A 288,358-nucleotide genomic window follows, 5' to 3' on the forward strand; every position below is an offset into this window, starting at 1 on the left:
CTGGGCAGATGTGACACAGCACAGAGAACCATGGCCTGGACTCTGCCCTTTTCTCTCGTTCGTGGGATGAGTATCTGTACTGTGAAAGCACATGCACTTTGTCCTGTCAGTTGCATCCAGACGTACCCTGATGTATGTAATCCCTGAGAATTCCCCAACTGAAATCCAGATGCTGCACAGAGCGGGACAGACGAACTCACCTCAGTGGTAATGAGTTTACCAGACAGCAGTCTAGACATTTGAGAGCAGGTGCCTGTGGTGCCAAGGAACCGTCATAACAGGGTGTTTTTGGCGTGGATCTAAGCACTTCATGTTAATTTACGTAATTCTTGGAGGCAAATTCCATTATTGTCTTTATCTTATAGATGAAGACACTGAGATAGAGGCTCTGTAACCTGTCCAAGGTCACGGAGCCAGAGGCAGCCTGCCATCCTGACCTGTGCTGCACCCCCTCATCTGTGGGCAGAGGAGCCCCTTACAGGGAGAGGGCGCTCTGATGCCACCTTTAGTAGGGGGACTATCATCCTTGGACATATCTCACCTGCAGGTGCCTCTTCTGGCTACCAAAGAGGTTGTCGGCCTCGTTTTGTCTCTAGGGTCCTTTCCAGCGTGTGACAGGAGCGGTGTGTCCCTGAGCAGTGCGGCCAGCACACGAGAAATCCAGGGACCAGGAAAGGCAAAGAATGGGCGGCGGGGGTGCGGCGCGGGGGCAGGAAGACCTGGGCTTGCAAGCTCAGTCCTCATCTCACGAATAGGGAAATAGGCCCTGGCAGAGGTGACGTGCTGCACGGGAGGAGCTGACCAGTGCCTGGGCCAGAGCCAGGCTCCTACCAGCAGGTGCTTACTGTCTCCAAGAAGGCAGCAGTGCGCACGTCTCCGAGATACTGTCCTAGATCTTGCTTTTTGCTGAGTGAACCCAGTTAGAGATGCAGAAGCTCACTCCCGGTCTTGCTGGACAGTGCACACCTGGGGGCTTCTCCGGCCGCCAGATGCCTCACGTCCACAGTGAGCACGAGAATTTGGGAAATGCTGATCTAGAGAAAGCCTCAAGCCAGCCTTGTGAGCCCATCCGTGAACTCATTCTGTGCAAACCCTCTCACTGCGAAATTGCAGCTGAAACGTGAAATGTCTGTGCCTTTCAAGTCTAAGAAACTCCTGTATCAGCGACTGTTCTTTTGTGAAGTAGGTCAGCAGTTCTCGAGCTTCAGTGGACACCCCCGGGGTGGGGGGGCGGAATGCTAGATGCAGGCCAACCCCAATCCTGCGGATTTGCAGGCCTGAGGCCCAGGCATCTGCACTTCTATCGAGCTCCCTGGAGATACGGATGCTCCTGGCCCAGCAGCTACACTCTGCAAACCACCGAGGCATTTCCAGGAGGACCCGTCCGGGAGGAAGCACCATTCGCCTTTCTCCTCTACACCCAGTGCCCGCGCGCGGACTAGCTGCACGCGTGGACTGGAGCACTCGTGGGCAATCAGGCCGGCTCGGGGCCGCCCGGGCAGCGCGGCTGCGGAGTGACCGAGACACACCTGCGACCAGACCCAGGTTCAGGGCTTGGAGACCCGGGCGAGCCTCCTCCCCTTGCGAACCTCCGCGTCTCGTCTGGGTCGGGGGACAACGCCCCCAGGCTCCGGCCAGCGCCCCGCCCCGGCGGAGGTAGCAGGGAGGAGCTGGCACCGCGGCCCCCTCGCGTGTTGCCTTCGGGCCGCGCCCCCGCCGCCTCCGGCACCTTTCCTTCCCTCCCTCCCTCCTGCGCGCGGAGCAGTCCCCTTCCCTCCCCCCGCACGCGCGTGGGGTCTTCCGCGCCGAGGCGCCGCCAGCCCAGATGCGCCGCCAGCCCAGATGCGCCGGCCCCGCCCGGCGCGCGGGAGGGTGGTCTTCGCTTGGCAGGCGGCGGGGATCGCCTGCACCTGTGGGGTGAAGGGCGGGACGCTGAAGCCTCGCCGGCTCTGAGGTCTGGGGAGGAAACGCCTCGAGCGCCGAGCCAAGCGGGGGACCTTCGCTCCAGCCCCCTCATTCCCGCCCTTGTCACCTGCAGCGCGGGCCGCGGAGCTCGCGCAGGTGCGGGGCGGGGTGGGTGCGGGGCTCGGGCAGTTGCAGGGCGCTGCGTGCCGAGTGGGAGCCGCTGCGGCCCCGCCGAATGCACCGGACACGGCGCCGGCGACCCCGGCTGTGCCCCGCCCCGGAAGGCGGGCGGGTGCCGGTGGGGACACGGCCTCCAGCTGTGTGTGAGTGCCTCCCACCTGCTCTGAGCGGGGAGCGGACTTTCCCTTGAGCCTGGGTGGCGGTGGGGGACCTTCTCCCAGAGTTTCCTGTTTCAGCCGCTCTAGGTGGGAAAGCCGCTAACTGTTCTTCCGCAGGCTTGGGAAGCAGAACATGGAAGTAAGGTTAATGGGAAAAGACCCCGGTTCCTTGTTTAAAAGAAAATCTAGCAAATGGTTTTCTCCTCTGTTTTGTGAAAGTCAGCAGGTAAAGGAGGCAGAGACAGGACCACCTGCTAGAAACCCCGCAGGTGTGAAGCCCGGTCTCTGATGCTCACGTCAGATTCCTGAGCAACTTTGAAGGAACTGGATCATTCGTCCTGGGAAGGAATGCGCCAAAGGACGGGGTAGTGTGGTCTTTTCTGACCTGAAGATTGTAAACAAAACATCTATTTGCGTTCTCTTGGTCTGAGAGCCAAAAGCCAGAAGCCCTCTGCTCAGCTGTCCTGAATCCCACAAAATGCATTGCTGGATCTTAGAGTAGTTCTATTTTTAATTTTAAAAAGAACTTCCACAGAGGCTGCACCAGTTTACATCCCACCAGCAGTGCAGGAGGGTTCCCTTTTCTCCGCATCCTCACTAACGTTTACTTGCTGTCTTTTTGATAACAGCCATTCTAACAGGTGTGAGCTGACATCTCGTAGTTTTAGTTTGCGTTTCCCTGATGATTAGCGATGCTGAGCACCTTTTCATATGTCTGTTGGTTATCTGTATGTCTTTGGAAAAATGTCTGTTCAGGTCCTCTGCCCATTTTTTAATTGGGTTGTTTGTTGTTCTGGTGGGGGGAAATCAGGGAGGGACCTGGAGGGGGTGCGGGAGGCCCAGGGGCTCCTGTTGGCAGCGACTGTGCCTCTGTGTTCTGAGTCTGAGGGGCTCTGGGATGCTGGGGCCCTAGAGGCCACTCTGAAGTCTGGAAGCAGCACTGCCAAAGGACATCAAAACAGGACTCGCTGCCGGCTGCTTCTCACCCTTCTGCAGCTGCCGTTGGGGGTGCAGCTGTCCCTCAGGATGGCCAAGAGTTAGTGCAAACCCCAGCTGTCCACAGGGCAGAAGATGTAGGTTCCTGTTTATGACTCTTGAGCACTAAAAAGCAGTGCAGCAGGGCAAGGCCAGACGAAAACTTTACCTCTAATTTTATAATTTGCAGTTAAAGGGTACTAAAACCCAAAAGAGAAGGATAGGAGAAAATCACTAAGGAAGCAGAAAGAAATGAGTAGACAACATATAAAAATTATACTGCATTGTGCAGACAGGCTTCTGTGCGACACGTGTAATGTTGGAGACAGATGTGGGGAAACTGCTTTTATCATCTTAAAGGCTAAGTTTTGTGCCTGTTTGAAGGATGGTGAGCATTCTGCTTTTATAGGAAAAGGAGCAAAATTTATTAAAACATGACAGTTATGACAAAGGAGAAATTCTGAATTAGGTATTTTACTGCTTTGTCTTGTTTTCCATGTAAAATATATAGTTTGAATTTTTGTAGACGTCTACTTTCAGAGCTTCCTTCACTGCATTCCATTTCATCTGCACCTGACGGCGTTCTCTGCAGAGTGGGTATGAATGTCACCTGGAGAGCCACCCGCTTACCTGGGGTTCAGCGTGAGTTCTCACAGTGAGCCTCACCGACATATTATTTTTAAACGCAATCATAAAGTTTTCCTCTAAGCAGTTCGGAAATCACTTTTCCCATGGCTTTTACAAAGAAACTGCAAGTGTGTCCTGATATGTAAGTGGACAAAAATCACCTCCATTTTCAGCTGGTTGGAACCAGCACTTTATGAAAGAAGAGAAAGACAGTGACAAAGGCTGGAGTGGAGAGGTGTGTCCCGCAGTAAAGGCTGTTCTCACAGTGGGGAGAACACGGACAAGTGACTTGGTAGACGAAGTCCCAGTGTCACCACCCAGTCAGTGGTGACTCTGAACTGGAACGAAACCCAGAAAGTGAACCTAAATTAGATATGGAGGGAAAAGGTGACCAAAAATGAGGTTCAGGAGACTTCACCGCAAACTTGCTGGCTCTGGGGTTTGGGTGGTTCTCTGCTCCCTCCGTCTCCCTCATCCTGGTGGTGGCGAGGTGGTTTTCACTTTGCCCGTTCAGGTGTTGAAGGTGGTTGTCTACACCTGTGGGCGCTCATGCGGAAAAATGGGCAGATCAAGAGAGTGGAGTTGGATGGCCTGTCTCTGCACGCAGATGGGCTGTGAATGTAGTCTCCTCCTTAATCTCTCTGAACTGCAGAGTCCTCACCTGTAAGATGAAACAGTTACATCTCTATGATTTTTGAGAATTAAATATTAATTCTCCTTCCCCTTCACTACCTTTTATGATAACCGTGTGTTTGTTTTTTAGTTTGGGAATAAGTGTGTGTAAACCAATTTTTAAATGATGACTTTTACCCCCTAAAAATACTTGTATCCCTCTTCTAATAAAAATTTAAAAATACCACTGCAGGACCAGAAATTCCCAGTGTTTTGCTATTTCTCCATTAAGGCGGGATGAATCCGATTAAAACAGCTTGTTGAGACTTAATTCTGGGGAACCTGAGAAGCAGAAGGAAATGATTGGAGGAAAGACTGGAAACACAAGAGGAAACGGTGAAGTGAGGAGGGGCTTGGGGTGCGGTCACTCTGTGCTTTTTTTAACAGTCTGCCCTGTGGAGGACACTGTTGGCTGTGTGCTCTTCCAAGGGGGCAGAGTGTCCTGCTCTTCTCTTTGGAGCAACACAGAGGGAGATACAGCTGGTTCTTGTGATTTGAGGTCCTGACGCACGAAAAAGCCTCTGTGAATCCTGAACTCTGGCTACCCAGGTGTTACCCAGCCAACTTCCCCCAGGCCTCTGGTTGTGGCATTCTCCTCAACCAACCGGCAGAAGCCTGCTCTATGTGTGTTTTTGTTTAAAGACACCCTGTTTACTCCATATTGTTGGTTCATTAACGTTGAACACAAGGCCAGCAGCACGTGCTTCAGCCTGAATGCAGCCCATCTAATGCCGCGTTTTCTCCTCCTGGGCTCAGGAACCCTGGGTTGCATGCCAGCACGCACTGGGGGCCACTTTAAACAGTGAAAACACAAAGAAAAGGCACAAAAATGCAAAAAAAGTGGCACTAAATGGACCACAAAAGTGTGTGTACGTTTAAAGGACAGCAGGAAGGCAGAGTGTGGCCTGTGCAGCGTCTGCTGGGTCAGGGTATCCAGGGCACGTGGCGAATACTCAGAAATCAGCCATTGTCCTCAGACCAGGAGGCTTCCCGGAGGATGGCTGAGCTGCTCTCTGAGGTGCTGGGTGAGTGGCCCAGGAGGGATGCACACTTAACACCTCAGTGGTAAAATGCTTTCTTAGTTACAGCATGTTTTGACTTCCTTCTTTTTTGGCTGCGCCTCACGGCTTGTGGGATCTTAGTTCCCGGACCAGGGATTGAACCTGGGGCCTGGCATTGAAAGCGTCGCGTCCAAACCACTGGACTGCCAGGGAATTCCCCTTTACTTTCTATTTATAAGCAAAATAAACCCAACAAAGTAAGGCTTCAAGGAGCAAGAATGACTATGCTCTTCTCTAAATTTACTTCTTCTCTTGACCTTGAGCCTGCCCTAGGCTTTCTAGGGACTCTGCTCCACATGTCCCAGCTTATTTCAGCTCTGATCTGTGATGCATGTGTGAACTGTGGCCTCCACAGTGCTGTGCTGTGAAGGTCTCCGCATAGCTTCTCCCATCTAAGCCATCGCTGCTATTCTCTGAAACACCAAATAAACTTTCTTATCCTTCTTTTCTCTAAATGACCCTTTACTTCCTCTTTTTTTTTGTAATTGGAATATAGTTGATTTACAATATCGTGTTAGTTTCAGGTGTACAGCAAAGTGAATCAGTTATACATATACATATATCCACATTTTGGGTATTTTTTTTAAGATTCTTTTCCTACCTAGGCCATTACAGAGTATTGAGTAGATTTCACTGTGCTCTACAGTAGGTCTTCTTTTAAAAATTAATTTATTCATTTATTGGCTGTGTTGGGTCTTCGTTGCTGCACACAGGCTTTCTCTATTTACGGTGAGCGGGGGCTCCTCTTCGTTGTGATGTGTGAGCTTCTCATTGTGGTGGCTTCTGTTGTTGTGGAGCACGGGCTCTAGACTTGTGGGTTTCAGTAGTTGTGTCTTGCAGGCTCTACAGCTCAGGCTCAGTAGTTGTGGTGCATGGGCTTAGTTGCTCCGTGGCACGTGGGATCTTCCCGGACCAGGGCTTGAACCTGTGTCCCCTGCATTGTCAGGAAGATTCTTAACCACTGCGCTGCCAGGGAATTCCCCACAGTAGGTTCTTTACTGATTGTCTGTTTTATATGTAGTAGTGTGTGTATGTCAGTCCCAATCTCCCAGTTTATCTCCCCCACCCTCCGCCCCAGTCCCCTGGTAACCATTAAGTTTGTTTTCTACATTTGTGACTCTGTTTCTGTTTTGTAAATAAGTTCATTGGTACAATTTTTTTAGATTCCACATACAAGCAATATCATGATATTTGTCTTTCTCTGACTTACTTCACTCAGTATGACAATCTCTAGGTCCATCCATGTTGGTGCAAATGGCATTATTTCATTCTTTTTTATGGCTGAGTAATATTCCACTGTATATAGGTACCACATCTCAGATGGATGTTTACATTGCTTCCATGTCTCAGCTATTGTAAATAGTGGTGCAGTGAACATTGGGATGCATGTATCTTTTCTAATTATGGTTTTCTCAAGATATATGCCCAATAGTGGGATTTCTGGGTCATACTGTAGTTCTGTATTTAGTTTTTTAAGGAACCTCCATACTGTTCTCCATAGTGGTTTACATTCCCACCAACAGTGTGGGAGGGTTCCCTTTTCTCCACACCCTCTCCAGCATTTGTTGTTTGTAGATTTTTTGATGATGGCCATTCTGACTGGTGTGAGGTGATAGCTCATTGTAGTTTTGATTTGCTTTTCTCTAATAATTAGTGATGTTGAGCATCTTTTCATGTGCTTTTTGGCCATCTGTATGGCTTCTTGGTCTATTTAGATCTTCTGCCCATTTTTTGATTTTTGTTTGTTTGTTTTTTTTTATATTGAGCTGCATGAGCCATTTGTATATTTTGGAGATTAATCCCTTGTCAGTTGCTTCATTCGCAAATATTTTCTCCCATTCTGAGGGTTGTCTTTTCATTTTGTTTATGGTTTCCTTTGCTATGCAAAAGCTTTTAAGTTTAATTAGGTTCCATTTGTTTATTTTTGTTTTTATTTTCATTACTCTAGGAGGTGGATCAAAAAGATATGGCTGCAATTTATGTCAGAGAGTGTTCTCCCTATGTTTTCCTCTAAGAGTTTTATAGCATCTGGCCTTACATCTAGGTGTTTTATCCATTTTGAGTTTATTTTTGTGTATGGTGTTAGAGAGTGTTCTAACTTCATTCTTTTACATCTAGCTGTCCTGTTTTCCTGGCACCACTTATTGAAAAGACTCTCTTTTCTTCATTGTATATTCTTGCCTCCTTTGTCATAGATTAGTTGGCCATAGGTGGGTGGGTTTATCTCTGGACTTTCTATCCTGTTCCATTGATGTATATTTCTGTTTTTGTGTCAGTACCATACTGTTTTGATTACTGTAGCTTTGTAGTATAGGCTGAAGTCAGGGAGCCTGATTCCTCCAGCTCTGTTTTCCTTTCTCAAGATTGCTTTTTGGACTTCCCTGGTGGCACAGTGGTTGGGAATCCATCTGCCAATGCAGAGGACATGGGCTTGAACTCTGGTCCTGGAAATTGCATATGCCGTGGAGCAACTAAGCCTGTGTACCACAACTACTGAGCCTGTGCTCCAGAGCCTGTGAGCCACAACTACTGAGCCCACATGCTGCAACTACTGAGGCCCGTGTGCCTAGAGCCTGTGCTCTGCAACAAGAGAAGCCACTGCAATGAGAAACATGCACACTGCAACGAAGCATAGCCCATGCTCACCACAACTGGAGAAAGCCCACGTGCAGTGACAAAGACCCAATGCAGCCAAATTAGTTAATTAATTTTAAAAAAGTTTGCTTTGGCTTTTTGGGGTCTTTTGTGTTCCCATATAAATTATAAAAATTTTTGTTCTCATTCTGTGGAAAATGCCATTGGTAATTTGGTAGGTATTACATTGAATCTGTAGATTGCTTTGGGTATTATAGTCATTTTGACAATATTGATTCTTCCAATCCAAGAACATGGTTTATCTCTCCATCTGCTTGTGTCCTCTTTGATTTATTTCATCAGCATCTTATAGTTTTCTGAGTATAGGTCTTTGCCTCCTTGGGTAGGTTTGTTCCTAGGTATTTTATTCTTTTCGATGTGATGGTAAATGGGATTATTTCTTTAATTTCTCTTTCTGATCTTTTATTGTTAGTGTATAGAAATGCAGCAGATTTCTGTGTATTAATTTTGTATCCTGCAAATTTCCCAAGTTCATCAATTGGCTCTAGTAGTTTTCTGGTGGCATCTTTAGAACTTTCTATGTATAGTATCATGTCATCTACAAACAGTGACAGTTTTACTTCTTCTTTTCCAACTTGGATTCCTTTTATTACTTTTTTTCTCTGATTGCCATGGCTAGGACTTCCAAAACTACGCTGAGTAGTAGTGGCAAGAGTGGATATCCTTGTCTTCTTCTTGATCTTAGAGGAAATATTTTCAGTTTTACACCATTGAGAATGTTGTTAGCTGTGGGTTTGTTGTATATGGCCTTTATTATGTTGAGATAGGTTCCCTCCGTGCCCACTTTCTGGAGAGTTTTTATCATAAATGAGTGTTTAATTTTGTCAAAAGCTTTTTCTACATCTATTGAGATGATCGTATGGTTTTTTTCCCTTCATTTGTTAACATGGTCTATCACATTGATGGATTTGCATATATTGAAGAATCCTTGCATCCCTGGAATAAATCCCACTTGATTATGGTGTATAATCCTTTTAATGTGTTGTTGGATTCTGTTTGCTAGTATTTTGTTGAGGATTTTTACGTCTGTGTTCATCAGTGATATTGGCCTATAATTTTCCTTCCTCCCTCCCTCCCTCCCTCCCTCCCTCCCTCCCTCCCTCCCTCCCTCCCTCCCTCTCTCTCTCTCTCTCTCTCTCTCTCTTTCTTTCTTTCTTTCTTTCTTTATTTCTTTCTTTCTTTCTTTCTTTCTGTGGTATCTTTGTCTGGTTTTGCTATTGGTGGCCTCACACAATGAGCTTCGGAGTGTTCCTTTTTCTGAAATTTTTTGGAAGAGTTTCAGAAGGATAGGTGTTAACTCTTCTCTAAATGTTTGATAGAATTCACCTATGAAGCCATCTGCTCCTAGACTTTCGTTTGTTGGAAGTTTTTAAATCACAGTTTCAATTTCAGTGCTTCTTTTCATATTTTCTATTTCTTCCTGGTTCAGGTTTGGAAGGTTGTACCTTTCTAAGAATTTGTCTATTTCTGTACTTCCTCTTAAGCAGAATTTGTTCCCACAGGGCCACTTCATTTTACTACCTTGCATCCTGAAATGGTCAGACCTTTATTCTGACTTTTGAAAGCACTAAATCAGACAAAACATGAATTGACAACATTAAAAAGGCTCTCTGTGTGTGTGTGTGTCTGTGTGTGTGTTTTAATTATGGAACTTCTCTGAGCTTCTATGAGAAACTCATTACAAATTTCTAAGAGAAGCCTGTGAGGATACCCTCAAGGGTGAGAGCCTTCAGGGTTGTCTCAGATGACTCTTGGGTGGGGTGGAGACAGAAAATAGTAATAAGGACATAAATGAGGTGAAGGATCCAGAGAGGAGAGCTCAGAGCAGGAAACTTTCTCAGAGTCACAAATGCAGGGGTTGTGGAAATGGGCTAAAAGGGAATCAGGCAATACTGTGAGGGAACTGGAGTCTTGGATGTACTGATGGGAAAGGGGCTTGATGGGCTGGGCAGGGATTTCCTGCACACAGAGTCCCAAGGACACCAGGTTGGTTATATTTTCATAAGCAGTTCTGATGTAGAGTCAAAAGCAGTGGGCTGGACCCCAAGCTGTAAAAGAGCCCACTTTTCTGTGTTTGACCCAAATCTTATCCTTCAGGTTTCTGAAGAACAACACAGGATGCTATCACAGACTCTCCAGGCATTTTACCAAAAGCTAGGACGTTGTTGGGGAAGAGTGGAGCCCTCAGCATGCAGTAGCGGTCTTTGGGTGGATTCTGAGTCATAGGAGACGCCTGAACCTCCAAGTTCCTCTGTACCTCCTTCACTGTTAGAATCCAGTGTCCTCCCACCCGAGGAGACCAGCCTCCCCTTGTGAAAACGTTGTCATTTTCTCAGGGAGGCAGTTAGCTTTCAAGAGAATGCCGTTCTCAAGACCTACCCACCACCTCCTGCTGCCTCCAGGCCAGTAGCACAGTCAGATTCCTGCACCGTGGGGGACGGACCCCAAGTCTGGCCCAGGCAGAGAGGTGTGCAAAAGGTCTCTTCTAACTGTTGTCAACAGATATCTGAGCAAAATGCTTGGAGATGGATGTCATTGATGTCACACAAGAAGGGAGCAGTGATGGGCTGAGCAGAGTCTATTGCTGTGGGTACTTGGCAGGTGTCCTGGGCGCAGCGTCAGCCTCGGCAGCTGGGAGTGACTCTCCCAATTTGCTTAGTTGGTTGACTGGCAGCTGGAGTAATTCGTGGCCACATTAAATGCATTTGAGATTCATAACTTCCTTGATTTAATATATAGAAAGGAATCTCTAGGCTTAAGGAGTTAAAAAATAATGGGATTGCTATGTCAAGTAAGACTCATGTATATGTTTTCTCCCTCGGTTCTACTAAGAAGGCACTGAGACACCCTTTTTACCAAAGCATGGAGAAATATATTCATTAAGAGAACAGTGGGACGTCCCCGGTTGCACAGTGGTTAAGACTCCATGCTCCCAATGCAGGGGCCCCCGGTTCGATCCCTGGTCAGGGAGCGAGATCCTACGTGCACGCCGCAGTGAAGGAGCCTGCCTGCTGCAACTAAGACCTGGCACAACCAAATAAATATATTTTTTAAAAGAGAACACTAATTAATTCACTTCCACTTGACAGTGGAATGCTGCCGCAGCACACGTGCAGTCTGAGGCCTCTCTGGCCCAGGCGGAGGGTGGTCCTGGGGTGGGCGTCCCTCACCTGGCATCAGAGCCGAACCTCGTTCGTGCGTTCTCCTTGGGTAGCAGGAACTCTGGAGAAGGCGCTCATTTTAGGTGTGACCACAAGGTGGTAAGAGAGAGATTAGACTGTTCTGTGATGCAGGAGGGCTCCTCGTACATCTAGAGAGTTGACACCATGATGACCGTGTGTGCACGTGTGTGGCCACCGGCAGGCACCGTGACTCATCCGTCGTACATGCTGATCCTCTATGTACAAGGCCTTTACCTTCCTGCTCTCATGGTCTAAAACTCCATTTCCTTTCCAAGATTCCAGTCAAGGCTCATCTTCTCTAGGAAAAGATTTCCTACACGTCCCTTCTCCGGGAAGTGCAACATCTACCAGCACATCACCATGGTGTGTTCTCAGCGTGGGTGCTCTCGCCCACACTTCTCACTGCCTTCTCAAAGGCAGGGACTGCTGGTGGACACTTAACAAGATATAACAAAATCTCCATTACAGAAAGGTGAATAATTCAGCAAAATGGTGACTTCATTTTTTTGGTTTTACTTTACTATTTGGATAAAAGATTCAGATATGAAGTATCTGAAATAGATCACAAAGTTTGTTTGGAACTGAAACAGGGATGACTGCGAAGGTGATAAGCAAAGAGAATAAAGGAATAACAGCTCCTGTTTTGTTTTGTTTTTTTAATTAAAAAATTCTTTTTTGTTTTTTTGGCCACATTGTGCAGCACGCAGTATCTTAGTTTTCTGACCAGGGGTCAAACCTGTGCCTCCTGCAGTGGAAGTGCAGAGTCCTGACCTCTGGACCCCCAGGGAAGTCCCCTATTTTGTTCCATTTTAAGTCTCCTAATCTGCTTCCCTGCTCTGACCTGCTTTCTAGTAGTGTAGACTTTGCATATCAGAATCTTGAATTTGCTCCTGAAGAGAAGAAAACACGAGCAATGGAAAGGTAGGTTCGCGTCCTCGCTGCTGTCGTGTTTAACCTCTGTGATAAACTTGCCACGTCAGTCGAGACAGTGGGCGTGTTGGAGACGGACATTTCCTGTGCCTCGTGTGAGCCACACACCCTCCTCCTGAAAAAATTGGCGACCGGGGACGCAACAGCGCGGTTCTGGTGCAGCTGCGGTTTTCGCTCATCACCGGTCGTTCCGAGTGGGCTTTGCGCACCTCGGGAGGCGGCAGACCCAGAACCTGGCCCTGTCCTGGCGGCTGAGTGTGCAAAGCATGTCAGAAGTATTAGAAACAAGGGCTGCACGTGGCTGCAAAGGCACAAGCGAGTAATTCTGTTTTTTCTTAGCAATAGCCAGTCGATGAAAACAACAGACACTGTTGGTTCAGAATTTAATGACCCACATGCACTTCAGAATGTGTGTTCTGCTGCTGAGTGGAGTTTTCTGTATATGTCTGTTAGGTTTAATTGGTTTTTAATGTTGTTCAAATCCTCTGTTTCCCTATTGATCTCCTGTTTAGATGTTCTATCCATTATTATTTTGTAAAAAAAAAAAAATTATTTATTTATTTTTGGCTGCATTGGGTCTTAGTTGTGGCATGTGGATTCTTCATTGCAGCATGCAGGCTTCTCTAGCTGTGGCGCAGGCTCCAGAATGTGTCGGCTCTGCAGTTGCAGTGCGCAGGCTTAGTTGCCCTGCAGCATGTGGGCTCTTAGTTCCCCGACCAGGGATTGAACCTGCATCTCCTGCATTGAAAGGCAGATTCTCGACCACTAGGGAAGTCCCTAGATGTTCTATCCATTACTGAAAGTAGAGTATTGAAGTCTCCAACTGTTCTTGTAGAACTGTCTCTTTTCCCCTCCAATTCTGTGAGTGTTTACTTCATATGTTTTGAGGCTCCACCTCTCTAGTGCATATATATTTATAACTGTTATGTCTTTTTTTATTACTGAAGTATAGTTGATTTACAATGTTGTGTTGGTTTCTGTTGTACAGCAGAGTGATTCAGTTATACATGTGTGCTCTACAGTAGGACCTTGTTGCTTATCTGTTTTATATACAGTAGTTTGTATCTGCTAATCCCAAACTCCAAATGTATCCCTCCCCTCACCTTTCCCTTTTGGTAACCGTAAGTTTGTTTTCTGTGTCTGTGAGTCTGTTTCTGTTTTGTAAATAAGTTCATTTGTATCATATTTGAGATTCCACATGTAAGTGATATGTCATTTGTCTTTCTCTGTCTGATTTACTTAGTACGATAATCTCTAGGTCCATCTATGTTGCTGCAAATGGCATTATTTCATTCTTTTTTATGGCTGAGTACTACTCCATTGTATGTATATACACCACATCTTTTTTTTTTCTTTTTCTTCAGTATATTTTTAAAATTTTATTGAAGTACAGTTGATTTAGAATGTTGTGTTTAATTTCTGCTCTACAGCAATGTGACAATTTTATATACATATACACACACATATATAGGTATATGTATATATGTTCTTTTCCATATCTTTTCCATTATGGTTTATCACAGGATAGTAAGTATAGTTCCCTGTGCTCTACAGTAGGACATTGTGTATCCATCCTGTATATAATAGTTTGTATCTGCTAACCCCAAACTCCCAGTTCTTCCATCCCTACCATGCTTGGCAACCATCCGTCTGTTCTCTATGTGTGTGAGTCTGTTTCTGTTTTGTAGATATGTTCATTTGTGTCATATTTTAGATTCCACTTGTAAGTGATATCATATGGTATTTGTCTTTCTCTTTCTGACTTACTTCACTTAGTATGATAATCTCCAGGTCCATCCATGTTGCTGCAAATGGCATGATTTCATTCTTTTTAATGGCTGAGTAGTATTCCATTGTGTATATGTACCACATCTTCTATATCCATTCATCTGTCAATGGACATTTAGGTTGCTTCCATGTCTTGGCTGTTGTAAATATTACTGTTATATCATCTTGATAAATTGACTTTTATCAATATGTAATGCCTTTTTTTCTCTCTTGTAATAATTTTTGACTTAAATCTACTGTCTGATATTAGTATAGCCAGCCACCCCAGCTCTTTTGATAACTATTTGCATGGAATATTTTTTCCCATCTCTTCACTTTCAACCTTTTTTTGTCTTTGGGTCTAAAGTGAATCTCTTGTAAGCAGCGCATAGTTGGATCGTATTTTAAAGTCCATTCTGCCAATATCTGCTTTTTAATTGATGAGTTTAATCTATTTACACTTAAAGTGATGACTGATAATGATGGATTTACTTCTGCCAGTTTCCTATTTGTTTTCTACATTTATTATTATTTTTGATCTTTAATTCCTCCAATACTGGCTCCTTTTTAAAATTTTTTTGATTCATTTTTGTTTCCTTTTTTTCTGTGTAATTTTAATTTTCTTAGTGGTTACTATGGAGATTAGAGTTAAATTTTAAATCTACTTGACTCTAGATTGAATAAACACAGACTTAGCTTCAGCAGCATATGTTAATCCTGCTCCTGTCCAGCATCATGTCCCCTTCATGTTGTTGGCATCACTGATTGCATCCATATATGTTGTGTGCCCATTAACATAGATGTAGAATAATTTTTCATGCCTGTGTCTCCTAAATCATACAGGAAACAAGAAGAGGAGCTATAACCCAACAACATGATAAAACTTGCTTTTTGTATCTATTTACATATTTACCTTTCCCAGAGATCTTTATTTCTTTGTGTGACTTTGTGTTACCATCTAGGTTCCTTTCATTTCACCCTGAATTCCCTTTAGAATTTCTTGTTGGGCAGGTCTATCTACGCATGATGAATTCTCTTAGCTTTTGTTTCTCTGAGAATGTCTTAATTTCTCCTTCATTCTAGATGGATAATTTTGCTGGACATAAAATTCTTAATTGACAGGTTTTTTTCCCAGTAATTTAAATGTATTATTCCATTACCTACTGGCTTCCATGATTTCTGAAGAGAAATTGACTGTTAGTCTTATTGAAGATCATTTGTATGTTACAAGTTGCTTCTCTCTTGCTGTTTTGAAGATTTTCACTTTGATTTTTGGTAGTTTGATTGTAACATGTTTCAGTGTATACCTCTTTGAATTTATCCTGCTTGGAGTTCATTGAACTTGAGTGTAAAAATTCAAATTTGGGAAATTTCTGGTCATTATTTTTTCATATATTTTCTATTTCCTTTCTGTCCCACTTCTGGGACTCCATAATGTGGATATTGATACACTTGATGTCTTGTATATCTTTTTTTCTTTCTGCTCCTCAGACTGGGTAGTTTCAATTGTCCTATATTCAAGTTTGCTAATCCTTTCTTCTGCCTGCTCAAATCTGCTGGATCTTGCTAGTGAATTTTTTTTTTTAATTTTATGTGGACCATTTCTAAAGTCTTTATTGAATTTATTACAGTACTACTTCTGTTTTATGTTTTGGCTTTTTGGCCACAAGGCAGGTGGGATCTTAGCTCCCCTAACAGGGATTGAACCCACACCCCTGCCAAAGTCTTAACCACTGGACCACCAGGGAAGTCCCTCTATTGAACTGTAAATTTCAGCTATTGTAATTTTCAGCTCTAGAATTTCTATTTGGTTGCTTTTTAAAAATAATTTCTGTCTCTTTATTGATATTTCCTACTGTTTATGCATTGTTCTCCTGATCTTCCTTAATTCCTTGTCCATGGTTTCTTTCTGCTTCCCAATCACATTTGAGACAGTTAAAGTCTTTGTCTAGTAAATCCAGTGTCTTGGTTTCTTCAGAGATGTTTATGGCCAATTGCTTTTTTCCACCTGTGAATACACCATACTTTTTTGTTGTTTTGTATGCCTTGTAAATTTTTTGTTGAGAACTGGATATTTTGAATATTGTTATGTGGTAACTCTGAAAATCAATGTATTCCACTGTCACAGGGATTGATAATGTTGCTTGTTGAGGGGTGCAGTCATCTGTGTAGTGACTTTTCCAAGGATAGATCATATGTAGGGGATATGACAATTCTCAGTAAATTTTAAAAGATTGAAATCATACAGAGTATCTCCTCTGACTACAGTGGAATGAAGCTAGATATCGGTAACACAGGGACACTGGAAAATTCACAAATATTTGGAAATTAAACAACATACTCCTAAACAACCAATGGACCAAAGAAGAAATAACTAAGCAAATTAGAAAATAATGTGAGATGAGTGAAAATAAAATGACAACATACCAAAACTTATGGCCTGCAGTGAAAATAGTACTACGAAAATTTACAGCTACAAATGCCTACATTATATATGTAAAAAAGATATCAACAGCCAAACTTTTACACCTAAGAACTAGAAAAAAGAAGAGCAAGCTAAACCCAAAGCCAGCAGAGGGAAGAAAATAATGAAGATTAGAGCAGAGATAAATGAAATAGAGAATAGAAAAATGATAAAGTCAGTGAAACCAGAAGTTGGTTCTTTGAGAAAAACCAACTAAACTGACAAACCTTTGCTAGGTCAACAAAGGGAAAAACAGAGAAGATACATATAACTAAAATTAGAAATGAAGGGGGACTTCCCTGGTGGTACAGTGGTTAAGAATCCACCTGCCAATGCAGGGGACATGGGTTCCATCCCTGGTCTGGGAAGATCCCACATGCCAAGGAGCAACTAAGCCCATGCACCACAACTACTGAGCCCACATGCTGCAACTGCTGAAGCCCATGCATCTACAGCCTATGCTCCACAACAAGAGAAGCCACCGCAATAAGAAGCCTGCCCATTGCAACAAAGAGTGGCCCCCACTCTCCACAACTAGACAAAGTCCGCATGCAACAACGAAGACCCATTGCAGCCAATAAATAAATAAATAAAATAAAAAAAAAAAAGAAATGAAGGTAGGTCATTATTACCTAACTTAAAGAAATAAAAAGGATTAGAAGAGAATACTATGAACAACTGTATGACAACACATTACATAATCTAGGTGAATTTGACAAATTCCTGGAAGCAAACAAATTACCAATACTGACTCAAGAAGAAATAGAATATTTCAGCAGACCTTAACAAGTAAAGATTGAGTCAATAATCAAAAATCTCCCCCCCAAAGAAAAATCCAGAACCAGATGGCTTCACTGACGAATTCTACCAAACATTTAAATAAGACTTAAACACCAATCATCCTCAAACTTTTCCAAAAAACAGAAGAGGGAACACTTCTTAACACATTTTATGAGGCTACTATTACCTTATTCCAAAGCCAGATGAATATACCACAAGAAATGAAAACTACAGACCAATATCTCTTATGAATATAGTGTATTAGTTTCCTAGGGCTTCCATAACAAAGTACCACAAACTAAGGTAGCTTCATACAACAGAAATCATTATCTCAAAGTTTGGAAAACTGGAAGTCCAAAGTCAAAGTGTCAGCAGGACCATGCTGTCTCCAGAACCTATAGTGGAGTCCTTCCTTGCTCTTCCTAGCCTTTGTGGTTTGTCAGAAATCTTTGGTGTTCTTTGGTTTGCACTGCATAACTTCAGTCTCTGCTTTCATCTTCACATAGCATTCTCCTTGTGTGTCTCTGTCTTCACATGGCTGTATTCTTATAATGACATCAGAAACACTGAATTAGAGGTTCACTCAACTCCAGTATGACCTCATTTTAACTAATTTCATCTACAATGAGCTTATTTCCAAACAAGGTCACGTTCACAGGTACCTGGGATTAGGACTTCAACATACCTTTTTTGGGGGAACATAACATAGAAATTGAGCAAACTGAGTCCAAAAGCACATTAAAGAATTATACGCCATGACCAAGTGGGACTTATTCCAGGCATGTGAGTGTGGCTTTACATAAGAAAATCAATCAATGTAACCTACCATATTAATAGAATGAAGGAACCCCCCCCCCCCAATTATGATCACCTCAATAAATGCAGAGAAAACACTTGGCAAAATTCAACACTCTTTCAGCAAAAGAGTGTTGAAAATGCTTGGCAAATTAGAAATAGGAACTTCCTTAATGTGATAGAGGACATTTATGAAAAAGTCACAGTTATTAAAAACCAACATCATACTCAATGGTAAAAAACTGAAAGCTTTCCCCCAAGGATACTCCCTTTTGGGATTTCCCTGGTGGTGCAGTGGTTAAGACTCCACGCTCCCAATGCAGGGATCCCAGGTTTGAATCCTGGTCAGGGAACTAGATCCCACATGCATGTTGCAACTAATAGTTTGCATGTCACAACTAAGGAGCCGGTGAGCTGCAACTAGGGGACCTGCAAGCCACAACTGAGGAACATGCCTGCTGCAAGTAAGACCTGATGCAACCAAAAAATAATAATAAAGACACTCCCTTTCACTACCACTATTCAACATCGTACTGGATGTCCTAGCCAGAGCAATTATGCAAGAAAAATAAAAGGCATCCAAATTGGAAAGAAAGAAGTAAAACTATCTTGCACTGCAGATGATTCTACATTTAGAAAATCCCAAAGAATAAGAATAAAAAACTCAATAGAGCTAATAAATTCAGCAAAGTTGCTTGTAGATTAATGTACAAAGAGCAGTTGTGTTTCTCTGCATCAATAATGAACAGTCTAAAAGAAAATTAAGAAACAATTCTATTTACAATAGCATCCCTCCAAAATACATAGGAGCTAATTTACCCAAGGAGATAAAACACTTGTTTACTGAAAATTACAAAACATTGATGAAAGAAGTTAAAGAAGACCTAAATACATGGGAAAATATGCCATATTCATGAGTTGGAAGATGATATTGTTAGGATGGCAACACTCCAGAAGCAAACTACATATTCAATGCAATCCCTATAAAAATCCCAATGGCTTTTTTTTTTTTTTTTTTTTTTTTGCAGAAATGGAAAAGCCACTACTCAAATTCATTAGAATTCAACAGAATTGCAAGGGTTCCCAAATAACCAACAACAATGTAGAAAAAGAAAAATTTGGAGGACTTGTACTTCTGGTTTTAAACCTGATCATAAAGCTTCAGTAATGAAAACAGTGTTGGTAATAGCATAAGGATAGACATGTGAACTAATGGAATAGAAGAGTTCAATAATAAACCCATATATTTATGGCCAATTGATTTTTGACAAGGGTGCTGAGACCCTTCAATGTGAGAAAGAAGAGTCTCTTAAATAGTGCTGCAACAACTGGAAGCCCACACAGGAAAAATGGAGTTGGATCCCTACCTCACTCCATATACAAAAATTAACTCAAGGTCAACAGCCAAAGTATGAACGCTAAAACCATACAGCTCTTTGAAGAAAACATGGGGTAAATCTCTTTGTCTTTGAATGTGGCAAGGTGTTCTTAGGTTTGACACCAAAATGTGAGCAACATGAGAAATAATGACTGGACTTCATCAAAATTAAAAACTTTTGTATATCAAAGGACATTAACAAAGAAGTAAAAATAAAAGTACGGAGTGGAGAAGATATTTGAAAATCATATGTTGATTAGTATTCATAACATATGAAGAATTCTGATAACTGAACAACAAAAGACAACCCAATTTAAAAATGGGTAAAGAATCTTAGTAGACATTTCTCCAAAGAAGTATATAAATGGCCAACATGTACACGAAAAGACGTTCAACAACCCTGGTCATAATGAAATGCAAATCAAAACCGTAATGAGCTACAGCTTCACATCCATGAGGTTGGTAACAACCACAAAAACAGCAGCGACAATAAGCATGAAGACTATCAAGCACTGGTAGATGGGAGTGAGTTGGAGCTTTCCTACATTGTTGCAGAGTGGCGAAACCACTATGGAAAAAGAGTTTGGCAGTTCCTCAAAAAGTTAAACACAGAATTACCAAATGATCCAGTAATTTCACTCCTATATCTAACCAAAAGATATAAAAACTATATCCCCATAGACACTTGTGCAAGAATGTTTATAACAGCATTATTCATAGTAGCCAAACGTGGAAGTAACTCTGATGTTCACTAGTGGATGAATGGGCTAAAACGTGCACATACGTACCATCGAATGTTATTCAGCCATTAAATGGAATGAATTATGATAGATGCTATAATTTGGATGAACCTCAAAAACGTTCTAAATGTAAGTAGCAAGTTACAAAAGATCACACATTGTATGATTCCTTTTCTATGAAGTGTCCAGAACAGGCAAATCCACAGACAGAAAAGACAAGTGATTGTCAGGGCCTGGGGGTGGGGGGAGGAGGAGTGATTACTAAATGGATACGGAATGTGATTCTGGGGTGAGGAAGATGTTTCTAAACAAGAAAGAGGTGGTGGTCGCACAGCATTTCGGATGCACCAAATGCCCCTGAACTGTACACTTTAACATGATTCAGTGTATGTTACATGGATTTCACCACAATGGAAGCAAACCTTAGTGATCCAGGGCCCGGCCTCTGCCTTCATCTAATCACTTTCACTCAAAAATTACAATTTCTCTTAGATGCTTAACCCTTGTTAACTAAACGTTGCCAGGACATGTTACTTTGTGTTGAAGCCCCCCTTTCTCCCTTCTCCATCTACATAATCTTGTAAAATTAGGTAACAAAGTAAATTGTTGGGATTCTTTTGCCATTTTCCAATGAATAATGGACAATTACAACTTTTCCTTGATGCTCCCATTCTCTATAAATAAGGCTGATAGCGCTCAGCTGACACAGATACATGTCTATAAGCAGAGAGGCGGACAGGACACCAGAGCTGGCTGGTTTCAGGACTGTGCCCAGCTTCTTCTACATGACATCTCATTCCACTTTCACACAATATCCTGAGATAAGTATGATCCCCAGCTCATAAAGATGGCAGTCTGCCGTGGAGTCCCGCTGCGTTACTGCACAGACGGGCCTCCAAGGCGGAGGCCACCTGGGTGGCACTGCCCGTCCCCTGGATGTTAGTGCGCGGCCGCAAAGGGGCCTGGGTGGCCCCAGGGGGCAGGAGGAACGGCCCCTTCCTCAGGTGAGCAGGTCCCGAGCCACCAGTCCACCATCTCTGCATCTTAAGGACTTTCTGGGGCTGAAGCACAGACACCTCAGGGGGAGGCTGCAATCAGCTGGCATCAGAATCGCCAGGTTCCCCCTCACTTACGCCCCTCGGCCTGTGCACAGGTCAGGAGAGTGCGAAGACCCCGAGATTCACGGCCAGAGAGAGGAGGCAGGACGTGGTCCGTGATGCAGCAGCCCCGTCTCTCACGCTGCTTCCAGCTCAGAGAAGACCAAGCCTGTGACACGGTCGCCCTGATTCTAGGAGCAGCCTCCTTGCGGCACACGGAGTTTCCCTTCGTCCCACCCGAGGCCCGCCCACATGCCGGCTGCCCGTGAGGGGCGGCTGAGCCCTGGCCACAGCAGCTCTGATAACCAGCCTCTGCTGGCTCTCATTTCCGGTCTGTCCTGCCTGTCGCCGTGGACCCTGCCTCTGACCAGCCGTGGTCCCCACAGAAACCCTCGTGGGAGGTCAGCACGGGGCCTGGGCCCCACTCCCTCTGATGTGACTTCCCTAGGCACTCGCTCCATTTGGTTGCCGGGTGACTGGGTTCCCATCTGGCGGCGTCCTTGCTGGAATCAGACCATTGCTCTCCACCCCTTCGTGCTGTCTTTGCGTTCCTGCTTTGCGTCGTGCTGACTAAAGGTAGTTGGTCATAATAACTATGGTCACAGCGTGGGGCCTGGCTCAGGGTGCACGAGCCTGTGGCTGGAGCTGGCCTCACAGGCCGGTGGTTTGTGATGCCGTGGACAGGCGTCCTCCTGGGCAACTCTGCACCGGATGAGGCTGCTCTTGTCTCAAGCTTGTGTCCTGAGAGCCTGGCCTTGGTCCAGAGACAGCAGTTCCCTCTGGTGTCCGCCTGCTGGGGCCAGGGGTCTGGTGGGAGCGGAAGGCACCAGGTGCGTGAGCACCACATCCCTTCCGACCGTCACCAGCTCTTCTGGCTCAGCCAAGTCTACGGCCCCCCAGCCTTCCAGGAAAGCCCCTGCTTCTCGTGTGCTCTCTCGCTGAAACCCCAGTGCCTGTGCCTGTTGTTCTCAGTGGCATCACTTCACCAAGGACGATGTGGGCCCCTCTGGGGAACATCTGGCTTGAGAGTTGTCTGTTTGAGAGCTGTGTGTGAGAGAAAGGGAGTAAGAATTCTCAGGCTCAGATGGCACTGAGAAATCTCAGCACTGTTAGGTTAGCATATAGAGCCCTCCCAATCAAATTCTGAACAAAAAATCATTTCACTCAAAGATTAGTTGGCCAAAGCTAGTGAACAGCTTGGCAAACTTCAGCAGCAACCAGCTACTCCCTTCCCTAGGAAACACCCGCCCCTCAGTGCCGCCTGCACCCAGGTCTCCCTCCTTTCCTCCCTCCTGTCATTCTTCTGCACCTCCATCCACTCTTCATGCCTCTTCCCCCTGTCCAGACCCCCTACCTTTTCCCAACGACTCTCCTAAAACCCCAAATTGGCAGTTAAGCCAAACACACAGGCAACTGTAGAATTTAAACCATGGACCCAAGCCAAATTAAAAACTATAATTAAGGATTTCATAGGGTTTAAATGCTTTCAGATTCAGGGACTTCCCTGGTGGTCCAGCAGTTAGGACTCTGCACTCCCAATGCTGGGGCCTGGGTTCGATCCCTGGTCAGGGAACTAGATCCTGCACACTGCAACGAAGATCTCGTGTGCCTCAGCTAAGACCTGGCACAGCCAAATAAGTAAGTAAATACTTAATAAATAAATAAATTCTTTCAGGTTCAGATGAGCCAGAGTTGCCTGACCTATATCAACAGAACCTCAGATTCTAAATTCTGGATGGCAAAAGCTGATGGGACTGACCTGGAGAGGGACCTACAGGATAAATCTGAGGGTTCAAAAAAGGCCAGAAAAGTAGATCGAAGTTTCCTAAAAGCCATACATGAAACATTTCCTGTAAAAATTGATTAGACTAAATTCATCATGCAAAGAAAGAAAGATGAAGACATTCCGGAAATAAAGTGATGTAACAGCAGCTCTTTTGTCTCATCCTGTCTATGGATTTGTTAAACCTGAGATTGGAGGCCTAATTCAAGAACAGAAATTAGAAGAGGGAATAGTCCTTTACCTGAACGACAGCACCTGGCTTTAGAACAAGAATGAGACAGGACCCAGAATAACCCTGGGACCCTGCAGATCAAATAGCCAGCCGGCCCATCCCCCAACCGACCATCTCCTGACAAGAACATGTGTAGGTACTGTACACAGAGGGGCAGTAGAACAAAGATCATCCCGTCTTGCGAAAGAAAGACCAAGACAAAGCCTCGCCTCGGATCCCTGAGGGTGCTCCAAGGAGGGGGCATGCTCTTGAACACTCAACGTGAATCGACTCAGTTAGCAGCACTGAGGTTACGGTCAACTCCATCAGTTCCTGGTCCATGTGGGCACTACCCTTCCTACATTAACCTCTGCTACCTTTCACTAAACACATCACAACAGGTGGGAGGTATTTCTAATAACTCCCAGATTTCTCAGATCTCTCAGCCGTTAATTGTAATGTTTGAGCCACTGGCTGAGAAACATGCCTTCCTGCTCTGTGGTACCACTCCAGCAGATGCAACAGGGAATGACTTACTCTGCGAGTGGAACTGGAAGATGGAATGTACGCCACAGGGACTGTTTCTCGAGTCGCAGAAGACCCCTCTATGTACCACCAAGCTGTGCCTGCCCTGGATACACCTGTGCCTCCTCCACGATATTTGTGCAAACCCCAGACAAAGACTGTGATGCAGCACCTGACACGGGTGAAATTCCACTGACATATGAAAAATGATTGGACCAGCCCTGTAAAAGGTCAACCAGCTCCATCCTACCAAACCATTCCTAAACTTCCCCCATATTCCTTGAAGCAAGAAGCAAAGGAAGAGATCAAACCTCTGGCTGAAGGCTTGACATCCACAGGCTTCTCATATCCTGCACTAGTCCTCATGGAACACTCCCATCCTGCAAGCAAAAGAACCAAATGAGTGAGGCTACTTCTTTGTTCAAGACCTCAGGGCCATCCACAAAATTGTTATTTCTCATTTCCCAGTGGTACCTAACCCGAATACCATCCTGCCCCCAATTCCTCTGGAAGCCACTTGGTCACTGTGGTGAACCTCTGCCCCCTTCAGGCTAGCCCCTGATGGAGACAGAGTGCCTTACACCTCTACCTGGAAGTACAATGTGCCTGGACAGTTATATCCCAGATCCTCAATCAGGGCTGAAAGAATCCAAATTTCTCTCATGGTTCAGTTCTGGCACAATGTGTAGGTGATATCCTACCTTTCTCAGAAAAAAAAGCCTGTGAGAAGGACTCCATTCACTTCCTCTCAGCTTTGGAAGAAAAGGGACTTAAAGTTTTGAAAAGTAAGTTATCAAATTTTACCAAAACACAGCCCATTATTTAGGGCATGGCCTATCTAAAGAGAAAGATTCACTCCTGATAGACTAAGAAGAGCCAGACTTATCCCAGACTCCTCACGAAATGACACTGGGGAAGATTTCTAGGCTTAACTGGATATTGCAGACAATGGGGGCCAAATTTTTCTGAGATTGCAACATGTCTTTACAGAATAAGTGCTCAGTAAGGAACCCTTTCTTCTTGGAGCCAAACATCGTTAGGCATTCAGAACCTGAAGAAAGCTCTTCACCAGCCCCCTTCCCTAGACTTCCTGGCTGCGAACTCCCCATTGTCTATTTGCGGAGGGACGATCTGGACACACCCTTGGAATTTTAACTCAGCATCTTGGGAACCAGCGAGCCCATCACTCACTGGAGACTTGGGCAGAATTACTCCGCTGTCAAGGTCATCAGCTCTCTCTGAACGCCTTGTCTGAATGGGCTGCTTCTAAGGGATCTCTGAATTTTGAGGTCCCTTTTGAAATAGTCTTCCAACTAGATGGAATTCTGGACTGCTTCTTTAGTTGTGAATCATGAACCAAGTTGTGAAATGTGACTGGAGTTTAACTGCTGGATTTTGTTGTTAACAGTACGTGGTAAGTGGCCTTCCAGTGACATTTAGGAGCAGTTTTCTCAGACCTCTCTTGCAATAGACGAGACCCCTGAGCTGAAGATCATGAAGGGACTGTTTCGAATGATGTGGTGGGAAGGTGGCCTTGCCTGCTGATGAAAAGACTGGGTGTAGCAGAGGAGTCTCTTGCAGTATTTCACCATGATCTGTGTGCAGCAGGGCAGGGTCTAGTGTCAGAGGTGAAACCCCTGAATGCATTGGCCTTCCCTGTTATCAGATCGTAGGGTAACTGGTGTGTCCTTGAGGGAGTAAACCACATGCCCATAAGGGCTAGTGGAGCCTTTTGGTCCAAGGAGCCCAGGGTTTCTGAAAACTGCCAGTTTTAATTTAAGGACATCATTGGTTCTTTCAATCTTTCCAAAATATTGTGGGTGGCAAAGGCAGTGTGGTTTTGAGTGAGGAGCAATGCCTTACAGAGTTCTTTCATAACGGTTCCTGTGGACAAAGAATGTTGCCCACCTTCAAGCCATCAGCCACTGCAGCCGCCCCCAGTGGAGTGCCCTGAGGGGAATTCAGGAGGGAGGGAAACAGGATACTGGCTCTAGATAGTTAAGATGCACATCAGTGGGATAATTTCAGTGAGCCGAGACTTTTGCATCTTCCCAGACATAGAAAAACACTAAAATCATTAACTTGAGATATGTTTTTTGTGATTAACAGTCATCTTTTGATGTTTGATTACATATTTTTGTTTTTTCATTTGTTTGTTTCAGCAAAACAGACTATATAGCCTGGCTCCTGCCTTACCCCTTTGGAACAGCTCTTCAGAGCTACTGAGATGCTGTCTCCCAGGCTGTAGTCCTCAGTAAGTTCCGCAAATAAAACACAACCTGCAACTTTTAGATTGTACCTTTTTTCCTCAGTCCACATTCCTATAAAATGTGTGCCTTGATCATTTGATATGAAAGCTGGGATACCCCAGGTTGGAAACACAAAATCAAACAATTTTTAGCAACTGTAAGGAGTAAAGCTTTTTGTCAAGGAAATGCTTCAACCCATCCTGAAAATACACATGCAATAACTAAAATGTGTTCAAATCCCATGGAAACCATATAAAATCCACCTGAAGGTATGCAAAGGGCCCTTGAGGCTTTGGTTCTTGGCTGTGTCCTGTTGGGATAGTTAATTTTACGTGTGAGCCTGCCTGGCTGCAGGGTGTGAAGATTAAACATTGTTTCTGGGTGTGTCTTGAGTGCAGTAGCATTTGAACGGTAGACTCAGGAAAGCTGGTTTCCCTCTCCAGTGTGGGTGGGCGTCACCCAGTCCTTGAGGGCCTGAATAGGACAAAAGGAGAAGGAAGGAGGAATGTGCCCTGTTTCTGCCTGCTGAATGGGATTTGCAGCAACAGGGCTCAGGTGGAGTTACACCACTGGCTTCCCTGGGTCTGCAGCTTGCAGGCAGCAGGTTGTGGAACTTCTCAACCTCTGTGATTGTGTGAGCCAATTCCTCACGATAAATCTTCTTGTGACTTTTCTTGTGTCCCTTTCTCCCAGATAAAGAACCAATTGTTACACTCTATTGATCAGATTCTAGGTAATTATAAATTTGAATTTAACAACCTTCATAGAGCAATGGGCCAAATACTTGCCACCTGAAAGATACCAAAGCGTATAACCAACCTTGGGCTCCCCCTTGCGTCCAGGCAAATCCTCTTTCCCTGGATCTCCATGTGCCCCCACTGGGCACTGGTCTGGAGGGAGCAGGACATTTGGTGCTGCTTGCCTCAGACCAACTCTGCACGCCCTTTAGGAAGAGTGTTCTCAGACGCGTCTGTACCCAGAGGTCTTAAATCTAGAAGTCACCAAGGCTGGAAATTGTAACTCAGACATGAGCTCAGAAATGGGGCTACGCTGGTTGCTCAGGCACTTTTCCTGTGATGCCAGCAACAAGAACAGTGATTCCAAAGGTGGGAGCCATACAGAGAGAGAGAGGGTCACATCAACTCCGGGGAAGCTGTGACACCCACCCCCTGCCCGCCGGGGACTGCAGACCAGCGAGGCAGAGAGATGACCACAGTGCTCCAGGTTATGGGATGGCCAGTCCCGGCAGCATCTGCACCACTGCTAATACTTGTTACGCTTGGATCAATGAAGCAGGCAAAGCAGAACACATGATACATCCCCTTAAAGGAAAAGCAATTTCTCTCTTTAACGTTAATCTCCGTGGTCTATGGGAATTTTCTCTCTTGGCCAAGGTTGGCAAATGGTGTTCCTAGTTCAAAGCAACCTACAGGGACCGCTGATGGTTCTTGTCTTTGCTGCTGTGGTCATGACATTCTCTCTTATGGGCTTCTGTGCAGCTGCTCCCTTGTCAGGTCAGGGGATTGCCGTGATGGTACAATAACTAAAAGAAAAAATACATCTCATGATTTGATTGACAAGCAAGAGAATCCCCAGCTGTGAAGACTGGATCCCTGAGCTGATCCGCTTCCCACAAGGGAGAGAGTGACCCAAGTGGGAGGGGGATGGGAGACAAAATACACACATGGACGAGGGTCAGACCACTGATGACCGTCTCTAACCCACAGCCTCTGCAGCAATCAGCCCAGAATGACCAGGACTTGGTCAGTGACTGCCAGCTTCCCTATTTTTTTTTTTTTTTTGGTTCCACTTCCAACTTAGGACCAGCCAGAGAAAGCCAAATGTGCTCCCTAGACCGGTCTGCCCTGCAAACCTCAGGGGTTCCGATTCTGGTTAGCCGCCTCCAGCTTCCCTGGGCCAAAGACCTCCAACCAGAGCACCTGCCCAAAGCCTTCCCTCTCCACCCCAGAGGTTTCTCACTGCCTGCCTCTGAGTCTCTACCAAACACAGGCTGATGCATCTGCTATAGCAAGACCCCAGTAAATAGCCTCTGTTTGTTCTCATTTGGGGAATCTTCATTTACTTCCACAAGACAAACTGGACTTATATACATTGTGAAATTGTCTGGAAAAAAAGAAAACATGCTAACAACTGAAACTGGGGTGACATTTCCAAAGCCCGTACTTAGTTAGATCACCCTTCACTTTAGAGCCTTCGCTGGCTCCCCTGCCCCTGCAGTGACTTGCTCTTTGTAACTGGGCATACTCTATCTTGATTGGCTTCCAGCTTTCTCTCCCTTGCACTGGTAACCAAACTGACCTTTTATTTTCTGTAATGTGCCTTGCTTTCTTTTCCTTCCTGGCTTTGGGACAGGCAGTCTCTTTTACCTGGAATTCTCCCCTATTTCTCTCTTCAACTGGATGCATCCTTACTCTCTCTCCCTCAGGTCTCCGCATAGACATCACTTCCTCCGGCCAGCTCTTCTCCATGCCTGCCTGGGTTAATCGCTTCTCCTGTTGTTACCATGATACATCATTATTCCACTGATCATTTGGTTGTGTTGACCATTAAACTATAAGCTAAATTACAGTGGTGGTATACCACACCAAGCCCAATCCCATTAACCCTCACAGTGGCTTTGCAATTCCTCATCTAGATAATCTGAATGAACATACCTGAAATTTTTCATCTGAAGAAATTATTTCTAGAATTATTTTCTATCAGTATGGGATCTGATGCTTTGCTGTTTACATAGTAACATCAAAGGACTGTGCAACTTAACGTTTCCATTATCTTATTTGTCATAACAAACCTAGGAAGGCAGTCGTCTACAAACGGATTTGTATTTCAGCTTCACTGTTATACTAAAATCAGGGGATCTCAGAGTAGAAGTGACTTCAAGAACCAGGTCCATCTAGTCCATTCCTTTGTGTTGGTTCACTCTTTACTCTCATCCATGTTCACGGCTTTGTAACTGAGCAGGACGCTACGGGGCCTTCCTGGGACAGACCCACTCCCCTATATTCTTGCTGTAGCTCCTCTCTGAAGTACCCAGATAATAGTGTCTGATGCACATTTCCCAAGTTGTTTTACAGATGCTAAAACCGCCACCAAGTGGAAGAAACTAACTACTTGATGACCGTGAGCCCACAGCCCCCAGACCTCCTGGAGCCTCAGGACGGATCACGTGAACCCCTGTGACGCCACCTGGTTGCCCCATCATCAGCCCGTCAGAGAATCGTGCAGGCGCTGATCACACACCCTGCAACACTCCCCTCCCTCCCTCCCCTGGCCTTTAAAAATGCTTTGCTGAAACCCTTCAGGGGATTCGGGGTTTTTGAGCATTAGCTGCTTGTATAGTGCTTGCAATAAGCACTGCACTTTCCTTCACCACAACCTGGTGTCAGTCGACTGGCTTAGCTGCGCGCAGGCGAGCCAACCCAAGTTTGGTTCAGTAACAGCTTCAATTATCATCTGTGTTATGGTGCCTTTAAATTTATATTTCTAACCCAGACCTGCATTCTTAGAACCCGACCTGTGTTTCCAACAGCCATCTTCAACACGGTCAAGACCAAACGTGTGATCCCCTCATTCTCTTCCCAGTGCTTCCACTGTCTGTCCTCACTGCTGTCATTCCTGACACTTGCCTCACAGTCCTGTCCAAACGGTCAGGTCTGGTCACTTCATCTCCTAAGCCTCTCGGAGCTGTCTGCTTCTCTTCGTCTCCAAGGCTCCCACCCCGGTTGCGGTTCCGAACGGCCATCGTATTCCCTCTGCACCTCTTCAACAGTCACCTCTTAGTCCTGCATCTGCATTCCTGCACGCTAGACTCAGCTGTGCTTTCCAAAAGCAAATCTGATCCTGTCATCCCACCTACTGAAAACACTTCATTGGCTTCTCATTGGTCTTAAAAAGACCAACATGGTTTAATGACCTGGCTCCTAACCTCCCTTCATATTTTTCTTCCTGTGACTTGACCTGTAATTCAGTCATCCTGGTTTCCTTGGTCAATCTGACTCTGCCACACCCCCTCCGGGCACCGAGCTCTGCAGGGCTGTCCCCACTGCCTGGAGTCACTCCTTGCACCACCTCCTGCTGCCTTGATCCAATCATGCCTACTTGTCCTTCTGGCTTCAGCTTACCACTCCGTTAAGCCTGCTCATGCAGATCAGGTCTCTGGGCTGTAGACGCTCGGAGAGCCTACCGTCTTCAGTAGCGTTTACTCAGTTTATAATTCAACTTTCACTGTGTACTACTTATTTCACTAATGACGATTTCCCTCACTGTTCTCTAAGCTCTATGAAAGCAGGGATTGAATTTCTTTTGTTTTCTGCTCACCACCATCTCCTTGGCATCTAGTAGACACACAAATAAATGTAGAACAAAGGTGAGAAAGGCAGATCCCATGTAAGGTGTTCACAGAGAATATCACCTCCCCTTTCTATAGAAATTTCAGTGGTTTGGGGTTCACCGTCACAATTTATTTTACTGTAGAGGAGCACGTGTGCCGTTGTCTCTTTGTGCATTGCCAGCTACAGTGGTAGAGTGTGCCTATGCAGCTTGGAAATCTAGCCCGCTCTGCTCGCTGAGGTCTGCCCCCTGATGTGGGGCTGGGTCTGCCCAGCGGAAGGGACACTTTTTTTTTTTTTTAACATATAAGTCATTTTTATCTGGAAGCTGGGGCCCTCAAGGCAGCACGTGTCCAAAGGCCTCACCCTGTGGGCTGACATGTCAGGCTCTGGAGCAAGTTTAAGATTTTTCTCTGTTCTGTGGTCCCTCAGGTTGCTCTTTTTATGGTGGACAATTATTTTTACAAAAGCTGATGCTGATTATAGAAGGAACCAGATGAGAGAGTAGGAAAGATCCAGCACAGCATCTTTAGACCCAGCTGAACCTGAAATCAAAGCATCCGTATTCATATTGACACCAAGTAGGCTGAGAAGAAGCAGAGCACACTTGTCTGTGCTGTGACGTGCCCCGCATGCAAGTCCTGAGCGCTCATTCTGATTTTGAATGATTTGCTGACTGACTCTCTCTGGGTCATATTGCTCATTCCTCTGTTGTGGGGAGGGACAGGCCTTTCAACATCAAAGCTGTTGATTGCAGTTTTATTTTATTTATTTATTTAATTTATTGGCTGCGTTGGGTCTCTATTGCTGTGCACAGGCTTTCTGTAGTTGGGGAGAATGGGGGCAACTCTTGGTTGCAGTGTGTGGGCTTCTCATTGCTGTGGCTTCTCTTGTGGCGGAGCACAGGCTCTAGGCGTGGGCTTCCGTCGTTGTGGTGCACGGGCTTAGTTACTCTGTGGCTTATGGGGTCGTCCCGGAGCAGGGATCAAACCCATGTCTGCAGCGCTGGCAGGTGGATTCTTAACCACTGTGCTACCAGGGAAGCCCTGATTGTAGTTTTAAATGTCATTTGTTACATATCCATGCATGCTGAAGTGTGTAGGGACATAGTAGACAAATGTCTGCAATTTCCTTTGAATGCATCCAAAAAAAAAAAAAAAGCTGGAACAAGAGATGAATAGTTGATTCACAATAGCCAAAACATGGAGCCTAAATGTCTGTCAACAGATGAATGGATAAAGAAGATGTGGTACATGTATACAACGGAATACTACTGGGCCATAGAAAAGAACGAAATAATGCCATTTGCAGCAACATGGATGCAACTAGAGATTATCATACTACGCGAAATAAGTCAGAAAGAGAAAGACAAACACCATATATCACTTATATGTGGAATCTAAAATATGGCACAAATGAACCTATCTACAAAACAGAAACAAACTCACAGACGGAACAGACTTGTGGTTGCCAAGGGGGAGTGGGGTCAGGGAGGAAAGGACTGGGAGTTTGGGATTAGCCGATGAAAACTATTATATACAGGATGAAAAAGCAACAAGGTCCTACTGTACAGCACAGGGAACTATACTCAATATCTTGTGATAAACCATAATGGAAGAGTGTATAAAAAAAGGTCTATATGTGTATAACTGAGTCACTTGGCTGTACAGCAGAGATGGGCACAACATTGTAAATCGACTATACTTCAATTAAAAAAATTAAAAAATGGAAAGAGGTGAATAGTTGGATTGCTGGGTGATAAAGCAAATAGAGTAAAATTGTTAATTGTGTCTAGGTGACGATGTTCACTGTACATTTACTTCAACTTTTCAGAATGTTCAAAATTTTTCATAAGATGGGAGAAAACAATTCATTCAACATTTATTAAAACTATTATATTTATTAAAATATTTATTAATACAAATTTCATTAAAGTAACCTAGGCATCAGGCTACAGTGATGATCAGGAGTCATGCCCCTGTTGGTGCAGCCCTGCCTGAGAGAGACAGACACGTTGGCAGATGATGACCAAACAGCATGGCGCATGCAGTGATACGCACACACTGTTCTGGGCACATCAGGAAGAAGCCACCACATTTTGCCATATATATGTGTGTGTGGTGGTGGTAGTGGTGGCCAGGGAGATCTTCCTGGCAGAGAAGCCAGCAGAACTCAGCCTTGAATGGCAATGGGATAGAGATGAGTTCAGGTGGTAGGGAAGGAAGGAATTCCATGAACAAACACTGCATAGTGCATGTGGCAGCAGGAGGTGGGCTGGGACTGGTCAGCTCTGGAGAGCTTGTGTTCCAGGCTGACCAGCTGGGCTTGCTCCTTGAGGAGGGGGACTGGAATGGCTGAAGATAAGAAGGGAAACGACAGGGTCAGCCTTGCTTTTCGCTGGACCTCTAACTAGCTGACTGCAGAACATCCCTGCGAAAGCGGGAGGGCAGGTGGGTGCCTGACCTGTGCAGGTGTTCCTGTTAGGTGATGCACACCTGGTGGGGGGCTGCAGGTGGGGGAACAGATTTGAGGAGCATTGGGATGTAACGTTAGAGAACTGGAGATGGGACAACTCAAGGGTGGTGAGTGGCTGCTGAGGAGGCATGATGCGCTCAGCCTTGAACACTTCGGTCACCCAAGTGGAGCCGCCCAGTTGGCAGCCAGAAAAACAAAGCTGAAACTTGGGAAAGAGGTGGATACACTGATCTGGAATCAGAATAACGAAGTTTGACTCTGCAGTTGAGATTCACCAGGGAGAGTATGGAGGGTGAAAAGCGAAAGGGATGGGGTTTCCAATATCTGGAACAGTGCCTGGCACACAGGACGTGGTGATGAATGTGAAAGACAGTGGGAAGAATTGTGGGACGAACATTCAAGGGTGGGCTGAGAAAGGGAAGCTGGTAAAGGTGTAAGGACCAGTCAGAGGGTGGAGAAGATTAAAGGTCATGCTGGGGAGGGAAGGGCTTCAGGAAAGGGAGGAGGTTACAAACAAAAGATGAGTGCTGAAATCTGTTCTTGGGTTTAGCATCTAGGAGGGCACGGGTGCCCAGGAATATCTGCAGAGTGGTGAGGGTGGGGCAGGAGAGCACAGGGGTGAGGAGTGGAAGCAGCCTAGACGTGGAGAAATGTGATACGATGCTCCCATAGTGGAGGGCCCTGGTCTGGATCAAGGGCTCTGGAAGGCTGTAACTCTTTATCACACCCATAATTACTTGAAGAAAGATATATAGGAACATCATACCCATTTACTGCTGTGATTTATTATCAAATTAAATCATAATTCATAAATAACTATAAAGAGCAAATTCTCCTTCAATTATGGCTGGTATCCCGGTGGGGAAAAAAGCAAATTGTGGTTAAGTAACATCAGCCCAGCATTCAACACAACTGTTAAATTAATTCAGACATTTAGTGCCCGTTATGTTTTTAGTCACGGGGCTAAACTGAGCAGAAGTTACCAGTAGAAAGAGAGAAGCTGAAATTATGGGAGAGGGATGGCTGGACAATGAGGTGCCAGGCAGGGCAAACAAGGCCCAGGGATGAAGGGACTGGCCATGAGCGCGTGCAGACACAGCCTCTGATCAGAATGGTTGCTGAGTAAAAAGGTGTGCGCCTGGGGCTGGGAGGGAGTTTGAGGGACACCAAGTCTGATGGTCCTGGTGCCCGGAAGAAGGAGGAGGAGGCGTGGCCTTCTGCCGAAAAGGAAGTTAAGGGTTACCCCGGCATCTTCAATGAAGTGAGAAAGGTCTAGAATAGTCATCGGGGAGTGATAAATTAAAGTGGTTGTTTGCACACACACCAGGCCTCTCGTCAAACTGCAAGCTCCCTGAGGGCGATGTGGCCCGTAGTCTTCCCCCTTGGGCACTTGACGGACTGAAGGATGAAGACCCAAAGGCACTTTGAGAGCTCCTGCTCAATGATTTCGTTCATTTTGAGAAATATATTATTGCTTCAGAATTTTTTAAAAAGCTAGGCAAAAGCCATTTCTAGGTCATCTGAGTTTTTACAAATGTATGCAATTAATTTTTTTCCTACACAGCATGTAGTAGCTCTAACTTAAAAATCAGAATTCTCAAGAAAAGGCGTAACATTAATTTTCTCAGAAAATAATTACCAAGTCAAGAGACCCTATCCAGTCAGTTCACCAAGATGTGTCAATCAAGGGCATCCTTGTCAAAGTTCTGAGAGCCCAAGTTCTATCCTCCAATGTCAGGGCAGGATTCTCCTCACAGCTGGTTTCCCATTGGCTCTGAGATGTGGGCGGGGTCACCTATTCCTGCTGTGGCCACTAGCTCCACCCCACCCCATGCAAAAGAAGTCAAAGCTCTGGTCAACCCACGTGATTGGTCACGTGGTGGACGTCCCACTCGCCCCACCCCCTCTAATGACGTCACCACCCTCGCAAACTCTCACGAGAGTTTGTATAGATGCTGGAGAGAGGCTGGCAAGCCAGTCCACTGTGGCAGGAAGGGGTCAGGGGGAGGGGCTTCAATGCAGACCCCCATTCCCACTGCTGAGCCTCCAGTCCAGTTTAAGGCAGGGGCCCCAAGGGGCCTGTGGGGCAGTGCCCGGGGGGGGGGTCCCATGCACACTCTTCCCCCATTGGCTGGCTGCACCGACATGCAAATGAGGGCGCGCGTCACTTCCGGAGGCCAATCGAGCGCCATTTTCTCTTTCTGGCCGAGCTGGGAGGAGGGGACGGGGTCGCGCAGGGTGGGCGCGCGCGCCGAGCGGGGGTCCCGCCGCGCGGGGCGGAGGGGGGCGGGCGCGGGGCCCCAGCGGGCGCAGCGAGAGCGGCGGGGGACGCGGCGGCGCTGCGGGCGCCCAGCGGTAGGTTACCCCGGCCGGGCCCGCGCCGACGCCCCCGGCCCGGCCCGGCCCGGCCCGCGAAGTCCCGGCGGCGGCCCCGCCCCGCCCCGCCCACACCCCGCGGCCCGGGGCCGCCTCACGGGTCGCGGCGCGGGGCCCGCGGCCAGAAGGGCGCCCGTCGTCCCCGCGCGTCACGTGGGGGCCGGGGGCGGGGGCCGGGCGGAGAGGGGGCGGCGGGGGCGGGGGCCGCCCGCGGCCAGCGCGGACGCGGGCCGAGCGGTCGCGCGCACAGCCGGCCTGCCGGGGGCGGGTCCTCCTCGGCGGGAGAGGCCGGCCGGCCGCCCCGCACCCTGGCGCTGCTGGGGGGGCGCGCTGCCGGCGTGCAGGTGTCGGCGCGGACGTTCTCAGCGTTCACGCGCCGGGGCTCACGGCGTGGCCGTGGTTTGTGCGGCATGGCTTCTAACGCTTGGCTTCGGAACGTGCGAAGTTGCCGCCGCCGGCTCACGCAGTGCAGGGTGGCACGATGATAAATAGCACTTGAAGGGTTTTCTTTGGGTGCGAATGGGAGGCTTGCCTTGAGTGCTTTTAGAACTCGCCGGGATGGCGCGGAGCGGGGGACGGCAGCCTCCTGAGACCCGGAGGGTCCTGACGGGGCGGTGGGCGGGGGCCGCGGGGCTCCGCAGAGCAGGGGGCCTGGAGTCCGGTGCGGAGCCGGGGTCGCGGGCGGCGTCCTGGGGAGAGGGGGCCGCGTGAGGGGTGCGGGCTGTGGAAAGGGCGTGTTCCTCTGGCTGGGAGTCAGGTAACGTACCCCACTTACTCAGAGCTGCTCCTGAGGCGTCGGCCGTCGTATGAAGGAACTTGGGTGTTCTGGTTCGCATTGGGACTCTGTGGAGCCAGCGGTCTCTAGGCGTGGAGGGCAAGCGCTGTCTGTGCTGAGGGAGCTGGAGGATGCGCCCGAGTGGGGAGGAGACCTGCTCGCTCGTCTGTCAGAGCGGCGGTCAGGGCGCGAGCGCTGGATTCAGGGCTGGGAATGAAGATTGGTTTGGCGAGGTGAACGTAGAGTGGTTACGAGAGTTTCAGCTGAGGGGCGCTGGGACACCTTTGTCATTTGAACCCAGGTTTGCCATTTGCTTTTGGTGAACTTACGGCTGCAGCCGCTGTGAGGGGTCGCGCCCCAGCGTTCCGCCGAGGCTGCCGCTCTGGCTGTCACACACCTGTTAGCCGGTGCCCCACGCTTGCTAGGGCACAGTGTGTCACAAGTGAGGAGGCCGGCTGAGGGCGGTGGCTTCCCGAAGGCCACATGTCTGAGAAGGGATCTTGCTGTGTGGGAACCCAGACCTTTGACTCTTGCTTTCATGCATGGTACAAATATGTGTTTTTAAAGTTACTTAAAAAACACAAACAACCTGTATTCCAATGGTTGGGACGTTTCATTTAGATTTTTTTGGAGTTAGATAATAGCACACTCACAGTCTTATGTTCTAAGTGCTTTTCTTGTATTAAACCGTCCTTCCTCAAAACTACTCACAGTCAGTTGCGCAGTCCCTGTTTTACAGAAGCAACTGAGACCCGGGGCTTAGCAACTTGCCAAAGATCACACAGCAAGTAAACTGTGGAGCTGATTTGAACTCAGGCAGTGCAACTTCAGAATCTTTTGCTCATGAGATCATTGTGCTGGGTTGCTTCTCACGTGAAATCTTTTTAGAACTTAGATTCCGCAGGAACTTAAAAGAAAGTTCTGTGGCTTAAAAAAGTGTTGTTATTCTTTTTTTGGCTAATGGAATAATATTCTTTTTTTTTTTAAAGCTCTTTATTGGAATGTAATTGCTTTACATAGTTGTGCCAGTTTTTGCAGTACAACAAAGTGAATCAGCTGTGTGTATACATATATCCCCGTATCCCCTCCCTTCCTCGTCTCCTTCCCACCCTCCCTATTCCACCCCTCTCAGTCATCATCAGGCATTGAGTTGCTCTCCCTGTGTTATGCAGCAGCTTCCCACTAGCTATCTATTTTACATTCAACAGAGTAAATTTTAAAGATCTAATTGGCCTTATTGAACAACTCGTGAATTGGGTAGCATCCTGTCTAGTAAGTAGTGAGGAGCTCGGTAATGGAATATTCTTAAATGACCATGATACTAAAAAGCAACAGAAGAAACCCTTTAAGTGCCTATTTGAGAAATATTTTCTTGTGCACATTGGTGCAATTTTTGGTAGTTCCATGTCTGCCACACACTGAAATTAAAGGTAATTTACTGTGAACTGAGGTTGATAGATTAGTGCAGCTGTATTAGCCTCCTGTTTCGTAATGGTGAAAATACGGATTTAACTCAGTACTAAGAATATATAGAGAGCAGCATCAGTAAAGGATCTGTAGACATGGAAGCAGTGAACAGCTTCTTTCCTAGTTAATTAATCCACTAGGCCTTTTGTATGGACTTTTGCATCTCTTAGAATGGATAAATTATGGTAAAAGTCACCTTCTTTTTCCCAGAGTGATTGGCAGCAGTAGACCAAGGATCTTGAATTGTTTTAAGATTTTGAAACTTCTTTGATTTACCTATGTTTTACTTTTTATTATCTTTACTTGGTTTCTGTAAAACAGCAAACGGCTAAAGAGGGGAAACTTTTTTTTTTATAAGTAAAAATTGATTTTTTTTTTTTGCGGGGGCGGGGCGAGGGCAGAGGGACCACAATAACAATGAAGGGTGGGGGCACATAACAGTTGACAATAAAAAACTCCTATTCTCCAAATTCAAGAAAACAGACTTCTTTGGCCCTCCTCCCAAGCCTTGAACAAGTAGCTGCAGAGCCCTTTAAAACTTGCCCAATCACTGGCAGCCTCTTTTCAGTGCCTTCCTCCTGAGAGTTGGCCTGTAGGTAGCAGCCTTGGGAACCATCCTGTGCAAATTGGTCAACCCATAGACTGCTTCTGAGAGCGCACCAATCCTTGTGTTCCTTTCTTCTCAAAACTGTGATAAGGTCAGCACTTGCTATGTAAGGCCAGATTTCTTTGCAAGCAGTAAGTTTAGCTTCTTTGTTTTAGATATGTGTGGATGGTGGTCTTAACTTTGGATGATCCTATTTATCAGCCAGCTTTGGGGAAAGAAGAACCCCAAAGGATAGAGATGACAGTGGAACTTTAAGGAGGAAATAGCAGCAAGTCTGATACAGTGAGTGGAAAGCATAAAGAAATATTTTTGTTGAGGCTTGCTCTGGCCAGAGAACCCAGTCTGGGCTTGAGTGACCTTGTGCTTAATTTTTAGGAATGCCACCATGAGGTTCTTGACAGCTCCTCTGTTAACGTATGCTTTTGAAGGCTAGGAACCAATTCAGTGAATTTTATTGTTAATTTATTATTTTTAACTATTTCCTATGATTTTTGTATTTCCTAGTTCTGAAATGCTAACTGATCCTTCAAACTCACTTTCTACTGAGCCTGAGATACACTTTTCACATAGATAACTTGTCCGAAAAATGTACCCATTCCAAATCAGCTTCTCAAATATTTTGTTTCCTTAGTACACACGAAAAGGTACTCCCACCGTTAACCTTTGCTGCCCCCTCATCTCTCATTTTATTCCAGTCCACCTCTTTGGTTTCGCTTACCTTTTGCCAAATATATTCAGACTTTTACTGCTTTACCTCAGTCATTTTCTGTTGCTGATTTATTCGCTTGGAATGTCTTGGACTCCAACTCACCAACCCTCCATAGCCTTTCCATTTTGAACCTCTGTGATAGGCCCCGACATGCAAAGAAGACATGATTCCTGCCCTGAAGAAGTTCAGTCCAATAGGAAAAATAGGTATATAAGTAGATAATTACAACGTAGTGAGGTGAGTGCAGTGAAATAAGTATAAACTGGCCACTCTGAGAATTCCTTGGAAGGGCACCAGGCGTATCCTTGAGGGATGAGCGATTACAAGAGGGTTTAGAAGTGAATTGCCAACACATAGAAATTGTTGTTTAAAACCTTGGGAGATACTGCCAGTTGTACTCTAAACGTAGAAATTACAGTTTTTCTACTTACCCTCACTACCGGTGGATATTATTGTTTTGATAATAAAAAATTGACATTTTTTTAATCTGGCATTTCTTTAACTAGAATTTAACTGATTTTGTTTTTAGCTTTCACAGCTTGCACATTAAAACTTGAAATGGTTTCAGATTTACAGAAAGTTGCAAGTATGGTACAAAGAACTTCTTCCTCCCCAATCATTTGAAACTAAGTTGCCAAAAAAGATGCCACATTACTCCCCAAATTGTCTATTTTCTACAATAAGAACATTCTCCTACATATCCAGCACACAACCATGAAAATGAGGAAATGAATGGATTATTACCATCTAATCCTCAGACCCCCACTGAAGTTTTTGCCAGTTGTTCCAATAGCATTTATAGTAAAGAATCTAGTTAGAATTGCATGTTGTATTTAGGTATCTTTAGTATCTCTCATTCTGGAAGAGTTCCTTAGTTTTTCCTTCCATGATCGTTTTCTTAGTGTATAATTAGTTGATTTTTAGTAAATTGGTAGAGTTGTGCAACCAGGAACACAATCTCATATTAGAACATTTCCAGTACTCTCCCCCAAAAACTATCCATGTGCAGTTACTACCTGTTGCCACCCCCAGCTGACTGCTAATCTACCTTCTATCTGTGTAGATTTGTCTTTTCTCAACATTTCAATGAATAGAACCAGACACCATGAGAACTTTCTGCGTCTGGCTTCTGTCACTTAGCATCATGTTTTTGAGATTCATTCATGTTGTCTTGTGCGTCAGTACCTAGTTACTTTCATTGCGGAACAGTGTGTTGTGGTATGGGTATGCCATGTTTTGTTCATCCATTCATCATTTCATGGTCACTTGGATTGTTTCCACACTTTGGCTGTTATGAATAGCACTCCCTTGTATCATCTGGACATTTTTGAAGTTTGCAGGTTAGTTATTTTGTGCAGTGTCTCTTAATTGAATGTCTGCCAGACTTCTGTGAATTACACTTTTCCCCTTGGTTATTAAGGAGTGTTTTGTGGGGAGGTGCTTGGAAACCATGTAAAATACCCCGTTCCTTACCAGACTTTCAGTTCATTTAATTATTTATGTTACCATGAACTTAAGTTTATATTCCAGTTGTTATATTTTGGTTACTACTTCTCAGTACCAAACCATCCAAAAACTTTGTAGAATGAAAGAATCTATTAAAAAAGCTCAGTAATTCTTCAGGTCAGGAGTTTGGATGGGAGCAGGGGAGATGGCTTGTTTATGTTCCAGAGTGTCTGGGGGCCTCATCTGGGAAGACTCAAAGGCTGGGGGTGACTGGACAGCTACAGGCTTGAGAGCATCTTCACTCTTGTGTCTGGTGGTTGATGTGGAACCTCTCCGTGTGGGCTAGTTGAGCTTCTTAAAATAAGGAGTCTAGATTCCAAGAATAATGGTACCCAGGGGGCAGGAAAAAAAAGCATGTGGCATTTTTATGGTCTAGCCTTGGAATTCACATGGCATTACTTGTGCCATACTTTATTGGTTGAGGTAGCCATAAAGTTCTGCCCAGGTTCAAGGGATCGGAACATAAATGCCCCTACTTTTGGGAGGAGTGTTGACGTATTTTAAGCATGTGGGATGGGAGAGATGGTTACATTATCTTTGACATTTCAGTGCCACAGGTTATAATCTGTTATTGTCATAACATGTTTGATACCCACATTGTCCCATATTTGGCTTGTGGGAACTTATTCAAGCTGGCTTCTTTTGAGTCCTTTTGACATGTCTCACCATTCTTTGAGCAACTTCCTTATTTTCTGGCATAAGACATTCTAGGCTTACCTTGTCTTTTATGTGCTCCAGCCCTAGAATCAGCCATTTTTCCAAGGAGCCTTGGTTTCCTTTTAATGGAAAGTGGTATTTAGACAGTAAGATTTGAGCCCGAGGAGTGCTCACTGCAACTGGGGTGTGTAATTGCTTCCAGGCTCTCACAGTGGACAGAGTTATACAATATATGCACATACATTAACAAATATATTTATTTTTTAATCTATGTGTATATTAAAAATAGTGAGGTCACAGCTGTGCCTCCTGTCATGGTCAAGTACCACAGGATTTATTTTAATTTCTGCCTTTTCAGATATCTTAAAAACAGCTTTATTGAGATGTAATTGACATACCATACAATTCACCTTTTTTAAAAAAAATATTTATATATTTGGCTGTGCTGGGTCTTAGTTGTGGTGTGTGGGATCTAGTTCCCTGACCAGGGATCGAACCCGGGCCCGCTGCATTCGGAATGCAGAGTCTTAACCGCTGCACTACCAGGGAAGTCCCCATTTCACCTAATTAAAGTGTACAGTTCAGTGGCTTTTAGTACATTGAGAGTTGTGCATACATCACCACAGTCATTATTTTAGAATATTGTCATTCAAGAAAGAAACCCTGTTCCCCTTCGCCATCCCCTCAGCCCTAAGCAACCAGTATTTCCCTTTCTATCTCTATAGATTTGTCTGTTCTGGACACTACATATAAACTTAATCATATAATATGTGGTCCTTTGGGTCTGGCTCCTTCCAGTTGGCATAATGTTCCCCAAGGGTCATCACATTGTAACATGTATCGATACTTCATTTTTTATGGCCAAATAATATTCCATTGTACGGATATACCACATTTTATTTATCTGTCAGTCGATGGACATTTGGGTTGTTTCTACTTTTTGGCTGTTTTGAGTAATGCTGCTATGAACATTCTTGTACAGGGTTTTGTTTGAATGCATGTTTTTAATTTCTCCCGGGTGGTATTGCTGGTTCGTGTGGTACTTATATGTTTAATCCTTTCAGGACCTGCCGGACTTTTCCAATCTGTCTGCACCATTTTACATTACTACCAGTAGTGTATTGGAGATCCCGTTTTTCCACATCCTTGCCAGCACTTCTTTGTTATTTTTTAAATTATAGCCATCCTAGTAGGTGTGAAGAGGTATTTCATGGTGGTTTTGATTTGCATTTTCCATGGCTAATGTTGTTTAGCATATTCTTATGTGCTTAATGGCAATTTGTGTATTATCTTTGTAGAAGTATCCAGATCCTTTGCCCATTTTTAAGTTGGATTGTCTTTTAATTATTGTTATAAGAGTTCTTTATATATTCTGGATATGTTTCTTATCAGAAATAAGATTTACAAATATTTTCTCCCATTTTTTGGATTCTCTTTTCACCTTTTTGATGGTTTCCTTCGAAGCAGATAGGTTTTTAATTTTGATGAAGTCCAACTTGCTTACCTATTTTTTCTTTTGTTGCTAATGCTTTTTGGTGTCATATCTAAGGCTCCATGGCCAAATCCAAGGTCATGAAGATTTATGCCTGTTTTCTTCTAAGAGTTTGAAAATTTCAGCTTGTGCATGGAGTTGTATGATCCATTTTGAGTTAATTTTTGTATATGGTATAAGGAAAGAATCCAGCTTCATTCTTTTACGTGTGGAAATCTAATTGTCCTAGAATAATTTGTTGAAAATTACTCTGCTTTACCAACCCTGTTGTAAAAACTTTTATACACGTGTGTGTGTGTGTGTATGTATGTGTGTATATACATATATATATATGTACTTATTACAGTTTTGTTTTCTTCCCTTTTAAGGAAAATTTCACAAAATGTTTCAAATTCCTGTGGAGAATCTTGACAACATCAGGAAGGTGCGGAAAAAGGTGAAAAGCATTCTTGTGGATATTGGGCTTGACAGCTGCAAGGAGTTGCTGAAGGTAAGAGGACATAAGTTACAGATTAAGAGAAGACAGTAATATTGGAGATACTGAGGGTGGTGAAATTTGAACTGGGAGTTTTTGGAGAATGGGTAAGATGCCTCAGGATGGAAATTGCTGACTTGAAATGAGACATGGGAACAGCATACGTTCTTATTCATATCTTTCTGACTTAAAGTGGGCTGCTTTAGGCTGTTCCAGTTGGGGGTTTTTTGTTTTATTTTCTTCAATAAATTTTTATTGTCTGTGTTGGGTCGTCGTTGCTGTGAGGGCTTTCTCTAGTTGCAGGCAGCGGGGGCTACTCTTTGTTGTGGTGCAAGGGCTTCTCGTTGTGGTGGCTTCTCTTGTGGAGCACGGGCTTTAGGTGCGCGAGCTTCTGTAGTTGCGGCGCGTGGGCTCATTAATGCGCAGGCTCAGTAATTGTGATGCATGGGCTTAGTTGTGCCGCAGCATGTGGGATCTTCCTGGATCAGGGCTCGAACCCGTGTCCCCTGCATTAGCAGGTGGATTCTTAACCACTGTGCCACCAGGGAAGTCCCCTGTTCCAGTTTGTAAAGTTACTTTTAGGAGGGACTTTTTATAGTCATTTGTTGCAACATGTTTTTGTTTTTGATCTTTGAGGGGGTTGTGTTGAATTATTTAAATTATTTTAGCAGAAGCAGCCTGCTCAGTTTTCCAGTATTGTTGGTCATTAGCAAATGGGGCTGCATACTTGTATGATAGGGTTGTTTGTTTTCTTTTATCTTTTTTTCCTGATTTGTGAATTTAATACATGCAGTCTTATATAAGTTTAAAAATTAAGGTCACGTCACACACTTTATTGATAAATTATGTTCTCATATGATTTTATCTTTTCTTATAAGTTAAGAATATATGGCTGGCATAAAGAAATAAAAATTGTTAAATAAAGCTCGCTGTGTAGCTTTATAGCCACTTATAATTCTAGGCATGTTTAATTCATAACTGTCGAAATAGGGACCATGTCTGCTTTGAATTTTTCAGACTTGTGAAGAATTAGATTCAAGGTATTATTGGCCTGGAAAGAATTCGGTTTCTTAATTTTCAAATCTCAGGCTTTGAATCAGATTGACTTTATTTATAAAAAGGTGTTCTGATGCTGAAAGGCCAGTAATTACCGGGATTCTCATTCACGGTCAGAATTTATTTTTGCTCTAAAGTAAAATTTCTGAAAGAAAGACCTCGAATAGTTCTCTTCTCAAACATTACCGCTGCAGAGAGGTCTTCCCCCTAAAATGCTGCCGTTTCCCATTTGGTACCTTACCTGCTCTGTTTTTCTTCAACGCTCCCGTAATATCTGATGTTATTTGTTTATCTGTGTCCCTCACTTGAATGTAAGAAGGCATGAACCACAGCATTTTGTTATCCACTTTATCTGTGCATGCTTAACAAATATCTATTTTTTAACAAATATTTTTTAAATGAATGAATGAAAGTAAAACACAAGTAGAGAAATACTTTTAATAACAGACTGTGCCTGAAAGTTCGTTTGAAAATAAGAGGATGGGGGAGATACTGAAGTGGAAGCTCTTAGACACGGTTGTTCAAGAACAGTCTTAAAGTAAGAGGACTCCCAGTATTCTTGCAGCTCTGTCTGTCTGATTTTATGCGTGAGGAAGAAAGCAGGGTGATTATTTGGAGACAAGTTTGAGAAGGTAGATAGCAGACATATAGTCCATTAATAATAGATAAGTATATGAGTTTAAGTAATATTTGCAGAGAATATAAAAACGAGAAGCTCAGAGCACAGTATGTATAGACTGAGGAAATTTCAGATGGTAACGTATGGGAAACTTTTATAATGGTGCCTGGCATGTGGTAGACTCTCATAGCAGGTGCCTTCAGTAACAGACTGAAACTTTTTGGGTCATTAGGTAGATAAATGCATGGCTTTCATTTTAGTCCTGGCTAGTAGCTATTGGTGTGACCTTGGGCAAATCTGTGACTCTTTGGGCCTCAGTGTCCTCATCATTAGGAATATAGAGAATTAGTTGGGATACTTACCTCTGAAGGGGGATGACAGTCTAGCAGGAGCAGAGACAAACTTGAAACAATCATAGTGAGAAACAGACACAAAGATCACTTCTAGCTGAGGAGGCTAGAGCAGCCTTTATGGAGGAGATGAGATTTGAACTGTTTTTTGTTTGCTTATTTATTATTGGTTGTGCCGTGCGGCATGTGGGATATTAGTTCCCTAACCAGGGATTGAACCCACAACCCCTGCAATGGAAGCGCAGAGTCATAACCCCTGGACCACCATAAAAACAGGGAAGACCCCATGTTTTTATTTATTTATTTACTTATTTATTTGGCTGTCTCAAGTCTTAGTTGTGGCACGCAGGATCTTCGTTGAGGCATGTGGGATCTTTCATTGTTGTGCGTGGGGTTCTCTCTAGTTGTGGTGTGCAGGTTTTCTCTTCTCTAGTTGTGGCATGCAGGCTGCAGGGCATGTGGACTCTGTAGTTGTGGTGCTCGGGTTCCAGAGTGCATGGGCTCTGTAGTTTGTGGCACACAGGCTCTCTAGTTGAGGCATGTGAGCTTAGTAGTTGTGGCACACAGGCTTAGTTGCTCCACAGCATGTGGGGTCTTAGTTCCCTGACCAGGGATTGAACCTGCGTCACCTGCATTGGAAGGCGGATTCTTTACCACTGGACCATCAGGAAAGTCCCAGTCCCTGTGTTTTTAAAGGTAGGGTAGGATTCTCCAGTGGAATTAGAAAGAACATGGAATTTAGAATCAAACCCAGTTGATTAATCCCCATCAAACTGAGGGAATTCAGTTTTTTAAAAAAATTATTCTATTTGCAAATAATAATTCAAACTTACAGAAAAGTTACAAGAACAAAAATAGTACAAGGAACACTCATTACCCTTTACCCAGATTTACCAGTTGTTAACATTTTCTCCCATTTGCTTTAACATTTGCTCTCTTCCTTGTGCTGTGTGTGTGTGTGTGTGTGTGTGTGTATGTGTGTGTGTGTAGTATTGTCCCCTGAGCCACTTAAGAGTAGGTTGCATACCTCATGACCCTTGTTACCTAAATACTTCGTGTTTGTTTTCTAAGAATAAGATTCGTCTCTTATATTGCCACAGGATGGTTATGAAATTAGATAAATTTAACATTAATATGACATTTTTGTCTAATCATTTATAGCACTTTTTCTTCTGTCAGTAGTGGACTCAGTCTAGGGTCAGGTATTGCCTTTGGTTGTCATCTCTCTTTAGTCTCATTTAATGTGATTTTTTTTTTTTTAAATTTTTGGCTGTGTCGGGTCTTCATTAGCAGGGGCTACTCTTTGTTGTGGTGTGCTAGCTTCTCATTGCCATGTCTCCTCCTGTTGTGGAGCATGGACTCTAGGCACGCAGGCTTCAGTAGTTGTGGCACACATGCTCAGTAGTTGTGGCTCATGGGCTTAGTTGCTCCTCGGCATGTGGGACCTTCCCAGACCGGGGATTGAACCCATGTCTCTTGCATTGGCAGGCGGATTCCTAACCACTGCACCACCAGGGAAGTCCCTTTAATATGAGTTAGCTTTTTAAATGGAATTCTGTTACAGAGTTAGTTTTATTTTTAGATAAAATGTCAGTAACAACTAAAATTTTTCATCCTGAAGTCCTTTGTTTTTGACATGGGGTAAAACTGGACATTCCTCACTAACTTGCTTCCTCAGTCAGCCTAAGAATTGTTTACTCATCTGAATTTGATCAAAACTGTTTACTTTTTCTTTCAAAGATTATACTGACACAGAGATGTACATACTTCACAAGAGAAAAGTAAGAGGTTTGAATGGCATACCAGGATTGTTAGTTAACTACTGAGTTAAATTTTACTAATGCTTTAAAATTTTTGTTTTTGTTAATTTGTAGTTGGTCCTCTATTTTGCAACAATTTTGAAAATTCAAGCAGTGTAGAAGTTCATAGTAGAAAAATTAGAAAATATACACAGAAACAGAGAAAAAAAGTGACTTGCGCGTAAACTGTTACCCTAGAATCTCCATGGTAAACATTATTATATCTTAGAAACAGGACAACGATCTAACTACATAAGACAGTGGTCCCCAGCCTTTTTGGCACCAGGGACTGGTTTTGTGGAATACAGTTTTTGCATGGATGGTGGGGGAGGGAGGGTTGGTTTCAGGATGATTCAAGTGCATTACATTTATTGTGCACTTTATTTCTATTATTATTACATCAGCTCCACCTCAGATCATCCAGCATTAGATCCTGGGAGTTGGGGACCCTTGATATAAGATACTATGCTAGCTTTGTTTTTTTCTTTTCACTGAATCTCATATTAAGAACTGTTTTCTTACTCTTAATCCATTGTAGTATTTAGAGTTCCCTGGTTTCAAGCAGCAAAAGCCAACACTGACCAAGTTAAGCAAGAGGGAATTTATCTGAAGTCTCTGGGGGCTTACATAGGGTTAGCCCTGGGAACACCTATCCATGTGGTCCTTTCCATTTCTTTACCCAGCATTTCAGATTTTATAGTGAGAATTCACCCGTCTTCTTTGATTTCCAAAGTGTATACGACTCCACTCATCCTAAGAGTTAGGCTCTACAGTTCTTGTCAAAAGCCTTGAGAAAAGTGAACCTTAGAGAAAATAGTCTCCTCCCAGAACCTTATCTCCTTTTCTAAAAATAGATCTAAACCCTGCTACTCCTTGAGGAGTTTTCTAAAAAGCTAGCTACATAATTTGGAGGGCACTGTGCAAATGAAAATGTGGGGCCATGGCTAGGTCCCACAGGCATGCTGTCCCAACCCACAGCAGATGGGTGACTCCCAAGAGATTGCAGCTTCTGTGCCAGGATGCTTCTGATACCTGGATCCAGGGTGGGCTCAGGTCCCCAAGTTATCTGCCAAGCATTTTGGTGCTTCCAGTCCAGGGCTGGGCTGGTTACCACCTTGCCTCCTCCTCTCCCTGAGTTTATGCCCGGCTCCCACCAGGGTGACTATGGAATACGAACCTCTTGATAGCTTGCTTATTGCCCCAGGTGGTGGACGGAGTATAGGAGTTGTTGCAGGGTGTAGAAAGTTTGGTGGGGTGTAGGAACAGAGAGCAGGGACACAATCTGTCCCAGGAACAGTGGAGGCAGGACCATGTGTGAGCTGAAGCTTCAGGCCCCTGACACATGATCCATTGTCCTGTCAGACTTCACTTTATAAAGCAAATTCAAAGATAAAATTGTTAACACTTTGAAAATGGTGACAGCAGGGATTAAACCCCAGCACTGGCCTTTCTGAGCACAGGGCCCTGTGCAACTGTGTTGGTCTTTTCAAAGACTTTCCCAGTTCTTAATTTTTTTAAATTTAATAGTTTAGTTATTTAATGTCATGTTAAAAATATTATTTCAGTATGTAATCAGTATAAAATAAGTAATGAAATATTATAACCTCTTTTTTCTCTTAAATCTTCCAAGTGTATTTAGAATTTTTTTATTATGGTAAGCTATATATTATATAAAATTTGCGATTTTAGCCTTTTTTTTCTTTTGGCTGTGCTGCACAGCTCATGGAATCTTAGTTCCTTGACCAGGGATTGAACCTGGGCCCAGGCAGTAAAAGCTCTGAGTCCTAACCACTGGACCACCAAGGAATTCCCCATTTTAGCCATTTTTACATGTACAATTCAGTAGCATTAATTATATTCACACTATTTTGCAACTAGATTTTCATCATCTCAAACAGAAACTGTGTAACCTTTAAGTATTGGGCTGGCCAAAAGGTTCATTCATTTTTTCCCCCTTAAAGATGGCTCTAGTGGCACTTAGTTGTCTTTAACTTCATTCAAAACAATTTTGTTAGATTGTATGTGACAGCTGTGATATCAGTGTGCATTTAAAAAAAGACATCAAAATTGGTGAATTTTTGTGTAACCATTTTAATATTGAAGATGGGAGAAAAAAAGCAACATTTTTGGCATATTATGCTCTATGATTTCAAGAAAGGTAAAAACACAAGTGAAACGCGAAGAAAGATTTGTGCAGTGTTATGGAGAAGGTGCTGTGACTGATTCAATGTGTCAGAAGTGGTTTGTGAAGTTTCGTGCTGGAGATTTTTCGCTGTACGATGCTCCACTTTCAGGTAGACCAGTTGAAGTTTATAGTGATCAAATCGAGACATTAATTGAGAACAATCAGCGTTGTACCACACAGGACATAGCCCACATACACAAAATATACAAATCAAGCGTTGAAAATCATTTGCACCAGCTTGGTTATGTGAATCTCTTTGATGTTTGGGTTCCACCTAAGTTAAGCGAAAAAAACCTTCTTGACCATATTTCCACATGAGATTCAATACTTAAATGTCATGGAAACGGTCCATTTTTAAAACAAATTGTGATGGGCAGTGAAAAGGGGATACTGTACAATAATGTGTAATGGAAGAGATCACGGGGCAAGCGAAATGAACCACCACCATCCACACCAGAGGCCGGTCTTCATCCAAAGAAGGTGATGTTGTATATATGGTGGGATTACAAGGGAGTCCTCTATTATGAGCTCCTTCTGGAAAACCAAATGATTAATTCTAACAAGTACTGCTCCCAGTTAGACGAACTGAAAGCAGCACTCAACGAAAAGTATCTGGAATTAGTCAGCAGAAAATGTGTAATCTTCCATCAGGATAATGCAAGGCCACATGTTTCTTTGATGACCAGGCAAAAATTGTTATAGCTTGGCTGGGAAGTTCAGATTCATCTGCGATTTTCATCAGACGTTGCACCTTCGGATTTCCATTTATTTAGGTATTTGCAAAATTCTTTTAATGGGAAAAATTTCAGTTCCCTGGAAGACTGTAAAAGGCAGCTGGAACAGTTTTTTTTTGCTCAAAAAGATAAAAAGTTTTGGGAAGATGGAATTATGAAGTTGCCTGAAAAATGGCAGAAGGTAGTGGAACAAAAGGGTGATTACGTTGTTCAATAAAGTTCTTGGTGAAAATGAAAAATGTGTCTTTTATTTTTACTTAAAAACCGAGGGCACTTTTTGGCCAACCCAATAATAGCTCCCCTTGTCCCCACCCCATCCCCTGGTAACCTCTAATCTACTTTATGTCTCTGTAGGTTTGCCTATTAAAGATATTTCATGTGAGTGGAATCACGCAGTATTGGTCCTTGTGACTGGCTTATTTCACTCAGCTCAGCGTTTTCAGAGTTCATGTGTGGCATGTGTCAAAATGTTACTTCTTTTTATGGCTAAATAATAGTCCATTGTATAAACATAGACCGCATTTTATCAGTTCATCTGTTGATAGACACTTGGGTTGATTCCATCTTTTGACTGTTGTGAATAATGCTGTTGTGGCCTTTGGCTCGCAGGCATCTGTGGGAGTCCCTGTTTGCAGTGTTGAGGCATATACGTCAGAGGACTTCTGGGTCGTGTAAGAGCTGTTTAGCTTTCTGAGGAGCCACCTAACTGTGTCCACAGTGGCCGTACCCTTTTCGGTTCCCACCAGCCATGCAGGAGCGTCCAGTTTACCCACAGTCTTGCTAACACTTGTTCTTTCATTCACTCTCTCCCTCTTTCTCTCCCTCCCTCCCTAGCTGTTTTGGCCACTAATGATGTTGAACATTTTTTCATGTGCTTATGAACCTTTTGTGTATCTTTGGAGATTTGTATTCAAGTCTTTTGCCCATTTTTAAATTGGATTTTGTCTCTTTGTTGTTGAGTTGTAGTGTTTTATATATTCTGGATATTAAAATGTTATTAAATATGATTGGTAGATATTTCTCCCCATCTGTAGATTTCTTTTTACTTTCTTGGTAATAACTTTTGATCTGCAGACATTTATTTTGATTACTTAACTACCATTTTACTTTTGTGTTTGCAGTGCTTTCTATGTCTAATCTGAGAGTCCATTGCCAAATTCAAGTCAAGAAGGTTTTCTCCTATGTTTTTTTCTAAGAGTTTTATGATTGTAGTTCTTTTTGTTTCGGTGTTGATCCTTTTTTTTTTTTTTTAAGCTCTTTATTGGAATATATTTGCTTTACACTCTTGTACCAGCTTTTGAGGTACACCAAAGTAAATCAGCTGTATCTTTTTTTCCCCCTATTATTATTTAGCCTATTAGAGGCCCCTTTCAATTCCATATGAATTTAAGGATTGGCATTTCCATTTCTGCAAGAGACTGTTGGACTTTTGATTGGGATTATATTGTAGATCATGTTGGATAATATTGACATCTTAGTGATGTTCCTCCCCATGAACAAAGGATGTCTTCCTGTTTATTTAAGTCTTGAACATCTTTCAGTAATGTTTTGTAGATTTCAGTGTACAAGACTTTCACTTCCTTGGTTAAATTTATACCTAGGCATTTTATTATTTTAGATGGTATTGTAGATGAAATTATTATCTTAATTTCCTTCTCAGATTTTTCATTACAGATGTATAGAAACACAGCTAACTTCTGTATGTTGATTTTGCACCCTGAGATTTTACTGAGTTTATCATTAGCTCTGGTAGCTTACTGTGGATCCTTAAGTATTTTCTGTATATATAGAATCATATCATTTGTGAATAGAAACAGTTTTACTTCTTCCTTTTCAATGTGGATACCTTTTATTTGTTTTTCTTGCCTAATAGCTCTGGCTAGGACTCCAGTACAGTATTGAATAGCAGTGGTGAAAGCAGGCATCCTTGTCTGTTCCCAGTCTTAGGGGGAAAGCGTTCAGTCTTTCACCGTTGAGTATTATGGCTTCCATCAGTGCCCTTTATCATGTTGAGAAAATTCTATTCTAGTTTTCTGAGTGCTTTTTTAATCATGAAAGTGTTGGATTTTGTCAGATGCTTTCTCTATCAATTAAGGTGATTGTGTGGGTTTTTTTCCCTTCATTCTATTAACTGTGGCATGTTACACTGATGGATTTCCTTATACTGAACCCCCTTTGCATTCTTGGTATAAATCCCATGTGGTCATAGTGTATAATCTTTAATATACTGTAGGGTTTTGTTTGCTAGTATTCTGTTAGGGAGTTTTCATTTATGTTAACGAGGAATATTTGTCTGTACTTCTCTTCTCTTGTGATGTCTTTATTTGGCTCTGGCGTTAGGGTAATGCTGAGCACATAAAATGAGTTAGGAAGTGTTATCTCCTCTTCTGTTTTGGGGAGAAGAGTTTGAGAAGAACTGGTGTTAATTCTTCTTTAAATGTTTGGTAGAGTTAATCAGTGAAACCATCTGGTCCTGGACTTTGTTTTGGTGTTTTTGATTACTGTTTCAATCTCTACTTGTTATAGGTCTGTTGAAATTTTCTATTTATTTAATCAGTTTGTGTAAATTAGTGTGTTTCTAGGAGTTTGTGTATTTCATTTAGTTTATCTATTTTGTTTGTTATCAGGTTGTTGCTAGTATTCTCCTCTAATCCTTTTATTTCTGTGAGGTCAGTTGTATAGTCCCTACTTTCATTTCTGATTTTGCTTATTTTTATCTTTTCTCTGTCCAGCTAAACATTTGTAAATTTTGTTGATCTTTTCAAAGAAACAAGTTTTGGTTTCTTTGAGTCTTTTATTTATCTTTGCCCAGTTCCCAGGTAGTTTTAATTTTGATGTGCAGGCAGGAAGCTGTTCAGTTGTGAACACCAGGAAGCTGAGAATTAAATCATATAAGCTTTCCCTGAATTATATTTTAATGCTATACATTAGTCATGTGAAACTTTCTACTGCACTTGCCCTTAGTATGTTTTCAATTACCTGCATTATTTTACTCAGGTTTCCTCATGTAAAACCTTACAAGAAGTTTCTTTTCAGAACTTGTGCTAGGAGAGTATGGCATTGCTTGGTCAGCTTCCTTAGGCAGGCCCATCCCTTGAATTGGAAACTAGTACTGGGTTGCTTGATTAAAAAAAAAAAAAGTAATCAGTGGGAAAGTGGAAGAGATGTTGGATGTTCTTTCTGTGTGATATGTGTGTTGCTTATTTATTTATTTAGTTGCGTCGGGTCTTAGTTGCGGCAGGCAGAATCCTCGTTGTGGCGAGGGGCTCTTCGCTGCATTGTGTGGGCTTCTCTCTAGTTGTGGCTTGCGGGTTTTCTCCTCTCTAGTTGTGGCACACAGGCTCCAGGGCACGTGGGCTCTGTAGTTGTGGTGCTTGGGTTCCAGAGTGCATGGGCTCTGTTGTTTGCGGCACGCAGGCTCTCTAGTTGAGGCATGTGAGCTCAGTAGTTGTGGCACACAGGCTTAGTTGCTCCACAGCATATGGGATCTTAATGTGTATCATTAACTCAAGTTTAGTATTTGTTTACAGTTTTTAATGGTAGGTGAATTTATATGCTGGTGAGATGTACCTTAAGTGTCTCCAGTTGATGGGTTTGGACGTGCACTTACTCATGTAGTGCAAGCCCCTGTCAAGCTACAGAACTGAACTTCCCTGGTGCTCCAGTGGTTAAGGCTCCACACTCCCAGTGCAGGGGGCATGGGTTTGATCTCTGGTTGGGGAACTAAGATCCTGCATGCTGCATGGTGTGGACCCCCAAAAAAGATACAGTCCCTGCCCCACCCCACTGGCTACCACTGTGCAGAAATTTTCCACTGTAGATGGGATTTGCTTGTCTACAGTGTTATGTGAATGAAATAATAGGTACTCCTGGGGAAGGTTCTTCTGTGTTGTTGCTGTGTAGCTGGTCTTTTTTGTTGCTGAGGAGGATCCCATTCTGTGAATAGTTAGCTGTTGATCCTTTCTCCTGATGTGGACACCTAGGCTATTTCTGGTTTGGGTTGTTATGAATAAGTTTCTTCTTATGAATATTCTTTTTTTTTAAGGATTTATTTATTTTATTTTTGGCTGCGTTGGGTCTTTGTTGCTGCGCACGGACTTTCTCTAGTTGTGGTGAGTGGGGGCTACTCTTCGTTGCGGTGCGTGGGTTTCTTATTGTGGTGGCTTCTCTTGTTGCAGAGCATGGGCTCTAGGCGCACGGGCTTCAGTAGTTGTAGCTTGAGGGCTCAGTAGTTATGGTACATGGGCTTAGTTGCCACAGCATGTGGGATCTTCCTGGACCAGGGATCGAACCTGTGTCCCCTGCGTTGGCAGGCGGATTCCCAACCACTGTGCCACCAGGGAAGCCTTTTTTTTTTTAAAGTTTATTTATTTATTTATTTATTGGCTGTGTTGGTCTTTGTTGCTGCGCATGGGCTTTCTCTAGCTGTGGCAAGTGGGGGCTACTCTTTGCTGTGGTGTGCAGATTTCTCGTTGTGGTGTCTTCTCGTGTTGTGGAGCATGGGCTCTAGAGTGCAGGCTCAGCAGTTGTGGCGCACGGGCTTAGTTGCTCCATAGCATGTGGAATCTTCCTGGACCAGGGATGGGAACCCGTGTCCCCTGTATTGGCAGGCGGATTCTTAACCACTGTGCTGCCAGAGAAGTCCCATGAATATTCTTATAAAAGTGTTTTTGTGGACATCTGTTTTGATTTCTCTTTGAAAAATACCTGTTGTGGTATTACCCAAAGTAGTTATATGATTTTACACTCCTGTCAGCAGTGTGGGAGGGTTTCACTTGCTTCATATCCTTACCAACTTTAGATGATGCTGGTTTTCAAAAAAATTTTGAAGTGAAGCTTAAAATAGCTATAAGAATGTTGTTTGTTGTGTTGCCACACAGCATGGTTGTAGCTACATGTTTTTGGGAGATCCCCTTTTCAGGTTAAGGAAGTTTCTTATTGCTACTTTGCTGAGAGCAAAAATTATGACTCATTGTTGGATTTTGTCAAATGATGTTTCTACATTTATTAAGATAATTGTCTTTCTTTTTTTAGTCTAATATAGTGAATTACATGATTTTTTTTTTTTTTTTAAATAAACTGTGAAACCAGTCTCTATCTCTGAGATAAATTCCACTTGGTCCTTTTTAATATGTTGGGATTGATTTGCAAAATTTTTGTTAAGGATTTTTAGTCTGTGTTCTTGAAGGGTATGGTTTGTAGTTTTCATTTTTTGTAATATCTTTGTCTAGTTTTGGCCAGCCTCATGGAATGAATTGGCAGTTGTTTCTTCCTCTTTATTTTCTGAATGAGTCTGTGTAGAATTGATAATATTCTGTTAACTGTTTAGTAGAATTCCCAGTGAAACTATCTAGAGTTGAAGTTTTCTTTGTGGGAAGGTTTTTAATTATAAATTCAATTTCTTTAGTAGATATTAGGCTATCAGGTTATCTGATTTTCTTGAGTGAACTTTTTCTTGTGTTCTTTTGAGAGATTTGTCCATGTCAACTTAACTTGTCAGATTTATTGGCATAAAGTTGTTCGTGTTATTTTCTTATCTGAGGGAACTGTAGTGATATCTCGTCCCTTTTTGACATTGGTAATTTGTGTCTTCTCTTTTTTTTCCTCTCGAATTTAAATAGGGATCTGTCAATTTTACTGATCTTTTCTAAGAAGCAGGTTTTGGTTTCATTAATTTTTCTGTTTTGTCTGTTTTCTATTTCATTTATTTCTGCTTTTGACTTTATGCTCTTCTTTTGTCTGTTTAAGGTCCACTTAGTTTATTTATTTGGTTTCTTAAGGTGATAGTTCAGATCATTGATTTTTTTTTTTTTTTAAATTTTTTGGCTGCATTGGGTCTTCCATTACTGCAGGTGGGCTTTCTCTAGTTGCAGCAGGTAGGGGCTATTCTTCATTGAGGTGCGCTGGCTTCTCGTTATGGTGGCGTCTCTTGTTGCGGAGCACAGGCTCTAGGTGCACGGGCTTAGTTGCTCCGCAGCATGTGGGATCTTCCTGGGCCAGGGATGGAACCTGTGTCCCCTGCATTGGTAGGTGGATTCTCAACCACTGAGCCACCAGGGAAGCCCCTGATTTTTTTTAAGTTCTTTGTTTTCTAGGTGTTTAATGCCGTAAATTTTCCTTTAAACACTGCTTTAGCTGCATTCTACAAATTTGGTTTATTGTGTTTCCATTCAGTTTAAAGTATTTTCTGATTTCCCTTGTGATTTCTTCTTTGATTCATGGATTATTTAGAAGTATGTTTAATTTCAGAAATTTTGGGATTTTCTAGGTATCTTTTGTTACAGGCTTCTCTAATTTTGCTTTGGTCAGAGACCAAACTTTGTAATGATTTCAGCCTATGAGTTTGTTGAGACTTATTTTATGGCTCAACACAAGGTGGCTTTTGGTGAGTGCTCCCTGTGTCTTTGCTCTGCTGGTGTGGAGCCACATAAATGCAAGGTAAGGTTGCTTGGTGCTGTTCAGGCTTCTCTCTCCTTTCTGATTTGGGTGGACTTGTTCTATCAGTTATTGAGAAATGGCTGTTCAAGTCTCTAGCTGTAACTTTGGATTTGATTATGGCTCTTTCCAGTTCAATCAGTTTTTGCTTCATGTATTTGACATTCTGTATAGTGCGCACACATTTCGGATTGTTACGTTCTGCTAATGAATAGACCCCATTGTCATCATGAAATGACACTGTCCAGATTAATATGCCTGCCCCGCCCCCCCCCCAATCTGCTTTGTTTGTTATTAATATAGCTCCTCCAGCTTTCTTTTGATTAGTGGTCATGTGACATATCCATTTCCATCTTTTTACCTTTCACCTATCTATGTTTTCTTATTTGAAGTGAGATTTTTAGTGGACAACATATAATCGGATTGTGGTTTTTAACCCAGTCTGATATTCTGTAGCTCTTATTTGAGTATTTAGACAAGAGGTGGGCAAACTATGGCCAAATCTGGCTTGCCGCCCATTTTGTAAATAAACTTTCTTGGAATACAGCCATGCTTGTTGGTGTTTACATATTGTCTGTGGCTGCTTTTGTGCACAGTGGTGGGATTGAGTGGTTGTATCACAGACTGCATGGCTGGCAAAGCCTTAAATATTTATCCCCTGACTCCTTACAGAAAGTTTACCAGTTTATTATTACCAGTTTATTATTCATCAGTTAGTTATTATGTAATGTGATTGTTGCCATGATTGGATTTGAACCTCCCATCTAGCTCTTTGTTTTTACCTTTCTCATCTGTTCTTTTTTCCTTTTTTATTCTTGTTCTGCTTTCGTGTGGATGAATATTTTTATGATTCCTTTTTATCTCCGTTTCTGGCTTATTAGCTATACTTTTTGGATACCTTTCTAATATAGTACTGCTTCACATATAGCATGGAACCTTACAGCAGTATGCTTTCATTTCGCCTTCCAGTCTTTGTGCTATTGTTGTCATATATTTTACCTCTGTATATGTTACAAACCTCACAATAGATACAGTGTTTTATCCAATTTAAATCCTTGTAATAATTTGCACTTTTCTCTAGTTCTGAATTGACTTGGTAGCAGTGTATTAGCATAGGTATAGTCCAAGGCAGGTGTGATATTAACTGTCATTCTCTGGCTTAACTAATTCTTTTTTTCATATTAAAATAATCTTTAATTACTTAAAAAAGTATATATATATACTGTATATATATATATAAACTGTGAAAGAAAGTACAGGTTATCATTTCTTTAAAAATATTAAATGCCGTGTATCTACCGTTCAGAGATTTAGCTTCTTGTTTCTGTGTGTATGTAAACATGTAAGTGTGTGCAGTGTTTACCCCAGTGAGCTCATATCCATCATGCTTTTTTTTTGCTTGCTTTTTTCAGTTACCTTCGCCTTTCTGTGTCATTAAATGTTCATCTTATCTGACACCCAGCTCATATGCAGATTTCTCCAATTTCCCCCCCAAATATCTTTCACAGTCAGTTTGTTTGAAGCAGAATTCAGTCTGGACCTTGTTGTGTCTGGTTTAGGTCTGAGTCGCGTCCCTTCCTGTCTTCCGTGTTAGCTGCACTCAGCACACACTTGCAGCCCCTGCGTCATTCTTGCCCACCTCCCCACTTCTCCACGGTGCTCACACGGATGGAAGACAGTGTTTGCTCATGCAGTTTTTCTGTTATTTGTGGGAAATCTTATCTGTTTATTTCTTATAAAACTGTAATTAAAAAAATATATATATTTTAATTTATGGAAGACTAAAGACATGGAAGAAATCCAGCACCCCAATAAATACAGCCAGGAAGGAAATCAACTCTGTGATAGGACAGTTTAATGAACTGCAAACAGGAAAGTGTGGGAAAGGAAGAAAAAAAATGTGCATTCAGTTTAAAACACTGTAAAACTCAGAAGACATATTTACTGTGCAAGTATAAACTCAGTAAGTACTTGGCATAAATTGAAAGGCAGCTGCTGAGGTACAAAAACTGTAATATTAACTTGGATTATTTCAACATTTTCCCCAGGTCTCCAGCTTGATGGGAGCTCTGTCACAATTTGCCATGGGCTACATTTTCATTTCACTTTTCCCATGTAGATTTCTTAGGTGCCAAGTAATCCCATCAGGTTCTAAGTAAATTATTTCTTTATCTTCTGAAATTATGTAATAATCTCTCTCTTTTTCCTCCCTTTTTAAAAGGACCTTAAAGGCTTTGATCCAGGAGAGAAGTACTTTTATAACACATCGTGGGGAGATATTTCTCTCTGGGAACCTTCTGGAAAGAAAGCGGTATGTATTTTTATTTTTTATTTTCATGTTTCCTTAGAACTTGGGGGTAAGTGTCAGTTTAGTTCTGAGGAACATATGTTTTGGGGTTGCAGATGAATGAATGGGGGGAGGAGGAGGAGGTATGGTGTAAACTTCCAGCAAAATAGAAAGAAAAACAAAGTTAAATGTTTTATAACACAGGATTATTGATGCTTTGAGAGTTTTCCGCATATACAGTTGATAAAGTGATGTAGTGAAACTATTATTTGTCTTTGATTATTACGTGCCTCTGATGTAAGAAGGGTTTCTGATTTATGTAACTATTTTGAGTAAAAAGAAATGTCATGACTTTAAGTATATATAATGAAAGTACATCCTGGTTTTGAAAATTAATATAAAAATATGGAGTTTGAATCGAGGAACACAATTTATAAGAATTTGAAACCTAACACTTAAACAGATTCAAGCTAAAATATGTGACATACTGCTAAATTCTCCTTATTAAAGTGTTTTCTTCTGGAAAACCTTTCCTCCCAGCCATTGGACTAGCACCTTCATCAGCACCAAACCAGCGTATCCTAGATGTGGCTTTACTGTCTCCCTCTTACCACTTTCCCCTGCCCTGCTTGTTCAAATCATGTTGGCCTTGGGAATTCTGGCTTTAAGAAAAATTCCTATAACTGGTCAGTCATTTTTCTGTCAAAATTTTATTTAAAAAATTTGTTGTCACTTGTCCTCCTGAGTCCTGCTTTCTCCGTTTTGTGTCTCTTACCCTCCTTGAACCAACACTCTGCACTCTACTAACAGACACAGGATTCCTTGGAGCTGCTTTGATATGGTTATTCTGCTCAGAACAGCTTGTGGCTTTTCAAATATGCCTTGTTTTGAAGCCCTTGGCTTTGTGAATATTTCCTTGGGTGGGCCTCACTGATATTTGTCATCTGAATTCTTAAAAGATTCTATAATGTAACATGCAATATAATGTATAATTATATGCTTTTCAGCCGGAAACATTTTTTGAAATCCTGGTACAAAGCAGGTAAAACTTTCTGAGTGCTTGATACAGAGAGGTGAAAGTTAGGGTCCTTTTCCTCAGGGAGTTTATGTTTTTGTTCGGGTGAGTAGGGCCTGGCACAAAAAGTTAAATAACAATATGAAATAATGGAGATTGAATTTGTTAAATAGATACCATATTCAGAAAAAAAAATAAACCACTGTTGCCTAGTGTGGTAGAGTCCGTGTTGTCTGCTAGTTTTAGTACCTTACTCCTCTCTGTTCTCTAGGCAGCCTTCTTGCTTTCATTTGTCTCTGGGTAATAGGATTTATGAACAGAGATGGTTTGGGAACTGTAGCAGGAATCTGTGGCCCTGCTGGATTGTGTGGCTCATACTGCAGAGAAATGGGATGTGTTGGACTTTTGGTTTTGGGATGGAGACGCTCAGGTATCAGGTGATGGAGCCCAGCTGTTGTGGGACCTGAGGACGCAGCCTTAGGCTGACGAGGAGACAGGGACTATCGTGGGGACGAGATTTCCATCAGCACCCAGAACACCTGACTCCACTTCTTTTCTGCTTCTCTCCTTGGTTATTTTTTCACTGTCCTAGAACTTTCACATCCAGGTGTTTCTCTGAACATTTGCTTTCACTTTTCTTGGGTAAATGCCTAGGTGTGAAATTGCTGGGTTGTATGTGGTGTTTAAGTATGTATTTATCTCTGTAACAAACTGCCGGACTCTTTTCCAAAGTGGCTCTACTGTTTTGCTTCCCCACCAGTGGTATGAGTCCTGGCTGCTCTGTGTTCTCACTGGACTTCATATTGTCAGGGTCTTTGTGCTTATGGACTTACCTTTTAATAGGTTTGTAGTGGTATCTTCTCTGGTGTTGATTTGCATTTCCCTAGTGACTAATGATGTTGAGCATCATTTTGTGTGTTTCTTTGGCATCTGGATGCTTTATAAAGTATTTGACACTTAAATGTTCTGCCAGTTTTCTAAAGATTGGGTCATATGTTTTCTTATTGAGACTTGAACATGTCCACAATGTGTATTCTGGACACGAGTCCTTTATTAGATATGTGGTTTGAAAATATTGTCTCCGAGCCTGTGACTTGTCTTTTAACCCTTTAAACAGTGTCTTTCAAAGAGCAGATTTCTTACTTTGATGAAGTCCTATTTATCATTTTTTTTCTATTATGGATCATATTTATGGTGTCATATTTAAGAAATCTTTTCTTAACCTAGGGATCTATTCAGTACTAACAGATTAAGTAGTAACAAGTTGTTAGTAAGTTCTGTTGACCCTTTAATTATGTGTAATTTTGATTAAATTTCTGGTTTTTCAGTACAGTATTTTGTGGAGTATAAGATGCACCATTTAAAAATGAATCACTAATGAAACTAAAGTAATACTTCACTTAAGCTGTGTTGTAGCATCGAACTGTCAGTTGTAAGGTGTTTCCAGATTTCAGAGATATTAAAATATAAGAAAAAAAGTGTGTCAGAATCAGTGAAAATGGTTTTTTAAATTTGTGATCTGTGGTTGGCTGTTGCCCTAGGTTTATTATAGATCCTCCTGGAAGTGCCAGAACCTGGGATTTCTAATTGCTGGGAAGGCAGTGGTAACATGTTGTTGAATGTGCTTGCGTGATTTCTTTGACCAGTGACCCAAGAGGAAAACTGCATGACCAGGAGAGAGGGTGACAAAACCCCGAGGAGGGGAATATGTTTATGTGTGTATGAGAGAAAGTGGTCATGAGAGCACAGATTTGGGAAGGATGAGGGTGGCCTGCAGCCACTGCGATAGCTGGAACCAGCGTTGCAGAACAGGAAAATCTCAGCCCCAGCCTTTAACGTGTCCACACCGTAACCATGCTCCTTTGTGAAGCTAGGGCCAGTGTTTTCTGGTGCACCAGCTCTGGGATCATACTACTCTCAGGTCCTCAGACCAGCAGGGTTTCCTGGATGTTAGAACAGACGGTGCTCCTCGGTTGCACAGCTGTTGTACAAATGTCTGTTCTTGGGCCCCAGACTTGTTCAATTCCCCATGTTTGCCTTACAGGGAAATACTGTACTGTCAGGGTTGTAGTCTGTGGCCTGAACTTACCTCAGGATTATTCACAGTGAGTTCGGCACACTCCCTTTTTCTTCAGTGCGTGTCGCGTGGTTTATTGGTACTTGTATGTGCCACGCACCGTCCATGTGTCTCCTGCCTTCTCCAGGGATCCGGGGAATGAAAGACAGTGATGATGGGTTTAACAATTTGCAAGGTTGCTTATATTAGATAAGTTCCAGAAGTTTTAGAATTTGGAGTAAAAACACCATTGGAACTAAGAGAAATGGGATGAGAAAGGGAGAAAACAACTTTTTGGTGCAGAGAATTGAGTTTAATTGATGCAATTAAACTCAATTTATAGGACTAAGTAATGAGATTTGTGCTTTAATGGCTGGTTTGGAAACAGGGTTCAGCTAGCTGTGATTTTGGGGCCAAGCTGTGTTTGAATGGCCTACATGCTGAGAATAGATGTTACATTTTAAAATGTTTGAGAAGGAAAAAAATGAAAAGAATACAGTTTTGTGAGGTGAAAATTTGAATTGGGGTCTCTAGTGTTATTTACACATTACCCGTGGGTGCTTTTCCCTTACAACACAGCACTAGATCTGGCAAGTTAGAAGAAAAAGAATCTTGTGCTTATCAGCTGTAGAAGGTGTGGCATGTGATAGGTTTATTAAACTATGCTTGACTTTCTTTTCTTTTAACAGAGATATCGAACAAAACCATACTGTTGTAGCCTCTGTAAATACTCCACAAAAGTGCTTACTTCATTCAAAAATCATTTACATCGTTACCATGAAGATGAAATTGACCAAGAGTTGGTGATCCCTTGTCCAAACTGTGTGTTTTCCTCTCAACCCAGAGTTGTAGGAAGGCACTTCAGAATGTTTCATGCACCTGCTCGGAAAGTCCAGAACTACACAGTGAATATTTTAGGTGAAACTAAATCATCTAGGAGCGATGTGATAAGTTTTACCTGTTTAAAATGTAACTTTTCAAACACTCTGTACTACAGCATGAAGAAGCATGTGCTGGTCGCCCATTTCCACTACTTAATTAACTCCTACTTTGGCCTGAGAACTGAGGAGATGGGTGAGCAGCCAAGAGCTGATGATACCCTTTCCACAGAGAAGATGCCCCCGTCTGACAGGTATTACTGTAAAAAGTGCAACGCCAATGCCAGCAGCCAGGATGCTTTAATGTATCATATTTTGACATCGGATATACACAGGGATTTGGAGAATAAGCTTAGGTCTGTGATCTCAGAACATATTAAGAAGACGGGACTTTTGAAGCAAATGCATATTGCTCCAAAACCAGCTGCACATGTGGCTGTACCACCGAATAGCAGTGCTCCGGGCATCCCAGCCACATCTCCTTGCTTCCACCTTGCCTTGCCACAGAACAGTCAGAGCCAAACTGTAGTACAGCCAGTTCAGGGTGCAGCCCCTCCGGTGACTGTGGCCTCGGGTGCTTCTGGAAACCTCACCCATTCTCCGCCAACCGTTGCCCAGTCTCATGTGACTCTGGTCTCCAGCCCACTGCCAGTGGGTCAGAGCAGCCTCACCCTGCCACCCTCGACACCTCAGCCTGTCTTCCTCTCTCACGGAGTCCCACTTAACCAGGCAGCAAACCCTCCTGTGTTGCCCTTGAGTCAGCCGGGTGGACCTGTAAATAAGTCTGTTGGGACCAGTGTCCTCCCCATAAACCAGACCATCCGCCCAGGGGTTTTGCCCCTCAGCCAGCCTGTTGGGCCCCTAAGCAGACCAGTAGGGCCGGGAGTTCTCTCCGTAAATAGACCTGTTGGGTCTGGTGTCCTTCCTGTCAATCCCTCTGTCACCCCTGGAGTTCTTCAGGCAGTCTCGCCGGGGGTGATTTCTGTGAGTCGGACAGTCCCGTCAGGGGTCCTTCCTGCAGGACAGATGACCCCTGCTGGGGTTATCCCTTCAGGACAGACAGCAACTTCCGGGGTTCTCCCTGCTGGCCAGGTGATTCAGTCAGGGGTCCTCCCCCTCGGCCAGACGGCCCCATCCGGGGTGCTCCCTGCTGGGCTGACCGTCCCGCCACGGGCTCTCCCTCCTGGCCAGACGGTCCCACTGAGAGTTCTCCCTGCAGGTCAGGTAGTCCCACCTGGGCTCCTTCCTCCCAACCAGACGGTGTCGTCAGGTGTTCTCCCTGTGAATCAGGGTATTAACTCTGGTGTTCTTCAGCTCAGTCAGCCTGTCATGTCAGGGGTTCTTCCTGTAGGCCAGCCAGTGAGGCCTGGGGTCCTGCAGCTGAATCAGTCGGTGAATACCAACATCCTGCCCACAAATCCGCCCATTAGACCTGGTGCTTCGCCAAACACCACTTTCCTAACATCAGGCTCTATTCTCAGACAACTAATACCCACAGGGAAACAGGTGAATGGGATTCCCACATACACGCTTGCCCCAGTATCTGTCACTTTGCCTGTGCCCCCTGGAAGTGTTGCCACTGTTGCCCCTCCCCAGATGCCCATCCAGCTCCTGCAGTCGGGCACAGCTGCACAGATGGCCAGTTCCATGGCCAGCATGCCCTCCCCACCAGTGGTGGTAAATGCCACTCAGAATATGTTCGTTCAGGCCTCTTCGTCTGTGGCAGAGGCGAATCAGGTGCTCAGACAGGCAAAGCAATGGAAAACCTGTCCAGTTTGCAATGAGCTCTTCCCTTCCAATGTCTACCAGGTCCATATGGAAGTGGCGCATAAGCACAGTGAGTCCAAATCTGCTGAAAAACTGGAGCCGGAGAAGCTGGCAGCATGTGCCCCATTTTTAAAGTGGATGAGAGAGAAAACAGTGCGGTGTCTGTCTTGTAAGTGCTTAGTCTCGGAGGAAGAGCTTATCCACCACTTACTGATGCACGGCCTGGGGTGCTTGTTCTGCCCGTGCACTTTCCATGACATCAGAGGCCTCTCAGAGCACAGTAGGACCATGCACCTAGGGAAGAAGAAGTTGCCCATGGATTATAGTAACAAAGGTTTTCAACTGGATATTGATGCCAACGGCAACCTGCTGTTTCCCCACCTTGACTTCATTACCATATTGCCCAGGGAGGAGCTGGGTGAGCGCGAGGTCTACTTGGCCATCCTGGCTGGGATACACTCCAAGTCGCTGGTGCCCGTGTACATCAAAGTGAGGCCCCAGACGGAGGGTGCGTCCGGGAGGCCCGGCAAGCAGGTGTTGACCTGCCCCTTTTGCTTTGGCACCTTTGTGACGACTGAGGCATACGAGCTGCATCTGAAGGAGAGGCACCACATCACGCCAACGGTCCACACCATTTTGAAATCTCCGGCTTTCAAGTGCATCCACTGCTGCGGGGTTTACACTGGCAACATGACCCTGGCAGCCATCGCCATTCACCTGCTGCGCTGTCGGAGTGCCCCGAAGGACAGCAGCTCAGACCTGCAAGCCCAGCCCAACTTTATCGAGAACAGTGAACTGCTTTTAGTCAACGGCGAGGTGATACACGACTCCAGTTTTTCTGTAAAGAGAAAGATGCCTGACGGCCACTTTGGGGCTGAAGACCAGCGGGATGGTGAGCAGCAGCCTCTCATCATAGACGCTGACACAGACCCGGCCCCAGAAAAGGTGTCGAGCGTCGTGCCTTTTAAAAGACAGAGGAATGAAAGCAGGACGGAAGGACCACTTGTTAATGACGATGCTCTTCAGATTTTAGCATTAAATCCTAAAAAATATGAAGACCGTTCTTACGAAGAAAAAAAGCAGTTTCTTAGAGATTATTTCCACAAGAGACCATATCCCAGTAAAAAGGAAATAGAACTGTTATCCTCACTCCTGTGGGTGTGGAAAATTGATGTGGCTTCATTTTTTGGAAAAAGAAGGTATATTTGCATGAAAGCAATAAAAAATCACAAGCCTTCTGTACTTCTAGGCTTTGATATGTCTGAACTTAAAAATGTTAAACACAGATTGAACTTTGAGTATGAACCACAAAACTTGTAAAAAATATTAGGAACTCTAAAGTACTAGATAATTAGTAGTTTTTTTCAACTGAGATTTTAAAAGTTATTTTCTTCACTGTATGTTGAACTAATGAATTTCAGTGGTCTTTATGCTGCTCTTTAGATTTATTTCAGGTGCTCAGAAAGACTTCTATATAAAGAAGTGACTAGTTCTTTCAAATTTATTGTTTCTGCAGTTTGATTTTGTAACAATTATTTGTCATTTTTCCTCTGTCATGTAAATGAAATCTTTTGATATTTCATGCACGCCTTGTTTTCCCAATAGTGTCAGTATCGTATGATAAAAACTGAAATCTATATGTGTTTGTTTTTCATTTAAGGAAATTTCAGCTTGTTTCAGAATACTTGATTAACTGCGAATTAAAACAGTGCTCTCCCTCAGCTTCACAAGTAGCAGCAGATGATACAGTAAATGTTTAGAGAAGTGAGTAGAAGCCCCTGTGACATGTCTGGTTCCTTAAGGATGCACTGCATTAACTTATGCTGATTTCTTCTTGTAAGGTATTTGTTTATTAGATTATAATTTTGATTTGTTTTTTTTCAGGTTTGTCCTAACAGCTGTTTTTGAGTGTAACTCAGAAAACCAAATGTTTTCTTATGTTAAATATATACTGAACCTGAAGTCTGGTATTTAAGCTCATAAGTCAAGAGTTATTTTACAAATAAAGTAATTCTATAGGTACAAAAACACTTCTCAGTGTAGACTTTTCCCCTCTTTTTGATATGGTGATAAGTCTTTTCTCCATTCAAGGACAAGACAGTAAATCTTTAGTGCCTTTAGAACAAACACTGAAAACACACTCACAAGCTCTCCTCCTAACCTAACTGTTCATGAACCAGTGAAAGGGAAGGACTGTGTTACTCAGGAATAAAATGTTGACCCCTGAGTGTGGCTACTAACTGAAATTTATACACAGGTTTTCAGGGGACAAGGTGAGATGAGTAGACCGGAGCTAGTCTCCTGGTTAGTGTATTAAATTTCTTGACAGGTTTCCTAGAGGTAAATGTATTCATTCTGGGGAAATGGGCTTTCCCATAGCCTAGCTGTCCAGGTTAATGGAAGGGGTATTGCTAAGGAACTCGAGTGTATTACTGTCCTTTGGACAGCTGAGCCTCGGTTTTTTCACACCATAGAAAATAACTTAAAGCATCAGAAGCAGTGATGGAGGCCAGCCACTTTAGACCGTAAGTTGTGATGCTGGTGACACACAGCAGAGGCACCTGTGCAGCACACTCAGAAGATGTGACAGTCTCTGGGAAATAATATTACCATATGGATTTTTAAAATATGCTTGCATGTCATTGCTGTACTGTGCATTTTTGAGGCAGTCGTGAAACTGGTGTGTGATTGTTGGTGTGCTCTGTTGTAAATTCAAAGAGCTTGTTCAAGTTTTTTTTTTTTTTTTTTACCTATTGTCTTCAGAGTGTCTATTTTGAATTAAAACTTGTTATACCACTGCACGTAGACCTGTTTAATTCTTTTAACTGTTAAAACATCACGATGACTCAGGAGCAATCTAAATGTGGAAGTAGATACCATGTTTATATTCTAAAAAATATTACTTGTCATTGTGAAAATAAGCACAACCCAAAAGGGCTAACTAATTACAGGGTCACAGAATAGATGTGGCTAGAGATCCTTGCCATGGCTGATGGCAGCTGGGAGCCAGCCCTTCTCCAGGATGTGCTCTGTGCCGACCGCGCAGTGTGCCGACTATGTGGTCTGACCCTCCCTTCTTCAGCTGTGCACGTTAGGGGTCCTCTTACTCTTTGTGGGGTGACTGTCCTGTCCGTTGCAGGATTGGAGCAGCATCCCTGGCCTCTACCCTGCAAGTCAGTGGCACCTCCACCCACCCCCAGGCTGGCAGATGTGTCCCTGACAAGTGTCCCTGCGGGGCAGAAACAGCCCTGAGGAGAACCACGGTGATGGAGGAATTCTGGTTTCTAATCGTATTTCAGCTTTTGATGTGAAATCTTTTTATACTGTGCTAGTTACTGGTTATTAAACAGTTTTTTGGGCTTACAGATCAAAATTTGATATAAGCTGGGCTTCAAAAAACAAATGTAAAAAAATGAGTAAATTTATTATCATTAATATTATTATTATTTTTGGCCATGCTGTGCAGCATGTGGGCTCTTAGTTCCCCCGACCAGGGATCGAACCCGTGCCTCCTGCAGTGGAAGCATGGAGTCTTAACCACTGTACCGCCAGGAAAGTCCCTAAATTTATTATTTGAAAATGAAAAACTAAACTATAGATTAATAGTAATAAATCCTTCCTTCCACCCTCTTCCCCAAGATTACATATTTGAAGTCTATTCAGTGAAAGACAAATTAAAATGTAGCATAGTATTTTAGCTTCTGAATTCTGTTACCCTTTTTTTGGATGTCATTTTTTAATAACTAGGAACCACATCACTTCATTTGTTACAGTGCATAATAAATGAGAGACAGTAATTCAAGAGAGCCCCAGAAAGCTTTTCATCCACCAGATAACTGGATAAGTACCTTCACCACCCACACCTCTGGTTAATTTTTCTTTTGGTCACTGCTCTCACCTACCCATCAGCATGCTGCTTCCGGAATGGAACTCTGCCTGCAAATCTTAGTCTTGTCAGATTGCCTGAGTAATTTAGCTGAGGAACAGGTTGTCTTTGATTTCACCTCATCCTAAGGCCCATGAATGTTTTCTCTACAAAGCTGCAGGTGAATGAGGTAGGAAGGGCAGTGTGGCTCCCACAGCTTTAGAGGACAGCAGGCCTCGGGAGGCTGACTGTGCAGGAAGCTGCTGGTGACTCCAACATAGCTGCGGGAGTACCTGCCTCCAGTTTCTGTGATGTGGGCCACAGCGCCGGCGTGAGGGCAGGCAGACAGCAAAGATGGCCATGTCGAGGACAGTGCTGGGTACAAGGGCAGTGTTGGCACCACAGTAGCTTGAAGACTACGTGGCACAGATGAGATGGTGTCCGCCCACTCCTCCCCCTTCCCCCTCATCAATGAGATCAAACAAAACATAGCCAATAAGTGAAGAAGCCAGGCCAATCCCGAAAAGCCAACAGGCACCAGAAGACCCTCACCCACATTACCACCAGGTGGCCACAAAGACTCAGCTGCGGTGTCACCGCAGTGGACTGGTATTGCTGGGCCAAGGATCTCTTCCAGGAATCCTCGGACCAGGTGGTTATCAGGAAAGGGTTGTTGCTCGTACAAGACCTGTCAGTTGGCCCCTCTGGTGTGGACACCTCATCCTTTCCCTCAAGCTCAGGCCAGTTCAGAAGCCATGTAGTTGTGGTTCTTCGTTCAGTTTTGAAATAAGACCTCTGGAAATTCTGTGCTGTGCTGTGCTGTCGTTGATACTCTACCCACCTTCCCTCGCTTTCAAAGGCAGCAGCCGGGCCAGGCCTGTGGTAGACGGTTGTTCATCTCCCTCTGAGTTTCCAGGGGTGTGTGGCCAGGGAGGGCAGCTGCCCATCTGCTGTTACCCTTTTCCAGCAGCCCTTCATGTTGATTGTGTGCAGCTCTCTGTTTCTCAAGAGTTCACTAAAGAAAGCAATGATCCTGACTCATTAAGAAAGGAAGAAACAGCCCCCAAACCCTAACCTAGTTTTTACATTGTTTTTTAACAGGCCTTCCTAGTAAATAATAAACATTTATCAACAGTTTACTATTGCTAGGAAATGGGCTGAGTGTTTTTGTGGCGATGGTGATGATTACTCAGTGCTTACTCAGCTCTGTGTTGGTACAGCTGACGCGCATTTTAACTCTCAACAATCCTGCAAGGTAAATGGTAGTATCTCGTTTTACCTAAAAGGAAACTGAGGAATGGAGAGGTTACGTAAGTCGCCCAAGGCAGGGAGGTAGTTAGGTATGATACATTCCTCTGTTCATGTGTTTCCCCATTTAAGCCTCTTATGTTGTAGGTATTATTATTATTATTATTTTTTTAATGGCACACGGGCTTAGTTGCTCCCTGGCATGTGGGATCTTCCTGGAGCTGGGATCGAACCCATGACCTCTGCATTGTCAGGCGGATTCTTAACCACTGCGCCACCTAGAAAGCCCTAGGTATTATATTTAAACTGCATTTTAAAGATGAAGGAAAGGTAGAGCAACCAGCTGTCCCAGTTTGCTCAGGACTGAGGGATTTCTCTGAACTTTCAGGACCAAAACTGGTAACACCCAGGCAGGTGGGGGACACGTTGGTCACCCTACTCAGAGGTCAGTTCACCCCCCATGATGACACATCACTTAACCAATGCAGTTCTAGCTCTGATAAATCTCTGCTCTCTCTAGACTTGCATGTAGCCCTTTAGGTGTCGAGATATACAGGGCATTCTGATCCTAGATGGTTACAGCATCAACAATAACAGTGCCCTCTGTGTGCCAGGTACTGTTCTAAATGCTTGGTGTCATGAACTCAATGATGTGATATGTTATGAATGAAAAGTGAAAGGCGGGAAGTCCTGGTTAGAACAACAGTAAAAGAAATACAGATTCGCTATTTAGATATTTTATAATATCTCCCCATGTTACTAGAGTCCCTGCTGAACTATCAACAAAGGAATAAAAATTCCAGCTATGTGGTACTGCCAGAAACTTTAGTTGTTTGTTTTTTAAAAAATGTTTATTTATTTATTTATTTGGCTGCGCCAGGTCTTAGTTGAGGCACACAAACTCAGTTGCAGCATGTGGGATCTAGTTCCCTGACCAGGGAGGTCCCACTTTTCTTTGGTTTTAAAAACTTAAACTTAATTTCATTCTTGTATTGGTTATTATAATTTTAATGTTCTCAAACCAGTTCCCTTTTCACAGGTGGTGAGTAAATATCTAAACATGCATTCCTTAATATAAAGATTTACCTTGTAGCATACTTGCTGATTTACACTTCTGGAATCTGTATTTCCTTTTATGCAGTTATTAAATCTCAGCTTTAGAATTTTTCTAGTTATTGATACCTTGTCCTAATTACTACTTAGTAAATAAAATTTAAAAGTTTAAAAATCATTTTAGCAATAAAGATGTTATAGAGGGAAACTCCTCATAGTAAATGAGTGTGCTCTAAGAACATATTGCTTGTTAACAGTGCCCAGTAGTTACTTGCAAATTGTAAACCCAGGAGTTTCTTACTTTGTGATCCATGAACAGTCTGAGTAAAAAGTGTAAACATTGATGAAAGTTAAAGTCTAGATTATATTATCATATTTTTCATAATATACAGCTAAGATGACAATTTACCCGCACTGTCAACTTCAAAGGCCTATGATAATGACACATGAAAACAGCCTAAATTGTATGCTTATTTGGGGTCAGATATCTCGGAGGGTCACCTTGTAAAGTAGATTAAAATCAAAATCTGTTGTTTCTGACAGGGATCTCTAAGGCCACCACATTGGCAGGTGGAAAACAAACACTAACACCACTCAGGCACATGGTCTAGCTCACTTTTTTTTTTTTTAAAGTCTTTATTGAATTTGCTACAATATTGCTTCTGTTTTATGTTTCGGTGTTTTGGCCCTGAGGCAGGTGGGATCTTAGCTCCCTCACCAGGGATTGAACCTTCACCCTGGTACATTGGAAAGCGAAGTCTTAACCACTGGACCGCCAGCTAGGCCTAGGGAAGTCCCCTAGCTCACGTTTTGAGAGGGAAAATATATATAACGCTGCTAAATAGTAGCTAACATTCATTTTCACAGGCTACTAAAGGAGGTGCTTCCCAAACCACTTTTCTTTATCCCACTCACAGAATCATGAGCAATGATTGTTTACTTCTAAACAAACAAAAAATTACGTAAATTCCTTTCAGAAGGAAAACTTTAACAATTAAAATTCAAAATTTTATTAATATTTAAATTATAAATCAAACTTCAGGCATATAGATATCTTTGCTCTGAACAAACGAATATCATTGGTCATACTATCAAATGCAAATTCAGAATTAGTTGTCATAAGTGAATATACTTTTTCAGCAATTAGTTTCTTACAGTTTACAATCCATGATATGGAAAGTTTAATATAATGTTAAGTAATTTACCATTTGCCTATAAGTAAGCTAGAGAAAATTGAATAATTAATAGTAATGAATAATGGTTCAGTAGTTTTTCTTAAAGCAATGTTTCTATATAGATCTGTGTTGAGCATTAGTTGAGTTGTAAAGTCAGTAAAAACAACAGTTTTGCTAGAGTTTATAGATAAGTTGACTCCTTTTGCTTCCCCAATCCCCTATGGAGCAGCTTTCAGAATTGTTAGACTGAAGATGCAGAAAATCCTACATTGTCTATGAAAAAATGATACACACGCGTGTGCACACACACACATTAATATGATATCAAACTTAGACTATATCTCACAGATTCTGGAAGGAGTTTCCATGCAGACTTAGATTTAAGGTTTCTCATTACAAGGAAAGCATCTTTGGTCCTAAAAAGGTCAGGAGATTTATCCTTAGTTTGCTGTTGTCTTGTGGAGGATGACTTAAGAAAACACTGGGAAATTTATGAGATTATTTTAAAAGAAATTATGCATTTTGCCGGGAAGATAATTTTGGTTATTTTTAAAATTTAATTTTGTCTAGACTTTATATGTGTTTTCAAATAACTAAGTGGAGTGACTACATACATCAATAAGACAACTTACACAAAAGGAGGGCACAGTAGCTGATGCAAGACTTTTTGAAATGCACTGGGGAAACCCAAGTTTAGCCCTGCAGATGACTTGTTCCCCACTCCTGTCACATGACTCCAGGGATGTTATCAGAGACCTTTTAATTATGTTCAGCTCTAAGGTGAGTGCCCTTCTAATAACTTATTAGAAAACCAACATCCTGGCACCAGAACTCACATTGTTATCACAGTGGTTTTGGTGTCCTGTTTCCTTGTCACCATATATTTCACTGCTGACCTTGTTTTTATTCACAGGTGGTGGTAGTGACCATCTTGGTCCAATAAGTTATTAATTTAGAAGTACACAGAATACACATGTATCAACACCCAGTACGTAGAATTTTCTAACCATATCCTACCTGTTGGCATTGCCAGTCTTTGGCTTCTACATAACATTCTGTGTTAAATGATTTGATGACCAAGGTGAAGCTGGGATACTAAAAATAGATGTATTGTTACTGACAACATGGGATCAATTCAGAATTTTAGAAACGACAATGAAAAACTCGGTAAATTCACTGTGAGATCTACTCAGTAATCAAATTAGATTGACATTACTGTGATTACAAGTTCTTATCTGAGTCCCACTTAGAAATGAATCTTTAAATATATGTTTAGAATTGCATGCTGTTTTTGTTTTTGTTTTTTTCATTTTCTTATCTTTTTGGCTGTGCCACATGGCTTGCAGGATCTCAGTTCCCCAACCAGGAATTGAACCTATGCCCTCCTCAGTGAAATCATGGAGTCCTAGCCACTGGACTGCCAGGGAATTCCCAGAACTGCACACTATTGTCCAAACCAAACATATCTTATTTCCAGGATCAAAGTACCCATAATGTCTGAGGGTTGCAGTATAATTAAAGGATATCCCCAATCTAATTTCTTAACGTTTAAGGAGTTCAGGGTGTGAACTACTTAACCTTACTCTGCCATCTGAGAACTACACCAAGTCCTGGCCGCACTATGCCTGTTTTTCCATTTACAAAATGGCAGGTGGGGAGAGGTGATTCCTTCTGTATTTCATAAGAAATGGCCTCAGTATAATCATATGTTTTATTTTCAATGCACTAGAAATAGAGAATGGATCTTTGCCACTTCCTGGACAGTTAATTAGCAAGCTGCTTCCTTGCAGTGACCTGTGTAAGAATAGATTAGTTGGTGTCTATGCTTTCCTCTCCTACGGGGTGGCCAAAGTGCCTACAAAAAAACACTAGACACTCAATATCTTGTAATAACTTAAAATGGAATTTAATCTGCAAAAAAGCTTAGTCACTGTGCTGTGTGCCTAAAACTAACACAATGTTGTAAATCAACTATACTTCAATTAAAAAAAAGACTGGACAGATTCAGAGAGTTCAGAACATATAGTATATTCTTGAGGGTAACCATAAGAGTCTTTTGCCTTATAATATAATGTCCACCTCAATCCAGATCATTTGGTTGTGACTCAAACTATGTAGACTAGCATAAAAGTCTAAGAGGTGGTCTTTCCTTACATTTCTCCACGCACCCCCACATGGTCAGGACCTTCTGCCCATGAGGATAAGCAATGTGAAGGAAGACAGTGCCAGAATGATTAATTTCTTTGATTTAAAATTTAATATTCATTTATTTTAAAAATTAAGCTGCTACCTACATTTGGTAATGTTATAATCGTCCAGTAGTGGTTTCTCCCTGCTAAGACACTATTTGTGTGCATAGTCTAAGATTATCTGCAACATTATTTTATAAGTATTTCATTATAGGGATACTATTGCAGACCTTTCTTCCTAAAGCAGTGAAGTACCTTTGGACTAGGTTTTCCTGGGCATGTGCTGTATACACGTGTCTGCCTATCAAAGCTTATGTCGGTTGAGATGATGGTTCCAGTAGTAGTAGAAAGATGCTAATAAAAAATGCAAGGCAGCTTGAGTCCCAAGTGAAGTGCTTCAACTGTTAAGCTTCTTTGCATCAACTTGAGTTCATCTGAAGCTTTCAGAATGTTACACACATCAGGTGTGTGGAGGTCTGTGCCTCATTTCAGTGGCTTTAGGTTAAGTGTGAGGTACACGTTCATGTACAAGACATGCAGAGTCACTGCACACCTAAAATCTAAAAGAAAAGGGCGAGGCTAGAACAAGTTACTCTGATGACAAAATTTTGGATCAACGTGGTCTTCATTACTGTGTTACGTATTGTAGGTTTCTAAAATTTGTCAAAATCTGCCATTAAGTTTGGACCTTTTGAGTTCAGTGGCTCAGTCCCACATCACTGGAGGCTCCTGGAGTTTGTAAAAGCATGTGCGACTTGGGTTTGTCTTTACATTGCTTCATGCCCTTCCCCCCAGATTTTTTCTCTATGTTCACCTGAGCCCACCTGTGAGCTGGCATTACATTGCCACAGACTGAAAGCATGAACTGCCCTAGAGGTTTAAATCCTAACATTGATTCCTTGCCAGGTGCTAGTTACAAAATCATAAACTGAAGTGGAAAGATGGTAAATAGATCAAACAGCTTTTTTTCTGTTGCGCATTCGGTTGGCATCTGAATATTTGGATACATTAGTTAAAAATCCAAATATCTTGGTAATTTAAATGTATGACTGTATTTTGGTGTTTGAATCACAGCAGTGTTTGAGATATAACCCAGCATATCCACAAACACCGACTCTCACTGGAAGGCCCCCAAGACTCCTGTCTGAAGCTTCGTTCTGTGATAAAGAAACATTAGTTTAGGAATAACTATTAAGTTTGTGCATTTAATTTATGAATAAAAACATTTTTTAAAGTTCTTAATGACTACAAAGAATAGTGTTGGTTATTAAGTTGGTAATTTGAATTGCAAACTGTTTTCACATGGAATGCTTAAGCTTCTGAGTTGATAGTGTTGCTTAATAGAAGTAACTATTAATTCAATTTAACTTCTTTCTTGTTTCCATTATCGCCATTTGTAAAACCTGACAGGAATAGTGGAGAGGGAGCTGAGGTGCTTTCTGACTTGTATTAATTTTAAAGGGTACGTATTCAAAGCCTCTTGATCATGTGCAGTGGTGCCGTGCTGCGTATGTGACGTAGTCACTAAAGGTGGCAACCAGTGCGGTTGTAGGTGGGCACGTGTAGCCACCAGGTACCTCACTCATTCACTCTTCACTCCCAGCTACTTAAGTGGTGACACCAGAGGGAGCAGACTGCCTCAGGTGTAACCTGAGCTCGAAGCCAGCACCTGTGTCCTGTCAACTGAGACACGTGCCTTCCTGAGCAGCTTCCTTAACAAAGGTCCATGCTCCTTGTGCCTTATAAGTTGTTTGATGGTAAGTAAGTGAGGCTTTCTTTAAAAAAGGCAAGTTTTGAGAGTTCCAATAAGGAATAGGTGTGATTTCTTTTGATGCTTCAATAGAAAATGGTTCCCAAGAGTATGTATTTTGCATTTGCGTAGTACCTGCATTCTGCTCGCCCGAGTCTTCTGTCAATCTTGTGGAAGAGGAAGGTGAGGCTTTTCTTCTTGCAGACAAGCAAACTGACCCAGAGAGGTAAATGACTTTTCTTAAACCGTATGATACAGTGGTTGGCAGAACCAGATCTAAATTGGAGTTACTTATTTCCTAGTATATGTTACCTTACCATGAAGACAAGTCTTTAAAAAACAGTGTTTTAACCGTGTGGTAACAGATGACCTCAGTGAGAGAGAAAAGGGGAAGCTGCTGAGGCAACCCAAGTGCAGCCAAGGTTGCTCACTGGCGGAGGGGAGAGAGAAGAGGCCAGCAGCACCTGGAGGCTACCTGAAGCAGCACCTGAAAGTGGTCCTTGGAGCAGGAATCCAACAGGCCTGCTGCTTTAAACTGGCTTGATTCCCACAGATTGAAGCAAACGGCAAACTGACTCAACGTGTATTTGGCTTTCAGATTCTCCAACGGTGTTTTTCAATCTGGGAAAGGCAGAACACCCTACAAAAATTAAGGAGGGTGAGATGGAGACGCTTTCAAAGGCAGACAGTCCTGAAGTCCAAGTGAACCGCAAGCTGCTAGATTGCACATGTGACTGCGGGAGCTCCGCCCATGATCCTGACGTCAGCAAACCTTCCTGCGTCTTTCAACAAGGGCGGATTCTGCTCTGTGGACAGCCCAGAACTTACTTGAAGAAAGGGTTCTGCTGCTTGAAGAGGTCAGGGTGAGTCATGTCTGAGAGGATGTGAGTGATTCTGTGGGTCCATGTCCCCAGAGCCTGCCTGCCCTCACCCCGGGGCTTACCTCATTTCAGGTTCAGAGAAAATTCAAGTCTCCGGCGCCACCAGAACCCTACAACACTAGCTCCTCTCCTTCAGCAGGGGCCTCTGGAAACTCACACAGCCCGTGGCGAGGCAGAATCCTTCCTGGGTGGCTGGAGCACCTTCTCCATGACACTGGCTGCTCTTCCAAGGTGGGTGATGGTATTTCCCTAATCGCTGTGTCAGCTGGGCTTGTGCCAAGGATAGTATAAAAGTTGTTTTTTTTTTTTTTGGCTGCATTGGGTGTCTGTTGCTGCTCGTGGACTTTTTCTAGTTGAGGTGTGTGAGGCTACTGTTCGTTGAGGTGCGCTGGCTTCTCATTGTGGCGGCTTCTCTTGTTGCTGAGCACAGGCTCTAGGCGCAGGGGCTTGGTAGTTGCAGCACATGGGCATGTGGGCCCTAGAGCACAGGCTCAGTAGTTGTGGTGCACGGGCTTAGTTGCTCCGCTGCATGTGGGATCTTCCCATTCCAGGGATCGTACCCATGCCCCCTGCATTGGCAGGCAGATTCTTACCCACTGAGCCACCAGGGAAGTCTGCATTTGTTCTTTAAAACCCTTGGAATATAAGTGGCACATGAGTCCTGTCTTTGTCGCAAGTGTCTGGGGTTCATTCTGTGCTTTTCCTTTGGGTACTGAATTCTGCATTCAGTTAGGAAACATCACATTCAAGTTATTGCTTGTCCCCAGACCTCACGGCCCTCAGCTTTCTGCCTTGGAGTGCTCCAAACTATGCTTAAATCAGCTACTCCTTTTGTTCTTCGAACTAAGGACCAGCATGATCCATAGATTCGTTGTTGAGAAACTAAAGGAATGCGGGACTATGTCATGTGACCTTTAAGGCCCATTCAAGCATGGACCCCAAAATGATTCACTGCTGCACATATTCCTGGTGAGTAGACCACGGGTCAGCCGGGCGGGGTGTGTGCAGAAGGGTATCTGTACACAGGCACCCTGAAAAGAGAGGGAGGGAGCCTGGATGCACAGATCAGCTACGAATCCAGAGTGTGTTTCTGGACTGCTTATGATCACAAGTTTGTACTCATTTCTTTTTTCTCCCCCAATTTAAAAAATTGTGTTAGAATACATATAGCATAAAATTTACCATCTTAACCATTCTTAAGTGTACAGTTTGGTGGCATTGAATACAGTCACATTGTTGGGCAGCCATGACCACCATCCATCCGTGGAACATTTTCATCTTCCCAAATTGAAATGCTGTCTCTGTTCAACACTAACTCCCATGTTTCCCCTCCCCTAGCGCCTTGGAACCAGCATTCTACTTTCTGTCTCTATGAATGATTTTGCCAACTCCAGGGATCTCCTTTAAATGGAATCATTCAGTATTTGCCCTTTTGTGACTGGCTCATTTCACTGAGCATAATGTCCTCCAGGTTCATCCATGTCGTAATGTGTGTCAAAGTGTCCTTCCTCTTAAAGGCTGAATAATATTCTGCTGTATGTATTTACATTTTTTGTTTATCTGTTCATCCTTTGATGGGCACTAGGGTTACTTCCATGGTTTACCTACTGTGAACAAAGCTGCCGTGAACATGGGTGTCCAGATGCCATGCTCACTGGTTTTCAGTTAAGGCTCAGGACATCCGGGCTCCTGTGAGGCTCAGGTGTGATGTGCACATATCCGGAGAGATGGGCAGTGAAGCCCTTGCTGCACCTGGTGAGCAACAAGCCGTGACTGCCTTCTTCGTGTTTTTCTGTATTTTACAAATTTTCTAAAGTTAATGTGTTTATTTAGTTCTTTAAAAATATGAGGGGTGTGTCATCTAACAGCGCTACCAGTTGGAAAAGGTGATTTAAGTCCGACTGACGCACACACAAGTGAGATCACCATACTTGTCTTTCTGTTCGTGCCGACTGACTTCACTTAGCAGGATGCCCTCAAGGTCCATCCATGTTGTTGCAAATGGCAAGAGTTTATTCTTTTTTATGGCTGAGTAGTATTCCATTGTATGTATGTGTATGTATTTATGTAAATATATATTAATGAAAATTACATATGTATAATTATACTAGGCCTGTCAGTGTTTTCTTTATATATTTAGGCGCTCCTATGTTGGGTGCATACATATTTACAAACGTTATATCCTTTTGTGGATTGACCCCTTTCTATCTCTTATTACAGACTGTTTTAAAGTCTGTTTTGTCTGATGTAAGTATAGCTGCCACAGCTTTCTTTTGGTTTCCACTTGTATGGGACATCTTTTTTCCATCCCGTCACTTTCAGTCTGTGTGTGTTCTTACATCTGAAGTGGAGACAGCATATAGATGGGTCTTGTTTTTTTAATCCATCAGCCACTCTGTCTTTTGAGTGGAAAATTTAATCCATTTAAATTTAAAGTTATTATTGATAGGTGTGTACTTATTCCCATTTTGTTAACTGGTTTCTGGCTGTTTTGTAGTTCCTCTGTTTCTTTCTTCTTCTCTTGCTCTCTCTCTTGCGGTTTGATGACTTTTAGTGTTGTTCTTAGATTCCTTTCTCATTATCTTTTGTGTATCTGCCATAGGTTTTTGTTTTGTGGTCACCATGAGGCTCATATCTAGCAATCTATATGTATAACAGTCTGAGTTGGTAACGACTTAGCTCTGAACACATTCTAAAGCTCTGTGTTTTAATTGACCCCCCCAACATTTTATGTTGTTGAAGTCACATTGGACATCTTTCATCTTGTGTATTCCTTAATATTATTGTAGTTATAGTTACTTTTACTGCTTTTGTCTTTTAACCTTCATATTAGCTTTATAAGTGATTAATCCTTTATCAGTGAGAATTATACTTTCATATGTTTTCTTCTTAGTAATTAGAGCTTAAAGTCGTCCTTTTGACATTTCTTGTAAGACTGCTTCAGTGTGGATGAACTCCATTAGCTTTTGCTTGTCCGGAAAACTCTTTCTCTCTCTTTCAATTCTGAATGGTAACTTTGCCAGGTAGAGTATTCTTGGTTGGAAATTTTTTTCTTTCAGCATTTTGAATATATTGTGCTACTCCTTACTGGCCTGCAACGTTTCTGTTGAAAATACTGCTGATAGTATTATGGGGGTTGTCTTGTATGTAACAAGTTGTTTTTCTCTTGCTGCTTTTTTTTTTTGAAGTATAGATTTACAGTAGTTACATTACATTACAATGTTACATTAGTTTCAGGTATACAGCATAGTGAATACATATTTTTATAGATTATACTCCATTAAAAATTATTACAAAATAATGATTATAATTCCCTGTGCTGTACAATATAGTCTTGTTGCTGTATCTGTTTTATACATAATATTCAGTAGTTTCTATAACTTAGCCCCATCCCCCTAACCTGCTCCTCCCCACTTCCAGTGGTAACCACTGGTTTGTTTTCTATATCTGTGAGACCATTTCTCTTTGGATATGTAAATTCATTAGTTTTACTTTCTAGATTCCACAAATGAATGACATCATGCAGTATTTGTCTTTCTCTGATTATTTCACTGATCATAATAATCTCTAGATCCATCCATGTTGCTGCAAATGGCAATGTTTCATTTTTTTCTTATGGTTGAGTAATATTCCATTGTGTGTGTGTGTGTGTGTGTGTGTGTGTGTGTGTATGTGTGTGTGTGGTTTATCCATTTGTCTCTTAATGGACACTTAAGTTGCTCCCATATCTTGGCTACTGTGAATAATGCTGCTATGAACATTGGGGTGCATGTGTCTTTTCAAAAGTGTTTTCATTTTTTTCCAGATAATACCCAGGAGTGGAATTGCTGGGTCATATGATAGTTATATTTTTAGTTTTTTGAGGAAACTCCGTACTGTTTTCCACAGTGGCTGTACCAATTTAAATTCTCACCAACAGTGTACAAGAATTCGCCTTTCTCCACATCCTCATCAACATTTGTTATTTGTAGACTTTTTGATGATGGCCATTCTGACAGGTGTGAGATGATATCTTAGTGTTATTTTGGTTTGCATTTCTCTAATAATTAGTGATAGCATCTTTTTATGTGCCTGTTAGCCATCTGTGTGTTTTCTTTGGAAAAATACCTATTCAGGTCTTCTGCCAATTTTTTTTTTTTGGCTGCATTGGATCTTTGTTCTGCACATGGGCCTTCTCTAGTTGTGGTGAGCGGGGGCTACTCTCTGTTGCAGCATGTGGGCTCTAGGTGTGCAGGCTTCAGGAGTTGCAGTACACGGGCTTCAGTAGTTGTGGCATGTGGGCTCAGTAGTTGTGGTGCTCAGGCTCTAGGTTGCATGGGCTTCAGTAGTTGTGTATGGGCTCAGTAGTTGTGGTGTGTGGGCTCTAGAGCGCAGGCTGAGTAGTTGTGGTGCATGGGCTTAGTTGCTCTGCGGGATGTGGGATCTTCCCGGACTAGGGATTGAACCTGTGTCCCCTGCATTGGCAGGAGGATTCTTAACCACTGCACCACCATTCTGCCCATTTTTTGATTGAGTTGTTTGTTTTTATTGATATTGAGGTGTATGATGTATTTATATATTTTGGATATTACCCTCTTGTCAGTCATATTGTTTACAGATATTTTCTCCCATTCACTAGGTTGTCTTTTCATTTTGTCAGTGGTTTCCTTTGCTATGCAAAAGCTTTTATGTTTAATACTTTTCTTTTACCTTAGGAGGCAGATCCAAAAAAATATTGTTATGATTTATGTCAAAGAATGCTCTGCGTATATTCTCTTCTAGGAGTTGTATGGTTTCAGGTCTTATATTTAGGTATTTAATTCATTTGAATTTATTTTTTGTGTATGATGTGAGGAAATGTTCTAATCTCATTCTTTTACATGTAGCTATCAGTTTTCCCAGCACCACTTACTGAAGAGACTGTCTTTTCTCCATTGTATATTATTGCCTACTTTGTCATAGATTAATTGACCATAGTAAGTGGTTTTATTTCTGGACTCTCTATTCTGGTCTGTTGATCAATGTATCTGTTTTTGTGCCAGTACCATACTATTTTGATTACTCTAGTTTTGTAGTATAGTCTGAAGCCAGGGAGCATGGTACCTCCAGCTCTCTTTGTCTTTCTCAAGATTTTTTTGGCCATTTGGGGTCTTTTATGTTTCTGTATAAATTTTAGGATTATTTGTTCTAGTTTGTGAAAAATGTCATTGGTGTTTTGCTGGGGATTGCATTAAATCTGTAGATTGCTTTGGGTAGTATGGCCGTTTCAACAATATTAATTCTTCCAATCCAAGAGCATGGAATATCTTTCCATTTCTTTGTATCATCTTCAGTTTTCTTCATCAGTGTTTTATAGTTTTGAGAGTATAGGTCTTTCACCTCCTTGATTAAGTTTATTCCTAGGTATTTTATTCTTTTTGATGAAATTTTAAATGAGATTTTTTGGCTTTCTCTTTCTAATAGTTCATCATTAATGTATGGCAAGCAACAGACTTTGGTATATTAATCTTGTATCCCGTAACTTTACTGAAATCATTTAGTGGTGGAGATTTTAGGGCTTTCTGTATGTAGTATCATATCTTCTGCAAATGCTGACAGTTTTAACTCTTCCCTTCCAATATTTTGGGTCAGATCGCTGTGGCTGGGACTTCCACTATGTTAAATATAAGGGGCAAGAGTGGGCATCCTTGTCTTGATCCTGATCTTAGAGAAAAAGCTTTTAGCTTTTCACTGTTGAGGATGATGTTAGCTGTGGGTTTGTCATAAACAGGCTTTATTATGTTGAGATATATTCCCTCTGTAGCAGCTTTGATGAGAGATCATAAGTGGATGTTGCATTTTGTCAGTTGCTTTTTCTGTGTTTATTGAGATTATCATGTGATTTTGATCCTTCATTTTGTTAACATGGTGTACTTCGTACCTCACTGATTGATTTGTGAATATTGAACCATCCTTATGTCCCTGGAATAAATCCCACTTGATCATGGTATATTATCCTTTTATATATTGTTGTATTCAGTTTGCTAATTCTTAGTTGGGAATTTTTGCATGTATATTCATCAGAGATATTGGCCTGTAATTTTCTTTCTTGTATTGTCTTTGGTTTTAGTATCAGGGCGATGGTGGCCTTGCAGAATGAATTTGGGAGTGTTCTGTCTTCAACTTTTTGGAATAGTTTGAGAAGGATGTGATTAGCTCTTCTTTATATGTTTGGTAGAATTCCCCTGTGAAGCTGTCTGGTCCTGACTTTTGTTTGTTGGAAGTTTTTTTTTTTTGTTTTTTTTTTAAACTACAAATTCTGTTTCACTATTAGTGTTTCACAGATTGTCGATTTCTTCCTGATTCAGTCTTGGAAGATTGTATATTTCTAGAAATGTATCCATTTCTTCTAGGTTGTCTTATTTGTTGGCATATAACTATTCCTAGTATTCTCTTATGAATTTTTGTATCTCTGTGTTATTGCTTGTTATTTCTCCTCTTTCATTTCTTTTTTTCCTTCTATTTTTATTTATTTATTCTCTGATCTTTATTATTTCCTTCCTTCTGCTGACTTAGGTCTTTGTTCTTCTTTTTCTAATTCCTTTAGGTGGTAAGTTAGGTTATCTGAGATTTTTGTTTGTTTCTGTATTACTTTATTTTTTAAATTAAAAAAAATTATTTATTTATTTGGCTGTGCCTGGTTTTTGTTGTGGCATGCAGGATCTTTAGTTGCGGCATGTGGGATCTTTGTTATGGCATGCAGGATATTTAGTTGCAGCACACAAGGTCTTCATTGCAGCATGTGGAATTTTCATTATGGCATGTGGGATCTTTTAGTTGTGGCATGCAGAATCTATAGTTGCAGCATGTGGGATCTAGTTCTCTGACCAGGGATTGAACCCAGGCCCCCTGCATTGGGAGTGTGGAGTCGTAGCCACTGGACTACCAGGGAACTCCCTCTGTATCACTTTAAACTTCCCTTCTAGAACTGTTTTTGCTGCATCCCATGGATTTTGGAAAGTTGTGTGTGTGTGTTTTTTAATTATTTATTCATTGATTGATTGGCTGTGTTGGGTCTTTGTTGCTGTGCATGGGCTTTCTCTAGTCGTGGTGAGTGGGGGCTACTCTTTCATTGTAGTATGTGGGCTTCTCATTGCAGTGGCTTCTCTTGTTGCAGAGCACAGGCTCTAGGCTGGCGGGCTTCAGTAGTTGTGGCATACAGGCTGAGTAGTTGTGGCTTGAGGGCTCAAGAGTGCAGGTTCAGTGGTTGCAGCGCATGGGTTTGGTTGCCCTGCAGCATCTTCCCAGGCCAGGGATAGAACCTGTGTCCCTGCGTTGGCAGGCAGATTCGTAACCACTGCACCACCAGGGAATTCCAAAAGTTGTGTTTTTTATTTTCATTTTTCTTGAGGTATTTTCTGATTTCCTCTTTGATTTCCTCATTGACCCAGTGTTTTTTAGTAGCATGTTATTTAATCTCCACATGTTTGTGCTTTTCCTAATTTTGTCCTGTAATTGATTTCTAGTTTTATACTGTTGTGGTCAGAAAAAAAATGCTGATAAAATTTCTGTCCTTTAAAAATTTGTGAGACTTTATTGTGGCCTAGGATATGATCTATCCTCAAAAATGTTCCATGTGCACTTGAAAATAATGTGTATTTTCCTGTTTTTAGATGGACTGTCCTGTTGATATCTATTAAGTTCAACTGGTCTGTTGTGTCATTTATGACCACTGTTTCCTTATTGATTTTCTCCCTGGCTGATATATCCATTGATATAAGTGGGGTGTTAAAGTACTCTACTATTATTTTATTGTTGTCAGTTTCTCCTTTTATGTATTTTAGAATTTGCTTTATATATCTAGAAGCTCCTATATTAGGTGCATATATGTTAAAGAATGTTACATCCTCTTCTTGTGTTGATTCCTTTATCATTATATAATGTCTGCCTTTGGCTTTTGTATAGACTTTGTTTTAAAGTCTGTTTTGCCCGATATGAGTATTTTTACCCCAGCTTTCTTGACATTTCCATTGGCATGAAATATCTTTTTCTATCCCTCACTTTCAACCTGTGTGTGTCTTTAGCTCTGAAATGAGTCTTTTGTAAGCAGCATACAGATTTTTTTTGGGGGGGGGGGGCAGGTGCTGTGATATATGGCATGTGGAATATTAGTTCCCAGGCCACGGATAGAGCTCGTGCCCCCTGCAATGGAAGCGTGGAGTCTTAACCACTGGACTGCCAGGGAAGTCCCTAGCCACCCTATGACTTTTGATTGGTGCCTTAGTCCACTGACATTTAAGATGATTACTGATAGGAATGTACTTATTGCCATTTTGTTATGCTTTTGCTGATTGTTTTTGTAGTTCTTCTCTGTCTTCCTTTAGTTTCTTCCCTTGTGGTTTGATGATTTGCTTTAGTGGTATGCTTGTGTTCCTTTCTCTCTAGTTCTTGTGTATGTATTGTAGGTTTTTGATTTGTGGTTACCATGGGGTTCATATATTTTGACCTATAATTATATCTACTTGTTTCAAACTTGTAGTCATTTAAGTTGAAACACATTCTAAAAGATCTGCATTTTTTCCTTTCCCATGTTACAAGTTTTTGATGTCATATTTTACATCTTCATGTTTATCACTTAACTGTTTATTATAGTTCCTTTTACAATTTTTTTGTTTTTTAACCTTTGTACTAGCTTATTTAAGTGGTTATCCAAAGATTTTATTATACATGTGACTGTAGTGGGATTTTGCCTTCCCTATAGATTCTTTGTTCTTGTTATAACTTTTTATTTTACACTTAGAAAAGACCCTTTAGCATTTCTTTTAGGGTCACTTTAGTATTGATGAACTCTTTTTGTTTTTGCTTATCTGAGAAATTCTTGATCTCTGCCTCAATTCTGAATGGCTATTTTGCTGGGTAGAGTATCGTAGTTTGTAGGTTTTTCCCTTTCAGCACTTTAAATGTATCATTTGCTTCCCTTCTGGCCTCAAAAGTTTCTGCAGAAAAATCAGCTGATAGCCTTTTGGGAGTTCCCTTGTGTGTGACTCTTTATTTTTTTCTCATTGCCATTCTTTTGCTGTTTTAATTATGATATATCTTTGTGTGGGTCTCTGTGGGTTCATCCTGTGTGGGACTCTCTGTTGTTCCTGTACCTGAATATGTGTTTCCTGCTGTAGGTTTGGGAAGTTTTCAGCCATAATTTCATCAAATATACTTAAAAAACTTTTAAAAATTTGTTCTTTACCTCTTTATTGGAGTATAATTGCTTTACAATGTTGTGTTAGTTTCTGCTGTAGAACAAGGTGAATCAGCTGTATGTATACATATATCCCCTTCCTCTTGAGCCCCCCTCCCACCCTCCCCATGCCACTTCTCTAGGTCATCACAACGCATGGAGCTGATCTCCCTGTGCTGTACAGCAGCTTCCCACTACCTATCTGTTTAACACATGGTAGTGTATATCTGTCAGTGCTACTCTCTCAGATCATCCCAGCCTCCCCATCCCCCGTGTCCACAAGTCTGTTCTCTATGTCTGCATCTCTATTCCTGCCCTGACACTAGGTTCATCAGTACCATTTTTCTGTATTCCATATATAAGCATTAATATATGGTATTTGTTTTTCTCTTTCTGACTTAACTCTGTATGACAATCTCTAGGTACATCCGTGTGTTTACAAATGACTCAATTTTGTTGCTTTTTATGATTGAGTAATATTCCATTGAATGTATGTACCACATCTTTATCCATTCATCTGTCAATGGACATTTACATTGCTTCCATGTCCTGGCTACTGTAAATAGTGCTGCAATGAACACTGTGGTACATGTATCTTCTTGAATTATGGTTTCCTCAGTATATGCCCAGTAGTGGGATTGCTGGATCATATGGTAGTTCTATTTTCAGTTTTTTAAGGAATCTCCATTACTGTTCTCCACCGTGGCTGTATCAATTTATATTCCCACCAACAGTGCAGGAGGGTTCCCTTTTATCCACACCCTCTCCAGCATTTATTGTTTCTAGATTTTTTTGATGATGGCCATTCTGAACGGTGTAACGTGATTTCTCATTGTGGTTTTGATTTGCATTTCTCTAATGATTAGTGACTTTGAGCATCTTTTCATGTGTTTGTTGGCCATCTCTATGTCTTCTTTGGAGAAATGTCTGTTTACCTCTTCTGCCCATTTTTGGATTGGGTTGTTTGTTTTTTTGATATTGAGCTGCGTGAGCTGCTTGTACATTTGGAGATTAATCCTTTGTCCATTGCTTCATTTGCAAATATGTTCTCCCATTCTGAGGGTTGTCTTTATTTTTGTTCATGGTTTCCTTTGCTGTGCATAAGCTTTTAAGTTTCATTAGGTCCCATTTGCTTATTTTTGTTTTTGTTTTCATTGCTCTAGGAGGTGGATCAAAAAAGATATTTTTGTCATTTATGTCAGAGAGTATTCTTCCTATGCTTTCCTCTAAGAGTTTCACACTGTCTGGTCTTACATTTAGGTCTTTAATCCATTTTGAGTTTATTTTTGTGTATGGTGTTAGGGGGTGTTCTGATTTCATTCTTTTACATGTAGCTGCCCAGTTTTCCTGGCACCATCTATTGAAGAGGCTGTCCTTTCTCCATTGTATATTCTTGCCTCCACTGTCAAAGATTAGGTGACCATATGTGCATAGGTTTATCTCTGGGCTTTCTATCCTGTTCCATTGATCTATATTTCTGGTTTTGTGCCAGTACCATACTGTCTTGATTACTGTAGCTTTCTAGTGTAGTCTGAAGTCAGGGAGAGTGATTCCTCCAGCTCCAGTTTTTCTTCTCAATATTGCTTTGGCTATTTGGGGTCTTTTGTGTTTCCATACAAATTGTAAAAATTTTTGTTTTAGTTCTGTGAAAGATGCCATTGGTAAGTTGATAGGGATTGCACTGAATCTGTAGATTGCTTTGGGTAGTATAGTCATTTTCACAATGCTGATTCTCGCAATCCAAGAACATGGTATATCTCTCCATTTGTTTGTAGTGTCTTTGATTTCTTTCATCAGTGTCTTATAGTTTTCTGCATACAAGTCTTTTGCCTTTTAGGCAGATTTATTCCTAGGTATTTTATTCTTTCTGTTGCAATGGTAAATGGGAGCATTTCCTCAATTTCTCTTTCTGATTTTTTGTTGTTAGTGTCTAGGAATGCAAGAGATTTCTGTGTATTCATTTTGTTTTCCAAGTTCATTGATGAGCTCTTAGTAGTTTTCTGGTGGCATCTTTAGGATTTTCTATGTATAGTATCATGTCATCTGCAAACAGTGACAGTTTTAGTTCTTCTTTTCCAGTTTGGATTCCGTTTATTTTTCTTCTGTGACTGCTGTGTCTAAAACTTCCAAAAGTATATTGACTAATAGTGGTGAGAGTGGGCACCCTTGTCTTGTTCCTGATCTTAGAGGAAATGCTTTCAGTTTTTCACCATTGAGGATGATATTTGCTGTGGGTTTGTCATATATGGCCTTTATTATGTTGAGGTAGATTCCCTCTATGCCCACTTTCTGGAGAGTTTTTATCATAAACGGGTGTTGAACTTTTTCTACATCTATTGAGATGATCATATGGTTTTTATTCTTCAATTTGTTAATATGATGTATCACATTGATTGATTTGCACATATGGAAGAATCTTTGCATTCCTGGCATAAACGCCACTTGATCATGGTGTGTGATCCTTTTAATGTGCTGTTGGATTCTGTTTGCTAGTATATTGTGTTACTCCCTCTGCTGTATTTTGGAAGAGTTTGAGAAGGATAGGTGTTACCTCTTCTCTATATGTTTGATAGAATTCGCCTGTGAAGCCATCTGGCCCTGGGCTTTTGTTTGTTGGAAGATTTTTAATCACAGTTTCAATTTCAGTTGCTTGTGATTGGTCTGTTCATATTTTCTATTTCTTCCTGGTTCAGTCTTGGAAGGTTGTACTTTTCTAAGAATTTGTCCATTTCTTCCAGGTTGTCCATTTAATTGGCATATAGTTGCTTGTAGTAGTCTCTCATGATGCTTTGTATTTCTGTGGTGTCCATTGTTACTTTCCTTTTTCATCTCTGATTCTGTTGATTTGGGTCATCTCTTTTTTTTTTCCTGATGAATCTGGCTAATGGTTTATCAATTCTGTTTATCTTCTCAAAGAACCAGCTTTTAGTTTTATTGATCTTTGCTGTTGTTTCCTTCATGTCTTTTTCATTTGTTTCTGATCTCGTCTTTATGATTTCTTTCCTTCTACTAACTTTGGCTGTTTTTTTGTTCTTCTGTTTCTAGTTGCTTTAGGTGTAAGGTTAGGTTGTTTATTTGAGATTTTTCTTGTTTCTTGATGTGAGCTTGAATTGTTATAAACTTTCCTCTTAGAACTGCTTTTGCTGCATCCGATAAGTCTTGGATTGTCATGTTTTCATTGTCATTTGTTTCTAGGTATTTTTTGATTTCCTCTTTGATTTCTTCAGAGATCTCTTGGTTATTTAGTGGCGTATTGTTTAGACTCATGTGTTTGTATTTTTTGCCTGTAATTGATATATCTAATCTCATTGGAAAAGATGCTTGATATGATTTCAGTTTTCTTAAATTTACCAAGGCTTGATTTGTGACCAAAGATGTGATCTCCCCTGGAGAGTGTTCCATGTGCACTTGAGAAGAAAGTGTATTCTGCTGGGTTTTGATGGAATGTCCTATAAATATCAATTAAGTCCATCTGGTCTAATGTGTCATTTAAACCTTGTGTTTCCTTATTACTTTTCTGTCTGGATGGTCTGTCCATTGGTGTAAGTGGGGTGTTAAAGTCCCCTACTGTTATTGTGTTACTGTTGATTTCCCCTTTTATGGCTGTTAGCATTTGCCTTATATATCAAGGTGCTTCTATGTTGGGTGCATAAATATTTACAATTGTTATATCTTCTACTTGGATTGATCCCTTGATCATTATTGTCTTGCAATAGTCTTTATTTTAAAGTCTATTTTGCCTGATATGAGTACTGCTACTCCAGTTTCTTCTGATTTCCAATTGCATGGAATATCTTTTTCCATCCCCTTTCAGTCTGTATGTGTCCCTAGGTCTGAAGCAGGTCTCTTGTAGACAGCATATATATGGGTATTGTTTTTGTATCCATTCGGCCAGTCTGTGTCTTTTGGTTGGAGCATTTAATCCATTTGCATTTAAGGTAATTATTGATATGTATGCTCCTATTACCATTTTCTTGTTTTGGGTTTGTTTTTGTAGGTCTTTTCCTCCTCTTGTGTTCCTGCCTAGCAGAGTTCCTTTAGCATTTGCTGTAAAGCTGGTTTGGTGGTGCTGAATCCTCTTAACTTTGGCTTGTCTCAAAAGCTTTTGATTTCTCTGTCAAATCTGAATGAGATCCTTGCTGGGTAGAGTAATCTTGGTTGCAGGTTTTTCCCTTTCATTACTTTATGTACATCCTGGTACTTCCTTCTGGCTTGCAGAGTTTCTGCTGAAAGATCAGCTGTTAACCTTATGGGGATTCCCTTGTATATTATTTGTTGCTTTTCCCTTATTACTTTAATATTTTTTCTTTGTGTTTAATTTTTTTTAAATTTGATTAATACACGTCTTGGTGTGTTTCTCCTTGGGTTTATCCTGTATAGGACTCTCTGTGCTTCCTTGACTTGATTGACTATTTACCATGTTGTGGGAGTTTTCGACTGTAATGTCTTCTAATATTTTCTCAGACCCTTTCTTTTCTTCTTCTTCTTCTTCTTCTGGGGCACCTATAATTTGAATGTTGGTATGTTTAATGTTGTCCCAGAGATCTCTGAGACTGTCTTCATTTTTTTTTCATTGTTTTTTCTTTATTCTGCTCTGCTGCAGTTATTTCCACCTTTCTATCTTCCGATTCACTTATCTGTTCTTAGCCTCAGTTATTCTGCTATTGATTCCTTCTAGTGTATTTTTCATTTCAGTTATTGTGTTGTTCATTGCTGACTGTGTGTTCTTTAGTTCTTCTAGGTCTTTGTTAAACATTTCTTGTATCTTTTTGATCTGTGCCACCATTATATTTCTGAGATTTTCATCATCTTTACTATCATTACTTGAATTCTTTTTCCAGTAGCTTGCCTATTTCCTCTTCATTTATTTGTCTTTGTGGCTTTTTATCTTGCTCCTTTGTCTGCAATATATTTCTCTGCCTTCTCATTTTGTCTAATTTACAGTATTTGAGGTCTCCTTTCCCTAAGCCGCAGGTTTTGTAGTTCCTCTTGCTTCTGTCCTCTGCTCTCGGTGGTGAGGTTGGTCTGGTGCCTAGCATAGACTTCCTGGTCGGAGGGCCTGGTGCCTGCGTTCTGGTGGGTGGAGCTGAGTCTTTTCCCTCTGATGGGCAGAGCCATGGCAGGTGGTGTGTTTTGGGGTGTCTGTGAGCTTTGTATACTTTAGGTAGCTTGTCTGCTGATGGGTGGGTTTGTGTTCATGTCTTGTTTGTTGTTTGGTGTGAGGCGTCCAGTGCTGGGAGCTGCAGGCAGTTGGGTCCATCAAACACATTTTGACCCCTGTTTCTCTCTCTTCTCCTTCTGGGACCCCTATAATTCAAACGTTGGTATGCTTGATGTTTTCCCAAAGTTCCATAAACTGTTTTCTTTCTTATGCTGTTCTTTTAGCTGTTCTGAATGAGTGATTTCCATTATTCTATCTTCCAGAATACTTATGTATTCTTCTTTATCACCTAGGCTGCTAATTCCTCTCATGTAATTTTTACTTCAGTTATTGTATTTTTCAGTTCTGAGAGTTTCTTTTAATGTTTTCTAGTTCCTTGTTAAATTTGTTATGTTTTCATCTATTTTTTTCCATTGATATTCTTATTCCCAGTGCTGTGAACTCTATCTGGTAAATTGTTTATCTGTGTTTCATTAGCTGTTTTCACAAGGGATTTTTATTCTTTCATTTGAAAGATCTTTCTCTGTCTTCTCATTTTGCACATCTTTCTCTGTCTCCATGAAATTAGATGAAGCAGTTACCCATTCCAGTCTCTGAGGGGTGCCCTTGTGTGGGGGTGTCCCTTCACAGTCTGCATGTGCCCAGCTGCTTTGGTGGGAGAGCTGGATCTGATGGGACCGTGAGTCACATCTTCCCCCAGGGTGAGCTGGCAGCTACCACTTTGGTAGGAGGTGGGGATGGAAGTGGAAGTGCTAGTGTCTGAACCAGGTGGGGGCCTCTCCTCTGCTCAGCACCACCCTGTCAGGGGCGAGGCAGGTCCCCAAACCCTGCGGGTCAGATCTCAGCTGGTCACATCTGAGGCAGGTGTTCAAGGGGCATCCCTGGGCAGCAGCTGAAAAAATGGGACACCAGACATGTGTAGGAGCTCCCCCTGTGATGGGCTCTGTTCGTGGTGGAGTGAGAGTGCAAACACTCACCTCTTGAGGTCTCTGGAAGGGATTATGCTCAGCCCTCGGATGTGTGTTTCATTAGAAGCCTGCCCCTTAGGCTGCAGCCATGCTGGAGCCTCTTTTGCAGAGAGACTGAGCTCCTGGGTCTGTTGCCTCTTGCTGTGCCCTGAGGATGGTAGCTGTTTGAGACTCTTTCTCTGTTAGTTATAGTCCTGTGGGACCTGCCTGAGTAAAGCCCACTGGCGACTAGAGCTGGGTGATTTGGAGGTGTCCCCTGGCAGCACCTGCAAAAATTAGGGCACCAGAGAGTATAAACGCCTTTCTGGGAGATAGCAGTGAGCTGCAGCAAGGCAGAGGGAGGGCACAAAGATGGTTCCCACAGAGAAGAAAAGGAAAAAAGTCTAAATTAACAAACGGGTCACCCCCAGTTTTAGCAAGAGGGAGAACAACGGCAGCGCTAGTGCCCTATCCCTGGAGTTTCCCACCAGGCCTGGTTCCTCAGGCTGATACTCTGGATTAGCCAGTGACTCTCTCCCATCAAGTTAGGGCCCTGGGGTGAGTGAGCCTGTGCGGGGCCCTCCAGGGCACCTCTGGGTTTGCTGCAGCCCTCTGGGTCTTGTGGGTGTGGGGTTGGGTGGGGTTCAGACCAGGTGTTTTGGGGGCTCGTCTCTCACCGGGGTGCCCAGTGTGGGGCACAACCTTTGTCTCCTCGGGGAGAAGCTCTGGCTTTGTGACTCCCTCCTGGTGGTAGGCAGCTATGCCAGGGGTGGGTTTATGGGGAGACTGAACCAGCCTCTCCCACTGCCTCCATGTGGCTCTTCTCGTTTGTCAACATAAAGCAGCCTCTTGGCTAGTTTAAGGTCTTTTTCAGAGGAAATTGTTCCACCTGTAGCTGTAGACGCTGTCTGTGAAGGAGGTGAGCTCAGGGCCTTCCTGTGTTGTCCCCTCTGGGTCCCAGTGGCTGCAGTTTGGGGCATTGGTTTTTCAGCTAACTTTTCAGTTTTGTTTTTTTTTTTTTGGCTGTATTTGCAACTTTTCCATGAGATTGTTTCAGAAGAGAAAAAGAACTTCAAAAATGTTCATACCCTTTGGTTCAGTGATTTCATCTAGGAATCTAACCTAGAGAAACAATCAGAAATCTAAGCCATGATTAATGTATAAAGCTTCCATTAACCCAGTATGTATCAAGAAATGGCAAACTTAAGTTAGGTATATCCATATTTTACAGTTATTAAAAATACTGTTTTGGAGTTTTTTATTGCTGTGGGGAAATGCTTGTGATGAATCACATGAGAGTGAGATGTGCAGTGCTATGCAGTGTCTCATGTTACCTACCTGATGACATCCAGACAAGTGCCTAGACGTTTATACATTTGATGTTTTTCAAAATTTCCAGAATAAGCATATACAATTTTTACAATCAGAAGAAAAGGTAAGGTTAAAAATCTACACAACTCTGTCTCCCAGGAACCGTTCGAGGTTTCAAAGGACTTACAGCACTCCTCAGTCCTATAGCTACACGATGGCCCCTGTTACCCTCATTCTCTCTTTACTACTTTTTAAATGGAAGAATCTATATTTTTCCTGATTACAGAATTGATTGCGTGCATTTTTCTGAACACCTCAAAGAGTTAGAAACCAGAAAGAAGTCTGTCACCCCATCCCAACAACCCTGGTTTTGGCTTAGGGCCTTTGTACTTTTTCTTTCTACACTTTGCTGTTTCCGTGCTGAACTCTCTAGATGCCTACGGGGCTGTCTTTCCTCAGGGGGTATATTTTTGAGAGTCACACTTTTTAAAGCACTCTGTGGGTAGTTTGGGTTGGTACATTTAAAGACAAGGGGGAAAGAAACGGCTCTGTGGGCAGACATCTCGGTTCAGTGTGTGAAGGTGTCTGATGTGAACTTCTGTGCAGGGGCAGGAGTGTGAACGTTGAGCTGGACACCTCGAGTTAGTCTCCCTTGGCCAGAGACTGGCCTCGCTCAGCCTGGCAGTGAGGAAGGTGTGATGGTCGTGTGGGGTCACACTGTCAGCTGGGTGCACGTCGTCAAGGGGAGTGGAAAGAAAGCGTCTGTAGAGAAGAAACAGCTGCAACTGGGAGGCAAAGCCTGCCTCCTGGGATCCCGTGTGTGTCACCCCAGCAGCGCGGGCGACACAGCCTCATCAGCACCATGCCTGCCCCCCGAGCCGGGTCGGTGCATGCGCGTTTCCTCTGTTGCCAGCCCCCTGCGGGAAGCGCTGTTTCCGTCCGCACACCCCCACCCCGTCCGCCTGCGGGTCCACAAGAACCTCCAGGTTCCCAGCCCCCAAGGGCTGCCAAAGTGTCTCTATCTGTCAACCAGGGTCCAGTTAGGAAGGTGGACACTGCCAGGTGTTTCCGACAGAGATTTCACGTGGGGAACTGACTGCAGCTGCCGCCGCCCCGCCCCCACCCAGGGCTGGCGGGACAGAACGGGGGCGCTGGCCAGAGCCTCCCGGGCTGCAGAGGGCGGAAGTCAGGGGACGAGGACGGGGATGTTGAAGAGGCTGGACGGAGTGAGAGGCAGCCCTTCCCCCACCTGCCGGAAGCCGCGTGGAAGCCCGCGGCCCGGGGCTCAGCACCGGCGGCTGGCGCACTCCCACCCTGGCATCGCAGAGCACGGGGCCTGCCACTGAGGACCGGAGGGGGAACCGCTGGCCACTCACCTCTGATTGTGGCACTGTGGCCAGGTGGTTGGTGTGACACATCCCTCTTCACTGCCAAAGCCCCAGTTTTATTTGGGTGGCCAGTCCTCCCGTCATGGGGAAGATGGACTCCCCATCCAGGGTCCAGGCTCCCGGCCCTGGCTCACGCTGGATTTGCAGTGTCGTGTGACCTGGAGCTGGCTCCACTGTCTACCCGTGTGGACAGACCTGGCCTCTCCTCGTGTCTAGTGAGGGGTCACCGGTGCTGGTGGGTGAGCGTCCCAAGTGACGGAGCAGTAGGGTGCTGCCAGCCCTAAGCGCGCGTTCTCATGTACCTCGTTTACTTAACGCACATACGTTCTTTGATCTTAGTTTGTACTTGAATCTAGTCTGAGAACTTCCACATTGTGTAAGTGCGGGGCTGGGAAACACGGGGCTCTGTGTGGTTCACACGTGAGGTCAGACTGACCCCAGCCCCGAGCTGCGGCCGCAGTGGGGTGATGTTCTGTCAGCACTAAATATTGGGCCACAAATGCAGCCTTTCCTGTGCTTGGACCTGGGTTCAACCTGGGATACTGACAGGGGGCCAGGATGGTGGGAGTGGAAACCACGCAGCCCCTGAGGGACCAGAGACAATAAGCAGACAAATTAGGAACAACGTGCAGAAGTACCACGTACAGAAGCACAGGGAGCACACGTGGTTCCCGTCTAAGGAAGTTTCCACCAAGAACCACACCTGGCCCACCGCGGGAACCTGGCCCCGACCGTGGGGCGTGAGGAGGAGCTGGGGTGAGTGTGAATGAGAGGGGAAAATGGGGCGTGGTGATGGCAAGCTGGTTACTGCCGAGGATGACCGGGTTTCCCAAATAGGTTACCATTCTAGGAGCATTTAGGTCTCTAAGATACTTTCACACAAAAATCATGATTCTTAAGAAGGGAAGAGAAAGGACGCTTAGAGAAATCACTGTGGGTCAATGGCACAGAACAGGGAAACTTCCCTTTGATATCTTTCACCTGAGTGATCCTGGTATGAGCAGCCCTTCAGTTTATATTCTTGATGTCACTTACACTGGATGACAAATCCTGGAACTGCTATTGTTGGATGGACTGGAGGATTATGGTTCAGTCCGGAATAATTCAAGGAGGAGGGTGGTGTTTTTCTTCAGCAGGAACTGTGTGGATGAATGTTGCATCTCTGGAAGCAGATAGATGGGGTGGGAAAAGTACTGGATGTTAAAAAATATGGGTGTGAATTATGGCTCTGAAAATTACCATGTGATCTTGGAAGTATCAGTCTACCTGTACCTCCTCCTTTAAAAACTAATGGTAAAAGTTTACAATTTCCTCCTTCTGGTTTTGTTTTTATTCATAGTAGTTACTGGCAAACAAAATACTACATCTTATATTCATTTGTTATTATCTGTTTCTAAAGTATAAGGTCCATGGAAACATTTGTATGCTCACACGCACTAAATAAAAAATTAAGAGAACATAACAACCTCTGAACAAAGAGCTTATGCTGGTTTTAGGAGAAAAAAAAACGTAAAACCAAAACAGCAACCTGAGGACATTGAGTAGGGTTTGCAGTGCTTCCCTGGAGTCCCTGGTAGCTGGTCCATGGAAGCTGCTTCTCACCTGAGGTCTGGGCTTCGGGTGGGGTTCGTGTGAAGAATGTGACTTGGTCCTGGAGCAGTAAGGCAGACCCTCAGTTTGCCATGAAACACCTGTAGTCTTGCTCAACAGATCGTTGGGGTCTACTAGAAGTAAAACTTGTGTGAAAAGAGCTCTTCCCCAGGCAAATCAGCTTCGGGTCAAGAGGGTTCAGGTCAAGAAATGTGTTTACTTTCAAAGCTTCCTTGGGAAGGCAATGTGGAAAACAGCACTTGTTCCCTGGGCTGGGGAGACCAATGTTGAATCATTTTGTTTGCTTTTTATTAATATAATAACAGTTTATGCCATTCCTTGGAAGTGTTCAGTAATGCCAAGTTCTCAATCCCTGAAAGTTATCTTTTTTTATGAAAGATATAGAAGAAAATAAGTGAGGAAACATAGAAGGAAAAAATTTGTATATTGACTTGGGATGTCTCTGGGATAAGAAATACTTAGGAGATTAATGTCAGAGGCAGGAGTAGGTGTAGTGCTGGGATAAAAAGTGAATCACAGTACAGTATTTCTGCACATCAGGAAATACTTTTTGCACGTTACCTGATATTAAATTAGGATCTCAGTGCCAGCATTTTCCAGATATCTTTGTGAGTTGCCACAAGACCCCACTCCCTGTCTCTGGCTACTTTGTATAAAACTGTGAGATACCATGTAATCTCACTGAGTTGTGGACAGGATCTCCTTGTCAGCTGAAAGGTTGGTTCTCTTGAGATGTCACAGGCTCTGGGGCTGGCAACGTGCATTACTATGAGGTCAAGTGACCTGTGCCCCTGCATCTCTGACTCCATCATGTGAGTTAACTCAGAGCACGTTTCCAGCTTCAGTACCTGCCTGCCTCAGCTCACCTCACCTCACAGGCTGTGGGGGGACTCTCCCGGTGCTTGAGTCTCTCCAACTCTAAATGGAAAGGCTGCCTGCAGTTCAGTGTCAGTGAGAGGATTCAGCAAGGTGACACATGCTGGTAAAGCTGAGATATTTGCTCCTGTTTCTTCCAGGAATTATTGGTGTTTGCTGCTGTCACCCTGGCGTTTGTAAATACATCTGTCATATCAGCATGTATTTAAAAAAAGAAATCAAAATTGGTGAATTTTTGTGTAGCCATTTTAATATTGAAGATGGAAGAAAAGAAGCAACATTTTTGGCATGTTATGCTTTATTATTTCAAGAAAGGTAAAAGTGCAACTGAAACGCAAAAAAAGATTTGTGCAGTGTATGGAGAAGATGCTGTGACCGATCAAACATGTCAAAAGTGGTTTGCAAAGTTTCGTGCTGGAGATTTCTTGCTGGACGATGCTCCACGTTTGGGTAGAACAGTTGACGTTTATAGCAATCAAATCAAGACATTAATTAAGAACAATCAATGTTATATCATGTGGGAGATAGTCAACATACTCAAAATATACAAATTAGGCTTTGAAAATCATCTGCACCAGCTTGGTTATGTGAATTGCTTTGATGTTTGGGTTCCACATAAGTTAAGTGGAAAAAACCTCTTTTTTTTTTTTTTTTTTTTTTTAGGAGTAGTATTTTTAATAATCTTTTCAGATAATTGTGGATTATTCATCTTTGATACAAAACTAAAACTACACAAGTGGTAGTTTCTCAAAGGTTATTTTCAAAGTGGACCTGAAATAATATCATTGAATATTTCCTATTCTGTTACATTAAGACTGTTTTGCAGATTGAATGTGTCCTGTACTAATGTAAGAATTTTAAAAAGTAATACATTGTTTCACTGTTATATAGATCTTCCAGTGTCATTCATTCTTAAAAAAATTTTTTTTTCTATCTTTATTGGAGTATAATAGCTTTACATTGTTGTGCCAGTTTCTGCTGTACAACAAAGCGAATCAGCTGTATTTATACATATATCCCCATATCCCCTCCCTCTTGAGCCTCCCTCCCACCCCTCTAGGTCATCAGCAATCACTGAGTTGATCTCCCTGTGCTAGGCAGTTGCTTTCCACTAGCCATCCATTTTACATTTGATAGTATATAAATGTCAATACTACTCTTTCACTTTGTCCCAGCTTCTCCTTCCCCTCCTCCCTGTGTCCTTATGTCTGTTCTATACATCTGCGTCTTTTTTCTTCCTCTGCCACTGAGTTCTTCAATACCATTTTTTTAGATTCCATATATACGTGTTGGCATATGGTATTTTTCTCTTTCTGACTTACTTCACTCTGTATGACAGACTCTAGGTCAATCCACCTCACTACAAATAACTCAATTTCATTCCTTTTTATGGCTGAGTAATAGTCCATTGTATACATGTGCCACATCTTTATCCATTCATCTGTTGATGGACATTTATGTTGCTTCCGTGTCCTGGCTATTGTAAATAGTCCTGCAGTGAACACTGTGGTACCTGTATCTTTTTGAATTATGGTTTTCTCAGGGTATATGCCAAGTAGTGGGATTGCTGGGTTGTATGGTAGTTCTATTTTTAGTTTTTTAAGGAACCTCCATACTGTTTTCCATAGTGGCTGTATCAACTTACATCCCCACCAACAGTGCAGGAGAGTTCCCTTTTCTCCACAGCCTCTCCAGCATTTATTGTTCCTAGATTTTTTGATGATGGCCAATCTGACTGGTGGGAGGTGATACCTCATTGTGTTTTTGACTTGCATTTTTCTAATGATTAGTGATGTTGAGCATCTTTTTACATATTTGTTGGCCATCTGTATGTCTTCTTTGCAGAAATGTGTATTTAGGTCTTCTGCCCATTTTTGAATTGGGTTGTTTGTTTTTTTGATATTGAGCTGCATGAGTTCCTTATAGATTTTGGAGATTAATCCTTTATCTGTTGCTTCATTGGCAAATATTTTCTCCCACTCTGAGGGTTGTCTTTTCATCATATTTATGGTTTCCTTTGCTGTGCAAAAGCTTTTAAGTTTCATTAGGTCCCATTTGTTTATTTTTGTTTTTATTTCCTTTAGGAGGTGGGTCAAGAAAGATCTTGCTGTCTTTATGTCACAGAGTGTTCTGCCTATGTTTTCCTCTAAGAGTTTTATAGTGTTAGGCCTTAAATTTAGGTCTTTAATCCATTTTTAATTTGTTTTTGTGTATGGTGTTAGGGAATGTTCTAAATTCATTCTTTTACCTGTGGCTGTCCAGTTTTCCCAGCACCACTTATTGAAGAGGCTGTCTTTTCTCCATCGTATATCCTTGCCTCCTTTGTCAAAGATAAGGTGGCCATATGTACACAGATTTATCTCTGGGCTTTCCATCCTGTTCCATTGATCTATATTTCTGGTTTTGTGCCAGTACCATACTGTCTTGATTACTGTAGCTTTGCAGTATAGTCTGAAGTCAGGGAGAGTGATTCCTCCAGCTCCAATTTTTCTTCTCAATATTGCTTTGGCTATTTGGGGTCTTTTGTGTTTCCATACAAATTGTAAAATTTTTTGTTCTAGTTCTGTGGAAAATGCCATTGGTAATTTGATAGGGATTGCATTGAATCTGTAGATTGTTTTGGTAGTATAGTCTTTTTCACAATGCTGGTTCTTGCAATCCAAGAACACGGTATATCTCTCCATCTGTCTGTGTCCTCTTTGATTTCTTATAATTTTCTGCATAAAGGTCTTTTGCCTTTTAGGTAGATTTATTCCTAGGTATTTTATTCTTTTTGTTGCAATGGTAAATGGGAATGTTTCCTTAATTTCTCTTTCTGATTTTTTCATTCTTTGTGTATAGGAATGCAAGAGATTTCTGTGCATTAATTTTGTATCCTGCAATTTTACCAGATTCTGTGATTAACTCTAGTAGTTTTCTGGTAGCATCTTTAGGGTTTTCTATGTACAGTATCATGTGATCTACAAACAGTGACAGTTTTAGTTCTTTTTCAATTTGGATTCCTTTTATTTCTTTTTCTTCTCTGATTGCTGTGGCTAAAACTTCCAAAACTATGTTGAATAATGGTGGTGAGAGTGGGCACCCTTGTCTTGTTCCTGATCTTAGAGGAAATGCTTTCAGTTTTTCACCATGGAGGATGTTTGCTGTGGGTTTGTCATATATGGCCTTTATTACGTTGAGGTAGATTCCCTCTATGCCCACTTTCTGGATAGCTTTTATCATAAATGCGTGTTGAATTTTGTCGAAAGCTTTTTCTGCATCTATTGAGATGATCATATGGTTTTTATTCTTCAATTTGTTAATGTGGTGTATCACATTGATTGATCTGTGTATATCGAAGAATCCTTGCATTACTGGATAAACCCCATGTGATCATGGTGTGTGATCCTTTTAATGTGCTGTTGGATTCTGTTTGCTGGTATTTTGTTGAGAATTTTTGCATCAATGTTCATCTGTGATATTATTGGCCTATAATTTTTTTTGTGACATCTTTGTCTGGTTTTGGTATCAGGGTGATGGTGGCCTTGTACAATGAGTTTGGCAGTGTTCCTTCCTGTGCTATATTTGGAAGAGTTTGAGAAGGATAGGTGTTAGCTCTTTTCTAAATGTTTGGTAGAATTCACCTGCAAAGCCATCTGGCCCTGGGCTTTTGTTTATCAGAAGATTTTAAATCACAGTTTCAATTTCAGTGCTTGTGATTGGTCTGTTTGTATTTTCTATTTCTTCCTGGTTCAGTCTTGGAAGGTTGTACTTTTCTAAGAATTTGTCCATTTCTTCCAGGTTGTTCATTTTATTGGCATATAGTTGTTTGTAGAAGTCGCTCATGATCCTTTGTATTTCCTGCAATGTCAGTTGTTACTTCTCCTTTTTCATTTCTGATTCTGTTGAGTCTTTTTTTTTTTTCCTGGTGTGTCTGGTTAATGGCTTATCAATTTTGCTTATCTTCTCAAAGAACGAGCTTTTAGTTTTATTGATCTTTGCTATTATGTCCTTGATTTCTTTGTCATTTATTTCTGATCTGATCTTTATAATTTCTTTCTTTCTGCTAACTTTGGGATTTTGTTGTGTTCTTCTTTCTCTAATTGCTTTAGAGGTATGAGTAGGTTGTTTATGCGAGGTTTTTCTTGTTTCTTGAGGGAGGATTGTATTGCAATGAACTTCCCTCTTAGAACTGCTTTTGCTGCATCCCATAGGTTTTGGGTCATTGTATTTTCATTGTCATTTGTTTCTAGGTATTTTTTGATTTCCTCTCTGATTTCTTCAGTGATCTCTTGGTTATTGAGTAGCATGTTATTTAGCCTCCATGTGTTTGTATTTTTTACAGTTTTTTTCCTATAATTGATATCTAGTCTCATAGTCAGAAAATATGCTTGATACGATTTCAATTTTCTTAGATTTACTGAGGCTTGATTTGTGACCCAAGATATGATCTATCCTGGAGAATGTTCCATGTCACTTGAGAAGAAAGTGTATTCTGTTGTTTTTGGATGGAAAATCCTATAAATATCAACTAATTCCATCTGGCCTATTGTCTTATTTAGAGCTTGTGTTTATTTTCTATTTGGATGATCTGTCCATTGGTGTAAGTGGGGTGTTAAAATCTCCTACTATTATTGTGTTACTGTTGATTTCCCCTTTTATGGCTGTTAGCATTTGCCTTATGTATTGAGGTGCTCCTATGTTGGGTGCATAGATATTTACAATTGTTATATGTTCTTGGACTGATCTCTTGATCATTATGTAGTGTCCTTCCTTGTCTCTTGTAATAGTCTTTATTTTAAAGTCTGTTTTGTCTGATATGAGTGTTGCTACCCCAGCTTTCTCTTGATTTCCATTTGCATGGAATATCTTTTACCATTCCCTCACTCTCAGTCTGTATGTGTCTCTAGTTCTGAAGTGTGTCTCTTGTAGACAGCATATATATGGGTCTTGCTTTTGTATCCATTCAGGCAGTCTGTGTCTCTAGTTAAAGCATTTAATCCATTCACATTTAAGGTAATTATCGATATGTATGTTCCCAGTACCATTTTCTTAACTGTTTTGGGTTTGTTTTTGTAAGTCTTTTCCTTCTCTTGTGTTTCCTGTGTAAGGAAGTTCCTTTAGCATTTGCTGTAAAGCTGGTCTGGTGGTTCTGAATTCTCTTAGTTTTTTCTTGTCAGTAAAGATTTTAATTTCTTCTTCAAATCTGAATGAGATCCTTGCTGGGTAGAGTAATCTTGGTTGTAGGTTTTTCCCTTTCATCACTTTAAATATATCCCACCACTCTCTTCTGGCCAGTAGAGTTTCTGCTGAAAGATCGGCTGTTATTCTTATGGGGGTCCCCTTGTATGTTATTCGTTGCTTTTCCCTTGCTGCTTTTAATATTTTTTCTTTGTATTTAATTTTTGTTAGTTTGGTTAATACATATCTCAGTGTGTTTCTCCTTGGCTTTATCCTATATGGTACTCTCTGTGCTTCCTGGACTTGATTGACTATTTCTTTTCCCATGTTAGGGAAGAAAAAACCTTCTTGACTGTATTTCCTCATGGCGGTTCTCTGCTTAAATGTCATGAAAACATCCCATTTTTAAAAATAAATTGTGACAGGCGATGAAAAGTGGATAGTGTACAATAATGTGAAATGGAAGCGGTAGTGGGGCAAGCGAAATGAACCATCACCATTCACACCAGAGGCCAGTCTTCATCCAAAGAAGGTGATGTTGTGTGTATGGTGGGATTGGAAAGGTGTCCTCTATCATGAGCTCCTTCTGGAAAATGAAACAATTAATTCCGACAAGTACTGCTCCCAATTAGACCAAGTGAAAGCAGCACTCAATGAAAAGCATCTGGAATTAGTCAACAGAAAATGCATAATCTTCCATCAGGATAACACACGACCATGTTTCTTTGATGACCAGGCAAAAACTGTTACAGCTTGGCTGGGAAGTTCTGATTCATCCACCATATTCACCAGACATTGCACCTTCAGATTTCCATTCATTTAGGTGTTTTAAAAATCTCTTAATGGGAAAAATTTCAATTCCCTGGAAGAAGACTGTAAAAAGCACCTGGAACAGTTCTTTGCTCAAAAAGATAAAAAGTTTTGTGAAGATGGAATTATGAAGTTGCCTGAAAAATGGCAGAAGGTAGTGGAGCAAAAGGGTCAATACACTGTTTAATACAGTTCTTGGTGAAAATGAAAAATGTGTCTTTTATTTTTACTTAAAAACCAAAGGCACTTTCTGGCCAACCCAATATTATACATTTAGTAATGTCAAAGATAAAGTGTTAAGGGAAAGTTTGCAAACCAGGGTATATTTTGAAAAAGCTGTATAGTAAGTATTCAGAAAAGCTTTTTCAAAAGGACTTCAAAAGAAGGTTCTGGACCTAAAATACAACTGTCTTCTATCAAATATGAGTATAATTTGGTTATTTGAAATGCTCTACTACCTGCTGGAGTTTGAGAGCATTTTCCCATCTGTAAAATGGGGCTACTACTACTTGCCTGTGGAGAAAGTGTGAGGATTAGGTGAAAAAAATATGGCACACGAGAGGCAGTTGGTAAATATTAGAGGCATTTCATTCTGAGGGTAAGTTTGTCTCTGCTGATTGGTAACAGACATTCTCTCCAGTATTTATAACACAGCTGGAAAATATTAAAAGCAAAGAAAAGGTTTTTATTCTTTGATATATAAAACCAAGAAAACTTTATGTGTATACAACAGTTTTTTTGTCTTTTTTTTTTTTTAAAGAAGAAAATTGCAGAAATATAGACCTGGGTAGAAAAATACACTCAAGCTGCTGCTCAAGACAATCCATAACTCCTAAAATTATGAAACAGTAGCACACAAATCTCAGCATAAGCCTTTTTTTTCCTTTAAAAAATTATTCACATTTGTTTAACAACTTAAAACACGGTAAGATATATAACTTTCCTTCTTGGTAACACTCTTAGTTATTTGACAAGATATTCAATAACCAGCAATAACTTAATATTAGAACATTTCCTTTGTGATAGTAAGTTAGCATTAGAGTTTTGGTTGTACAATACTTGTCATAGTTAAAAAACACTTCTGACTCCTGGTGCCCAAAAATGCTCATGCAGTTCATTGGAGCCCATAAATTTGGGGTCCTAGGCCTCAAAGGGGAGCATCTTTGGTCTTCCCTGCACTTAGGACCAAAACAGACAGTGATCCTGGCATACAAATAACAAAAACAAAGGCGCAGGAGACCACAGCTACTCAATAAAAACTACTTATGCCCAATAAATAGTGTCCAAAAGAAAAACAATTTGCTTTTCACTTAATGAATTCAGGAGAAATTAAAACATGAGATACACTGTTTTCCATCTGTTATCAACCTAACATCCATAAAGTCAGTTCTGCCACTGACCAGCAGGGGGTGCTAGACCACAGGTGAAGCAGCCGTATAATTTCCCAAAGGCAACCTACAAAAAGACGTTTACCTGTATTATATGAAAACTTTTTTGGGTGAAAGTTTAGTTTTCAAAGTAATAAGTGTAACATTTTCTCCTCGACACTGGATTCAAGCAGAAAATACACTTCATATGAAATTTGATTGGATGAAACATGAATAAATCTTTAAAATGACTAAATATGTAAATATTGCTAGAATATCAAAGGAAGTGACAATGAATTTGATCTGTGCTTAAAATCTTTACATTCTATGTGACTTGTTATTTAAAACCAGATAACAGAACCCGTACATCCAAATGACTGACTTTCAAAGGCTCGTGTGATGTGTGGTCAGCTTAGTCATCATTCCTGACGGAAATACTTCACAACTGCCCTCAGAGTCACAATTCACAGGAAAAGACAGGTTTTTATCTCTGAGTAAATACTGGCTTTTGATCACAGATGGTACTGGTGAGCTGCAACTCCCACTCTCTTCCCAAAATTAAATTCACCTTCAAAGGCTGAACAAGCCACCTCTGATGACCTCACGAAGCTTCCTGCAGGGGCAAGTCCACCACCACAGCCACCATGGCCACTTCATGTGGCTTCTCTTTTCCCAGTGAGGTTTGGGAGTTCAACACCCTTTCGGCTATTTGAGACAGGACTACAAACTGTGTGAAATTCTGAAATTCATCTTCTACCATCATACTTATTACAGGCTTGAGTGCATTTGCTCTTAAAAACCACTCTCTACCTTCTTGATGTGTTCCATCTTCATAGTCTCTAGGCCATCAGCAGAATCAGTGCAAGTTGGCAGGAAGCACAATGAAAGCGTGAGTTTGAATATTTTTAAAAAAGTAATTTTAAAGCTTCATTTTAAGTATATTTTTAAAATTTAAAAATGAAGTATCCTCTGCACTTAGTCAGATCCTTTCTACCACTTTACAAAGGTGCTGGACCCTGCACCCAGCCTAGTACAGACTGCATGTGTGTGTATTTTATGTTCCGTGGAGAAATTTTATGAAAATACAGTATGTTTTTCTATCCATAAGTTGAAATAAAGAGTAGGGTTGTGGGAGGAAGGGAGGGATAAGTAAAAACAACAAAAAGGAGGAGTGAAGTATACACCTTTTTCTTATTTTAAAACTGGAATAAAAATGTAAGAAGTATTTCCCCTTGGGAAACTGACCTGTGATACCTGGACCTACAGGGTGACTGCTGGCCCGTGCTCCTCCACCCCTCCTGGGGGCAGGGCCAGGCTGTGGCGTGGGTCAGACCGGAGGGAGCTGAGCAGCCTCTGGACGCTGCCCTCCCGCCCGGGACTATGCAGGCCAGGCACCAGGCCGGCACCATTGACCCGTGCGAGGCTGCTCGGTGGAGGCCTGGGTACCAGCCGGGGCTCCAAGACACCCTCGAGGACCACGTCGGCCTCCTCGTCACTCTCCATCTCGTCAGGGGGCAAGTTCTGCAGGACGTGGGCTGTGGGCAGGCTGTGGCGGCTGGCCGTGCTGTCCGAGGAGCGGCCAGAGCTACCCGACGCACGGCTGCCACGCACCACGTTGTTCCTCTGATTGGCCGGCTTGACCGTGACGATGAGGTTGTGGCTGTTGGCGATCATCATGTCCGTGACCTGGTCCAGTGTCTTCCCGGCCACCTCGATCCCGTTCACCTCCAGGACCTCGTCGTCCACGGCCAGCAGCCCAGTGCTCTCAGCCAGGCCGCCAGGCACCATGCGGGAGATGAAGATACCGGGCACCTTCTCCAGCCCCTGCGGGGCCACACGCACACTTGTGCCATCGCGGATGTAGAAGCCCAGTGGCTTCTGGCAGCCATGCCGGTACAGCCTCACGCGGCGGTGCGTCTCGGGGAGGATGTCCACGTCGATGATGGAGGACACAGGGCGGAAGTCGTGTGGCAGGCCGATGTGCAGGTGCGCGCGCCGGCGAGGACCATCTTCGCGTAGCGCCAGCGGGCGCCGCCGCCTGGACAGTGAGCCCGCCCCGAAGCTGCAGTGCTCGGCCTCTTCTGGAAGAGCACAGAGGGCACAGTCAGAGGACAGACCCCGGGGCAGTGGGGAAGCACACGTGAAACAGGGTCGAACGCCTGGAGCCTGAGTCTGGCCGTCCAGGTGAGTCCTGGCTTTCTGCAGCTCCCCCACCCCCTGCTTCTCTGATTTGTGATGCGACCCTAGGGAAGTCTGAGGCGATGAGCAAAGCAAATCATGTAAAGAACTGACTGAAGCACAGGTCTCTCACACGTGCCTAGCTGAATGATCAATTCATTTTGTCTCATTTCAGCTTTTGGGAAAGGCTTAAGCTCCTGGGTGATGTGCAGACGCCCTGCAGTAACTCATGGGCTGCTTTGCTGAGCCCACAGTGATCCTGGCATCAGCTGAGCAGGCCCAACAACATTCACCAGGCAAACGTTTGATGCAAAGTTCAGGCGCAATCACCGCCCTAAGGTTAGCTCTCCAGGCACCCAATGGAATGGTAGTAGGCTTAAGAGAATTAACAACGGGTGGAAGGTTTAAAACTGCCTGACTGGGAGAGAGTTAAGATGGTGGAAGAGCAGGAGGATGTGGAGTTCCTTTCTCTCCACAGATGCATCAGGAATACATCTACAGATGCAACAGTTCGCACAGAACACTGGCTCAACACTAGCAGAAGACCTTGGACACCGGAAAGGACTATAAAGATCCCTGAAATAACTGGGTAGGATGAAAAAACGAAGGCAGAAGGAGGACGAGAGGAAGTGGGATGGGACCTGCACCCTGGGGCAGGGGAGCTAAAGCAGAAGAGAGACTCCTGAATCTGGGGGAACCCCCTCTCTGATGGGGAAATTGATTAGGACAGAAGAGAAGCATTTGAGGCTGCTGGAGGGTGAAATGGCTGATCTGTGGCAGATGGGACAGAGTGAGAACTACATAGATGGTCTGTGCCACGGCCCTAAGTGCTCCAGACTGGCACGTGTGTTCCAGGTGTGCAAGGGGATTGGGAGCTGGAGGGTGGGGACTGGAGAACAGGCTGGGATGAGAACTGCTGCTGGCTGCAGGGAGGTGGACTAAGGGGATGGGAGGGAGGAAATCTGTGGCAGGGAATGCCTATAGAGGAAGACCGGGCTGCCATGGAAGCAGGGTGCTACTGCTGAGTCACACGCAGAGGGTGGAGCCACTGTTGCAGCCTCTCTCTCACAGGCCGGCACCTGACCACAAACAATAAAAGAAGCTCTCTCGGGGCCGGCCCTTGTGCGCCTTATGCCAGGCACCAGAAAAGGCCCTCACAGGGCCATATCTCTTGTGCCCATGGCTGCCAGCTTCCCTGCACATTTGGTGCCGCCAGGGCTCCTGTGATCCAAGCAGTCATACCACCTCTGTGCCCTGCCCTCACTGGGGCAGATCTAAGAGCTCCAAGGCAGCCTCAGGACCAGACTCCTGTGGATGGACCACACATAGAGGTGGGGATAAAACCAAAGCTGAACCCCAGGGACAGGGCAACTATAGAAGAGGATCGAAAATCTTTCCATCAGCTGCCAAAGCTGCAGATTCAGTCCCCGCAATAGGCTAGGTAGACCCTGTGTCTGTGGAACACCTGCGTAGATAGTGAGTGTTCCTACAAATGAAAATGGTTTAGCTCTGGCAGTTGTGGACCTTGGGGACAAGTACATGCAGGAACTGGGCCGGATCAGAGTCTGAGTGGCCCTCATAGGGCCCACAGCAGGTCCAGGGACCAGCCCAGAGGCAGAGGAGGGCCTCCTGGAGAGGGAAAGGTGGGCTGTGGCTTAGGGAGTGTGCGAGGACACTTACAGCTGAGACCCCAGGGAGACATAATTATTATGTTTTGATTCATTCTGGTTTTTTGGTTTGTTTGTTTTATTTTTTTAACTTAGTCTTTTGGGATCTTCATGTTTTATTACATATTTTGTTTTGTTTTTATTTTTTAATATATATTTCTATTTTTACTTTGCTTTTTTGTTGTTATGTGTTCTTTTCCCTTTTTTTTTCTTCTTCTTTTTCTTTAATACGTATATATACAGTAAAACCTTGGTTTGCGGCATAATTCATTCTGGAAACATGCTTGTGATCCAAAGCACTTGTGTATCAAAGTGAACTTCCCCATAAGAAATAATGCAAACTCGGATGATTTGTTCCACAACCCCAAAATAGTCATATAAAAATGATTACAGTACAGTAACATAATACAAAATAATAAAGAAAATACAAAATATAAAGAAAAACAAACAAGTTAACCTGCACGTACCTTTTAAAGCCTTCGTGGCTGGTGTGAGGGAGACGAGAGAGGAGCGTTATTGTGTTGGATGACGTTCACTCTAATGGAATCACTGCTGTCTATTGGCTCAATGGAATCTTCTTCTTTTTGTGCAACTTTAACAAGGAACCTATCCAGTGACACTTGCTTTTGCCTCCTTTTGAGGATTTCGCGGAAATGTGACATCGCATTGTCGTTAGACAGATTCATCACTCGCACTGCTGCAGTCTTACTCAGGTGGTGCTTCTCTACAAAATTTTGCACTGTTTCCCACGTTTTACACATCTCCCTAATCTCATCTGAGGTGAGAGGTTCCTCCGCCTTTTCCTCCTCCTCCTCTGCAGACGAGATCTCCTCCATAACCTCTTGCTGTCACTCGCGATGCAGACCCATCAGGTCGTCGGTGGTCAGCTCCTGGCCATGTTCCTCCACCAGCTCTTGAATGTCGTCCTCCTTCACTTCCAGTCCCGCGGTCTTCCCCAAGGACACGATTTCATTGACAACTGCGGCTCCTGTTCATCAGCAAGCTCCTCTGAGTCATGTCCAGAAGCGCAGTCAGGCCACAGTTTTCTCCAAGCAGAATTAAGGGTTCTCTTGGTGACCCTATCCCAGGCTTCATTGATGATCTTGAGGCAGTTCACAATGTGGAAATGATTTTTCCAAAACTCTTGGGGGGTAAGGTTTGTTCCTTTGGTCACCTCGAAGCATCACTGAAATAGTGCTTTGGTGTAAAGCTTTTTACAGTTCAAAATGACCTGCTGATCCATGGGCTGGAGGATTGGAGTGGTGCTGAGAGGAAGGAACTTGACTTAATGAACTCGAATTCCTCCAGTAAGTCGTCTTCAAAGCCTGGAGGATGAGCAGGGGCATTACCCATCACCAGCAAGGCTCTGAGTGGCAGAGTCTTTTATAAAAGGTATTTCTTCACTGCAGGACCAAAGACTTCGTTGACCCACTCAACGAACATGATATGAGTGACCCAAGCCTTGCTGTTGGACCTCCACATAACGTTTAACTGGCTCTTTTGCACCGTGCATTTCTTGAAGGCTCGTGGATTCTCAGAGGATACATGAGCAGGGGCTTGACTTTGAAATCCCCACTTGCATTAGCACAAAACAAGAGGGTGAGAATGGTCTTTCACGGGCTTGGAACCGGGCATTGCATTCTCTTCTTCTGTAACGTAGGTCCTCTTTGGCATCTTTTTCCAAAAAAGCCTTGTCTCATTGCAGTTAAAAACTTGCTCCAGCAGGTAACACTCAGAAACCATGGGCTTCTGGAACTTGGTAGTGAATGCCTCAGCTGCCTTAGCTTCCGAACGCGCAGCCTCTCCGTGCCTCACAGCACTGTGGATGCCACGTCTCCTCTTAAGGTTATCAGACCAGCCCCTGCTTGCCTTGAAGCCTTCTTCGTTTTCTGTGGATGTACCTGGCAGTTTACTCACGAGGTCGGTGTACAAGACCTTTGCCTCCTCGCAGATGAAGTTCCCAGTCACAGTTTCACCTGCTGGTTGCTTCTCGTTTATCCAAACCAGAAGCAGCTTTCCTACATCTTCCAGAGCACATGGCTGTTGCTTTGATATTCTCGTGACTCCTTTTGCTGCATCTAGCCCCCTTACTTCTTTCTTCTTTAATATTGTGCAAATGGTCCATGTAGACGTCTCATAAAATCTTGCAATTTCGGCCACTCGCATACCTCGTCCGTACTCCTCGATGATTTCCTTCTTAACTTCCACTGTAATCATCTCCTCCTTACTGCCTTTCTTTTCAACCTTTTTCTGCATGGGGGCCATTGTATACGCTCGCATGGATGTTGACTACAGTACAGGATTAATAAACTCTTGTCATATACTGTATTTAATGTGACTGGAAACAAGGCAGCAGAGGAAAGGGTCTATATCTGCAGGCAGACTGACCTAGAATGAACAAAGCATTCCTAAGCTTACTCTTGTATGGAAAAGCAAAGGACTGTCCATAGGTGCTCTGAGTGACAAAAAATACACTAGTGCCAGTTGTGGGCACCTTCCAGCGTTCTGAAAAAATCACTGATTTCTGCCAAACACTGCAGCCTGAGACCAAGCATCCGAGCATGGGAGACGATCACCCGCAATCCCGCAGCGAGAGAGAAGAACCACTGGCTCATTGTGATCATGTGACGTTTGGTGTCACATACTACTCGTATTGCAAGACATCACTCATTTATCAAGTTAAAATTTATTAGAAATGTTTGCTTGTCTTGTGGAACACTTGCAGAACAAGTTACTTGCAATCCAAGGTTTTAGTGTATATATATATATATATATATATATATAATATTTCCATTTCTACTCTGCTGTTCTATTGTTCTGACCTCTTTCCCTTTCTCTCTCTTTTTAAATCGTTTTTATTGGTTTCTTTGCTTTATTCTTCAGTTGGCACTCTGTTTCGGTTTTGTTTTTCGGTTTTGTGTTTTTATTTTCTTTTTAAATGTTTGATTTCGTTCTTGGGTTCTTTGGTTTCTCTGGTTGTTCTCTTGCTTTCTTTTTTGGCGGTGTTTGGTTCTTCACTGCTAAGCAGGGGCTACTCTTCATTGCGGTGCGTGGGCTTCTCAGCATGGTGGATTCTCTTGTAGCTGAGCACCAGCTCTAGGCACACAGCCTTCAGTAGTTGCCGCACCTGGGCTCAGTAGTTGTGGCATGTGAGCCCTAGAGCACACAAGCTTCAGTAGTTGCAGTGTGTGGGCTCATTAGTTGTGGCATGCAGACTGTAGGGTACATGGACTTCAGTAGTTGTGGCTCAGGGGCTCTAGAGCATAGGCTCAGTACTTGTAGCGCATGGACTTAGTTGCTCCATGGCATGTGGGATCTTTCTGGACCAGTGATTGAACCCGTGTTCCCCACATTGGCAGGTGGATTCTTAACCACTGCGCCAACAGGGAATTCTGCTTTTTGTTTTATTTGGGTCTGTTTTTGTTTTGTGTGTGTGTGTGTTTCCTTGTTTTTGTTTGTTTCATTTTACTTTTTTACCATTTGTCTGGGGTTTTGTTAGTCTTTTTTTTTTTTTAAATTCCCTTTATTGCCATGATGAGTGACTTGCGGGTTCTTGTTCCATGACCAAAGTTGGGCCTGAGGCCCTGGGGTGGGAGCTCTGAGTCCAGGATGCTGGACCACTAGAGAATTCCTGGCTCCAGGGAATATTAATTGCCAAGAGCTCTCACAGAGGCCTCTATCTGAAACCAAGACCTGGCTCCACCCAAATGCCTGCAGCTCCCAGCGCCAGACACCTCACAGCAAACAAACAAGACAGGAACACAAATCTACCCATCAGCACAGACTACCTAAGGGGCATACTAAGCTCACAGACACCCCAAAACACACCACCTGAGGCGGCCGTGCCCATCACAGGGAAGACTCAGCTCCACCCACCAGAATGCAGGCACCAGTCCCTTCCATCAGGAAGCCTACTCAAGAAACTGGACCAACCCCCACCACCAGGGGCAGGGAACAGAAGCAAAGAGGAACTGCAAGCCTAGGGAAAGGAGACCTCAGATACTGTAAATTAGAGAAAATGATAAGACAGAGAAATCTCTTGCAGACAAAGGGCCAAGATAAAAACCCACAAGACCAAATAAATGAAGAGGAAAGAAGCAAACTACCGGAAAAAGAATTCAGTAATAATAGTAAAGATTACCCAAAATCTTGGAAATGGAGAAAATACAAGAAACATTTATCCCAGAAGAACTAAAGAGCAAACAAAGAGTGATGACCAACACAATAATTGAAGTTAAAAATACGCTAGAAGGAATCAATAGCAGAATAACTGAGGCAGAAGAACAGATAAGTGAGCTGGAAGATAAAATGGTGAAAAGAACTGCTGCAGAGCAGAATAAAGAAAAAACAATGAAAAGAATTGAGGACAGTCTCAGAGACCTCCAGGACAATATTAAACACACCAACATTCAATTATAGGCATCCCAGAAGAAGAAGAAGAATAGAAAGGGTCTGAGAAAATATTTGAAGAGATTATAGTTGAAAATGTCAACATGGGAAAGGAAATAGTCAGTCAAGTCAAGGCAGTGCAGAGAGTCCCATACAGGATAAACCCAAGGAGAAACACACCAAGACGTGTATTAATCAAATTAAAAAAAATTAAACACAAAGAAAAAATATTAAAAGCAAGGGAAAAGCAACAAATAACATACAAGGGAATCCCCATAAGGTTAACAGCTGATCTTTCAGCAGAAACTCTGCAAGTCAGAAGGAACTACCAGGATGTACATAAAGTAATGAAAGGGAAAAACCTGCAACCAAGATTACTCTACCCAGCAAGGATCTCATTCAGATTTGACAGAGAAATCAAAAGCTTTTGAGACAAGCCAAAGTTAAGAGGATTCAGCACCACCAAACCAGCTTTACAGCAAATGCTAAAGGAACTCTGCTAGGCAGGAACACAAGAGGAGGAAAAGACCTACAAAAACAAACCCAAAACAAGAAAATGGTAATAGGAGCATACATATCAATAATTACCTTAAATGTAAATGGATTAAATGCTCCAACCAAAAGACAAAGACTGGCTGAATGGATACAAAAACAATACCCATATACATGCTGTCTACAAGAGACCCACTTAGACCTAGGGACACATACAGACAAAGGGGATGGAAAAAGATATTCCATGCAATTGGAAATCAGAAGAAAGCTAGGGTAGCAACACTCATATCAGACAAAATAGACTTTACAATACAGACTATTACAAGAGACAAGGAAGGACACTACATAATGATCAAGGGATCGATCCAGGTAGAAGATACAACAATTGTAAATATTTATGCACCCAACACAGGAGCACCCTGATATATAAGGCAAATGCTAACAGCCATAAAAGGGGAAGTCAACAGTAACACAATAACAGTAGGGGACTTTAACACCCCACTTACACCAATGGACAGACCATCCAGACAGAAAAGTAATAAGGAAACACAAGGTTTAAATGACACTTAGACCAGATGAACTTAATTGATATTTATAGGACATTCCATCAAAACCCAGCAGAATACACTTTCTTCTCAAGTGCACATGGAACATTCTCCAGGGGCGATCACATCTTTGGTGACAAATCAAGCCTTGGTAAATTTAAGAAGACTGAAGTCATATCAAGCATCTTTTCCAATTACAACACTATGAGATTAGATATATCAATTACAGGGAAAAAAATGTAAAAAATACAAACACATGAGTCTAAACAATACACTACTAAATAACCAAGAGATCACTGAAGAAATCAAAGAGGAAATCAAAAAATACCTAGAAACAAATGACAACAAAAACACTATGACCTGAAATCTGTGGGATGTAGCAAAAGCAGTTGTAAGAGGGAAGTTTATAGCAACACAGTCCTACCTCAAGAAACAAGAAAAATCTCAAATAAACAACCTAAGCTTACACCTAAAGCAATTTGAGAAAGAACAAGAACAACAACAAAGAAACAAATCCCCAAAGTTAGCAGAAAGAAAGAAATCATAAAGATGAGATCAGAAATAAATAAAAAAGAAATGAAGGAAACAATAGTAAAGGTCAATAAAGCTAAAAGCTAGTTCTTTGAAAAGATAAACAGAATTGATAAACCATTAGCCAGACTCTTTAGGAAGAAAAAGGAGATGACCCAAATCAACAGAATCAGAGATGAAAAAGGAGAACAATGGACACCGCAGAAATACAAAGTATCATGAGAGACTACTGCAAGCAACTATATGCCAATAAAATGGACAAGCTGCAAGAAATGGACAAGTTCTTAGAAGAGTACAACCTTCCAAGACTGAACCAGGAAGAAATAGAAAATATGAACAGACCAATCACAAGCACTGAAATTGAAACTGTGATTAAAAATCTTCCAACAAACAAAAGCCTAGGGCCAGATGGCTTCACAGGCAAATTCCATCAAACATTTACAGAAGAGCTAAAACCTATCCTTCTCAAACTCTTCCAAAATATAGCAGAGGGAGGAACACAACCAAACTCATTGTACAAGGCCACCATCACCCTGATACCAAAACCAGACAAAGATACCACGAAAAAAGAAAATTACCGGCCAATATCAAAGATGAATATAGATGCAAAAATCCTCAACCAGAATCCAACAACACATTAAAAGGATCACACACCATGATCAAGTGGGGTTTATGCCAGGAATGCAAAGATTCTTCAATATATGCAAATCAATATTAACAAACTGAAGAATAAAAACCATATGATCATCTCAATAGATGTAGAAAAAGCTTTTGACAAAGTTCAACACCCGTTTATGATAAAAACTCTCCAGAAAGTGGGCATAGAGGGAATCTACCTCAACATAATAAAGGCCATATATGACAAACCCACAGCAAATATCATCCTCAATGGTGAAAAACTGAAAGCATTTCCTCTAAGATCAGGAACAAGACAAGGGTGCCCACTCTCACCACTATTAGTCAATATACTTTTGGAAGTTTTAGACACAGCAATCACAGAAGAAAAATAAACGGAATCCAAACTGGAAAAGAAGAACTAAAACTGTCACTGTTTGCAGATGACATGATACTATACATAGAAAATCCTAAAGATGCCACCAGAAAACTACTAAGAGCTCATCAATGAACTTGGAAAACAAAATGAATACACAGAAATCTCTTGCATTCCTAGACACTAACAACAAAAAATCAGAAAGAGAAATTGAGGAAATGCTCCCATTTACCATTGCAACAGAAAGAATAAAATACCTAGGAATAAATCTGCCTAAAAGGCAAAAGACTTGTATGCAGAAAACTATAAGACACTGATGAAAGAAATCAAAGACACTACAAACAAATGGAGAGATATACCATGTTCTTGGATTGCGAGAATCAGCATTGTGAAAATGACTATACTACCCAAAGCAATCTACAGATTCAGTGCAATCCCTATCAACTTACCAATGGCATCTTTCACAGAACTAAAACAAAAATTTTTACAATTTGTATGGAAACACAAAAGACCCCAAATAGCCAAAGCAATATTGAGAAGAAAAACTGGAGCTGGAGGAATCACTCTCCCTGACTTCAGACTACACTAGAAAGCTACAGTAATCAAGACAGTATGGTACTGGCACAAAACCAGAAATATAGATCAATGGAACAGGATAGAAAGCCCAGAGATAAACCTATGCACATATGGTCACCTAATCTTTGACAGTGGAGGCAAGAATATACAATGGAGAAAGGACAGCCTCTTCAATAGGTGGTGCCAGGAAAACTGGGCAGCTACATGTAAAAGAATGAAATCAGAACACCCCCTAACACCATACACAAAAATAAACTCAAAATGGATTAAAGACCTAAATGTAAGACCAGACAGTGTGAAACTCTTAGAGGAAAGCATAGGAAGAATACTCTCTGACATAAATGACAAAAATATCTTTTTTGATCCACCTCCTAGAGCAATGAAAACAAAAGCAAAAATAAGCAAATGGGACCTAATGAAACTTAAAAGCTTATGCACAGCAAAGGAAACCATGAACAAAAATAAAGACAACCCTCAGAATGGGAGAACATATTTGCAAATGAAGCAATGGACAAAGGATTAATCTCCAAATGTACAAGCAGCTCACGCAGCTCAATATCAAAAAAACAAACTGGAGAGGGTGTGGATAAAAGGGACCCCTCCTGCACTGTTGGTGGGTATATAAATTGATAACAGCCACTGTGGAGAACAGTAATGGAGATTCCTTAAAAAACTGAAAATAGAACTACCAGATGACCCAGTAATCCCACTACTGGCCATATACCCTGAGAAAACCATAATTCAAAAGATACATATACTGCAATGTTCATTGCAGCACTATTTACAGTACCCAGGACATGGAAGCAATGTAAATGTCCATTGACAGATGAATGGATAAAGCAGAAGTGGCACATATATACAATGGAATATTACTCAGCCATAAAAAGGGATGAAATTGAGTTATTTGTAGTGAGGTGGATGGATCTAGAGAGTGTCAGACAGAGTGAAGTAAGTCAGAAAGAAAAAAACAAATACCATGTGATAACACATATATATGGAATATAAAAATAAGGAACTGATGAACCTGGGCAGGGCAAGAATAAAGATGCAGACATAGAGTACGGACTTGAGGACGCAGAGGGGGAAGGGGAAGCTGGGACGTAGTGAGAAAGTAGCATTGACATATATACATTACCAAAGGCAAAAAAGAAGCCTAGTGGGAAGCTGCTACATAGCAGAGGGAGATCAGCTCCGTGCTTTGTGATGACCTAGAGGGGTGGAATAGGGAGGGTGGGATAGGGGCTCAAGAGGGAGGGGATATAGGGATATATGTATACACAGAGCTGATTCACTTTGTTGTACAGCAGAAAGTAACACAACATTGTAAAGCAATTATACTCCAATAAAGATGTATAAAAAAATAAAAAATAAAATAAAATTGCCTGAGTGGATTCTGCAATGACAGTGGAGCTGGAGGCACCAGGAATAGCTCCCCACCTGGCCAACAACTGCAGGGGCAGAATCTGTCTGATGTAACTAATTTAGAACTTGCGAGTCTGTTGAAGGCTCAACTTCCAGGGGGAAGAACTAAATGGTAATTGCAGTCAATTTTGGTCAATCTCAACTCTTAGCACAGTAGCAGCTACGTAGCCCACCCCCTGCAGCTTGGCAGGCAGCTGTGCACCGTTCCTGAAGCAGTTTTTGGGACCTGGGTAGGCATAAAGGAGCCTGCCTTCCAAACATCAGGCCTCTGTGCTCGGATTACTGATTAATGGTGTAGACAGGTGTGTGGCTATGGCACCTCCTGTGTTGCCGCATGCCCCTCCTGTTCCACCTCCAGCAGAGTTAAAGGACTGGCACCCTTGCTCTCCCTTCATTTTTCACCTTTTCCCTTTTTGGGAGCCAAACCTTAAAGTCTAGGACATTAAAAACAACTGCATGTGTGGGCAAAGTTAGACAGTGACTGTGCATGCTCAAGCAAAGGTTCAGAAAGGGCCTTAGAAGACTTTTAAGTTCACACCTTAATGCTGATACTCAGCAAAGAGACAGTCTACAACAAGCAAAAAAAAACCCCAAAATAGTAACAAAAAACAGCAGACCCTGGGGAAGGGTAGAATCTGATTTCCAGCGCTACCATGTTATTAGATTAATCTCCAGTGTTCCACAACAACAAAAAACCACAAGACATACAAGGAAACTAGAGTGTGCCCCACTCAGAGGAAAACAATAGAAACTGTCCCTGAAGCAACTTGATTGCAGATTTACCAGACAAAGACTTTAAAACGATGGCCTAAGACATGTTTGAAAAACTAAAAAAAAAAAAAGGGAAAGTCAAGAAAACAATGTGTGAACAAAATGGAAATATCAATAGAGAGACAGAGAACCTTAAAGGAAGTGAACAGAAATTCTGGAGATGAAAATACAATGATGGAAGTCATCGAAGGGAGGATTCCAAGGCAGAAGAAGGGATCCGGAACTCAGGACAACAGAAGTGATCATATCTGAGGAACAACAACAAAACAGATTAAAAAATGTGAACAGAGCCTAAGCAATCACTGGGACACTATTAAGCAAACTGACACGTGCGTTGTGAGTCTCAGAAGGAGAAGAGAAGGAGGTGGTGGAATATCTGAAGAAATAATGACTGACAACTCTCAGATTTGATGAGATGTGCAAATGTAAACATCCAAGCTCAACACTCTCTAAGTAAGATGAAGTCAAAGATACCCAAGATTAAAATATAACCAAACTTAATACAGACACAATGTAATCTTACATCCTCCAGGACTCAGGGCAGGAGCAGTAATTTGAAAGGAGGCTGGGTCAGACCTACCTACTGATCTTGGAGCATCTCCTGGAGAGGCAAGAGGCACCTGCAGCTCACGCTGGGGACACAGATGCTGGCGGCAGCCATCTCTGGGAACTCATCTACCACATGGACACTGGTGCTGGGACGTGCCATTTCTGAACTCTCCCTCTAGCTTATTAGCTTCAGGGCCCAGCCCTGCATCTGCTCAACATCCTGTAGGCATCAGTGCTGGGAGCCCTCAGGACAGGCGACTAGCCAGGCAGGGACACAGCCCCACGCACCAGCAGGCAGGCTGCCTTAAGACCCTCTGAGCCCACAGCCACTCCTGCAGACAGCCCTGTCCACCAGAGGGGCTAGGCCCTGGCACCACACACAGGAACTAGATCCAAGACACCCAGGGCCCTGCAACCAGAGACTGCAGGACCCAGCTCTCCCTACCAGTGGGCAAGTACCAGCCCCAGAACCCCTGGGCCCTGGCCCTGACCACCAGTAGGCAGACACCAGCCCCAAGACCAATGGAGCCAGAGACTCCAGGACCCAGCTTCACCCACCAGTGTGTGGACACTGGCCCTAGGATCACTGAAGCTTGTTAGGTCTCAGGCAACATAGCAGCAGGCTGGCAACAGTCTCAGGATACCCCAGGATCCAGCTCCACCCACCAGTGGGATGACACCAGCTGTAGGACCCCAAGGGCCCTTCAGCCAGAGGCCTTGGGACCTGGCTCCATCAACCGGTGAGCCAGAACTAGTCCATGGACCTCCAGTCCCCAGAATCACCCACCAGAAAGCCAACACCAGCTCTGAGATAAACCTTAGAATCCTCATCCAGCTGCCCAGGGATCCAGTCCCACTCACCAGAGGCCAAGCAGCTTTGGGATGCTGTAGAACCCACAGCCAGGCATGTCAGGAACAGGGCCCACCCACCAGCAGGCCAACACTAGATCCAGGAACCCTGGTTCTGCAACCATCCATGCCAGAACCAGGCTCTGCCCAACAGTAAGCACTAGATCTGGGACCAGCCTGGGTCCCACAGCCAGCCACTTTGTTACCTGGTCCTGACAACCAGAGGCCAGCAGCTTCCACACAAGGCAGGGCCTGGCAAACCAGACAGGGAGCCGCCTGCACCCACCAGACTGCCCACTGCAGTCACTCCACCACAACAGAAGGACCAACACAGCCTTCATAGCCCTAGAGCATATAGCTCTGGTGACCAGAGGGGAGTGTGCTGCAGGAAACATAGGACATTTCCTAAAAAAGACTACTTCTCTAAGATCAGGAAGTGCAACCAACATACACAGAAATAAAAATAGCAAATTAGCCAATACGAGGCAATAGAGGAACATGTTCCAAATGAAAAAATAACCAGAAGAAGAACTAAGAGAAGTGGAGATAAGCAATCTACCCAATAAATAGTTCAAGGTAATGATCATAAAGATAATCGAAGGATGAACAGAGTGAAAAGTTAGAAGTTTTAAACAAAGAGTAAGAAAATATAAAGAAGGACCAAACAGAGACAAAGAATACAATAACTAAAATGAAAAATACACTAGAAGGAATCAACAGCAGATTAAATGATGCAGAAGAATGGATCAGCAAGGTGGAAGACAGAGTAGTAGAAATCACTGAAGCTTAACAGAAAAAAAGAATGAAAGGAAATAAGGACAGTTTAAGAGACCTCTGGAAGAACATCAAGTGTACTAACATTCACATTATAGGGGTCCCAGAAAGAGACGAGATAGAGAAAGGGGCAGAGAACATATCTGAAGACATGCTAGCTGAAAACTTCCCTAGCCTGGGAAAGGAAACAGACATCCAGGTGCAGGAGGTAGAGAATCCCAAGCAGAATCGACCCAAAGAGGACCACACCAAGATACATTGTAATTAAAATGGCAGAAATTAAAATAAAGAGAGGATATTAACTGCAGAAAGGGAAAACAACAAATTACATAAAAAGGAACTCTAGTAACGCTATCAGCTGACTTTTCAGCAGAAACTGCAAGCCAAAGGGAGTGGCACTGTATATTTAAAGAGATGAAAGCAGAAAAAACCTACAACCAAGAATACTCTATGTGGCAAGGCTCTCATTCGGATCTGATGGAGACATCAAAAGTTTCACAGGTAAGCAAATGCTAAAAGAGTTCAAAACCATGAATCCAGCCTTACAGGAAATGTTAAAGGGACTTCTTTAAGCAAAGAAGAAAAGGCCACAATTAGAAACAGGAAAACTATGAAAGGAAAAAGCTCATCATTAAATGCAAATATACAGTAAAGGTAGTAAACCTACCATGTACAAAGGTAGTAGGAAGGTTAAAAGACAAAAGTAGTAAATCATATATATCTGCAATAAATAGTTAAGGGATACAAAAACAAAAAAATGTAAAATATGATGTCAAAACCAGCAATTGTGGGGGGAGGGGAGTAAAAATGCAGAGTTACTTAAATGTGTTTGAAATTTCAAGATCAGCAACTTACTATCCCTCATGGTAATCACAAACCAAAAATCTCTAATAGATACACACACAAAAGAGAAAAGTTTCTAAACAGAGCACTAAAGATAGTCATCAAATCACAAGACAAGAGAACAAAAGAAGAAAGGATCAAAAAAGAACTACAAAACAAATCAAAATACTAAAATGGCAATAAGTACATACCTATCAATATTTACTTTCAATGTAAATGGACTAAATGCTCCAATCAAAAGATACAGAATGGCTGAATGGATATAAAAACAAGAGCCATGTATATGCTGCCTACAAGAGACTCACTTCAGATCTAAAAATACACACAGAATGAAAGTCAGAGGATGGACAAAAGTTATTGCATGTAAATGGAAATGAAAATAAAGCCAAGATAATAATACTTATATCATACAAAATAGACTTTGAAACAAAGACTGCAACAAGTAACAAAGAAGGACATTACATAATGATCAAGGAATCACCCAAGAAAAAGATATAACAATTGTAGATATACATGTATCCAACACAGCAACACCTAAATACATAAAGCAAATATTAACACACAAAGGGAGAAACTGACAATAGCACAAAAATAGTGAGGGACTTTAACATCCCACTAACTCCACAAACAGATCATCCAGACAGAAAATCAATAAGGAAACTGGTCTTAAATGACATATTAGACCAGATGGATATATATATACATGTAAATTTCATCCAAAAGCATCAGAATATGCATTCTTTTCAAGTACACGTGGAATTCTTCAGGACAGATCACATGCTAGGCCACAAAGTAAGTTTCGGTACATTTAAGAAAACTGAAATCATATCAAGCATCTTTTCCAACCACAATGCTATGAGATGAGAAAATCAACTACAAGGAAAAAACTGCAAAAAACAAAAACATGAGGAAGGTAAACAATATGCTAATAAACAACCAACGGATCACTGAAAAAAAAAGAAGAAATTTAAAACTATCTGGAGACAAATGAAAATGAAAACACAATGATCCAACATCTGTGGACATGGCAAACACAAGTGTAAGAGAGAAGATTACAGTGATACAAGCCTACCTCAGGAAACAAAAATAATCTCAAACAATCTAACCTTACACCTAAAGGAACTAGAAAAAGAACAACCCAAAGTTAACAGAAGGAAAGAAATAATAAAGCAGAAATAAATGAAATAGAGACTTAAAAAAATGGAAAAGACCAATGAAACTAGGAGCTGGTTCTTTGAAAAGATAAACAAAATTGATAAACCTTTAGGAAGGTTCATTAAGAAAAAGGACCCAAATCAATAAAATCAGATATGAAAAAGAAGTTACAACTGACACCAGAGAAATACAAAGAATCATAAAGAGATTACCATGAACAGCTGTATGCAAATAAAATGGACAACCAAAAAAAAAAAAATGGACAAATTCCCAGAAGTGTACAATCTGCAAAGACTGAACCAGGAAGAAACAAAAGATATGAACAGGACAATTACCAGCAATGAAATTGTTGCAGGTTTTTTGATTAGTAATTCAAACAAAAGTCCAGGGCCAAATGGCTTCACAGATGAATTCTACCAAACATTTAGAGAAGAGTTAACACCTATCTTTCTTAAACTATTCCAAAAAACTGCAGAGGAAGGAACACTTCCAAACTTGTCCTGTGAGGCCAGCATCACCCTCATACCAAAACCAAAACCAGACAAAGCTATCAAACAAAAGAGAAAATTATAGGCTAATATCACTGATGAACATAGACACAAAAATTCTCAGTTAAATATTAGCAAACTGAATCCAACAATATATTGAAAGGATCATACACCATGATTAAATGGGATTCATCCCAGGGATACCACTTTCACAAACTGAAGAGCAAAAATCATATGATCATCTCAATAGATGCAGAAAAGCTTTTGCAAAATCCAACATCCAAATGGATGGGTATTAAGGGAACATACCTCAACATAAGCAAGGTCATATAGGATAAGCCTGCAGCAAACATCATACTCAATGGTGAAAAGCTCAAAGCATTTTCCCTAAGATTAGGAGCAAGACAAGATTGCCAACTCTCACCACTTATATTCAAAATAGTACTGGATGTCCTAACCACAGCAATCAGACAAGAAAAGGAAGAGAAGGAATCCAAACTGGAAAAGAAGGAATAAAACCATCACTATTCACAGATGATATGATACTATACATAGAAAATCCTAAAGATGCCACCAAAAGAGCTCATCAGTGAATTTAGTAAAGTTGCAGGATACAAAATTAATATACAGAAATCTGTTGCATTTCTATACACTAACAAAGAACTACCAGAAAAAGAAGTTAAACAATCCCATTTATAATCATACCAAAAAAGAATAAATTACATAGGAATAAATCTCACTAAGGAGGTAAAAGAGCTGTGCTTGGAAAATCAGAAAACACTAATGAAAGAAACTGAAGATGACACAAACAGAAAGATATACCATACTATGGATTGGAAGAGTTAATATTCATAAAATGACCATACTTCTCAAGGCAGTCTACAGATTTAATGCAATCCCTATCAAAATACCCATGAGACTTTTTACAGAAATAGAACAAATAATTTAAAAAAATATATGGAGGGATGGTTCCTCCAGTGGCTGGTCCAGTGGCTAAGACTCCATGCTCCCAATGCAGGGGGCCCTGGTTCAATCCCTGGTCGGGGAACTAGATCCCGCATTCATGCTACAATTAAGAGTTTGCATGCCACAACTAAGAGTCTGCATGCCACAACTAAGAAGTCCACATGCTGCAACTAAAGATCCTGCATGCCACAATGAAGATCCCATTTGTCACAACTAAGACCTGGCGCAGCCAAGAGAAAAAAATATATATGGAAATACAAAAGACCACAAATAGCCAAAACAATCTTGAGAAAGAACAAAGCTGGAGGTATCATGCTCCCTGACTTAACACTATTATAAAGCTCTAGTAATCAAAACAGTATGATACTGGCACAAAAACTGACACATAGATGTGAATAAAAAGCACAGGATAAAAAGCCCAGAAATAAACCCATACACTTATGGTCAATTAATCTACAACAAAGGAGGCAAGAATACACAATGGGGAAAAGACAGTTTCTTCAATAAGTGGTGCTGGGAAAACTGGAAAGTCACACATGTAAAAGAATGAAAGTGGAACATTTTCTCACACTTATATACAAAAATAAATTCAAAGTGGATTAAAGACCCAGATGTAAGATCAGAACCCCTAAAAATCTTCAAAGAAAACACAGGCAGAACACTCCTTGACATGAATTGTAGCAATGATTTTTTGGATCTGTCCCCTAAGACAAAGGAAAGAAAAGCAAAAACTAAGAAATGGGACCTCATTAAACTAAAAAGCTTTTGCACAGCAAAGAACACCATCTAAAAATAATTTGTATTTATTTATTTATTTGGCTGCATCGGGTCTTAGTTGCGGCATGCAGGATCTTTCATTGTGGTGCACGGGCTCTTTGTCGTGGTGTGCAGGCTTCTCTCTAGTTGTGGGCTGTGGGCTCCAGAGCATGAGGGCTCAGTAGTTGCAGCATGTGGGCTCTCTAGTTGTGGTGCATGGACTTAGTTGCCCTGCGGCATGTGGAATCTTAGTTCCCTGACCAAGGATGAATCCACATTCCCTGCACTGGAAGGTGGATTCTTAACCACTGGACCACCAGGGAAGTCCCAAAGAAAACCACTGACAAAATAAAAAGACAACCTACTGAATAGGAGAAAATATTTGCAAATGATGATTGATAAGGGGTTAATATCCAAAATATATAAACAGCTCATACAACTCAATACTTAAAATAAAAGTCATTAAAAAATGGGCATAAGACCTAAATAAGCATTTTTCCAAAGAAGACATACAGATGGCCAACAGGCACATGAAAAAATGCTCAACATCACTAATCATCAGAGAAATGCAAATAAAAACCACAATAAGGTATGACCTCACACTTGTCAGAATGGCTATCATCAAAAAAATAAAAAATGGGGCTTCCCTGGTGGCACAGTGGTTAAGAATCCGCCTGCCAATGCAGGGGACATGGGTTCGAGCCCTGGCCTGGGAAGATCCCACATGCCGTGGAGCAACTAAGCCCATGCACCACAACTACTGATCCTGCGCTCTAGAGCCTGCGAGACACAACTCTTGAAGCCTGTGCACCTAGAACCTGTGCTCCACAACAAGATAAGCCACTGCAATGAGGAGCCTGCACACCACAATGAAGAGTAGCCCACGCTCGTCGCAACTAGAGAAAGCCTGCACACAGCAACGAAGACCCAACGCAGCCAATAAATAAATAAATAAATAAAATTTATATTAAAAAAATCACAAATAACATGTTGATGAGGATGCGGAGAAAAGGGAATCAGTATTCACTGTTAGTGTGAATATAAATTGGTGCAGCCACTGTGGAAAACAGTATGGAGTTTCTTTTGTTTTTTTGTTTTTTAACATCTTACCAGGATTTAATGTACATTTATTCTTAACACGTGGAACATAGAAAGATTTGGAGTTTCTTCAATGAACTAAAAATAGAATTACCATGTGATCCAGCAATTCAATTCCTGGACATTTATCTGAAGAAAACAAAAACATTAACTTGAAAAGATACACGCATCCCAATGTTCACTGCAGCATTATTTACAATAGTCGAGATATGGAAGCAACCTAAGTGTCCATCAACAGATGAATGGATAAAGAAGATGTGGTATCTATATACAATGGACTATTTATTACTCAGCCATAAAAAGAATGAAAATTTGCCATTTGCAACCAAATGAATGGACATAGAGAATATTATGCTTAGTGAAATAAGTTAGAAGAAAGACAAATACTGTATGTTTTCACTTTACGTGGACTCTAAAGAATAAAACAAACTACTGTATATAACAAAGCAGGAGCAGACTTACAGAATAGAGAACAAACTAGTCATTACCAGTGGGTAGGGGGAGGGGATTAAGAGGTACAAACTACTATGTATAAAATAAACTACAAGGATATATTGTGCAGCACAGGGAAAATATCTGATATTTTGTAATAATTTTAAATGAAGTATAACCTATAAAAATTCTGAGTCACTATATTGTATACCTGAAACTAACATATATTGTAAATCAACCATATCTCAGTAAAAAATATATTTACATATATATGAAGCAAAAACTGACAGAACTCAAGGGAGAAAGAGACAGTTCTTAGTAGTAGTTGGACTTCAGTTCCCCGCTCCTAAAGGTGGATGCAATGACCGGACAGAAGTAAGGAAGCAGAGGACTTAACATGATCAGCCAACGAGATCTAACAGACACACAGAGCACTCCAGCTAGCAGCACAGACAGTCTTTTCAAGTGCAACGGGACTTTTTCCAGGATAGACCACATACTAGGCCACAAATTACTTCTCAGTAGATGGAATAAGACAGATATCACAGAAAGTATCTTCTCTGATAATAGGAGGATGAAGTTAGAAGTCAGTAACATAAAGAAAACTGAAAAATTCACAGAAATGTGTAACTAAACAACACAGTTTTAAACAAGGAATGGATCAAAGAAGAAATCACAAGGGAAATTATGAAATACTTAGAAATGAATAAAAATGAAAACATACCAAAACTTACGGGTCACAGCAAAGGCAGTGCTAAGGGGAAAATTCATAGTTATGTGTTTGCATTAAAACCAAGAGATCTCAAATCAACAACCTAACTTTACAACTTGAGGAACTAGAAAAATAAGGACAAAATAAACCCAAAGCTAGCAGAAGGCAGGAAATAATAAAGATTACAGCAGAGATAAGTGAAATAGAGAACAGAAAAACAATAGAGAAAAATCAATAAAGCAAAAAATTCATTCTTCAAAAAGACGAACAAAATTGACAAACCTTTAGCTAGATAAACCAAGAAAAAAAAGAAAGAAGATTCAAACTATTAAAATCAGAAATGACTGTGCGGACATTACAACCATTTCTACAGAAAATGGATTTTAAGAGAGTACTGTGAATAACTGCACACCAACAGATTGGAAAACCTAGATGAAATGGACAAATTCCTAGAAACACAAAACCTACCCAGACTAAATTATGAAGAGATGGAAAATCTGAATAGCTCTGTAGCTAGTAAGGAGATTAAACCAGTAATCCAAATTCTCCCCACAAGGAAAAGCCCTGGACTTGATGTTGTCACTGGTGAATTCTACCAAATGTTTAAAGAAGAACTAATACCCAATCCTTCTCAAACTTCTCCCAAAATTCAAGAGGGAAGCTTTCCACCTCATCCTGTGAGGCCTGCATAACCCAGACAAAGCCAGACAAACACACTAAGAGGGAAGAGAACTACAGACCAACATCCCTGATGAACATTCTGAGCATTTTCAAGTGTGAAGGATTTGAGCCCAAAGCCAGGGGGGTTGGGGGTGGGGGGTGGGGGCAGACCCTGCAGAGGACCGGGTGCTGCGGCTCTGAGCATCCTCTCCCCGGATGTGAGGCTGGCTCTGGAGTTCGGTCAGAGCCACCTGGTCTTTCAGCCACCCTGCCTCCCCAAGCTCCCCTCCCCACGGCCCCAGGCTGGGTGGCCCCAGGGTCACTGGTGTTCCAGGTGCGGTTGCTGGATGGAGGCATCCACCCAGGACAGAGGACAGCAGGGCTCCCCACGTACTCAGGTGGACCAGGCCCCCACACGAGAGTGAGTGGGCTTCTGCCTCCCGAGGGCGGGGTGAATGCCCACCTGTCTGCCCTCCTCTGGGTTCACTGATGTCACACAAACCGCAGGACGACCCCAAGGGCGGCGAGAAGGTGGACTTGGGACCGCGGCGCCAGGGACGACTCACTGTCCAGTCCCTGGGTTTTCTGTTTCCAAGGCTGCAGCCTGGAATGCCAATGTGCATAGACCTCGAACCCCAACAAACCCAGCTCTTTCCACCCAAAGCGCCAGGAAGGGGCAGCATGAAGAGGTGGCACTTTTAGTCCAAACCCAACAGTGAAAAATGCAGCTGCACGCCTACCCGACAGCAACGGCTGAGGGAGGTGCCCCTCCCCCCGCAGGAGAAACAGACAAGTCCAGTCATTGCTGGAGACTCGCCCTCCCGATCAGCAACACAAGACCCAGCAGGACAGTCTTTTGGGACAGCCCACAGGGTGGACACGCACGTTCCCAAGTGCCCAAGGGCCCGATGCCAGGATGGGTGCACCCCGACCTCAGCAAACTTTTCACACCTGGAGTCACACCGAGTGTGTCTGCACAGCATGATTCTGCGTCATGAGATCAAACCAGAAACTGGCACCAGAGGCCACAGGAGGGTCTCCAGATGCTGGGAAAATAACCCACAGGTCAAACTGGACACCTCCAAGGAGAAAACTGGACACTGGCCAGAGCCTCTCAAGCGCAGCCATCCAAGCACATGAGACGCAGCTGGCACAGCCTTGGGGTGAGGGTAGGGGGTGGAGGGACGGGAGAGGCACCAAGAGCACGTCAGATAAGAGGAGATGTCTCCGGTCAGTGACCAGGGCCCACACCTAGAGAAGGCGCAAAACAAGCCCAAGAGACGGAAGGAAGGAACAGAGATAAGAAGCGAGTCAATGAGCCTGAAAACAGAAACACAGAGAAAATCCATGGCCCTAAGAGCTGAGTCTGTCACAGTCTGATGGGCATGCTCTCATCCTGTAGTCCTTGGCTCCTCCCCCTTCCCCTGTGGCCATGGCCCCTGGCCGTGTCCCCTTCTGCACTCCAGGCCTGCTGGGGCTCATGCATCTTTGCAGCCCCTCCAGAACTCGGCTGGTTGAGCGTGTCCTCCACAGCTGTCCTCCCCTTCTGCCTTAACGCTCTTGACAGGCTCCACTCCCTGTCATGCTGAGTCCAAACTATAGCAAATGCATGTTCCGCCTTCTCTAAAGTCGAAACCCTTCAAATTTCAAGGACAATCCCTCCACAATACGTTCTCTTCGTCTAAAGGGCTAAGCTTTTTGCTTTCCCGTCAGTGTGTTTTGAAGGGTCCATACTGTTCCTCACTAGTGTCGTGTGTGAGAGTTGTGTTCAGAGCCAGAGCACAGGACTATTGGTTCTGGGCCCCCTGGACCCTAACAGAGAGGGCAGGTATGAGGGAGCCTCTCAGACGACAATAATTAGAAATAGAGGATTTAGCTAGTTTCTCGGATTCAAAATCAATGTTTAAAAAAAAAGTACATTTCTATATACTAAAAAACAAGTCAAAACTAATATATAATAATTTATTTATAATTATATGAAAATGAATAAAGTATTAGGAATACAAGCAACCAAAAAAAAAAAAAATCCCAGCTAATTTCACGTCAGTAAATGTTTTTGTTTGTTTTTTCAGTTTTTGGCCGCACCTCGTAGCACGTGGGATCTTAGTTCCCCGACCAGGGACTGAACCTGCGCCTCCTGCATTGGAAGGTGGTCTTAACCACTGGACTGCCGAGGAAGTCCCAATAAATGTTCTTAATGGTGTTGAATTACTAACCTCTAGGAAGTTGCCAGAAAACATCATCATTTATCATTTCTGCTTACTTCCTGAGTGACAAAGTTACCACTGTCACCATCTGGATCTGTAAACAAATGCTGTCACTCTTTTGCTTGTATTTTTCCTTCCGAAATGATGGCAGGCAAGGCTGCCCACACCACACAGCCTCGCTGCCTGAAGCTGTATGGGCAGGTGTGCACTAAGCCACACACCACCCAAGCATTACCGCTGTGTCCCTCCTCCCAGTGGTGTCCACCCCAAACAAAGCAAGCCCGGGTGCATGACTGCGAGGTCTTTCCACAGCAGTCCTGGCCCCACGCCCTGGAAAACCCAAAGAGGCAACACCGTCTGGGGGCACCTGTGTGTGGACGCCATGCTGATCTGACCGGCCTCCCAGCCTGAAAGCGTCAGGAGGCCTCCTCATCTTGGTGGAATGTTCTGGAATTAGAAATTTTTGATAAGGGCGGAGAGCTGGCAGGAAGGCCTCGGAGCCGTACCCTCTCGGCATGAGGGCTTGAAGCCGTGGCTGGTGTGCTCAATCACTGAGTTCAGGAAATGGGAGATTTTCCAGTTTGTTATTAAGTATTTCTCATATTTGCATAACCACAAGTCAGAAAGTTCCTATAACAAAAAGCAGCCCTTACTTTCAAATACGACACCACAGCTTTTTTATTCAAAACACTATTAATTCCAACCAGAAGCGTATCCGTGGGGGTGGCAGTTTTTGAGTTCCTTAATAACCCTGACATTTTCTACACAATTTTTGAACAATCTGTTGTTATTATACACTAGTTTTTCAACATGAAGATTGTTAATCTGTTTCAAATGATAAAATTCTCAAGCTGAAGCAGATAAATATTTGAATCTGAATCTTCGTGTTATCCAACTAAATGTACATACCTACACATACCACCTCCCTCCTTTAGAATCTGAGGAGTTCAGTACATTTATTGTAAGCAATTAATTACAACCTCCCTGTTCAGGGCAACGCCTGGAACCACGCTTCCATCATGAGGTGTAATTAGTTGCCAGATGAGGAAACACAACTGCTCAGTGGCAGCTTATTATTTGCAAACAAAACAGTATTTTCAATTTTCTGCTAAATGTCCTCAGTAGAGATCATCAGACAGGTGGGGGGAAATGTGCTCATTTCAGCCCATTCCTGCTTCTTACAGCCACACGTGATGGTTTATAAGCCTGTTCTCATCTTCTCTGTGACCGCGGAGAAGCAGACCAGGAGTGTGAGGTCAGGGCTGCAGGCCCATGGCCAGCGGGGCGCCCCCAGAGGGGGTCCTGATCCCACAGTAGCCATACCGGGTCCGGGCTGCGGCATCTTCTTACCTTTCTCCACCTCCTGGCGAGGAGGCCTGCTCACTGCTGAGGATGGTGGGGGAAGCGGGGGGAGCAGGTGGGGCTGGAGCCGGGAGGCTGCCCCTGTCCACTCAGCCTTCTTTCTTTGAGGAGCCTCTGACCTCAGACACTGCAAGGCCCAACGTAAGACCCTGATCATGCTGGCTGAAACCTGACACTCTACACTGACCCTGCCCTGTGTGTCCAGCTGCCCTGGTTTATTTAGTGGCGCCTGCAAAGGAGTTTCCGCACATCTAAAGGGGACCAAGGTACCATACTGGGCGCTCATTCCTTTGCAGTAAAGACCCTCATCAGTCAAACAAAGTGAGCAGTTACATCTGGGGACCTCTTGGGCCTCGTGGGTCTCAAGGAGCAGAGGACACTTTGTTGTGAGGTCCCTGACGTGGTTCCCATCCGTGGGAGTGCCTTTTCTACTGGGAAACACACATGTGAACACGCATGGAAGCAAGAAGACATGGGGCCTGGGGACAGGGCAGTGAGCCTGGGTCCAGAGGCCCGAGAAGTACAGCGTGAGGGATGGGACAGAGTCCAGAAAGGCCTAGGGGAGGCAGGTGCGGAGCGGAGCCTTCACCACATTCCCCGGGGGGCTGGGAGAGGGCGCTGGAGGGAATTGGGCAGGAGTGACCCTGTCCTTGCACACTTTGTCCAGTGCAGACCGCTCTCTGGGAGGGAGGCGTCTTAAATCTCTGAAACCACATTCGTTGTGTTGGTCAGGGTCCCCTGGAGAAACAGAACCCAGTAGGGGGTGTGTGTGTGTGTGTGTGTGTGTGTGCGTGCGTGTGTGCACGCGCGTGAGTGTGAGTGATTTATTATATGTTGCCTCAGGCAATTATGGAGACTGAGAAGTTGCACCATCTATCGTCTGCAAGCTGGAGACCCAGGTGAGTGGTGGTGACCTGGGAGCACCCATGTCAAAGGGCAAAGAAGACCATGCCCCAGCCAAGCAGGAAGAGGGAGAACGCCCTTCCGCCACCATTTTGTTCTTCTCTCCAGGCCTCGAAGGACTGAATGAGGCCCACGCCCTGGGCACCTGTGGCCCAGCCAGGCTGGCACGTGCCATCGGCCATCGAAACTTCCTCCAGGCTCGGGGACTCCTGTCCTCCTTTCTCGCGGTGTGGCTGGTCTGGGACCCGCAGTGAGACGTGAGGAGGTCCGGACAGGACCCAGGGGGAGGGCGTTGGGGGTTCTGAGGACCTGCTTCTCAGGCAGATTCGCTGGGACTTGTGCCAGGCAGGCTCTGTCCCCAGTCCAGGGTGCGGCCTGCGAGCCACGGGGCGGCTGATGCACGTGGCTCACAGTGACTCTGAACATCGAGGGACTGACGCGCTAAGGCAAACTGCCACTGCCGGGAACAGTCGTTTCAATGGAAAGATTAACGAGTCGTGGCAGCAGTCAGAGCAGGTGGCTCAGAGGTGGAAGGTGCAGACCCCTCCTGGGGAGACAGGGCCGGGGGCCACAGGCTTCACCCCGACTCCCATTCACAGCGCCCACGGGCCCAGGCCACGTGCGGCTGGACCCTGTTCTCCCACTTCCTAAGCAGCGCGGCAAAGGTCCGGCCAGACGCCTGGCGCCGGCAGCAGCAGTGCGGCCCTGCGGCTCAGGTGGTGTCACACAGAAGCCATCACACGGGGACCTGTTAGTCAGAAGTTCCTAACTATCTTAACAAAATTTGTTCTCAAGAATGTCCCATTCCTACGATTCCAGCTTTGGTTCCTAGAATACCTTTTTACGAGAGCAACATCGTCACAGCTTCTTTATCAAACAATATGTTAAATCTTATGTTCTCCACAAAGTAAACAATTAAGGGAGGCCCACGTTTTTTAGGCAAATGTCCACCACCCTCTCCTTCTACCCTGTTTCACATTTTCCCACAAATTCTATTTTCTCCTCTCCCTCTATTTCCAGATACCCTCAGCAGCAGGAGAAACAGAAGACTGCCTGCTTCCTGAGCAAGTCTCTCTCGCTCGGCCCAGGTGCAGCTGAGCAGGTTCTGTCCAGGTGGGCGGGTTGACCGGCTCCCCAGTCCTTCCTCACAGGGGACAAGGCCGGCTCAGCACGTCACACGCGTGACACACGTACGTGACAGGAGGGGACTCCTTTGGGAGGAAACGCTCCTTCGCGTTGTCCTGGGTCTGAGGACCAGCTGACCAGCTTCAAAGAGAGGCAGCCCGACGACTGGACGCGCTGCTTCTCACAGCGGGAGCTTGGTTCCCGGTACCGACAGGCGGAGAGCAGGCCCGGCCATGAGCTTAGGACACTCGTGGAAACGTCCAGGGGCCCTGCCGGCCCTGCAGCAGCTTGTGGGCCTGGGGGGCTCGCAGCTGTCCCCTGGGAGACGTCTGACCTGCTCGCCGGGCGGGGAGGGACCCGCCGTTCCTGATGAAAAGCTTAGAAACATCTGTGTTTTACCCACAGACAGAAGCCTGCTCCTCTCTTTGCAGCTGCTGTGACGGGAGCGAGACGACGCGAGGAAGAAGTGATTACGGCAGCAGAGGAGTCGTCACCAGAGCGGCCAGAAAGCTGCCACCTGCGTCTGCGCCACCTGTGCACCGAACGCCCTCAGGCCCTGGGGGCCTCGCGGAGGTGAGGACGCGGGCTTGGGCCTCCTCAGGGGCGCTCGTGAGGCGAGGGAGAGGACACGGGCAGAGTGAGGGCCCTGGGCCAGCACGCTGGAGGAGGGGGCCTTCCCTGCTCCGCTGGGCTCACTGACCGCAGGTGCCTCTGGGCACCTGGTTAGGGACCGACCCTCCCCTGGGAGGAGGGGCCCTTGTGCCGGCACACGTGGGGGCACAGGCCAGCTGGGGGAGGACGGTGTGGGCCCCGAGGACAGCGTTTCCGCAGGAGGAAGGGTGGGGCCGGGGGCCGGGCAGAGGGAGGCGGAAGCGGCAGGGAGCCCGCGGGGCCGGAGCAGGTGCTGGGCCCTGGGCAGCCCTCCCGGCTCCAGGCCGCTCTGCTCCAGAGGCTGCAGGCCCCACGGCGTATCCTGTTTTGTGCAAATTTTGGGACAGATACTTGGAAGTCTGCCCTGGAAAATAGACAACGTTACATAAAAGTAACTTTAACATTTTTAAATTTGGAAAATACCGAATCATGGAGGATATCCTTGGTTATTTCCCATGTTATAAACATGCTAACTTGTGGACAGATAGTATTCCCTTTCAAGCAAATTATTTTTTGGCAATTCACTAGAAACTGAATATTAAATTGAAATTTTATCTTGAAAATTCATTAAGAATTTTTCTTAAATCCAGAAAACTAGTAAAAATGCTTAAAAAACAATCCCAGAGTTCATAAAGATTAGTGACTCTCCCTGCCAAAACCCCAAACCCTATAACTATGAAGAAGAGGAAAAAATGTCTTAAAATATAAAAGGCTAGAACTCATCATATGGTACATACACAAAACAAGTTATTCCCTTAGTATAAGCAAACATTTTATTGTATGGATGTCAGTAAACTGATTTTAAAGTTTATACAGAAGCGCAGAAGGACCCGGAATAGCCCATGAAATATTGAGGGAGAAGTACACGGTTGGAGGACTTTAAGACTCACCATAAGGTGAGACAGTGTGGTTGTGGTGAAGGGATAGAGACACGGAGCAGCAGGACACAACAGAGCTCAGAAACTGACCCGCATAAACACAGCAGCTGATCTTTTTGACAAAGGGGCGAAGCCAGTTCAACGGTGAAAGGACAGTCTCTTCAACAAATGGTGCTGGAACAGCTAGACACCCACGTGCAGAAAGTCCATTCAGACCCAGACCTCACACCCTCCCAAAACTCACTCAGTAGGGGCCGTAGACCTAAATGTAAATGTGGAACTGTAAAACTCCTCGAAGGTAAGAGCACAGAAAATCTAGGTGACCCTGGGTTGGCAACAAGTTTTTAAATACAGACCAAAAGCAGGATCCAGGAAAGGAAAAATGCATAAATGGGACTTTATTAAAATAAAAACTTCTGTTCTGTGAAAGACACAGAGAATGGAAAAGGAGAGAGGAGCCAAAAACTGGGAGAAAATATTTTCAAAACACACATCTGATAAAGGACTTGTTTCTAAAATACACAAAGAACTCTCAAAACTCAATAATAAAAAACCAAATAATCCCATTAAAAAGTGGGCAGAAAGTGTGAACAGACACCTCACCAAAGATACAGAAGACAAATAAGCACAGGAAAGATGCTCCACATCACATCAACAGGGAACTATAAGGTGAAACAACAACGAGGCACCACTACACACCTATTAGAACGGCCAAACTCCAGAACACGGGCAGCACCAAGTGCCCGTGCAGGTGCTGAGCAACAGGAACCCTCAGTCCCTGCTGGTGGGCATGCAAAATGGTGCGGCCGTCACAAGACAGTTCGGAAGACAGTTTGGTGGTTTCTTACACAGCTAAACATAATCTTAGCATATGATCCAGCAATCACACTCCCTGGTACTTGCCCAAAGGGAAAAAAAATTATGTCCTCACAAAAACCGACACATGGATGTTTATAGCAGCTTTATTCATAACTGCCCAAATTTGGAAGCAACCAAGATGTCCTTCAGTAAGTGAGTGGATCAACTGTGGTGAATCCAGACAACGGACGATTATCCAGCAATAAAATGAAATGAGCCATCACGCCATGAAAAGATACGGAGGAACTTTAAATGTTTATTGCTAAGCAAGAGAAACCAATCTGAAAAGCCTGCATACTCTGTGATTCCAACTAGATGACATGCTGGAAAAGACACAACTGGGGAGACACTGAAAAGACCAGTGGTTGCCCAGGATGGAGTGGGCGGGCGTCAGGGGAGAAACGGCACAGTGAGAACACTGTAGGATACGGTTGTGACGGCTGTGTCCTCATGCACTCGGCAAGCTCCCTGGACGTCACAGCACCAAGAGTGAACCCTAATGTAAACTGTGGATTTTAATTAATAGTAACATATCAACATTGGCTCACTAATTGTAAAAATGTACCACATTAATATGTGATGTTATGAGTAGGAGAGAAGCAGTAATGGGAATTCTCTGTACTTTCTGCTGAATTTTTCTATTAATCTAAAGCCGCTCTAAAAAATAAAGTCTGTTAATTTTTTTAAATGCCTTAAAGCATAAAAAGCTAGCAATCATTATGTGGCTCTTACATGAAACAAACTACTCCCTTAGTAGGACTGACCATTCTCTTGAGAAGTAAACGAGGTACTCGTGGTTGAAGAGCCGTAGAAGCAGCTCCAGCTGCCTGGAACCATCTCCTCGTGGCCCTCGCAGCCCCGGCTCGGGGTCAGCCCTGGCCGGCCGGCCGGGGGAGCACTCCAGACACAGACCTCAGGTGGGGGCTCAGCCCGGCAGGCCCGGCAGGCTGAGGAGACCTCGGTTTGCCCCGGAGGCTGGGGATGCTCACGCACGCACCACCGCCTGCCCGTGCTGCGTCCACCGCTCCTAGGCCAACCTGTGACCACAGTGCAGACGAAGCCTCCGCGTCGCAGAGCCCACGGTCCCGCATCAGAGTCAGGAGAACAGGCGGCCGACAGTGATGTCCCGCAAACGTGCCAGGAAGTAAACAGGGACGGGAGGGCCCGGAGCAGCCCCCGTGCGGCAGGCAGCACAGGCCGGCCGCCGAGGTGGTGCCAAGAGACTGAAAATCACTGGACTGTAAACAGGAGTAAAGTTAAAGGCCCGTTTTCCTTTTAAAAGAACGCACGGCAGGTGGGGAGGGGACCCCCAAGAGACAGACAGAAACTGGGCAGGAATCCAAAAGTCACTACACACACCCTCCTCGGTCTTCTCTGCCACAAAGCGTCCGCACCTAATCTCCACCCCCTCCTGGGGTCTGGCTTTGAGGGCTACCTGCTGACACGCCTGACCCGGAGAAGGGGCCCCTCCGACAAAGCACGGGACCAGGGGTTCCCGGACGGGTCTGAAGGCCTCCTGCTTTGAAACCCTGACAAGCCCGACACGCCCTGTGCGCCTTGAACCCCGTCTCCTCTGGGAAGCACAGGATGCCCGGGCCTGCTCTGCCTCCCTGTGTCTGCGTGTCCACCCGCTGCCTCGTGTGGCCCGGCGAGGTCAGTCCACAGTGGCCCTGAGAAGCTCCAGCTCATCCTCATGCCACAGAACCACAACCTGCCGCATCGTGTGCCGAGTGGTCAAGCCTCATCCATGCCCGGGGCCCCACGACAAACTGGACAGGCGGCGGGTGAACCAACACCACTCCCCCGGCTGCCCCTTGCCTGGAGGAAACCCGGCCTGAGTCAGGCAGCAGAGGCCAGGCCCGCGTTTCCACCTTAGGCAGAGCGTGGGGGTCCTTGTCTGAAAAGACACCTGTTTTCCCTACCACTGTTCTTTTTGGGTGGGTTGTGCTTTAAACACCACTTTTTCTTCTGACTTCAGAAGCAATTCATGCCAACTGCTGCACACACAGCGTCAAAATCACCTGGCCCGCAGCCTGGGATGATCTTTGTGACCTTTTGGTGTTGCCTCCCTGTGTGTGTGTGGGAGGGGGTTGGCTCGTGCAGTGTCCCTGCTGTCATGCTTTCCCCGTTCATACTGTGCAGTAGGAACATCTGTTGAGTAAATATCCTGCTTTTAACGACTATGGGGGATGCCACTGTATGCACGTGCCTGAAGTGGTCTAGCCCACCCCTCACAGTTGGGTGCCTGGTCTGACATCACTTTCTAGTCCTGTGACAACGACGGGGCGGCTGTGCTCCCCTCTGACGGTTTCCTTGAGGCAGACGCGCAGACGTGAGCCGCCAGGGCAGCTGGCCAGCGCATCACCAGGACTCCCGGCGCCTGTTGCAAATGTTGGAAGCCTGAACACACTCCACCAAGGCATCCACATTTGTGGAAGCACAAATGTGAGAAAACACTACCTATGTAGCTTTAATATGCCATTCCAGGAACGGTCTTGTGTGTCTGCCGGTGGCACAAGGAAACAGCTTGGGGTGCACTTTGCGCAGAGCCGGGCTGTGTGCAGAGAAGGCAAGCTGGGCGGGAGGAGGGCGGGAGGCCGGGGGCCGTGGCCTCGGCCAGGCTGTGCCAGACCTCAGCGCCCAGACGCCTAGAGCCTGCGTGCCACGCTCCCCCCACACGCTCCCCTCCGTCCTTGTAACTGCTCAAAGGGGGAGCACGAGACGGATGCGGAAACCGAGGTGCCATTCTGCCTGGCAGAAAACCCCTGCCCCCGTGGGCGATCCGTGGGGCCTGCTCGGCTCTTCCCACGGAATTAGACCAGGCCTGCGGGGAGGAGAGCGGTCTCTCCTGCTGCTGACTCAGCTTCTCGGGACACAAGCTGCGCAGGCCTCCTTCCCTCGCGGGACAGCCAGTCGACTTGAAAGCACCACGAGGAGAAGAAGGAAGAGCTCATTAACGGGCCTGACTTGCTATCAGGATCACAAGAGCCGCTGAGTCTGTTGCGTGGTCACCGGAGGAGCCTCCTGGGCCACGCACATAGGAAGTGGCGCCAGCAAATGGCTGCTGGCGTCTACGTAAAAGAATTCTACAAATTAAAAGGATTCTAGAAACAAAAAGCGAGAGGAGGGAGGGGGACGTGGGGGAGGGGAGGAGGGGGCCGGAGGGCCTATGTCTCTCCCCGCCAGTGACATGCACCACACAGGGGACGGGAAGCTCACACGGGTGACTTTAATCAGCCGTCAGCCCGGCTGCGTGAAAACACCTCCTCCAGTCTTGGCTTGTCCAAGGCAGTTGAGGCCACACAGCTCCCCTTCCCATAATTAAGCAAACATGCAGACACATACAAAAAACATCCCGGAAGAATTGCACCACTGGATCAAAACACAAGTCAGAACAAGGTTTTATTCTTAAAGACACTGGAAATGTCAACATTTTAAAAGTCTGCCACATAAGCTGAAAAACAAAATGTGCCACATATCACAAAGGAATCCAGAATGCCTGCCGTCTTCTCTCTCCCCACAAACTTTGTCGTGAAGCCTTGAGACCTGTCTCCTTACTCTATTTTCCCCCAGTGCCCCCAGGTGAACTCACGGAGTGGAAAAGCCACTCCTGGCAGCGAGCGGAACTCCCTGGAGCGCTGCGACCCCACCCTGCCATGCACCCAGCTCTCCCCACTCCCAGCTCATCCAGTTTGCTGGGCTGTAGGGATTTAGATGGGCCACATCTAGATGCTCCGTCCTGCCGACGCCACCCCCCACCCCCCGCCCAGCTTCCCTCAAAGGAAGCTGTCCGTCCTGGTTAGCCCCCCAGCTTTCCCAGGAGCGCGGTCCTCTGGCTTTGCTGAGCTACTGCTCCAGCAAGGGGGGTGGGACGGCTCCCCAGGGCACCCCCGGGGCCATGCAGCTCAGGAACTGGCTGAATGTGCGCCACGTGTTGGTCCTGGCTTCATGGTTGCTTGAGCTTATCAGGGCTGGTTCCAGATCCAAAGGACGTTGAAAGAGCATTTGTAAGAAATGACTGAAAATAAAGGCGGAATCAGGCGCAGGGCAGTGAGTCTTTTAGGTGCTTCTGGCAGCAAGCAGCTCCAATGATCAAGGACCAAACCACGTGTGGCTCGGGGGCCAGAACTCTAGCCCATCGCCAGTCGATCTGTGTCAGTCTGTCTCTTCCTGCCCCGAAATGAGTCAGCCCGTTCCGGAACCAAGGACTTGGGTGGGGCTGTGGTCAGGCTCAGGCCAATCAGGGCCCCTCCTGGAGCTGCGGTCCCAGGACCCCTGCGGACCGCAGACACAGACCTGTCCTCCAGGGGGCGCACGCAGGCTCCGGAGGGCTCGGCACCGGCACGCAGCACGTGTCTCAGCGTCTCTGCGCATCATCCCAGCAGGCGAGCCCTGGTGGCTCTGGGTCTCCGAGGCCCCTCCAGGGGGTGAGGGGTGGCAGACCCACACTGCGGACGGCACAGACGGTGCCGGCCACGGCAACTCCCCCCACACCGGGGTCAGGAGGCTTGGAAGGAGGGCACCCAGAGGCAGGGCCTGGGCGTCACTCACGGGGCTCCTGGGGCGGGCCCTCCTCAGTGGCTTTGAGCTCTGAGGTCCCGGGGAAGGGAGGGTCCCTGGACTGTGGTCCATGAACTAGAGTCGGCTTCTGGGGCTCCTGCTTCTCGGGTGACAAGATCTGTTTTAACGGGCAGAGAGGTATCTCACAGGCTTGTTTTCTCTCCGGTTCTTTGCCTCCTTCCACTGCAGAGCGTCCAGTCGCCCGCCCTCCCTCCTGCCCCGCCTGCCCCAGCTCCACCAGGACAGGCTCTACCGGCATATCTCACTCAGAGGCTGGTTCCGGGTCGACCAATCAGCAGGGTCTGGTCCTGGGCAGTGGCCTCCACCCACAGCAGGGCCCCCTCCTCAGTCAAGGCAGGACCGGCGACTCTGACCAGCCTCCCAGCATCTCTGCCCCGTACCTGGGTCGGGTGGTGGGAGGGCCAACAGCCTCAGGGCAGCTGTAACCCCCTCCCCCAAAAGCTGACTGACCGACAAGTTTCCTTACAATCGTGTCTGTGAATCCACCCTTTTTGGTCAACTCTAAACATCTTTAGTTCTTTATTATCAGCAGTATTCACTTACTTGTAACCCATCTTGAAGTGGGGTAGAACCCTAGGTCTCCTATCTGCCAAGCAGGTGACTGGTCTAGAAGGATGCCATGTGGTACTCAGGTAGGGAACAGTCCCTGGCAGGTGGGCTGAGACCCACCAGTCTGCTAGGTGTGCACAGAAGGCCAAAGAAACCTGAAGACAGGCAGGGACACAGGTGCCCGTCAAGAGCTGGGAAGGTGGAAGGAAGAGGGGCACCTCTGACTCACCACAGACGGAGGGAGGGAGAGAGCCAAGAGCACGCGATCAGGGACCCCTTCGGGGAGAAAACCTCCCCGATAAGATCGCCAGCCCTCCTTCCCTCTCACTGTAAAACACGCTCTTTTGAAATGAACTCTCTTCGTGTGAGCTTCAGAGAAGCCTCCAGGGCCCCCGTGGACACCAGAACCTGCGACGCTCAAGCCCCGTATGTAAAATGGCCCAGTGCAGGCGGCTTTCCGTATGCACGGGTTCTGCATCTGTACCCTCTCTGACCCTGGGCTGGCTGAGTCCACGGATGTGAAACCCGCGGACAGAGGGTCAACGGCAGTCTCCCCTGGGTAGTGTTTTCTGTAACCAGGGCATAGAATTCTCAGCTTACCTAGAAGGCTGTTTCTGGAATTCTCCCCCAGCCCAAGTCCAGGGCCAGGAGAGTGTGGCCCTGCCACACATGCAGACACAAAGAAGGAAGCAGCAGAAGGGAGTTTACATTTTCACTGGAAGCATTTAAGAAACATCTTCTTTTGGTTCTGGTTCTCCATTATTTCCTTCTATTAAAAAGTTAATCCAAATCACCCATATTCATTATAGAAAAAATGGAAGCAGACAATCATGAAACCCCCCCCAGAGCTGTGACCCCACTCCTAGGTCGCCACTGTCAGCACTCACTGTACCTTCTTCCCACTAGAATCGTCTCAGGAAAGACTCAGGCCGCGCCCGCCTGCTCCCCTGTGAACCTCAGACAGGTGACCATGGACACAGCCAGAGGGCATCGTCACCCCGGGTGGACGTTCCCCCTCCCACAAAGAAAATCTCTAAGACAGAGGAGCTTCCAGGCTCCCAAGCCCGCTCCAGTCCATGGGGGCAGCTGTCAGGAGGGCGCACCAAGTGGTCCATGAAACGGGTACCGCCCAGCTGTTTACTTCACCAGCCTGTGTTTGTTCCCTGTGCGTTTGGCTGCAAAAAAAGTGTTTTATTTTTTTTTAAATTGAGATAAAATTCATGTAACATAAAATTCACTATTTAAACCATTTAAAAATGTACAGTCCAGAGGTTTTTAGTAAATTCACAGTGTTGTGGAAACATCACCAACATCAAATTCCAGAGCATTTTCATCACCCCAAAAAGAAACACCTCCACTTCAAAATGCCCTCCTCCCTCCAGCCCCGAGCAAACACTAATCTTTCTATCTCTATAGATTTGCCAATTCTGGATACTTCATCTAAGTGGAATCATATAGTATGTGGCTTTTTGTGTCTGACTTCTTTCACTGAGTATAATATTTTCAAGTTCATCTACTCTGTAGCATTTAGCAGTGCTTCATTTCTTTCTGTGGCTGAATAATATTCGTACATCCTCGATGGACACCTGGGTTCTTATTGTGAATAATGCTTCTATGCATGTTTTTGTGTGGACATATATGTTCATTTCTCTTGGGTAGATAGCTAGGAGGGAAATCGCTGGGTCATATGGTAACTATACTTTCAACTTTTTGAGGAATCACCAAACTGTTTTGCACAGTGGCTGCACTATTTTACATTGCCATCAGCAGTGCCTGAAGGTTCTAGTTTCGCCACATTTGTTTTTATCTGTCTTTCATCTTTTCATGCACTTACTGGCCATCTGAATACCTTCTTTGGAGAAACATCTCTTCAGATCCTTTGCCCATTTAAATTTGTCTTTTTATCATTGATGAGAATGTCCTTTATATTCCAGACACAAATCTCTTACAAGATGTATGACTTGAAAATATTCTGTGGGTTATCTTTTCATTTTCTTGATAGTGTCCCTTGACACACAAAAAACTTAAATTTATTTAAAATAGTCCAATTTATTTTTTCTTTTGTTGCTTGTGCTTTTGGTATTATATTTAGGAAACCGTTGCCTAACCCAAGGTCATGTCCCTGTGCATTTCTAAGTAAAGTAGCAAACAAAAGTAGCTGTGGCTCTGGTTTTAAAAAACAGAAACATAAATAACACCCTGTATGTGGAATCTGGTCTTAGGAGCTCTTTTCTGTCTTCCCTGGAGAAGAGGCCCAACACAAAATACTAGGCGTTAATAGAAGTCGTCTCCAACTAGCATGATGTAAACATGAACAAACCAACCACATGATATAGAAAGTCCTAATTTGGGAAGTTAAGTATGGCACTCAGCTCCCAGTTTCCCAGTCTCATGTGAGGGTGGTGCACACCGGAAGGCTGAACAGGTTTATTACTATGGAAGACAACAGTCAGACCAACATTCGTGTTTTCTGTTAAAAGTTTCCTCAAACAATGGACTGGTCTTGAAAGCACCTCAACGCAAAAATAAAGTCAACTCTGAAATACCTTTCTCTGCCAAAAGGAGGCCATGCCCAAGTTTTGCAAGATGTCTGCACTGCTCTCCGAAGGGTCTGCTGAGATGCGTTCAAAGCCAACTGTGATGAATGCTGGGTCCTGCGTGGCCAGTTCTGGGCAGCACCCAAAATTCTCCACCAAGACTCAGGATCCAGAACGCTGGCAGGACCACTGAGGTCAGTGACGAGTGAAGCTTTCTGGCTTCAGGACATGGGAGAAGCCCGGGCTGAGGCCCAGCCTGGTCAGCCCAGTGAGCTGTTTGTGGCTTCTGAGCGACTTTTGACCTCCCCCAGGGCTCCAGAGCAAGAATGCAAAGATGCCTGTAGCCAGGAAGTCTAAACCACCCTCTCTAGCCCACTCAGGGTGCTCAGGGCCCACCCTGCAGGCCCACAGACACGAGCAAGTCAGGGGTCGCTCGGGCGACTTTCCGAGGCCTGGAGAGGCCAAGTCTGCTGGGAACACCCCTTCCTGGAGGCCAAGCTGGCTAGGAGCTTCCCACCCCTTCCCCTTTGGTCCTCACGGATCCTGAGGGCCAGGGTACCTTCCTTTGACTGATGGGGAAGCTGAGGCAAACGCCACTAGGTGCAGGACCCAGGTGCTCGCCTGCACCAGAGGCCGGGAGGAGCGCAAGCCCCGCTGCAGGGTAGCGGCAGCGTCGTGAAAATTCACTGTCTTCTGCTGGCTCATTCATTTAAACCACAAGCAGAGAGCGTGCTCAGCACACACTGAGAGCAGAACAGCACACAGGTGGGATCAAGGGATCAAAACAGAAAGAAAAAGCCCCGATAATCCTGCTCCTTCCTAATAACTGTCTTGTGCACACCTTCCCAGACTGTTTAGTGCAACTAAACCACATCTGTATTGCTGGGGGTTCTCCAGAGGCATGGAACTGACAGGACAAACACAGACACAGACACAGGAGGAGATTTATCACGGGCACGGGTCCTGGCGGCTGTGGAGGGCCGACAGGTGTCAGACACGGGCCACAGGCAAACACTGTGGATGTGAGGAGCCCGTGACCAAGCCCTAAGATGTAGGAAGTACTCGTAAATCGCCATCTGATAGGGCAGCACATCCTGCCACAGATGGGAACATGGCTTGTCTTTGTGTGTTCAATTTTACCAGATATTGCCGTGATTTGCTCTTAACAATCATGCCAGCACCCACACCTGGGTGCAAGTAAAGCTGGGCGAACCTGAGGAAGGTGGGGGGTTGTATGTGTCATTTGTGACACTGTGTGTTTTGTAAAATACCACCACTGGGGGGACCTGGGATCTCTGTGTTATTCTGACAACTGCAATCATCTCAATAAATTCTCAATAAAAACACCGTGCCAGGGGAGGGCCCACATGCCCCCCTCCCGCTCTGGCTGAGCCTTTGCCAACAAGCTCAGGGCCTCCGGTAGAGTCGGGCGCTGCCACGAGGGCTTCTGGATGCCTGCTGCAAGGCCCCAGCCCCGACCCCCAGCCCCTGGCTGCACTCAGGGCAGGAAGAGTTCTCCAGAACCTTCTGTTCTCTGCACCGCAAAGCTGAGCACGGACGCCCAGAGCCCACAGGGATCTTCCGGGAGAATTCCTAACGTGTCCTGCTGGCCAGCCCCCGCGCGCCCCGACACACACGCAGGCTCTGGCGTCACCGCTGCTCTAGGGCTGCCCCCCGGCAGAGCGGGGGCGGGGGCACTGGGCACAACCCGCTCATCCAGCCCGTGTGAGAAACCAGTCTTCACGTGCACAGCACAGGGCAGGAAACACGCGTCCGCTCCTGTGGGTGAGCGGGGTACGTGGCGGCAGCTGCGGGCGGCCGGCGCCGTGCGGCTCCGGGGACGCGGATCGATGCGGGAAGGGGCGAGGGCACCGTTCTGGGGGGTCTGGCATGGGTCGGGTCCCCACGCCAAGCACGCACGCCCCGGTAACAGGGCGTCCTCTCTCCCCTTCCTTGGCCCAATCCTTCCTGCCACCTACGGGACCACGCAAACTCCACAGCAGCCTTAAGGCGTCCTGCCGTTTGCTCCTCTTCTTGGGAGGAGGACAAAGCCAAGCTGGGCAGACAGTTCATAAAGAACATGCCGCGTCCCAGGCGAGGCAGAGCCGACCGCCCAAGTGCTCACATTTTTGCAGAAGCCACGAAGGGGGGAGGGGGTGACCAGGAAGCACCAATCGGAGCTCCCAGGCCCGCCTCCAGCCCACGCGGGGGACGTCCTGCCAAACCTCCCGGCCTCGTGCCCATGGCCCGGCCCACGGGGGAGGGCCTGGTAGGCGGGCTGCAGTCACACGTTTAACTGGAGGGGAACATTTTTACGCGATAATCCCAGGAACTGAGGTCGCCCAGGTGTGTCTCGTGGAAGCCGCCTCAGACGCACGGCGCGGCCAGGGCAGGATGACGTCATCCCCCTGCAACCGGGCTTGCGAGCCCCGAACTGCAGCAACATGCCTCCCGCCCCTCGGCTGCCGCAGGAGAACGTTCCTTCCCTCACCAGGACGGTGCCCGGCCCTCAGCGGTCACAGGCCTCAACACCACTGCAGACGGGCTGATGGGTGGGGGCCCCCAAGGAACACCCTGCTCCCCCGCCCCACCCCCCCAGGCAGGTCTCGTCTGGAGTCCCCTGCCGCTGGGCCTGGGGCACCGTACCAACCACGGCGCCCTGGGCAGCCACTGCAGCCCCAAGGCCTCATTTTCTCACCGGCTGAGTGAGCACAGAGACGAACACCGATGCTGCGGGTTATGTGAGTGGCCGGTGGCCACCCCTGAAGCATGGTGGTCAGTGCCACCACGCAGAACACGCAAGGCCCACACACTGGCTCATCAGGGCCCATGGTCTGGGCAACACAAACGTCAAAATGAGCCTCCGCGGCGCGCACGCTGGTTAGGAACACAACCAACGCAGACGTGCCTGTGGTTCGAGGACCAAGGAAGCCGCACCGAGGCCCCGACAAGGAGAGGGCAGGGTGCTGGGCCCCGTCTCGGGGTCTCTGAGCAGGGGCAACAGGGTGACCGTGGTAGGTGTGCTCCTGGCGGAGCTGCACTTGGCGGTCCTCTCCCCAAGCAGGGGGGCAGAGGTAACGAAGGCCGGCGCTCCCCCGAGAGAGGCAGAAAGGCCATTTACATGCCCCATGCGTAAGTGACCTGAAGGCCTGGTCTGGTGGCCCCAGACGCAGGGCTTGCCTCTCACTCTGCTTGAAGGTACGGTCCTCGCAGCCCTGCTGGCCTGAGCTCCTGCTGGGGGAGTCGTGGTGCAGCACTGGGCTCTCTTCCTGGGGGAGCGGGACACTTGCCCCACACAGACTCCCTGGTGGCCCTGTGAGTGGGAGGGACCCCTGCACCGTGTCTGTGCCCTGGCCACCCCGGCACCGCTGGGTGTTCTTCGGAAACATGTGCTCCAGGCCCTCCTCAGACCCCTCTCTGGGTGGGGACCAGGACTCACTTCACTTCAAGCTCCCTTGTCACGTCAACCTGCAGCACAGCTGCGAACCACCCCACGGCCAGGCACGCAGCTGCCCCCAGACGCTTCCAGAAGAACCATCTCACTTTAAACTTACTTGTTTCTGTCACATCAGAGCGACCGGGCACTCAGCGTGATGGGGATGCTCCACCTCTGTAAGCAGCAGGCCTGGTCCGGCTCCTACGGCCTCAGGACAGCCTGCCCATGCCCGACCTCGAGAGCCAGCCTTTCCTGGGGAGGGCAGACCCTAAGCCCGAGAGCACAGCCCCTTCCTCATCACTGCACAGAAAACGGCCATGAGGTTCCCAACCCCCAGAGGACACGTGGCAACGGGGGTGCTCCTGGCACCCTGTGGGTGGGGGCCCGGAGTGCCCACAAATACGCCGCAAAGCACAGGACGCCCCACAGCAAAGCGCTCCCTGGCTCAAGGGTCAGCAGGGCTGCAGGTGGGAACACCTGCGGTGCACGCGTCTCCAGCAGGCAGCAGGTGGCCCAGGCTGTCCAAGGCCTGACTGAACCGTACGCGTGGTCACCAGGTGAAAACACGAGTCACAGGAGACAGCCAGCGTGGGCTGGCAGGAGCGGACGGTGCAGCCCAGAGAGCCTGTCTGTGCTCAGGGCGCTCTGAGGACTAGCCCCGGGGCTGACATCCCCGCAGGGCAGGCGAGCATCCCAGGTCAGACATGGGGAGGCAGCCCCATTGGGGCTGTGTACTGACCCCTGGTTTCTTGGTGCCGCGGCCTCAGTGCTCCCGACTGGCATGTCCGGCACACACCTGAGGCGGACATCACACGTGGGCACCAGGAATTGGACGAAATGCCGGTGTAAGCACACAGGAAGCCTGCAGGCCTTTGCTCTTGCCCCCTCCCCAAATCCAGCAGTCTCACCGAAACTGCGTCTGGAGACCCTTTCTCCTCCCCACACTCCCTGGAGAGTAGATCTTGCCGCATCCGCTCCCTGCCGCCAGGACCCCAAACACAGAGAGGGCCCGAGGGCGGCCAGGCTGCTGTGGGCCCTAGGAACCGGGGTGGGGTGGGAGCCGCAGAAGCAGGCACCACGTCCACGTGATGGAGAAGACGACGTGGCCCAGCAGGCCACCCTGCCGCGGGGGGGACCTGAGACCAACGGGGGTGGGAGGCAAACCTGGACGCCGTCTGCAGCGGCCAGGCGGGCACGGCCAGGCGACCAGCATGGGGCCGTCCTCTGCCTGCTCTGCCCCCCACCTCCCAGGGGAGCCACCAGAACACATGGGACCACACAGGGGGCAGCGTGGACCACCCTCTGAGGACGCACCTCTAGCTGTGCTGGGTTATGACCGGGGACATGGAGGCACCCTCCCCCCCCCGCGCCCCCCCCACCCCCAGTGTGAGAGCCCACCCAACTAGAGCTGCTCGCCGCAGCCTGGGCCCACGGCAGGCCCACGCGGGACGCCTGGTCTTTCGCCTGCTGGGAGGTGCCTCCTGCCCCTGGCCTTCCTCCCTCCTCGTGTGGAGCGAACAAGGGAAGCAGGCCCTGGGTCAGCCGCACAGGCTGGTCCTCCTGGAGACGACACGCGGGATCAGACCAGGCCCCGCTCGACGGAACCTGTATTGTAACCAGAGCCGGGAACACACACACGTGATGGTGGGAAACCTGGAGGTCTCCGTACCTGGTGTCCGACGCCACCCTCCTCAGACCCTCAGTTTCCAGAACCTGAGGCTGGAAGCGGGAGCCCTCAAAGCCCTCCTGTGTCTGCAACGTGACAGCTGCCTTTGACCTTGAGCTGCTGCATCCCTCTCGCAAAACACCCGGGCCACCTTAGCTGCCTCTACGGAAGGGCTCAGAGAAATGGCAGCCCCTTGCAGCCCCATATCCCCTTCCCCTCCCTGATGTCTCCACGAGAGACAGACACGCATACGACAGGTAAGGGAACGTGGCCAAAAAATAGGTTCCGTGTCTAAGTCTAGACTCTGGAACGGCACTTAGAAAACGATTAGCTTTTCTACTGATAATAAGCACATGCATTTGTCTTTGGTAATGGCTGAGGAATCAATCTTCCATGTTTAGACACCTCACCTCTGAATTTATTTCCAACAATATATGAAAATACACAGTAAAAATTAATTCACACTTTAAGGTAATGATTTTGGCTCATGTGTTCTGGGAATAAACACAAACGGCATAAAGAAAGCTTTCACGGGAAAAAAAAGGGGCTGACCCAACCCTTTTTCCAATTCCTTAGACATGCCTGGAGTCTATTCCGCATCAGCAGTCCCTCAGGCAGGGCACATCCTCAGCACTTACAAAGCCTGGATTAACACTTTAAAACATACACGTATTGTTTGGGCAGGACAGAAACCCACAGAGAAGCTTTACGTTTTGGTTCCGGGTGCAGCGCTGGACACTCAGCTGAAGGCGGCACGTGCCCAAAAGCTGAAGCCCCTCCTGCTGCGCGCGGCCAGGGCTCCTGGACGGGCTGGCGGGCGGGCCGTCCGCAGGGCTCCGGAGCTCACAGGCACCCTCCCCCCTGGAGGTGGTGGGATGCGCTTAAGGGCTGCACCCACCCGACCCTTGTGAGCTCCGTCCAAAGGAGCACCTGCAGGGAAACTGAGGAAGGCAGCCAGCCAAGGGAGACGAGAGACACAGGCTGGGGGACGCTGCTGGGAAACAGCATGGCTGAGCCCGGGGAAAGCCACTCGCAGGCGGAGCGGAGCACATTGCTCTTCCCACGGGTTCTTCTAAAAACTAAGCTAAAACACCCAGAAGACAAACACGCCAGCACCATTCTCCTTCCTTTGCAGTCAGACCAGTCTCACTGGCCCTGAGGGCACACCCTGGTCGGAGGGGCAGGGCGGGCTCCCGAGGTGAAGGGGGCCCCCGCCAAGCCCGCTTGCAGTTGAGCCGGCCGCACACGTCAGGGCAGTGCCCCCCCCCCCCCGCGGGGAGAAACCCCACACGTGTCTCTGCGGACATTCCCAGGCTTGAGCCCTGCACGTTCCCCAGACCACAAAGATACGAATTCAGCAAAACCAGGCGTAATGAACTTTCATCAAAACCAGCCCTAACAGCCTTTTATACAACTTTTACATAAAGAAGAATGGAAAATACAATAAAATAAATCCTCTAAATGGAGCTGCGGTATGAAGTTTCAGTTCCCTAACTCAGGAAATCAACTCAGTTTTCCTCGATTGAGCTGAGAGCACACAGCAAACAATGAAACCACAAGTACAGATACAAGCTGAAACGGAATTCCAGTGATGTGTGCTGTGAATGTTGACACTGCTAAAAGTACTGTAACTCTTGTTTTTATGGATTTTCTCTTTATAAATATGTTAGTCATCAAGTACCTCTATTTTCTTTGGTCCTTTTTATGAAGAAGATGAAATTAAGAACCCACTCCCAGAAGCATTTGCCCCTGATGTAAAAAGAAACACCAGGTCTTCAGCCTGATAAAAAGCACTCATGGAAAAGCCACCAGGAACCTCAGACGCAGGTGACAGGCTAGGTGCTTCCCTCTAAGATCAGGAGCAGCACAAGAGTATCTACTCTTCTACTCAACACTGCACTGGAGGTTGTTGCCGGGGGAAATGGTCAAGAAAAAGAAATAAAAGGCATCCATTCAGGTGCAGAAAGAAGAATACCACTGTCTCTAGAAGCAGGACTGCTGGCTCACGTGGTAACGCTAGGTCAAACCTTTTGAGAAACAACCAAACTGAACTGAATACACGTGTCCACACAGACCCTTGTACAGGAATGTTCACAGCAGCCAAAAGGCAGAAACAACCCCAGTGTCCATCCACTGAGGAATGGATGAAAAACATGTGGTCCACCCATACAATGGAATATTATTCAGCCATAAAAAAGGACTGAAGTATGGACACAGGACACAACACCAATGGGTCTCGAGAACATGAAGCCAAGTGAAAGAAGCCACTCAGAAAAGACCACGTATGACAGGATTCCATTTACGTGAAATGTCCAGAACAGGCAAATGTGGAGAGACAGAAAGCATATTAGTGGTTGTCAGGGGCTGGGAAGAAGCTACTTTCTGGGTTCAGGGCGATAAAAAAGTCCTACAATTGATTGTGGTGATGGCTGCAAAATTCTGTGAGCATCCTAAAAGCTACTAAATTGCACACTTTAAATGAGTGAATTATGTGATAAGTGAGTTATATCTCAATAAAATTTTTATTAAAACAAATAAATAAAATGGTTCCTTCCAGCTTTGGGGGAAGAAAAAGAAATACTAGGGACTACAGACTTCAGCGCTTTCCCACTTGTTGCACCCTCAGAATGCCTTTTAAGGGATCTGTGAGAGATTCTACTCGTCTCCCTACTTTTAATCTACTCTCCTTCCCCCAATTAGACTAAATTCAACATGAATGAATTGAAACCTGAACATTTTTGCCTTTATCTGGTTTTGCGTTTTATCTGGTCCACGCCTGCCTTGTCCACATTCTGTTGCCAAACAGGCTCACCTGTACCCGTCTCCCAGGAGTCGAGAGCAGGGCCGGGAGCTCCCTGGTGAGGCTCCACACACCACAGCCGGACGGCTCTGTAAGGCGCTCATGAAATGGTGCTCATTCATTTTTGCTGAGGCTCTTGTGACTCCTATTTTGGACTGCTTCCATTTTCGTTACAAACCTGAAGCTTCTGGTCATTCTAGCTTCTGTGCAGGTCTCTGAGGAGGCAATGGTAAGGACCGCAGGCTTTGCAGAAGGAACAAGCAGCAGTTTGAGGGGTGGCCCCAAATGTCTGCCTTTGTTTTCAATCCCCGAGAAGAGAGGCAAGTGAAAGGAACCTGCTCACCGCGGCAGCTTCACGCAAACACAGAACCTCACCGCAACCAGCCGACATTATTTCATTAACTCTAACAGCACCTTTCTCAGATAAGCAACGGACAAGTAAAATTATCCTTATTTTGTAGAAGACAAAAATTGAGAATGATCACCAGAAAACACGGGACCAGTACTTCCTTCACTCTGAATTCCCCACTTCAGTGACGTTCTGTCCCCTTGGGCCGCCCTGAGAGCCCGAGCCCGCTCCTCGCCCCTCGGAAAGCCGCCTGCACTCAGCCGTGCCCCCCACAGGGGCCGGTCTGAACTGGCGCCCCCGCCGACACCGCAGCACGGTCCTCTGGCAAGCTGAGCGCGTGAGCACAGAAAATCAGACAGCGGCTGACCTGCCACTGCGGTGGGAAAACAACGGCAGAAACCAGGAAGATAAACCCAGGCAACCTGGGCCAGGCTTGATCTCAGGCTACTTCCTCACGTTGTCTGTGCTGGGCAGCCTGGAAGTGCACGGTGGATCTGGGTCGAGCTCAGGATCTGACCTGAGACGGTGTGTGTGTCTGAACCAGACCATCTCATCCTCCCAGGTCCTGCTTCAGACTCAAGGAGACGGTTCTTTCTGGTGTCACTATGAGCTAGGAAGTCCTGCCCTCGTCAGGTATGCGGCCTGGGTATTTTCCAGTAACAGACCTTGATTAATAAAAGTCTAGTAAATGCTGATTCGCTTTGCGGACATGAGTGGTCAGTTCCCTTGAGTACACAGGTGGCAAAGTCTCTACTTACAAATCCATTTTGAATGGCCAATTATATCCTCAGAAGGTGATTTAAGGTGCAATGTGTTAGGAAGAAGTGATTTTATTATTATTATTTTGAAAATTAATTAATTGGTCGCATGGGGTCTTCATTGCTGCACGCAGGCTTTCTCTAGTTGTGCCGAGGGGGGCCTACTCTTTGTTGCGGTGTGTGGGCTTCTCATTGCGGTGGCTTTTCTTGTTGCAGAACATGGGCTCTAGGAGCGTGGGCTTCGGCAGTTGTGGCACGCGGGCTCTCGAACACAGGCTCAGTAGTTGTGGTGCATGGCCTTAGCTGCTCCGCGGCACGTGGGATCTTCCTGGACCAGGGATGGAACCTGTGTCCCCTGCATTGGCAGGCGGATTCTTAACCACCGCGCCACCAGGGAAGTCCCAAGAAGTGATTTGAAAACCAATTTTAATGACAATAAATTAACTTTCACTGTCTTCCCTATCTAGCTGAACTTGGACCCAAAGGTACCTAAGCATCACACCACATGGAGGCAAAATCATTCCAGGCACGCAACCAGAGACCTTGGGACACAACAGGACACGAACACACGTGCACATGCAGGCACACGCCAACCCTTAGCTGCCGCTTGCAGTCATATCTGTGACCAAGTGCTAATAAGCACGTCATCTGTAGCTGCTCCTCTTTCGACTATTTCAAAAATAACACATAAAATTTTATCCTCAATCCCTAAAGTCTGCTTCGTGCCCAACAGCTTTTCATCGTTTCTGGTCTTCAGAATCATCTTAAGAAAGGGGGAAAGAATCCACATGAGTCACTCTGATGTTCCTGAAGCCCAATGAGAAAGCTTCCTGCGGTGGGGCTGCCTGGCTGCCAACTCAGGATGCAGGATGCCCCAGGCTCCACCTGGCTCTGCTTCTGGGAGGAGCCGGCCACGCACGGGTGCTGCTCAGCGGGCTCCTTCCCAGGGAACCCTGGGTGCGGAACACCAGCCTCCACTGCTCTTAGATCGTGCTCCAGAGTGGAAGGAACTTGTGTCCCACGGGCAGGACACAGAAGGTGGGGGGCGGACCCCCTTAGGCCGAATGACCAGCTTCTCAAGGGGGCGGCCTGGTGCCGCTCTGCACCCAAGGAGGTGCTGGGCAGTGGACGGGGTGCTGTTGGGCTGGAGGAGACCTAGCCGTCCCCCTTGATGCTCAAGGACCAGGACCCCGGGGACCACACCCCCAGCTCTGCCTCCCCATCCCGGGCCCACAGCCCCACCCCCCCTCAGCCAGGTGCCCCGGGAAAGCGGGGGTGGTAACAGCTAACACTCCCCAAATGCCCTAAGGTGTCAGGCACTGCTCTGAAGATCAAACCCTCCCAAACCAAGGTGTAACAGACGAGGAAACTGAGGCACACGAGAGCTGAAGGAACTTGCGTGAGGCCCCGCAGCTGGTGGGGTGAAGAATCCCTTGAATCCCTGTCATGTCGAAGGACCACGACGAAGCCAGAAGACAGAGGACACTGGTGGTTCTAAGAGAGCTAGACTGAAAAAACTCCAAGTTCTGGGAGCTAATCTCAGATAAGAAGCTTAACTGAAAATTCTCAGCACCAGACGTGGGATGGCTTGGACTCAGTCTGTCCCTCTCACTTTGCAGTGTAATTAAGCCACAGATCCAGACTCAGTGACGACTGAGAAGTGGGGCGTGAGCAGGCCCTTCTGTGGACACATCTCATCACTGGGCATCCAGGGCACAGAGCAGGTGTCTCTCCCAAGGAGAACACTTTCAGAAACCCAGAAATGAGGGGCACTGATGCCAGCTGTTCTGAGGGTCCAAACAGCCCTTCCCTCCGCCCTCACCTCCAGCCTCAACTCCAACGGGCGCTGCTGTGCTGGGCTGTGGTCCAGACACGACATCCCCAGTGATTAACAGTCACGGTCTCGTCTCACCAGCTCCACTGCACCGTGTTGGTGGCTAAGCCTGGCTCAGGCCCCCTACCGGACAGTCCTTCCCAGTCCCTCTGCTTCGTGGAAGTCGGCCCAAGGAACAGCTCTCCCCATTTCCCACCCTCTCACACTTCATCTTCTTTATGATGTAGGAAAAAGGAGATCAGATAAAAAGAAAGGAAACAGGAACCTCCAATTTCCAACGAAAACACGGGGCCTCTCAGGAGCCTATCTCAGGAGCAGGACTGGATGGCTGGGGGCAGAACAGGGCTGCACATTTCTGAGAAGCCAGCGTCAGAGCTGGTGGGGCGACCGCAGCTCACAATGGGCTCCTGCACACAAAGCATTTCAGGCGCTGAGCAGAGGGTGTGGGAAGAAAAGCACGATCGGATCAGAGAGAAGGCGGCGGCACTCACTGGTTCCCTGTCCTCCGAGGGGCCACTTAGAGCCTCGCAGGGTTGCCGTGCCCTCCGGGAGGGGGGGGGGCAGCCACGTGGCCACCCTCCCCACCCAGGCTCCGCAGCCGGGGGCTGTGATTCAGCCTGCATTTACGGGACACTATGGCAGTTACCAGAGGGGACAACTGTAATTGAGGCAGCCGAAAATAACTGTTGGCAGAAAAGCCCATACTTAGAGCAGACCTCCTTCAACAGTTCCCATGGCCAGCCCTCCACCCTGCAGGCCTGGCCAGCACAGCAGAGGAGGCCACAGGCGCTCCACAAGGAGACCGGGGGAGGCTCACAGGTCCTCACTCCTGCCCTCAGCTCCTTCCCCGGCACTGTGAGCCTCACAGCACCTCATCCACTGAATACCCCCAACAGCAGCCGCCCTTTCTCAGGAGAGGCCACCGCGCAGTGATGCCAACAGGCGGCTGTCTCTGCTCCGCGAGCCCGCAGCGAAGGTCACCGGCTCCAGCTGTCTTCCTCACCAACAGCTCCTGAGCACAACTTTCAGCAAGCAGTTCCCGGGATCCTACACAGCACACAGGGTCCAGTCCCTGCCCTGGGTCCTCTGCCTGACACACCCTGAAGACCCTTTGAGAGATACAGCTTCATGGAGGCCCCTCAGCCCACAAATCCAGAGAAGGGGCAAAGACGCGTGCAACTCAGCGCGTGTTAAATACTTGGCAGAGGCTCAAAGCCAAATGAAATACCTGCTTCAAGAAGATGCTTTAACCGCTGGACGGAGACGTACATGATATGATTCACTTCCACAGGGTCCCTCTTAATGGGTACAATTCAACAGTTTTGGTGCACTCAGTTGTGCAGCCATCACCACTGCCTAATTCCAGGACACTTCCATCAACCCAAAAGGAAACCCGACCCCCACCCGAGGTTGTGACTTTTGCTAGTTTATCAATCATTCCAGTCTATTTATGCAAATATAAGCAAATAGGAACATCGATTCTTACTCTCTCATTTTGTTTCAGTGGCTAACATATTACACACACAGTTTTGCAGCCTGTGTTTTCCGCTTAGTACATCTTGAAGCCCCTGGATTTCAAGTGCTGAACAAGTCATCTGCCTGCTGTTTCTAAGGAGCTGCCCAGTCTACGAGTGACAATCTGGGTCAGGAGAGGGTCCTGACTGGCAGGACCTTCCAAGTTTTGGGCAAACCACAGCAGCTAGGAACCACAGCGCGCGCTTCTCCCATCCAAAGGAATCTGTGGTCCGTCCAGGGACACTTCCTGACACCCCCCCGCCCCCTTAGGCCCATGGAAACTGCAGCCCGCAGGCTGGGTTTGTGCAAGTGCCCAGGTCCTCTGCTGACCGCTCAGGAGAGCCACAGCCTCCTTCTTCACTCGCAACTCCAGCCGTGGGAGGACATGCAGAGAAACCGGGACAGTCACGTGGCTCTAAGAAGCCACACAGCCTCTCTGGGACTCAGGTTTGTCCTTTGCAAAAGGACAGGTCACTCCACTCAGAGAGACCACGGACTTGAGGATGCCTGACTCGCCAGTGAAGACCCCGCATCCCTTGGAGTCCCCTTTGGTCCCTGCAGCCCACAGAACAAAACCACCATCCTTACACAGGAAACAGGGCTCATTAAGTTCCCGCTGTAACAACAGACCCTGAAACTGTATGCCCGACTCCCTGCGGAACACAATTTCTGCAGCTCCCTTCACCCACAGTCCTGGGAATGCCTGCCCATTACCACGGTGCCCAGCAGAGCGTATGCAGAGCAACCCCAGCAGCGCGAAGCACAAGAAGATTAACTGCGTCTGCAGCACCAGGTGCACGAGGACTTAATAAGTAACGAAGAGTAAGGAGGACGTGTTTTAATTTCAGAAGCGCCTCTCGATAGTTTGCAATCAGTCAGCAGGAGCTCCCCAGGAACTCAAGGGGGACGCAGAGCTAAAGGATCTGTAAACCTCCTCATGTGAAGCCCTGGAACCTGCAGCACAGAGTGCAGGGTCTTCCTTGCCCATCGGTGAGCGCCTGGACCAGACAGCTTCTCAAGTTCCTCTGGTCCTGATAGCACAGATCTATCAGCGTTCACCAGCTAGGTGTGCCTTCACGTTCGACAAGGGCTGCCAGAAAGAGCTGTTGGGGAGATGGTTTAGGGGCTTCACCTCCTCATGAAGACAAACCCCGAATCTAACCCTTGGTCACCCTCAGATCCTGCCCTCTGATGACCCTGCGTATCAAAAATGTGCACCTTGGGACTTCCCTGGTGGCGCAGTGGTTGAGAATCCGCCTGCCAATGCAGAGGACATGAGTTCAGTCACTGATCCGGGAAGATCCCATGTGCCACAGAGTGGCTAAGCCCGTGCACCACAACAACTACAGAGCCTGCGCTCTAGAGCCTGCGAGCCACAACTACTGAGGCCATGTGCTGCAACTACTGAAGCCCGTGCACTTAGAGCCTGTGCTCTGCAATGGGAGGGGCCGCCACAATGAGAAGCCCATGCACCACGACGAAGAGTAGCCCCCGTTCGCCTCAACTAGAGAAAAGCCTGCACGCAGCAATGAAGACCCAACACAACCCATAAACACATAAATAAATAAATTTTAAAAAAAGTGCACCTTATGTTTTCAGTGTCAATCACATGAAGAACTTCCATCCACTAAAGGATGCTTAAAAAGACTGGGAGGGCTCCAAGGTCAAAGGTGACGCCAGCAGACAACACGCCCTCTGCTCCCAAAGGCAAGCACACTTTTTGGCGGTCTCTGAAGCTGACGTCTCCACTGAGGTGGCACAGGGGATGGGCAGGGGCCGTTTGGGGCAGATCTGTGTCGGACTCCCCGCTCGGGCCCTCAACCAAATGTCCACCCCACCTGAAGCCCACCCCAGAGTGAGCCAAGGCTGGGGGTGGAAGCAGACCCAAGGCTGCGGAGAGTGGCTCTTGGGGCTGGCTTTGGGGACACACGTGCACGTCACCCGGTGTCCACCACTGCCAGGCCAGACTGGGCTGGAGAGAGGACAGGGAAGACACGACCAGCACGCTGGCCTGGGCAAGGAGGGCTGGCAGCCCCCATCTCCCTGTCTTCCTGCTATTCTCTCTGCCAGCACAGAATCCCAGGCTTATGAGCCTCAGGGAGGAGCAGTGGGGGCCGGGCCGTCACCAGGCTCCCCTGGTTTTGAGTTTGGGAGGCGGAAGGAGAAAGGTCTGGAGGGAAGCAGCCTTGCAGCACTATTGCGGCTGCCCTGCAGAGGGCATCCCGGAGTCGTCAGGGGTCTCCATCCTGGACACACACACAGACACCGCAACGCATGTTGCACGTCCCAGCTCACAGGGGTCCCAAGCAGGAAGCAGACAGGTTAGGGTGGGCAACCGGAGGAGCCGGAGTCACCTAACCTGAGACGGTTCACATGCAACCTGAAGTCCAAGAAGCGCGGCCCTCACTGCCAGGCTCCCGCCCGGACGTGGTCAGTGCACGGGAGCCAGAGGGATGAGGGTCGGCCACAGACACAGCCCCCGGGGGAGGCCTGGGGTCTCTTCAGGGATGTGAGGACTCCCCTAGTGAGTGACAATTATTTCCTAAGGGATTTGCTTTTTGAAATAGTATAATTCCTCACCCTTTGACCTGAAATTCTAACAAGACCATAGACATATATCGGTTATAAATGTGCCCCGTGGGCATTTTACAGGAATTTACACGTACAGGGACAGAGGTACTTCTTGGCATTTGACTTTAACTCACTAAAACACCATGTTTTAATGGGTACGGTTTCAGCGGGAGGATGAAGACGTTCAGCAGGTGGATGGTGGTTGCACAGCAATGTGAATGTAGTGACCACCCCCGACCTGCACACTCATAAATGGTCAAAATGGTAAATCTGATGCTACACATATTTTACCACAATAAAAACAGCCTTTATTAGTTGATATGTCCTGTATCAACACTCTCCTTTACAGTTTAGCAAGGTGCAGAACTCCCGGTCGCAGCCCATCTCCGCCTGTGGTTCTAGTGGGTTGCTGGGAGCGCGGCGGGGCAGGGCCCAGGGGGCGGATCCTGTATTCGTGTCCCCACAGAAAGCGGAGGAGTAAAGAGCTCCAAATCCAACTGTCATCTCCCCCTGACTCTCTGCCTGCATGTGCTAAATGCTACAAAGCAGCTCAGGGTCTCATGCGAGCCCGGGTGCAGGTGGAGCCCGCTATAGGTGGAGGCCTCCGTGCTGAATCAGTTTCCCACAGGAGAGGATGGAAAGTACACAGATACAGGGCAAAAACAGGAAGACAAATCACTGTGTAAGAGGAAATCCAAGTCTTGCTTACGTTTCTGGAAAAGAAAAAAGTTCCGAGTGGAAATTTTAATCTCTGGACTCCAAATTAATACAGGTAAATCGTTTGTACAATAAACTACTTTGCACTAAAGTACCACTGAAGCTTCCTGAATTCTAAGCAAGGATTCTCCTGGCTGTGGGAGGACAATACGGTCTTAATGTGGGCACTGAATCAATTCTAATTCCCAAGGCTGCAGTCCCATGTCACACCCACTACAGTGAAATGTTTACATGTCACCCCCTCTATATCCTTTGTTGAAAGGTGCCAGATAAGACCTCACCAGGGGGTATTTTAAATATATTCCAAACAACTTCAGTTGAGAACTCTATTTGGAATGTCTGACCTTTCTTGACGCTTCAGTTTCATCATGTGCAAAATGAGGACCATTATACAACTTGATTTGTGGTGACAGTCACACAATAGCTTCAAAGTCCTTGGTCAACAGTAAACTGTTACATGAGCATTTATTTTGAGAGTAGGAGGGATATGTGTGTTCTGAGGCCACGTGCATGAGTCACTGGAGGAGCCAGCTCTGCCCTTCACTGCAGGTGTTCTGGTTCCTGGGTCGGGAGGAGCTCCAGAATCTGCATCTCGTGAGCCCCCGCCTCCCTGGGGTTCTGATGAAGGTGGTCCCCAGGCCACCATGGGAATTACTTCTCAGGGCTCCTCAAGTAAGAGGGTAACAGTGGTGGATCTTAGGAAGGAACGGATGTGACAGAGACACAGGCGGGCTACGACTGACATAAACAGACTCAGAAGCCAACATCCAGACGCTGGCTGGCGTGAGGAACCGTGACACACTGTAACGCAAAACTGTGAGGCGGATCCTCACTGCTGCGGGGCCTGCGCTGTGCGTCAGGGGCCAGTCCCGCCTCTCAGCTGCTGAACCAGGTGTCTGGGCAGAAGGAGGGACGGACAGGCAGGACACCAGCTTGGGCCCCCGTGGGTCCCACAGGCTCCCCAGTGGAGCCACAGAGACAAAGAGGAGGGAGTAAGGCAGGCAGCACGTGGAGAAATAGTCAACAGTGCTGGAAGACAGGCCAGGGTTTGGGAAGAAAGCAGAAAGAAAAGTTAAAAAGGAACAAACAAGCAAGCAAACATCTCCAGAGCGGTGAGTTTAACGGCCCTGGATGAAGGTGGCACCAAAGCAGCTTCATACAGGGCTTTAGAACCATTTTTCTAAAACAGAACGTCCCTCTCCCCCTCCAGCGGCCTGTTTACAATGATTCTCTCTTCACTGGTGAACTCCACTGAGGACGGATCACAGCGGTAGGGTGGGCTTCACCAGCTTCCCATCTCCACAGCTGTCCTCTGCAATGAGAAACCCTCTTAAACACAAATGGCCACACAGAACTAGTGGAACCTGTCACAAGAGTGTCCTTGAGCATCTCTGTGTGGTGTGCTCTCATGGGAACTGCGCCTGGGGTCCAGTCTCTTCCCTGGGGGGGCTTCTATGGGGCCCGCACCGACTGCAGGCTCTCCTCCAGCTGTCTTCATATTCTCCCCAAAGGATTTTCCTCCAAATGAAGTGGGATTTAATTGAACTCAAAATGACTACTAACAGGCACGTAAACAGCTTCCCCAGCCCAGTGACCCTAAGAAGACAGGTAGGTGTAAATTAGGCTAGCCTTCGGCTAAGAGAGAAGACGTCACTGTTTCAAGCATCCTGGAGCTTTTTTCTAACAAAAATGCGTCATAATGCAAGTGCTTAAGAGAACACAATTTAAGATGAATACCCATCAACTACTTCTCACCTACACAAAAGATGTTTTAGCCAGCCATTTTATAAACATGCTAGAAAAAGGTCTCCACTCAAGCCAACTGGAATATAGATTTTTCAAGGCATGTGCAACTTGTCCCCAGATCTCATCAACACCTTGAGGGGCTTCTCCTGTGTGCCCCTCCTCTCCCCTGCAGGTCCTGAGTAGGGTCTGTCGCCCGACCGCATCTTTGGCCAGAAGCTTCCCAATGTCGTCACCAGCTCTTGAGTGAACCCCTGCTGCTGGCGGGTGAGGAAACCCAATTTCCAGGTTCTCGTGGAGCTCAGAGACCCCTGGTCACCTCCCACCATTCCCTACCATCACACACTTCAGCTTGGTGCTTCTAAACGGAGCCCCCCGACTTTCTGCTTCTCCCGTGACCTTACACACGCTTCTCACCTGACACTCAGCTCTGGCACCACCGCTTCACAAAGCCTTCCTGGACTCTCCATCTAATGCAGTTCTTCTCAGTGCCCGGAGCACAACCCCTGGGATGGTCGCTGTTCTCACGGCAGGATGTGGAGTTGCAGGCCTCTTGTCAGGCCAGGAGCCACTAATTGGCAGTGCTGGGCACAGAGCAGGCACCCATCAGCGAGGTGAGCCTGTAACTGACTGTCCAACCTCTGTTCAGTGACAGGAGTCCAACCTGAGGGGCAGAAGCACGGCCATGCAAACCAGGGTGAGCCCGTCAGTAGATTGTGTTGGCTGAAAAAGTAAGTCAGCAAAGAGCTGGTAATTCTGTGACCATTATGAAGGGTGGCCTAGAAGCCAGATCTTTAGTGGGGGCTCTATATGTTACAGTGCAGAGTTAGGGCTGGCTGACCTAGGTACCATCATCTGGATCAAAAGGGAATGAAGCAAGGACCTGACATCTGGAAGCTGCCAGAGGCCGGGTCGCCTCTCTAAACCCTCTGTGCTGACATCTGTGGACACCCATCCCCAACAAGGGCCAAGAAAGCTCAGACTTAACCCCTTGCTTACAAAGGCCCAAGAGGGCTGGCACTTCTGTATCGGCCTTCAGCAACACCTACTAAAACCAAATTTTAACTCCAGGTGCAGGGCCCTCCCAAGCTGCACTCCTGCTGTGGGGACACGGCCAGCTTGCTCAGCACAGCAGGCTTTCCAGATATAAAGGCGCAGGGCCCCACGTCGCAGAGAGCTTGATCCGGGGCGTGCGGGAGGGCCTCGGTTATCCTCAGGTCGCAGAGGAAGCAAATGCGGCAGGCACAGGCCACCACCTGCGGGGCACCTCTGCCAGTTCACACAGAGCCCCTGCTTAAACCTCCCAAGGCTCTCCTCCAGCCCCAGCACAACCTGCATGGCCCTGCAGGACCTGGCCCATCTCCGGGGCCGTGACCCCCACCCCCCGCCCCGCCACATGCCCCCCAGAAGCATCTTCAGAGAGCAGGGACAGGACCCAGCCTGCTTGCTGCAGCACGTGAGAGGGGCGTGAGGTTTAGGAGTCCGAGAAGGAGTGACCACTTGCAGGCCTGAATGGTAGGTGGGCCCCAGGGCTTTGCCTCTGTGGGAGGGGCCTGAGCGCCAGGTTCTGAGCACCTCTAAGCCCTCTCAGGACACTTGGGAGGCTGGGGGTGCGGATGCAGAGTTTACAGGCAGGGCTAGTCCAGAAGGCCAAAGAATCCCTCCCTTCTGAAAACAGGCGATGACAGATAACCCTACCCACCCTGGAAACAGAAACAGAGCCTTGTTACATTATCTGAGGAGTATGCTGCTTTATGTTTGAAAAGATTTTTCAAAGAGGAATCCTACTAACACAGGCAGCCTGACAACCAGGATTATCAGCTTAAACACGAAAAGAAAGCCCCAAACTGTATCTGCGTTCTTGGCCTTATTTCCCATCAAACCAGGAATCCTTGGGCTCGTTCTCGCCGAGAACCGGCTTAAACGCACGTGCTAATCGTCACACACGAGCTGCTCTGATACGACAGGAGAGAAACAGCACGACGACCGTGTGCAGCCACACAGTCCTGGGGCCTCCGTGGAAGCAAACTGCTCCAGGTACGGTCCGCCCCCTGAGCAGCCTCCCCCAGGAGCTCACACCCGGCGGGTCTGCGGCTCCCACCCAGCTCGGCCAGGCTGGGAGGGGCTCCCTGAGCTCAGGAGTCTGCAGCAGGATAATCAGCCCGTGGGGGGCGGGCAGGCTGGGACCTGCGAAGTACCAGCTGAGGTCCCAGCCTCACGGAGTCCATGGTGGCCCAGAGCGGGAGCTGTCCTAGCAGGACGGCAGTCCCTCACCTCACACCGCTCGCCAGACCCTCACTGGCCTTCACTGCAGCACCCGAGACGGTAACGTCAAAGCTCACGCGTTTCCATGCCACACTAGAATGGTCTTCACAGCTGTGTTTCAAAAAGACGTAATTCAAATGTCATTCTAGTACCCTGCTAAAGAGAGGTCCACTGGAAAAATATACTTTGGTTAAAAATATGCATGCCTTTTAATCCAGCAAGAACATTTCTACCAATTCATCCTGAATCTGACATGTATATAAGAAGGTACAACACAGAGTATTATAATGAAAAACTGGAACAGTTTAAATATAAATTAACATGGGATTGGTAACATTCATACAACTGCTATGTCCGTTAAAAAGATGGTGTGTATCTATACAATCTACAAGGAGTCAAAAATATGATGCTAGGCTAAAATAATCTCTACAGTATGTGTGTTATGACCCTGTTTATGTAAAACTACATCCAAGTAGCTGTATCTACACCAAGGGGTCTGGAAGGGGCTCACCAAACTGCTAACAGTGGTCACCTCAGGGTGGCAGAGTTATTTCCATGTTGTCTGAATTTTCTTCTACAAATATGTTATAAACAGAAAAAACATTTTTTAAAACAAAGGTTTCACAAAGGGTTTAATGACACTTACGTATGTAAAGATTTTAAAAAGAATCCAAATTATTAACCTACTATGGGCTTGAATACCTAAAAAGTACATATGACTAGCAAATAAATAAGAAAAGGATAAAATCCAGTTCTATCTGTGACACGGGTGGAGTGAGCTGCGTCCAGGAGACGGTGAGGCCCAGGCTGCCCGACGGCGCCTGCCCAGAGTGGCCGGCTTCTCCAGGACAAGCCCTTTCTGGATGGTGGGCAGCTCTGGCTTTGTTTGCTTTTTAATGAGCTACATCAGCACATTCTCTTCCCTATCCACTCCCACTCCAGGGGTGAACACGGGCTTCAGGCATTTTGTTTTCTGCATGTTCCCACGGTAGAGCAGTGGGAGAGTTTTTGTTCTTTTTCACAACTGGAAAAAAAAAGGAAATTCTCCAAACACACTAACTTCCAGGAACCAATGACAATTAAAAAATCCAATGTGCCTCATGAGAAAGCTCCCATAGCAGAGAGGTGTCTAACCGCAGGTTCTCACACACCTGCGCCCGTAGGCGTGGGCACATGGATGACGCTAACGCAGCAAAACTACATCTTTACTTTGCCCTCGACACACAGCCTCAAAACCTTAGGCAGCATGTGAGGAACGAGAATAAAATGGGGAGAGAAATACAGAAATTTAGTTGTGGCAGCTTAAAATGTTAGACCCACTGAGTGCTTCCTGCTAAGAAGTTAACCCCCAACTTAAAAACCAAACACAGCTCCTGCTACTCAAGGAAGAATCCAAGAAAAGCATGTATAAACAGACTTTGTATACCTGATACTTTAAGATTCTGTCCGTGTCCATAACCAAATTCTCAATGATTCTATTCATTTTACTTTGAAGAACATCCCTTCATCACTTTTCCTGGCAACTCACTTAAGTGACATCATGAGCAAATACCCCTACCTCTCTAACCCTGCCCCCAATCATGCAACTTCTGATAAATCGAAAAGTTTTAAAATGTGTCTTCCTCATTCTAGGAACCCAAAAGAATGCTAGAATGCCAAGAGCAGTTAACAGACACCTGCAAATGAGCAATATTTATGTTTATTTTAAAAGTAAATAGCTGAGAGCCCTCTAATGGGGCTGGAAACCTTTTGCTATAATTGTCTTCATCAAGCCCCCTCTGACACCTGGGAGGCCCCTTACTCCAGGGACAGAAAGCAACTGAAATTCCATTAGGGTTCCTCCTCTGGTCCTGGGCTCGGGCCTGGGGGGTAAAAGGCTCATCTTTTAAATGATGAGAACATGGAGGCTGCTAGTACTGGGAGGGTTTACTTGATGGGTAAGGGATGACAAGTGAGTGCCTGTACTTCCTGTTTATTCTGCTAAAAATAGACTTCCAGTGCTTTGCTGGTCAGCCCTGCATTCCCTCTGACTTGGGCCAGCTTCCCCGATGTTCCTGCATCCTTGGGGAAGACAGGAGTATGCAGGGGATGGAGAGGATTTGTGACCCAGGTTCCGTCACTGTGACGACTTCATTTTGGTGACTGCTCTTCTTCTTAACTTACATGGGCAAAGCATTAAAGTGAAAGGCATGATGATATCTCTTATTCACCCAAGGGAAAAACCCCACAGCTTGTAACAGTCGCCAGCCCTGGACAGAAGTCTAGTAAACACAGAAGGAAAGAAGCCCGCAGATGCGAAGGTCAAAGGTGTGGTTCTCTGCCCTCTGTGGGCAGAAATGCTCCTGACTGGGTCCCAGGAGGGCAAAATCCTAGCCATCACTGGCCCGTTGTCTGAGAGCCCAAATGCAGACTATCTGCAGCTGGGTTCTTAACCCTGCGTCCCAAGAACCCTCAGCGCTGTGATGAGGCTTGGGAATCCTTCCCAGAAAAACGCTCTTAAAAGCACGCACTGAGAGGTGTGGGGGCAGAAGAAAGAAACTACTTTGAAGACAACGATCAAAACACGAAAGCAAATGTGCGACGTGATATTATATGCGCGTTCTCCCCAACGCGTCAGATGACACCCTGCACTACTTAAAAACAATGATGCCTGTAAATGATATTCAAGATCTCTGGCTGTAACATGTGATATGAAAACACTGTCTGTGATCTCTACTGGTAGCAAAGCTGTAGGTCCTGCTAATTTTACTGTGTCCGCCATTGACGTTCCTCATGAGTTCAAGGATGGCAGCTAGGGTCTCCCCCTCCACCAGAAGCCCCTTGGGAGCCAACTCGGGCGTCCTGAGCACTGTATTGAGTCCCAAAGCCAGTGCATGAGGACAGCAGGTGGTGCTCACAGCTGGGGCCACAAGTGAAGCACAGAAGATCCCTATTACCGGGGAAAAGATGACTTTAAAAAAAAATGTGCACAAATAAATGAGTTAAAAAGTCAAAGTATTCACATGGATTGAAGATGGCTGAATTTTGGAAATAAAGGCTGGAGACAAGCCCAGATGGCCTCACTCAGGGCCAAGACTCAGATCCAGGAGAGTCTGGTTTGAATCTCATACTTTTAATTTTTAACAACTTTACTGGGATATAATTTACATACCATAAAGTTCACCCATTTAAAGAGCATAATTCAATGGTTATTAGTATATTTACAGAGCTGTGCAATCAGCACCGCTATGGAATTTCAGAATATTTCCATGATCCAGTAAAGAAACCCCATACCTCCCACACTCATGAATCTGCTTTCTGTTGTCTATGGATTTGCCCGTTCTAGACTTGTCATGTACAGTTGCTTCTCGTTATTCACAGTAGTTACGTCTCACAAAATCTCCATGAACACTGAATTACTGAATACTGAACCATGGCCACCAGGAAATACAGGGTCCTGTGAGCCTCCGATCACAACATTTTCATCCACTGAGCAACACACAAACGTGCGTTAATGTGTTTCTGGTTAAGACATCTTATTCCATACACACTACTGAGTCATTAACATCGAATTCACAGCCAAGAGCATTTTCTAAGTAAAGCACATCACACCCATCCTGGGCTCAGAGAAGCCCTACAGCACTCTGGCACTATCCTTGGGGTAATTTTAAACAGTGAAATCACACACACACACACACACACACACCCCCACAGGAAGATTCTGGGACGATGGTAGAGGTGGAAGCACCAGGAACGTCTCCCTACCTGGACAACAACAGCAGGGGCAGAATCCGTCTGATGTAAGTATTTGGGAAACCTAAGGTCTGTTGAAAGCTGGCAACTTCAAGGGGAAGAACTGGAAGGTGACTGCCACCCACTTTGGTTCATTTCAGGTCTTAGCACAGTAGCGCCGCCCATCCCACCCCCAGCCACACAGCAGGCAGCTGTGCGTGTATTTTGGAGCAGTTTGCAGGAACCAGGGTGGGCAGAGGACCCTGCCCTGCAAATATGAGGAATCTGTGCTCTGATGCTGATTGCCGTGTCTGATCACAAAGATGCAGCCAGAGGCAGGTGGCCACTGTTGTTACACATCACCCCACTGTTGCAAGCCCCTCCCCAACATGCTGAAGTGACTTCCAGGCGATTTCAAAGGTGAGTGCCCTTTTATCCCCTCTTTGTTTTTCTCCTTTCCCCTTTCATGAACCAGATATTAATGACTAGGACACTGAAAAACAATTGCCTATAAGGCAAAAATCAGAAAGTGACTGCACATGCCCAAGAAAAGTCTCAGAAAAGACCTGAGAAGTTATTAATTTTACACTTCATGCTGATAATCGGCAGAGAAAGCCTACAACAATAATTAAAAAAAAAGAAATCCTCCCCAAAACCCAGCAAACCCTGGGGGGGGGGGGTAGAACCTGATTTCCAGAGTTGCTATGTTATTAGATTCAAATGTCCAGTGTTCAACAAAAAATTGCAAAGCAAACAAAGAAATAAGAGAGTATAGCCCATTCATAGGAGAAAATAATTCAACTGAATCTGTCCCTGAAAAGATTTAATGGCAGATATATTAGACAAAGACTTTAAAACAACAGCCCTAAAAATGCTCCAAGATGTGGAGAAAGTAAAGAAAACAAAGTATGAACAAAATGGAAATATCAATAAATACACAGAAAACCTAAAAATAAACCAAAAAGAAATCCTGGAGCTAAAAAGTACAATAACTGAAGTAAAAGATACCCTCGAGGGATTCAAAGGCAGGTTTGAGCAGGCAGAAGAAAGAATCAGTAAACTTGAAAATAGGAAAATACACATCATCAAGGCTGAGGACTAGAAAGCAAAAGATTGGGGAAAAAAGAAAACACCCTAAGGGGCCTGTGGTACACCATCAGGAGGACCAACATATGTGTCATGGGAGTCCCAGAAGAGGAAGAGAGAGAGAAAAGAGCAGAGAGAATATCTGAAGAATGGCTGAAAACTTTCCAAATTTGAATAAAGACATGAATATAAAATTCAAGAAGCTCAGTAAATTCCAAATAAGATGAACTCAAAGAGACCTACACTGAGACAAATTTTAATCAAACTTTCAAAATCCAAGGACAAAGAGAGAATCTTGAAACCAGCAAGAGAGAACAAATCATCACATGCAGGCCATACTTGATAAGATTATCTGCAGATTTCTCATCACAAACTTTGGAGACAAGTAGACAAGGGGCAATGTATTGAAAATGTGGAAAGAAAAAAAAAACCTGTCAATGAATAATCCTATACCTGGCAAAACTGTTCTTCAAAAGTGAGGGAGGAATCAAGACATTTCAAGATATACAAAAGCTGAGGGATTTCATTACCATTAGATTTGTCCTGCAAAAAATGCTCAAGGGAGTCCTGCTGGTGAAATGAAAGGACAGTAGTCAGAATTTCAAAACCAACTGGAGAAATAAAGATATCAATAAAGTTAAATACATGGGTAATTATAAATGCTAGTATTATTGTAACAACATTTTAGAGTGGGATTTTTTGTTTTCTACATGGTTGAAAAGATTAATACATTAAAAAAATGATTAGTGTAAAGACAGTGTTGAGGTAACTTTGATTTGTAACTCCAACTATTTTTTTCTACATAATTTAAGAGTCTAATGCATTTAAAAGAATTATTAGTTTCTGTTGGGGGGCACACAATGTATAAAGATGTAATTCTGTGACATCAACAAACAACCAAAAGTAGAAGGGACAGATCTGTAAAGGAACAGAGTTTTTGTACGTTACTGAAGTTAAGATGGTATGAATTCAAATTACAGTGTTATAACTTTAGGATGTTAAATGTAATCTTCATGGTAACCAAAAACAAAATAGCTGTAGAATATACACAAAAGGAAATGAGAAGTGAAGTTAAACATTTCACTACCAAAAAAACCCCCAAAAGAAGATAGGAATACAGAAAATGAGGGACAAAAAAGCTATAAGACATATAGTAAACAAATAGCACAATGGCAGAAGTAAGCCCCTCTTATCAGTGATTACTTTATATGAAAATAGATTAAACTCTTCAATCAAAAGACAGAGATTGGCAGAATGGATGAAAACACATGCTCCACCTATAGGCTGTCTGCAAGAGACTCACTTTAGATCCAAGGACACAAACAGGTTGAAAGTGAAAAGATGAAAAATGATATTCTATGCAAAGAGTAACCAAAATAGAGCAGGGTGGCTGTAACATATCAGACAAAATGGATGTTAAATCAGAAAATATTGCGAGACAAAGTATAACACTATATACTAATAAAAGGTTCATACAGTAAGAAGATGAAACAACTATAAACATTTATGTAGCAAATAACAGATCATCAAAATATGTGAAGCAAAGCCTGACAGAATTGAAGAAATAGACAGTTCTATAGGAATAGCTGGAGACTGAAATACCCCTCTCAAAATAATGGATACAAAAGCCAGACAGAAGGTAACTAAGGAAATAGAGGACTTAATACAATAAACCAGACAGGTCTAACAGATGCACACAGAACACTCCACCCAACAGCAACAGCATACATAGTCTTCTCAAGTGCACATGTGACATTTTCCAAGATAGACCATATGTTAGGCCACAAATTAAGTCTCAGAAGAGTTAAAAAGACATCATACAAATTATCTTCTCTGTTTACAACAGGATGAAGTTAGAAATCAATCAGGAAACTAGCAAATTCACAAAACTGTGGAAACTAAACAACACACCTATAAACAACCAATGGGTCAAAGAGGAAATCACATGGGGAAAAAAGAAAATACTTAAAGACAAATGAAAATGAAAATAAACACACCAAAACTTATAGGATGCAGCAAAAGTAGTGCTAAGGGTAAATTTACAGTTATAATGTTTGCATTAAAAGCCAAGAAAAGTCTCAAATCACAATCTAACTTACAACTTAAGGAACTAGAAAAATAAGAACAAACTAAACTGAAAGCTAGCAGAAGGAAGGAAAGATTAGAACAAAGATTAAAGAAATAGAGAATAGAAAAACAGTAGAACATATCATTGAAACTAAATGTTGGTTCCTCGAAAAGATCAACAAATCTTTAGCTAGATAAACTAAAAAAAAAGAGCAAAGACTCAAATTACTAAAATAAGAAATGACAGTGGAGACATTACTACCATTTCTACAGAAATGAAAAAGATAAGAGAGAACTATAAACAATTTTCTACCAACAAACTGGATAACCCTGATGAAATGGACAAATTCCTAGAAATACAAAACCTACCAAGACAAAATCACGAAGAAACAGAAAATCTAAACAGACCTATAACTAGTAATGAGATTGAATAAGTAACCAAAAATCTCCCAACACATCCCACCTCATCAGAGGAGGCTAGTGTAACTCTGACACCAAAACCAGACAAAGATACCACAAGAGATGAAAATTACAGACCAACATTCCTTATGAACACTGATGCAAAAGTACTCAACAAAATACTAGGATACAGAATTCAGCAGCAAAGTAAAAGGATTATACACCTCAGTGGGATTTTTTTTTATGGAATTCAAGGATGGTTAAACACAAAAATCAACCAATCAACGACATGAAGGGGGGAAAAGCATATGATCACCTCAAAGGATGCAGAAAAAGCATTTGATGAAATTCAACATCCTTTCACTATAAAAATACTCTACAAAATACAAATAGAAGGAAACTACCTCCACACAATAAACTTTATATGAAAACCCCACAGCAAACGTATATTCTATGGTGAAAGACTGAAAGTTTTCCTTTAAAATCAGGAAGGAGGCATAGATGCCTGCATTCACCACTTCATTCAACAAAGCACAGGAAGTCTGGCCGTAGCAAATTAGGCAACAGGAAGAAATAAAAGGCATCCAGATTGAAAAGGAAGAAGTAAAATAATCTCTGTTCACACATGATATGATCTTATACACAGAAAATCCTAAACATTCCACCGAAAAGCTGTTAGATCTAATAAATGAATTCATCAAAGTAGCAAGATTCAAAGTCAACACATAAAATCATTGGCATTTCTATTTATAAGCAAGGAACAATCTGAAAAGGATATTACAAAAACAATTCCAGTTATAAGAGCATCAAAATTTATACAAGATTTAGAAATTAACAACCAAGGAGATGAAAGTCTTATACAATGAAAATTTAAAACACTACTGAAAAAAATTAAAGACATAAATAAATGGAAATAAATCCCATGTTCATGGATTGTATGATTTAATATTGTTATAATGTCAAGATTACCCAAAACAATCTTACAGATTCAAAGTGATCCCTATCAAAATCCCAATGATATTCTTTTGCAGGAATAGAAAAACCCATCCTAAAATTCATATGAAATCTCAAAGGACTCTGAGTAGCCAAAACAATCTTGAAAAAGAGACCAAAACAGGAGGACTCACACTTCCTGATTCTAAAACTTATTACAAAGCTACAGTAGTCAAAACAGTGTGATACTGAAATAAAGACAGACATAGAGACTGATGGGATAGAAAAGAGAGCCTGGAAATAAACTCTCACATATACAGTCAAATGGTTTTTCTACAAGGGTGATAAGACTACTAAATGTGTAAAGGACAGTCTTCTCAATAAATGGTGTTGAAAAATGGGATATCCACATGCAAAAGAATAAAGTTGAACTCTTACCTAACATCATATAGAAAAATTAGCTCAAAATGGATCAAGAACCTAAATTGAAGACCTAAAACTATAAAAATCTTAGAAGAATACGTAGGACATATGTCTCGTGACATTGGTTTTGGCAAGGATTTCTTGGATATGACACCAAAGGCACAGGTAACAAAAGAAAAATTAGACAAAATGGACCTTGGGAAAAATTTAAAATTTTGTACATCAAAAGACACAATCCACACAGTAAAAGGCAACCCAAAGAATGGGAGAAAATCTTTGTAAATAATATATCTGATGAGGGATTAATATCCAGATAAATAGACAACTCCTAAAACTCAATGACCAAAAACTAACAACCCAGTGCAAAATGGGCAAAAGATGTGAATAGACATTTCTCCAAAGAATACATACGAATGGCCATTAAGCAAGTGAAAAGCTGTTTAACATCCCTAATAATCAGGGAAACACTACTCAAGACTAAATGAGCTACTACCTCGCACTCATTAGAATGGCTATTATCCAAAATCTAGAAAACAATAAGTGTTGGTGTGGATGTGGGGAAATTGAAACCCTTATTCACCGTTGGTGGGAATGTAAAATGGAAGAGCCACTGTAGGTTCCACAGAAAAATCAAAAATAGAATTACCATGTGACCCAGAAATTCCACTTCTGGGTTTATACTCAAAAGAATTGAAAGCAGAGTCTCAAATAGATATTTCTCACTCATGTTCACTGCAGCATTATTCACTGCAGCATTCCAGCTTAAAAATGGAAGACACTCACGTGTTCCTCAGTGGATGAATGGATAAGCATAATGTGATACAGCAGAATGGAATATTATTCAGCCTTAAAGGAGGACTAAATTGTGACACAGGCTATAACATGGATGAACCAGGAGACATTTTGCTCAGTGACATAAGCCAGTACAACAGGACAAATACTGTACACTTTCATTTATATGAGGCACTCAGAGTTGTCAAAATCACAGAGACAGAAAGTGGAATGGTGGTTGCCAGGTTTGGGGGAGGGGAAACGGGGATTTAGTATTTAAAAGGTAGAGTGATGCAGTTTTACAAGATGAGAAGAGTTATAGGGATGGATGGTGGTGGCAACTGCACAACAATGTGAATGTATTTAACGCCACTGAACTGAACACTTAAAAATGGTTACGACGCTAGGTTTCATGTTATATGTATTTTAATACAATTTTACAAAACGAAAAAGTACAAAAATGTGGAAAATGTGGCACTAAATAGACTGAGAAAAGCACACTTGTTCACAGCACGAGCTGAAACAAGCAGGCAGAGCAGCACCTACTTAGCCTCGGCTAGAACATGCGGTGGCCACCTGCGCACATCTGCAAATGACCGTGAAAGGACCCTGGGTATTGATGTTGGGGTTACAAATAAACTGGACTGAGTTCATAAACACAGAATCTGCACATGATGAGACTACAGTGGAAATCAAACCCTGTAACACAGGGCTGGTTTCACCCACTTGGCATTCTTTTCCATCTGTGCTGTAGTCTGGACCCTTTAGTACTTCATTCCTTTCTATGGATGAATAATATCTCATCAGGTGGATATACCACACTTTGTTTATCTATTCATCCACCACAGAAACATGTTTTCCATATCCTAGTATTTTGTTGAGGGGTTTTACATCTATATTCATAAGGGATGTTGGTCTGTAGTTTTACTGTGACGTCTGTATGTGGTTTGGGGAACAGATTAGCAAGTGGCAAACTAACTTTCCTAAACATCGCTGTGGGTGTATTTCAACATCTATTAGAAGAATGATTTTTCATTTGTGACAGTAATACAATTTCCTCTTACAATGTACATCAATGTTCAGAAAGTTATTAAGTAAATGACAGAGCGAGTGTGGTTACAGCAAAAGCATGAAAATAGCATCACTATGACCAAAATCTCAGGACCCATGCTATAAGAAAAGGACATGGGACTTGAGTCATTCCCGGAGGAACCTCTGCTCTGCCCCACCCTTTCACACGGTTAGTGAATCTCCTGCACACGGAGGGCGTCAGGATGGCTCCAGCTGGCCACCATCCACAGAGACATGGCTGCCCTGCCTCTGCCACTGGGACGCGGCCTTCACAGCTGGACTCTATTATGGACAGTGAGATGAGAGCTCCAGTTTCCCCAGTGACGGGTCAAGGGGCCAGGCATTTTCCTCTTGAAGCCTGACAGCAACCTGAGGTAGGTGCTCCCACTGCACAGATGAGCACACGAGGGCTCAGGGGGTCGCAGGGCCAGTGAGAAAGTGCTGGGGACAGGGCATGGACGCAGGTTCTTGCTATCACACAACAGAGAAAGGCAGGGCTGAAGGTGAAGCCCGCAGTCTTAAAACACAGGAGGGTAGAAACCTAAGGCAGCTAGTTAAACTTTGGGCTATTCCTCTGAGGCCAAGGGAAAGAGGAAAAGTGAATAATAAAGACAGGATGTAGGGCCTGAGCCAACTAGCTGAGCAGCAAAGCCATCCGAGTGGCCTGTGGAAACTGGCGTAACCCCACTTGCAGCTTCCTGCCTCACCTGGGCTTCGGTGAATTGACAGCACAGGGTGCCAAGTGTCACTAGGGCTGCCCTCGCAAAGGGCTGTGTGTCTGTTGCAGTGCCTCCAACGCAGCGGTATAGGGAGACCCGTTTCCTACACAGGTGGCAAAGCCCGTGTGCACATCTGTCACTCACATGGCTTCACACCCACCGCTCACTCTTCCGCACCTTGTGAGACAACATCACGACCTGGGACGGCCAGGGCAGAGCTGTGGACGTGGGATCTGGACAACACACCAGTCCTGGGAGCAACGGATGACACAACACAGAGAGTGCAGAATAAAGAGATAAGAGGACGGGCACGGGGGACGCAGGCCTTGCTGAGTGGGGGGGCACCAGAACAGGTACCCAAATGGGTTCCAGGCGGGGGCAGCAGGGTGTAGGTGTGGCCACAGCAGAGAGAAGGAGGAGCAGCACAGCGCGGCAGAGCCAGACGCTGTGCAGGGTCCTGAGGCCCCAACAACTCCACAGGAGAGTGAAAGCCAGCTCTCCCAGGCCTCTGTGAGGAAGTGACAGCTGTGTTGACATTTCAGTACCATCAGCAGGACACCCAGGCTCAGCAAGGGCTGCAGATGCAGAGCTTTCTGATCTAGTGCCAGAGAACCAGTCCGAAGTGAGGTCAGCGGATCCCCTGCCGTTCCCTTGCTACACATTCCCTTCCAACACCACAAACAAGAGGACAGCGACAGCCCGTGTTCAGAGCACTGGCCGCTGGCCAGCACGCTCTGAGCACTCCACACGTGCAGCCTCCTCACCTCAGGACAACGTGACGGGTGAGCGCTCTTACAGCACTGCCACACAGAGGAGGGACTCAGGTGGAGGGGAGAGAACCAGGCACCTGGCCCCACGCCTCGGCCTCCTGCCATATAGCACTTACCGAGCCTGGCTCTGGGCTCCTGCACCCTGGAGGGCCTCCCGCCCAGCAGGCGGTGCTGCTGCGTCTAGTCTCCGTGAAGCTGCCCCACTGCCCCAGATCCTAAGACCCGTCTCCCTCCTCCCCACACGACGGAAGCCCACAGCGGCGAATACGGTGAGCAGGTGTCCACGCTGCCACGCTGCGCCCCCAGGGCCGTCAGCCCTTGCTGTGGGTACAGAGGGCCACTCAGGGAAGGAGGGACGGGCATGACCAGGTGAATCGTAAGAGACCTATTTCTGAACGTCAGGCCTCGCCTGCAGGTGATTCTTTTCTTCAGTACATTATTTAGATTTGTGAGGGTTCGCCCAAGTTTCGAGAGGAGGAAACAAATCTAACATGCAGCTCTGAGAAGTGATTCCACAGCTGGGTGCCCCCCCCTCAACCATTAACCTGCATTAGTAATCTATTTTCACGTAAAATGATAATGTTGTCACTGACAGCAAAGCTAGACCTTCAGAGCTAAAAGTTAACCAAAGTTATAATCTAAAGCTAACATTTTTTTCCAACCCTAAAAAGACACTGGAAAACATATACTAACAACCTTAAGTTTCATTCTTGGGTTACTGGCTAATGTGTCCAGTTAAAATACTGAATGCAGGGAGGGGATACGGGGATATGTGTATAAAAACAGATGATTGAACCTGGTGTACCCCCCCCCCAAAAAAAAAACAAAAAATAAAATAAAATAAAAAGATTGTTTTCTAAAAAAAAAAAAAAAAAAATACTGAATGCAAATACCAATATTACTTTTCCTCAGTATTTAAAAATCCTAAGTCAACACAATTTCAGGTAGAAAATATAGTTTAAATATTGTTGAGCCTTTCTAAGAAATTAATATTGACCGAACAGATGTTAATTTCTTTAGTCTCCCACCAAAGGCTTGAAAACAGAACAACATGGTTCTGTCATGACAGATGAAACTGATGGCTGTACTTATTTTTTAAATGAATGCAGAGCAAGAGCAACAGCTCAGCTTCCTCGGTACCTCGTTTCTGGATGAAGACCCTGAGCAGGGGGTTCGCACTGGAGACTGCCTTGCAGAAGTTGTCATCGTTGTTGATGGGCAGCAGGTCGCCGTGCACGTCCGCATAGCCGATGGTGACCTCGGCGTTGGAGATGTGGTGGGTGTGCACAACCAGCTTGTAGAAGTCTTCAAACTTTCCAGGCTTTTGACGGTCCAAGGAGAACCTTCGGAACTCAGCCCCAAACTGCAACGAAATAGACGGTGGGTACGTGAACGGCAGGGAAGGGGCATCAGAGACAAGGCGTGGCTTGTCTGCCTGACAAAGACGTGCTCACAGAGCCTCCAGAAGGCCTGGGACACCGCTGTGAACACAGCTACACGAGCCCCACGAGGGAAGGGCGACGGCAGGGTGAGGGAACGGCTTACGCAGCCCGGACCCAGGCCCTGAGTACAGGACAGGTGCTGGACCTCAGGCTGTGGGGGACCCTCACCTCATCTGAGGACCCTGGGGCGGACCTCCACGCCCGGGGAACAGTGTCTACACAGCCCGGGGGCAGGGTTAGACACTGGCAGGTGGGAGGGAAGCAAAGGCCAGCTGCAACTTCTGAACTCTTTCCTACGGCCACGGGCAGTCCTGCAACAACTTTAACATGAAAGAAGGAAATGATAGGACTTGCATTTTAAAGAGACCAAATGGCTGCCCTTCAAAAGGATCAGAAGTGGGAGCAACACTGAAAGGAGGAAAGAACCTGGTAAAAATGGTGCTTCACAGACCTCTGGGAGGCAGAAGCGTGGGTTCTGGATTGGCCAAAAAGACAGCGCAGGTCGTCTCAAAAAAGATGCTATTCACTCTCCTGTTCTAGGAAGCAGGAAGGGCCCACCTCTTTCCTGTCAGCCCCTGGCTCTGCCTCAGATGCCCACAGAGTTGCCGGCAGACCTCCAGGCCACCTGCCAGGAGAGGACCCTGGGTCACCTCTCATGGGCTGAACTGTCCAGTGATCTAAGGACACCGCCTGTTTGTTTGGCCTGAGGCTGCTGGCTTAGGACATGCGGTTGTTCCTCACTTGGCAATAGGGACCTTTATGAGGCAGGACAGATTCTATGCTCTTCTATATAACTGAAAACTAATTATATTGGCGCCAAAATACACAAAAATGGACTGTTTAATGTTCACAAACTAACAGTTACATCATCTAGACATAATGTCAACTAGTCAAGGGCAATGCGATTCCAGCCACACAGGTGTGAGTGGTTCTAAAATTTGGGGAGGCATCGGAATCACCTGGAGGACCCCCGCGTTCTGAAATCGGCTAATTTGGAACGCAGCACAAGAATGTGCATTTTTCACAAGTTCCCAGGAGAAGCTGATGCTGCTGGTCTAGGAACCACACAGATAAAACCACTGATTTAAAGGGAATCAGTCTGCAGACCTCAACTGCCACAGATCTCTGAGAAACAGAGCCTCAGATCCCATTTCCCTTCTAAAAAGCAAAGGAAGACACCCATCCTTCATTGCCCCAGGAATGAAAAACTTCAAATTTTGGAAAAGCCACCTGCAATGGCTAATCAAAACTAAAGCCTGCCTCCGCAAGCCAGGGCCCGGGGGGCACTCTCCTCCGTCCTCTGCTGTTGCCAGAGGCTCCTCCCCTTAGGCAGGGTCCCTCTCCCTGTAACTTAAAGACAAGCCTCATTCCCCTTCTCAGTACTTTCTCCAAGCATGCACACGAGCAGGCTCACGGTGAGCACAGCACAGCCTCTCCTACACACAGGGGAGACACCCCGGGTCAGCAAAACTCTTCCAGACACAAGAGACAAGCAGACGACACAAAGCTAATGGGATTTTTTTCGTAATCAGTTATCTGGTCACATTACGAATGTTTATTTCAATAACAGTCAATCATCATCTTTCCTGTCTCACATATCTCACATACACTAACTTCCAGAGCAATTAGTTTTTATCAGTATATACCTTATTTTCACTAAATACACAAGAAGAGTTTAATCATGTCTGATGAAACTAGTAAGAGTATTTTTGACTTTATATATAATTCTCAGTTGAATATTCCCCCAAACTGGACACAACACACTCACTTTCATCCAAGGGACACCAGATAACTCTCCTTCCTCTCCGTCCTACTAGGCTTATGCCACATCCTACAATTCAAGTAATGAGAAACAGCACGCAATAAATAAGTTAGCTCTGCAATGTTTCAGTCTTAACTGCACTTGGTAATTAGTCTTAGATGAAATTCAATTTGTTTCTCAGTTCCTTTAATAATTTTCCTCAAAACATATGTTAATTTGAAATACAAATGAATTCTGACTTTTTCCTGACAGAAAGCCAATCTGATTTATGATTGACAAAGAGGCTGACTTTGTCGATTCATCTACATGTTGAATGTGCTTCATATGCTAAATGAGTTCCAAAGTTGGACAAAAAGAGGTGTAAGATGTGATATGATAAAAACATTTTTTTCAAACCTTTTTTCCATTGTGGCAAAATATACATAACATAAAATTTACCACCTTAACCCTTCTTAAGTGTAGAGTTCAGCGGCATTAAGGACATTCACATTGTACAATCATCACCACCATTCACCTGCCTTAACTCTTTATTTTGTAAAACTGAAACTCTATACCCATTAAGCAATAATTACCCATTTCCCTGCCCCCCAGACCCTGGCAACTGCCATTGTGCTTTCTCTCTCTCTCTCTCTATGTGTATATATACATGTATATATATAGTTATATATAACTATATGTGTGTGTGTATGTATATGTACACACACACATATAATTCCTTATCAGATACATGATTTATAAACACCTTCTCCCATTCTGTCTTTGACTCTGTGGATCTGGGTCCTTAAGTAACCAGGATGCTGGGGGGGAAAGATGGACTTTTGATACAGTTGTGTAACTTACTTCCTAACCTAGGCCAGGCACAGTAACATAAGCTTTTCTTAAAACTTTCCTTAGTAAGTATTGAGCTTCATTTGAAATTGGTAATGGAGTGAGCCATTTTACAGGTATGATTATGGGATAAGAGGCGAAGGAGTGAAGCTCAGCGGTCACCCTTTCATGAGTCCTGCTGTGGGAACACAGCCCACAGTGAGACATCTTAGGGTGGTGAGTCTCCAGTGAACTTCAATGTTGGTTCAGGCATTTCATAGGGATCCCCCTACCCTAATGCAATGATCTTCAAATATCACATATCCCCTCAAGAATTCTGGAAAATCTACCACTATAAAAAGGAAAACATACTTCTAAGTTGGCATCTAAATTCTTCATAATAAAAATAAATAGTTGCAAAGGATATAATTTCCAGCATGCTGTAAATACTTCATTTAAAAATAAGTATTTTGTCATATGATTTTGTAAATATAGTCAATGAAATCTAAACGCCATAGTGATTTGATATTGCCATCATGCATTTTAAAATAGAACGAACTAGCTCTTTCATAACAATCAGAAATTCAACAAGGCTCCTTTTTCTCTTTGATCTCGTTTCCATTATACTGCCCCAAGACAATTTAATCCTGATATTTTATCCCAATAATTTATGCTTGATTACCCTATCACTCTTCTCTACAACAAAATTACATAAATTGAAGTTAAACATTTTCCCCAGGGCCATAGGCTCTCTTTGTGAAAAATATTTCAAAGTTGTTTTGAATGGGTACAGTTTTAGTTTTGAAAAATGGAAAGTGTTCTGGACTGCATACACAACGTAAGTGTAATTAACACTACTAAAGTGTACACTAAAAAATGGCTGAGATGGTAAATTTTATGTATGTGTATTTTGTCACATTTATAAATCAAGTAACATAAAATAAACAAAAATAGATTTTTACAGTAAAAAAGTTTCTAGATTGCGTCATTACAGTTGTTAAATCAAGTTGGAACATAGTTATAAAATGTGACATAATTATTAGCCTTCTGAAGTAAACATTTAAAAAATCTTTAGTTTAATAAAAAGTATTTATTGCTAAATGAGACAAAGTAGCATCAATTCTTCTGCTGTTTCTTATTGTTGTGGTGTTGGCATTGAGAAGGCTTTCACATGATGGAGGAGACAGGAGTGAGAGCTCTGAAGGCACAAAGATGCTCAGCCCTGTGAGTATCACCAAGTCTTGTGCCAGAAATAACCACAAAGAGTCTATCATTAGAATTATTTCAAACAATCTATTAGCTGACAATTCAATTAGGGCCAACTTTCAGGTCTGTTGAAAACCGAAAATTGGAATATATTTAACTTGGAAGATTTATTGCCGGGTCATTAGAGCCATTCACTTTTTCAATTTCTGGTAACTATATCAAGAATTCTATGACAATGAATTGTGCCAGCTAATTCCTTCATTTGAAGGCAACTTGTTTGATCTGATATAACAGAGATGTAAAAATATAAAATAAGTACCACATGCCAATATTTTAAAAAAATAAAATGGTTTTGTCATAATGAAGTTAGACCCTTACCTGATACCATTACAAAAATTAACTCAAAATGGATCCATGACCTAAATGTAAGACCTAAAAGTATAAAATTCTTAGATAAAAACATAGGGCAAAAGTTTCAGGACACTGGGTTTGGTAATGATTTCTTGATATGACACCAAAGGCACAGGTAACAAAATAAAAAAAATAGACATTGGACTTCTTAGAAACTAAATTTTGTGCATCAAAGGACACTGTCCACAGAGCAAAAAGGCTTTAAACAGTGATAAATACCGTCGTACTTCTGTATCAGCAGAATCCTAAGAAGCTCAAGCCCCTTATAAAAATGCCACAGTATTTGCATATAACCTACACACACCTACACACACTCCACCCCCACCCCCTATAATTTAAATCAACTCTAGATCACAGATAACACGTACCACAATGTAAATGCTCTGTAAATCGTTGTAAATACAATGTAACTAGTTGCCAGTGCACACCAAACTCAAGTTTTACTTTTTGAAAATTTCTGGAATTTTTTTCCTGAATATTTTCTATCCACAGTTGGTTGAATCCGTGGATGCAAAACTTGTGGATTCTGAGGGTCCACTGTATTCAAAATGTGGAACGCTATTCAGCCTTGAAGAAGGAAAATCTGGCAATTGCTATAGCATGGGACCTTGAGGACATTATGCTCAGTGAAATAAGTCAGTCACAAAAGTACAATACTGTATGATTCCACTTATATGAAGTACTTGGAGTCATCAAATTCATAGGGAGAAAGTACCATGGTTGTTGCCAGGGGCTAGGAGGAGGGGAGAACGCTTAGTTATTGTTTAATGGGTATCGAGTTTCAGTTTTATAAGATAAAAAGAGTTATGGAGATGAATGGTGGTGATGGCTGCACAACAGTGTGAATGCATCTAATATCCCTAAATTTAAAAAATGATTAAGATGGTAAATTTTATGTTCTGTGTATTGGAACACAACTTTTTAAAAAAAGATCTAGGGTTCCTTGTCAAAATGGCTAATTCTAGGTATGGGTCAAGAAGTTTATACGAGCCTGTGAATCTCACCCTTCTAAGAAGCAAGGAATTATGAAAGACTGTTAGGGTCATATCAAAAGGATTCAGGAACCAGTCTGAATAATCTCCCAACAGCTGAAAATGGGATCATTTGTGCATTTATCATCAATAAGGATGATAACTGCTATGGGTTGGAACACATCCCATGTGTATAAATACATTTATTTACAATGAGAGCCAAAATTTTATCTTTTACTTTTTGGAGGGTGCCAGGGAACCAATGTATTATTTTGAAAATAAGTAAATAAAGGGGAAAAAAATCAAGCATTTCCCCCAAAGTAACATCATTAATTACTGGGAAATTCACAGTTATAACAACTCATTTCCCAAAGCTTGCAGATAAACTGTTATTCCATTATTATCTTGATAATATTTATTGAATTTTACAGCTGACCCCACTGTTATTCCTATAGCAGGATAGTAAAAATGGGGAGTTCACATCTCTACGTTTCAGTTATCTCAAATATGAAATAAGGAAGTCAGTAAGCAAAAGTGAGTCAGCCTCTAAATGCAATTTACTTTTATTTCCTTTAAAAATATTAAATAAGTAATAAAATGATCATTATAATTAGAAAACAAAGATTCACCTATCTACACTTCTGTCTTTTTATCTATTTTGACCATCATTCCCTTCAGGAAGAAGGGATATTTCTGACAAATGCCTGTTGACTGAATAATACCTAAAACTCAGTTGCTACAAAAGTAATATGCTATTGGGTAAACTGTGTTCTGATAAAGTTCTTTGTTAACAAGAAGATTTCCTTGGTCAGGAAGCAAGGAGACAAGGACTTCCTTGGTGGTCTAGAGGTTAAGAATCTGCCTTCCAATCAGGGGACCCAGGTTCAATCCTTGGTTGGGGAACTAAGATCCCACACGGTACAGAGGAATTAAGCCTGTGTGCTACAGCTACTGAGCATGCGAGCCACAACTAGAGAGTCTGCATGCTGCAACTAAGACCTGATGCCATAAATAAATAAATATTTTTTAAAAAAAGAGTGGTAGGAACCCAAGACAGCTAAGAGCTTGAAAAGTACAAGTTATTTGTTGTTCTAAGAGTTCATCTTGAAGTGCTTCTAGAACAGTGGAGTAACGATCTGCAAAAATCTGCTCCTCCACAGAAGCAATGAAAACACTGGCAAAGATAGTAAAAAATCAACTTTTTGAGAATTCTAGAAATTAACCAAAGGTTTGCAAGCGATTATCCAATGTGTGTTTATTCCAGAAAAGCAGCTGAATCTCAGAACAGCAAGCTGAATCTCAGAACAGCAAGCTTTATGGTATTTTAACTTCCTATACCCTGTTCCTCAGCTTTGAAAACCAGTAGCCTAATAGCTTTACAGGGGGCAGAACTGGTTTGGAGCTCACCCAAAAGGCCCATACCCATAGAACTGTCATCATTAAACCTGTCTCACAGGTCCCAGGAGAAGCCCTGTTCATAGGGTTTGTCTGTATTTGACCTGAGTCAGAGCTCACTCATTGGGAAAAGCCCTTTCCTCAGGACATTTAAGAACAATCAGCAGCAACTGTTCAATGATTAAATATTATATGATAAAAGGTTCATTTTTAAATGGAATTTTTATAACATGGTGGAAATTATATCCTTTGTAACTACATTTATTACAAGAAAACTTAGGTATAAATTTCAAAGTATATTATCCACTCTATAGAGGTGTATCTCAAAATTCTTTTGGGGGGGGTTGCAACATATGAAGATTACTGCATTAGGGTATAGGAATCTCTACGAAAGGACCTGAGTCAAGATACCAGCTGGGACAAACATTTTACAATAAAAAAAATGCTGGGGATTCCCACCTGTTAGAATGACTACTATCAAAAAAAACAGAAAACAAGTGTTGGTGAGGATATGGGGAAACTGGAACCCTTGTGCACTATTGTTAGGAACATAAAATGATACATCCACTGTAGAAAATAGTATGGAGGGTCCTCAAAAAAATAAAAATCACCATATGGCCCAGCAATTCCAATTCTGAGTATACATCCAAAAGAATTGAAAGCAGGGTCTCAAGGAGATTTTGTACACTTGTGTTCATAGCAGCATTATTCACAATAACTTACATGTAGAAGCAACCCAAGTTTCTCTCAACAGATGCATAAGCAAAATGTGCTTTACCCATGCAATGGAGTATTATTCAGCCTTCAAAAAGGAAGGCAATTCTGGCATATGCTACAACATGGATGAACCTGGAGGACAGTATGCTTAGTGAAATGAGCCAGTCACAAGAAGACAAATACTGTATGATTCCCCTTACATGACAGATTTAGAGTCATCACAATCACAGAGACAGAAAGTAGAATGGTGATGCCAGGGTTGGAGGCAGGGGAAATTAGAAGTTACTGTTTTTGTCTGTTTTTTGAAGGGAAGTCACTCTTAGTACACCTTCCTTTTATTGGGGCGGGGGGCCGCACCATGCAGCATGTAGGATTTTAGTTCCCCAATCAGGGATCGAACCTGTGCCCCCTGCAGTGGAAGCGCAGAGCCCTAACCACTGGACCACCAAGGAATTCCAAGAAGTTATGGTTTAATGGTATAGAGTTTCAGTTTAACAAAGTGAAAAGTTATGAGAATAAATAGTGGGATGATTGCACAACAATGTGAATGCATTTAATACCATTAAACTGTACAGCTAAAAATGGCTAAGATGGTAAATTTTGTTATGTGTATTTTACTACAATAGAAAAAGAAGAAAAAATTTTAAAATGTTGGGGAATGAGATGTCCACAGAGGGCTTTGATAAGCTCTGATATAGTCCTGGAAATATATAAGGGCACACACATGTGCAGGACTGCGTGCATGGTCAGGAAAGACCTGAGATGATTGTAATCTCTCACATCCGGATGACTTTGAGATTCTGTGCAATCAGGAAGTGAAGGCTAAAGCAAAGTTCTAAACTACCGAAGTGTTGAAGATGTGCCCCAATACATACATATAACCAAAAGGATTTGAGACTTACTGGTTCAAATCATCTAAAGAAATCTCTGTCCAATCATCAGATGACCATTAAGCTAACTAAGCAGAGCTTCCGTGGTCATATATGAGAAAGAATACACTTTACAGCATTAGTCCAGGAAAGTCACTCAATAAACAAACAGCAGCAACAACCACAAACCCTTGAGGGAAGAGTGTGACTTTCAGAGTTATCACACCATATTATTTAAAATGTTTAGTTTTCAACAAAATTATGAGATATACAAAGAAATAGGAAAAAAATGGCCCAAATAGAGTTAAATAAAAGTCAATGCAAACTGTCCCTGAGGGGGCCCAGAAGTTGCACTTACTAGACAAAGATTTTTAGATATTTAGAACTATTACAAATAAGTTCAAATAACTACAGGAAACCATGTATAAAGAACTAAAGGAAACCATAAAAACAATGTCTCACCAATAGAAAAGTAATAGAGATGAAAATTAGTTTTTAAAAAAGAACCAAATAGAAATTCTAGAGTTGAAAATTATAATAACTGAAATGAAAAATTCCCTAGAGGGTCTCAATAGTAGACCAGAGGTGACAGAGAAAGAATCAACAAACTTGAAGATAGATCAATTGAGAGTATGCAGTCTGAGAAGTAAAAAGAAAAAGGAATGAAGGAAAATGAACAAGTCTCAGAGACACACTATCTGTGCCACACTATCAAGCATACCAGGAAACACATCTGGAAGTCCAGGAGAAGAGAGAGACAGAGAAAGGCTAATGCATATTTGAAGAGATAGTGGCCAAAAACTTCCCAAATCTGATGAAAAAGTTTAATCTACATATCCGAGAGTTCAACAAATTACAAGTAGGATAAACTCAGTGAGACCCACATCTACACGCATCATAGTCAAACTACCAAAACCCAAAGCCAAAGAAAGAATCTTGAAAGCAGGAAGAGAATAACAATTTGTCAGGTACAAATGATCCTCAATAAATTAACAACTGACTTCTCCTCACAAACCATGGAGGCTAAAATGCTGCAGAATGACATATTCCAACTTGTGGGTGGAAAAAAGAATGTCAACCGAGAATTCTTTACCTAGCAAAACTATCCTTCAAAATGAGGGAGAAATGAGACATTCCCAAATAAACAAAAACTGGGAGAACTTGTCACTAGCAGACCTGCCTTACAAAATACTAAAGCCATCCTTCAGGCTGACATGAAAGGACATTATACATTAACTTAAACTCACATGATGAAATAAAGAGCACTATTAAAAGTAACCACAAAAGATCCCACATGCCACAACTAAAGATCCTGCTTACCGCAACTAAGACCCGGTGCAGCTAAACAAATTTTTTTTTTAAATAGTAACTACATAGGAAAAAAGTGTAACTACATAAGTATATATAGATAATGGTACAAATGTACTGTTGTTTGCTTGTAACTTTTTTCTTCTCTCTGATTAAAAGACAAAAAAAGTGTAACTACATAAGTATACATAGATAATGGTACAAATGTACTGTTGTTTGCTTGTAACTTTTTTCTTTTCTCTGATTAAAAGACAACTGCAGGGGACTTCCCTGGTGGTGCAGTGGTTAACAATCTGCCTGCCAATGCAGGGGACACAGGTTCAAGCCCTAGTCTGGGAAGATCCCACAGGCCATGGAGCAACTAAGCCTGTGCACCACAACTACTGAGCCCGTGTGCTGCAACTACTGAAGCCTGCGTGCCTAGAGCCTGTGCTCCACAACAAGAGAAGCTACCACAATGAGAAGCCCGTGCATAGCAACAAAGACCCAACACAGCCAATAAACAAACAAATAAATTAAAAAAAAGACAACTGCAGAAAGCAATAATTATAAGTGTTTGATAAAGTTAAATAAAAATGTACTTTGTATGAGAATAATAACACCAAGGAGGGGGTGGAGACAGAGATATATTGGAGCAAAGGTTTTGGTTTTTATTGAAATTAAGTTGGTATTAATCTAAACTAGATTGTTTTAAATTAAGATGTTAATTGTAATCCTCAGGGCAATCACCAAGTAAACAATTCAGAAAAAAAAGTAGCAATGGAAACAAAAAGGGAATTAAATTGGTACACTAAAAAAATCTAGTTAATACAAAAGAAAGCAGTAATAGAGGAAGAAAGGAAGAAAAAAGACATAAGACACATAGAAAATACAAAGCAAAATGACAGGAGTATATCCTAGCTTATCAATAATTACATTAAATACACATAGATTATATACTCCAATTACAAGAGATTGGCAAGATGAATTTTAAAAAGAATCATGATCCAAACATGTGGTGCCTACAGGAAACATGCTTTAAATTCAAGGAAACAAATAGGTTGAAAGAGGATGGGAAAAAATATACCATGCCAACAGTATAAAAAGAGTGCTAAGCAGCTATACTAACAGCAGGCAAAATAGACTTTAAGACAAAAATTGTTGCTAGAAGCAGAGACAGATATTTTACAATGATAAAAGGGTCATTTCATGAGGAAGACATAGAAATTTAAACATATATGCACCTAACAATAGAGCTCCAAAATATATGAGGCAAAAACAGACAAACTTGAAGAAATCAACAATTCAACAATGAATGTTGGAAACTTCAATATCCCACTTTGAATACAGAATAGAACTAGACAGAATATCAACAAGGAAACAGAAGACAACACTAGCCCTAAGAGTCTATACAAACAACTGTGGAATACACATTCCTCTCAAGTGCACATGGAACATTCTCCAGGATAGACCACATTTTAGACCCTAAAGCAAGTCTTAATAAATTTAAAAGGATTGAAATTATATAAAATATGTATTCCAACCAAAATGGAATGAAATTAGAAATCAATAATAGAAGGAAATTGGGAAAATTCACAAATATGTGGAAATTAAACAACACATTCCTAAACAACCAATGATTAAAGAAGAAATCACAAAGTAAATTAGCAAATACAGGGAGATTAAAGAAAATGAAAACACCATACCAAAATTTATGGGACTCAGCTAAAGCAGTGCTTAGAGGAAATTCACAGCTATAAACACCCATAGTAATAGAAGAAGAAAGGTCTCAAAACAATAACCTAAACTACCACCATGTTAGAAACTAAAATAGTATAAAAATAACCCAATGCAAGCAGAAACTAAGAAATTATAAAGATTAGAACAGAATGAACGTAACAGAGAAGAGAAAAAATATATAGAAAATAACAAAGCCAAAAATTGGTTCTCTGAAAAGATCAAAGATCAACAGAAGTGACAAATCTTTACGTAGATGGACCAAGAAAAAAGAAGATTCAAACTACTAAAATCAGAAATGAAAGAGGAAACATTACGATTGAGCTTAAGGAATTAGGAAGGATCATAAGCATCCCAGTAGTAACAATCACACCTAACACTCAATACACTCCTTGAAGAACTGACTGATTCTAGAACTGGTACAAGAAATACACAAGGTGAGCCTAGGAAATTTTATCATACCAGAAAGTAAGAAAGTGCTAAAAACAGAAACAAAACACATAATCATGGGGATATGTCAAAGGGAGACAGGAAATAATTGAAAAAGCTCTCAATTGCTGAAGCTGGAACAATATGAGCAATAAAATCAATAAAGTATACTGGGTTATAACTCAATGTACAAAACAAATGTCCATGTGTCCATAATGACATAATACACAGCTGAATAAACCGGAGAGAAAAGACAGATCTCCCATGCAGAAGGACACCAAATAACTTATGTAGATACAGCACCGTCAAGGAGGTAGAACATAAGTCCTTAAGTGCAGGCTGCATACAGAGTTTATTCCGAAGAGTACAGTATGGATAGGGAGAGAAAGAATAACTTTAAGTGGAGAAATCTGGCAAACATTCTCAGCCAGGTCATCAAGGTCAACATCAATAGTGATAGGCCATGTTGACAGTATGACTCTTTTTTTTTTTTTTTTTTTGACAGTATGACTCTTGCTATGATGTGATGAAAATGGCACTTTACCTCCATGGTCTTCCTCCCCAAAGCCCATAATCCCAGCATGATAATGAGCAACACAACAGGAAAATCCCAGTTGAAGGACAATCCACAAAATATCTGACATTACCCTTAAAACTGCTGTGGTTGTTGCTTGCGCTGCTATAACCATACCATATAAAATACCACAGACTGGGTAGCTTAAACAACAAACATTTTTTTCTCACATTCTGGAGGCTGAAAGTCCAAGATCAAGGTGCTGGCAGATTCAATATCTGGTGAGAGCTCTCTTGCTGATCTGCTGATGGCCGCCTTCTTGCTTGTCCTCACATGATGGGGAGCTCCTATATCTTTTCCTCTTTTTATAAGAACATTAATTCCACCATGAGGCCCCTACCCTCATGACCTAATCTAACCCTAATTACCTCTGAAAGGCCTCATACCTCTAAATACCATCAAATTGGGGATTAGAGCTTCAACTTATAAATTGAATTCAACATTCAATTCATAGAGGTGATAAAAAAAACAATTACAGTCATAGAAACTGTCATGGTCAAGAGGAGCCTACGAAGACATCACAACAAATATAATGTGGTATCTTGTACAGAATTTTGAAACATTAGGCTAAAAAGATTAGGTGAGAACGAAGGGAAAATAAAATACATACTTCATTTAAGTGTATCAGTATTTACGGAGTACTTACAACAAATGTACCATTAGATTTCATTACATTATTATATTAACATTGGATGTTAATAATGGAGGAAACTAGATGTGGTATATATATATATGGAAACTCTCTGTACTATCTTTGCAACTTTTCTGTAAATCTAAAGCTGTCCTAAAATTAAAAGTTTATTTTTTAAAAGCATGACAAAGGAATATACTAATAACTGTATGTCAACAAATTTGATAACTGAGATGAAAAGGAAAAATTCCTAGAAATACACAGATTACCAAAAACTGACTCAAGAAGAAACATACAATCTAATTAAACTTATTACAAGATATTTAGTAATTTTGAAACTGCCCACAAAGAAAAGCCCATGCCTATATGGCTTCACTCGTGAATTCTAGCAAACATTTACAAAAGTAATACCAATCCTTCACAAATCTTAAAGTAAAAGAAGAAGGAACATTTTCCAACTTATTCTATGACATCGATATTACCCTATAAAACGCAGAAAAAGACATAACAGGAAAAGAAAACTACAAACCAATATCCTTTGTGAATAGGCATAGAAATTCTCAACAAAATACTAGCAAGCCACATCCAGCAAAGGACTATATAAAAAGGACAATACATCATGATCGGTGAGATTTATCACAGGAACGCAAGGCTGGTTTAACACCTGAAAATCAATGTAGTATATAATAGTAATAAAGAGCAAAGCCACACGATCATCTCAGTAGCTGCTGAAAAAGCATTTGACAAAATCTAACACCTTTTAAGTATCTAAAATACTCAATGAATTAGGAATATAAGGGGATTACTTCACCCTGATAGAGGGCATCTATGAAAACTCACAGGTAACCTCTGGAAGTTAACAAAGGAAACCTCAACAAAATTAGTCAGGAATGACCCGTAGAGGGAGCTCTCATGCATTATCGCTCACTATCATTTGCCTTCACCGACTTTCCTGTGCATGCCCCACAGGAAGAAGCATACCTTGCATTCCCAAATAGGAAGTGACCACATTACTATCCCAAAGGAAGAATTTCTCCTCGCTCAGCAACAGCTCAACCAATGAGAAGCCATCACCACCCTAAACTCTTTAATGAACTTTCATTTAGAACAGCCCCCCCCCCCACTTTCCCATATAAAAAGGACAAAACAGCCTTTAATTCATAAAGTAAGACTCTTTGGAATATTAGTCAGCTTGCTCCTCATTTCTAATACATTAACTACAATTGTCTGATGAGTTCCCATTTTGCCAAGTATTTTTCTCAACGATATTGGCAGACATCTTCTGGGAGCAGATGGTTACTTATGGCATGAAAGGAAAGAGGGAGGGAGGAAGGGAGAGAGGGAAGGAAGGAAGGGAAGAGAAAAAAAAGATATTCAATGTTTATGAACTGGAAAACTTAATACTGTTAAGATGACAATAATCCCCAACTTGATTACACATTTATTTCAAGTTCTATCAAAATCCTAGCTGCCCTTTTGCAGTAATTGGCAAGCTGTTCCTAAAATTAAATGGAAATGCAAGAGACCCAGAAAATCCAAAAGATTCTTGAAAAAGAAGAGCAGAGAGGACTCCCACTTCTTAATTCCAAAACTTACAGTATAGTGCTGGCAAAGAAGTAGACATATAATCAACAGAATAGAATTGGGAGCCCAGAAAAATAACCCTTATATTTGTGATCAATTGATTTTTGACAAGAATGCCAAGACAATTCAATGGCGGAACAGAACAGTCTTTTCAACAAATGGTGCTGGGGCAATCTAATACAGGCAAAACAATGAAGTTGGACTCCTACCTCTTATTGTATACAACTAAACTAAAATTGGATCATACACGTAAATGTGAGAGCTAAAATTATAAAACTCTTAGAAGAATCCATAGGATTAAATTCATTACTTTGGTTAGGCAATGATTTCTTTAATATGATACTAAAAGCATAAGTAATAAAAGAAAAAAATTAGATAAATTGGCCTTCATCAAAACTGAAAACTTTCTACATCAAGAAAGTGAAAAGATAACCTACATAATGGGAGGAAAATGCTGCAAATCACACACACACACACCCACACGTAAAATGTATTTGCACCAAAAATATATAAGGAACCCTGAAAACTCAAGAATGAAAAGAGAAACAACCCTATTAAAAATGGGCAAAGGACGTGAATAGACATTTCTCCAAAGAAGAAATACACATGGCTAATAAACACGTGGAAAGATGCTCAGCATCATTTGTCGTTAGGAAAATGCAAATCAAAACTGTAGTAAGCCACCATTTCATCTACTAGGATGACCACAATCAAAGAGACAGATGACAGGGACTTCCCCAGCTGTCCAGTGGTTAAGACTCCATGCTTCTACTGCAGGGGGAATGGGTTTAATCCCTGGTCGGGGGAACTAAGATACCACATGGCACACGGTGTGGCCAAAAAAAAAAAAGAGAGAGAGAGATGACAATGCGTTGGTAAGAATGTGGAGGAATCTGTACTCTCTCATACATTTTTGGTAGGAATATAAAATACGTATCTGTTTTGGTAATCAGTTTGGCTCCTGAAAATGTTGAACAAAGAGTTGCCATATGGCCCAGAAATTTCACCCCTAGGCACATACCCAAGATAAATGAACACATAGGTCCACACAAAAACTTTTACATGAATGTTCATAGCAGCATTATTCACAATAGCCAAAAAGTGAAAACTAACCAAATGTCCATCAACTGATGAATGGATAAACAAAATGCAGTATATACCCTTATTAGTGACTATTATTTAGCCATAATAAGGAATGAAATGATATATGCTATGACAAATTTGAACCTTGAAAATAGTATGCTTAATGAAAGACGTCAGACACATAAGACCACATATTGAATGATTCTATTTATATGATATGTACAGAATAGGCAAATTCATAAAGAAAATAGACTAGTGGTTTTTAGGGACTAGAAGTAGAAAGGAATTGAGAATGCCTGCTAATGGGTGTGGGGTTTCTTTTCAGGGTGAAGAAAATGTTCAAAAATTAAATAATGGTAATGACTGCACAACTCTGTGAAAATGCTAAAAACTACTGAATTTATACTTTAAAGGTATGAATTTATTTCATATGAATTACAGCTTATAGAGCTGTTTTTTTAACTTTCACTTCAAAGAATTTTTTTTTTTTAAACAGCCAATTGAAGGCTTATTGGAAATTGTGTTGAGAAGTATGGAGACCCCAGAATGTGGTGGTGGACTAGTTGGTGTACATGGAGGCTCTGCTTTTGCTCCAGGCAGACAGGAGACCCCAAGAGGTCAGGAGTCCTACCATCTGCTGTCAGTGCACATCAGTTCAGAAGATGACGACTTACAATGAACTCAGGGAAGCCCGCCCCCCCCCCCCCCCCCCATTACTCTGGCCCTTGCAGAAGAGAACAGGATGTGAGACTTTGTCCAAGCCGGTAGGGCAAGCTTTTCCAGTTCGAATTGGTCCGACACTGTTGAACTGGTAGGGAAGACAGAGGGCAGGCACTTTGAACAGGGTAGAACTTGCCTCCTTCACACACCCATCTCCACCCTGACCCCAAACTGCAAAAGGCCCTTAGTCCCTCTCGTCCAATTTAGAAAGGAAAACTTCACATGAGTGATGTTTTTGGAGACACAAGGCTCTGATAATACAACTGTATTTTCACCATCCGATATCATGTGACTCCAGAGTTAATTCATTACCATAATTATCTCTTACTTTCCAGGTTAAAAACACTAAAAGTGTAAAATTTTCTTTTTCTTGATACCTAGGGAGTTCTCTCCACTGTAATCCACATGTTTAAACAAACCCTTTTTGTATGGAAACAAATTCAGAGAATGAAAGGCTCATTTGGTGTGTACTGCAAGTCTTATTAGCTGTCTTCATGCTCACAATTAAATCATAAGCTTCTTCATTGGAAGTGCACTTCCAAGCACCTATACTAAGGGGCTGAGAGAGAGAGAGATCTGCCCAAAGCCACAGAACTACGTGACTCCAGGCTGGAAATAAACCCCATTTCCTGACTCTGGTCCTGTGTTCAACTGCAGCACTAACCTGCTGCCACTTGAAGCCAGCCAATAAGTTCATTCGTTTTACAATTGAAATCATGGTCCCTAGGTTTCATCTTTAACTCACTTAGCTACTATTTACTTAAAAACTCTAAAATGGCACATGTTTGATGATTAAGATGCAGCTCTGGCTTAATACCATTCCCAAAGACACTGAGTCTGAGTAAAGCATCTGCCACCCTCCTGCAAGTTAACATCAAAGGGAAGGGGAGGAATATTGTAAAGGGTACTGTCTTCTCACCCAGGTCCTCTCACACTGCTGTCTTTCTAACTAGGGAGGGCTCCCAGGGCCTGCACCCCACCTGACGCCCCTCGAAGGCCCCAGGGAGGGCCAGTGAATCACCATTTCCATCACCCGGGGAAAGGCTGTGAGAGGCAAAGGTGCACATGTGGCTGTGTCTCTAACAGCTATCTGAGGGCAGGAAAAGCACCACATTATTGTTACTTCCAAGCTGCCTTCCTAGATGTAGGCAGCTAAAATCCAGAGGTGAGAGATGCTCTTGCTCACTCTTTGCCACAGCGTCTGACTCAACCACCCTCAACGCCCAGCTCACCTTCCCTTTCAGGTTGGTTTTCACAAAAAAAGGGGGATTGAACTTTAAGGACAAAGGTCTGCAACTCTGAATGTCTATCCTCCCTCATCATTACCTTAAAATACTCCGCTATTTTTAAAAAAGCATTCTTTCCTCTCCTGCATACAACTCACGGCATTCTTCACCTTGGAGGCAGTCAGAAAAGCTGACCACACATGTGCCTGTGAACATAGTCACTCTGGAGAAAGAAGCAAGATTCATGCTGGACCGAAAACAAGGAGGAAAAGTCAAGGTCTAGTGTCTGGTATGACACTTGAGGTGCCATTGGAGCCCAGGGCTCACTGTCCTGAGGCTGTTCCAGTCCTACCAGGCCAGCTCTCGAGGGTTCCATGCAGAGACAACTGACTGAGAAAGCCCTGCAGTAGGAGAGAGGACGCTCCTCCAGGCTTCTCCAACATGTGCTTTTTAAAAAATTAGGATTGGAGAAGAAAGATGGCAGCGAAGTAGAAGGACGTGGAATGCATCCCTCTCCACAGATGTATCAGGAATACACCAAAAGACACAATAATTCCCACAGAGAACCAGCTAAACACCAGCAAACGACCTTGGACACCAGAAAGGACTGCAAAGATCCCAACATAACTGGGTAGGACAGAGTGAAAAAAAAAAAAAAAAAAAAAGGAGAAAGAGGAGGAGGAGAAAGGAAAGGGATGGGCCCCACACCCTGGGGCGGGGGGATCTGAAACAGAGGGGAGATTGCCAAATTTGGGGAAACGTCCCTTATCTGATGGGGAAACCCCTTCTCCAATGGGGAATTTCCCTGGGTCAGAAGGGAGGCATTTGGGACTGTTCAAAGAGTGTGAAGTGGCTGAGCTGTGGCAGACGGGAAAGACTGAGAAACACACAGAGGGTCTGCACCATGGCTCAGTGTGTCCGGACTGAGACATTGGTTCACAGCTGAAGAGGGGGTCTGGGAGCTGGAATGTGGGAACTGGAGAACTGGTTCAGGTTGAGAAACATTGTTGGAAGTGGGGAGACGGACTGAGAGGACAGGAGGGAAGAAATCCGCAGTGGATAGTGCCTACCGCGGAAAGCTGGGCGGCCATGGCGGCGGCTCGATACTGCTGACTCACAAGCGGGGGCGGGGGGGGGAGTGGGAGAAGCTGCAGGTGTAGCCTCTCTCTCGGCACCTGTGACAGACAAAGGAAGGACCCCTCTGGGCCTGGCTAATTGCACTCAGGGATAACAACGGCCCCCGGGCGGCGCTGGCCTAGAGTGCCTGCAGCCGAGAGCCAAAAGCCTGCAGAGTGGCCCAGCTCTGGAGACATTCTGTTTATACCTGAGCCACCAGTGTCCCTCTGCAACAGGCACTGCCACTGCCGACTGAGCCGCTGTGACCCAGGCAGGGCACCCTGTAGCAGTGGGGAGGAGCCGCGGTTGGAATCGCTCTCTCAGCTTGAGCCGCCAGAGCTGCTGTGACCCAGGCAGGGTGCTACTGCTCACTCACTCCCAGGGAAGGAGCCGCTATTGTACCTTCTCTCTCCCCCTACACCAGCGCTCACAGACGAACAATAAAGGAAGCTCTGCTGGTCGCAGAGTAATACAAAAAGTCAAAGGCGGGTAGAAGGACACTTAGAGCTGAGACCCCAAGGAAACAGAAATATTATTATCAATTCTATTGATCTGGTCCATTCTGGGGTCATTTCTAGTCTTTTTGTTTTTTGGTTTGTGTTTTTAAATTAATTACAATCTTAGTCCTAAGAGATTTACATGTTTTATAACATATTTTTTATTCTATTTTTTGTTCTATTTTTATTTTTAGCCTTTTAATATATTTCTATTTCTAACTAAGCTTTTTGTAGTGCTGACTATATCTCTCCTACCTTCTTTTCATCTCTATCTTTTATACATTTCTATTTCTTTCTTTTTCTTTTCATATTTCCAGTCACACCATGCTCTTCTGTTGCCTTGCCTTCTATCCTTTTTTAATTTCTTTTATCTTAATATACTTATAAGCAATATTATCAGTCTGCTTTGTTTCCTTGCTTTATTCTCCAAATGACACACTGCTTTGGTTTTTATTATTAGGTTCTGTCTTTATCTTGGTTATAATTGTCTGATTTCGTTCTGAGAATCTTCAGTCTGTCTGGTGGTAGTCTTGCTCTTTATTATATTTAATCCTAGCTTTCAAAATCTCCCTGGATTTGTGTTTGTGTGTGTGTGGTTTTTTTTGCTTGTTTGTTTTTGTTTTGCTTTGTTTTTGTTGCTGTTCTGAATTTCTGTTGGTTTTCTCTTTGATTGTCTGATGGCATACTGGGGTTCTTCTGCCAGGTCTTTCTAGTGCCTTATGTTCTATTTGATTCAGTATTTGTGTGTCTTATACATGTATGTGTTTCCTTGACTTCGTATTTGTTTGACTCAACACTCTGTTATTAGTCTGGGGCTTGGACAGTCTTCTTTAAACCCGTTTATTGCCAGGACAAGCAACTTCTGAAGTCTGGACTACTCAATCAGAAGTAAAGTAGGAGGGAGGAGTTAGGATGGTGGAGTGGGAGGACGTGTGCTCACTCCCTCTCACAAGAGCACCAGAATTACACCTAACTGCTGAACAATCATCGACAGAAAGACACTGGAACTCACCAAAAAAAAAAAAACCACCCCACATCCAGAGACAAAGGAGAAGCCTCAATGAGACAGTAGGAGGGGCACAATCGTGTTAAAATCAAATCCCATAAATGCTGGGTGGGTGACTCACAAGCTGGAGAACAGTTATACCACAGAAGTCCACCCACTAAAGTGAGGGTTCTGAGCCCCACGTCAGGCTTCCTAACCTGGGGGTCCAGCAATGGGAGGAGGAATCCCCAGAAAATCAGACTTTGAAAGCCAGCGGGATTTGATTGCAGGACCTCCACAGGACTGGGGGAAACGGAGCCTCCACTCTTGGAGGGCACACAAAAAAGTGTGCCCATCAGGACCCAGGGGGAAGGAGCAGTGACCCCATAGGAGACTGAACCAGACCTACCTGCTGGTGTTGGAGGGTTGCCTGCAGAGGTGGGGGGCAGCTGTGGATCACCGAGGAGACAGGGCACTGGCGGCAGGGGTTCTGGGAAGTGCTCATTGGCATGAGCCCTCCCAGAGTCCACCATTAGCCCTATCAAAGAGCCTGTAAGCTCCAGTGCTGCATAGCCTCAGGCCAAAAATCAAACAAGGTGGAACACAGCCCCACCCATTGGCAGACAAGCAGATTAAAGTGTCACTGAACTCCGCCCACCAAATCGGATTAAAGTTTTACTGAGCTCCACCCACCTAGCCCAACCCACCATCAGTCCCTCCCATCAGGAAGCACCCATGAGCCTCCTAGACAGCTTCCTCCACAAGATGGCAGACAGCAGAATCAAGCAGTATCAGCAGTATTTCATCTTGTGGAACTGAAAATCACAGCCACAGAAAGACAGAGAAAATGAAAAGGCAAAAGACTTTGTACAAGATGAAGGGACAAGATAAAACACCAGAAAAACAACTAAATGAAGAGGAGATAGGCACCCTTCCAGTAAAAGAATGCAGAATAATGATGGTGAAGATGATCCATTGAAAAAAGACTGGATGCAAAGATCAAAAAGTTGCAAGAAAAGTTTACCAAAGACCTAGAAGAATTAAAGAACAAACAAACAGAGATATGCAACACAATAACTGAAATGAAAAATACACTAGAAGGAACCAACAGCAGATTAACTGAGGCAGAAGGGCGAATAAGTGACCTGGAAGACAGAATGGTGATAATCATTGATGTGGAAGAGAATAAAGAAAAAAGAAAGAAAAGAACTGAAGACAGCTGAAGAGACCTCAGGGACAATGTTAAATGCACCGACATTCGCATTATAGGAGTCCCAGAAGGAGAAGAGAGAGAGAAAGGACCTGAGAAAATATTGGAAGAGATTCTAGTTGAAAACTTCCCTAACACGGAAAAGGAAATAGCTACCCAAGTGCAGGAAGTGCAGAGAGTCCCAGGCAGGATAAACCCAAGGAGAAACATGCCAAGACATATAGTAGTCAAATTGACAAAAATTAAAGGCAGAGAAATTATTAAAAGCAACAAGGGAAAAACGACAAATAACATACAAGGGAACTCCCATCAGGTTAACAGCTGATTTCTCAGCAGAAGCTCTGCAAGCCAGAAGGGAGTGGTATGATATATTTCAAGTGACGAAAGGGAAGAAACTACAACCAAGAATACTCTACCCAGCAAGGATCTCATTCAGATTTGACGGAGAAGTCAAAAGCTTTACAGACAAGCAACAGCTAAGAGAATTCAGCACCACCAAACCAACCCTACAACAAATGCTAAAGGAACTTCTCTAGGCAGGAAACATAAGAGAAGAAAAGGACCTACAGAAACAAAAACAAAACAATTCAGAAAATGGTAATAGGAACATACATATCTTTAATTACCTTGAATATAAGTGGACTAAATGCCCCAACCAAAAGACACAGACTGGCTGAATGGATACAAAAACAAGACCCATATATACACTGTCTATAAGAGACTCACTTCAGACCTAGGGACACATACAGACGGAAAGTTAGGGGATGGAAAAAGATATTCCATGCAAATGGAAATCAAAAGAAAGCTGGAGTAGCGATACTCATATCAGATAAAATAGACTTTAAAATAAAAAATGTTGCAGGAGACAAGAAAGGACACTACATAAAGATCGAGGGATCAATCCAAGAAGAAGAGATAACAATTATAAATATATATGCACCCAATATAGGAGCACCTCAATACATAAGGCAAATGCTAACAATTATGAAAGAGGAAATCAACAGTAACACAATCATAGTGGGGGACTTTAACACCCCACTTACGCCAATGGACAGATCATCCACACGGAAAATTAATAAAGAAACACAAGCTTTAAAGGACACAATAAATCAGCTGGATTTAATAGATATCTATAGGACATTACATCCAAAAACAGCAGATTACACATTCTTCTCAAGTGCATATGGGACATTCTCCAGGAGAGATCATATTCTGGGTCATAAATCAAGCCTTGGTAAATTCAAGAAAATTGAAATTGCATCAAGCATCTTTTCTGACCACAAAGCTATGAGATTAGAAATCAATTACAGGAAAAAAACTGTAAAAAACACAAACACATGGAGGCTAAACAATATGCTACTAAATAACCAACAGATCACTGAAGAAATGAAAGAGGATATCGAAAAATACCTAGAGACAAATGACAATGAAAACACAATGATCCAAAACCTATGGGATGCAGCAAAGGCAGTTCTAAGAGGGAAGTTTATAGCAATACAATCCTACCTCAAGAAACAAGAAAAATCCCAAATAAACAATCTAACCTTATACCTAAAGAAACTAGAGAAAGAAGAGCAAACAAAACCCAAAGTGAGTAGACAGAGAGAAATTATCAAGATCAGAGCAGAAATAAATGAAATAGAGACAAAGAAAACAATAGCAAAAATCAATAAAAGTAAAAGCTGGTTCTTTGAGAAGATAAATAAAATCGATAAACGTCTAGCAAGACTCATCAAGGAAAAGAGGGAGAGGACTCAAATCAATAAAATTAGAAATGAAACAGGAGATGTTACAACAAGACACCACAGAAATAAAAAGCACCATAAGAGACTACTACAAGCAACTATATGCCAATAAAATGGACAACCTGGATGAAATGGACAGATTCTTAGAAAGGTATAACCTTCCAAGACTGAATCAGGAAGACATAGAAAATATGAACAGACCAATCACAAGTAATGAAATTGAAACTGTGATTAAAAATCTCCCAACAAACAAAAGTCCAGGGCCAGATGGAGTCACAGGTGAATTTTATCAAACATTTAGAGAAGAGCTAACACCCATCCTCCTCAAGCTCTTCAAAAAAATTGCAGAGGAAGGAACACTCCTAAACTCATTTTATGAGGCCACCATCACCCTGATACCAAAACCAGACAAAGATACTACAAAAAAAGAAAATTACAGACCAATATCACTGATGAATTTAGATGCAAAAATCCTCAACAAAATACTAGCCAACAGAATCCAACAACACATTAAAAGGATCATACACCATGATCAAGTGGAGTTTATCCCTGGAATGCAAGGATTCTTCAATATACGCAAATCAATCAATGTGATACACCATATTAATAAATTGCATGATAAAAACCACACAATCATCTCAATAGATGCAGAAAAATCTTTTGACAAAATTCAACACCCATTTATGATAAAAACTCTCCAGAAGGTGGGCAAAGAGGGAACCAACCTCAACATAACAAAGGCTATATATGACAAACCCACAGCAAACATCATTCTCAATGGTGAAAAACTGCAAGCATTCCCTCTAAGATCAGGAACAAGACAACGATGTCCACTCTTGACACTACTATTCAACATAGTTTTGGAAGTCCTTGCCACAGCAATCAGAGAAGAAAAAGAAATAAAAGGAATCCAAATTGGAAAAGAAGAAGTAAAACTGTCACTGTTTGCAGATGACATGATACTATACATAGAAAATCCTAAAGATGCCACCAGAAAACTATTTGAGCTAATTAATGAATTCGGTAAAGTTGCAGGATACAAAATTAACACACAGAAATCTCTTGCATTTCTATACACTAGCAATGAAAGATCAGAAAGAGAAATTAAGTAAACAATCCCATTCACTACTGCAACAAAAAGAATAAAATACCTAGGAATAAACCTAACCAAGGAGGTAAAAGACCTGTACTCAGAAAAGTATAAGACACTAATAAAAGAAATCAAAGATGACACAAACAGATGGAGGGACATACCATGTTCTTGGATTAGAAGAATCAACATTGTGAAAATGAATATACTAGTGAAAGCAATTTACAGATTCAATGCAATCCCGATCAAATTACCAATGGCATTTTTCACAGAACTAGAACAAGAAATTTTACAATTTGTATGGAAACGCAGAAGACCCCGAATAGCCAAAGCAATCTTGAGAAGGAAAGACGGAGTTGGTGGAATCAGGCTTCCCGACTTCAGGCTATACTACAAGGCTACAGTGATCAAGACAGTATGGTACTGGCACAAAAACAGAAATATAGATCAATGGAAAGAAAGCCCAGAGATAAACTACGGTCAACTAATCTATGACAAAGGAGGCAAGGATATACAATGGAGAAAAGGCAGCCTCTTCAATAAGTGGTGCTGGGAAAATTGGGCAGCTACATGTAAAAGAATGAAATTAGAACACTCTTTAACACCATACACAAAAATAAACTCAAAACTGGATTAAAGACCTAAATGTAAGGCCAGACACTATAACACTCCTAGAGGAAAACATAGGAAGAACACTCTTCGACGTAAATAACAGCAAGATCTTTTTTGATCCACCCCCTAGAGGAATGGAAATAAAAACCAAAATAAATAAGTGGGACCTAATGAAACTTCAAAGCTTCTGCACAGCAAGGGAAACTATAAGCAAGATGAAAAGACAACCCTCAGAATGGGAGAAAATATTTGCAAATGAATCAACAGACAAAGGATTAATCTCCAAAATATATAAACAGTTCATCCGGCTCAATATCAAAAAAAACCAAACAAACAACCCAATCGAAAAATGGGCAGAAGACCTAAATAGGCATTTCTCCAAAGAAGACATACGGATGGCCAAGAGGCACATGAAAAGCTGCTCAACGTCACTAATTATTAGAGAAATGCACATCAAAGCTACAATGAGGTATCACCTCACACTGGTTAGAATGGGCATCATCAGAAAATCTACAAACAGGAAATACTGGAGAAGGTGTGGAGAAAAGGGAACGCTCTTGCACTGTTGGTGGAAATGTACATTGATACCGCCACTATGGACAACAGTATGGAGGTTCCCTGCAAAATGAAAAACAGTACTACCATATGACCCAGCAATCCCACTGCTGGGCATATACCCAGAGAACACCATCATTCAAAAAGACACATGCACTCCAATGTTCATTGCAGCACTACTTACAATAGCCAGGACATGGAAGCAATCTAAATGTCCATCAACAGATGAATGGATAAAAAAGATGTGGTACATATATACAATGGAATATTACTCAGCTGTAAAAAGCAAGGAAACTGGGACATTTTTAGAGACATGGATGGACCTAGAGACTGTCATACAGAGTGAAGTGAGTCAGAAAGAGAAAAACAAATATCGTATATTAACAGATATATGTGGACTATAGAAAAATGGTACAGATCAATCGGTTTGCAAGGCAGAAATAGAGACACAGATGTAGAGAACAAACATATGGACACCAAGTGGGGAAAGCGGGGAGGGTTGGGAGGGAATGAATTGGAAGATTGGGATACCAAATAGTACACTCTAAATATATGCAGTTTATTGTATGTTAACTGTATCTCAATAAAAGTGCTTAAAAAAAAACTAACAGAAAATACAAGGGCAGATGGGAATGTAAAAGGGAAAGAGGAACACTGTGAAAAAGTCTACCAGGTGTGTAACTAGAGTCCCAAAAGGAGAGGAGAGAGTAAATAGGTCAGAAGCAATATTAAGAGGAAAGAATGAAATTTTCCAAATTGATGAAAAGACAACCCACAAATTTAAGAAACTCTGTGAACCCTAAGCAGAATAAAGACAAAGAAAACCACACAAAGACATAGCATAAACTGTTGATCATCAAAAACAAAGACAGTCTTAAAAGTAACCAGTGGAAAAAAGACATTACCTTCTTAGGAGCAACAATAAAACTAAGAGTTAAATTCTCAAAAAGAAATAATAAAAGACAAAAGACAAGGGAATGACACCTTACAAGTGCTGAAAGAAAATAAATTCCCACCTAGAATGTGGGGCTCAGTGATTATTTCCTTTAGAACTGAAGGAAAAATAAAGATATTTTTCAGATTAAAAAAAAAAAAAAGAAAGAAAGAATTCATTATGGGCAGGCTTGCATTAGAAGAAATACCAGAGGGGGACTTCCCTGGTGTCCCAGTGGTTGAGAATCCGCCTGCCAGTGCAGGGGACACGGGTTAAATCCCTGGTCCGGGAAGATCCCACATGCTGTGGAGCATCTAAGCCTGTGCACCACAACTACTGAGCCCTCGTGCCTAGAGCCTGTGTTCTGCAAAGAGAAGCCACAGCACAAGCACAGCAACGAAGAGCAGCCCCGCTCGTGACTACTAGAGAAAGCCCGTGCGCAGCAACAAAGACCCAACGCAGCCAATAAAAAAACAAATGTATTAAAAAAAAAAAAAAAAGACAGGAAAAAGACAAATGGAGTTAGTATCTAAAGTTTTAGGGACTTCCCTGGTGGTCCAATGGTTAAGACTTCATGCTTCCAATGTAGGGGGCGCAGGCTCGATCCACGGTCGGGGATCTAAGATCCCACATGCTTTGTGGCATGGCCAAAAAATAAAATTAAGAAAATAAAATTCTAGCATTAAAAAAAAAAAAAGAAGTCAGGTAGGAGGCTCTGGGGAGGGAGCACTGAATCCAGGATGCTAGACGACTAGGGAGTCCTCAGACACAGGGAAGACTAACTGCAGAGAACTCTCACAGAGCCTCATGTCAGAGTCTAAGACTCGGCTTCGTCTGACTGTCTGCAACTGCCGGTGCTGGACACACCAAACTACAAACAAGACAGGAACACAAACCCTCCCATCAGCACACAGACTACCTAAAGCCATATTAACCTCACAGATACCCTAAAACACACCTCCTGACATGGCCCTGCTCATCAGAGAGAAAAGACACAGAGCCACACACCAGAAAGCAGACACCAGACCTCCTCACCAGGAAGCCTCCTCAAGACACTGGACAAACCCCACCACAGGGGGCAGAGGGCAGAAACAAGAGGAATGACTACTAGGCAGCACAGGGAAAGGAGACAGCAAATCCTATAAATTCGACACAATGAGAAAACAAAGAAACACCATGCAGGCAAAGGAGCAGGAATAAAATCCACAAGACCAAATAAATGAAGAGGAAATAGGAAAATTGCCTGAAAAAGAATTCAGAGTAATGATAGTAAAGATGATCTAAAAAGTTAGGATCACACAGTTTGGTATATTTTTCCTTACGGTTTGAATGGGACAGACCCACCCAAAATTCAAAATTTTGAACTCAAAAGGTATCCCAGCCACCCAGGACTGCCTCCACAGGAACCAATGATTTCAGGCATATGTGCCTTCAAAAGGCTTCTCGTGCAAGTAAAAGCAGTATCTGTGACTTGTATCCATATTCTCTCTTTTCTAAACAGTAGCATACTGCCCACTCTGTGCTTTTTTCACTTATCTGCTGTACTTGAAAAACATTCTTTTACTGGATGCTTGTGGTCCTGTGAGGTAGGTATCTTGAACCTGCAGGTTATCTGGCTCCTGGCTAATACGCTGCCCATAGAGACGTGATGAGGTCTTGTCACAGTCATCAGGCAAGGCCACAGGAGTCAGGCATTAAGAAGCAGTCTTTATCTGTCGCAATCTGCTTAGTAACTGAGTCACTTATAAGATACCTCCCAAACCCCAAGCAGCCACAAACTTTTGCTTACCATATGAGTGATAGCAGGAAATTGCCAGCAGACCACAAGCCCATGAGTGCAGGGTCTGGTTGCTGCAGCCTAGCAGGGTCCCTGGTATACCGTAGGCACTCAAATCTTCACTGAATTAATGAAATAAACCTCTCTTAACGAGTTTCAAGGTGAAACTCTGTAAGTTGACATTGACTGACAAAACAGGAACGCAGAAGACGTGAGCATGACGTCACCAACCAGGCATCAGCCCTGCCACATGCCATCAACCTAAAGCCAAATGCCAGCCCGCCCCTGCCCACCATGTGTCAGCACAAAAGTGAAGATGTTTTCACCAGCAAGATCAAGGAGGCAATGTTTCAATGAATGTTTGGAAAGGGCTGTGACCTGCTGATCTTCAAGGTGTAACACCCTGGCTGTGACTTTGCTTCCCTGGCACAGCCCAACACTAAGTGCCAGTTTTAAGGACACGGAGGCTCATGTGGCCTCAAACAGACCCAGTGGCTGCCTGAAGGTAGTGCCCTCAACTACTGACCACACGGTGGGCACTGCACCCTTGCTGCAGGAAGGCAGACTCCCCCCCAGAGCCTCCGAGGCCACCTCCCACCACTCCCCACCCCACATCCCTCCCTTCAGCAGAACTGATTCTAGAAAGGGGAGAAAGTCAGAGAAGCATTGTTTGCTTTTGTGGCTCCCTTTCACAAGGGAGTGACCCCAAGAACCACCAGGACACTTTCACAAAAGTGTCATTTCAGGTGACGTGTTGCTTCATCCACGTGAACTCACTCATCCAAACTACCAAGTAGGAACTTTTTTTTTTTTGATGTGGACCATTTTTTAAAGTCTTTATTGACTTTGTTGCAATATTGCTGCTGTTTTACATTTTTTGGTTTTTTGTGGCCCCGAGGCATGTGGGATCTTACCTCCTCAACCAGGTATCAAACCTTCACCCCCTGCCTTGGAAGGCGAAGTCTTAACCACTGGACCGCCAGGGAAGTTCCACAACTAGGAACTTATTCATCGAAAAAACATTTTCATGTGCTGGGCTTTATAGCTGCAAAAAGAAAACTGTGGTTTCCATTTTATCCCCACTGACCTTGGCATAGAGCGGGCGCTCAGAGTACATCTGCTGAGTGGACAGCTAGTATAAGGTACGGCCCCTGCTCTCACGCACGCAGAGAATGTCCATGGAGAGGTCCCAAGCAGCAGGTACTGCCCGACACACTGGGGCACGTGAGTGAACAAAACAGAAAAAATGCATGCCTGTGTGAGACATACTCGTGGGGAGGACAGACAGCAAACAGTGAAAATAGTGAATAAGCTGACTCTATAGTATGTTTGAAAGTGGTAAGCGCCACAGAAAACAGGGAAAAAGGAGAGAACAGTAAGGAGGTGGGCCAACGGAGGCCACGTGTCCTCCATGACCTGCGGGAGCTACGTGGGAGCGTAGACCAAGGCAGCTCAACGGCCTGCTGGGTCTCTTCCACAGCTCCTGGATCCGTAGCCCCAACACTGCAGCTCTGGGGCTTAGAGGACTTGCGGCGAGCCCCTCAGCCTCTCTGGGCCTCAGTTACCCCATCTGTAGGATGGGGCTACTGTGAGGTTTTATGAAACAGGTAAAGCCTTGCACACAGAGTAGGTTAGCTGCTTCTGATCTCTACAACAATTTAACAGTTACTATGATAGCAGTACTTTCCTTGAAAAATCCTTCATGGCTAGACTCTTCCCAGTGATCCTGAAACTGCCCTCATCTCAAGGGACCAAGGGGGATACCAGACGCTAAATCTTCTCACTCCAGTACCCACTGACTGCTCCCTGGCAGGGGCCTGGGGCTGAAGCACCCAGGACTCCTCGGCTTGTTTTCCTATTGTAAAACGTTGTGTTTATCTTGAAGATACTCCTCAGGGGCTTGCAGGGGGCTACTATGTTCTTTCACACACAAACGACCCCTTATAATTAAAGTCTGTCTTAAAATGCAGACTTAAAATGATGCACACGTTAGTTTCCAAGCCCCTCACTGCAGGAAGCAACCCAGCCCAGCACTCTGAACCCTGTGGCCAGAGGCTCTGCCCTCACCAAGGCCCCACCCATACCAAGGCGCTGCCCTAGGCCTCTCAGGTGAGAGCAATCACAGGAGGTCATCAGAAGTACAGGTAGATTCTGATGGAAAATCTTCACCAAAATATTTACAATGGGGACTTCCCTGGTGGTGCAGTGGTTAAGAATCTGCCTGCCAATGAAGGGGACACAGGTTCAATCCCTGGTCTGGGAAGCTCCAACATGCTGTGAAGCAACTAAGCCTGTGCGCCACAACTACTAAGCCTGCACTCTAGAGCCTGCATGTCACAACTTCTGAGCCCGTGTGCTGCAACTACGGAAGCCTGCACACGTAGAGCCTGTGCCCCACAATAAGAGAAGCCACTGCAATGAGAAGCCCATGCACCACGACGAAGAGTAGCCCTCATTCACCACAACTAGAGAGCCTGCCCACAACAACGAAGACCCAATGCAGCCAAAAACAGAAACAAAAACAAAAACGAAACAAAAAAAATATTTACAATGCTTAAAAATGGAAACTGTAAAAGCTCATTAAACAGATGAAGCATGCTCCCAGGATGAAATACAATGAAGCCAACAGAAGTGCTGTTTTAGAAAGAGTTTAAGGACTCACGGAAGCCTTTACAACACAGAAAGTGAAAGCAAACACAACCCAATGGTAAATCTACAGTGCGATCCCAAGCAGGTTGAAAACTACTTGGGCACAACACAGAACAAAGCAGCAAGGCCCAGCCCAGGGCCTGGGAATCCTGCCCGAGCCAAGAACCAAGGGAGCTGTGTACACCTGGCCGACCTTCAGCCAGTGAAGCCAGGCTCTCTGGGCTGGGCCCAGGCACAGGGAGTTCTACGATGTTCTGGCTCCTGCTCAAGGTGTGTTCCTTGAACCAGCAGTGCCAGCGTGCAAATCTGCTGGAGATGCATGACCTTAGAAGCCAGGCCTAGGAAATCAGAATCTGCATTCTAACAAGATTCTCAGTGACCCAGGTGCACATTAAAGTCTAAAAAGCAGCGTCATAAACGTCCCAATAAGCATCTTGCTAGTTACTGCTATGGGCTAGTTTTTACTGCTCATTCATTCATTCAAGATTTCACTGAATGTTTAGTATTTATTTATTCATTCAACAAAATTTCACTGAATGCCTGATATGGGCCAGGCTGTGCACTAGTGTTGAGTGTCTTCATGAGGCTGACGGTTTGTTTGAGAGCCCAACGTTGAGATGCTGAACAGTAATCACATGTGCAAATATGTAATGACAAAACGAGAAATGTAAATGAAGAAGCTGTGCAACACAGGCCCTGGTTTCAATTGTGTGTATGAGGAAAGCAAAAATCAGATGGAGAAAGGGCTGGAGGACCTCACCCAACCATGGCCCAAAGGAGCCCAGACAGCAGGAGGGCGGGACCTCACTGCATGTGTGAGGAGGCTGCAGGGACGGTCCGTGGGCTGTGATCTTTTACACCCTGCTCTTCATCGAGCTAGGTCCTGGAGTCACAATTAACACAACACATGCAACCGTAAAAGAACTCAGGAGTATTCGTTTACAGGGAAACGCAAGCACCTCAGGACCATTTAAGGACAGGAACAAGGAACATGTGTACACACGCATGCCATGCAGAAACTGTGGAAAGAGCTCCATTTATGGGATGATCAGCGGCACAGGCTTTATCGTAACGAGGCATCTGTCAGAGTGTAGGACCTGCCGTGGGATGACCTCCTGGGCTGACACGTTGGGACAGTTTAAAATCGGGCCACAGTCCTGTGAGTCAGGTGGGGTGGAGCCGACAGCAGAGCCTGGCCCCTTGCTGTGCCCCGTCCACCCACCTCAATCCAGAGCAATGCTGGCCCAGCCGTCAGCACCGGCAGAACTGCTCAGACAAGCAACAATTCCTGCATGAGGCTGCCAGACAGCTGCTGGGGACTGAGAGCCTACTGCACTTGTGGTCACCTCTATGAGCCCCCCGTGTGTGCTCCAGACAGGTGTGCACACATTCCGCTGCTCACTTATGTGCTCTCCAGTTCACACGTGTGATCTGCACCCAGAGACCCAGTACCGCTAAATGTAGGAGTGGGGGCAGGGCTGAGAGTGGAGGACCGAGAGACTTAGGAATATGGCCTGTGGTCCCTACCTGGCACGGGCTTCCACTGTGGTACAGAAGGCGTGGTCGATGCCAAGCTTTGTGTGCATGCTCTGTCTAACCCTAACAGCAACCCAGAGGTATCACTGTTCCCATTTTATAGACCAGGAGACTGAGACCTGGAAGAATTCAATAACTGTGCACAGGCACAAGGCTAGTAAATGAAGGAACTGAGGCTAATACAGGAGAGAAGTTAGACAAGACCTAAAGAGTGCCAATGGTGGGGGTGAGAAATCCAAAGCACAGGGACGTCCCACGTGGGAAGGGATGACACCCAGACCAGCTGACAGCGTGGACAAAGGGGAGCCATGGCCAGGGGAGCAGCATGAACCAGAGCCGGGCTGCTCTAGAAGCTGGGGGTAAAGGTGCAGGAACACCCTGGTGTTGAGGTGGAGCTAGGAGACTGGAGGCTCCACCTGGGCCAGAGTGTGGCAGTAAATGCCAGGCTGCTCATCTGTCTTTGCCTTCATAGAACTTTCCTGGACTAGAAATCCACTCAGGCAGAGGCCTGGAACCCCAGCCTGAGTAGGGAAGCGAGGTCACATTCGGGCATGAGCTCAGGATGCGTGGCAAAGAGGCAGTGTCCAGGGAGGGGATGGGCTGAGGCGGGATGCTGCCTGGGTCAGTGGTACCTTATCAGACAAATGCAGAGCCATCAAGAGCCAAGGCTCTGGATCGATACACGGGGTTCAAATTCCTGACTCGCCTTGACTGGCTGGGTGACTCTGGGTAATTTAAACTTCTCTAAGCATGTTTTCTCCTTTGTAAAAGAGGGACAAAGTCTATTCCTCATAGGTCTGTTGTGAGAACTGAATACAAATCCATGTGCTGTTCTGAGTGAGATTCCAGCAAACAGCAGCTATTCACCAGCTAGCACTCCATCAGCTTGTTCCCAGAGCTTTTGCTCTTCTTGCCCAAGCACAGGTGGAGAAGGTGCACAAGGTTTACCCTGAGCTAGATCTTCCACGCGTATTCCCAGGGCTGTACTGAGCCCTTCTCAAAGACCCAGACTTGCAAGTATCAAAAAGTGAGACCTTCTGCCTGTGTGCATTTATAAAAGAGCAGGAAGCATGTCATGGGCCCCTGACAGCAGCATTCCCTCCTTCAGCTGAGCCACCTTCCTAATTTCTGAATACCAGTCACAGCTTTCTTAGGGCCTCTCCCTTCCATCACTGGCAGGCAGTTATTTTTCAGCGCTTTTTTTCAGAATGAAACCACCTTTTTATAACTCTATGAGAGAAAAGCAGTGCTCAGGAATGTGACCCTAACCCCGATCTCTGGATGGGCACGCACCGCTGACCGGAGCAGGCACTGCCCACCCCCAGCCTTGCAATCCAAGGGGCCTCCACAGAGTCACGTGTCCAGTATGCTAGGGACCTGGAAGGTCACTGCTAACACTCTGACCGCAGTTGCAAAGAGCCTCTGCAGTACTACAGAGGAAAAGGCTCTCCCTATACCCACCCCATCTCCCTCCAATCAGACTGTACACAGGCCAGAGCTCATGAGGCTGCGTAGGAGAGGGGATTTCACAGGATGCAGGAGGGATATTTAAGAAGCAGTGCAGCCCTGAGCTGATGTCCTGGAGGTGCGGGGAGGAAGGTGGAGTGACACATGCCGTGACTTCAGAGCACGTGTGGACCAGGTAGATGTTGTCTATTTTCCATGAGATGGAATCAGAGGATAATGAGAACTAGATGGGAAGCAGGACGGCGCAGCCATTGAGGGTTTAAGACCTGGTTTTGCCACTTAGCTGGGGCCTTGGTTGGGTGAGTTAACAGCCTGGTCAGGACCCTAGGTGCTCCTCTCTACAGCCCATGTTTAAGGTGTCAAGAGCATCAAGGAAATCATCTGTGCCAAGTACCCAGCAGAAGGGCTGGCAGAAAGCTGGCACACAGCTGATGCTCCAAGAAAGGAAGCTGTAACCATGAGGCTTCACTGAAACTGAGCAGAGAAGGTCACACCTGTCTGGACTCTCCTCCAGGTGATGTGACCTGGGTGGCAACTGCTCCCACCAGTCGGACCTAGCTCCTACGGCAGGGAGGGAGCCCTGAGACTGTGTGCTCCCCAGAAACTCACTCCAGGGCAACCCCAACAGCACATGCTTGCTTACTCTCAAGGGCCAGGGGCTGACCCTCGGCCTGGCTGTGACCAGAGTCCATGACCGGGTGGGCTGAGAAGAGGCACCCCTGATGAGTAATGGGGTCAGAATCCGGGGAAACTGTTCCCAGTTTGGGGTGGGGGGCGCATACAGGACAGGTGGCTCCAAGCTTGAGATGCGCAGGGACAAACCTGCTCCTGGGCAGCTCCTCTCCTGAGCGGTGCAGTGTGGCTTCCTCAGCACACGTTTCTCACAAGAGCATCCAGATCTATGGAGCTTCTGCATCCCCTTCCAGGACAGGGAGCACGGTCCTGTGAAATCGTGGTGCCCTGCTCACCCCTACACCTGCAGCTGCGGCCAGGAGCCCGGGACCACCTCCTCCTCTATGTGAGGGACCATACTACAGGCAGAGGAGTTGGTTTTGTCCCATAGCAACATGCCGTTATTATTCCAGACCAGCGAGGGAAGTGAGGTCAGGACTTGTGGGTGGGGAGGCAGTGGCTCAGGCCCCCAAGCCATGGAAAACAGGATACGAACGTTACTTTAGTCTCTGAATTCCTCTAGCACAGCTGACCATGTAAAGACAACAGCTTTAATGGTCCTCAGAGTTCTCTTCTACAGCCCTTACCCAGGGACCTCAGGGTCCTTCCACAACAACACACACCCCAAAAAGAGGCCGTTTGAGGGGGAGCTTTCTGAACCTGTGCATCAGTACCCCATATCCTGTCCCAGAAGCAAAGGCACAGACAGATCTGCTCTGCAGACTGACAGACATACAACCCAGCTTTTGACAGGCACACTGATGTGATGAAATGAAAAATAAACACACCCCATCACTAGGGAGGACTTTTAGGAGGAGCAAAGAAATTCCCAAAGGCAAAGGATGTGATTCACCAACACCCTCAGGTGTGCGAGTGGTGAGCTGCAGGGTGACACAGGCAAAACCCCAGGTGAAGGCCACGTGAAGCTCGGCTCCACAGCCCACCATGATCGAGGATGCTGTGGGGTCTTCATTCCACACGCGAAACAGACAATTTTCAAAAGGACAATTTTTCACCTTCATCGAAGAGACTGTGGCATGCGCTGCCCTGGACTCATCGAGCAGCACCAGGCCCATCCCTGTTCATCTCATGTCTCAGCTTTTCCCACGATACCTGGTCCCCTAGAACGGCCCACACAAGGTAGCATGGGGTAAAGGAGAGCAGAGGAAGGCATGAAAGCAGCAACTCAAACCACAGAATTAAAGGAAGGACTAGAAAAGCCCTTCAATTCTGTAAGACAAATTCCTGATTTGTTTAGATGTATTCATCAACAAATAACTAATAAGCTGCAGTTCAGGGCCTTCAGGAACTCCTGAACCCTCAGACCTCCTACAGCAGCTACTCCACCCCACAATTCCAGGGTTGGAGTCTGCACACCTGACTCCAGAACAGCCACACTGGGCTGTGCATTAGACTGACCAAGACCACTCCCAGCCAGCTCACAGCAGCATCGAGAACCGCTAGTGAAATTCACAAGCATGCTGAAGAGGAACTCACAGGAGGCTTTGGGCACCTGGATCTCCATCAACACAGATGGATGCACAAAGGAATACTCTGAATCCTTAAAAAAACAGATCTCTGGACGCACACTACATGAATGGACCCTACGGACACAGAGTGCATGGAGACATCACGTCTTAGAACCAGTGCACTTATCTTTGGTGACAGAGACCCTGGTAGTGGTTAACTGGGGATGGGTGCTGACTCCACAGGGCATGAAGGAACCTTCCTGAATGCTGGAATATTCCACACCTACTGTGATGTGCACAGTGTTCACCGGGTGTGCAAACGTAAAATTTCACCAAGCCACACGCCTGAGATTAGTGTACTTTACTGTCACACACACTGAATTTCACACAGGACAGGCTCCCCGGTGTCAAGTGGGGCTGGACCAGTTTCCTGAAAAGGCAGCTGTTTCAGCCCTGAGGTGTGGCAGAGCTTCCTGGGTAAGCACAGGAAAGGATCAGGTTGCAGAAGGTTAGCCCATGGATCCGGGGTGGGTGACAAACTAGGAATTTACCAGGGATGCGCCATGAAGGAGGGTCTGGGTGCTTTGCAAACTCTTAGCAGCAAAAGCTTTTTTTACTTGCCTCAAGTAAAATGCTACACATATATCCCAAAATACAGAGCAGATGCTCTGGTTGGGGATGGTGAGAAGAGCCCACCCCCTCGGTCTCTGCCAGCAAATGTCTTTGCAGAACCCCAGAGGAACATAGCCTTGGGGAGTCGGAGAGATGGATGATGAGGTGTGGGAGACATATCCCTGCACCCCAGGAACCTGGGAAGCACTGAAATTAGGGGACAGGGAAAGGAGGCATCAGAGGTAACTGATGTCCCAGCTGCAACAGTGAGGGCCCTGTCCTGCCACCCCTATCCGACGGGTAACACAGGGCTGCCCAGGTGGCTCTGGAGGAGGAAGCACGTAGGGCCGATGCGGTTTACAAGGGAGGGGTGTGAGCACTGCCGCGGAGATGCACAGCAGCTGGCTCTGATGAGGGGCTCCGAGAGGGGCCCCTGAAGCTCAGCCTACGATTTAGCACTAAGGAAATTAGGAGACATTAACAACAGCAGCAATATCAATGGGGACTTTTAAATCAGCTTCCTTTGAACTTCCAAAGTTTCTCCTTTTTTGTTTGGCTCATCTTCTACCCCCTTCTTTTCCTTCCTTCCCACGGCACTAGCAGGCAGGGGACAAGGCCCCTGCCCCCTGGGTATAAGTCAACTGGTCACCTTCCTCAGAAAGCAGTTCTTTTCTAAAGTACCCTAACCACGTCTGAACTAGGCGCTATCAGGAAAATCAGTTGTTCCTCATCTGAATTCAACTCAACTAACATTTACTGGGTACCTACTACATGCAAAGCACTGCTCGTCACATTTTAGATGCTGAACTTTTCCTTGGAGCGTACTACTGGGAAATACAGCACAGGGAGAGAACTAGAGTCCCCAGATGAGGAAAAGTGGAGGCTGGAGCTCAGCTACTTCTGTAAGCAAGGAGGGGAGAAGATGCTCTGACTCATCTTAAAGCAGCCCGCACAGGCACCGCTGCTGCTGATGCCAGATAAGACGAGAGCAGTTCCTGGTCTTGCTGTGTTGGCAGAATGGCCAGCATGCAGAAACCTCTGGTCTTAAGATGTGAAACTGTGGATTTGGTGATACTTTGGATACGAGAATGAATGACCCCTGCATCCACCCTCTCCAATCTGCCTACGAGTGATTGAGCCTTCACTGGAGCATATGTTTTTAAGGTGGGAGCACTGGCGGTCTTGGTTACCTTTGTACCCCAGCACAAACTCCACACCTGGCACAGACAGTTCATACTAAAGAGCATGGAGCCAAACTGCCTGAGCTCTCCGACCCGGGCCAGCTTAGTGGAAACACCTTGATTTTTCAGCATTCTCTCCTGTGTAATGGGGGTGATAACAGAACCCATTTGTCAAGGTTATGATGGGGATTAATGAATTATTATTTGCAATTGTAATGTATTTAGAATATATACATACGTGGTTAAACCAATTTTAAGAAATACGTCTGAATGCAATCAATACACAAAGGGCAGTGTCCAGCCTGGGCCATCTCTACACCCTCAGTGTGTTCAGGGGCAACCTCAAAGGAGGGCTGCAGGGTGTGTGTTGGGGCTAAATGGGGCACAGCACCACCCACTGCTCCCCAGGTTCACAGCAGAGGAGAAAGCTGCTGAGAGGACGTGGGGAGCTAGTAAACATGTAAACAGCCAGTTGACCTAATGCAACTCCCAGACCCCTGAGGCCCCTTTCACAGATACCACTGCTGTCCATTCCAAGCTCCTCCCCTGCATGCCTCTAAAAGTCCAGGAGGCCCCTTCATGGGAAACGGTCAGGACGCCTCTCTGTTTTCGCTAATTCAGGATGTGATTCACAAACATTAGAGCTTCGGACACCTCAAAGCAACCTTGAATGGGTGCATCTCCCAATCCCTGACACTCCTTCCCTTCCCTAAAATTGGAAGAGCCCTCTTATCTGAAATGTCACGGGTGCTAGGAAAGGGCTTGAACCCCTGCTAACGGGGGTGCCTCCAGGAAGGCCAGACCCACAGGAGGCGGGCAGCAACACCATCCATGCCCACCAGACGGACACCCCCCACCAGGGTCCCTGATGAGCCTCCTCTAGACGCGACTTCCCAAATCAAGTCATCGAGCCTGTTTAAACACAGACATGCACAGATACAAAACCGGAACCTTAAAAGGGTGTAGCCGCACACAGGGGTGAGTCAAACCACGTCAGGCGGTTCTCAACTGGCCCACAGTAGGCAAGTGCCCAGCCACCCCATGGGGAGGGCCTGGCCCAGGCTCCAGCCGCCGGATGGAAGGGCACCGCCAGGCAGCCAACAACCTCAGCTGAGACAAGGTCTGGGACCACAGGGAACACTGTCACCTAGCGCCATCTGCACTAATTGGAAAATCTGGTGTGGACAAGCAGCTCCATAACTCAGTAAAAAGTAAGAACACTAACAACAACAACAAAAAAGCAGGCGAGAAACAGGCAGCTAAAAACAGACATACGGATGGCTAACAAATATAAGAATTTTCTATTCACTCGTAACCCAAGACTACAAATTAAAACAATGGGGTTGTTCCACTTATCTAACCGGGAAAGAATAAGAAAATATCCAGTACTGGAGGGAGAGAGGGGGACAGACGTGACACAGGGTATACCTATTTGCAGAAGAGACTTTCTAGAAGAAAATTCAGCAACATGTATTGAAAGTCTTAAAAATGTGCATACTTTTTACTTAGTAATTTCACTTCTAGGAATCTGCCTAAAGAAATAAAAGTTCTGCAGTGAATTAAGAGAATTAGTATTTTTTATATACTTTATATGATATATATCCTATAATATGTACCCTGTATATAAAGACTTAAACACAAAGTTGATATTCACAGCATTGTTTATTCTAGAAAAAACTGGGATAACACAAATAGGATATCAGTTAGATTAACTATGGTTTACACATAAGATGGAATACTACGTAGTCATTTCAAAAATATGTTTTCTAAAAGTATTAACGATATGAGAAAACGCTTAACACTTAACTGTTAAATTGAAGGTGGAAAGTTGAAGGCTACAGAATAATATACCTATCAAATATGACCCTGATTCTGTAAAACAGACATCTACATGAATACGTGCATATAGAGGGTCAGAAGGACATGCGACCACACTTTGGATGTGAAAATTACTGTTACGGTTTCTATATTTTCTATAATGATGATGTATTTGTTTAGAATTCAGAAAAGCCTCCAACGTTATCTAAACCAAGCAGCCAAATCTGGATTAAAACCTTTAGGGGTGTTATTCTCCCCCACACACAATGGACACAACAAGCCATGGGAGTGTAAACATAGTCCTGGGTCCCTGTCACCAGCAAGTGACAAAGGCCATACGATGAGAGAAACGTGGGCAAGGGGTCAGAGGATGGAGAAAGCGTGGCCTGGTGAAGGCATCAGATGGGCTTTGTGGGAGAGGGTCATCAGGGTAGGGCAGATTCGTCAAGAAAACATTTCAGGTGGGGAAAGCCATATAACAAGGGGCCCAGAAGCCAAAGAGAACATGGATGAGGCCTGAGCGGTAAGGAAGCTGAGACAACACGGGCATCGTCTAACGCAGGGGCCTCCAGCCGGTGGGTGGGGGCTCAGTGTAGAGCACACTGCAGAGATGGGGTGGCTGTGCTCCTTTAGACTTTTCAGACATATGCAGAGGCTGATGGGACTTACAAAATACTTCCATAGGTAAAGCCACTGCAGAGGTCACAGTGGCCCTGTGTGGTCTTCTGTCTTCTCCTCAAACAAGCCATCTCCAATTACTCTGTCCCTGTAGACCCCTCCCCTAAAACTGGCCTTCCTGCTGCCCCTCTGACGGACCAAGACGTGCTCCCCTCGGCCTGAAACATGCTCCCCTAGACATCTGCACGGCCCCTCCCCACTGCAGGTCTTATGGGGAGAGAGGTAAAAGTCAGAGCGAGTGTGAAATGGCAGTCCCGTTACCAGAACTGGGGGATCAGAAGTGCATGCAGCTGGTTGGGAGAGAAATCGATGAATCACAGGTATTAAAACAAAAATGTTGGGGAAGAGCAAGGGGCCATATGATGGGGGAGAGCCACCAGGTGAAGATAATATCTCTGTCTCCAAGGCTTCGGGCATCGACCAGCTGTGGCAGGTGGCTAATGCCAAAATTCTGCGAGGATCAGAGGCGATTTTCAGACCCGATATCCTAAAATGCCACAAAATCCTGATCTGCAGTGCTTCACTCTGCCGTTTAAAAGTGCTTTCACATTCATTAATTCATTGGATCCTGTGAGGTTAGCAGAAGAGGTACAATGACCATTTTACAGATGAAATAAATAAGGCTCAGAAAAGTTAAATAACTTGCCTGAAAGCTCACAAGGGTAGGTGGCAGAACCAACCGGACTCAGCTCCCTGGCGCCTTTGTCTCCACATATAAACCCAGGTGTTATGGGGCTACATTTAGATTGGATAAAGACATCACTGTCATAACATTTAGCCTCCCATATTTTGACAACAGCGTCTGGAGTATGGACTCCATGGTTGCAAGTATCAACTGCTAAGTGGCTGGGTGGGAGGGCATGTACAGAGGGAAAAGCCATGAGGACCCTCTGGACAAACAGTAAGGCAAGTCCCCTTATCCGAAAGGGCGGGGGGCAGGGCGGTGGTGGTGATGTGTGTATAACCAAGCAGCCCAGCAGGGCCCAGGCTGGTGTGGCTTTCCAGGGGTGCTCCCAGAACTCTCGCTCTGCCTCTCCCCCAGCAGAGCATTCAATGCATCTGAACTTGAACTCTCGCTAGGGCCATGCGGCAGTGCCCCTTCTTCACTGGGGAGCCAAGGAGGTGAGGCAGCCTGAGGCAACCTGCTGGGCCACCAGAACACTCACAACCCCCAGTTCCCCAGGAGAGGCAAAGGCAGACTCTTACTTTCCAGTCCCCAGGGGTCTGCACAGTGCCCACAGTCGAGAGCTACAGGATAAGGCCTGGTGAGGGCATTTCCTCCAGAGGGCTATCCTTCTGGAGTTGCAGCTGGTCAGGCAGCTGCAAGCCACCCGTGGCTACTGAGCACAGGAATGTGGCCAATGAGACTCAGGAACAGCAAGGGATGTTAATCACTCAGAACCAAAGCGCCATCGTGAAAGCGCAGCAGGAGGTACCCTTGTGATGAAGTGCAGGGTGCTGTGACTGTGCTGGGCCTCAGGAATGCACACACAACAAAAGTGTGTGACCTAAAAACACCCCGTGAACAAGTCTGATGAGATCCTGGATGTGGCGTTGTGATACAAGATGTTACCTTTGGGGAAGTCTCTGTATTCCTTGTCACAACTGCCTGTTAATCTATGATGATCTCAAAATAAATAGTTATAACCAAACACCACACCTGCTCGGTGGCTACTGTAGGGGACAATGAGCTCTAAAAAGCCACATTCCCACTGAGCTAAAGAAACGTCAATTACTTGGTGCCCCCACTCATGCTTGTCGGTTCCTCCCCCTCATACAACTCACAGCGGGCACTTTTGATTTCGGGGTGTGAGGCACTCTGGGGCTAAAAGAGGGGATGAGTGCCGGGCGTGGGTCACAGAATTAGCATTGGGGGTAATTAGATATGAGGGGTTCATAAAAAGACTGTCCAACAAGATGGTGATGAAATCCCGCAACTCATTGCGGTGGGGTCCCGCAGAGAAGCCCCATCCTCGGAGGAAGGCCTGGAAATCCTACGCTAAAGGGCCCTCTCGGCCCGTACGGGCAGCCCAGGCAAGGGACCGCCCGGTTCTTCTTCCCAGAGACCGGACCAGGGCACACGTGCCCCGCGACCCAAGTGTGCGCACAGTTGGAGGCCAGAGCCCACCCTCGGGTCCGGCCCGTCTCCCACCACTCAGGCTCCTCCGTCTTGCTTGACTGAGGTGGGGGGCGCGCAGAGAAAGGGCGAGAGACGGATCCCAGGGAACAGTAAGCCCGAGAGCCCCCTCCTTCAGGACTCCGAACAACTGCAGCTCTTCCTCTGCCGTGGGGTCCGACACTGAGACCCTCGCAGACAAAAGCGTCTGCAGAGAAGGAGCCGCCCCCGCAAAGGGCAGACGCTCCAGATCCTATCAGCCAATTACCCAAACGCGCACAGCCACCCGCAAGTTCGGGCACGCTTGGGCCCGGGCGCGGGCAGCGGGAGGGGCCGCCGGTCCTGCGCGCCCGGGGAATCTGGGCCTGGGGCGCGCCGGGAGGCCCGAGGGGCTGGTGCGCAGGGCCGGGCCGGGGGCTGGGGGTCCGGTCCAGGTATCGGGCACCAGCTGCCTGTCTCCCCCTCGCCGGTTCCGAGACTCCTCCGCAGCGAAGGAGGCGGCGCGGTCAGGGCCCTCCCCCGGCCCGGGCCCCCAGGCCCCTCCACGGCCCCGAATCCGAGCAGCCCCCGGGTCACCCCGGAAACGTCGCCCCTCCACCGTGCGGCGCGCCGGGTCGCCGCCGGCGTGTGGAACAAAAGAGCCGCTCTCGCGAAGGGTCTGGCGGCCGCGCGGCCCTCAGAGCGCCGGGGCTCCCGCTGAACCCTACCGGGCTGCCGGGCTTTGTGAGCGCGCAGGGGCGGGAAGGACCGCGGCACCCTTTGCACATCCCACGGACGGCACCGCGCTCCAAAGTTGGCGCCGGCGCCGGCCCGTCTCTCGCCGCCCAGTCCCCTTCGGGGTGCCCATTCATTCGCGGGGGGGGTAGGGGGCAGACCACCGGCCCCCGGCTCACCTTGCTCTTTACTTCCACCGCGCTGCAGTCGTAGAAGCGCAGGGTCTGAGACTTGTGGAAACTCCGGTTCATGGTTCCGGTCCCTCTGAGCCTCGTCTTCGCCCTCGCTCCTCGCTCTGGGGGCTGCAGGAGGACCCCGGGTGCCGCACCCGCCGCCGCAGCCCCGGCCCCGGCCCGCGCTCGCTCGGCCGCGGGGCAGCTCGAGTGCAGCGGCCCGAGCAGGGCGGCTGGCCGCGCGCCTTGGGCACTCCGGGGGCCGCGCGCGGGAGGAGCGGGGGACGCCGGCGCGCGCCGCCCTGAGGACCCGCCCCCCGAGCCCCTGGAACCCCCGTCCCGCCCCGCGCCCGGAGGACCCGCCGCCAGTCCCCGCCCCGCGCCCGGAGGACTCGTCCCCACGCCCCGCCCCGCGCACCGAGGACCTGCCCCGAGTCCCGAGCACCCGTCCCCGAGGACACGCCCGGAGCCCACGGTTCCCGCCCTACGAGCCCCAAGGGCCCACTTCCCGCTCCGCGCCCCGTGGATCCGCCGCCAATCCCCGCCTCGCTCCCGAGGACCCGGTCCCCCGAGGACCCGCCCCGCGCCGATAAAACCGGCTCACATTCCGGAGGACCCGCCCCAAGAGCCTCAAGGCCCAGCCTGGCGCCCTGAGGGCCCGCCTCCTGAGCCTGGAGGACACGCCCCCTGCCCCGAGGACTCACCCAATGCCCCACCCAGGGCTTGCCGACCCGCCCCCCGAGAACCCGCCGCCAATCCCCGCCCCGCGTCCCGAAGACCCTCCCCCAAGCCCCGCCCCGCGGACCCGCCCCCGAAAATGCCGCTCGCGGGTAGGTGTGTGCCCTGCCTGCGGAACCGAGAGGTGTGGGCGCCTCATGCCCACCTCGACGCCAACGCTTTTTCTCCCTTGCTAGCTCCCGCCAAGATTTTGTTTGCCTCCACCTGTCGGCCAGGGAGGACGGCTGATTTTGGCTGATTTTGGCTGATTTTTAACGTTGTCTTGGATGATACGGGAATCACCGGAGACGTGAGCCCCTTTGGGTCCACCTGTCCGTGAGAGCTGCCAGGTGGTAGATGGTCTGGGCAAGGGTCTTGTAGGGAGGCAAGCTGCTGAGGCCTAGTCTAGCACAGGCCAAAGTAAAAGGGATACGGAAGGGCCACAAGCATCTGTAGGCCAGTCTGATGAGAAGGAAGACTTCTGGCAAGGCTGGTAGAAAAAAGGCCATATTCGGAGAAAGCTGTCATCAGTTGATCGCAGTGTTCCGAATGCTTATGATCTAGAGAGCTCTGGAAGCGGGGAGGCCAAAACCATCATCCTTGCTCTTGGGGAATTTGTAATGAAGCTAAGAATACAGGACAAATAAGTGTTTCAAAATTGTTATAAAGTATACTATACGAATTTACAATCCAATTTTAGTTGATTATATCATTTTTCTCAGTGTAAATTCATAGGAGGAAAAGAAAGAAGAAATACAAACATGCTAATTTAATTATATCTACAGAGGGGTGTATTAGTTAAATGTATGGTTTTAAATGGGATCAAGAACAAAATTAGAACAAAAATATAATGCCTCCAAATTTTCGGAACATTTTATGCATATATATAAAGTGTGAAACCAATACAAACATGTTGTAAAGTACTTATTAAATTCTAGACAGACAAAATAACATAAAATAAGTAGGAACTGAGAGTACATATATCTGTCATGCCTATAAATGTAAATGAGATAAAACTCACCTATTTTTTAAAGTTCTTTATTGGAATATATTTGCTTTACACTGTTGTGCCAGTTTCTGCTGTACAACCAATTGAATCAGCTGTATTTATACACATATCCCCATATCCCCTCCCTCCTGTGACTCCTTCCCACCCTCCCTATCTCAGCTCTCTAAAACTCACCTATTTTAAGGCTTTCAGATTTGTTCACTAAGTAACACCCAGTCAAAATCAGTAAACAAGAGGTATAACTACAGCAAAGTGATGTAGAAAGGATGAAATTTAAAATATCAGTAAAAGGGAGAAAACGAGGGTTCTTAATTTAAGATTATGTTGCTTTAGGGACAAAGGCATTACTTCATTTAATGAAAACGAGCCTTCAGATATCACAGGTGAAATGATTTTTTTAAGTAAAACAAGTCATATGGACAAAATTTTTCTTTAGGAATAATGTTAAGTCTACTCAGTTGTACAGACTTTAGATGTCTGTTGTACAGACATCTTTTACATGATATTTAAATAAAAGTCTCTATTTTTTGGACACACACACACACACACAGAAAAAAATGGGCCTTCATGATGGAAATGGTATGCGAGCATGAAGGCCTAATATATGCGAAACTACACGGAGCAGCATTCACAGAATAAAATGGCAGGAAGTAGGATGTGAAATTAACTAACGTACCTTTGTTAAAATGCACAGTAATAGGTGAAGAATAGTAAACTTAGACATTTGAACTTATATAACTAGTGAGTTCTGTGCCTGAATACAGACAGTGGTCCTTTTGAAGTTTTCCTGGAACATCCACAAAATAACTGTGTATCAGGACATATGTTAGGACAGGGCCATACGCTGTGGCCCATGTGCCAGATCTGCTCTGCTGTCTGGATTTGTAAGTCAGGTTCTATCGGAACACAGGCATGCTCCCGCTTTCATGTCTGTGGCTGGCTTTGAGCTCCAGGTGCAAAGCTGAATAGCTGAGAGGGAGATGGTGTGGATCACAAACTCAAACACATGTGCTATCTTGCCCATTATACAAACAGTTTGCTGACCCCTTAGTTCATAAACAGTAATAATTCCAAAGTATAAAAAGAGCACAAATATACATGTGTATATATACACACATACATATATGTGATTGCAATGTTTTAAAAATAGAAATGAAAGAAAAACTTAGAAAATCACCACCACAACAAAAATCCTTACTGTCTGGTGGTTTATTTTATGAACTCAAACTGTTATGAGAATATACAAACCTTGAATAAATGAATAAATAAAAATCAGTTAAAAATATCTAAAGTAATAATGAGAAATCATAGATTGGGGTGTTTATGGTATAGTACAGTAGTGCTCAGAGGAAAATTTTATATCCATGAGTAATTATGCTAATAAATAAATGAGAATGAAAATACATGAATTAAAGATCAAATTTTAAAATTTAAAACAATAACAATAAAATAAAATTGTGGGATGGGAAGTAGAAAGATCGAATTAGGAAAAGAATAATAGAATCAATAAATAAATGCAGGAGGTGGCTTTTTGAAAAAAACAAATATTAGGTAATGTAACCGATTAAAAAATTAGTATCAAATATACTATAAATGATGATAATTTGTGTTACATAATTATAAATGTACCATAAATTCATTGTAAAAGAAATCTGGAGAATATAAACACATAATAGAAAAAAGTTAAAATCACCCATAATCATACTACACAGCAATCAATTCTATTTCCTTTTTGGTATATTTTATCTCTGTTTCTTTGTGTATATATTTATATATTTTACAAAATTTTGGTCATGCTGTTTAACCAGTTTTGCAACCTGCTTTTTTTTAACCTCATTTTATATAAAAAACTTTTTCATTAAATGTTCTTAGAAAATAATGGTTTTTAATAGCTGCATATAGGAATACAGGTATAATTTGTAATCATTCCATCATTGAATATTTAGAATGTTTCCAATATTTAGGTTTTATATAATACTGTGTTTCTTGAATTCATTTATTTCTGATTTCATTAGAATCAACTCCTAAAAATGGAAGTGCTAGGCCATAAAGCACACGTCTCTAAACCCTTCAATACAGATTATTCTGCCAAACTGCAGTACCCAAATTTAACTTTCATTTCCTTTTCCTAAATATGCTGTTACATGCCAGGGACTATGATCTGAGAGGCAGCGATTTACATTCCCTGCCCTTAAGAGAAACTCCAGGCTGGCCAGTGGTCCAGACACGTAGACAGAACTCCAAAACAAGGCACAAGGGAAGTAAGCAGGCAAACAACATGCTGAGAAATTTCCACAGAGAGTCAGGAGAAACCTCGTCCAGACAGCAGGTTGAGGACATCCCCTGGTCTGAAAGCTAGAAGGACCTGGTATATTAGTTTGCCATCTATGCAAAATTTAATAAATTCCAGGTAGAACAAAAAACGTCAAAGAGATACACACTGGGCAAGTGGGAGAGTAAACTGTGTACAGAGGTACTGTCTTTCTCTTGAAGAGAAATTTCCTAAACTGAATGCGGGTCTTTGGCCTGAGGAAAGTCCAGGTTACTGCTGACAGTGGGCACCCTTGTCTGGTGTGGGTAGCAGAGGCTCCGGGCATGCTCATGGCAAGCTCCCACCCAGACGTTTTAAGGAGGAGGGGAGGAGGCCGAGGAGGGATGAGCAGTACTCTCGGGGCGGAGGAGAGAGGAAAGGCTGGAAGCCATAGGACTCCAAGATCATCTCTGCCACACTTGTGGCCCATGTGGTCAGAGGCCCAGCAACACGTGGCCCACGGTGCTTGTTGGTGTTCCCCTAGGCCCGTTGCAGTGGGATCTGCACCTGAACATCTGCACCCTGTCTCATCCATCTCTCATCTCATCTGTTGCCGGTCGCTTGTTGGTTGGTGCGATCAACAGGAGGAAAGGCTGGGAAAGCTGGTTGGCTGCATCCAGCTGAGACTTGAACAGGTTCCTTTAGGCCTTCAAGACTGTGGGTGGGTCTGGTGAAGACAAACCAACTTGCCTAGAGGAGCCTTCAGGTGGAAAAATCTCTTCGAAGTCCAGAAGCATGATTGGAAAACTCCCCATAGGTCTTCTGTGGTCACAGAGCCTTGGGACGCCTTGTTGGGGGGCTCTCTATGGCTGGCAGGTCCGTGCTTGCCCCACAGGCAAGTTACAAGATGTTGATTGTTGTTCTGTTCTAGTTATCTCTGAGTTAGCTGCCTCAGTAAGGTATCCAGAGATTTAAATGAAGTTAAAGGAGGAGACTCTCAGCAGAGGTGCTGGGAGTGTGTGGAGGCCTTATATTTCCATTGCGCATCCTGCAGGCATCCCATGACGGACCTCGATCTAGGTGAACTTGGACAAGTCACTTAACTGAGCCTCAGCTTTCTTTATTTGTAAGGTGGGCACCACAGTGCTTCCCTTGCCTACTTCATGGCGATACCCTGGCAACAAAAGGACACCATGTGGCCCCACTTTGAAATCTTTAAAGAGGTCTGCCAATAAAAGTTGCTGGAGGTTGCACCTTCCCAGCAATGCCTCACCTGGTCCGGCGTGGAGAGGGTGTCAGGAGTGAGCACCTTGCCCTTGAGATGAATGGGCACAGCCCAGCCAGAAGTGTTCCTTCACTGAGGCCCTGGCTGCAGAGGTCCACACTTGCCATGTGTACAGGCTGAGACTAGGTTCAGATGGAGACTGAGGAGGGAAACAGGCAGGTGTAAGGGCGCAATCCTCCTCACATCTTTGGCTTCAAATAATCCACCCCAAACTGGTGCCCGAGCCCCCCAGTATCAAAAAGGAAACATGCTATAGACCCAGGAAAATGTGTTTCCCAAAAGGCCTAGATTTGCTCTCACAGTCATCAGTATCTAAACTGGAAGTAGCAGTTAGACTTAAAATCTTAAACTTCTAGGTATTTGTGGACTACAGGCATTTTCATCAGAAAGAAAATGGATTTAATAATGAAAACACACAGAGAGAAATTGTTTTTAAGATCCTGACATCAGAGAGGATAAATGTCAACCTTATGTGAGTTGCTGAATCGGCAGTTAAGATTTTTGGGTGCCAGCTGTGGTGGAGAAGAGACTCCAGCCAGGAACCCCCCACCCCCACGCCTACCCCGGGCGCCTAGTTAGGAGATGAGTCCTGCGTGCATGGTGGCCCCTGGGCTGGCCAGAGCAGCAGGACAAGTGCAGGGGTTCCCAAACAGAACAGCGTTACCCTCCCTCCTCAGGGACACCCAGCAGTGTCTGGAGGGTGGGCGCGGGGCAGGCGGCCAGGGGTGCAGCTTAGCACACCCCAACACGCGGGACAGCCCCCAGCACGAGGAAGGATTCTGCCCAGAACGTCCGCAGTGCTGAGGATGAGAAGCCTGCATATGTGGTAGTGCTGGCCTCCAGGAGAAGCGCAGGACACAGCCCATCGCTCTCCCTGCCCACGGGTGTGGGGCGGGGGTGGTCTTCTCCTCCAGCTCGGTCAAACCTAAGGACCTTTTTTTGTCCCCTGGTGGTGAGTGAGCTGGTGCCCTGGCCTTAGGAGTCAGGAGTGTAGGGCCTCATTAGCTCCCCAATCCCGCGGACTTAGAGTCAGCCTAACCCCTGCCCACCCCACCCCCCCCGCGAGGTCTGAGAAGCTGGGGGAATGGCTGCTGGATTTGGTGCTAGCAGGCTTGGTCTTGGTCTCACTGGTAATGTAAAATGTGGTATTTGGGGTAGAAAGAGACAAATTAGGCCAATTAGTAGTGAGGTGGTGGGTGCTCTGTGGCGCAGCCTTGAGTCACGAGGCTCCAGGGTCAACTAAGTAGCAGAGGTCTGCTGAGGACACAGCCTCACATCCCACTTCGCGGCCTGGGCCTTTCAGAGTTTACCACTTCAGAAGGCTCTCCCAGCCACAGACACCTCCACCCCTGACCCTCAGCACACTGCCAACCCTGCACTGGACGACCGAGGGTACTGTGGGGCGTGGCGTCCACTCCAGACTAAATTCCTTTCAGCCTTAGGCTGAGGGGCTCAGCCTAAGACTGAAAGGAGATGGATCCGTAGGTTAGTGGCGGGTATCTCTTGGGATGGAATCACAGGGAATTTTTACTTCTTCTCTGTTACCTTTTTCATTTTAAAAACATCTGCCATGAGTATGCATTTCTTTAATCAAAACGACACATAGACACAGTGGAATACTACTCAGCCATAAAGAGGAACGAAATTGAGTTATCTGTAGTGAGGTGCATGGACCTAGAGTCTGTCATACAGAGTGAAGTAAGTCAGAAAGAGAAAAACAAATACCATATGCTAACACATATGTATGGAATCTAGAAAAATGATACTGATGAAACTAGTGGCAGGGCAGGAATAGAGATGCAGACGTAGAGAACAGACTTGAGGACACAGTGGGGAAATGGGAAGCTAGGACGAAGTGAGAGAGTAGCACTGACATATATACACTACCAAATGTAAAGTGGATAGCTAGTGCGAAGCTGTTAGAGAGCACAGGGAGATCAGCTCGATGCTTTGTGATGACCTAGAGGGGTGGGATAGGGATGGTGGGAGGGGGCTCAAGAGGGAGGGGATATGGGGATATATGTATATATATAGCTGATTCATTTTGTTGTACAGCAGAGAGTAACACAGCATTGTAAAGCAATTATGCTCCAATGAAGATGGAAAAAAAACCCACCTCATTAGAGTGGAAGCTTAGTAGGGCAGCTTTGCCAAAGGATCCTGCTGGACTCTTGACCCGCCTGTGTGCCTAAATGCACACAAAGTTGGGGGCTGGGTCAGCAGTGGTGACCTCCTGAAGCAATGTACAACCTGTAGACTGTGCGTGCTCCTCCTTGGGAGACTTCAGTTCTGTGATTCTCAGGTTCCTCATCTGTGGATAAGAGGGGCAGATGTGTTCTACAAATGTCCAAAATTCCCCTTGGAGAATGCATCTCTGGGCATGGACATGTGCTGGAGTGGAATGATGCGCGGGTGTGCCCCTCACAGCTCAGTCTCCAAAGCTCCAAGCAGAGCTATCTGTTTTATATTTTCCTTCCCTTCTGAAGACATTGGCTGGCACTTGGCCTTGGTCCAGAGTGTAAGCCTTCTTCAGTCTGTTGACTCCAGAGTCCTCACATGGCTTTAGATCTGGTCAAAGTCTGTGCTGGAGTGGAGGACGGGGCTTTGAGAGGGGACACAGTCCCCTGCTTCCCAGCCACACACCCTCTTGTCCTTTCCAAGCTCAACCGTCTCCTACTTTTCCAGTGAAGCAGCTGCTTCCTCCTCTTCTGTAACCTGGGCTTTCCCATCTGTCTTCAGTTTTTCACATGCTCATAGCTGGCTAGAAACCTGCGGGGGGGTGTTTCTGAGATGAACTTGAAGTAACTTGCCCGCGTAGATTCGTTAAGAGCCCGTAGGTGTCGAAGGGATTTGCGGAAAGGACCCAGCAGAGTCTCCTAGAACCCGAGGCGGCTGTGGCTGGAGCCAGGTGAGCCACAGGTTAAGGACCTCTGGGTCTCATCACATGTGAGGGTGGATCCGCTGCTGCTCTTCTCGGCCTCGGGCCCTCAGCTGTGAAGTGAAGGTAGTAGCGACAACCCCCCTCCCAAGGTTATCATGAAGATTAACGTGTGCGTCCACTGAGCACTCAGAGCAGCCCCTCACACCAGAAAGCACCTGCATGGGTGCGTTATTGCAGCCGCCTGACTTCACTTTTCTCCACCAGCTGCTTCGTCAGTGGGAAGCGAGGTGGGACGTGTGAGTGAGGGAGAAGACTGAGAGAAAGGAGGCAGAGGGAGGTCTATGGGGCAGTGTTTCTGCCAGTCACGCAGGGGTGGGCCTGGGGTCCAAGCCTGGGGTTTTACACCAGGGTGTGTGAGCAAGGGGCTGCGGCCAGGAACAGAGCGTTTACAGACTGCACGTAGGGTGTGGAGGGAGCGGGAAGACACCAAGGCTCTGCTTCCTCCCAGCTGTAAAGGCCCCAGGCAATATTTTATGCCTTCTGAGTCCCCGAGAAATTGAGAGGTTCTGGTCCAAGGGCACAACATTCCAGTTATGCCAGATGAATACATTCCAGAGGTCTGCTGTGTAATATGGGGCCTGGAGCTAGCAGTACCATGTTGTGTACTTAAAATTTACTAAGAGGATGGATCCTGTCTTGTGTTCGTACCACACATGCACATGATGACGGTAATAGTAATAAAAAAAAAATACGGGGGCTTCCCTGGCGGTGCAGCAGTTAAGAGTCTGCCAGCCAATGCAGGGGACACGGGTTCCATCCCTGGCCCGGGAAGATCCCATGTGCCGCGGAGCAGCTAAGCCTGTGTGCCACAACTACTCAGTCTGTGCTCTAGAGCCCCCAAACCACAACTATTGAGCCTGTGTGCCACAGCTACTGAAGCCCATGTGCCTAGAGCCCGTGCTCCACAACAAGAGAAGCCACCGCACTGATGAGCCCATGCACCGCACTGAAGAGTAGCCCCCGCTCACTGCAACTAGAGAAAGCCCATGTGCAGCAACAAAGACCCAACACAGCCAATAAATACATAAATAATAAATAAATAAATATGTCAGGAGGAAACCTTTGGAGTGATAGCTATGTTTGCAGCGTAGATTGTGGTGAGGGTCTCATGGGTGTAACCTATCTGCATACTCACCAAATTGCGTACATTAATTATGTACAGCTTTCTGTATGTCAATCATACCTTCATAAAGTGGTTTGAAAAAATAAAATAGGGGAGAATATAGTCACCCAAAGTACTGAACACACTGCCTGTCACAGTGAGTATGCAAATAAATGTAATTACGATTTAACCTTAGCTCAGGACTGAGAGTTGGTCCCACAGGTACTTGGCAGGTGGTGTCTGTGGCCAGCTGCTCACGCTTCAGGCTCAGCAGTGCTCCTGCGAGACACAAGGGCTAGCCCAAAAGGAGAGGCCAGCTCCAGATGGCGTGCTCCTGACAGAGCAGGTGGGCCGGTCGCAGACACCTTGTTTTGGTTACTTGCTATTCCCTCCCACAGACACCCTTTCACCCTTTCCTGGTCCCTAACCTTTAACACCTGTAAGAAGCTGGGTTTGCAGCTTCATGAAGACATTTTGCAGTGTGCAGACCTGTTTTGCCTTTGTTTGCCGTCCTTGGGTCTAGAGACAAAGGTGGGAAAACAGTACTCTATGAAAGCAACAATCATAAACATCAGGCCTGCTCACCCTCAGGTGCCTCAGACTTCAAAGAAAGGCAAGCTAAATACCTCATTTTATTTTTATTTATTTTACCTTTTAATTTTATTTTATTATTTTATTTGGCTGCGTTGTGTCTTTGTTGCTGTGTGGGCTTTCTCTAGTTGTGGCGAGCGGGGGCGACTATTTTGGTGTGCAGGCTTCTCATTGCCGTGGTGTCTCTTGTGGCCTGCAGGCCCTGGAGTGCTTGGGCTTCAGTAGTTGTGGCGTGTGGGCTCAGTAGTTGTAGCTCGTCAGCTCTAGAGCACAGGCTCAGTAGTTGCAGAGCACAGGCCTGGTGGGATCTTCCCAGACCAGGGATCGAACCCGTTTTCCCCTGCATTGGCAGGCGGATTCTTAACTACTGCACCATCAGGGAAGTCCCATAAGCACTTCATTTTATGCATGCCCCTCTTTAAGTACACATGTATGTACATAAAATGAAATTGTATTGAAATAAATCTTATTACTGAATGTTCGCTTTCCAGAAGACACTTTGGTGTAAAATCCCTAAGAAAATGTGTTTTTTAAAGGACTAAAAATGGGGTGAAAGTGTAAATGCCAAGTATGTTTCATGGGTAAACACCCTTTTCTTAATGACTCAAGGTGAAATGAGCGGACTGTGCAACTCAGATTCCAGCTGCATCTCCATCACTACCCTCAGGAGTGTGCTGGAAGGACCCCAGAGGGCTGGCTAGCTGGGATGAGCTGTAAGCCTTTGCCCCCCACTGGGAGGATGGTGGGCATCCCTGGTGCTCTGAGTTTGGAAAGACCTGAGGTGGGTGAGGAGGGGGTTGGGTGGGAGGTGAGTGAGGAGAGTTTTGCCCAGAGCTGTCTTGGTGGCCTGTGTTAGAGCAGGCCTGGGTGAACCGGAGGTGCTGACTGAATGTCTTGAGCTGGGGCAGCAGTTGCCTTTTCCTAGTGCCTGGTCATCCCCTCAATGTCCCCTGCTGGGCATTTTCTGGTCTGGTGAATGCCCGGCCACACCACCTGCAGCTGTTCAAGGACATAACTGTGTCTGTCCTCCTGGAGCCTCCCCACACCCCATCCAATGTCTGGCCAGCCCTGCACACCCCCCTGGTCCTCCTATTGGCTTAGTTGTTCCCCTGAATGTCCCCTGTCATAGCACTTGTCACACCACACCATCATTTTCTGTTTCTTGGTCTTCCTTTCCACTAGGTGTAAATTTCCTTCGGGGCTGCCTAGCTGGTTGACAGGTAGACGAAAGGATCCTGGACCTGCTGCCCTCAAACAGGGCAGGCAGAGCAAACCTTTCTCTCTCCACGTGCCCCCAGCCTCAGTGGAGTACAGGGCCTGGGACAAGGTGGACCTGGGATTTGGGGGTCCTTCCAGATGCAAGTTGCTCTATGAAAGTGGATTCTGCCTGATATCATTATCTAACCATGTAACATGCTGCTACTCTGTGACAGAAGGCATTTAGGCCTGTATAGTAACTGCTTGCAAATAGGAACACCCACGAATGTTTAAATTCCCAAGGGAATTCCAACATAACTGGCTAATTCCCTGTGAAAAATCATTCTTTTGTCTTTAACTACAAACTGGTTCTAATGGTTATTATGTAAAATTAAAGGGTGAAAGACAGACACAGTGGAATCACCCCAAGAAAAGCAGTTCCAGACAGAAATTATAGTTGGTAAATCGAATTGGTGTGGGGTATAGATCTAAACCACCTGTGTTCCCACCGTGGCAGCTCATGTGATCATGCAGTACCTGGGGGTTGTCACGAGATCTACTAGCTACCCTTTTTATGGGCTCTTGACGGAGCATAAGTCTGAATCCCCTCTGTTTTCAAGTTAATTTCTGGCTGTGTTGGGTCTTCGTTGCTGTGCATGGAGACTGAGAGCTACTCTTCATTGCGGTGCACAGGGTTCTCATTGCGGTGGCTTCTCTTGTTGTGGCCCACGGGCCCTAGAGCTCGCAGGCTTCAGTAATTGTGGCACGTGGGCTTCAGTAGTTGTGGTGCACAGGCTTATTTGCTCCGAGGCATGTGGGATCTTCCTGGCCCAGGGACTGAACGAGTGTTCCCTGCATTGGCAGGGGGATTCTTAACCACGGTGCCACCGGGGAAGTCCCTCACACCCTTGTAAAGCTTCATCTGACATCTGCTTTTTACCTCACTACACTTATTTTTTTTCAAGATAGTATTTTCGTCATCTTTTTAAATCTATTTTTTAAAGTAATTAATTAATTAATTAATTAATTAAGTTTTTGGTTGTACCACACAGCTTGCGGGATCTTCGTTCCTCAACCAGGGATTGAACCCGGGCCCTCACAGTGAAAGCACCAAGTCCTAACCACTGGACTGCCAGGGAATTCCCTTTCTCTCTCTTTTTAAAGTGATGTACAATTGACAGGTAATATATTAATTTTCTGATATACAAGATAGTGATTTTATATTTTTATGCACTACAAAATGATCACCAAGATAAGTCTAGTTACCATTCCTCACCATGCAATGTTATGACAGTCTTATGGACTCTAGTCTTCTCTATTCTGTACATTACACCCCCATGACATTTGTTTTATAACCGGAAATTGGTACCTCTCAACCTTTCTCACCTTTTGCACTCATGCCCCCACCCCTCTCCTCTCTGGCAACCACCAGCATGTTCTTGGGAGCTATGAGTGCATTTTACGTTTGTTCACCTGTTTTGTAGTTTCTACATATAAGTGACATCATAAGGTATTTCTCTTTCTCTGTCTGCCATATCTCAGCATGACTCATGTTGTCGCAAGATATTTTTTATGGCTGAGTCATGTTCCATGTGTGTCTATGTGTGTATATATATATATACACGAAATCTTCTTTATCCATTCGTCAATCGATGGACAGTTTGGTGGCTTCCATGTCTTGGCTGTTGTCAATAAAGATGCCACGAATATGGGGGTATGTATATCTTTTGGAATTTGTGTTTTTGTTTCCTGCAGAAAGATACTCCCAAGTGTAATTCCTGCATCATATGGTATTTCTATTTTTAATTTCTTGAAGAACCTCTGTACTGTTTTCCACAGTGGCTCTACCAATGAACACTCCCCACAAAATGCATGCGGGTTCTCCACACCCTCACCAATACTTGTTATTTGTAGTCTTTTGGGTGATAGCCATTTTTTTAGGTGTGAGGTGATAATCTCATTGTTCTTTTGGTGTGCATTTCCCTGATGATACATGATATTGATCATAGTTTCCTGTATCTCTTGGCCATCTGTATGTACTGTTTGGAAAAATGTTTGGTCCAAATTTTTAATTGGTTTTTTTGGTTTCTGGAGCTTCAATTGTGTGAGTTCTTTGTCCATTTTGGATATGAATCCCTTTTTAGATATATTATTTGCAAATATTTTCTCAGGTTCAGTAGGCTGCTTTTTCATTTTGTGGATGGTTTCCTTTGCCATTGAAAAGCTTTTCCGTTGGATGGAGTCCCATTGGTTTATTCTGCTTTTGTTCCCCTTGCTTGGGGAAACAGATCCAGAAAATATTGCTAAGACTGATGTCAAAGAGTGTCCTGCCTCTGTTTTCTTCTAGGAGTTTTATGGCTTCAGGTCTTACATTGAAGTATTGGATTCATTTTGAGGTTGCTTTTGTAGGTGGTATGAGAAAGGATTCCAGTTTGGTTCTTGTGCATGTAGCTGTCCAGTTTTCCCGACACCATTCACTGAAGAGATTATCTCTTCCCCATTGTATAGTCTCACCTCCTTTGTCATAGATGAATTGACCATATATATGCATGCACTTATTTCTGGGCTTTCAATTCTGTTCCATGGATCTATGTACATTTCTTTTGTTCCAATAGCATACTGTGTTGATTATTCTAGATTTGTAGTATAGTTCGAAATGGGGGAATGTGATACGTCCAAGTTTGTGCTTCTTTCTTAAGATTGTGGTGAGTATTCAGGTTCTTCTGTGTTTCCTTACACATTTTAGAATTCTTTGTTCTAGTTCTCCATAAAATTCCACTGCTATTTTGATAGGAATAGCATCAAATCTTTAGATTGCTGTGGGGTGTGGGATCATTTTAATAATACAAATTCTTCCAATCCATGAACACATTATATCTGCCCATTTGTTTGTGTCGTCTCCAATTTCTTTCATCAGTGTATTCCAGGTTTCTGATTACAGGTCTTTTACCTCCTGGATTAGATGTATTCCCAGGTATTTTATTTTTGTTAATGACATTGTCAATGGGATTGTTTTCATAATTTCTCATTCTGATAGTTTATTGCGAGTGTGTAGAGATGCAACTGATTTCTGTAGATTAATTTTGTATCCTGCAACTTAACTGAATTTTCCAATGAATCCTATTTGTTTTGGGGGGGGAGTTATCTTAAGGATTTTCTGTATAAAACATCATGTCATCTACAAACAGTGAAAGTTTTACTTTTTCCTCTGCTATTGGATTTCTTTTATTTCTTTTTCTCATCTAATTACTATGTCTAGGACTGCCTAGACCATGTTGAATGAAAGTGGTGAGAGTGGTCAGGGTTAGAGTTAGGTATAAGCACAACTGGCCCTCTTTCCCTTCCTCCCTCTCCATCTCTCTGAGGCTTCTCGGTGGTGCAGGACTTGTCCAGGGTCACACATGACTCAAGGAGTTGAACTGGACCATTGTTTCTCTGCCGCCCAGTCCTGAGCATAGTTTTGTATATTATCTGTGTACCTTTTTTGAACAGGTGTCTATTTAGAGCTTTCCCTATTTTTAATGGGGTTGCGTTAGAATTATTTGTATACTTTGAGACAAATCCTTTATTAGATATGTGTTTTCAAATATTTTTTCCCAGCTGTGTTGTGGTTTTTGATTTTCTGAATGAGGTTTTTCACACAGTAGAAATCTTTAATTTTATAAAGTCCACAGAATCCCTTGTTTTTCTTTCTGGATTTCTTTTTTTTGTGTTGTGTATTAAAACTGCAAAGCTCGTGATCTTAATGACCAAACCCAAGTTCATGTCAATTTTCTTTTACGTTTTCTTCTGTAATTTTGAATAGTTTTGCATTTAAAATTTGTCTGTGAATAATTTTGAGTGGATTTGGTGTAAGCTGGAAAGTTTGCGCCTACATTTGATGCATTCTATGTGGTTTCCAATTCATTGTTCCTTAACTATTTTTAGAAAAGTTATGGGTTATTATCTCCATTTCAGTTTGAATTTCCACTTTAATGGATTCAGCAGTTCTGCCAGCAGGGAGCGCTGTCTGCGGTGACCTGTGAGGGAGACACGGCCTGCACTTCCTTCACTGACCACACGGTGGTGCTGAGTCCGCATCTTTGACCCAGAGCGCATGCGAGTTTTCTGCGGCCGCCTGGACTCTGAGCACAGCTGAGAGGAGCTGTGTCTCCTCCTCAGGCACAGCTGGTGCTTCGTCTGGGGTGCCCGGGCCAGCTTCTCTGCTGGCAGGAGCTCAGTCTCCTTAGGACTCTCTGGGGTTTTGGCTTCAGGACAAAGTGGGGCTGCGTCCACGCAGGGAACTGGGTTTCCTGATGGCTCCTGGGTCGCCGGGGGGAAAGGTGAGGAAAACTGAGGAGAAGTGAGGAGAAGCTTCCTGACTGACTGCTGAGGAAGGGGTGGGGGTTGGGAGTGTCTGCCTTCATACAACCCAGAAGGGCTTCGTGTGAAAAACTGTGTTTTTAGTCAGTGTTGTGTGTGGTGTAGATGGTGTCCAGGTCCTTCACTGGCATGTGGTGTCCAGTTTTCCCAGCGCTGTTTATTGTGGGGCTGTCCTCCCCCGTGGTGTGCCCTTGGCCCCTCTGTCATACATTGACGGACCCCACCCGTGTGGGCTGCATTCTGGGCTCTCCGTCCCGTCCCTCTGGTCCCTGCGCCTGTTTCTATGCCAGTTTCGCGCTGTGTTGGTGCCTGTCGCTTCATCCTGTAGTGTGAGGTCAGGGAGGGGCTGCCTCCCGCCTGCTCTCCTTTCTCCGGGTCGCCGTGGCTATTTGGGGTCCTTTGCGGCTCCACCCAAATATTAGGAGGATGTGCTCTATTTCTGTGAAAAGTACCATTGGAAATTTAGGAGGGCTTGCGTTCCCTGTGTACGTTACTTTGGGCAGAATGGACAGTTTAACAATAGTAAGTCTTGCTTTCCATGAGCACAGGGTATCTTTCCATGGATCTGTGTGTGTCGTCATCAGTGTCTTCATCAATGTCTTACAGTTTTCAGAGTGCAGTCTTTCCTATTTTGGTTAAATTTATTCCTTGGTATATTGTTCTTTTTATGCAGTTGTAAATAGGGTTTTTCTTTTTGCTTTCTGATGGTTATTAGTGTTTAGAAATGCAATTGATTGTGTGGATTGATTTTGCTTTTTTACTGAATTCATTTATTATTTCTGATAGTTTTTTGGTGGAATGTTGTGGAAAATTGGAATTCCAAAATCCCATTGTTTCTACCACAGATGGGTTATCCACAACAGGGAAGAAAGGAAAGTCCTTTATGTTGGGAAGTCCTAATACAGTCTTCCCACAAAGCCTCGAAATTACATGTGGACTTTGGGTGAACTGGATCTGGGTAAGCCTTGGCCTCTGTGTGGAAGCTTGATGTTTTCTCTGCTTTTCTGTCATGGTTTTGGCATGGTGTTTTGGAAAAGTAATTTACTTTCCAGTAATTTCAAACATACAGACAACTTTACAGACATAAAAGCAAGTCTTGTATCTTGATTAAATGTATTCCTAAATATTAATGTTGACATTATTTAAAATGGAATTGTTTTTATAGGTTCTTTTACAGATTATTTATTGCTAGTGTATACATACATATAAGATAGATTGTTGTGAATTGATATTTTTTCTTTATAACTTTGCTGAATTATTGACTAGTCAAATAATTTTTTGTTGTTATAGAAAGTTTTATATATAAGGTGGTGTGATGTGTGTTCTGTGAATAGACATAGTTTTAATTTTTCCATTCTCACATGAATGTGTTTTCTTTCTTTCCTCAAAGCTTTTATTTTTTTCCTTCAAAACTCCAGTACCCTCTCAACAGTGGTGAAGGCCAGCTTCCTGGCCTTGTTCCTGATTTCAGGAGTAAATCTTTCAGTTTTTAACAATGAGCATGATATTTGCTGTGCCTTTGTATGCTACTCTTTTTCATATTGAACAAATTTCCTTTTATTCCTACTTTATTGAGTATTTGTATCACGAAATAGCACTGGATTTTGATCATAGCTCTTCCACAATAGTTGATATAATCATATGTTTTTACTTCACATCTTTATAGTTGTGCAATACATTGCTTAGTCTAATATGTTGAAAACCAGACATCTCTGGTGCAGAGATACTTGCTTACAGCGTCATCCATTCAATGCTCTGTTGGTTTCCTGATGCTGTGATTTTGAAGATTCTGCGTGCATATATATAGTTTTCACTGGTTTGGTTTTGCTTTTATGATATGCTTGTGAGACTTGATTAGACTTGGCGGATCTGGGTGATTTGGAGTGTTAGGGTTTGGGATGACGTTGGGGTTGGGGTTGGTGTCTGGGTAAGGGTCAGGGTCAGGGGTCAGGGTTAGAGGTTAGGACTAGGGGTTAAGGCTAGGGTTAGGGTTAGAGGTTAGGGTTGGGGGTGGGGTTAGGGTTTAGGGTTAGGATAGGGTTAGGGTTAGGGGTGAGGGTTGGGGTTGGGTTCAGGGTCAGATTAGGGTTAGGGTTCGATTAGGGTTATGGGTTAGGGTTAGGGGTTGTGGTTAGGGTTGGGGTTAGGGTAGTGTTAGGTTTCGGGTTAGGTTTAGGGGTTAGAGTTGTTGTTGGGTGTTAGCGTTAAGGTTAGGGGTAAGGTTTAGGGTTAGGTTTATGGGTTATGGGTTAGCATTATTGGTTAGGTTTAGGGTTAGGCTTTCGGGTTAGAGTGTCCAGTTCGGGTGTTGGGTGTTGTGGTCCTGTGTTGGGTTAGAGTGAGATTGCTGGCAGCTTAGGTGGCTGTGGTCAGAGGGGAAGCCATCAATGCGTGTTTTTGCGCCAGGCACTCTGTTAGATGGTTGGGAAGCATCAGTGACCGACTCAGGCTACGTCGACCTCAGCCAACATTCACACCGTGGGAAGCAGACAGCAAACCACGGAGCAGGCACTCTCTAGTGCGTTAGGATGTGTGCAGACACTGTTGGGGGGCGTGGAAGACAGGAGTGCTGAGGATGGGCAGGGGGAGGCCTTCGCCGCGTTAAAGGGTGTCGATGTCAGCCGTGTTGAAAAGCTACGTTTACAGCAAGAGCCTTACGTGGGCGTCACCAGGTGTGTTTGAGGCCAGTGTGGGTTATGGTTATGGTTTTATAGTTTTATGTTTTGGTCTAACGGATAAATGTGTGTTAGGTTTAAGATTGGAGGTTAGACTTTATGGCTTCATTTAGGGGTTAGGTTTTAGGGATTAATGATTAGGTTTTAGGGATTGTGTGGTAGGTTGTAGGGATAAGATGTTAGGAATTAGGTGTTAGGTTAGGGTTAGGGTAGGGGTCAGGGTTAGTTAATGCACAAATAGAGTTTATTTCTTTACCTTAGTTTAACACACATTCCTGCTGTGGACGTCCGCACGTACAAGCTTCACCGTGACCTCTTCCTACACGGGACGCTGCCCTGTGTCCTCTTCCCATATGGGATGCCCCATCCCTGCTTCTCCCTGGTGACCTCATGTGTCCTGGGCAGGAAGGGGGCCGAGGAGGAGGCTGGCCTGTCCACCCACTTGAGGTGACTGCCCGCTCCCAGCAGGTTTCACGTCCCCCCTCTGAGGGGACCAGCTCACAGAGACTCTTCTTAGGGGGATTTGCTTTGCAGATATCCCCTTCAGCGGGATTTGTGTTACAAAACCTTCCTTTAATGGGAGTATCTTATAATCCTATTTTGGACGGTCACCTGGGAGGCTTGCCACCCTGAAGCAGGTTCAGCCTCACGTCACCAGGGCAGCTTTCCTGGACCACACTCACCCCCTGCTCGTCCACTCCCAGCTCAGACCCAGAAAGGCCCCCTCGGGCCCTGAGCCCCATGACTCTGCCTGGGCTCCCACTCCCCTCCTGCCTGGTCCTTCCCTTCCATGTCACTTGCAGGGTCACCAGGAGCTCCCACCCACCCGGGGCAGGCTGTCCGCTCTGTCCTGGGGAGGCCTCTGTGGTGTCAGGTGGAAGAAACAAGAGGTCCCCGTGGGGCCTCCCTCATGCAGCACAGTGGCCAGCACCTGCCTATGGACCTCATCACTCTGGATGTGCCCAGGCAGGGGATCAGGGGGCTCGCAGCTTCTCCTGGTTCTCATCTCATCGCAGCGCTGCACACAGGGCAGTCGCTAAGCAACTCTGTGCCGGCTGCACAGAGAGGGCGCTCACTCACACGCCCCTCCCAGCACACGGGGCTCTCGTGGGCAGGCCCCTCCCAGGACATGGAGCTCCCCTGGGGGGCACCCCGGCAGGGCTTGGCGCACAGGAACCGTGAACACAGCCCTCGTTGCACAGTACACCCAGCCCACCTGTTGGCCAGAGCTGACCCTGAGCACCTACGAGCAGGACCTGAGCGAACAAAGAGCAGCTCCTGGACAGGGCTGTGACCCTGGGCTTCTCTCTGTGTGGCCTCCCTCCACCGGGTCTTCCAGAGGCTTCCACTGCACCTGGGGCACCAGGCCCCTGTCTCTACCTACCACCCCTCTTCTCCCTGAGTCACAGGTTCTTCTCATGTAGAGAGGGTCTTCTTGAAGTTGTTTCCTACCCATGGGCCAGTTAAAATGATTAGAAAACGAGCCAGGGCTGCAGCCGCCTGTCTATCCTGACCCTCAAGACCCCACACCTGTTCCTTGGACCTGGCCAGTGAAGCAAGCCCCATTTTCTCAGCTATGAGCCCCTGATGGGTGAGGATTGGCTGACTTGGGCAGCCTGACCCCGCTGGCCAGCCCTCCCCAGGTGTGCCTGGGTTGAGGTCTATATAAACACCCCCTCTAGGCAGCAGGGGCCTCTGCAGCTGTGCCTGACGCCTTACTCTCTGCCCCGTTAGCAGCCGTGGGGCTGGCTGGTGGGAGTGCGTGAGCAACCATGGCGTTTTGGGTGCCCGGTCTGGGTGGGGCTCTGCAGGACTTTCTGCAGGAGGTGCCAGGCTGCCACCTGCTAAGGAAGAGGATGTGTCACCCTTACCTGCTGTTGGAAGTTCTCCCCGGGTGGCGGTGAGGAAGCAAGGAAAAAAGCAGTGGGGGCCAGGCCAGGAGGGGTAACTCAAGTAGGGAAATGGAAGCTTCCAGAGGAACGCCCGGGGCCAGGACCGTCCTGCCTGGTCTGCAGGTACCGACTTGGCATGAGTGCTGTCTCTGGGGTGGCTCCAAGCCCTTTCCTCCAGGCTCTAAAGTCTTTGCACATATTCAGGTGCTTTACCTGGGAAGGGTAGATAAAGTTCAGGAGCCGTTGGCCTGATGTCCGTGTTTACTCAGAGACGCCTCTTCCTGGCCCCCCAGCTTTCCAGTGAGGACGCTCCATGCGGGGGGCTGGTGGCTGCACGTGAGGCAATTCCCCACCTCTGACCATCTTCAGGATTGTTTGTCACTGTGGCAAGTGTCCTGATTGGGTTTTCACCTGTGTAACTGGTGGGTCCTTAATTAGCAGCATGAATGGTGACATCAAAGGTCCTGTATCAGGATGGAAATACTTGCCCCCCACACGTGCAGGTGTAAGAACCTGGGGAGGCCGTGTGCTGCCGGCACCCTTTGGGATGGGCTTCTGACTTGACCCCTCAACATGCTGGTGTCCAGCCACCGCTTTAGGATTCTGGGAGCCCAGCGCCAACTCTAAGGGTTCTGTAATCCAGCCTCTACCTGCCTGTAGTGAGACCCAGGATCCTACAGGGCAGGGGCTGTGTGACTTTCTGTGGCTTCTTTAATGAATGACCACCAGCTTGGTGGTTTAAAAAAACAGGAATTCATCCTCCCCCAGTCCTGGAGACCAGACATCTGTGATCAAGGTGTTGCAGGGCTGAGGTCCTTCCTGCCTTTTCCAGCTTCTAGGGGCTCCAGGCATTCCCAGGCTTGCAGCTGCATCCCTCCCAAATCTGCCTTCATCTTCACGTGGCTTCTCCTCTGTGTCTGGCTCTGTGCTCTGTTGTCTCTCACAGGACTCTGTCGATTGGGTTGAGGGCCACCCTAACCCAAGAAGACCTCACCTCGAGATCCTTAACCACATATACAAAGACCCTTTTCCCAGCTATGGTCCTGTTCTCGTGCTCTGGGGGACACATCTTTTGGGGCCACCATTCAACCCATTACCTGTGCATGAAAAAACCCTCATTTTAGGAGATTACCAGGATCTCGTATAGACTGGCGCAGGCAGCAGCCATGGGGGTGGGAGTCTGGGGAGAATGAGGACCCTGGACTCACCTGGAAAGGACCAAGGCCTGGCTTCATCAGAAGGTGAGCTCTTCCACCCGGGGCCTGTGGAAACAGCCACTCCACCCTGTCTGTGGAAAGGGACCCAGTGCCAAGTCCAGAAGTGCTTACCTTGAAAGCTGGCTCTTCTGGGATTTCATCATCAATAGCATCATGTAACCAGTCACTACGGGCTTGGAGGAGTCGCTTCCTGGCACGTGATGACGGCACTGTCACTTTAGGCTCAGGAAGCCTAGAACAGGAATGTTTGAAGGAGAAGAGTTTGGGAGATTGCAAAGATTGGTTGTCAAGGAAACCAAGCAGGTTTGTCAAGGTTGTCAAGGAAACGTCTCCTTTAAACTGAAGTCAGGGCTGGGGGAACTGAACTCCAGGGATCTTTTAAAGGGGCTGCTCTGAAGCACCATCACCTAAGTGGTGGTCTCAGCCTGAACTGTGGTTTGAGAAAAAGTGTGATGAGATTAATAGGCAGGGAGGGGTTTGTAAGGCACCTTGGCTTTTAGGACAAAGGTTTGTTGCTGGAAGTGTCTCCCCCACATGGGCTGAAGCTCTGGATGTCTCTGTCCCCTTCATGTGAGAGTCCAAGGGGTGGATGTCAGGGCCCAGGCTCTGTCCACCTTGTTTCTCCTCCCTGCTTGTGGGTGGAGGGCTCCAACCAGCAGGATGGGGTGACCACGTGGGCACCATGCCCTCCGTCCTAGGATGCAGGCTGGCCAAGGCCCTCGCCACCTCCACCACTTGCCCTTGGTGACACGAGACACTGCCCCAGCTGTAAGGGTCAGGAAGGCTGGGAGGCACAGGGTGGCTGTGAACAGGAAGAAGGGAAATGGGCTCTGGTGGGCAGCTGGGCGGCTCTGCTGTGAGGGTCGCCCGGACGCTAGCGTGTAGTCTCTGGGTCCTGTGACGCTTCAGTGCTGTGTGTTTCTGGAAATCCTATAGGAGGCGGTCCACACAGGTGAAGCGAGTGCTCTCAGTGGAGGTGGTGAAACCAAAGGTCTGCAGTTCAGACTGAAGGCCCCGATGTGGGTGTACAGACAGGGCAAGACCAACTGGTGGGAATGTAGTTCAGGCTTGTTTACTGTGAATGCAGTCAAGTTATACCTAAAATCCTCTATCCTGTGCTTCCCCTCAGGGACCCCCTCCTCGGTTCCTGAGGCTCCTATAACTCATGTCTGGGGGAATGGAATGTGGGCTCTGTCTAGTCTGAGACCTGAGTTACCCCGTGTTTGAGCTGCTCGGGGCCGCCGTAACAAATACCACAGTCCGGGCAGCTTCAACAACAGACATCTCCCAGTCCTGGATGCTGTCTGAGATCAAACTGTCTGCAGGCTGGTTTCAACTGAGGCCTCTCTCCTTGACGTGCAGACAGCCGTCTTCTCCCCATGTCCTCACATGGTCTCCCCTGTGCCTGTCTGTGTCCTAATCACTTCTTGTAGGACATCAGACCTGTTGGATTAGCATCCACCCTAGGCTCTGCTTTTTACCTTGATCAACTCTTTAAAAACCCCATCTCTAAATACAGCCACATCCTGGGGTCTTGGGGGTTAGGGATTCAGCTTGTGAATTTGGGGGACATGACTGAGCCCACACCATCCTGCTTAGGAACCAACACATGCCTCGGTTCTTCCCTCAAGTCCCACGAGGTGATGTGATGGCTCAGGAGAGGCCACTTGTACAGAGTTTGTGTCCCAGCTGGGGAACGCTGCTCTGCTCTCTGTGATCAGGCAGAGGCAGTACCAGCCCTGTCCTGAGGTGAGCGGTTCTGGGGTTTCGTGCCATGTCGCCTGGCCTGCTGAGGGGCTCAGTGTCAGGGGACCCAGGAGCCAGCAGCCTCGTGGGGATGCCGGGGATTCTTGGGGTGAGGACTCTCAGGGCCATGGCGGACGCCTCTCCCAACAGACACCCCAGCAATCGTGGGGAAAACCTTTGTGGGCGTTACAGGTAGGAGAAAGTCATGGTCTCGTTTATGCTTCAGAAAGACCACGTTGGGGTGGGGTGTGAGATGCACTTTGGGGGCAGGAAGCTTTATCGGGGCCTGATGGAGGAACCAGGCCCGAGATCGGGCCCGGGCCAGGGCTGTGGGTGGAGAGGGGAGTTAGTGTGGGCACTGGCCATGGGCTCTGGAGGAGGAGCTGACGGTCACTGGGGCACAAGGAGAGGGGGAGCCTGGGAGGCCCCAGTGTTACTGAACCAAAGCTGGGTCCTCTCGCCCAAGGGCAGTAAAGCCAGCCTACTGACACCAGGTTGTGGTGAAGGAAAGTGCAGCTTTAATTGTAAAAGTGCCAATTCAAGGACAGATGGCTTGTGCTCCAAAACCCTGAACTTCCTGAAGGGTTTCAGCAAAGCAGTTTTAAAGGCCAGGTGAGGGAGGGGGGGTTGTAGGGTGTGGGGTCAGCGGGTGCCCTGTACTCTGGTTGATGCAGAGGTAACAGGGCAGTTAACATTATAAATTTTTAGGCACCAGAAGCTCTGGGGCTATGTGTTCAAGATCATCAAGTAGTTGATTTCTTCCATCTGGTGGTGGTTTTAGCATCTGTAAAACAACTCAGGAGGTGTGCAGCTGATACTATTATCCAGGCACTTCAGAGAGGAGCTGCAGGAGAGCATACGGGGGAGGGCTCTGTCCGGGGAAGTCCCCCTAAGGTCCTGCTCGGTCCCAGCAGGTGTCTGGGCGCAGCCACCAGGGAGGCGGGGCTGCCTCCTGGGTGTGGGGAGCAGCAGGGTCACCGTCCTCTGAGGGGCCTGTTGGCCCCAAGGTGAGATGGGGATGCGGTGGCTGGACAGAGGCGCCTGGCCTGGGAGAGGGGTCCAGGCTGGAAGGGTCACTGGAATCATCGCAGGGAGGAAGAGGAAAGGCCAGGCGGGGGCCGGTGGGTCACAGCAGACTAGGTGCAGGTGACTGTGGTCCTGCTGGAAGCAACTCGGAGCCAGAAAGGAGTGGCCGTCAGGGGCTCAGCTTCCCTCTCTGGTTCCTTTGTAAAACCCTCGTGTCAGCGTTTGAGACACCGCCAGGAGACTTCTGAGCCTGGTGCTGCCATGGCTTCATTAGAGGGGCCTGGGTGGAGCACAGAACCACTGCAGGCCCTGCCCACGTCCCCGCTGGGGATGAATCCTATCAGGGCTCCAGGCAGGGCTCACAGACTTCAGGGAACCTCTGCCTTCAGGACTGGTCTTCCTTCTTCCTCTCACCTGCTGGTCAGATGCCAGTAACCCCTAACCCGGCTCCACCCTCCAGGGCCTGGATTCTGCGACAGCATAGGGGTTGTGCAAGACCCTCACACTCCTATATCTGCCTGGCGGCGAGAACATCTAAAAAGCTGCAACTGGCTGATCATGGAGGCTGACTGTTTGCAGCAGGTGCGGGTGGAGACATGGGGTGTGAGGTTCCTACGTCTGCAGGGTCTGTCCAGCGTGAAGATCCGCGAGTTTCCCCCGGCCAGTCAACCCCCTACACCTTCCTCCCAGGAGGCCCAGATCCAGGATTACCAGGGCAGAGGCTCTCCCCTTGCGTATCTGTAACTTCCCACTCCCACAGCAAGGAGCCTGGCTCCCACCATCTGCCATCTATCAATTCATTTCTCCGTTTTAGATTACACAGGCCAAAATTTCAGAATTGTTAGCCGCTACCTCCTGGAAAGAACTTCATAAAATAAAGCCCACTGTTCATGTATGGTCCATTTTGCCTTTAGTCTACAGATTCCGTTCCTTTCCAAAGTTAACTTAGGGCATCACCTTTTACCCCATCCCCTATAGTGTGGTTTTTCCATACATTTCTAATGCAGTTAGATTCTGTCATTTTGACGGTTCCATCCTGCCATATTCCTACATTCTAAATAACTAAATTTTAATAGATCATGATGGACCCCGTGGGCTGTACAAACCTGTGGGCTTAGACAAACGCGTAGTGGCAGGTGTCCATCCTAAAAGTATCACATGAAACACTTCAAACTCCCCACCCCATGGTCTGTTTATCATTTATGTAGCTTTGCCTTTCCCAGAATGTCATAAATGGGGACATACTGTGCGCAGCCTCCTCAGACTGGGTTCTTTCACTTAACAGTATATACGGAAGATTTATCCATGTCTTTCCATGCATGGATGGTTTATTCCTTTCTGTTGAGACGTGTTCCATTGCGTGTGTTTGGGAGGGAAAACAATCTTCCCTCTACTCCTCCAGGTTCTTGGTTGAGACCCCCTTGCCCCTGTAAGGGGCAGATTATCAGGAGAAGACAGAAGTTTAACAGCATGTACACCTCCTTTACACATGGGGGATACCAAGGAAAACTGAGTCACTCCCTGACATGGCCAGAGCCATCCCCTTCAATACCACCTTCAGCTAAAAACAGAAGAAAGATGTTGGGGAAGGGGGGACGCCAGTTATGGCCCGTTATCATGCAAAGCTCAGTCAACAAGGGCATGATTGTTTGCACATTTAAGTCAGGACGTCTCCGTCAATAAGAATTTCTTGAGATTTTGTTATCCTTCTATGTCTGGTGCAAAGAGGGACACCCCCTTATAAATGGAGATTTCTCTATTGTAAATGTCCTTCACAAAAGGGCCATCTCTACTCAGTTTTCTGAGATTTTTTTTCTTTTTTTGAATAGACTGAAATCATTCTTCTGCCAGAGAGGCATATTTTGAGGTGGCATTTTCTACTCACCTTGACATGGATGTACCCCGATTTGCGTATGCCTTCATCTATGGAAGGACATTCTGATTTCTTCAAGTTTTTACCTGTTATAAGTAGAGCTGCTGTGCATAACGGCATCCTTGTTTGCATTTGGGCACAGATGTTCACAGCAGCTGCCTAAATCCTGGAAGTATGGTTGCTAGATCCCAAGGTGAGCCTTGTTTAGCTTTGGAAAAAACTGCCAAAGTGTCTTACAGAGTGGCTGTACGTGCATCCCACCAGGGAGAGGGGAGCGTTCCTGCTGTTTCTCACCCTCTAGCAGTTGGTACTGTCATATTTTGAGTTTAGCAGTCCTAATAGGTGTGCTGTGATATCTCATGATTTTAGCATGTAATTCCATAATGGTATATGATGTTGAGCATATCTTTGTATGATTTTTACTATCTGTATATCTTTTTTGGCTGAGTGTTCAGACCCTTACCCATTTTTTATGGGGTTGTTTTAGAGGTCTTTGTCTATTTTGAGTCCAAATCCTTTGTGGCTTGTCTTTTGATTTTCTGAATAAGTTAAGAGTAGAAACCTTTAATTTTATCAATATAAAGTCCACAATAATATTTCCTTTTTTGGATCGGCTTTTTGTCTTGTGTGTTAAACTTCAAAGCTCAAGATCTACAGACCAAGTCCAAGGTCATGTAGATTTCCTATATTTATCTCTATAACGTTGATAGTGATGCCCCAAATCTTGCCTCTCTGGGCACCAACACCTCACAGAAATACAGAGACAGAGTTCTGGAGAAGAAAGAATAACTTTCCTCTTTGCCAGGCAAAGAGGGAACACAGCAGGCCAGCACCTCAAGGACTGTGCCCACCCCCCCCCGCCCCCCGGGAATCAGGAGAGGTTTCATAACTGGGGCTGGAGGACAGGGTGGCTGATATGAACGTGGTGAGGGTCTCGCGTTCTTCCTCCAGTGTCACTTCACCGCGGTCACGGCTGGCACCAGGCGGCCTGGTACCTGGGTTTGTTCGACTCTGGGTCATTGGCCTGTGAGCTTCTTTCTGAAACACAGAACGCTACAAAGGGTAATTTGTTACAAGGGAGTGTAGGTGGTGTAAGTACCAGGTGCAGGATGTCATTCACACAGGGTCAGAGAGTGTTAGGTGCAAGATGTAATGTACAGAGTCAGAGTGTTTAAGGTGTGAGCTTCCTGAAGGACAAGTAACAGTTAAACGAGGGTTGCTAAACTCTTTCAGGCCAGCAGTATTTACCGGTTGGTATTGACCTCATGAAACTCTGCCCTTTTTAAAATTATTTTTTGGATTACTTACCCCTGGAAGTGTTTTGAGGGGTGGTATCTTTTACAGCCCAGTAGCCCTTGTGAATACGAAGTCCCTGTAAGCAATAGTTTTAAAGTTCCTGTTGTTGGAAATGGCCACAAGGCGGCAGGATTTCTTCGAGCCAACTCTGGTTTCTCTGGCAACCAGAGCCTTAGTGGAAGTGCTGTTTTGGGGCTGTACATTAGAGTGGAATATGCCAGAACAAACAGCCAAATGCTAGTGTCTCATCCATTCTTCATCCTCTATTTTTTAAAATCAGTTTTATTTTTTCTTGGAGTTTCTGCGATAATGTTGTGTGAGTTGTAGGTGTACAGAATCTTTTTCATGAACACATATGCATATATATATATATTCATTTCAGATTTTTTTCCTATGAGGGTGACAACAGAGTGTTGAGTAGACCTCCCAGGGTATAGCTAGGTCCTTGTTGATTTTCTGTTTTATAGGTAATAGTATGTATTTGCTAATCCCAAATTCCTAGTTTATCCCTACCCCACATCTTTCCCCTTTGGTGAGCATAGGCTTGTTTTCTAATTTTGTGAGTCTGTTTCTCTTCTGTCGATTGGTTCATTGGTATTAATATTCAGATTCCACCTAGAAGTGATATCATATGATAGTTGTCTTTTCTTTCTGACTTACTTGACTTAGTAGGATTACAACTAGGTCCGTCTAGGTTGTTGCGATTGGCATTATTTCCTTCCTTTTCATGCCTGAGTAGTATTCCACTGTGTAATGGAACTACTACTTCTTTATCCATTCCTGGGTCCTTGGACATTTTGGTTGCTTCCTGGTCTGGGCTAGTGTAAGTGGTGCCAAAGTGCACGTTTTTGTGCATGTGTCTTTTTGAATCCTGGTTTTCTCTGGATATGCTCTTAGGAGTGGGACTGGTAAATCATATGGTAATCATATGACCCCACCTTAATAACTGAAAAAGGGTATCTAAGAACATGTAAGAATGTGAAAAAGAATAAAAGATCTCTGTATAAGTGAATCAAGCGGCAGTACACAAAAAAGTAACACAATATTGTAAATCAGCTATACTCCATTAAAAATTAAAAGTAAATTAGGAAAAAAGAGAGAAATGGTTACTCAGTTTATTCAGGCACAGTGAGCCTGTTTGGTGTCACATCTCTGGAGCCAGAGCAGGCATGGGTCCCATGGCGAGACTGTCGTGGGGCTGATGGAGCTGGGGAGGATGTGCTAGGACATGCAGCCCCCTTGAACTTGTACTGCCAGGACCACGCTACGGGGTCCCAAATCTCCCAGTGCAGACGAGCCCCCCTATAGCTAAAACATGCCTGGGACACCCAAAAAACGGTGGACCCTTTGGGCTGGAAGAGATTTGAAAAGTCACCTCATCCCCACATCTCCTTGTGGTGGGGTTCCCGCTCCAGCCTCTTTCCTTAGATTCTCCCCACCTGGGGAAGACAGCACCCTCAACAGGCAGTTTTGCACAGCTTGGGATTTGCTAGGGGGAGGGGGGAGATGGGTAAGTGGGGAGAAGCAATGAGACACAAGGCCTTGGTTGTTAGGACAGGCACATTAAACTCTAATTTCCAATCAGGAAGAGGACTTTCCCTAAGGTTCAGGGTGCCCCAGTAGCCGGAGTCAGGCATGAGGAAATCCTGCCGCCTTGTGGCTGTTTCCTGAAACAACAACTTGAAAACAGGTGCTGGGGCACTGCTTGTTCACCAGGCCCTCGAGGCTGTAAAAGGTACCTGCCCTTGAAAATGTCTTGGGGTAAGTCATCAAAATTGACTTCAAAACAAGGCAGAATTTCAGGAACCAGATAGCCTAAGGCAAATTTACTCATTCCAGTTTTTTTTTTTTTAAGAAGAAAGCACAAGAAAATGTGCTCAATGTTGTAAATTATGAGGGAAATGTAAATCAACACTACAGCAAGGTGTCACCTCTAACCAGTCAGAATGGCCATCATCAGAAAGTCTAAAAAGGAGAAATGCTGGAGAAGGTGTGGAGAAAAGGGAACACTGCTACACTTCCGGTGGGAATGTAAATTGCTACCGGCCACTCTGGAGAACGGTATGGAGGTTCTTTTAATATCTAAATATCCAGCAATTCCACTCCTGGGTGTATGTCCAGGGGAAAACCCTAAATTGACAAGACACATGTAGCCAACTTTCAGTGCAGCAGTGTTTACAAGAGCCTAGACTTGGACGCAGCCAAAATGTCCATAGAAAGCTGAGTGGATAACAAAGATGTGTTCTGTATATATAATGGAATATCACTCAGCTATGAAATGAATGAAACAAGGCCGTTTGTAGCAACTTGAAAGGACCTGGATACGATCATACTAAGTGACATGGGTCAGACAGAGAAAGATAAATATCATATGATATCACTTAGAGTTGGCATGTAACAATTGATGCAAATGAACTAATTTACAAAACAAAGCCTCAGACTTGGAAAACTAACTTGTGGCTACCAAAGGGGAACAGTGGGAGAGAGGCATGAATCAGGAGGTTTAAATTAGCAGATGTACCCTAGGGTTAGGGTTAGCATTATTTCATCCTTTTTTATGGCTGAGTCATATTCCATCTTGTCTCTGGGCCCCATCTTCTTTATCCATGCTTTTGTCCTTAGACACTTCAGTTGCTTCCATGTCTTGGCTTTTGTAAACAGTGCTGCCATGATCGCTAGGGTGCACATGTCTGTTAAAATTTTTGTTTTCTCAGCATCTACGCCCCCGAGTGGGATTGCTGGGTCACAGGGGACCACCAGCCTTCTTCCTAAGTGTCACCCCAACTACAGATGACATCACCCTCAGAAGAGTGGTATTACAGGAGTTGGGATTCACCGGGGAGTGAACAGGGGGGTGGTAGAGGGTGAGGGGGAAGAAGTTATGAGACAAGTCTTGGGTGTTTCTTCTGGGCACATTCCACTCTGATTGACAACCCAGGAATGGGACTTTCCCTCAGGCTCCAGTTGCCCTAGTAACCAGAGTTGAACATGAAGGAATGCTGCCGCCTTGTGGCCGTTTCCTGTAACAACAACTTTCAAGCTGGCGCCCAGTGGCACTGAAACTTCACAAGGCCTGCGGGCCTGTAAATGACACCTGTCGCCAAGAAAGCCCTGGGGTAAATCGTCGGAAAAGAATTCAATGCAGGGCCAACTTTCAAAAAGCCAACTTCAGGAGGTAAATTTTACTCACACTATGTAAACAAAGCAAAACAAAAAACAGAAAGATACTCCACATCACTAATTCTTGAAGAAAGGCAAATCAAAACTAAAAATGAGGTATCATTTCACACCACTCAGGATGGCCATCATCAAAAAAAAATCTACAAAGAATAAATGCTGGAGAGGGTGTGGGGAAAAAGGAGTCCTTCACACTGTTGGTGGGAATATAACCGGTACAGCTGCTCTGGAGAATGGTACAGAGCTTCCTTAGAAAACTAAGCATAGGGTTACTACATGACAGTCCCACTTCTGGGCTTAGATCTGGAGAACATCCTAATTGGAAACAACATGTGCAGCCCTATTTGCAGGGCAGTGCTATTTACAAGACAGAATCAACTGAAATGTCTATTTACAAAAAGTGAAGAATGCGCAGTACGTGTATACAGTGGAATACTAGTCAGTCATAAAAAAAAGAACAAACATACCACTTGCAGCAACATGGATGGACTGAGAGATTATCATACTAAGTGAGGTAAGTCAGAGAAAGACAAATATCAGAAGATATCACCTATAGGTGGGATATATCAATGCATACAAAGTGGACCCATTTACAAAACAGAAACAGGCTCACAGGCTTAGAAAACAAACTTATGATTTCCAAAAGGGGACCGTTGAGGGGAGGGATAAATTAGGAGGTTGGGATTAACACATACACAGTGAAATACATCAAATAGACAATCAAAAAGGACCCACTGGCCAGCACAGGGAACTCTCCTGAGCACACCGTAAGAAATTACGTGGGAAAAGAACCCGAAAAAGAATACATATTTGTCTATGGATAACTGAATCAGGTTCCTGTACACCTAAAACAGACACAACACTGGAAATCAACTCTACTCCGATAAAATAAAAATTGAATTGGAAATTTAACAAAAAGAGTGGAGCATGAAGAAATGCTGCCACCCTGTGGCTATTTCCCATAACAAGAACTTTAAAACCTGTGCTGTTGGGCGCTGACTATTCACAAGGCCTGTGGGCTGTAAAGGAAAATCAGCTGCCCTCAAACAACGTCCTGGCGTAGGTCATCGAAAAAGAATTCCCAAGAGCGCAGATGTTCAAGAAGCCAATTGCAAGAGGTAAGTTTTCCTCACGCTGTTTACAAAAAGCCACGTGAAAGGATGTCAGCGTTGGTCAATATTAGAGAAATGCAAATCAAAACTACAACGAGGTATCACCTCACATCGGTCAGAATGGCCATTGTCAAAAAGTCTACGAACAGTACATGCTAGAGAGGGTGTAGAGAAGAGGGACCCCTCCTACACTGTCGTTGGGAAGGTAAATTGGTACAGCCACTATGGAGAACAGTGTGGAGGTTCCTTAAAAAATTAAAAAGAGAATGAAATTAGAATACTCTCTAACACCATACACAGAAATAAATAGATGAAAGATCTAAATGTAAGGACAGAGACTACAAAACTCTTGAGGAAAATAGAGGCAGAATACGCTTTGACAGAAATTGCAGCAAGTTCTTTTTTGATCCACCTCAGAATAATGAAAACCAAAATAAACAAATGGGACCTAATTCAACTTAAAAGCTTTGGCAGCAAAGGAAACCATAAACAAAACAAGATGACCACCCTCAGAATGGGAACAAATATTTGCAAACGAAGGTACCCGTAAGGAATTAACCTCCAAAACGTACAAACCACTCCTGCAGCTCAATATCAAAAGAACGAACAATGCAATAGAAAATGCATAAAAGATCTAAATGGACATCTCTCCAAAGAAGACACATAGGTGGCCCTTGGGCCCATGAAAAGATGCTCAGCATCACTAATTGTGAGAGAAACGCACATCAGAATTACAACGAGGTATCACCTCTCACAGGTCAGAATGGCCATCATCAAAACATCTACACCAATAAGTGAGGGAGAGGGTGTGGAGAGAAGGGAACCCTCCTGCACTGTGGGTAGGAATGGAAATCGGTGCATCCACTATGGAGAACAGTATGGAGGTTCCCTAAGAAACTAAACAAAGAAGTCCCATGTGACCCAGGAATCCCACTCCTGAGCTTAGATCCCAAGAAAACCAAAATTTTAAAAGACGCGTACACCCCAATGACCATGACAGCAGTGTGTACAATAGGCAAGACATGGAAGCAACCTACATGTATAAGGACAGAAGCAGGGATAAGGAAGATGCAGTCCAAAGACACGATGGAATATGACCCAGCCATTGAAAAAGGATGAAATCATGCCACTTGCAGCCACGGGGAAGGAGGTGGAGATGATCGTATTAAGTGACATGAAACAGTGAAAGACAAATGTCTTGTGATATCAAGTACAGGTGGAACCTAAGAATGGACACAAATGAACTTCTTTACAAAACAAACAGCCTCACAGACTTAGGAAAGAATCTTATGGTGAGCGAAAGGGAAAGGTGGTGGGCAGGGGAAAGTGAGCGTGTCGAGATTAGTATATACACACTACTGTTTACAGAGTAATCACCGAGGGCCCAGGGTATAGCACAAGGAAACCTACTCAACATTCTGTAAAAACCGATACGGGGAGAGAACTTGAAGAAGAACACTTATAGGTCTATGTATCCGTGAATCACTTTGCTGTACACCTCAAAAAGGAAAAAGAAAAGAAAAGAAACCTGCAACGTTGTAAATCACTTATACTCCAATACAGAATAAATATTAACCTTAAAAAAGAGAAATGCCAACTCTATTCCCCACAGGCCTTGGTGACCTGGGCCGGGGTCACATCCCTGGAGCCTGAACAGGCTTGTGTCCCAAGGCTGGACTGTCAGGGGCTGAGGGAGTGGGGAGGATGGACTGGCAAATGAGACCCCTTTTGGTCCTGCGGTGCCTGTTCCCCTCTGCCTGGGCCCGTAATCCTCAGATCCAGGCGGGCCCTCCTTCAGTGCAGCCAAGCCTAGTGCACCCAGAGGATGTTACTGTGACAGTGACTGTGATTGGAGACAGACTCCGTGTTAGGACATCCTGCTCCACCCATTCAAATCCGCGAGATCCGTGACCTTTACGTGGCTATGCAGGATTGTTTGAGCAGATGCGCGCAGACATATCTGCGGCCCAATTCAGTCTGCTACCAACTTGCAAGTGGTTCCGGCAGACACACAGGTGTGCACACAAGCACGCGCAGCTCACACACAAACATATGCACAAGCCCAGCACAAACATACTCACATGCTAGCATATGAACACACACACACATTTGCCCACACACACACTAACCTGCACACACCTGTGCACGTGTCCAGTACAGCTATACTCACACGCTAGCATATGAGCACACGCACACATTTGCCCACGCACACACTAACCTACCTGCACACACCTGTGAACGTGCCCAGCACAGACATACTCACACCCTAGCATAAGAACACACACACACATTTGCCCACGCACACACTAACCTACACACACCTGTGCATGTCCACCTCACATGTATGCAAACAGGCACATGCACACGCATAGCACACACACATGGAATAAAGTGAATACCATGAAGCATTAATTCCTGAACATAAGTGAAGCTCATGTGTATTCTTCCCTTTTTCTTAGCTTTGATGTTTTTAAAAATAAAAAGTTTAAGAAAGTTAATGGTAAATGACTTGATTCATAGGACTTTTTTTTTTTTTCCCCAGTTTTTCCAGTTCATTTTAATTTGAAGGTTTTGGTGTTTTAGCTGGCAGTTCTTACATGGTGACAGCTTTCAGGTATTCTTACTTGCAGCACTTAACTTCTGTAGAGTATGGGAGGTCTCTTCTTTGTGAGCTCATTTCATGACATGGATGGAAAATACAAGCAATTTGTTCTCCAAAGTTAAGACATTCAGCCAGAGGCTAGCCCACCTGTAAGTGATTCAATGCATGGGTATATGTTAAGTTTTATATACATGAGCTCTTTGTTGATAAAGGCATTCTGGTTTTCACTCTTGTGGTAGTAAAACTCCTAAGTATATTTAAATCTTTTAAAAGATGAGCATCCATGATTCTTGGTTAAATTTTGGGTGCAATCACCAGTTGCTGTATCAAGATTACAGGCCAAGGGCAAAGTAAAAACATATGAATTCTTAAAGCACAATGACCAGACATAATCCATAGAATTTTAACTTTTTTGTCATTATGTGAAAAGCTTATAAATTGATCTTTCCTCCTTCACTGAGCTGCTAGATCTCCCCCAGTTATATGGAACATTTTGCTACTACCTTTAACTTACCAGGTATTTATTGCTATACCAATTTTTTTAAATTAACATTATTATTGGGCTTTAAGCTTTAGTTTTTTAAAACATAAATTGCATTTTAAGCATATGATCAGATAGTATCCATCTTATATTGAGAGATATAGTTTTTTTTAGAATTCCATCTTGTAGTGTTTTTGAGTGTTTTTCTTTGTACTGATTAGGTATTACATTTTGTATATATAACTTATCACAATCTATTGGTATCAGCATCTTACCAGTTTCAGTGAAATGTAGAAACCTTACCTCCTTTTATGTTCTTTTACCCTCTCCTATTCATGACATAATTGTCATATATATTGCTTTTCCATATGTTGAGAAGCACATCAGATAGTATTGTAATTTTTGCTTCAACTGTCAAACATAATTTGGAAAACTCAAGAGGAAAAGAAAAGTTCACTGAATTTACCCTTATTTTCCCTACTTCTGTTATTCTTTCTTCCTTCCTGATATTCAGGGTTCCTTCTTTTATCATTTCCTTTCTGTTTAATGAGCTTTATATAGTCATTCTTTTAGGGTAGGTCTTCTGGCCACAACTTGTCTTAATTTTTCATAGGACTTTCGGAAGTTATTCCACAAACAGTATAAGACGTGAGAAATTAATGTAGGTATTACATGTCCATTGATGGACGAATGGAGACGCAAAACATGGTCCATCCATACAATGGAATGTCATTCAGCCTGAAAAGGAAGGCAGTTCTGACACAGGCTGCAGCACGGATGCGCCTTGAGGGCACCATGCTTGGTGACAGATGCCAGACACGACAGAACAGACAGTGCCTGATCCACGCGTCCAAGCCCCTCGAGCAGTCAGAGGCACAGGGACAGAAGGTGGGGGGGGCGGGCTGAGGGAGGGGGGACGGGGAGGGAGTGCTCAGTGGGGACTGTTCCAGGTGTGAGGGATGAAGAAGTTCTGGAGGTGGGAGGCGGTTGGGGTTGCCCAACAGTGCGAATTACTTCATGACCCTGAAATGTGCACTTAAAGATGGTTAAGATGGTAAATTTTATGTTATGTGTATTTGACCACAACTTTTAAAACTTTTTAAAAAATAGCAGGAAATAGTCCATGAATGCAACAAGATGCACAATTTCACTAATAACCCAGGGGTTAAAACCATAAGGAAAAGTGTGTACACCTACCAGACCAGCAGACAGGAAAGACACAGCATCAAATGTCAGCAGGACGTGAAGGGATGGAAAGCCTGGTACCCAGCGGGGGTGCAGCTTTCACTTCTGAAACAGTCTGGCCTCAGATAGCGACATCCGTGCACACAGACCTACAGTACTGCTCCCGGTTACACACAAACCCCCCAGCACTGCGCCAGGACACATAGACACGAACTCTGCAGCACAGGAGCCAAACCTGAAACCCCCCCGGAGGCCATCACAGGTGGATGCAGACATGAAACATGCACACACACATGAGGGATGTTCCACAGCAGTGGAGTGCGCTTTTGTTGACAGCTGATAAAATTATAGAAATTATTTAACAAAAACTATATTCGCGAGATGAGAGAATCTCAGGGACACCGTGCTGAGCCACCAGGAGCAGCAAGGCAGCCTGCACGGTGCACCCACGTCTGGAGCACGGAGCTGGGCACAGCTGGGCGCGTCAGTTAGGGATGCATGCCTGGGGGTAAACTGTGAGGACGAGATCACTGGCACAAAGTCGGGAGAACAGCTACCTCACGGTGGGGACGGGGTGTGACGAGGGAAGGGCACTCCTGGGCACGCACTTGCCATGTTCTATTTCTGGATCTTTATGATTATTCTTTACATGCATATAACCTAATCTTTTTTTTTTCCTCCAAATCCTGTATCTCCCAAGGGACTTTTATCCAGGATATGTAAAGAACTCTCAATATGTGATAATAAGAGAACAAACAATGCAACAGAAAAGGATAACATATTTCAACAAACATTTCTTTAAAGAAGCTATTTGGATTACAGAGAAGCTACATGAAGAGATTCTGAACATTATTTATGATTAAGGAAATACAAATTAAAATCATAATGAGTTGCTACTATAGACATAGTTGATTAGCTAACATTTTAAAGAGAGCATACTTAGTTTTGGTGAGGATATGGAGGAACCGGAACTTTCATACACTGCTGATGGTCACATAATATGTTACAACCACTATGAAAAGCAGCTTGGCAATTTCTTGTAAACTTTTTTTTTTACATACCTTACTGTATGACCCAGGCATTGAACGTGTAGGTTTTTTACCCAAGATAAATGAAAGCATATGACCATAAAAGGACATACAAGAATGCTCACAGAAGCTTACTTTCTGATGATTAAACACTAGCAACACCCTAAATACGTACCAGCAGGTACATGGATGAAGCAACAGGAGCACGTGGATGCAGCACAGCCCTGCCTGATAACAGACGTGAGGTCACAGCGTGGATGCGTCTCAAAGACACCGAACAAAAGTCAAATGAAAAGGAAGTATGTGCTTCACGATCCCATTATTTGAAAGTTGAGAAAATGCAAACAAAGCTCTAATTCTAGAAGACAGATCTGTGGCTGCCTGGGGAGCAACCTAATCTTTAATATGTACTTTCAGCTTATCACTTCTGTTTATTAAAAAGGTGGTCTCCCCAACAAAGTAGAAGGAGACCTGCTTCTCCCAGGGAAGCAAAGGAATAGTTTCTACCAGTGAAATCTTGATACTGTGGCTGCTTCAGCCATCAAGCCTGACAACGACTCCCGTGAGCAGGACACCGGGGCCCTGACACTCAGAAGGAGGCTCCAGGACCTCGTCCCTGGGTCACTGCCTCTCAGGAGACCCCCACCCTGGTCAGACTGCTAGGTCATTCTATGCATGATGCTCTTGCCTTGGTAGCTCTGGCACAGCTCGGCTGGCACCATCTCCGGGAGAGAAAGAAGAAACGTGCAGAAGAGGGAAGCAGGGTTCAAGCTGACCCACCTCCTTCTACGGAGACGATGCCACAGTCCCTTAGAGAGGACGGCAAGGCCACGGAATCCAGCCTCTCTGCCTGAGGCCTAACCACACGAGGGCCCCACGCTTGTGAGGCCACGGGGAGGGTTTCATGAGGTGCCCTCAGACCACCTGGTTGAACACAACGGGGCTTTCAGACACGCAGGTCTTGCCAGACCCCACAGCTCTGGGGTCAGATTCTGGAGGTGGGCCTGGAAGCCTCCAGTTTTTCACTTTTGATACCATCTTTATAGAGATTTAATTTCCATACCACACGTTCACCCATCTTAAGTATAAAGCTCAGTGGTGTGTGCGTGTTCACAGGGCTATACAACCAGCAGCACGTCCATTTTACAGCATTTGCATCATTGCCCCAAACCCCACCCTTTAGAGGTCACCCCTCATTCCCGGAGCCCCGGCACCACCCGGCCACTCTCTGTCTCTGCGGACGTGCCTGTGTGGACAGCTCGTGTAAGTGGAATCAACTCACTGTCCTTGTGTGTCTGGCGTCTCTCACGGAGCCCCGTGTTTTCGAGGTTCGTCCACACTGTAGCCTGTGTCATCACGTCGCTGCCTTTCACGGCTGAGTGACGGTCACCCTCTCTGCTTCCAACGCTGTAATTTACTGTGCGTTCCTGCCTGCACTGCACAGGGCTGGTGAGACAGTCCCCTTCCGTCCTGCTCGGGGTGTAACCTGCACTTTTAACCAACACCCAGGGTCCTGTGCAGAGGCCGAAAGCCCAGCCCCACACAGGGCACAGTCCCCCTGTGGGACCAGAGCCCAGGAGGAAGGGTGAGATGGGCCTGCATGTTTACAGGACCAGCGTCCTACAGTCTCATGTGAAACCAACTCGCTGGTCAGTGTCCTGTGAGCGTTGCTCCCCAGGGCGCCATGTGGGTAAGACGGAAGAGTCAGGGGCCACGGTGCTGCCTTCAGGTCAGGCCCGCTTGTGGCAGCTGTCTAGCTGGAAAGTGCTGAGGCTCCAGGGGAGGGTCCTTCCTGCCTCTTCCAGCTGCTGGGACTCCAGGCTCCCTGGGCTTGTGGCTGCCTCCCTCCCACCTCTGCCTTCATCTTCACGTGGCTTTCCCTCTGTGTCTGTGTCTCTGCTCATCTTATAAGGACACAGTTACATAGGATTGGGGCCACTGTAATGCCCTGGTCTTACTTTCTTACATGACCAGGCCCTACTTCCAAATGAGGTCACGTCCTGAGGCCCTGGGGTCAGGATGTGGACGTCTCTTTCCCTGGGTGGACACAATTTCCCTTCACTCTGAGATAACAGGTAATGTTGCCCAGAAAAGAAGCAAGCCCCTTACCTACGCCAGCCCCTCGAAGAGGTCCGAGCCTGCCTGGTCGCTTGACTTGGACGGGAGAGTGTGGCTTGTGGCCCGAGTGTGAAGGATGCCAGGAAGCACCCGTGTGAGGCTCCCCTTCGCAGCTGCAGCCCTGGACCAGCTGATGAGGTCCAGCAGGGCGGCTCCGTCCTCCTTATAGGACTCGACCCACCTGGTCTAGGGGAGACAGGCAGCGGTGAGCGGTTGTGTGATTCCGTGTATGTGGCGGGCCTGCAGGGAGCAGGTGCGCACATGTGTGTACGTGACATCAGGTACATGTGATGGGTCAGTAGTGAGCACACATGTGAGATCAGGTGCATGTGACGGGCTAGCGGTGCACACACAGGTGATTAGGCACACGTGGCATCTTGGCGGGCAGGGCACCACAGGGCTGCCGTGCTGCCACGGACTCGAGCCACCGACCCTGCCTGGTGTGGAGCACCCCTCCCCCGCCCCCCCACCCCCGTGTCCCTCCCCCACCACGCGCTCCAGCAGCTCCCACATCCCCTCCCATGTCTCCCTGCCGTGGCTGCACCTGTGCAGAGTACTTCCCCTGGGCAAGTACTTCTTTAAGAGGGTCACCTCCGTGGTGACGGCGGCCTTCCTCTTCTGCTGCTTCCCTGGGGGCTGCCCCCACCCGTGGCTGCTCTGTGCCAAGGCATCCGGGCCACAGAGGGGTGCTCCCTGTACCTGAGACCAAAGAGAAGGACGTGAGGGGCTGTGATTTCCCCCACTGGGAGCCAGATGTCCAGTGGGGCCCGTGGGGGCATGTCAGACACACAGGGCCCATGGCTGGACATTGTGGTTCATCTTCCCCCAACACAGTGGGTGAAAGAAAAGCCCTGTGGGCCCTCAGACCACGTAGGACAAGACGCGTGTCGAGGACCACCTCCCCACTGTGGATTATCCCATTCCGTGTGCTCTCCTGTGACATGCTGTGCACGACCGGCCCAGTGTTCTGCTGGGCTGTGTGTGATTGGGACGTACGTATGGCTATTGATTATTGGGTAATTTTACACGTATGTGTGTGTGTGCACATCAGCGTATATGTATGTAGACAAATACGTAATGTCATGTATCCACAACTATAGTAACATGCAGGGTATTTCTCGCCCTAAAAATCCTGTGTGCTCTGCCTGTTTGATGCCCCCAGCCCCTGGCAACACTTCTCTCTTACTGTCTCTGTAATCCGCCCTCCCCAACATGTCATTTGGTTGGAATCACACAGGACATAGCGTCTCAGACTAACTTCCTGGTGTTTGTTTATTTGAAATTGTCTTTTCATTCCACATCACTCAGAGACTGTTATTCCAGTGCAATGGACTTTGATGCCTGAAATTCTCATTGATTACCCAGCATATCTATGCTTATAAAGAGATAACTAAAGTTTTGTTTTCTTTATTATGACCATACAGTTCTAAGGGTTACATTTTTTTCTGAATTATTATCACACTTATAAGTACTTACAACGCAGTAAAACAGTATATATATATGATTACACATTTTTATAATTATTAAACAGACAAATACTTATTTGAAACGTCTTTTAATAGAATGAATTTAACTTTTCCTTTCCTTTGTTATGTCTGTTCAAGGATGACCATGAGTGATTGCTAGGAAGAGAAAAGATTAAATAATTAGATCCATTCCTAGTTTGTATTTTTTAGATATTAGCACAGAGACACCTTGTTCAGATGAGTGGGAGTTTTGTTTTAATAATGTCACTTTTTCTTTCAATTCCTTCCCAATTACATACCCAAATAGTACACAAAAAGTTTGGCAACGTATCAGCTGACAATGTGATTAGCTTTTCTTTCCATCTTATTGGAAGCAAAGCATGTGAAACTTTCAAGAGGATTTATGAGAATCCCTTTTCAGTGCCTGGGAAGCAGGACAAAGGCTTCACCAGGCTTAGCAACTGAGCAGCTGTGGATTTGAGCAGCTACTCTTTCTCTGAGATTGTCTTGCTTAACCTGAGGGCCTGGGAAAGTTGCAACAATGTCCATCGTGTGCCCCCTTTGTGTGTGTGGTGTTCTATTTTACTAAAGGGCTCTTACAGCAGGATGTGCTGTAAGTGCATTTTCTTCAAATCTGCACATGTAGCTTATTCTGTTTGTGGAAGATGGTTGGCATGTCTGTCTTCCCTGCCTGGCCCACCAGCCTGGCTGGACTCTCTGATCGTCAAGACTCATTTCAATGTTCACTGCAAGAAAAGTGTGTGTGTTTGTGCTGCGAGGAGGCTCACCACACTGGTGAGAGGCAAACGGCAGGACGCATCCCTGAAAGCAGCCCTGCTGAGGTCCGAGTAAGGTGGAGCTGGGTGATCATGGTTCCTAAGTCACCAAAACAGGAGGGATCAAAATGCGGCTTCTCATTAAGCTGCTGGACATGAGTGATGCATTCGTACCTAAAACTCTGGGGCATTTTAACAGCTTTATTGAGGTGTAATCGACATACGACAAATGCACACATTTAAAGTGTACAGCTTGTTAGGTTTTGAAACATGTGTACCCCATCAAGATAATGATTATACTGTCAATGAAAAAGTACTCAGTGGTCAACCTAAGCAAGAAATGGAGAATTGTATGTGTGCCAACTTCCGCATTATAACCCGGGGGACAGTTTTTCAGAGAGCTCAGAGGGCTGTTCTGAATAGGTAAGGGCCGGCCAGTATACATGCGGCTTTGAAGAAGGGGTACGTGCAACCAAGCAGTCAGCTTGGTAGGAGGCCACTGCTGTTCAGGAGGAACAGGTGCCTTCATGGCATTAGTGCTTTTCTTTTCTTTTTTCTTTTTTTGAATTTATTTATTTATTTTATTTTTTTATTTATTGGCTGCATTGGGCCTTCATTGCTGTGCACAGCCTTTATCTAGTTGCATAGAGTGGGAGTTACTCTTCATTGCAGTGAGTGGGCTTCTTACTGTGGTGGCTTCTCTTGTTGCAGAGCATGAGCTCTAGGCATGTGGGCTTCAGTAGTTGTGGTGCGTGGGCTCAGTAGTTGTGGTTGCTCCATGGCTTGTGAAATCTTTCTGGACCAGGGATCGAACCCATGTCCCCTTCATTGACAGGAGGATTCTTAACCACTGCACCACCAGGGAAGCCCTTCAGTGGTTTTTTTTTTTTTTTTTTAACTATTATTTATTTGGTTGAGCTGGGTCTTAGTTGCAGCAGGTGGGCTCCTTAGTTGTGGCACGTGAACTTTTAGTTGTGGCATGCATGTGAGATCTAGTTCCCTGAGCAGGGAGCGAACCTGGGACCCCCGCATTTGGAGCATGGCATCTTATCCACTGTGCCACCAGGGAAGTTCCTTTAGTTCTTTTCTAAGTGTGGGAAGAGGCAAGAATCCAGGGTTGTAAAACTTTTGTCCTGAAAATATCTAACTATCTGAAGGCCAGTTCTGCCAGTTTTCGCAGGGCACAAAGTGCCTCATCCTGGTCTTCGCCCTGAATGCCTCTCAGGCTGTCCTGTGAGTCAGTGACAGTGGAGGTTGATGACTTAATTCTTGTATAACTGGATGGTGGGCAACATTCTTTGTCACAATCCCCTCCCTTTTGGTCTTAACGTGACCAAGGTTTAGGAGGCATTTCATGATGAATCTATCCCATGGCGCTAGGAGTGCTCACTCACAGGTCAGGCGAGGATTTCCTGGACAGGCCACTCAATGTGCTGTCACTGGACTAGCGCTGTTAACAGTAGCCAGAAGCCTCTGGGCCGCCTGTCCTGCTAGTCTGTTATGGTCCAGGAAGTGGTTCCCTCTGTGGCTTCTTCCCACATCTAGAGCTACACTATTTCCATCACTGATCTTACGGAACTGTGTATTTGGTCAAGTGTGTTAGGTCACCTAGTCATCATTATCTGTATTGGAGCCTCAGTCACACTGTTGGTAATGCAGAAAGCAATAGTTTTGTAAAATAGGCAGAATACAAGTAATACAGCCAGTGACATTAGTAAGGTCATAAGTAAGTATTTCAGCTAAGAACTTGCTTTAGGTGCAGCCCGGTATCTCCCCCGCTTGTCTGACCAATCTGTTCTGCACCAGTCATTATCTGTAAGGGAGATGATACATTGGCATTGCCCCTGAAGTCCACCAAAGATGTCTGCACATGCAAGGTGAGTGGTGGGTCACCTGACCGCTTACAGGGTAAGGAAGGGGAGGTTATCTTATAAGGAGTTACGTGGTTGCCAGAAAGAGAAAAATTGGTTTTTGTGGCTGAGCAGATGTTTCTGCCACTGGGGAGGCCAGGTTAACACAGAACACAGGCGCACATGCACCCCGGTGGGGAGGGGGAGGGGGATGCCAAAGGGCAGAGGAAAGGTTTATGTTTAAAATTTTTCTTGTCTTGCCTTAAAATATGAATTTTTATTTCATCAATACCCTCATTCCCAGAAGTTTCCTCTCGCTCTCCCCCATCCAGGCAAACTCAGATCTGCTTTCAGTCCCTACAGATTACTTTGTATTTTCTAGAAATGTACATTGCTAGTGTGTCTGTGGGTTGGGGGGGAGGGTGTATTAATTTTTTTTTCAGCTTCAGAATAAGTAACTAAGAAGACATAAAGATTAAAAAATGCCTTCAATGCATTTATCATAGTCAAACTTCAAGGCAATAGAAACGTATGTATTGGGGGTGGGGTGGGGCAGATCAGGTCAGCAGGTATAATGCACTGTATTAATAGAAAAGTGTGCAGATAGATACTCTACTAAAAGACAGCTATAAACATTTTCTAAGGGTTGATGAGGACCAGCCACACATGGAGTGAACAGAAGCAGCTCTGGCCACTCCAGGAAAGCACACCCCCCGGGAAGAGTCACCGAGTGCTTGCTCCAGGCACAACCCCAGCCCTGGACAGCATGACCGTTGACAACCTGTGACTTTCCTGGGGTCTTTCCTTTCATGTAGAGAAAAGCTGAGAAGAACTGCTTGTATTAAAAAAGTCATACAATTTTGTGTTCACCCCTGTCACCGGTGCTGTGGACACCTTGTCCTCGTGGGCTCCACTGCAGCCAGTGGTTCTCATGTTGTTGGAGGATGGACAAGACACGCGCGCAGAACTGTCCTGGCTCCACCCGTAGCTGATGTCCTGCTGCCCGGTGAGGCCACCTGCCCCATCTCCTGTCCTTGACCTGGGCCGGGAAAGGCAGGCACTCTTGTGTTACGGGCATGTGCCTGCTGTGGGCTAAATTGTGTCCTCAAAATTCACAAGGTGTGTCCTCACCTCCAGGATGGGACTGTGTTTGGAGATGAGGTCTTTAAAGAGGTGATTAAAGGAAAATGAAGCCACTAGGGTGGGCTGGTGGTCTTATAGGAAGAGGAGATTTGGACACAGACACACAGAGGGATGACCATATGAGGACACAGGGAGAAGATGGCTGTCCACACACCAAGGAGAGAGGCCTCAGGAGGAACCAGCCCTGCTTGACACCTTGCCCTGGAACGTCCAGCCTCCAGGACTGTGAGAAATAAACGTCTGTTGTTTAAGCAGCCCTGTGTGTTGTATTTGCTGTGGTAGCCAAGTTAAGACATCTTGCATTATGGGGACGTAAGGATTTAATGTCCTGGGAAGAGGGGACGGCACCAGGGTGCCTCTGCATGTGAGCTGCTCTGCACGCAGGAGCTCCAGGGAGGCCAGTTGCAGGGGCAGCTGCAAAGTGACCCTTTCCAAACCATGCACTCTCCTGCGCCCTGGCAGGGGGGCACATGTCCCTGTTTGGGAACCTCTGGTCTCAGCTGGGTTCTCTCAGGCACACGTGAAATTGTGCATTTGTGGTCGACACAAAGGTTGGGGTTCTAGGGCTCGTCGTGGGGGTGACCTTAGCTGCCAGGCCTCCTGCAGGAAGGGCTGCCCTGTGCCTGCTCGCCCTTCCTGGGAAGGACCTGCCCATGATTTTCTGAGCTGAGAATCTGACTCTGTTCTACTTCACAAGCAAGTTACTTCTGTATGGCTTTAATATATGCTAAATTTTGCAAGAATAAAATAATGATGTGATTCTATCAAAGCTTGTTCTCATAGTTACTCAGAAGTTTACCAAGAAGTCTCTGACATTTTGGAAAATCAAATCTCCTGGTAAAGGGGCTCAGAGTTTCTGAATTGCCAGCAAATGCACCAGGATTGCTGTCACCACAGTAATTCAAATGATATACAATGATGCCTATTTGTCCTCTTTTTAAATATTAAATACAAAGGTTGAATCAAGTTAAATGTTATCTGCCTACCTTTAATTCTAAATTGAAGAAAAACTTAAGCAAATATCTGATCACTTAGTGTAGTTGAAGCCAAGCACTCATGTATTAAATTACGCATTATTTCATTAAAATGTATTTATCTTGAATTCTCTACTGTAACTATAGCTGCATAGATAGTCACATAAATATAATTATGCTTAAATTATATGTGTAGCGAGATTATGTTATCTCTGTATCTGACTTCAGAAAGTGAGGGAGTGTTACAAAGTACTTGATATAAAAGGGGTGAGGGTCTGATGGGCTGACAGAACCCCCACGACGTAACATTTCATTCCCAATAAAGTGCTAGAATAAAAAAGACAGACAGTAATAAGGGGAGAAATTGGAATCTTCAAACACCACTGGTGGGAAAGTGAAATGGTGCCACCGTTTGGGAAAACAGCCTGGCAGTTCCTCAAGATGTCAAACATGGAGTCACCACGTGACCCAGCAATTGCACTCCTATGTATAAGCTTAAGAGAGGGAAACGTGTCCACACAAACACTTGTACACGCATGTTCATAGTCACACGATTCACAGCAGCCAGAAGGTGAGAACTCCCCAAATGAGCATCCAGAGGTAAAGAGAGAACAGATACATGCACTGTGGTCCCTCCACACAATGGAACAGACTCAGCCGTGAAAAGGAGTGAAGCCCTGGTGCTCACTGCAACGTGGACGAACCTTGAAAACACGGTGCTCAGTGAGAAAAGCCAGACACAGAGGGACGCTGTCTTAGTCGGCTTGGGCTGCCACAGCAAAACCCCAGGCTGGGGCTTCAACAACGGAAATGTGTTTCCTACAGCTCTGGAAGCCAGAAGTGTGAGATCAGGGTGTCAGGGTGGGCAGGTTCTGGTGATGCTCTGTTCTTTTTGGCAGATGGTGTCACCTCCTCAAGGCCCCTCTCCTAATACCATCACTTTGAGGGTTGGGATTTCAACAGGTGAATTTTGGGAGGACACAAACATCCAGCCCAGAATAACCACAAACTGCATGATTCCATTTACAGCAAACATCCGGAACAGGCACATCCAGAGACAGAAAGTGGGTTAGTGGCGCCAGGAACTGGGGTTGGGGGGGGGTGGGAAGCAATGGGAAGTGACAGCTCACTGGGATGTGGTCTCCTCTGGGGGCTGAGGACGTTTTGGCACCAGGTGGAGGCGGTGCTTGCACAACATGCGAACGTGATACATGCCACTGAGTTGTCCACTTTAATGGTAAATAGTGACTTTTATGTTACATATATCTTATCACAAAACAAAATCACGGTTCATCACATCAACAACTTGACACCACAGGGAATTCGCATTTCCGCTGGAAGAGCCCACCTTCTTGCCCAGGTGATGCCTGGGGGACCATGTGGGGGCTGTGGAGTGTACATGAGGGGGTGAACGACCCCACACCGGGACAGTCCAGAGGCAGACCCGGTGCTCAGCCCACGTGTGGATGCCTCCCCAACAGTGCAGGACAGCGTCCACTGGGAGGGCTGGCCGGCTTTATCTTCGAGCTGTGAACAGCCTCGGGGCTCGTAGCCATGCACTGGCTGAATGACCGCAACCCTGGATACTGGAGCCTGTGGCTTGATTCCTCTCACCCCGAGGCTGGAACCTGCCTCTGGTGAGAGGTGGACGCCGCTGCAGTCAGTCCATGGTCACTGCTGGAACATGAGCACGGCTGCAGAGTAAGAATGGAGCACCTCCAGTTACTGGAAAACCCACATGGTAGAGACATGATTTGTATATAACGCACAGGAGCCATGAAAGTTTATTTTCTTAGGTGAGCTGATGACACTGCCCCACCCACATGGGACGCCTGCTGCCCTGGTCACCTTCCCCACGGTGGTTGGAGTTGGGCCTTTCCACCTGCCCTCCCAACTGGAATTGGCCTCCAAGGCCTCCTGGGGGTCCTCCCCGAACCCGGAGGATGTGACCTGCCTGAGGCTCCTGACACCACATGCTCCCACTCAGGCTGGCCTGCAGAGGTCATGCAGAGGTCCGAGCAGTCAGGTCCCAGCGCAGCAGGATGTGACTCTGGACGTAGACATGTCCACTCTGCACAGCAGGGCCCCTATGAGCAAGTGTGAGGTCACCTCTTAGGGCCATGATCCCTGTCCCGTCAAGGTGCAAGGCCTGCACCACTGCCCGGCCCACGTCCCTTGCTCTGTGGCACCTGCAGGACTCAAGCGCACACCTTGCCCAGCCCTGCCTCCCCCCATGTAAGACTGTCAGCATAACTGACGCCATCCTCGGCCCACACAGCTCCTCCTGTCTGTCCGCTGACCCTACCCAGGACTGCATGTCCTCCTGTCAGCACAGCGTTCACCTCCGCCTGCTGCCTGGGCTGGCCTTTCTCCTGTTGGGTGGTAAGCTCTTCGTCCCAACCACCATCACCGCCAGCTCCACAGCCTCTGTCCAGCCTCAGCGCTCACCCAGGACCATCTCTTGGGGCTCCCCTGGGTTCCCACACCTGCCCACCCTTGGTCGGTGTCCTCAATCCACCTGCGCTGACAGGTGACGGCTCCCTCCAGACGTGCCCACACGCTTCACCCACGTGTGACCTTGCCCCAGGACCCAGGAAAGGAAGCCCTACAGTGGGGTGTGTGGAGGCGTGATGGACACAGGGTGGACGTTAAGTCTTAGCTCACCAGGCAAGGCAGCCATGTTCTCTCTCCTCGGACCCTTTCTCAACGGACCGTGACACAGCTTTGTCCCCACGCCCCCGTTGTCCATTGGCCTCACTCCCAGTGCAGGGGGCCCTCGTGGGCAGGCCCCTCCCAGGACATGGAGCTCCCCTGGGCAGGCTCCCCGGCGCACAGGAACCGTGCACATAGCCCTTGTTGCAGAGCACCCCTGGCTCACCTGTCGGTCAGAGCTGAGCCTGAGCACCTCAGAGCAGGACCTGAAGTAACAAAGAGCAGCTCCTGGACAGGGCTGTGACCCTGGGCTTTATGCTGTGCACCTCCCTCCACTGGGTCTTCCAGAGGCTTCCACCGCACCCAGGGTGCCGGGCCCCTGTCTCCACCTACCACCCCTCCTCTCCCTGACTCCTGGAGTCCTCTTGTGAAGAGAGAGTCTTCTTGAAATTGTCTCCCACTCATGTTCCAGTTAAAATGATTAGAAAGCAAGCCAGAGCTGCAGCCCCATGGCCATCCTGACCCTGGGGACACCTGTTCCGTGGACCTGGCCGGCACCACAACTATTTTCTCAGCTGTGAGCCCCTGGTGGGTGGGGATTGGCTGGCCTGGGCACCCTGACCTGGCGGCCAGCCCTCCCCAGGTGCGCCTGGGTTGAGGTCTATATAAACACCCTCCAGGCAGCAAGAGCACCTGCAGCTGTGCCTGTTGCCGTACTTCCTGCCCGTCAGTGGCTGTGGGGCTGGGCCGGCAGGAAGGAGTGAGGGGCCGTAGTCTCGTGGGTGGTCCGGTCTGAGTGGACCTGTGCTGGACCTTCTACAGGAGTTGCTGGGCTGCTACCTGCTAAGGAAGAAGATGTGTTGCCTGTACCTGTTGTTGGAAGCTCTCCCCGGGCAGAGGTGAGGAAGCAAGTAAAAGGCAGTGGTGGGGGCCAGGCCAGGAGGGGTAACTCAGGCAGGGAAATGGAAAGGTACCAGGAGAGTGCCCGGGGCCAGGACCATCTCGCATGGCCTGCAGGAGCCAACCGACAAGCATGCTGTCGCTGGGGTGGCTCCAAGCCCTTTCCTCCAGCCTGTAAGGTCTTTGCACATATGTAGGTCTGCTGACCTGGGGAGGGTGGATAAGGTGCAGGAGCAGCTGGCCTGGGGGTCAGCTGACGTTTACTCAGAGACACCTCCGCATGGTCCACCAGGTTTCCAATGAGGACGCTCCTTGCTGCAGGCTGCTGGCTGCACGTGAGAAAGTCCCCACCTCTGACCAACTTCAGACTTGTTTATTACTGTAGCAAGTGTCCTGATTGGGTTTTCACCTGTGTAACTGGTGAGTTCTTAATTAGCAACGTGAATGGTGACATCAGAGGTTCTGAATCAGGATGGAAATACGTACCCCCCACATGTACAGGTGTAAGAACCTGGGGAGGCCGTGTGCAGCCGGCACCCTTCGGGATGGGCTTCTGACTTGACCCCTCAACATTCTGGTGTCCAGCCACCGCTTTAGGATTCTGGGAGCCCAGCGCCAACTCTAAGGGTTCTGTAATCCAGCCTCTACTTGCCTTTAGAGAGACCTAGGATCCTACAGGGCAGGGTCTGTGTGACTGTTCTGTGGCTTCTCTAACAAATGACCACACACTGGGTGGTTTAAAACAACAGCAATTCATCCTCCCCTGGTCCCGGCGACCAGACATCTGCGATCAAGGTGTTGCAGGGCTGAGGTCCCTCCAGCGGCTCCAGGATAGGGTTCCTCCTGCCTTTTCCAGCTTCTGGGGGCTCCAGGCGTCCCCAGGCTTGTGGCTGCCTCCCTCCCCTCTCTGCTTCTGTCTTCACGGGCCTTCTCCTCTGTGTCTGTGTGTCTCCTCTTTTGCCTTTTACAAGGATGCTGTCATTGGATGGAGGGCCACTCTAACCCAGGATGACTTCACCTTAACTACATCTCCAATGACTCTTTTCCCAGATATGGTCCTGTTCATGTGTTCTGGGAGGACACGTCTTTTGGGCCACCATTCAACCCATTATCTGTGTATAAAATAACCCTCATTCTAGGAGATGACCAAGGTCTCATATAGACTGGCACAGACAGCAGCCATGTGGGTGGCGGTCTGGGGAGAATGAGGAAAGGATCCAGGCCTGGCGTCATCAGGTGAGCTCTTCTACCACGGGGCCTGTGGAAGCAGCCAATCCATCCTGTCCGTGGGAAGGGGCCCAGTGCCAGGTTCAGCAGCAGTTTCCTTGCAAAGCTGGCTCTTCTGGGATTTCATCATCAATAGCGTCACGTAACAAATACGGGCTTGGAGGCGTCGCTTTCTGGCACGTGATGACGGCACTGTCACCTTAGGAGCAGCAAGCCTAGGATAGAAATGTTTGAAGAAGAGTTTGGGAGATGGCGAAGTTTGGTTGTCAAGGAAAGTGAGCAGGTGTGTCCAGGTTGTCAAGGGAACTTCTCCCTGAAACTGAAGGCAGAGCTCGGGGAGCTGGGGTCCAGGGGTCTTTTAAAGGGGCTGCGCTGAAGCTGCATCACCTGAGTAGAGGTCGCAGCGTGGGCTGCGGTTTGAGAAAAGTGGGATGAAATTCAGCCTTATTTTCGGTTACTCTTGGCTGGGGATTTGTGAAGCACCTTGGCTTTTAGGGCAAAGGTTTGTTACTGGAACAACGTGTCCCCTGCAAAATGGGCTGAGGCTCAGCGTGTCTCTGTCTCCTCCATGTGAGAGTCCAGGGCAGGTGGGTGTCAGGGCCCAGGCTCTGTCCACTGTTTCTCCTCCCTGCTTCTGGGTGGAGGGCTCCAACCCGCAGGGGCTGAGGTGGCCATACAGGCACCACACCCTTTGTCCTAGGACACAGGCAGGCCAAGGCCGGCACCACCTCCACCACGTCCCCTTGGTAACAGGAGAAACTGCACCCCAGCTTCAAGGGGTGGGAAGGCTGGGAGGTGCAGAGTAGCCGTGAGCAGGAAAAAGGAAAACGGGTTCTGGGGGCCAGCTGGGCGGTCTGCTGTGAGGGTCGCCTGGACGCTAGTGCACCGTCTCTGGGTCCTGTGAAATGTGATTACACATCAGCATGAGCTCTTCTGTGCTGTGTGGCTCTGGAAATCCTACGGGAGGTGGTTCACAGCAGGTGAAGCTAATGTTCTCAGTGGACATGGTGAAGCCGGAGGTCTGCAGTTCAGCCTGAAGGTGCTGATGGGGGTGCACGTGTAGGACAGAATCCTCTCATGTGAATGTAGCTCAGGCACGTTTTACGTGAATGCCATGATGTTAATGCCCAACATCTATCTTGTGCTTCTCCTCAGGGACCCGCTTCTCTGTTCCTGAAGCTCCTGTGAGTCACACACAGAGGAATGAGAGTAGGCCCTGTGCAGTCTGAGCCCCGGTGGATGGTGAAGTCACAGGCAGTTAGCATTGTGAATTCTCAGGCAGTGGTTGGTCTGCGGGCTCTGTGCTCAGGATCACCAGGTAGTTAATGTCTTCCATTTGGTGGTCATTTTAGCATCTGTGAAACAACTCAGGAAGCCTGCATCAGATACTGTTATCCAGGCACTTCAGAGAGGAGCTGCAGCAGAGCATATGGGGGAGGGCTCTGTCCAGGGAAGTCCCCCTAGGGTCCTGCTCGGTCCCAGCAGGTGTCTGGGCTCAGCCACCAGGGAGGCGGGGCTGCCTCCTGGGTGTGAGGAGCAGCAGGCTCGCCGTCCTCTGAGGGGCCTGTTGGCCCCAAGGTGAGATGGGGATGCAGTGGCCGGACAGAGGCGCCTGGCCTGGGCGAGGGGTCCAGGCTGGAAGGGTCACTGGAATCATCGCAGGGAGGAAGAGGAAAGGCCAGACGGGGGCCGGTGGGTCACAGCAGACTAGGTGCAGGTGACTGTGGTCCTGCTGGAAGCAACTCTGAGCCAGAAGGGAGTGGCCGTCAGGGGCTCAGCTTCGTTCTCTGGTTCCTCTGCTTATCTGAAGCTTCCACTCCCACAGCGAGGAGCCGCGCTCCCACCATCTGCCATTTATCTATGCATTGCTCCCTTCCAGGTTACGTGTACAGAGGTTTCAGCAATGTTAGCTACGTCACCCTGGAAAGAACGTCATAAAATAAAGCCCACTGTTTGTGTACAGTCCATTTTGCCTGTAGCCTACAGATTCCATTCATTTCCAAAGTTTACTTAGGTTAGCACCTTTTACCCCATCCCCTATAGTACGTTTTCTCCATACATTTGTAATGCAGTTAGAGTCTGTCGCATTGTGTATTCCATCCTGTAACGCTCCTACATGGTAAATAACTACATTTGAATAGGTTATGATTGACCCCTTGGGCTGTACAATTCTGTGGGCTTAGACAAATGCATAGTGACACGTCTCCATCCTAAAGTGTCACAGGGAACACTTCAAACCCCCACCCCGTGATCTTCTTATCATCTGTGTAGCTTTGCCTTTCCTAGAATGTCATAAATGGGGTCACACCGTGTGCAGCCTCCTCAGACTGGGTTCTTTCCGTTAGCAATGTGCATGTAAGATTTACCCACGTCTTTCCATAGACCGATGGTTCATTCCTTTATACTGATGGGTAGTATTCCATTGCACGTGTCTGGGAGGAAAAACAATTTTCCCTCTACTTCGCAAGGTTCTTGGTTGAGACTCCCCCACCTCTGTAATAAATGATTACCAGGAGGAAAACAAGTTTAAGAGCATGTATACCTCCTATGTACAGGGGGATACCAAGGAAAACTGAATCATTCCTTGACAGGACCAAAGCCATCCCCTTAAAAACCACCTTCAGCTAAAAACAGAAGACATGTGTTGGGGAAGGGGGGAAGCCCGTTATGGCAGGCTATCATGCAAAGCACTGTAAACGAGGGTGTGATTGTTTGCAGATTTGTCAGGACGTCTCCACTGAGAAGTTACTTGAGATTTAATTAACCTATTTCTGATGCAAAGAGGGACACACCCTTACACATGGAGATTTCGCCATTGTAAAGGTCTTTCACAAAAGGGCAACCATAGTGTTCTGAGATTCTCTCTCTCTTTTCTTAAGCAGACTGAAATCTGCCAGAGAGGCATATTTTGGGGTGACAGTTTCTACTTGCCTTGACATGGATGTACCCCAGTTTGCTTATGCATTGATCTGTTGAGGGACATTCTGATTTCTTCAAGGTTTTAGCCACGTGAGTAGAGCTGCTATGCATAATTGCATCTTTGTTTGCATTTGGATATAGATGTTCAAAGTAGTTGCCTAAATACTGGAAGCACAATTGTCTGGATCCCAAGATGAGACTTTAGCTTTGGAAAAAACTGCTAAGCTGTCTTACAGACTGGCTGAAGAGCCTCCCAGCAGCAGTGAGGGAGAGTGCCTGTTGTTCCTCACTGTCTGCAGTTGGTGTTGTCGTATGTTGAGTTTAGCCGTCCTAATAGGCGTGCTGTGATGTCTCATGACTTTAATTTGTAATCCCCTAACAGTATATGACGTTGAGCATGTTTCTGTATGATTTTTACTGTCTGTTTTTTTTTTTTTTGACGGTTGTCTGCTCAGAACCTTACCTTTTTTTTTTTTAAATGGGATTGTTTTGGAGGTCTTCGTATATTTTGAGTCCAAATCCTTTCTCAGATATGAGTTTTGGAAATATTTTTCTCCCAGTTGTGGTTTGTCTTTTGCTTTTGTGAATAAGGTCTTTGAGTAGATATCTTTAATTTTATAAACTCCCCAATATTCCTTTTTTCTTTTTTGGATTGCCTTTTTGTGTTGTATGTTAAAACTCAACGTTCATCATCTACAGACCAAACCCATGGTCATGTAGATTTTCTATGTTTATCTCTATAATTTTGATAGTTTTGCATTATAAATGTCTATTAATAAATCTGAGTGAATTTGGTCTCTACATTCATTTCATTCTGTACTGTTTCAAGGTAATTATTCATTAACTATTTAGGAGAAGTCATGGGATGTTTGACTGTATTTCAATTTGAATTTCTGCAGTTCAGTGGATGCAGCAGAACTGTCCTCAGGGGGCGGGGCCTCCGCTGACCTGTGAGGGCGGCTTGGGCTCCCCTCTCCCATTGGCTGGCAGGGAACGCAAAGCCCGCCTCTCTGGTCCGCGGGAATGCGAGTTCTTCCCGGGGACCTGGCTCCCAGCACAGCCGGCGGGAGCCCCGTCTCCTCAGGACCTGCTGGGGGTGGGGGTGGGCGTCTTTGGCGTCTGGATCCTGTGGGGCTGAGTCCGCGCTGACGCCCGGGCTTCGGGGCAACCCCGGGGTGGCGTCCCCGCTGACGGGAGCCGCGTCTCCTCAGGACCTGCCGGGAGGCGGCGCCGCTGCAGGAGAAGGTGAGGAGACGTGGGGAGCAGCGTCCTGCGCGGGGCTGAGCGCGGAGGGCGTCTGTCCTCAGGGGACCCGGGAGGGGACGGGCCTGATGGGGAGAGCTGGGGGCTTTCAGTCCGCTCTTGTGTGTGGTAACACGATGGTGTCCAGTGTTGTGCTGGGGTGTGTGGGGTCCAGGGTCCCCAGCGCCGTGTATGGAGGGGACTGTCCTTTCCCCGGTGTATGCTCTTGGCACTGTTCTTAGGAATTAACCGACCACATACCTGTAGGTTTATTTCTGGGCTCTCTGTTCTGTTCTGGTCTGTGTGCCCATTCCTGTGCCAATTCCACAGTGCTTTTTAGTGACTGTAGCTTCGTAATGTTGCTTGAAGTCAGAGAGGGAGATGCCTCCAGCCTGTTCTCCTTTTTCATTGTCGGTTGGGCTATTATAGGTCTTTTTTTTTTTTTTTTTTTTTAGGTTTGTTTGTTGGTTTTGGCTGCACTGTGTCTTCGTGGTGGCATGCGGGATCTAGTTCCCTGAGCAGGGATTGAACCTGGGCCCCCTGCATTGGGAGCACAGAGTCTTACCCACTGGACCACCAGGGACGTCCCTAGTCTAGGTCCTTTGTGGCTTCACACAAGTATTAAGAGTGTTTGTTTTGTTTCTGTGAAATATCTTTGGAATTTTGGTAGTGATTGTGTAAATGTACATTGCTTTGGGTAGAATGGACATTTTAACAATATTTTCACCCGTGAGCATGGGATATTTTTCCATTTTTGTGTGTGTCCAGTTTCTTTCATCAATGTCTTATAGTTTTCAGTGTGCAGGTCTTTCAAGTCCTTGGTTAAATTTATTCCAATTTTTTTTGGGGGGATGCAATTATAAATGGAATTGTTAATTTCTTTCTGATAGTTTATTGTTAGTACATAGAACTGCAAATGATCCTGCAGTTTTATGGAACTCATTTTTCAGTTCTGACAGTTTTTTTGGTGGTTGTCTGTGGAAAACTAGAATTCAGAAATCCCACTCTTTCAACTGCATACACGACATCCACAGCATCCCAGACATAGTGGCTACTAATATAATCTTTCCCCGGTCCCTCTTAATACCGTGTGGACTCCTACAAGGGTGATTAGCATCCCCACTTTGGTTGAATTTGGTCTGGGTGAGTCTTGACCCCTATAGCGATGTTTGAGGTAATCTCTGATTTTCTGGCATGCTGCTGACATGGTTGTACAAAAGTAATTTTCTAGTAAATTTCAAATGTATACACTGTAAATAGCAGTAGACAGTTTTCTACATTCACACCAAATACTGCCGTGTGTTTTACCCGAAACAGGGCCACTCTCCTAGGGAACCTGCACATAACCCCAAAATGAGGAATAATTATGGTTTCCACAGGATAATCCACAGGACCACTTCAGCTTTCACCAGCTGCCCCAACTTTGTGGGCATGTCTTTTTCCTTTCTTGTCCAGTTTTCTTTTCCTGGACCCATCCCTGGGGCTTTCCCTCATTTTCAAAAACGTCATGGATTTAAAGTGCACAAGATGAGCGTGATCTGGGTGGCTTTTTCTGTGTGGCTTCTTTCCCTTAGGACGTTTTCTGTGTTTTTCCATGTTGTATCATTTTTTTCATTGTGATTAAGAACCTACAACATTTATTGTTTAAATCGTTTTAAGTATAGACTTCGATAGCATTCACTACATTCACATTGTTGTAAAAATATCCTCACCGTTCCTCTCCAGAACTTTTTCATGTTCCCCAAGTGAAGCTGTAACCAGTAACCACTAACTCTCCTCAACCTCTGGCAATCTTCTACTTTGTCTTTGAATGTGACTTATCTGGATACCTCATGCTCGTGGAATCATAGGATGTTTTCCCTTTTGTGTCTGGCTTGTTTCACTTACATAATGACTTCAGGGTTCATCCGCATTGTAGCCTGTGTGAGAATTACCTTAGTTTTAAAGGTGGAATTAATTCCTTGTGTAGATGTTCCCTTGTGCGTATCCACTCATCTGCTGAAGGACACTGTTGCGTCCACCTCCTGGCTCCTGTGAATAGTGCTGCTATGAGTATGGGGTATAAGTGTCTGTTCCAGTCCTTGCTCTCTAATACTTTGGGTGTACACCTGGAGTGGAATTCAGGTATTCTACGTTAATTCTATGTTAAAGGTTTTGAAGAGCCCCTACTGTTTTCCACAGCGGCTGCACCATTTTACTCTATTCCTTTGTATGGCAGAAGAATGCAGCTTATGTATCTACCTATTTGCTTATCCATTCACCTGTTGTTGGACATTTTAATTGTTTTTACCTTGGGCTGTTGTGAACAGTGTTGCTCTGAATATTGGTGTACAAGTTTTTATTTGAACACCTGGTTCAATTCTTTGGGTATGTATCTAGGAGTGGAGTTGTTGAAACATACGATAATTACATTTTTATATTATTGAGAAAATGCCAAAGTTTTGCACACATAGATTACACCATTTTACATTTCCACAAGTAAAGTTTAAGCGTTCCAATTTCTCTGCATTGCTGCCAACAGTTGTTATTTTTATTTGTGTTTAGTACAACCATTCTAGTGTGTGCGAAGGCTGTGGTTTTAATTTGCATTTTCATGGTGACGACTTCTGTTTGACATCTTTTCATGTCCTTTGTCCATTTCAAAGAATGGGGTTGTTCTTTTGTAGAGTGGTAAAAGTTCTTGATATATTCTGGATAAAGACTCGTATCAGATACAATGTGCCAATATTTTCTTCCATTCTGTGGGCTGTCTTTTCACTTTCCTAATAGCCTCTTTTGATGTACAAAGGATTGTAATTTTGATGAAATTCAGTTTATTATTTTTCTTTCATTGCTTGAGCTTTAGTGTCAGATGTAAGAAACTATTGCTGAATGCAAGGTCATGAATCCATTGGTTTATTCCAGAGTACATACCCTTGGTGTCCACTAGGCTAGGGTTTAGGTCTGGGGTTCTAGTCAGTGTCACGGTTTAGGGGTAAGGGGTCAGGGTTGGAGCGTCAGGGTAGAGGGTCTGGGGGTCTGGGGTTAGGGTGTTAGGGTTCTTTATGGTTGGAGTGAGAGTTAGGTTTAAGCATAACTGGCCCCCATTGCATTTCCCTTCTCCTCTCTGAGGTCTCCAGGATGGAGAGGAGTTGCCCAGGGTCACACACGAGTCAGGGAGTTAAGCTGGGCCACTGTTGCTCTACCCCCCAGACCTGGGCTCAGAGAGAATGAAATGTCTGTACTTTCTGAGTGTTTAACATCGAACTCGATGTCAGTCAAGGGTTGTGGAGGGGGTAACGTCACACATGGTTTCTTCCTGCCGTCCCATCTAGGAAAGGTGGTGCTAGCCACACGTTGACTGGGCAGCCTCAGGTTCTAGCACAGCCCAGACAGGAGGGCACTCAGCGTGCATGTGTGGGTGTATTCAGGACTGGGTGTGGCAACCTGCCAGTCCCCCGTGCTACCTTCTCGAGGGCGGGTGGGGCCCTTCTGGGACTGCAGGCATCCTTTGTCCCATCTGAGTGGGCATCAATAGATAATCAAGCCTCAGGACAGTCCTTGACCTTTGACCATCTAGACAGGCGTCTGTGGTCCTCTCGCTCAGTCCAGCCTGGGCCATGTCAGGACCCCATGGACAGTGACTGAGCTGACCATGCTGCTGTGCAGCAGAACAGCTGCCTGGGCAGTGTGGGCATTCCTTGGAGATGTTTCAACTACCAACACCCATGTGGTTGAGAAAAGATCTCCCCTCACAAAGCCTCGTAGCCTGGCAAGAAAGGTACTAACCCTCCAAACATTCGAGTGTGACCCTGACACAGCAACCGCACAGCAGACCATCGCCCTGCAATCCTTTGTCCTTCCAGTTGTTTGAAACTTTTGACTTTCATATTCATGAAGAATCAAAGATACGGGAGTCACTGGGCCTCCCAGTGGGGGGTTCCTAGTGAGACTGCGTTGTCTTGGAGAGCCGTATGCATCCCTGTGGCCTCTGGAAAGCCTTCCAATTATGGGTTCCGTGGCATGGAGTCATTCTTGAGCCTCTCATTACTTCATTGCACAAGAGTTTCCTTACCATCCTAGGATTTGGTTTCTTCCTTTAGTAAAGGAGAGAGAAGAAACTGGAGAATGCGCGACATTGTTCTTCAGGGATGGGTAATAAATATGGCCAGGGAGCTGGTATGACTCAAGGACTCCCACCTCTCAGGGGCAGGAATGAGGTCTGTGTGTCTCCTGATGGCAGATGGGCTCTTCTGGACCAGCCTCTGAGATATGAGGACCTAATACCCAAGGCAGGAGACTTGAGTTTTCCACCAACAGCGATCCTGCTTTTGTAGCAAGTGAAAGAGCTTCTTGCGGTCTTGGCAGGACAGTGAGAGCACTGGGTGAGGAGCTGCAGCCCCTGTCCCTAAGTGACCCCCTTTCTTCCTCTCCTGTCAGAATTTGTGCTGTGCGGTGAGCTGTCATTGACGTAGAACCTGCTGCTTTCTCCAGACAGCATCTGTTCCCATGCCCAAGTCTATGCCTCAGGTTTCCTTTGGGAATCACATCTCACCTGCTTCCAGTCCAGACAGTTCCAGAAGGATGACCCCATGTTCCACCCAGCTTGGAGACGGGTTTACAACCCACATGTAGCCAGTCCCATTTTCCATCTTCTGGTTCCTATGATGTCAAGGATGAGCATGTAACCCAAGCCAGGCCAAAGGCATTTAAAGTCATGACTTTTCTTGGAACCCAAGAAAAGGAGAGAGTCTGTTTGAGAAAATGAATGGTGAGTGGTTGTCAGCCTAGAATTGCTGTTGGCCCAAGGGCAGTGAGAGAGACTGTGCCTGTCAGTGGGGTCCCCCAAAGGCACTGAGCAAGACAAAGCTTTGGAGAGGAGCAAGGTCACACAGAGAGAGTGTGAGCCACTGGACCTGCCAGGTCCAAACCCGTTCTTAAACTTGTCGCTTGCAAATATTAATTTATTGCTACCATTACAATACTTACTAATTTATTTAATTTCAGTAAGTGTGTCCAGTCGCTGGGAAGAAAAAAAATGTTGTCGTTGACACATCTGAATCAATGATCCCTGATCCTTCCTCAGGTGTCCTGACTGGGTGGGCATGGCTGGGGGAGATGAAGGCACTGGAGGGGTCAGATATTAGGGGAGCTGTAAACAGCTCTGTCCCTGTTCCTTCCCCGTCCTGGGAGAGGGAAATCCCGGAACAGTGATAACCAGTAGGGGGAAGAGGTTCCCCAGTGGTTAATTGGTGTTTTTGTATTTTCCTTACTTTAGGGTCCTTTTTGGTCATGGGTTTTTACAAAGAAATCACCTGTTTCCTCTAGATGTGCAGTTTGTTATGATAGGTTTCTGTTATTTGACCTTTAATTTTTCCTGTCTAATTTTCGACAGAATCATCACAAATAATGAACAAACATTGACACTTTATTATTAACTGAAGTCTATATTCATAGTCCCTTTGTTATCCCTTTCCTTGTTCCAGGACCACAGAGGACAGGTGGTCATGTCTGTTTAGTCTCTTCTGGGCTTTGACAGTTGCTCAGACTCTCCTTGTCTCTATGACCTTGACCGTGTGGAGGAGGACTGGTCAGGTATTGTGTAGACTGCCCTGCACTGGGATTTGCCTGATGTTTTTGTCGTCAGTAGACTTGGCTTTGCAAAAGCAGATCACTCTTCACTATGTATCAAAAGAACAGGCTCTCAAGGGAACTTCTCACTTATATTCTTGAGTTTGGTCACCTAGGTGAGGTAGAGGTTGTCAAGTTTTCCCACAGCGAGGTTAATTTTTTCCATGTCCATAGTGTATGTCTTCTTTAGGAAAAAGTCATAACGCAGAACCCACACTTGAGGAGAGAGGAGTTCGCTTCACATACTTGATGGACACCTGAGTGTCTTCCTTTTATTAGAGAATAGTAATAAAACCTTACATGTGGAAGCTAAATATGCTCCGCTGACAACACATGGAAATACATGCATGTATCCCAGCCTTTGCATATACACATACAGATTTCTACATGGAAGTGTGTGTGTCTATATTAGGCTAAAGATGCTTTATACTCATGTCTCCAACCTGATCTGTTAAGAGACGGATATTGTAATCTTTTCCCTTTGTTTGTCGGTAACTTCCCACTCCAGTGGTAAGAAACCTAGCTTCTACCATTTGTCGTTTATTGAATTCAGTGCTTGTTCGTTCGATTCCTGATATACTGGTTCCAGTACTGTTAGCTACTACCCGCCATGGGAAAGAACTTACAGAGTTGACTGCTTATGTATGGTACCTTGTGCGTCTGGCCTACAGATTTTGTTCATTTCCAAAGTTAACTTAGGTCCCACCACCAACAGTGAGTGTTCTCATACGTTTCTAAAGCAGTTAGATTCTTTGCTACATTTTCTGTGTTCCAATGTTTGACATTCCCATATCGTAGGTAACTAAATTTGAAAAGGTTATAATTGTTGGGTTGCTAAAAAATCTGTGGGTGTAGACACATGCATAGTGGCAGGTATTCATCACTAAAGTATGATACGGAATATTTTAACCACATAATCCATACACTGTTTCCAAAATATATGTGTTCCACCTTTTCTACAATATCATATACATGAGGTCATTAGGTGTGTAGCATTTCAGACTGGGTTCTTTCATGTAGCAATAAAGTGTTAGAGTAATTCTTTTTTTTTATTTCTGTGAAGGAGTTGATTCATTCCTTCATATCTGTGAATACTATTGCATTGCCTTATATGAGAGGAAAAATAATTGCCCCTTTACCCTTACACATTCTTCATGGAGACCCACCTTGTAATGAAAGGGAGGTGAACTGGAGAAAAATAGTCGAAAGTTTAATATACACTATGCATACCTACTGTGTACTTGAAAGAAACCGAGAAAAACTGAGTCACTCCCTGAAATGGCCTGAACCGTTACCTTAAATGGTCTCCTCAGCTAAGAAGAAACTAGGGACGTTAGGGAATGTAGGAAGCCTTGTAACAGAGATTATTAGGCAAAGCCCAGTAAACAAGGGTATGTTGTTTATGGAGATTTACACCCAGGCCCATTCCACTGACAAGCTATTCTTTTCTTTTTAAAATTTGTTAGTTTATGTGTGTATTGGCTATGTTGGGTCTTCATTGCTGCCCTTGGGCTTTCTCTAGTTGCAGAGAGTGGGGGCTACTCTTCCCTGTGGTGCGTGGGCTCCTCATTCCTGTGGCTTCTCTTGTTGCGGAGCACAGGCTCCAGACATGCAGGCTTCCGTCGTTGAGGCACATGGGTTCAATAGTTGTGGCTCACAGGATCTAGAGTGCAGCCTCAATAGCTGTGGCACACGGGCTTCGTTGCTCCACAGCATGTGGGATCGTCTTGGAGCAGAGATCGAAGCCGAGTCCCCTGCAGTGGCAGGCGGATTCTGAAGCACTGTGCTACCGGGGAAGTCCTGACAAGCATTTTTTGATATTTAGTCATCGTTCAATTCCTGGTCCAGAGAGGGACACATCCTTACACATGGAGAAATCCTTAATACGTGTAAATTCACTTCATAAAAAGGCATTTTTTACTTGTTTTCCAAAGATTCTCCTGGGTTGGCTGTTTTTAAATCAGTCCAAAATAATCCTTTCGTCAAACGGGCATATTTTGGGGTAGTGTGTTCTCCCCTTGACATGTTTGTGCCCTAATTACATGCATTCCAGCAGCATGTTGAGTATATGCTTGTATGCTTAGTTACTACCTGTTTATCTTCTTTGGCCCAGTGTGTGTTTCCATCTGTACCAAGTTTTAATGGGGTTGTTTGGTATAATGTGAGTACAAACCCTTTATCACATATGTGTTTTGGAAATAGTTTCTTCCAGTTGGTGGTTTGTCTTTTTCGTCTTCTGAATAAGGTCTTTCATAGAGTAGACATGTTTAAGTTTATAAAGTCCGCATTATTAATTATTTTTCTTTTGTTGATAGACTTTTGGTGTTGTGTGTTTAAAACGCATCACCAGTCCCAAGGTCATGTAGGTGTTCTTTTATCTTCCAGAATTTTTATAATTTGGTAATTTAAATTTCTGTATGGGCCATTTTGAGTGAATTTTGGTGAAGTTGTAAAGTTTGTGTCTACATTAATTTAATTACATATGGTTTCTAATTAATTGTTCCCTCACCCTTTTTTTGAGAGGATACAGTGGGATAGTTGTCTCCATTTTAGTTTGGATTTCCAGACTCTGTATGTGCAGCAGAACTGCATTTGGGGCAAAGCCTTTGGGTTTGTGCGTGTGGTGCTCCCGGCGCTTCTCTGACGTCCCACAAGGGGCACTGAACCCACCTTTCTGACCCTCGAGGCCCAGGTGCATGCTGCTCGCAGACGTTGCTCTGTGACAAGTGGACAGGAGCTTTGTCTCCTCAGGACCTGTCAGGGCTTAGGTTTGCGCACCGTGGGGCAGTGTCCACACTGACAGGAGCTGGGTTTGCGCAGGACTCACTGGTGAGGACACAGCACAAGAGGACAAAATGAGGAAGTGGGGAGAAGCGTCCTGGGTGCAGATGACTGCTGGGTGGGTGGGGTGCATCTCCAGGGGACTCAGGAGATAAATGATTTAACGTGGAATATTGTGCATTTTTAGTTACTTTTATGTGCAGTGTAGATGGTGACCAGTGTTTTTCTTTGGAGCGTGGTGTCTTGTTTTCCTGACACCTGTTGTTGATGGCTTTGGGTAGAATAAACATTTTAATAAGAATTGTTCTGATGCATGAGCATGGAATATTTTTTCTATTGTATCTTCACTTTATCAATGCTTTATAATTTTCTGAGCATAGGTCTTTTATGTCCTTGCTTAGATTTATTCCTACATAGTTTGTTCTTTTTGATGGAGTTGTACATGGGATTTTTTTCTTAATGTGTCTTTCTGATGGTTCATTATTAGTGAATAGAAACAAAACTGATTTGTGTATATTTGTTTCATGTTTTGAAACTGTACTGAATTGATTTTTGAACATATTTTTTGAAGTAGTGTGAAAAATTGCAATGCTAAAATCTCACTCGTTCTACTGCATTCCAGGTCATCTACAGGACCCAAGACATGGTGGCTACTAATATACTCCTTCCACAGTGCATCTTAATACCATGTGGACTCCTACAAGGAAAATAAGAATCACAACTTCGGTTGAACTTGGTTTGGGTAAGTCTTGGCCTCTATAACAAAGTTTGATGGCTGTCTTATCTGATTTTCTGGTATGGTATTGACATGGTTGCTTTGAAACATAATTCAGTTTCCAGTCATTTACAATGTACAGAAAAGTTTCCATAATGAGAAAAAGTGCACACTTACCCAAGAAACCAGCACATAACGCCTAAATGAGGACATTATGATGTCTGCATTATTTTCTATTACACAGGCCCCCTTCAACTTTCACCCACTGTCCCAACAGTATTTAAATGTCTTTTTCCATCCTGATCCAGTTTTATTTTTCTGGAACCATTACTGATTTTTTCCCTCATTTGGACAACCTTGATGGATTTAAAGCAAACAAGATAATTGTGGGATCTGGGTGACGTTTTTTGTGTGGCTTTTTTCACTAAGGATGTTTTTAATGTTCATTTATGTTTTTAACAAATATCAGGAGAACACTTTTTTTCATTGTCATTAAAAATATAAGACATTACACTATTTAATTCACTTTAAATGCACAGTTTCGTGGTATTCACTAGCTTCACATAGTTGAACAAGTTAAATAATGTGTACCTCCTTTGTGCATGTGAGATACAAGGAAACTGAGTAAGTTCCTGAAATGGCCCAAGATGTCACCTTAAATACCATCTTCGCCTAAAAAGAAAAAAGGAAGGGTATAGTTGTTTCTGTCTACATTTATTTGATTGCATATGGTCTCCAGTTGATGGCTGTGTCACTCGTTTCGGAGAAGTCATGGGATATTTGGGTCCATTCCAGCTTGAATTTCCAAATTTAGAGGGTTCTGCAGGCTTGATTCAAGGTTTACAACCTTGATGTTGGATCAGGACATCCCAATGGTGTAACTAGTATTCATGGTTTGTTCAACAATTGAAGTTCTGTGTGATATGAGTTCAGACTGGAGAAATTCAGGATAATTCCTATCTATTAAACATTTGTCCCAGTACGAAAGGAAAAGAGAAATAAGGCCTACTTTATAAAAGTGTGTTCAAACTAATTGATGGTATAATGCCAACCTCATTTTTAAAAAATTTAGTTTATTGAAGTATCGTTTACACAATTTGTGTTAATTTCTGTTGTACAGCAAAGTGATTCAGATACACACACACACACACACACACACACACATACACACACACACAGTCTTTATCATATTCTCATTTCCATCATGGTTTATTGCAGAATATTGAATATAGTTCCCTGTGCTGTACAGGGAGACCTTGTTGTTTATCCATTCTATGTATAATAATTTGCATCTGCTAACCCCAAAATTGCTATCCATCCCTACCTCCACCTTTCCCTTGGCAACCACAAGTTTGTTTTCTGTATCTGCGAGTGTTTGTTTTGTAGATATGTACATTTCTGTCTCATTTTCCATTCCACATATAAGTGATGTCACATGGTATTTTTCATTCTCTGACTTACGTCACTTACTGTGGTGATCTCTAGGTCCATCCCTGTTGTTACAAATGGAATTATATCATTCCTGTTTATGGTTGAGTAGCATTCCATTGTGTGTGTGTGTGTGTGTGTGTGTGTGTGTGTGTGTGTGTGTAAACCCAGACTACATCTTCTTTATCCATTCATTTGTTGATGGTCATTCAGGTTGCTTTCATGTCTTGGCAGTTGTGAATAGTGCTGCTGTGAAGATGGTGGTGCATGTATCTTTTCCTTTTTTTTAAAGAGGTCACTTTTAAGTTCAATCATCAGGGCAGATTTAATGAAGAAGTCTTTATTTATGTAATTATATATATATTTATTGGCTGTGTTGGGTCTTTGTTGCTGCACATGGGCTTTCTCTAGTTGTGGCAAGTAGGGGGCTACTCTTCATGGTGGCGTGTGGGCTCCTCATTTTGGTGGCTTCTCTTGTTGTGGAGCACAGGCTTTAGGCGCGTGGGCTTCAGTAGTTGTGGCACAAGGGCTCAGTAGTTGTGGCTCACAGACTCCAGAGCACAGGCTCAGTAGTTGTGGCGCATGGGCTTTATTGCTCCACGGCATGCGGGATCTTCCTGGAGCAGGGATCGAACTTGTGTCCCCTGCATTGGCAGGCAGATTTTGAACCAATGTGCCACCTAGGAAGTCCCTGCATGTATCTTTTTTAACTATAGTTTTGCGTATATGCTCAGGAGTGGTATTGCTGGTTCCTATGGCAACTCTATGTTTAGTTTTTTGAGGAAACTCCATATTGTTTTCCATAGTGACGGTGCCAATGTACATTCGCACCAACAGTGTACCACCGTTTCTTTTCCTCCAAACCCCCTCCAGCATTTGTTATTTGTAGATTATTTTCTTGATGGCCACTCTGACCCCTGTGAGGTGGTATCTCATGGTCGTTTTGATGTGCATGGCTCTAGTAATTAGCGAGGTGGAGCATCTTTTCATGTGCCTATTGTCCACCTGTATCTCTTCTTTGGAGAAATGTATATTTAGGCCTCTGCCCATTTTTTGATTTTTTTCCCCATCATATGAGCTGTTGGTATGTTTTGGAAATTAGGATCTTGTCAGACACATCATTTGGAAACATTTTCTCCCAAACAATTAGCACAGGTGCTAGGACCACAGGATACTCACATGCACAAGAATACAGTTGGACTCTTAGCTCCCCCATATACAAAATCAACTGAAAATGGTTCAAAGGCCTAGATGTAAGAACCAACATTATAAAAAAAAAAAAACACCCAAAACTCATATAATAAAACAGGAGGATAAATCTTCATGACCTTGGATTTGGCCATCATTTCTTAGATCTGCTACCCAAAGCACAAGCAACAAAAGAAAAAATAGGTGAATTGGACTTCCTCAACATTAAAGACAGTTGTGCATAAAAGGAGAAAGGAAAAAGATAATTCACCATCTGAAATCGCAGAAGATGTTTGCACATCATGTGTCTGATGCTGTCTGTAGCCCACCAGCCAAGCCCCGTGCTGGTCCAGTGAAGTGTCTGTGTGGCTCCTCCTGTCGTAGGTAATAAGAGGATTTCAGGCCCAGGAACACCCACGGGGTGGATGCTGGTCCTCCCCTCAAGGAGTGAGTGCTGGGTTATTCTGAGCCCAGATTCCTCCCATGACTGATCTCAAAGGTCGAAGGGTTCCGCATGCCTCCAGAAGAGGAGAATGTTTGCAAGTCTTTGAAAACCAAGAGAAGAGTCTTCACCTTTTTGAAAAGGGTATCTTATTTCATAGTAGTGGCCATTTTCAATCTGGCTCACAAGGGTCTCCTTCCTGCTTTATTTCTCTGAAAGTGGCCATGGCAGTTCATTTGTCCCTAGTCCCCACACTCGATGATGAGGCCAGTGGGGCCAGCTCCTGCTCGTGCCGACCTTCTCTGGACTGACCCAGACTCGGCCTTGGATGCCCCTGCTTCTCCCCGTCATCCGTTCTCATCTCCTTCCGTCTCTTATCCTCATGCTTTTCAGTCTCAGAGTTACCTGACGGTCACCACTCACCATTCACACAGAGCCCAGAGGTGTCTCCTTTAAGGAAAGGTTCTGAGAACGTCAGAGGGACAAAGAACACAGCGGATTCCCAGCTGTGCTCCTGTCTTAGAGGGTGATGGGAGTGAGGGTTTTCTCATTAGAATCTTAAAATTCTCCAAGTAATTGATCATTGGGGGTCGTCCTGTGTCTTCCTGCTCATGTGTTATAATGTGATGAATTTTAATGTGGCAAATAATTGTTTTCCTAAATATGCAGAGGAGGAGATCCATGTAAACAATGTTATTGAGGTAAGTCCAAGGGTTTTACAGCAAACAAGGACGCAGAACCCTGTGTCCAGACACCTGGCTGAGAGATTCCCACTGCGAACCACAGAGGGTGGAGTGGCCATGACCGTCCTGTGCAGCTGAGCTTACTCCGATGTGGGTTAGGGTTAGGGTGTCGGGTTAGGGTGTCGGGTTAGGGTTAGGGTGTCGGGTTAGGGTGTCAGGTTAGGGTGTCGGGTTAGGGTTAGGGTGTCGGGTTAGGGTTAGGGTGTCGGGTTAGGGTTAGGGTGTCAGGTTAGGGTGTCGGGTTAGGGTTAGGGTTAGGGTTAGGGTTAGGGTGTCGGGTTAGGGTTAGGGTGTCGGGTTAGGGTGTCGGGTTAGGGTGTCGGGTTAGGGTGTCGGGTTAGGGTGTCGGGTTAGGGTTAGGGTGTCGGGTTAGGGTTAGGGTGTCGGGTTAGGGTTAGGGTGTCGGGTTAGGGTGTCAGGTTAGGGTGTCGGGTTAGGGTGTCGGGTTAGGGTGTCGGGTTAGGGTGTCGGGTTAGGGTTAGGGTGTCGGGTTAGGGTGTCGGGTTAGGGTGTCGGGTTAGGGTGTCGGGTTAGGGTGTCGGGTTGGGGTTGGGGTTAGGGGTTGGGGTTAGGGGTTAGGGTTAGGGTGTCGGGTTAGGGTGTCGGGTTAGGGTTAGGGTGTCGGGTTAGGGTGTCGGGTTAGGGTGTCGGGTTAGGGTTAGGGTTTAGGGTTAGGGTTAGGGTGTCGGGTTAGGGTGTCGGGTTAGGGTTAGGGTGTCGGGTTAGGGTGTCGGGTTAGGGTGTCGGGTTAGGGTGTCGGGTTAGGGTGTCGGGTTAGGGTGTCGGGTTAGGGTTAGGGTTAGGGTTACGGTTAGGGTGTCGGGTTAGGGTTAGGGTTAGGGTGTCGGGTTAGGGTGTCGGGTTAGGGTGTCGGGTTAGGGTGTCGGGTTAGGGTTAGGGTGTCGGGTTAGGGTGTCGGGTTAGGGTGTCGGGTTAGGGTGTCGGGTTAGGGTGTCGGGTTAGGGTTAGGGTGTCGGGTTAGGGTTAGGGTGTCGGGTTAGGGTGTCGGGTTAGGGTTAGGGTGTCGGGTTAGGGTTAGGGTTAGGGTTAGGGTTAGGGTTAGGGTTAGGGTGTCGGGTTAGGGTGTCGGGTTAGGGTTAGGGTGTCGGGTTAGGGTTAGGGTGTCGGGTTAGGGTGTCGGGTTAGGGTGTCGGGTTAGGGTGTCGGGTTAGGGTTAGGGTGTCGGGTTAGGGTTAGGGTTAGGGTGTCGGGTTAGGGTTAGGGTGTCGGGTTAGGGTGTCGGGTTAGGGTTAGGGTGTCGGGTTAGGGTTAGGGTGTCGGGTTAGGGTGTTAGGGTTAGGGTTAGGGTTAGGGTTAGGGTGTCGGGTTAGGGTTAGGGTGTCGGGTTAGGGTTAGGGTTAGGGTGTCGGGTTAGGGTTAGGGTGTCGGGTTAGGGTTAGGGTGTCGGGTTAGGGTTAGGGTTAGGGTTAGGGTGTCGGGTTAGGGTTAGGGTTAGGGTGTCGGGTTAGGGTGTCGGGTTAGGGTGTCGGGTTAGGGTGTCGGGTTAGGGTTAGGGTTAGGGTTAGGGTGTCGGGTTAGGGTGTCGGGTTAGGGTTAGGGTTAGGGTGTCGGGTTAGGGTTAGGGTGTCGGGTTAGGGTTAGGGTGTCGGGTTAGGGTTAGGGTGTCGGGTTAGGGTTAGGGTGTCGGGTTAGGGTTAGGGTTAGGGTTAGGGTGTCGGGTTAGGGTGTCGGGTTAGGGTGTCGGGTTAGGGTTAGGGTTAGGGTTAGGGTTAGGGTTAGGGTGTCGGGTTAGGGTTAGGGTGTCGGGTTAGGGTTAGGGTGTCGGGTTAGGGTGTCGGGTTAGGGTGTCGGGTTAGGGTGTCGGGTTAGGGTTAGGGTGTCGGGTTAGGGTTAGGGTTAGGGTGTCGGGTTAGGGTTAGGGTGTCGGGTTAGGGTTAGGGTGTCGGGTTAGGGTTAGGGTTAGGGTTAGGGTTAGGGTTAGGGTTAGGGTGTCGGGTTAGGGTGTCGGGTTAGGGTGTCGGGTTAGGGTGTCGGGTTAGGGTGTCGGGTTAGGGTGTCGGGTTAGGGTTAGGGTGTCGGGTTAGGGTTAGGGTGTCGGGTTAGGGTTAGGGTGTCGGGTTAGGGTTAGGGTTAGGGTGTCGGGTTAGGGTTAGGGTTAGGGTGTCGGGTTAGGGTTAGGGTTAGGGTGTCGGGTTAGGGTTAGGGTGTCGGGTTAGGGTGTCGGGTTAGGGTGTCGGGTTAGGGTGTCGGGTTAGGGTGTCGGGTTAGGGTGTCGGGTTAGGGTTAGGGTTTAGGGGTTAGGGTTAGGGTTAGGGTTTAGGGGTTAGGGTTAGGGTTAGGGTTTAGGGGTTAGGGTTAGGGTTAGGGTTTAGGGGTTAGGGTTAGGGTTAGGGTTAGGGTTAGGGTTAGGGGTTAGGGGTTAGGGTTAGGGTTAGGGTTAGGGTTAGGGTTAGGGTTAGGGTTAGGGTTAGGGTTTAGGGTTAGGGTTAGGGTTTAGGGTTAGGGTTAGGGTTAGGGTTAGGGTTAGGGTTAGGGTTAGGGTTAGGGTTAGGGTTAGGGTGTCGGGTTAGGGTTAGGGTGTCGGGTTAGGGTGTCGGGTTAGGGTGTCGGGTTAGGGTTAGGGTGTCGGGTTAGGGTGTCGGGTTAGGGTGTCGGGTTAGGGTGTCGGGTTAGGGTGTCGGGTTAGGGTGTCGGGTTAGGGTGTCGGGTTAGGG

General features: G+C 45.3%; 2 protein-coding genes and 1 non-coding gene across 7 annotated transcripts; 1 reads left to right on the plus strand and 2 right to left on the minus strand.

Annotated features, from left to right (window-relative positions):
- The first annotated feature begins 35,185 nt into the window (after positions 1-35,185).
- On the plus strand, positions 35,186-67,083 carry ADNP2 (ADNP homeobox 2). Of its 5 annotated transcripts, XR_009048039.1 has the most exons (5): positions 36,112-40,232; positions 42,916-43,037; positions 58,422-58,511; positions 62,248-65,967; positions 66,088-67,083. XR_009048039.1 is itself a non-coding variant. In XM_057699341.1 (4 exons), the coding sequence occupies exons 2-4, from the start codon at positions 42,930-42,932 to the stop codon at positions 65,521-65,523; spliced, it is 3,474 nt and encodes a 1,157-aa protein (XP_057555324.1). In that variant the 5' UTR covers positions 35,186-35,313; positions 42,916-42,929; the 3' UTR covers positions 65,524-67,083. The 5 variants fall into 5 exon arrangements, 4 of the variants coding, with proteins under 4 accessions (XP_057555324.1, XP_057555325.1, XP_057555326.1 ...); XM_057699341.1 differs by lacking the exon at positions 36,112-40,232 and adding an exon at positions 35,186-35,313 and having other exon boundaries at positions 62,248-67,083; XM_057699342.1 differs by having other exon boundaries at positions 62,248-67,083.
- On the minus strand, positions 41,532-41,604 carry TRNAR-CCG (transfer RNA arginine (anticodon CCG)). Its single transcript has one exon. It is a non-coding gene; the product is annotated as a tRNA-Arg (tRNA).
- Positions 67,084-105,280: 38,197 nt separating the features above from the next.
- Positions 105,281-219,109, minus strand: PARD6G (par-6 family cell polarity regulator gamma). The gene is made up of 3 exons (XM_057698278.1): positions 218,751-219,109; positions 175,428-175,650; positions 105,281-106,269 (listed from the first exon to the last, which is right to left on the minus strand). The coding sequence occupies exons 1-3, from the start codon at positions 218,820-218,822 to the stop codon at positions 105,449-105,451; spliced, it is 1,116 nt and encodes a 371-aa protein (XP_057554261.1). The 5' UTR covers positions 218,823-219,109; the 3' UTR covers positions 105,281-105,448.
- Between the last annotated feature and the right edge of the window lie 69,249 nt (positions 219,110-288,358).

The sequence above is a fragment of the Hippopotamus amphibius genome, chromosome 11, assembly GCF_030028045.1.
Source record: "Hippopotamus amphibius kiboko isolate mHipAmp2 chromosome 11, mHipAmp2.hap2, whole genome shotgun sequence".
NCBI lineage: Eukaryota > Metazoa > Chordata > Mammalia > Artiodactyla > Hippopotamidae > Hippopotamus > Hippopotamus amphibius.

What these genes read in the sequence shown, in the direction of transcription:
- ADNP2 (XM_057699341.1), top strand. Translation starts at nt 42,930, where the DNA reads ATGTTTCAAATTCCTGTGGAGAATCTTGACAACATCAGGAAGGTGCGG. An exon ending in GCTGCAAGGAGTTGCTGAAG is followed by an intron (nt 43,038 to 58,421) that starts GTAAGAGGACAT and finishes CCTTTTTAAAAG; the next exon opens with GACCTTAAAGGCTTTGATCC. An exon ending in AACCTTCTGGAAAGAAAGCG is followed by an intron (nt 58,512 to 62,247) that starts GTATGTATTTTT and finishes TTCTTTTAACAG; the next exon opens with AGATATCGAACAAAACCATA.
- PARD6G (XM_057698278.1), bottom strand. Translation starts at nt 218,822, where the DNA reads ATGAACCGGAGTTTCCACAAGTCTCAGACCCTGCGCTTCTACGACTGC. An exon ending in CGGTGGAAGTAAAGAGCAAG is followed by an intron (nt 175,651 to 218,750) that starts GTGAGCCGGGGG and finishes ATTTCGTTGCAG; the next exon opens with TTTGGGGCTGAGTTCCGAAG. An exon ending in GGTCTTCATCCAGAAACGAG is followed by an intron (nt 106,270 to 175,427) that starts GTACCGAGGAAG and finishes GTGCTCTTCCAG; the next exon opens with AAGAGGCCGAGCACTGCAGC.